Genomic DNA, 284623 nt, shown 5'->3' on the forward strand with positions numbered 1-284623 from the left:
TAAACGGCGGAAGTTGATGTTTCTTCGTCTTTATATCGAACACTGAGTTTATGTTTGTTTAACGGTAGGTATTTTTCAGCGACAAAACCCTGCGAGATTATGTAAACACTGCTTTGATTGATAAACCGTAATAGTTATATAATTTAAAAAACGACATTTTTAGTAACGCTAGCTTTAGAGTAGATTGCTACTGTTAACTGTAGTGTAGCTAACAACTATTATGCTTCACTGAAGTTTAACGGTTTTACATAATGTGTAGCTTAAAGTAACATCCTCATGGTTTTCAGTTGTTCTACTAACACTGTAGTAGAAGTGTTACACTTGTTTATATGACTGTTTTCTTGAATACGTCGCTTTTGTCTTGATTCATCACGTGATAGCCCAGGTAATGAGATTGTCAATCTGTCAGTGTGTGTGTCTTTATCAGTGTTTTCACGTGTCTTTGTAGATACTTGAGGAAAAGCAACTTTGAGCTATGAACCGCCAGTGAACGTCAGTTGTGTTACTTTATAAGCGCATGTGCACCAGAGCGATGGAGAGTGACTGTAGGATCCCCATGGCGTGTCTGAGACCCCGGATTCTGGCCCTGCATGCTTTATTCTGGGGCTTAGTGTCTCTCAGGTGAGAGACGTTCATTCTCTCCTAATGCAGAACAAAAGCTTTGATCACGTTTACTCATTCCACACTTATACTTTTTTTTCTAGAGTGTTTGGAGCAGCTCTTCTTAGCGATGAGAAGGCAACAGGTACTTGTACAAAAATGTCATCAAAGACTTCTGCTAGAGCGTACCAAGTTCATATAGTAATAATCCTTCTTGTGTTTTCTTTTGCAGTTGCAGTGACAAAGGCAGTGTCAGCACCATGTTGGCAGTTGGAGGAGTTTGTTGTGGCTAAAGAGTGCAGTGCATGTGAAGGTTTCCATTCAGTGAGTTTCTGGGATATGTACACTCATGCACAAATTAAGAATTTTATGGTCAGTAAGATTTATTTAATGCTTCTGAAACAGCTCACTAAGGCTTTAATTGATCAAAAATACAGCAAAAACAGCAACACTGAAATATTACTAAAATTGAATGCATCCTTGCTGGATAAAAGTATTATTTCTGTTTATGCATGTATGTATGTGTTGATAGATTGTGAATTGTGATCGTTCCAGCAGAAGAGCATTTTTTTTTTTGAGAATTAATTGAAAAGTTTTCTTTGCTTGCCTTGCAAACCTTCTTTACAGAAATCAATACCAGCCTGCAGCCAAACAGGATTTGTAGAAACGATCAACTGCACTAAGTCTAACAGAGAAGAATACAAGAGGTGAGTGGCTCAACGCCCATAATATATATTCTGGGGTCCGTTTCCTGAAGGCAGCTATGGTCGCAGCAAGTTCCGTCGTTACCAACACAATTCAATGAAACTTGCGACCATAGTTGGCTAATGATGCTTTTTGGAAATGCACCACAGTTTGGTTAACAATGGACTATATGCATGGAGTGTTCTGTAGAACGTCTGCAATAATATAAGCCAGCTGGAAAACATCCGGTGAAATGTCACTTGTTGGTGTATTGAGCATCAATAGTGTAATACTTAGATTATAATCAGAATATAGTCACTTAAATAGTCATGCCTAGCATTAATTTAGTTGACAAAAAAATTAAGACGCACCTCAGTGTTCCTCCTCGGCAAAATTCAATTCGACCATCAGTTTTCACACTTTTGTGTGAGGGGGAAAAAAAGCATCAACACACTGTAAATTAAAGATTTATTGTACACTTTAGTTAGATTCATTGAATAAAATTTCACAAGTGTGCCAAAATCATCGAGCTTCTGCTGTACTGACTGACAGCTTCTGTGATTACAAAGGGAAAGCACGGTGCTCGCTTTCTGTGTAATTCATTCACAAGAAAAGTTATTGTTTTTCATGAGATTTTGTAAGTACTTCATACTTCACCTTGACAATTTATTTTTTAACCTAGTGATTTTATAGTGTTTAAGATTTATTCAAAAGCAAAACTGAGTGAAAAACTTACAGGAAATGGCTAATATGAGCAAATAAATGCTCCTCTGCCGCCATCTGCTGGTTATATCAAATGTTGGATTTCCTACATCTTGAAACGTTTGGTTTTACAAATGGGTACAATCTAAGAAGGATGAACAAATGATGTTTTTGGTCATCGCATTAAATAACATTTGAAGTGCTGGAAAAATGTTGCGTGTGTCTAATTACAGACACCGCATTTCTTATTCAAGCGTTCCCAATAGATTTGTCTTTATTGCAATCAGTAAAACTGGTTTATTTGCAAATCATTTTTGCAACATTCCTTTTTTTTTTTTTTCATATAAATTTAAGTTTGCAAGTTGGATGGCAACATAGGACATTGTCACTGTCGGGTGGAAACCTTGTATGTTCAAAACCGCTACTTTTTTAGGAAATGGGGGAAAAAACACTTTTAAAAAAAAAAATAATAATAATTAAACACTGTTGTCATCAAAGTTGATATTGTGGCTTTTTATATGGTCAGACACTTGCATGTGTCATTATTTTTAACATTTTACCAAAATCAAGCTTAAATTAAGTTACAAGGTTTTTGATCAGTGAGTGTCAGACATACGTTTTTTTTTAAAACAGCCACATCTAGGCAGTAAGTGCATTTGATCAACTTACAGGTTATAAAGTTTTTTTTTTTGTAGCTATGTGGATGCTCAGTTTTTTCTGTAATTTGGCCAAAATCTCATGTTATAAAAGATGAAGTGCTACACACAGGCTGTTTAAGACCGTATTGGCTGCGACTCAACGACAAATGCTAGACTAAGCCACTCTTCTCTGCTCCGCAGATATTTAAAACATCAGTCTTTATATATTTAGTGTTTCTTGAGTAAAGAAATCACTGTACTTATTCAAACAAACAGTTCTTTATTCACCCTTGCATTGCAAACAAGCAGAGATGTTCCAAAATGTGTGCAGCACTTCATTCACAATAGAGGTGGGTGGAGTCATGAGGTTTGACTGACAGTTTGAGGATCCAATGGAGTTAGGAGTTTGTCACAAGCTCTTTTCAAAACTTTTCATTTGCTAAACCCACAGGCAACCCAATTGTAATGATTTATGAAAAAAAAATGACAAAAAATGAAGATTTCCGCCCGACAGTGATGAAATATTTAATCCTTTGGTATTCCAGAAAAATGGTACTAATTTAATTCACCTTTTCTCATTGTTTCCCTTCAGCTGTCGTTCAACCAAAATGGAGGAGCATCTCTTTTGGAAATTTGAGGGCACAGTGCTGGCTCTCACTGTTGTGTTTGCAATAGTGGTGGTGGCGAGGCAACGCTCACTTGACCGCAAAGCCTCAGACAAGGTTCGGAGACAGATAGAATCTATTTAGTTGACCGGACTGTACTTAAAGTTAAGGGTGTTATAAACTCTCAGCAAAGAACCCAAAATTTCATGGAGGCTTCCAGACTTTATCACTGGTTTATTCTTACTGGACGCACAAAGACAAAGCTCTGAACGGACAACTGACATTACCGGTGGATGCTGCTTCTGCGCAGGACTTAACTTAAGTGGACTAGATGTGAATCTCAAGAACATCCATTCAAATCAACAAACAGTATGCAAGACAGGAGTAACACAGTCCCTATTTTGTAACAGAAGATGTACAGCTCTGCATATACCTGTTCTTTCAAATGCTGTGAAGGTGGTGTGTGTAGACAGAATATGGGGTGTGTGGTGCATGTTTTAAATACTCCTAAAGCACATCAAGTATTTTGTTAAACTGAGAATGAACTGTATGGTGAAAGTCCTGCAAGAAGACATAATTTTGTGTTTCATCACTAAGGGTTTAATGTTAGACAGGGTGAGTTTCAGTGAATATCAAAGTTTTGTTTTTTGTTAATTTTGGAAAGTACTACACTTGCTGACTTTCTCCAAACTGACACTCATCCATCCATTCATTAACATTGACATGTTTCTTCCAGAAACCTAAAGTAGTTTAATGAATCTAAATTAATCAAATATGTGCAGTTGTCATTTGTTAAATCCTTGTTTTCGGTATATACTTTTATAGAGACTTATAGGTGCCCTTTATTAAAGTTTTAATTTTTTTCGGTCATTGTGTTTTACTTTCTAGTCTTTGCCCTCTTGTGTGAAAATAGATATTTTATATAAAATTATGTGAACAAATGTCTTGGTTCGTAATGCCAGTTTCAAAAATACCAGCTCTGTACTCCCATCTGATTGATATATGCAAGACTGCGTTATAGTGTATTTTGAAGCTACATGACTTGGGATGAAAATAAGATCTATTCAAATGAACCCTATTGTTTTTCTTTTTCTTTTAAAAGCTCTTCACGGCAAAATAACATTGTCTGCTTCTCGTTACTGCAATGAACTTATGATTTTGTGCCATCCTGGTTTTGGGTATAGAACTTTTCCCCATTTATTAATAATTATGATTGGTTTGACAGAGTAATGTCTTTTTATTAAGGCTGATTGGTGTTTTTTAAACTCCACAATTTAAGAAGGAAACCATGTGAATTTCATCAGTAAATTTTAATGAGCTAACTAAAATGTGAAGGGTATTTTCATGAAAGATGTGTGACGTTTCCTGTCTTTGATACGGAACGGAGGAATAAATGGGAATAAGGAATTGTCTGCCTAAGTTTGTTTGTGTCACATGATTCTGTCATGAAGGAATATAATGTGTTTTGTGATGAAAGTAAAAACAGAGATCACAAACTCCATAAAAAGAAATGAGTGCACTTTGATCCTTTTGGGCAGGAGCAGATGTGGCCATGTTGAGAGTGTGTCAAGGCAGAACAGAACTTTTCTGTGTTACACTGTGGAGAGGAAGAAATGGACAAATAATAAGAGGTATGTTCTTCTCAACTGCACCAAAATTTTTGTCTGCACATTGATTTGAATCCTAACTTGGGATTTACAAACCCTAGGGTCTTGGGATGGAATTTGATTAAAATAAAACAAGAATAAAAAATGACAATTAAATCTCACAATTAAGCGAAAATATTACTGTATATCTCATGAAGTAAGTAAAGTAAAAAATATCTATCAAAGCTTTGTGTTGGAAAAAAAAAAAGTTTGGGAAAGTCTGTCTTAAATACTAAATTTTGCATGCATAATGTGACTTTCCTGCAGAATATACACGACAATCGTGTTTGTCACTTATAATAATAAACGAGAGATAAATACCAGAATTGTTATCCTCCTCCTTTTCAGACGTCGACATACGCCTGGAAGACGGTTGAACTTTTTCTTCAAAATGGGCACGAGCTCTCTTTGAAGATATTCTTTATGTTCTTTGACATCTTTTGTCTGAAATAGATATCACGTTTTCCGATTATCTAACGATCCGAAGTCAAAAACGCGCGCAGTTTACTTCAACTCACCGCTTCAGTCGCGTCGTCAATGAACGGTCCAGTCGGTTCGTAGTCTGGCGGTCTTGAATCCACGCCACTGATTTTAGAGTAAATGTATATAACACATTGAAGTGATACGAGAAGTATAGATAAATTTGTCATTGTATTTTTTATTAGAGTCACGTAGGAGTGCTTGCTCTTGTCGCCAGGGGTCTGGCACGAGTTTTCACGCAGAGGCTCGTAGGACTTAAAGGTTCTGACCTGCTCCTACGTCCCATAAGGTGGTTAATCACATAGATATATTTATACATAGATGGCTCATTAGCGGCTGCTTCTATTGGCCGCGATACATAAGCCATCCGCCATATTGGAACGGTCAAAGCCGGTCCTTAAACGCTCCAGAGCAAGTTGACTGTGCGTCTGCAACCGTAGTTAGAGACGCATGGTTTGCAATAGACTTAAGCAGATAATTTGCTAAACCAACACAATACAAGATGAAGGCATTAGCTAACACAACATTAAAAAGTTACAGTAGTTTAAATACATATAAAACACAAGCCAACACATTTTCACCTGTGAAAGGTTATCCTATTTCTTCTTGAATATAAATCTCGGCGGATTCACAGTCAGAAGCTGCGCAATGTTGTGACATAATTGATTCTTACACCGTGTCTACACCAGACGCTAGCGGCGCAACAAAAGATAATAGAACCCATTATAATCAATCAGTGATGTTGTCCACACTGGATGCAGTGCACCGCGACACAACTCCACGACGTACTCCATGCACTCGTGATACTTATTATAGGAAGGACAAATGGATTTGCAACGGTTGCTTTGTCGCGTCCAGTGTAGACAGCTTCTAGCTGTTGGTTTGCATCAATGGTCGCGTCCAGTGTAGACACAGTTTTAGGCTGGATCTTAAAAATGCAGCCTTCAGAGGATGCATTGCAAGGTAGGAAGGTATCAAGGCATGTCCGAATCCAACGTTAGCTTTGCTTCCATCATCTTATCGATTTTCAAAGGCAGCCTAGATGTATCCTTCACTGCCTTTGATATCCCACAACCCAGTGCGTTCCATTCCATGACAGTTAAGCTAAATAAGAAAGATGGCATCTGAAAGTTGCGGTTGGTGGTCAGTTTGTGCGTAAATGTACGTTTTTGACCAACATTTTCCACTTTTGATGTCATTTCTAGCGAGAAATTACTATTGTAGTTTTCACCAAAGCTCTATTTTGCTGTAGATCATTAAACCGTTACGCTGCCTCATAAGTCTATCCGAAATCAGTTTTGTGAGGTAGCTACCTTTGTGTGCAAATACTGCCTGCAAAGTCATTGCCTGATGGGCAGCGAGGCAACAACACCACCCTGACCGTTCCAAGATGGCGGACGTACCGACGTGTCTGGAGCGGTCGAGTCTGGCATGATCTACCTATTCATATCTATGGTTGATTACGCTTGCGATCGACTGATAGAACAGAGCAGTTTTAAGAGATTTTCTAGGATTTATCGCGGCCAGAAAGCTACATGTTGATAGATTTCACTTCATGCAACTCACCCGTCGCGTTTGCAACATTTCCTTGAATTCATAATGACGACCAACCCGTGGACAAATCTCGCAGTAATCCTCTTTGTTTCAAAGAGGATTTAATAAGACAGAGCGAGTTGTTCTTTGTCTGAATCTAAGACTAAGCTCTTCAACCGCGGATCTTCCAAAAATGTGGTTTTAATATTTAAAAAATAAAATCTTTTACATAGGCTACATGTATGTTTCAACAGCGTTTTCAAACGTTTCAGTGACCACAAAAGTTACTTTACAAGTTTGTCAGAGTCCCTTAAACAGACGCTCACGAACAGAAGTCGCATTTGCCTGTGGAGGTAACCTCGCTTTTCAAATTTAAGAAAAAAGTAGGCAAACTGTGCTACACATGTCAGAAGACACTTTTGGTTGCGCGTGAAGAACCCCAACAGATTGCGGCTCGAAAATTAATGATAATTTCTATCAAACCTAATTTCTATGAACCTCTGAAAGCCTTTGAAAGGATTACCCCTACTATTCAATGATTAATGATGATTCAAATTAATGATCAGGATTTCAGTTGTTGATCACGGCACTTGCTGATCATTGAATATCGCAACCCTGTAATAATATTCCTCAGACCTTGTTCTAACAGTGTTTTGCAGTTTTTATTAAACATATTTAAATGATAAATTCACAGAGAATGTGTAGACGCACCTTTCATTTAGACAATATTCAGAATGAATGAGCCTTAAAGACATTTTATTAACAGAAAATAAACACGTTTAAACATAGTCAATACGAACAATACAACAGTATCAATACATCTCCCATGTCATGTCAAGAATTAAACTTGAATAGACGAGGTTGCTGTCACGAGCTTCTAAGCACAGAGCCTGAGAGAGAAGAGAGTTGCTCGAGCTCCATCAGTAGCAGCGCAAGAAGAAAGTATTGCAGGCGGTTCCTCGCAGACAATCGCATAGTCGCCCGATGCGCGGTCCGTGCTTCATGGCGCAGCGCTCGCCCACGTCACACTAGGAAAAAGTGCATCACATATGATACTTTTTAATACTTGGTTATAAACCCTATTTCTAAGATAATCTGAAGAAGAAAAAAAAGTGGAGTAATGTGTTTACCCTTGGAATGACGCTAGCTTTTTTCTCCACAGATATCCGATTGTCCTGATCTCCATCCAAAAGTTCATCGAGCGCCTCAGCCTAAACGCAAACGGGGAGAAAGCATTAATTCGGAATAGATTAGAAACTAGAAGCTATACTTCGTTTTTACACCTTGTTGAGCCCAAAAATGGCTAAACAGCAAGCTTTTAATTGTCTTAACCACAAATTATTGGTCAGGAAATTTGCAAAATTTAAGCAAATGCACTACTTTAAAAAGTTATTGCTGTCTCAGAAAAACATCAAAGACAGAAGCTTTTGGCAGAATATGGGAAGAATTTGAAGATGCATTTCTGAGGTAGTAAAACAGTAAAAATGTTAGTATAATGTGAAAAGCAATGGTTTTCGGATTATGCTAAAACTTTTTTTTTACATTAACAGGTTAAAAATGTATTTGCTGAGTTCTCCTCTTACCAGGTCTCGTTTGATGAACTGCTCCTCTTGCGTGGTCAGTCGGTTGTCCAGTGACATCTGACCCCTGCAGACGCACAGCAGCGAGAGGAAAACGCTCAGGTAGACCGCCGCTCGGACGCTGTCCATGGTGCTGAATGCGTTGGTCAGTAAGTTAAAAAGGAGGATTTAAAATATAAAAATCTTCTTTAATACTTTCTGTATCAGCGAAAGCAGCGTTGAAAGTTTTCTCTGGCTCTTGCTGCCGCTTGCTATTGCTTCACTGGGTTGCTTGGAAACTTTCTCTATTTATACGGTGTTCCTGCTACCTGATGTATTCATGCAACGTCACCACATTCGTGTTCAGTTGGCTAGAACCAGCTGGGAGTCAGTCTGAATGAAAGACGACATCGCGTTCAATATAAATCCGTGCATCCGCAGAGAGAATTTGTATAATTAGTTTATTTAAATGCAATTGTTTGAAATGACTAAAACGGTGGTCGTAATGTTGTATAATGTAATTTTAAATTAATAAATTAACGTTTAAGTGTTCTTAAAATAACTTTCTTTAATCATCTAAAGAACCTTTTTCCACTATAAAGAAGCTTTTTGTGCATTGGAAAGTTTCGATGGATGCGAAATGTTCTACATGGAACCAGAGAAAACGCTTTATTTTTAAGAGTGTAGACTGAACGTTGATAAACTGGGAAACTTTGTGACATTAAGATTGCCATTAATTCAAAAATTAATCCATGAGCAATTATCGCATGTAAGAATCAGTCTCTGCATTTCATCTGTTCATTGTTGTATCAAAAGTCGTGACAACAGTGATTACAATAATTCAAGAGTTTACAACAGTAAATGCATGCAGTAAAACTGGGAAAAACAAGAGCATTAATGACAGGTCTTATAATGAAAGGTTTTATGAATCACCTCTGTGACTGTGAGTGGGCAGTCAATTCCACTGACTTCTGGAAGGTTACACACCACTAATTGGCAACTGCTGTTAACCAATATATTCACTATTTAATTGCTAGGGGTGTAACAATATATTGCAATACAAAAATGCAACAATATCGTATCGTGGATAGTGACAATATGTGTTAAAATTATATGTGCATAGTGGTGGGGAAAAAATCAATTTAAAAAAAAAATCAAGTTTTAGTGTCAGTTCTACATTAAACTACTATATATAATGTTGAATAGAATGTATAATAATGCAATGGGGGAATATTTTTGGGTCCTGATAATGTCTTATGTTACCAGTAAAAAGTAAAAATTAGAGATGCACCGATACTAAATTTCTCCACCGATACCGATAGTTTGGGGGTTCTGCCTTTTATACATTCTTTTAAATTAATGATAATTTCATTATAATTAATAATCAATCATCATATTTTTATTATTTAATATTTTGAAAGAAATGCAAATAAAAACTTTATTCTCTCCATTTCATCAGCTTGTTTCAGGGTAACTGGTGTCAGTTATAAACATAAACGCATTAGGGGCCGTTCACATATCGCGTCTAAAAACGCGTGGAAAGAGCGGCCGCACCGCTTTCTCCTTCTTTCTAAAGCGCTTGCGCTCTCGTGGCGCTCTCCACGAGGAGTAGGAAGTTTCAGCAAAGCATAAATTGATTTCTAGCCCTTGCATTAGCTTTACTAGATATATTTATGGAGATGAGATATAAAAACCACCCTGTACAGCTATGATCAGCTGTTCGGCTGAGCTTTCGATGTTTTGTTACGGAAAGGCCGAAGCTGATCGGTTGGTTCTTGTCACATGACCTGCGGTGCGCTTGAGGCATTCTGAAAAGTTGAGAATTTTTCATCTCGATGCGCCTGGAAAACGCACCGCAAGCGCGTCACGAACGCATCGCTTCCATTATGAGGCTACATTTGAAATAAAACTGGTTTATTAGCATTTTCTTTACACAAAGTACAAATTCAGCTGTTTTATAAATTGCTGTGAACATTTGCTTTTATCGACTGATACTGATTATTGGCAGATATATCGGTGCATCTCTAGTAAAAATATCCATATTTAACAAGTTATAAAGTAAAATTTCTAGCTTCCACCAGCCCACCATCCATATTCAACTCAAGAAGTGTAACGCCTCTTGCAGTTCAAAACGCTTATGCTTCATCTTCCATATTCAACTTCCAAAAAAAGCGTAACTAATTTGACATCAGTTACACTTTTTTCATAAGTTGAATACGAAAGACAGTCTGGCGGAAGCTAGTTATTTTACTTTATAACTTGTTAAATATGGATATTTTTCTTACCCAAAACGCATTGCTTCAGTTCAGAAGGCCTTTTTTTAACCCCCCAGAGCCGTGTGGAGTACGTTTATGATGAATAGATGCACTTTCTTGAGCTTCAAACTCATTGCACCCGTTCAGTGCCATTATAAAGCTCGGACGCGTCAGGATATTTATTAATATAACTCAGATTGTGTTCATCAGAAAGAAGAAAGTCATATACACCTAGGATGGCTTGAGGATGAGTAAATCTTGGGGTAATTTTCATTTTAAAGTGAACTAATCACTCCAACGAACTGGGAGACATCCATTTTCATCTACTCATGAACTGTTTGAAGCCATTAACATTGAGAGGAACAACACTGACTCTTCTTCTTGTAAAAAGCTGTCTGCAAGTTGGGGAAGGCTATTCCATTTGTCTGCAGTATTTGTGCAATTCTTGCTAATTTCCTGATGATTTGTGATTAAAATGGTTAAGACCATTAAAATACTACTAAATATTTTGCCATTTTTGGCTTGGCCCTTCAGGAGTGTATATTTTCACAAGTGCTGATGAAGATCAGATATGTGACCCTGGACCACAAATCCAGTCATAAGTCGCATGGGTATATTTGTAGCAACGATACATTGTATGGGTCAAAATGATCAATTTTTCTTTTATGCCAAAAATCATTAGGATATTAAGTAAAGATCATGTTCCATGAAGATATTTTGTAAATTTCCTACCGTAAATATATCAAAAAATGTATTTTTGTGAGTGGTTATGCATTGCTACGGACTTCATTTGGACAATTTTAAAGGCGATTTTCTCAATATTTTAAATTTTTTTGCACCCTCAGATTCCAGATTTTCAAATAGTTGTATCTTGGCCAAATATTGTCCTAACAAACCATACATCAGTTCAAAGCTTATTTATTCAACTTTCAGATGATGTATGAATCTCAATTTCAAAAATTGACCCTTATGACTGGTTTTGTGGTCTAGGGTCACATATGTTGTTCGTCATAGAATATCTGCTGTATGTCTATGACCTATATCCATTCTGTCAGTGCTCTTTAGAATAAAAATGGATCAATTTTCATCCAACACTGCCTTGTTCTGACCTTTGTATGCCAAGTTTTACTTGAAACGTGTGTGAAATGTTCTGTGTTAGACAACACTGTCTAGGGATGCAGTATGTGAGTATATTGGCATCTTAAATGAACAGACAGAAAAACATCAATGGAAAAGTTACAGCTGAAAAGAATGACAGTAGAATCACAAGCTTAAATATATATACAGTATGTGATGTCAAAAGAAACACAACTTGCAGAATATATCTTATATTTATTCATTTCTTTAACTCTTTTATCTCTTAAATTGACTGTGCAATTCTTTTATTAAAAGTATATCTTGTAAAATAACTACCTGACACAGATGAACTAAAGAATCAAGCATAGCCAATAATTACACTGAAACTATAGAAATTATAGGTCATTTTTAATCACACAGTTCATTTGTAATAATTACAAATTCTACTTATACTCATTATTTGACTCAGGAGGTTTTTCCCATAATGTCTTGAGCAGCCCATGACAGGATGAAGACAGCTTCTCGACAAAGTCTTACATTCTGATCAGGTGCGGTCAGATCTCTGACATTTTCACCACCTCACCGTGTCTCATTTCTCTCCTCCGGGGGAGACACTCATCTTCTCAACAGCTCGTAATTAAAGCTCCGCTCTTCTAATGCCAAAGCTCACACACTCGTGAAAACGGAAGAACGAGCATGGGGGGCATTAAAGTGAAGGTATGAATGTATGAATGTGAGTGTGAACATATAAGTGGCTCATATCATCCATACCAGATCAAGACATCGACTGCTAATCCATAGGGAATTCATCTTCACTCAGTCACGAGTTCTGGCTATCATTTATTAACAGAGCTAAGACTGCTTATATGCTTCATATTTAACTTCCTATTCAGAAATGAGTGCATTTGTATACATATATAATAGGCTGTGTAATACACTGAAATCCATTTGCTTCGCTTGTTTTTGTCTTACCCTGATTCACTATGGTAAGCCTATTATACGTGTTATGTTTTAGACCGGTCGGGATGGTTTTCGCGGGATATTGCCTACATACGTCACTCGCCCATGCGTGTCCTTCTTGTCATATCTGTAAATAGGCCTAGAGAAGAATTGCTCCGGCTCTACGACTACTTTGACGCGTGTCTGGTGTGGGAGAGGCATAGGTTTGTTGTCACAACGAGTGAGAAAAGTTGACATGGAGCAACTAAATTTAAACTAATTCCTAACGGAGGAGAGTCTTCTGGCAAAAAGAGAACGCGACAGAGTTCGTTAAAAAAAAAAAAAAAAACGAGAATCAACATAGGCTTGGCTATGTGAGTAAGATATTTTATTGGACAGATAAATTGCCATAGCTCTCTAACAGAGTTCATTGTAAAGTAAAGCGTTATCTATTATGAAGGGTCATTTCATTATGGTTGTTGTAGCGCTGTGCTGGAATTGTTTTTTTCAAGGAAGTACCTTGTCTATTAATGGATAAAGCTACAGTAACGTCTTCAGCTAGTCAGCTTGAGATCCTTTCCATCTAAACTGGTTATATCTCTTAAGCCTAGTAGTGAATGTTTTATGAGCAGTAGGATAACCAAGTTCCGCAGAGATGAAGCACAACCAAAACAATGTTCTTCCACAAAATGCATGCCATTTTGTTTTTTAACTGCTAGAGGGCCACAAGTTACATAGTATTAATTTAGGATTAGTTCACTTCAGAATTAAAATTTACTCTCCCCCATGTCATCCAAGATGTTTATGTTTTTCTTTCTTCAGTCGAAAAGAAATTAAGATTTTTGAGGAAAACATTACAGGATTTTTCTCCATATAGTGGACTTCAACAGGGACCAAAGGTCCAAATGTCAGTTTCAGTGCAGCTTCAAAGAGCTCTACATGATCCCAGATGAGGAATAAGGGTCTTATCTAGTGAAACGATCAATCGTTTTCTAAACAAAATAAAAATTCATATACTTTTTAACCACAAATGCTTGTCTTCCACTGCTCTGCGATGCGCCACACATTACGGAATCACGTTGAAAAGGTCACGCGTGACGTAGGCGGAAGTACCACGGTAGGGCAAAAAACTCCATCTCATTTTCTCCTCCAACTTTAAAATCATTCGACATCGTTGTTTTACCTTTTTTTGTAAAGGGCGTTTGACTTAGTCTTTGCATGTTCATTTTGTAAAGACTGGATTGGTACTTCCGCCTACGTCACGCATGACCTTTCCAACATGATTACGTAATGCGTGGCGCATCACAGAGCAGAGCAAGACAAGCATTTGTGGTTAAAAAGTATATACATTTTAATTTTTTTGTTTTGTTTTGGTATATAAGACCCTTATTCCTCGTCTGGGATTGTGTAGATCCCTTTGAAGCTGCACTGAAACTGACATTTGGACCTTCAACCTGTTGAACCCCAGTGAAGTCCACTATATGGAGAAAAATCCTGGAATGTTTTCCTCAAAAACCTTAATTTATTATCGACTGAAGAAAGAAAGACATAAACATCTTGGATGACCTGGGGGTGAGTAAATTATCAGGAAATTTTAATTCTGAAGTGAACTAATCCTTTAATTAAAACTAAATTCATAAAAATGATCCCATGATGGGAACCCTGAAAGGTTTTACATATGAAGCACATAATAAAAGTTCTCTATAGAACCTTTTCTTCTAAGAGTGTAGGGTGGTCCTTCACTGAGAGAGTTACATGTGTGTGCGCTGATTGTTTGCTCCTTGCATTATTCAGCAGCGCCGGATCTGCCACAGATCCACATCTCTGGAGTGTCAGACCATTATTCAACCCTTCACCTGGTTAGCACAGTAACCTTGTGCAGCACACGGAGGAGCCAGGTTTATACAAAATGTATGACCTGATGCATCTGGAATCAAATGGGAGACTTTACAAAGAAGACGCATGTGCTCCAACGTCACAAAACTGTCCATGAATGTGAATGCCACTATTGCGCACAGACGTGTGCATGTGTGTGAAACCCGTATTTGCCATTCAGATACAATCATAGACAGCGTGAAGGGTCTTTAAATGTTCATCCTTGGGTTTGTGTGTGGATTTTGGGTAAAAAAACTAACACTCAAGAATGGCAGTTTTGAGTGAAATTAATACATTTCTAAAACTGCTAAGATTGTACAGATTTGCAAAAGAGAATTAGAAACTGGAACATTGTGGAGCAACTGACACTAATAAAGAAACCACAGTATAATGAATTTGGCATCAAATGATACAATCACAATGCAAAGACCACTGAACCCAATAAATGAATTCAACAGACAGAACAAATTCTAGTTTTTAATGGCAGGATGTGAAGAATGCATAGTAACATCATCACCGTGGCCAGTCCTTCCAGCCGTTTGCTTGCATTGATCAATTTCAATGGCAAAGCACGTTTCTGATTCTGTTGTCTTTGGTCTGTTTAGAACAAAACTGAAAGTGGTCTGACTGTGCGCTGTGAGAGATGAAGAAAAAACTTCCATTTCTCCTTTTCCGCTCAATCCTCAGCTGGTCCTTACATTATGATTCTCAAAACTGATATGAAAGTGTTGATATGGAAACACAATGGGGCAGGAAAACAGAGAACATGACTGAAATGAATCATTACTGGAGCATGACCGTGAGTGTGGAAGATCATTTATATGCTGGATGAAACACCAGACTGGCTGTATAAACCCACTGATTCACAAATTAAATTTAAAAAAGTGACACGACAGAGAAAAAAAAACAAGACTTTATTAAATCTTTTTAGGTAACTTCATTTTCAAAGTTGCCGCATCTTCAAAGTTGGCATGAAACGGAAGTTGCGATAGTCTTTTCTTCCCTATTATGATGTAAATCCGAGTGAAGGCTTCTCGAACAAGAAAAAATGTAGGGCGGGACTTGATTTTGTCCAAGGGGAATTGATTGGATGGTTGTGGTTTGCTATTGGTCAATCTCATGTGAGTGACAGGTTGTCTTACACCAGTAAACACGGCATTAGGTTACACCAGCAAAAGTCATTTTCAGTGTCAAGTCAGGCATTAATATAGCTCAAAATGTAGGACTAGCATTTGTTTATCTGGTTCTTAATCATCCCAACAGCACTCTTTTTTTCTTTTTTCTGGTTTTTAACTCTTTACTGACACCAACTGGTCTGGATGCATGAAACTAACTAACTGACACTAACTGTGTTTCCATTACCCTTTAAATTGCGCAAATTGAAAATACACCCAATGTCAATTTTTCAAAAACTCCCATATATCTCAAAAAAGTTTTTACGCTCACATGAGGTGGTTTTTCAGGCAATTCGAAAAAGGAGTATTTCGCAGAAACAGCCAGAAACGCCTCATACGTGGCCGCTCCCAAGTATAGTGGGCTTTCCTTGCCATTAATGCTTGGATAACATGCCTACATTTCCTTCTATTAAAAATACTGGCTAGTACAGTGGCTGCGATATACAGGGTTGCCAGGTTTTCACAACAAAACCCACCCAGTCGCTCCTTGAAACTAGCTCAAAACTATCCCAATCGCGTTTCGGGGGGTAAAATACGCTTTTTTGGTGGGGTTCCCCTGGTAGATTCCAGGGGCTAAATATCATGTTATTTGGGGTCACTTTAACCCGCGGACATGAAAAACAACCCCCGGCAGCAATGTTAAAGTAGCCCAATTCCGCGGGAAAACCGCAGACTTGGCAACACTGGTGATATACTTAAACCTACTAACATCCATTGCCATGATTTTTGGAATGACTTACCGCAAGAGGAAAAAATTACGTTTTAGTCGCATAACATCAGTTAATGGAATCGCTGTCATTTCGCAATCTTTTTTTTTTTTTTATATCAACATTTAGAAAATATTGCAAAAGTTTTGCACAAATCTGTAATGGAAACCCGGCTACTGCTTCAAATCAAAGCTAAGTCGTTCGGTTTGATTTTTCTTTATTCTCGTTTAGATGCACCTTTATGTTTATGCTATGTAAAGCAGAGTTTAAAAACTATATGAAGTTTTTCTTGTTGCTATTATTTTTAAGAGTTAAGGCCCATTCACACCATAGACGATAAAGATATAGTTCTAAAATCATTCTGAATATAAAAAAATAGCAGAGTCCACACAACAACTATAACGATAACGGCACAGAGAAAGAATGATTTTTTTTCCATCTGATGAATGATAAAAACATTGAGAGCCAATCAGAATCCATCCTGCTTTCACAGCTTGAGCGTTTAAAGTGGCAGACGACAAAACTGCAGTGCATGCTTAGAATGAACAGATCAATATTGTCTGCTTGTGTGGACGCTAATATACTTATCGTATAGTTATCGTTCTTGGTGTGAACGGACCTTTACTCAGACGCGACTGATCATGTGATCTCAACATGGTGGCGCCCTTAAAGGTCCACTGAAGTGCCTTGGAACGCACAGCTTTATTCACTGTGTTGACTTAATTTCCAATGAAACAGGAAGACAGGGCGGGATATATCTAGAAGCTCCTCCCTTTTTTTTCAAAATAGCCAATAGCGTTTCGCCTAGATCACAGCTCGGCCAGAGCCATTGAGCTCGTAAAACCCAGTTTTCCTCATAATTTCTAACTGTTTCTCCTCCAAATCTCCTCCATATTGCTTTAAAATATAGCTTTGTTTGTAGAATTCAAATGCGTCTGAGCGTTTTGTGGTCTGTGCCGACTCACGCATATGATCCGGTCTGTGCTCTCGTGTCTCTGGACCGGAGCAGACTGTGCTCGCACTGCAGCGGTTCACATGACACTTACGTGAAAACGGACTTTATTCCCATCAATGGAAAGCATATTTACACTGTCTGAATCGTTCCCTATTCTCTATATAGTGCACTATATGCCATTCACCATATAGAAACTAGTAAATGTGTGAACAAATGACCGATTTCAGCCACAGCTTCAGCCTCTGTTTATAGTGTAGGAGGGGGCGGGACTTCAGATTCTAGACAGCATTTGATTGGACTGAAGATTTGATGAGAAGGTGATGTCATGAAAATCTGTGATCCATTTTAGTGGTTTTGAATGCTGATATCTCCTAAATGCGAATTTTGTCATTGTTTTGGAACACATCAGCTTATTCATAACCTTAAGGCTAAAATATTTATACTTAAAGCTAAAAAACTTTTAAATTTTGATTTCACAAGGACTTTAATGTGGTGACTCACTCCAGGTAAACCTCTGTTTCTAGAAGAATGACAGTTCTGGACTGGTTTTCATCTCATGTGAGTATATATCATTTTAATAATAATAATGCGCAACTTTATGTAATTGTAATTGTGAGCACATGTCCTGAAAAGTTATGTTTGGTGAGCAAGTCAGCAGGGAAAAGAACATTTGTAGTCTGGAAGCCTGTCTAAAAGTCAGACTGTTCAATTCCTCATTCCTTATCCTTAAAGAGCCAGTCTGACTAAAACGTCAGATTCCACCAGTGAGATTTTCAGGAGCAGAACAGTCCCCCATTATCGGAAGCACATCTCATTTAAAATGAGCACTACAGAACATAAACTGTCTGAAGAGCTCTGATAAGGATCCATTTTAGATATCGCCTGTCGTCATCAGTGCTGAGCCGCGTTATAATGTTTCTGACCTTACTCTGTTTGTTTATGAACACCCTCAGACGCCTCTGTCTGTGTTTTCCCCACTGACCTATTGACGAAGTCTCTTATGGTAGAGTAAAGCCAAAAATCATGAATATTTCACTGATTGTTGCGGCATATTTTTCCTCCTGTGTTAGTTATCTGATTGGCACCCACTGACAGCAGTTAAATGAATAAGTGCAGAGGCCGTTGATACGGAAAGGCTATTTCTGACACAATCGCTGCATGTTTTCAAGTGCTTTTAATTGGCTAATGCTGACTAACCACTGGCTATTTCTAAGGACGTGACCCGCAATTGTGTCAGTCTCCTTGTTGATGAAGACGTGAAACGTATGGCTTTGAATACAGAACAACCTGCGTGCTTTTGATTAGTTTAACAGATATAATATCCTGAATAGTGAATAATAACATCAGTTTTTTGTGATTGCGACAACTTCTTTGATGATTGAGATCACACATGATAAGGCAGCAGGGTGTTACTTGAAAAAATATTTATTCAGAATTTGTAACACATAAAAAAAGCTCAACTCACAAATTCATTTGCATTTTGGTGTAAATCACCATCCCTATTTGTAAAAAAATCATTATAATAAATTCATTACAAAATAAAAAACGTGCTTGTATCTAGGATTACTGAGGAAATAGTGAGGCTTAGAAGTGCAGTGGCGAAGAAAAGTGCCTACATGTAATATCTGCAAGAGGTCATGACCTTTAAATGACTAGAAAAGCTTGATTTAATTATAGAAAGTCAGTGTGTTTCTACAGTTTCCCCAAACATAACCTGATTCCTGGTCAGTTTGTATGAAGCTTTGCTTATAGATGAAATTGTGTTACATTTTGTACCAACGATTTGCTTGTTTCTCAACTTACAATCCTGACTCATTTATCCTCACCATGGCAATCAAAGGATGTGCACATTATAGATAAAATTATGCTTTTAACCAGGCAAAGTCTTATAAAAGAGACAAGTGTGTTAAAATTCCTTTGATTTTTTTTTTACAAAAAACAGTGGATAGTGGGAAGGGAAAGATCTTGTTTTTCTCATATTCTTTGTTATTCAGGCACCTCAAATCACCTCCTCTGAGTCACATTCTGAAAGAATATCCACAAAAGAACCTGTCATTTAGCTTAGCCCCATTTTACATTCATTTTCCAATCCATTGATCCAGCCTATGAGACCTCTGACCTCTGTGCACTTGTTTTGCGGTGACAAAGAATAATGAACAATGTGTCTTTTCGTTTACAGCTTGCAAGCCGTGTGTTGTCATGGTTTGTCATGGATCCACTGCTGTTTTTGTTTGAGCTCTTTGAGTGCGTGTGTGTGTGCGTGTGTGTGTGTGTGTGTGTGTATGTGCACTGGATGTCCAAATGTCTTCCGTTCAGGTCATCTGTCCATCTGCTCTTCCTCCTCCTGGACTTCTAGAATAATTGGAGAAACAGAAAGCCATTGAGTCTAAAATATTAAAAGATGTTATCACTTGTTTATTGGCTAGATGTATATCTCATGATGAGTGCAGTGTATTCGGTGGAGAGCAGGATAAAGCAGTGTACCACAACGTAACGAGTGTCAAGAAGTTTGAAAACTAATTCTGAGGCTTCCAGACAATCATTTCAAATCACAGTAAATTGCTGATGCGCTCTATGTTGGTTCATCTATCCTGTTACACCAACATTCCCCACAAAACATAATGAACACCAACAATGTTTGAGTGCCCTCTGCAGGCTCTAAAGAGTATCACACACTAAGTATCTTCAACCCGAGATCTGTTCAAAAGTATTAGAAGCCCATTAAAATAATTGCATTCATATACTATATGCTATTTTAGTTCCAAGTAACAGTCTGCACAATCAAAATAAAACTTTAATGATATAAATATCACTCATATGTTATACATTCATTTTTGTTTTTTAACGTATCTCTGTTTATGTTGGATATTTAAATGTTTTAAGATTTAAATAATCTAGCACTAGTTTAAATGGATAATGATAGATTATGGCAAATGGAAAGTTCTTACTTTGTTATGAAATATTGCAGTATTTATTATAAATGATTTATTTGTGCACATAGTTTTTTTTATTTTTTTTTATTGATGTGCCTCATAATCTTTAATCAAAATAACTTCCCCTCCCTAATGATGTGTTTACTGGCGCGAGGGCGGGGCAACCTGTCACTCACATGAGACCGACCAATAGCAAACCTCAACCATCCAATCAATTCTCCATGAACAAAATCATGCCCCGCTTTACATTTTCTCTTGTTCAAGAAGACATTTCACTCAGATTTAAGTCACAATAGGGAAGAAAAGGCTTCTGTTTCATGCTGACTTTAAGAGCAGGATCCTTTTAAGTGCGCATGTCGGAGTGATGATAATAGAGCGTTTTGTATTCATGCATAACAAAGAGGAAAATAACAGCTATCTTTACTAATGTTACTTTGAAATGCGCAGCTAACACTGTTTCAGGCCATACACCATAACCTCTTTGTATTTTTGTATTATACCCAAATAATCATTTAAATCATTCAATTCCATTGTAAATAATGGGCTATGGGCTCTCACAACTACTTCTTCGTTGTAGTACAGCTCAAGTGTTTCCAGCCACAAATTTCAAATAAGCAGAATTTCAAATAAGAATGTGTTTTTATCTTACATAATGTAGCCTATATTATAATGTTGTGGTACACTGTACATTTTAGCTTGTAATGTGTTTTAACTAGCCTATCCATTTTTAGAGTAGCTATGTAATATCAGTCATTTATCTGGGCCAGAATTTCAGTATCAGTACATCCCTAATTCATTTATTCCTTAAGCGACTTCCTTGAATTTCCCTGAAATGGAAATCAACGCTGCATGGCGACTTTTATGTTAGACACAGGTATTTTATACTCACCTGTTCAGAGTGTGGAACAGGGTCCTGTCATGTGCTGCTATAGTAGTCTGAGCAGCTGATGAACCAGCAGAACCAAAGTAAGAAGGAAACATACAGGCGCTGACTGAGATGCCTAAAATAATAAAAAGGTTGTGTTAGTATACTGCTCATGGTTGAGGTTTGTGAGGGATTAAAACAAGATTCTATTTCGTGTATTAATGTTCAATATTTATAGATGTGTGCCCAGTTGCATAAAGCACCTTAAGTATGAGATTTAAAGCGTAATTTCCCCTTACCTAAGGGAATGATTTAAAGGTGCAGTAAGTCATTTCTGAGAAACACTGTTGATATTTGAAATCAGCCCAAACAAACACACCCCTCCCTTCACTGCTCCGCCCTCAAAATGCATGAACACGCAATGCAAGAGTGGATGTCTCTTTATCATAGCTGAAGTGAAGCAAAATAATGATTCAGTGACACTCAAAACTGTCCTGTAATCAGTGTTGGGGAAAGTTACTTTTAAAAGTAATGCATTGCAATATTGCGTTACTCCCTAAAAAAGTAACTAATTGCATTACTTGGTTACTTGTCATGAAAAGTAATGCGTTACGTTACTTTTGCGCTACTTTTTCTCACCTGGGCTGGGCTTGCTTGTTTTATTTTTAAATAACAACAAAACAGTTCTATTTTTGGCAAATGTAAAGGCCCTTTCACACCAAAAGTGAAATGAATTAGCCTTAGGCAGAAGGAAATGCATATTTATGCCTGTACAGTAGAGGGCGCAGCTCAAACAAACCTTTCAGCTGTGCTGATTAAATAACAATAGGATACTCTTATTTCTAAATCAAATCAAAAGTCATTTCTGCTTATTAGTATGATTGAATTAAATAATTGAAGGTCAGCTGCAAAGACATTGGTTAATAAAGTGAGATTAAATACATAAAGTATATTTATGTGTAATTTAATATAGTTAATTACAGGTTTGCAAATTATGAGATTGCATTTCACTGTTTTTATTCATTTTGAGGAATACTGAATGTTTTCATGCAAGTGAGATGAGTAAATGCATATTCACATTTAGTCTAGAACTACAATCATCATCATGTTCACACAGCGACACGACACCTCTGCTCTTCATTTCTCTCAACATGGGGACAGGAGAGCTGTCAGTCAATAAATGCGAAAAACGTAACTTGGATATTTTGTTGTAAATTGTAAAAGTAATGTGTTACTTTACTAGTTACTTGAAAAAGTTCGTAAAGTTCGTAAAGTTACTTGTTATACTAAATCTAACATTACAACAACAGCATATCTTGGTTCTGTGAAACACAGCAATCCCAATGTTACTCACATATGGAGAAGAAATAATGCAACCTCGCATCAGTTTTCAGGCCTTCTCGCTTGGGTATCTCTAGCCCTGGAAAGCTTTTCTAATATTAACGTGGGTCCTAAAGCTTTTGCCTGATCATAACCCTTCTTTTCCAGTGATATTCCTCTGAGCTTATGTTGTGGTGCTCGGTCCGATCCACTTTCAACAGCGTTTTTTATGAATTGCTTACTGCACCTTTTAAGGGTATTGCAAATAATCCCTTGAACACTTCTCTTAGGCCCCGTTTACACTAGTGCATATTCGTTTTGAAATGAATAACTTTTGCTACGGTTACGCCTGTTGGTTACACTACATTGTTTTTTTTTTTCAGTCTGAAAACTGAATTTTTGTGAGTTGGATCACTTCTGTAGCCTAATGCTTTCCATTCGGTAGTGCCCTTACCTATATTTATGATTTTTTTAACGTACCTATATAAATGACTTTTATCAACAATTAGATTTTTGCTTCTCTTAAGTACTTCCAACTATTTAGTGTGTTTTACAGTTCTCTCCACAATGTGGAGCAGTGTGACGAAGTGTTTTATTGTCTGAGATTTTTCCATTGTGTGTTCTTAAAGCAGATGTAATGCATTTGCTTTCTCACAGGAATTCAAATGGCTTTATATAATTAGTAGCTTGTTTAATTAAATGTGCATGCTTAAAGGTTGACTGTGGCATTGCCTCTCCTTCCGCATTTCCTCTGTTTCCAGATGCCTTCCTTTAATGCAGAGCAGAGCCATTGTTTAACTTTCCAACACTTGAGGATAAGAAGCAGATGGAGCTTTCAAAAGAATCCATGTTCTTAAAATAACAGGGACACCTGTTTACATTCATGTTCACACCCAGTTTGCTTCGTCAGCAGGTCCGTGCGCTTCAACAAACACCACGGCTAATCTAATAAAAAATGACATTTCACCTAACCGAGTTTTATTGCACTCATTAAACATAAATATTATCTCATCCACTGATATTTTAACAGCATACAATGCTGGCATTAAATATTGGTTTTTAATTTTCTGCAATAATTCTAATCGCCATGCACTTAGCATAAGTGTGTTTTATGGAAACAATGTGGTGTTGAAATCATCCAGAAAGCATCTCTGGATTTCACAACATTTGTTTCTTTTCCTGGGATGTAAGAACAGGTCAGTGATATATTTCCTTATTTTTCACAGAAGATAACACTTCTCTGTTATTGAGCAGATATATCATTTGTTTTTCATTTTGTGAAGGCAGGGTTTAAGATGCTGAACGTCTGACCCCTGTGTTTCGAAGTTCTGTGCGGAGGAGTTCTGTCCGCCCGCAAAAATGGTAAAGTAAGCAATCCCCCTTTCATAATCCCATCTCAAAGACATAAGGCCTTTGTGTGTCAGGAGAGATAAACCACATTACTCAGGACTTTCATAATGAATTGGCACATGTGAGTGTTTTGTGTGTTCAGTATATTACAATGAATTAGGAATTATAACAAAAGTGGTTCAAGAAATACCTGATTCCTAAAAATGATTGTGGGCTCAGTGGGCTTTTGTTCATGTACACTTCCATCTGTTTCTGTTTCTGTTTCTGTAAAGCTTGTTTCTTCTCCAGAGTCTGTCCCTCCTCCCATTAAAAACTTCTCTAGATCTTCATGGCTGGCATTGCCTGATGGGACAGATACAGTGAGTCTTAAATGAGCAGTGGTTATGCTTCATGCAAGTACATAAACACATACAGTATTGTTCAAAAGTTTGGGTTGGTAAGATCTTTTGGGAGCACTTTATTTTGATGCTATATACTTGTAGATGCTATAAGTAACTTTGCTGGTATGTGTCAACTTTTTCTACTAACCCTAATCTGCTAATACTCTAATGAGAGTTAGTTGACATGTAGGTGCAACGTTATAATCAAAAGAATGTCTAAAGGGGACTATCCAAATAAAATGCAACCGATTAAAAAAATACAGTAAAAACAGTAATATTGTGAAATATTATTACAATTTAAAATAAATGTTTTATATTTGAATATATTTAAAAATGTAATTAATTCCTGTGATGCAAAGCTGAATTTTCAGTATTCAGTGTCACATGCAGTGTTGGGGAAAGTTACTTTTAAAAGTAATGCCTTACAATATTGCGTTACTCCCTAAAAAGTAACTAATTGCGTTACATATTTACTTTTTACGGAAAGTAGTGTGTTACATTACTTTTGCGTTACTTTTTGCGTTACTAGCTGTCAGTCAATACATGGGAAAACAAAGTAACTTGCGTTACTTATTTGAAAAAGTAACACTTATTTTGTTGTAAATTTAAATGTAATGCGTTACTTTACTAGTTACTTAAAAAAAGTAACCTGATTACGTATCACACGTTACATGTAATGCGTTACCCCCAACACTGGTCACATGATCCTTCAGAAATGCTTATTATCAATGTTGAAAACAGTCATGCAGCCACATATTTTATTTTTTTTTTTTCAGTATCCTTTGATGAATAAAAAGTACAGATTTTATGTGATCAATATAATGCATCCTTGCTGAATAAAAGTATTAATTTCTTTCTTTAAAAAAGTAATAAAAATCTTACCAAAGATTTGAACAGTACATTGAACGCTGGTTTTCAAATTGTCATGTTGCTGATTTATAAAACTTGATGAAAGTATGACATTTATCTACAAAAGTCATAATTATAATAAGATATACTGATCGTAACCAAAGACTATAGAATAACACAAGACAGGTCACTCATATTATTTTGAATGGGAGAAAAGTGCAACGCGCAATATGGCGGAATAAGTCCCGCCTTCTAAATAAGAGCCGATCACCGATTGGTAAAGTCATCGCGTCACTGCAGCGGCTGTTAGAAGCTCCGGTTTCTAAAGAAACAGTCAGATGCGCACCTCCGAAATGAGACACAAGAGACGCACACTTTAGGACTACGCATGCGCATTAGCTCGATCCAGCCTGAAAAATACCGTATTTTTGTCATGATTCGAGCGTTTAGAAACAAACTTTGTGAGACAGTTGTTGCCAGATTTCATTGGTGATTTCAAATATGAAATTTAATCGAAAGCTTGGCAAACAGCTTTAGAGAATTTGATATTTCCCCATTCAAAGAGATAGGAGCTGCACTTGCATGCCTGAGAGGCGTTTCAAAGATGGCCGCCGAGTGAAATGACTTGTCTTAAAGGGACTTTGTCGTAACTGATGATGATCAATATACAGTATATTGATATGGCCTTTATACTGTAGTTACAGTCAGTCTATATACACTTTTATAGCTTATTTTATGAAATTGTTGGTTGTTTATGTATGTAATGTAACAAATCTTTTGGAATTTTCTCATCCTTTTCCACATAGAGATGATTGCGTAATTAGTGTATGACTAAGATTTCTTTTAAGATTAATCTCAGTTCAGTGTCATGGAGGTCGACCTCTTGCTGTAATAATGAATGACACTCTGGGCTGCGGTTGGGTAACCCCTCAGCCCTCCATCTGATTCTAGAGATAAACAGGGGGGCTGTGACTAGAAATCTGCCCCTCCTGCCCCGCTGTATTCAAACCGCCTTTAGCTCATATACTGACTAGTCTGATCACGTCTGTGATGGAATTTTTTAATTAATCATAACTAACATTTCTTTTCCTTGCAGGATTAACATTTATATGCTTTTGAAACCTAAATGTCCCCAAACCTTGGGCCAAAGTCAGCGTGGGTCTGAATCATATCTAACAAAAGGGGAAATGAAACTTACGGACATCTAGACAACTATCTAAATATAATAGCCCCATGATATTGAGTAACCAACAAACTAATAAACACTTGATTTGGGCAGATCTTGCTTTACCTAGTAACAGAAGGGTTTGACATATGAAGAACCAATCATATTGTAGAATGCTTTGCTATGTTCCTATCCTATATAAACTGTTGTATTCTTTCTGCTGCTGGGATTCTCTGTGATTGATTTGAGGTCCTCCAGCCGTGATTAAAGCATATTTGAAGGCATAGTCTGGAGTCTATCTGGGTTTTTGCTTCGCAGCAAGTTAGGGAACACTAAAGACCATATTCCCAAGTGATAGTGTTCAAAAAGGGACTCTGCATGCTTTCAATCACAATTCGTTATCGATTAGTGAAGGCGGGATACGCGGAATCGCGCTGAATGACACAGACCAGAAGCGCACTCTCTCGCGCACGATCCCAGTTCTCTCAGATAGCGCGCGATCAGTTCTCCTCGCGCCTGAATGATCAAATGCACACATAGTTGTCAAAATGTCCATCATGTGGAGTATCTCACGTAAATACAGTCGGATTCGGTCTTAAAGGAACCATAGCCTAATTAAATATTTGTCATTAATGTTAATAAAACAACAAAAGATAAAAAAAAAATTTAAATGTATACATGGTATATAAACCTACTGTATCTGAAAAACAAGTTTATTTAATGTGTATCTCTATAGTATTTGTTGTATTGTTTGTAATTTGTTTGAAAATTTATTTTTATATAACAACAATTATATATATTGGTAATTATGCCCTTTGAAGGTGAAATTTTTGTTCTTTAAGTTTGTGACAAGCACATAAAAATGTATTACTTTTTTCATTAGAGTAATAATAAAGAAGCTGTCCTACATTAATTAGTATCACTGTGCTTGGAAAACTGCAACATCACCAAAAAAAAAGAGAAATTAATAAATGTATAGGTATCGGTATCGGCAAGTACCAGAAAAAAAATATCGGTACTCGGTCCTTAAAAAATGGTATCGGTGCATCCCTACCGATATTTGTCTTAAATAATTGCATAATACTTTGATGTTTAACAGGTTAAGGGATAAAGTATATTCATGAGCTGTTTGATTGAATGAAATTTTATTAAAATTAAAAACAAATGAAAAAAATTAGTTAATTAAAACTAAATTCATAAAATGATATGACAGGAACACTTAAAAGGTGAGGTAGTGGCCAAAAGTGATATCCGGAAAGGGATATTTGTTTTTAAAGACCCTACAATTTGATCAAACCATTAAAATATGAGGAAAATATTTAATTTTTTATAAATATTTTAAATATGAGGGAAGAACAAAACACTAAAGTTGACTAAGGTATTTATCTGACAAAATTTTTTGGGCAAAAAAGCAAACTACAGCTACAGGTTTTATTTTACTATGCAAAAAAAATAATGCATAGAAAACAAAAAGCTCACAGGAAAAAGCATACACTGACTACAACATAATCAGTTATTAATATTTTGCTTCTCTTCTATTTTTGCATGTTCATAATTTCTTTGTATGACAGCCTGGCCAAAAATTGTCACACAATTTGGCATGTTTCATTGCGTTTTCACCAATAATATTACTGACTCCAAGCACAACTACTCAATATGCTTAAACTCTTTAACAATTTATTAGATAAAGGTTGAAGAGATCAGTTTTCCTAGAGCGGACATCACTTTTAGTCACTACTGTGCATGAAGCACCTGAAAGAACCTCTATTCTACAAATTCTGTAAGAGAAACCATTGAAAACCTACTGAAGAACATGACATCGAATGTTGAATTGTAGTCGTACTCTGGGATTTGAGTGGAATCATAGTCATAATGGTCCTCGTCGAACCCTGCGAAGACAAAAGAGATTTGATTTAGCTGTTATTTGTGAAAAACTTTTGATTTTACATGGAAAAGCATCTGGGCAGATCACTCAACATGCCTGTCCTTTTGTTAAACGTACATTCACACCAGTCAGACAGTGACCATCATAGCATGTCAGCCATCAATTATGACTTGTCTTCATTTCACAAACACAATTAATGCTTTGAACATTATCTGTCCGTCTTTACTGGCCAGCACACCTCACTGAACCATAGAGGACATTGTTTCCCATTGAAAAGAAGCAGTGTCAGTAATTTGAGATCTTTGTATTGCTTCTCGCATACTATTGCCATTTGTCAGTTATGTGAAACCATTCACCATGACATTCTTTCTTCCCAAGCATCCTGTCTTTTCCTGATATATGTGATAGTGTGAGATTACTGAGGACTGAGATGTTAATGAGTGAAGAGTCCGCAGTAACATCTGTGGAGCCAGTTCTGTCAGGCTCGAGAGATTGACATTTGACATTTGGTTAGCAGATATTTACATGTGATTTATTCAGAACTGATAACCATGTAAAAGTTTAGGGTTGGTACAAATTTTTTAAAATGTTTTTGAAAAAAGCCTCTTATGCTCTTGGGCTGCAAAAAAACAGAAAAACAGTAATAATTTTAATAAAATAGGTTTTTGAATATAGTATAAAATGTAATTTATTCCTGTGATCAAAGCTGAATTTTCAGCATCATTACTCCAGTCTTCAGTGTCACATGATCCTTCAGAAATCATCCTAATATGTTGATTTGCTGCTCGAGAATCATTTATTATTAATATCAGTTGAAAACAGTTATGCTGCTTAATATTTTTGTGGAAAGAAACTGTGATACTTTTTTTCAAGATTCTTTGATGAATAGAAAGTTAAAAAGTAAAAAATTTCTAGTTGAAATAGTTTATAACATTATAAATGTATTTACTGTCACTTTTGATCAATTTAATATATCCTTGTGGAATAAAAGTATTATTTTCTTTAAAAAACAAAACCAAATCTTACAGACCCTAAACTTTTGAACTATAGTGTGGATCATATAACAGATCTTTTTAAAGGGAAATTAATAAGATGCAAAATGTATTTTAGGAATGCTTGAAAAAGATAACTGTTGTTCAATCCCAAGGGACAAAGCATCATGGGATGTGTAATCAGACAACATGGAGCATCAGTTTCTAAACTCGGAGTTTCTGGATCTCGGCTGGCACTATAAAACATAAGTCTCTTGATGATTCCTCTGAATCATATGGAAATCTTCTAAACCTATGGGTCACTGTATTTATGGTACTTAAGGCCCCTGGATGTCCCTTAAGTGCTGATCCTCCTCAGAGCTCAGTTTTAAAGTACAGAGGATGGGAAGTGACCCCAGAATCTTCTTCCTTAGGCTGAAAAAATAATCTGTCTGGCTTTTCCTTTGACATCTTACTCATTTATACAGCTGTTTAGTGAGACCAAGGTGATCAGTGTCAGTGTTGTTTCTTCAGGGAATGTGAATGATATCCAGACTACACCTGGGAGCTGAGCCCAAGAATCCCACCTCATATGCCTTAGGCTTATCTGGATTTGTCTGACTCCATTTACTTTGAACTTTTTAGGGAGAAAGCTAAATATCAGATGTCAGAGCAGAAAAAGCTCTTTTCCATTGTCATTTACACCCTGACACATTGTAAAAATTGGTAACTTGCAAGTGTTTTCTTAAGGAGCTGATCGTACCCTTTAATTTTGTTTTGAGGGTGCAATTTAATGTATTCTGTGAGGTTCAATAGTATTCATGACTTGAAAACCATTAATACATGGCTCTCTGGAATACTGGATTCTTATTGATTAATCGCAACATCCAGTGGTCAGATATTTCCCAATATTCTCCATCATCATGGCAACACTGTTTGGTGCTACTTTCAAGTTTCTCATATCACACCAATGATTCACTCATTTCATACAAAGATATTAGTAATCTATGCAAGCCTATTTCCACCACATGAGAAAAAAATCAGGTTACACCTCAGTAAACTCCTAATTACTGCTTATTAATAGGTAGTTTAGGTATTGTGTAGGATTATGGGATGTAGAATATGGTCATGCAGAATAAGGCATTAATATTTTCTTTATAAGACTAATAAATAGCCAATATCCTAGTAATATGCATGCTAATAAGCAACTAGTTAATAATGAGAATTGGAACCTAAACTAACGTGTTACCATAAATCATGCTTATAATTATGACATAAAAAGTTGAAATTATGGGATTAAAAGAGATTAAAAAGTCATAATTATGACAAAAGTCAAAACTTGTGTCATAAGTATGACTTTTTAATCATAATTATGACTTTTCTGCCACATAATAAAAAAAGCATGCTTTGGTAAATCATAATTATAACATAAATAGTTGAAATTATGAGATAAAAAGTCATGACATAAGTCAAAATGTCAAAAGTCAAAAATCACTTTATCTCATAATTTCGACTATTTGTTATAATGATGATTAACCAAAGCCTGTTTTTTTCTTATGTGGCAGAAATGGGCTTCCATAATAATCGATTGCAGTGAACATCCACTTCAGTATTAATATTACTGTAATATTGTTTGTTTTGTCACCAGGTTTGTACATTGTAATGGACTTGAGGCATTGAGAGTTGCTGAATTGCCGGTGTCTATTATTATCAGTCTCTTTATACCTTATTTTATTCCATTATTGTTTGGTGTTACGCCACATCTAGGGGAAAGGGTGTAACATGAAAGACTGTAGTGAAATTGAACAATGATAAATTTATTGACTTTAAATTTGGGACTTGTGATTCAGAGCAGGCTGGGCCAAAATAACAAACAAAACTTCCTTGTTTTAAAACCTCTTTCCTAAGCCCTAACCTAAAAGAAAATAAAAATACAATATACAAACCTAATTCCCTAACCAGAAAACAGAGATCAAACAGCTTACAATAAACAAAAATGGCGTCAGCCTCCCTACTTTCCCAAATAATCATTATTTATAATATATACAACCAGGCAAACAAAATTGAAAGGGCAATCCAATGATTCAAACAAACAATCAAGATGAGTGTTTGATTGACAGCATCATGGAACCCAAAACCTGAATGTTTTGCCGCACGTGACCAAGAAATGACACCAGCTTTTGCATCATGGCTGTTTGCTAGAACCATATATATCCCCGAACCTTTTCCCAGACTTGCCTTCAGTTATCATTACAATCACCCCTGAAGGAACAAGCAATCATTTTTCTTCATCATCCATGACAGGTTTGTACTCAATGTTCTTTGTGACCTTTTCAGATCAGTCATAATCAAACTTATATACAGACATACTTCTTTGGAGACTGTCGTCTACAGACTAATAACCATAATCTTTTCACTTTCTCTTGAGATTCGTGGGAAACAGGGCCGAGTTTATACCTGGATCAACACCAATAAACAAGTGCTACCATAAACAGCATGAGGCTAAACGCTCTTTGCTATCAGCGAGCGGGACGTCTGGCCAGGTCTGTGGTGAGCATGTGATGTCTTGTTTATTTTAAAGTCATCATCCCTAGGGTACAGCAGTCACTGTCTATTAAGTGCCATCTGAATACTGCGAATTGAGTCCCACGCTACAGTCCACAACTCACGCTACGGGTTCTTATCCAAACATTATTGTGCCCTCTTAATCAGACAGCTTTGCCAAATAAAGAAACAAAAATAACAGTGTGTTTTGTCTGCAAGTTAACATGGTGGATTTTAGGGTGAAGGTATTCACATGCCCCGCTGAATGAGTTTTCCTTTCAAGTTAATGAAGCTGAGCTGTGAACCTACGGCTCAAACACACATGTTTCACCCCGCTTTTATTCCTCTCACTTCATCTCCTTCAGTGTCATTGAAGCTGATATATGAGTAAAATTCCAGAGTTTAGAGGTTCAACATACTATCTGGCTTTTGTCCAACTTCATGCTCTCAGTATAGACTATAAAACCCAACCTGGTCACACAGCAAACAAGTTCGAACACGAAAGCCAAAAAAAGTAATGAAAGCTAAGAACAGTACCATTTAAACTAAGAATATTGCATTTTAAGCTGAGATTGACATTTCGTAGCAGTCGCTGACAAACATAGTTTCTTGTGAGGCATTGGGAAATTTAGTCAGGCGGAACTTGACCCTTCAACTCCCACCAACCACCATCAGTCATTCAAAAGCCCCCAAAACTTGTGATTTCAAGATGTTATCCTAAAGAAATGTCAAAACAAGCATGAACTTAAAGTTACGCAAATATCCTTAAGGTAAGAGTGCACTCCCATAATGATTTTTGGCCAGCGTTTCTTCTTATCTCTCTACCCAAACCCCAGGAGGTGGTGGTTTCAGTCCAACAGTAAAACAAAAGCATGAATGGTACTCGTCTCATGCCATCTGCTTTATTAATTCCCAGATTATCTTCTGTTTTCCATTAATTAATTCATAAAATCACCAGGCTCTTGGCACATACCGTTGGGTACATTCCCCAGCGCGAGCTGCCAAGTGCTCCACTGTAAATTCTCATGCGCTAAAAGCGAACAACAAATCACAACGTAAATCTTTGCTGTGAAGGTTTTATGCTTTGCTAAGGATATCATTCAGTCTTCTTTTCCTAATTATCACATTGTAGTTCTGCAGCACAATGATGTCATGGATGTTCTCTCACTTCCTCAAGACAAAAGAACAAATTCCTGCTTGTTTCTGCTGGTAGTCAATGAACAGAACAAGAGAAGGAAGTCAGAGCTGTGAGTGTGCGTAGACAGAAAACAGCTGTGCAGGGAACACGGTGGGATTACTTTGCCCTCGTGATTGCTATGACCCCCTGGGGCCGTCTGTCATGCCGAAGAGTTTGCGCTGGATTGCGCTGTCATACAACTCCATAAGGATGCACTTTTGTGTCCTTTTCCCTGTGAATTTCCAAACCAAGTGTATCTCAAGTGTTACTTTAAGAGCTATGTTTACAAATGAGCAGGATTACACTGTGCCATGCTGACTAATGCACTTTCTTCTTTTTTTCCTAAACATTTTGCGCAATGCATTGCTCAGACAAAATGTTTTCGGCGATGCATCCTCTTTTGTTTTCTTCAGTGTCTTTTAATCATTATTATTTAAAATATTTACTTTTTATTTGGGGAAACTTTTTTTTTCATTATTTTTTGGAATAACCTAATGATTTTGGAATAATATTTTTGGCTTAATAAGTCAATTAATTCATCTACCATGTTGATGCATTTTCAGTGTATCTGCTGCAGATATATAACCAAGCTTGGTAACTTTCTGAAAATATAGAAGTCTTCTTGTGCACTCCAAAGACACAAATCAGAACCAGATTCCCAAGACACACACTTTTCCTGTCAGTGGATCTCTGCATGCTCATAAACATATGGCAATACAGTGAGAAAAATTAACCCAAACCTTCAGACTGTGGGTCGCACAAAGTCACTTGGATGCAGCTACATTTATGTTTGGGTGAATGACACACACACACACACACACACATGCACAGTTTAGGGCTGCATGATATACCAGCATTAAATAGAAATCTTACATTATCTGGACCCCCATCTCAAATATTTTGGTGGGTCTTGAGATCGATTATACTTGTCTAGGTGGGTCCTGAAATGGAAAAGTTTGCACTGTAAAAAAGAATTGTTGGTTTAACTTAAAAAAGTAGGTTACCTGGTTGCCTTAAATTTTCGAGTTCATTGAAATTAAAAATTTGAGTTAATACAACAGAATCAACAGAAACTCAAGATATTATGTTATCTGAACCACATTAATTAAGTTGATTTGACAATAGAAAAAACCCTGAAGAACCCCTGACATAATTAACCTGAATCGACCTAAATGCATTAAGTTGAACCAACAAATAACAAAAAATAATGGCTTTCTTTGTTCGGTGGAACAGAAAGGATATATTCTGAAAATGGGTTGTTTGTCCAATGTTGTTTTGGACCCCATAGACCTTAATTGCATGGACAAAAACAATTCAAAATATATTTTTTGTGCATGTTCCGTAGATGAAAGAAAGTCATACACGTTTGGAACAACATGAGGGTAAATGAATTTTTGGGGTGCGCTATCCCTTTAAGGAAACATTTGCAAGTTACCGGTTTTTAACAGGTTTCTCAGCCTCAAATTTAACAACACATGCAAAAATCTTTTCAAATGCACTCGCACTAGATCTGTGTCTCATTTAAAGCATTCACACGTAGCAAGTTCCCTCATTGAAGTCGTAACCAGTCTCACACACACTCACCCCAGCAGAGCGGCAGCAGAAGGAGAGTTCCTGCCAAACACACTGATATCATCACACAGCGGTGAGGGAGTCTTGCCATGTCGCTCTAAACGTGTTGGTGTGTGTATGTGTGCAGCCTCCACGCTGTGCCTCTGAATGACTGCAGCGTGTGAGTGAGTGTGAGGAGAGGAAACCGCCGGGAGAAGGGGTGGGAGGAAGGAGTAAGAGGGGGTGGGAACTCCAAAGTTTTAGATGCCTCATTCATCTGTTAACTAGCACTTCCTTTAAACAATACTAGTGACTGTCTCAACCCTGAAAATGGATTAGGACTATAGCTGTTATGATTCTCATTCATTTAAACAGGTTATTTTTAGTAATATGGCTTTTTAAGATAGATGAGAGATGAAAAGACTGATCTGGGGGTGGGATGTGGGTCACAGAGCGCACAGAAAGCTCAGTGAAGTTTAGGTCAGCAGATCTATATGTCATCCAGGCAGCTGTGTGACTCTGGTGTCGTATCTGCTGTTTGTCAACTGATCTTGATTAGTGATAAACTTGAATGCCTGCTGAGCAGTTAATGGTTCGGAAAGGATGTTTCATGATTAGTTAACAAAGGCATTTAATATGTGGCCCAGCAAGAAACTTCAGAAAATGCTTACATTACAATGCTCACATGATTTCATGATAATACCATGATTTTTTTTTGTACAATAGTAGTCTTTTAAGTACCTTACAGCAGAGGTTTTCCAAGTTTTTAATGCCAAGATGATCCCCCATCCTGAATATTGCTCCAAACCAGATTTAGTGAGCCAGTTAAAGAAAAAAACAAATCTGTAGAAAGGGAAAAGAGATTTCAATAATCCTTAATATAACTTTGGCAAAATATTTAAAAATGTATTTTATATATAATGTTTTAAATATTTAATCATTAATCACATTATTAAAAATATATATATAATAAATAATATTATTAAAAATAATATTTTTTTTTAATTATAATAATCTGTATTATATTTGTAAAATATTTAAACATTTCTTTTATATATAATAGTTTAATATTTTAAATATTTAGTCATTAATCACATTTTTGATTTATTTTTTAACATTTAAAGATTTTTTACATTTATAATATTTTTTAATAATCCTTATTATAATATTTAAACATTTATTTTATATATAATAGTTTAATGTTTAAAATAATTTAATCATTAATAACATTTTTTATAATTTTTTTTTTTTTTAATTATAATAATCCTTATAATATTTGTCAAATATTTAAATATTTATTTTATATATAATAGCTTAATGTTTTAAATATTTAATCAATCACATTTGTAATTTATTTGTTTAACATTTAAAGATTTCTTTTTTACATTTATAGTATTATTTTTAAATAAATAATATTTAGTTGCAACCATGTGCATGTTTGCTTTTTATTTCTTACTGTTAAAATAGGCCTACATTTTATATATTTTTCTCTCAATTTTTTCCCCTAGCACCCCCTTGGACAACAGCTTGAAATACAGTTAAAATACTATGGTATATGCAATAAATATCATTCAGCAACAAGTTATAAATCCAAGCTAACATTGTCACTGCATCAGTATGAAGGCTTTAACTCTCACTTGAATTATAGCAGAAACTCAAGGACACAGAGCAGTTCAAACTCACACACAGTTGTTTTGGTTCTACTTAAAGACTTTCAAGTGTCAAATATCTTTTAAAAAAAGCCTGAATATCTTTGCATGCGGGTCCCACAGTAGTAGAAACCCTCTGCTATGCCAAGTGCCAGATGTTTTTGAGTTCTGCAGTGAGGAGGCAGGGGGTTTCGACCTGCCCATCCTTTCTACTCAGCAGGGGCTTGAGGAGAGGCTCAAGGTACATAGAGATGGACTTCAGCAGCAGGAAAGAGCAGAGCGCAGGGGGTGTTTGTACGTAAATGAATGAATATTCTGGGCCTTTCAGCCTTTCTTTCCTGTCTTACAGCACTGATGTGGCCTGTTCCCCAGTCCTTGCTCTGAGTCAGCCAGACTTGGCTCTCTTCAAACCCTCTTCACAACTCCCAGCTCTGTGAATTGGACCGTGGGACTGTGTGGGTGAGCTGCGCATACGTGAGACAAGACAAGCCCCTCTTACGACCAGTTAAGATCTATTTTCCTGCTTAGTCCTCTTATTTCAATCCTAGTCTGTGCCCGTGGGCTGCAGACACACCCTTGGCTTATGCTGAAATCTGAGATGCCTTCTATTAAAAAGAGAGCAAAGCCTCAGTCTGACTGCAAGGAGGCTGTCAGTGTCCACATGGATCATATAGTGGAAAATAGCCATGTTGATATACAGGTGCTGGTCATATAATTAGAATATCATCAAAAAGTTGATTTATTTCACTAATTCCATTCAAAAAGTGAAACTTGTATATTATATTCATTCATTACACACAGACTGATATATTTCAAATGATTATTTCTTTTAATTTTGATGAATATAACTGACAACTAAGGAAAATCCCAAATTCAGTATCTCAGAAAATTAGAATATTACTTAAGACCAATACAAAGAAAGGATTTTTAGAAATCTTGGCCAACTGAAAAGTATGAACATGAAAAGTATGAGCATGTACAGCACTCAATACTTAGTTGGGGCTCCTTTTGCCTGAATTACTGCAGCAATGCAGCGTGGCATGGAGTCGATCAGTCTGTGGCACTGCTCAGGTGTTATAAGAGCCCAGGGTGCTCTGATAGTGGCCTTCAGCTCTTCTGCATTGTTGGGTCTGGCATATCGCATCTTCCTCTTCACATTACCCCATAGATTTTCTATGGGGTTAAGGTCAGGCGAGTTTGCTGGCCAATTAAGAACAGGGATACCATGGTCCTTAAACCAGGTACTGGTAGCTTTGGCACTGTGTGCAGGTGCCAAGTCCTGTTGGAAAATGAAATCTGCATCTCCATAAAGTTGGTCAGCAGCAGGAAGCATGAAGTGCTCCAAAACTTCCTGGTATACGGCTGCGTTGACCTTGGACCTCAGAAAACACAGTGGACCAACACCAGCAGATGACATGGCACCCCAAACCATCACTGACTGTGGAAACTTTACACTGGACCTCAAGCAACGTGGATTGTGTGCCTCTCCTCTCTTCCTCCAGACTCTGGGACCCTGATTTCCAAAGGAAATGCAAAATTTACTTTCATCAGAGAACATAACTTTGGAGCTCTCAGCAGCAGTCCAGTCCTTTTTGTCTTTAGCCCAGGCGAGACGCTTCTGACGCTGTCTGTTGTTCAATAGTGGCTTGACACAAGGAATGCGACAGCTGAAACCCATGTCTTGCATACGTCTGTGCGTAGTGGTTCTTGAAGCACTGACTCCAGCTGCAGTCCACTCTTTGTGAATCTCCCCCACATTTTTGAATGGGTTTTGTTTCACAATCCTCTCCAGGGTGCGGTTATCCCTATTGCTTGTACACTTTTTTCTACCACATCTTTTCCTTCCCTTCGCCTCGCTATTAATGTGCTTGGACACAGAGCTCTGTGAACAGCCAGCCTCTTTTGCAATGACCTTTTGTGTCTTGCCCTCCTTGAGCAAGGTGGGAATGGTCGTCTTTTGGACAACTGTCAAGTCAGCAGTCTTCCCCATGATTGTGTAGCCTACAGAACTAGACTGAGAGACCATTTAAAGGCCTTTGCAGGTGTTTTGAGTTAATTAGCTTATTAGAGTGTGGCACCAGGTGTCTTCAATATTGAACCTTTTCACAATATTCTAATTTTCTGATATACTGAATTTGGGATTTTCCTTAGTTGTCAGTTATAATCATCAAAATTAAAAGAAATAAACATTTGAAATATATCAGTCTGTGTGTAATGAATGAATATAATATACAAGTTTCACTTTTTGAATGGAATTAGTGAAATAAATCAACTTTTTGATGATATTCTAATTATATGACCAGCACCTGTATAGTACACTGTGTAAGGTGCCAACTCAAACAAACCCCTGTGTATTATCGCTCTTCAGTGAAGTTTGAGGGAGAAGATTTATGCTGTATTAGTGGTCTAGTATATTCATGTTGTGTTGCTCTTTTACTTGAGTAATTTTTCAGGGTGGGTCTGACATGGGTAAAGATGCTGTCTGACTCTACACATGTGCTAGAGGACATTGAAATGTATATAATGCATTTTGTGAGGATTTTTTTATTTTATTTTATTTAGCTTGTTTTGATGTTCTCATTCTCTATGACAGAGGTTTTCAACAGGAAAATCTGGGAACTAGAGCGGTACTGCAGGTGGTCCACCAATTATTATTTGATCTCAACATATTTTTGTGTGGAAAAAAATGAAAATATATGGTAAACAATAGAATATTTATAAAGCTAAATGTTTTCATTGTCCCCCCAACATAGCTTTTGTTGCCTTAAATACTTTATTACATGGGAGGAAAATTATATGTCAAAGCTTTTGTGTTCCCCTGAAAAACTTTGCGTTCTCTCGCAAAACGTCTTCATTCTTTGCGAACGAACGCAATAGTTTTGCAAGGGAACGCAAGGGTATTGTGAGTGATTTAGGCTATTTAGGTTTTAAATTATTTTAATTTCAGTTTTAGTTCTTAAAGGTGCAGTAAGCAACATCTGAGAAATGCTGTTAATATTTGAAATCACCAAAACAAACACATCCCTACCCAAAAGGATCACACCCCTATCTTGATAGCTCCTCCCCCAAATTCACGAACAAGCTATGCAACACAGGCACCTCCCCCCTAATAAGTGTATACGCCCCTTACTGCTGATTGGCTGTAAGGGGCGTATGGTTTTGGTGCACTTTCAACAGCGTTTCTCAGAATTTGCTTACTGCACCTTTAAGTTCAAAACTTTTTCGTTTTTTACGAGCGAACACAAAAGCATTGAAATATATTTTTCCTCCCATCTCATATTTTTTCCATCACCATGTCCCTTTAGGGGCTCCATAGTTATGTTATTTTGTCATTTTATTCGTTTTTTTTTCTTTTTATTATTGCTATTTAGTTTTAGTTTTATTTCACGTTCAGTTTTTATTTTTTTCCAGTTAACTCTTTCCCCGCCATTGACGGAATTTTCCATCATTTAAGACGGCGTTTTCCCGCCATTGACAGAAATGTCTGGCTTTCCATGTTTTCACTGTTATACGGTAGGGGGCGCTATTACACATCTCCTGAAAGAATACAGAATCTCCAGATCAAAACACAGGGGAAAAAAGGAGCAGAAACAAGTGATAAAAGCATTGCTTTTGCAAGTTGTAGTCTTTGAAAAAAAAAGCAATTTTCTCAGCTTTTTGCTCAAAATGTTCCTTTTGTTATGAAACTTACTGGTGCATCCAAAATGGTCAATATTCATATTCATGCTTTTTATTCATATTTTATGTTAATCATTTATGGCTTATGATTTATCAATATTACTTTTGATTTCATATATTCATGTACTCCTTTATGGTTATTCTTCTTGATGTCCATGGTGTATGCTTGCTATATTCAATTGGTCTTCAAAGTACGACAGGTCATGTTGATACGTTTGTGGTTAGATACTGGACGTTTGCCAAGTACTGCAGAAGTGATGCTTTCGGAATTAGTTGCTCATTTGAAATCAATGTACTTTTATATCCAGATATGTCTGTTTCTATTTCTGCTGACATGTGATAATGTAAGATCTGCAAAAATTCCCTTAAGGGTGTCAAAACAACCCCTATATCTATTTTCGTCTATTTTTGACATCGGACCAGTGTATAACCTAATGGATAAATCCATTTGACCTTTTCTTATTAGACCAAACATAAGTTTGAGTGGGATATAAGTTTTCCTATGCTTAAAGTGGACTGAGTCTTTGATAGTTTAGCTTTTCCTTTGCTTTTCTTTGCTCTTCTGCTTCTTCTCTTCTATCTCTCATTTCATTCTGCAAATGTCTTAATTTTGTTCCTTTTTTCTGTATATTCTTCATCTTCATCTATTAGATACAACACTCTGGATTTTACAATACTCTAGATTTTATTATTAACCATTAATTACTTAATTAATTTGTTTGTCTCTATAATTTTTAATTAATAAATTTGTTATTCCTTATTCAAATTTGATCTCTGACATAATCATTGCTGGACTGGCTGGATTTCATTTTCTCAAGTTTTTGCATCACTTACCCACATTTAAGAGTTGATAAAAAAAGAATGCATAAGCTAAAATAACACATTTTGTTTAAAAGCAGAGTCTCTTTTCTTTATTTTGATATATTGCATGTTCATATAAAAAAAAATATTCTGGAGGCCATGAAATATTTGTGAAAGTTATCAAAAACGCTGACGGTGGCTTGCAACTTTTTCTAGCAGGGAAAGAGTTGAACATTTTAGTGCTTTAGTGCCAAGGCAATATTTCTAACTTTCGTTACATAGGTTTTTCAACTAATATTTATATTTTATTTTATTTCAGCTTTATTTCAATTAACTTTTTTTTTTTAATTAATTTTAGTTTACGTTAATTAAACTCAGCAAAATAGTCACTTGCTAAAGCAACCAAAGCATACTTGAGTTTTTCTCTAAAGCATTTTATGTAACAATAAAAATTATTTCTTAGTAAATTATGTGAGAAGTTGCTCTTTTAAATTGAATCTAAGCCACCATGGTGAGACTCGCTGGAAAAACAGGATAGTATTTCCCTTGCGGGGGATAAGTGAGATTAGAGATTGATATCTTCACTCCCTACCCCTATGAGAGACCAGACTTCATCTAATGCATTACTTTCTTTTGTAAACATTTTAGGAACTGTATTGCAGTCATGATTAAGTGTTTTGAGGAAAACATAAAATATCACTTTTGGATCCTGAATTGAGCTTTTACAGTGGTTGAGCCTTAATAGGAGTGTTTAGAAAGACTCTGTGAACATTATCCAATGGGGGTGAATTACTGGGCTTCTTTCCTGATTTACATGTGAGCAGGATGTCAGCCACACTCCCACTGATATCTCCGCGTGGGCACAACTGACCAGCGCATCAAATGGGATGTGTGTACGTGAGAACAGAGAGAAGATGAGTCTCGGGGGTCGCCAGAGACCCCAGGGGGTGCGGGGATGGATCTGCCGCTCCGGCTGTGAGGTCCCACAATGGATAAGACGGTGGGAGAAAACATTTGTGAGTGTTTAGCAAAGAGCATTTGCATGGAATCTGGGCTCTCATCCAGAAGCTGTTTTCCATGCACACTGTAAGAACAGACCTGTGAGGAATTCTCCATCATGGACTGCTTACACACAAAACTCACTCTCTTTCTGCATTCATTACTTTCTATGATTAGAGATTAAAGGAATATTCTGGGTTCAGTACAAGTTTGACATCATTTGTTTACCACAAAAACAGTGAGACACTCACAATGTAAGTGAATGGGGCTAATCTGTGAACATTAAACAATTTCAATATTATAGCCACAAGATGTAAACAATTTGCTTGTTAACTTGATTTAAGTGTGGAAATAATAGCTTTCTGAACTTTTCTGTGTAAAGTTTTCTGTGTAAAATTTTCATGGCCCCCAGAATATTAGTATGAATGTCTAAACATGCAATATATCAAAAGAAAGAACAGAGCCTCTGCTTTTAAACAAACAAACAAACAAACAAACAAAAGTTTTATTATAGCTTCATGCATTTTTTATTAACACTTAAATGTAAGTTTTATAAAAAAGCAAGATTTTGAACAAAAAGCTGAGAAAATCGCATTACAGCGTGCATAAGCAATGCTTTTATCACTTGTTTCTGCTCCTTATTATAGAAGCTTTGTTTCTGCCATTAAAATAAAAAATTAAAAAATTTAATTGCGACTTATCTCACAATTCTGACTTTTTTTCTTGAAATTGCGAGTTTATATTTCACAATTCTGACTTTTTTTTCGATATAAACACACAATTGCGAGATAAAAAGTCAGAATTGTGAGATATAAAGTCAGAATTGTGTGATAGAAAGTCAGAATTGTGTGATATAAAGTCAGAATTGTGAGATATAAAGTCAGAATTGTGAGATATAAAGTCAGAATTGTGTGATAGAAAGTCAGAATTGTGAGATAGAAAGTCAGAATTGTGTGATAGAAAGTCAGAATTGTGTGATAGAAAGTCAGAATTGTGAGATATAAAGTCAGAATTGTGTGATAGAAAGTCAGAATTGTGAGATATAAAGTCAGAATTGTGTGATAGAAAGTCAGAATTGTGAGATATAAAGTCAGAATTGTGTGATATAAAGTCAGAATTGTGTGATAGAAAGTCAGAATTGTGTGATATAAAGTCAGAATTGTGAGATATAAAGTCAGAATTGTGTGATAGAAAGTCAGAATTGTGAGATATAAAGTCAGAATTGTGTGATAGAAAGTCAGAATTGTGTGATAGAAAGTCAGAATTGTGAGATATAAAGTCAGAATTGTGTGATAGAAAGTCAGAATTGTGAGATATAAAGTCAGAATTGTGTGATAGAAAGTCAGAATTGTGAGATATAAAGTCAGAATTGTGAGTTATGAAGTCAGAATTGTGAGTTATGAAGTCAGAATTGTGAGTTATAAAGTCAGAATTGTGAGATATAAAGTCAGAATTGTGAGTTATAAAGTCAGAATTGTGAGATAGAAAGTCAGAATTGTGAGATAGAAAGTCAGAATTGTGTGATAGAAAGTCAGAATTGTGAGATATAAAGTCAGAATTGTGTGATAGAAAGTCAGAATTGTGAGTTATGAAGTCAGAATTGTGAGTTATGAAGTCAGAATTGTGAGTTATAAAGTCAGAATTGTGAGATATAAAGTCAGAATTGTGAGTTATAAAGTCAGAATTGTGAGATAGAAAGTCAGAATTGTGAGATATAAAGTCAGAATTGTGTGATAGAAAGTCAGAATTGTGAGATAGAAAGTCAGAATTGTGTGATAGAAAGTCAGAATTGTGAGATATAAAGTCAGAATTGTGTGATAGAAAGTCAGAATTGTGAGTTATAAAGTCAGAATTGTGAGATATAAAGTCAGAATTGTGAGTTATAAAGTCAGAATTGTGAGTTATAAAGTCAGAATTGTGAGATATAAAGTCAGAATTGTGAGTTATAAAGTCAGAATTGTGAGTTATAAAGTCAGAATTGTGAGATATAAAGTCAGAATTGTGAGTTATAAAGTCAGAATTGTGAGTTATAAAGTCAGAATTGTGAGATATAAAGTCAGAATTGTGAGATATAAAGTCAGAATTGTGAGTTATAAAGTCAGAATTGTGAGTTATAAAGTCAGAATTGTGAGTTATAAATTCAGAATTGCGAGATATAAAGTCAGAATTGTGAGATATAAAGTCAGAATTGCGAGTTATAAAGTCAGAATTGCGAGTTATAAAGTCAGAATTGCGAGATATAAAGTCAGAATTGCGAGTTATAAAGTCAGAATTGTGAGTTATAAAGTCAGAATTGCGAGTTATAAAGTCAGAATTGTGAGTTATAAAGTCAGAATTGCGAGATATAAAGTCAGAATTGCGAGATATAAAGTCAGAATTGCGAGTTATAAAGTCAGAATTGCGAGATATAAATGTGCAGTTGTGAGGGACTGACATTTTTTCTCAGAATTGCGAGTTTATATCTCACAATTCGGACTTTATAACTTGCAATTGCATGTTATAAAGCATGTTGTAAAGAAAAAAAGTCAGAATTGAGAGTTTATATCTCACAATTCTGACTTTAGAAAGATGCAATTCTGACTTTATACTCTTTCAGAAGATGCATAATAGTGAAAACATGGAAAGCCGGAAAATTCCGACAATGGCGAGGAAAGAGTGAAATGTAAGTTGCGTTTTTAAAATTATAAGATTTACATTTCAGCTTTTGAATCCTTTGAAAATTGTCCCAGTTTATTTCTAATGTAAGTACCTCATTGAAACAGAGAAAAAGAGGCACAAGTCAAAATGATTGTGTTTTGCAATTAACATTTTCGCCAAAAATGCTGTTTAACGAGTTTAACTTATATTGAACTCAGAAACAATGCAGGTTTGATGTATTTACATTACTAGATGGTTATATGATTAAAATGACATGCTGTAACACACAGTCCATGGTCGTAGATTAAAATAGCCAACCGTACAACAGAAGAAAAATTCTGGCATTAATTGAAAAACGTTCCATGATGTTAAAGCTCCAACAAATGAAATCAGATATAATGGAGTAAAAAAACATGGCCTATTATTTTCAATGCACCCCTTGCTGAAAGCCAAGAATAAAGTCTGAAATCAACAGGCTGTTTACACTTATCCCCCCATCTGCTGGCACTGAGAGATGTTCTCAAGTGATAAGAATAGTCTTTTAGTTACACAGCACGAACCCTGGACAACCACAAGACAACATACGTTTAAATGAGTGGATGCAGTTGACACAGCTGGGAGGAACTGAACCCTCTGCCATGAAGTAATATGTCTTGTGCACCATAAAGCAGTTATATAATACTTTGATGAATCACTGCATGTCTGGACTCTAAATTTCCTTCAACACTGTATTTAAAGGAAAGATGCCCAAAGTGGAATAGCTTAACTTTCTGGACATTACACCCTTGAAAATAAAGGTTCCAAAAGGAGCAGGATCCACAGGGTTCCCCAAAGAACCTAAACAGTTCTAAAAAGAACCCTTTTTTTCTTATATGTGAAGAACATTTTAATAATCTAAAGAACCCTTTTCTACTATAAAGAACCTTTTGTGGAATGGAATGGTTCTATGCTTGCATATTACTATTAGCATGCATAATAATATTGGCTGTTTATTAGTACTTATAAAGCACAAAGTATTGCCTATTTCTGACCTTATTCTACATCCCTTAATCCAATATCTAAACTTAAATGCTAGAAAAACTACCTTACTAACTTTTAATAAGCAATAAATTTGGAGTTCATTGAGGCAAAAGTTGTATAATAGCAAATATGTGTTCCCCATACTGAAGTGTTACCAAGAAACTTAATTTTTATTGCCATGGTTTGATTATTTGAGTCTCATTTGTTCTAATGTGACTGTTGGTGCATTCACATGTTTTACAGGTATAAATCAGGTTCAAACAGATATGTTTTGAGTATTTAGAGTTTATGGATTTTTTCTTTAAACCCACCCACAGAGCAGAGTATAGGGAAAAAGGCATTTGGGATAGAGGCCAAAGTTTGGGGTACCTGCTAAATCTCTGGTTCCCATCGTTCCCCTTCCTGGAAGCACATGCAGGAAATGAGCTCACTAATAAAAAACGGTCTGTGACTACAGCATAGGCAGAAATGATTGGCAGTTAGCTGTTATAAACACACCGCTACACGACATCCACATGTTTCGGTTAAACGTGCAGAAATAATGATTCCCCAACAGTGCAGTTAAGTGGCCATGATTTAAAAACAAAAGTGTGGAATGAGAAATAGCTGAATGTTTTCAGACAGACAGATAGATAGATAGATAGATAGATAATGTTATAATAATGAAATAATGTTACTGTGCTATAAATGTCTTCTCAAACTGTTTTCCTAACCTATGGTTTGTTTTACTCATACTAAGGATTAAAAATGCACTGATTTACAATGAATAGGTTCTCATGTATTTCAGGAATGGTTAAAAGCTTAGTCCCAAGTCAGCATTCTTCTTGTCCCCACAGGAGGAGTTGTTGACCTCTGTCCTTGACCTATACAGTGTTCAGGTCCATGTCCTTTTTCCTTTGTAAATCAGTCATGGATTATGGTCAGAATGGCTATCCTGAGAAGCTTAAGAAAACAGAGGCTGGGTTTCTCTGGGACTGATTTGTAAGTGACCTCCACCTCATGCTCCCAGAGTAAAGGAGCTCCAGTTAGTCTAAATTAGGTCAAGTGTGCGTCCACTGATGATGTCTTCGTTTTTTCCAAATCCTTTTGCTCATAGTAGGAAGTTTCTAATAGGTGTTTGTGGACTTGGAGAGCAGTGAATTCTGGAAAAGCAACAGAAAAGGGGGAAGGGGAGAATTACTCAGTGTAAATTGGGCTTAGTTAATTTATCTCCTTCACGCATATCTCAATTCATCTCTTGAGTTCTTCCGTTTGAACTGGACGGTCATTGATAACAGCCTGTATCTGTTCACTGCTGCTCTGTCTCGTGGTTTCTGTGCTGAGGGCTTCAAGGCAATTATAGTAACTGAAAGACGCTTTATTAAACAGGATTGGGGATTTTCTGAAAGATGATTACATCATTTGATTTGACTCATCCATTTGACCACAGGGCAAAATGCCTTTGAACAAGACAATGATGCAAGTGTGGGCATGTTTTCCATAAAGATAAGTGTGAGTGAAGCCACTTTGAAACTTTTCAAGCTACAAGCTAATCCTAATTTTAATAAGACTCAAGCTACTGTTTATATGGTTCACCACACTATACAAGGGCAAAAAGTATCAAACTACATTGAAGCTACTTATATGATTTTTTTTTTAAATAACTATCAAATTATATAATTAATAATTTAATCAGAACCCTTGTACAAATCAATGTGGGTTACTATTATTATTATTTATTTTTGAATGAAACTGAACTGATAATTTGTCACTAAATAAAACGAATACAACAAAACAGCTTCTTCATTTATATAACTGTGTCATAGTCATACTGATGGGCTAAACATTTCCCTTAAAAAAATTAACAAAAATGCCATGCAGAGATTTTAATTGGTTTATATAATGTTCAATTACAAGAAATGTCTGAATGAACTGATTCACTAGAATGAATCTGCCTTTCCAACACTATGAGTAAAGCTTTACTGTTTCAACTGCAATGTGAAGTTTCGTTAGTTTGTCCCAAACATGTTCTGAAATGGCAAAAATAGTAATAGTAAACAATCAGTTTACAAAAAACAACAACAACAAAAAATCACATTATTATTTTTGTGAAAAGAAATCAATTTTTTTCATAGTGATTCTTGAGTGACCGATAGAAACTGACTTCCTTCAAAGTTGAAAACCCTGTAACTGGCCTTTTAAAAATTGCATGTAAATCGGTTGTTATGCTATATTATCACCAAATATTGGACTCATTGTGTGTGTGTGTGTGTGTGTGTGTGTGTGTGTGTGTGTGTGTGTGTGTGTGTGTGTGTGTGTGTGTGTGTGTGTGTGTGTGTGTGTGTGTGTGTGTGTGTGCATGTGCATATATCCACGCATGCACAGTTCTTAGGCCTTTGTCTTTCCATGCACATGTACATATGTGAACATGAACATGATGAACGTGCTCCTGAACACTAAATGTTTCTCTTATTTCCGATCTCTGCCATTCATTTTCAGTGGTCATTTTTGACCAATATCAGGTCAGATCAATGAGGCCTATAATCAGTCACTTTCAAAAAAAGAAATACAAAACCTGTCTTAATTAAAAGAAAATAAGTTGACAAAAAGAATCCAATATTTGGTGATAAAATAGCATAACAAGTGATTTATAAGCTTTTTTTTTTTTTTTTTGGTAGGCCAGTCATTTTTGACTAGGAACACCACAAGTGTAACCAGGTGGGAAAACTCCCAAAAAAGTACAAACATTATCCAAAAAATGTTGGGAAGTATTGTGTAAACAAAGTCAGTAAGTTTAGTCCAATGCAATAAAGGGATAGTTTACCCAAAAATGAAAATTTTGTCATCATTTAGGAAGATATTTGGAAGAATGTTTGTAACCAAGCAGATCTCGCTACCATAGTAGGAAAAAAAATACTATGGCAGTCAATAGGGGGCGAGATCTGCTTGGTTACAAACATTCTTCCAAATATTTCCCTTTGTGTTCAGCAGAACAAAGAAATTCATACAGGTTTGGAACAACTTGAGGGTGAGTAAATGATGACAGAATTTAAATTTTTGGGTGAACTTTGGGTGAACATTTTCGGGAAAAGGAAAATCCTCTCCTAGTCAAAATGACCCAAACACAACAAAAAGTTGTGGGTGAGTTTTGGTCTGCGTCTGGTATAGATCTGGTTTACTTTTGGCAAGCTTTTGGGCCGTAATTCCTTGTGGTATTTGGGCCAAACTCCCAGCCTAAATTCAAACAGATTCTGCGGCATACCAATCTGCTATCTGGGTTAGCTTTCAAAAACAAAATACAGACTATATGTCAGGCATTGTGCTATACACCCTTTTTGGCATATTCATAACCTCCCTTGAAGGAGTGAACACACTCCCTGACACACTCACAAACACACCCTCACGAGCCTTTACATGTTAGGGTGTGATGTACTGAGACATAAAAACCCTTTGTGAACACAGTGTTTTAGAAACAGGCTCCAGTGCAGACGATGCTTGTCTGTGATCAATATGTTCATTCACAAAGCATCAAAGACTTGCACAGCCACATGAAATAAGTCTTCCTCTTTGGCTGTAGCAAATGATGAATGAACAGTGTCGGATCCAACAACTCACAAAAATATTGCTGGCTTGCTTTTATGTCTGAAAATAACTTAATAATGTCATCTTGTTTACTAATGCAACCCATTGCCTTAGACATTACTCAAGCTTTTATTGCTTTTATTTACTCAAAGTGAATTTTTACAGTTAATCTAAGCACCCTTTTGTTAAAAGGAGTTTTGAATCAGTTTCTGTTTTCATTATAAGTGCTCTTTTTGTCACTTTTCTCATTTCTGCTTGTGATTTACACAGCACTGTCCTAAAGAAGACAGCATTTTCCCAGGATTTGGTATCCATATCCCAAACCGCTACAGCCTCAATCCCACAAACCTACGCACACTTGACCTTGTTCGTGTGGGCTGGCAGCTACACCTGGATCCAATTAAATGTCTCTCACATTCCTCTTGTTATTCTAACCAAGCCCCGAACTTAATTCTATTGTGTTTTGCTCGCTTTATAGGCAATGCTGTTCATGTGTCTGGATTGAGTTCAAGTAATTCTACATCTTACCACACTATTTACAATCTCTAATCTGCATATTTAAATTCATAAGAGTGCCCACGACAACATTTAGAGCAGAAAGTAATGTTCTCCATTTTAATGACTGACTAATTGTTCTAAATAGTCCTCACACTTAGAGTCTAAAACGTCTGTCTTGAGCCTCTTGGGTCTGTCTTTTGTGCTTGCCGGTGTATTTCTCTCAATCACTCCTGTATTAAACACTTGTTAGGGATTCCCAAGGCAGTCTGATTGCCGTTGGCCCATTGTGTTTTTTGCATGAGAATACACTAGTATGTGTCTCCCATTATTCTTGCCTGAACGTGAAACCCTCTCCCCCATCTGTCGACCCCCTCAGCGGGCCACCATGCAGCCGGAGGACAAAAGGCTTCAGGAAACATTAAGACGTGACAATGGCCCTCAATCAAGGTCAAGCAAGAGAAGTTCCAGAGTTCAAGCATGATGAATATTACCAGTCATTAGGCTAGTTAACTTGGTCCAATACAAGTCATTCTAACACCTGTCCAATTTCTTACAAAAATTGACGTGCTTGTGTAAAAATGGTCTGTTTACATGTTAAAATGGGAAGAATGTTTTTAAGTGTTATGTACAATCCAGAAAAAAAAAAAAAAAAAAAAAAAAAATATATATATATATATATATATATATGTTAGCCTAATCATTTGTGTATGAGTACAATGTCTGTGTAAAGCTCTAGTGCTCCATCTAGCGGCAGCTTCAAATAAGGCCACAAGGTACACAAGCAGTCTTAACCAGTCCGAACTGGTTTCAACCGTGTCCTTTCACTGTCTGCCATCTAGTGGATTTTTGTGACATTGTTGTTCAGCATTTATCCAATTTGCCTCACGCGGTGCATGATAAAACGTTTCGTCAAGTTGTCCAAAATAAATGATTAAAACCTTAGATACTCATTACACATAAACTAAAATACAGTTTTTATCAACAAGTCATTCTGAGTAGACTTTTTGCTGCATCTAATACACCTCTCCACTTTGCTAGGGCATTTTGTGTTTCCTGCCTGTTGTTTTTAAATGTGTCCCAACATTTAAATGCTGGGTTTCCCATGAGTTATCTATATGTTTGCAAAACAACAAAGGGATATTTTAATTAAAAGATATTATAGCATGGATGTAATCCCCAAGGATTTGTTGGTAAAGGTTGGGGGATTGTTATATCTGATTTGTGTTGAAAAGCAAATATAAAATCTTTGAGAGAAAATATATTGTATATATATATATATGATATCACTTGATATACATCTTATCTATTAACCTGATACATTAGGTTTACCATCTGCTGTATAAAAAAAAATAAATTAAAAAAAAAGTATTCCAGGGGAAAAAAATACTGCAAAAATAATAAAAATGCTTTAAGGTATTAAAAATAAATATATTATCAAAACTTATATAGTTAGACAAATATGCCCTCATAAAGGTAAAAAATGACCCTTAAAATGTAATTATCTTATAAATTAATGAATCAAATAAAAAGCACATTTCTCATATTGTTTGAGACATGCTCGTATCTCTTGTGACAGACAAGCAAACAAACAAATAGGTAGTCTGTTCTAATGACTGTTTTATACAAAAGATTATTCACTTCTTCTCTGGCAGCCTAGATAAATCAGCTTAGGAGATCAGTTGTGGTGTCCATTCCATTTCAGGGTCAGTGTGCCATGCAGCCCTAGTGGTCACCTTGGGGTATTGCACTAATGCACATTGCTGAAAGCATTCATTTTACATCATTGTTTATTTCCGTCTAATGGGTGGGGGCAGTTGTTTTTGAGCTATGTTCAAATAAAGACATTTTTGAAGAAAATCTAGTGATTTTATAGTAATTTACAACAACAATCTAACAGTCTGCTTGTACTCTACTGCGACCAATGGGCCTTTGTGAGTCCTCTGGTGAGGCGATCAGCAGCACGTTACACGGGACAGATGGCGTGGCGTGCGTGCAGCCTTCAAGCCACCATGACTGTCTGGGTTTATGGTCAGCCATTTTGTAGAATTATTGTATGGAAGACACTCAAAGTATTCCGAGTTCATTTGTGCTGAAATGTAACACTTTTTTATTTGTATGTGAGGAAAATAAATTACTTATTTTCCTTCTCTAATGTGTTGGTGTTCACTTTTGGCTATTTAAAATACACAATTTTAACATGATCTCCAAATTGATTTCGAATTACTGGAGTATTTTAAAGGACACGGACATCGCTTCCAGGCGCCAATGAGAACAAAGAATGGGCGGATTAACAGTTTGAAAGCTTCATACTGACGTTCTGACCGTCCCGTCTAAAATCTACTGCGCGCGTATTTCCAACCAATCACGTAAGTCTACAAAGACCGATTATGTTGATAAGCGTGATCCGTTTGAGCGACAGGCTGGTCCGCCAATCACGGGTTCAAAAATAACAACGATCCAATCAGAGCGCAGTGAGGGCGGGATCTCAGAAAGGGGGTTGGGTGCGAGGTATCATGGAGGATCAGTTAGAGAACGGCAGCCATTGAAGATAGCCGAGCCGTAGGTCCGTGCTCCGGAGTTTCTGACAATTTTTTTTCTTTAAGCGGTCTAACCCAGTGCAGCAAACACCAACAAAATGGAGATGAAGAAGAGGATCAGTTTAGAGCTGAGGAACAGAACTCCAGCGGAGGTGAGCGCTTTCATTATTTATTTTTCCACGGAAACAAGAAATGATGTTAGTTCGCAACCTGTCTATCCTGCACTTACGGAATAGTCAGTAGACTCCGCTGAATGGCAGCACGGCTGTAAGACCACATGGGCGCTCACAAGGATGCGAATAAGATTTTTAGTCATGGATGAACGCATCGCAGAATGCATATTTAGACCTATACAAGATGATTTAAAACAAGTAGTCAAAATAATCGTTATTTGAGCGCGTAAAACTCTTGTGAACTCGTTACACGGTCTCCTTCGCCATTACATTAGACTTATCGATGTGGGCGTCCCAACTAGTACCTCAAAATAATATGCTTCTTTTTTTATTCGATGGTTCAGAAAAAAAATGTTTATTACTCAACAAGTGACGTCCAATTCGGTTACGATGTTATTATAGCCCTCGATACGATAATGTTATCGCTTCAAGCGGGAAACAGTAGTAATTAAAAACAAAACGTCATTGTTGTTATAGGCATTCATAGCCCAAACGGGGCTGTTTATGCAAAATATCGCGCAAAACATCACGCGAATGAACGGCTTATCTGCTCACATAAAAAGTTTATTGTAGGCAAGCTTCACGGACGCGTACCTCACTATGGCTTCTCTAACCTAGTAAAACGAGCAGTTTCGTCTTCCAAAGGCGGACATCTTACTATCCATCTCTTCGACATTAGACATTCAGGGGCACTTGCCTTCGGTCTTCCTCCTAAGACTCTCAAAGCCATTATGTTCAGAGTTTGAGAGCACAAGCACATATCGAGCGAATGTCAGGTCAAACTGCATAATTAAGCGTTCATGGCTTCTGCAGCGCCTCGCTGTGTGTGTGGTGAGGATGGTGTGTGTGAAATGCTGCTCGAGTCTCCGTGTTGACGGGCGGGGAGTGGAAGTCATTTTGTTGCATCAATAGTTGAGACGTAAATGCCGGTGTTTTGTGGCTTTGAATCTGTTTTTATTAATCGGAGTTGAGCGATTTCTGATACACAATGCCTACGTGGTGTGTGGAACGGAATAATTGGCGCGTAGAGCCAGAAATAGTCGCTCGACAGTTTAAAAAACACGTTGCCATTTTCTTCCACGCTTACGTTAATGGCGTAATTATGTAACCTCCGGTAACATTATTTATTACCGAAGTTAAACAGTATTTATTCGGCTTTATGAAGCCGTTTTGGATATCCGTCACCGTTTTATTAATTGAAGGAATGTGGCAGATGGTGAAGGGGCGAGCCCCCCTTCCTCCCCTCCGATTTTAGTAGATTATTGTAGGCTTGCCTGAACCGAAGTAGAGGAGCACGCTTCTTTTGAATGAGGGATCTGATGGATGGGATCTTTTACACGAGCTTGAGTTAATGCTCCTCTGACGGAACAGACGTGTATAAATGATACGTGGCTTTTAACTCGGGTGTATCTTGCGTCACTAGCAAAATATTACCATCGCGAGCGTTTTGAAAATCTTCTTGTGAAACGCTGGCAGTAAATTCAGCCGTGATGAAGGGGGTAAACATTATCAAGGCTACATTGCTCACACATCACGTGCTGAAAAATGTAGCAGATTTCCATAAGGGCAACAAGTTATTGAATATTTAAATATTATGGCTGCAGTGCACGACAGTGCGCGTGCGCGTGTGTACACGTTTGAATGTGTTGTTATAAGAACACGAGCACGTTCCTCAAAAAAGCCCATAATCACAGTTTTATTTATTTTAAATATTCATAAAGTTTCTAAACTATTCAGTTTAAGTTTCACTCTTGTTTAGACAGATAAACATCCATTCATACTCACAACAATACCTTAAATTATGTCTCCCTCCCCCCCCATGTTTAAATACTTTAGTCATGAAATGAAAATGCATTTATTTTCCTCAAAAAGTGTAAATACAGTGGAGCTGTTGGGGTATTGTTTGTTTCTGCAATCCGAACTAGCAACACTGGCTCAACCAATGGCGTGAGTTTGGGGCGGGACTTCGTTTGTTCGACCAATAGCAATGGGGGAGTGTTTGAGAAACCTGTTAGAAAACACTTATTGTTTTTGCAGTTCCTTTTGGTGACACTAGTGGTGCAGTAAACTACATACTTCACTTTAGTCTTAATATTTAGAGAGTTAAACCTTATAAAAGTCTTAAAATACACTATTACATATTTAAGCGTTAAATAATGCTTAGTTGTAATATTAGCAGTTATTAAATGTTGCATTGTGGTAATTCATGGCAATAGCATGAAAGAAACAATGTCTTTGCTCACCAAGTGCCTGTTTATGTTCATCTGTCCTGCAGGTAGCAGAGCTGGTGGTGGATAACTGCCGCTCGAGTGACGGTGAGATTGAAGGCCTGACAGATGAGTTTAAGGAGCTGGAGTTCCTCAGCATGGTCAACGTGGGTCTCACCTCCCTGGCCAAACTACCCTCACTGCCAAAACTGAGGAAGGTCAGTCAAGAGATCGAGCATTAATTTCAGAAAACACCAGGCAAAGTTCTCTTAACAAGAAGATCTGTTGTGTTTCAAGTTCTAACTATGCAGAAAACCGATACCGTAACACAGTTTACATATTAATGTAGACACGTTGTATTATTAAAGTGTGCAAAAAAAATGGATGGAGAATGCCTAATGGAAACTTTAGTAGTGTGATGTGGCAAAATATTCATGTTAAATATATTGCATGATTAGAATAGTAAATCGGTCTTATAAGCATATAATTGGGTCTATACATTAAGTATATGTTGATTATTATTACTCAATACTTGTGTAATTACACTGTAACAAACAGTGGCTTCTCATTACATTGTGCTATAATTGTATTTTATTTAAAAAAAAAAAAAAAAATTTGCCAACATGTTTATTTCTTAACTTTCCAGTGTATATTAAGTTCATTTTAAGGGCAATTCTCTCTTTTACAGTTGGAGCTGAGTGATAATAACATCACAGGGGCACTGGAGACGCTTGCAGAGAAATGCGCCAACCTGACTTACTTAAATTTGAGTGGCAACAAGATTAAAGAACTCAGCACACTGGAGGCCCTGGTAAAAACACTGATGCGTTAACACCATATTTCTGAATAAATATAAATATATTTTGGAGATGATATCTTTAGCCCTTCAGTTAAATATTTGATGTATGATTTGTTCTTCAACCCTCAGCAAAACCTAAAGAACCTGAAGAGTTTGGACCTGTTCAACTGTGAGATCACCACGTTGGAGGACTACAGGGAAAGCATCTTTGAGCTTCTGCCTCAGGTCACATACCTGGACGGCTTTGATGCAGAAGACAATGAAGCTCCAGACTCCGAGGCTGACGATGATGGTAAGAACCATGAGTTTGATCACACAGATAATTATGCTCAACCATACATAAAAGTATGCTACATCAAGTCATTATTTCTTGAACTGTTACACAGATGATGATGAGGATGGCGAGGAAGGAGCAGGGCAGCTCGGGGAGTATGAGGAAGAGGAGGAGGATGAGGAAGGCTCAGAGGGTGGAGAAGTTGGGCTGTCCTATCTAATGAAAGAGGACATCCAGGTGATGTAGCTTCCACCTGTTTTTAACATTCACAATGAGTTTTCGAAAACTTTACCTCTTAATAACAACGGATTCCTTCTGTAACAGGATGAGGAAGATGATGACGACTACGTAGAAGAGGAAGAGGAGGAAGGAGAGGGTAAGCATTAGTTATGCTACCAAACATCTTGAAATTGTCGCTTTTGTGTGGAACTGTTCTTTAATGACTGAAATTTGTACTCTGTGCAGAAGAGGAGGCCGGTGTTCGAGGGGAGAAACGAAAGAGGGACGCAGAGGATGAGGGCGAAGATGACGATGAAGACGACGACTAACCCTTTGTTTGACTTCTTAGAAACAATATCCAAGCTGTAGATCAACCCTGAAAAAGACCGTGATCTTGCAGATTGTTTTTCTCTTTGTAAACCATAGATAAATCACTGTAGAGGCTAAGTGTTTTCTTTTATAAATACATTATATATTACACTATATAAAAGGGGTTTATTGACAATTCATTTATAGCCATTCCAAGTTAATTCCCAACACGTAAATTGGGTTTGAGATTTCCCGATTGTAAATAAGCTGTTGGACGGCCCGTTCGAGACAGCGCTAGGCTTTCACCACTGAGAGGAGATGGCAAATCCACAAACTCCAGCTCCCCAAGACCTCTGTGAGGAGGCAGAGTGTTTCCTGCTCCTCATCTACCTCTCCAGGTCTCATTCTCAGCCCACCACAGAGCAGCAAGCCAATCATCTCCAACCGTCAACCCTTTTGTTCTTGGATCAACCAATCGCTGCCAAGGATCTTGTCACACTCTTTATATGGGATGGTCTCCACTTGATTAAGCTTTTCTGGTAGATCAGGCTCATGTAGGCAGACCAGATGGTATGTGATCTCGTGAATTTTAAAGTGTGATGTATGTAAATGTGATGTAAATTGAGCAAAGATCGGGAGTCGAGCTGTAGGTTGGCAAATTGAATTTTAATCTCCAAGTAGTTTTTTAATAAAGAGTTCAATTATGTGAGCAGTTTGCCCTTTCTCACGTTTTATGCAGAAGTCACCTATTTTTGACATCTTAGACGATAAAATCAAGATTTGTTTGTTCTTAAGAGAAATGCCATTGCTGGAAATTTCTCATGTTCAGGTTTAACAGCTTTGTTGGATTAAACAGTACCCTTGAGTACCTTTCTACCTTTGTCTTGCTGTGGAAACAGGTTAGTTTCTACCTTTTGTTGAGGTATTTTACAGAGTAATACCTTTAATCTAATGTTCGTATGGCAATATGTATATAGTATCTGTTTCAACAGGTTTTATTTTCCTTTTTTTAATTAATCTGTTTGGTCAGTTGTTTTAATACAAATCACGTCAAAGGACTTACATACACGCAGGTCACCTGTTTAAATTTCAAGTACTTGGTTGTTGTGTGAGTGTTGTATTTGGGGTTTTATGGGCTATAAACCTCTCTAAAAAGGATTTTAGTTGTTGGATTTTGATGTTTTGTTTTAATGGGTTGTTTAGGGTGTTTTGTGTCTCTTTTTTAAGTTTGCAAGCTCCTTTGTCCAATTATGAGCTCCTCTTGAGTTAGTTGTAATGAATGAGTGACTTGTCCTTTTGATTATTAAAATGGCATAACTCCATGGGATGTTATGTTCAAAGATGGACCTTTGTCTGCTAAAGATTTCTGTAATTTGATTACAAAATTTTGGATTTTCTCAAAATGAGAGCCGTCTGGAAGCCTCGTACATGGGTGCGAAAGCACTGTTTTTAACGTCTCCAAAGTTGATGATAGGAAAAATGTGTCCTGATAAAAATGGCAGTGATGTTTCAATCATTTTTAGATGAATTTGAAAGATTTATAAAACCCTTTCAATGAATGCAGCCTGATGTAAGTTTGATGTGGAAAATAAAGGAAAAACCTTTCACCATAATGTCCTTGTGGTTTAGAAAATGTTTTAATTTTGTGGTCTTCAAAGACGAAAGAATACCAGCAATATAGGCGGTCAATTAAATAGGAGTTTTAATATATTTACACAAATCCCAGCTCAAGTGCAATTTGTTGACAACTTTATTTAGCTTGAGGCATGAGCTCCACAAGCCTGGAAACAGCCTGCGAACTTTAAATTTATACCACACTGCCATCTGCAAAGCCTTGTATTTAGACATTTATCATTTATGAGTTACACAAACTTTAAGCAGCGGAGCATAGAAGAAAAGGGGTGTGTCATGTGATCAACAGACAGAGTTACCAAGAGCCTCATCAATTAATCAGGAGTGAAGCATTCACCATCCAGCCAATAGGAATACACCTGCATCACTGGAAGGGTGGAGTCACTATGATGCTCATTAATTATTCATAGATTTGGCAAGTGAGTGTTTCACTATAGGTGATTATTAGTAACAAGAAGAAATATTAAAATGAAATACTAAGGAATATCAAAGCATATTTATATGGCATGCAACATACAATTAATTTATGTTCATTTAAATCCATATAATCAATAGCAGTAAATGTAATGATCTTCAATTTCACTGGTTACGGAGAAAGAAAAAAAAAAACTATTTAATTTGAGACCAGAATGTTACATGAACTTTCAAACCTGTCAGCATGGATAATATCACACATCAAACTTCAACGTTTTTTAATTTTATTAAGAAATTAAAAGATGTTAAGTTTAAAACACCGTTGGTCCATGATTCATCTCTCGTTTAAGAATTCATACCATTCACAGAAGATTATTTATTTTCCACATTATTTTCTCTTTTATTGTGTTGCATTCCATTGACTTTATTGTCTGCTCTTCTCTGGAGAAAGACTTAGTTTACACCTAGCTGAAATTAACTCTATTAAACATTTGTTTACCCAGAAATGTGTTCTCAGGACAAGTTGACACTTTTTAAATGTTATACATTTATACAACTTATTGTTTTTTGTGTTGGTCAAAACTCTTTTGGTTTCATTAATTGTATCATGTTTCATAATTGTGAAAAGCCAATAATAGCCTGTTTAATTGCATGTTGACAATTTGCCCAATATTATATGACAAAATGCCACAATGAATAGTATTTTTTATTATTCTGAAATGACATCCAAACTTGCACTGTAACATGGCTGTTAGACCACTTGAGGGAGCTAATTTACTAGTAATACGTGTTTTATCTTAGGCACAAGATCATCCCCACATTACCATCACTTGCCAATAGCTCAGGAGGCTTTAAGAAGCTTCAACCATGTTAATATATTCCTGTGAACATAGTTCAAGACTATAGATAAAGCTAAGGAAAGGTCACTTAAAATCTTTGTGTTTTTGTTTTTTTCTTTCAATTTCAAGAGCAACCCACATTTGTTTCATGACTGTAGAGTCTGTTTGTGATGTAGTGTATTTATAGACCACACGAAAAGAGTATTTCAACAGAATGCTTCAGCTGTGCTCATGTACATTACAGCTTAGATGAAACTACACACACACACACACACACATACACACACACACACACACACACACACACACACACACACACACACACACACACGGCCTAAAGCTCATCCATGTACAGTCTGCCTCAACCCCCACAGCAGCTGATGAGCTGCAGCCGTCCAATCAGAAAACTCGAGCCTCTGTAAGCCTTATATGGAGTCAATGCAGTGAATAACCAAGATTGGGTGAGCAGTTATGATGAGTAGCCATTTAGCTTTTGTTATGACACAACATCTTCATTGCTCTGAGGGGGAACCTTTATATTACCAATGCTTTATATATGCCTTACATCAGATTCAGATAAATAATAAACCCACAAAATCCCTAGGAGGCCCGAGGTGAGTGAATGAAAAGACGAGTGGCGTGCAAATACATTAGGCCTACACACTCAACCAACAGAAATTTGAATCCTCTAATCTGTACTTTGAGAAGTAGCCTACATTTATAGAAAACCGCTGTAATCTGAGGCAGACTTTGATTTGTAAAATTAGTTTTTGCATACGTCAACAGAGAAAAGTTTTCAGTTTAGACCCAGTTAAGTCAAAAGTTTTGTTTGCTTGTTTGTATGAACATACAAGGATGAATCGTTCACAATAAGATCTATAACATGCATTTAAAGTGTTAGTTCACCCAAAAATGAAATTTCTGTCATTAACTACTCACCCTCATGTCGTTCCACACCCGTAAGACCTTCATTCATCTTCAGAACACAAATTATGATATTTTTGATAAAAACTTTTTGTGCGCCAAAAAAACAAAACAAAATAGCGACTTTATTCAACAATATCTAGTGATGGGCGATTTCAAAACACTGCTTTATGAAGCTTCGAAGCTTTACGAATCTTTTGTTTTGAATCGTGCCAAAATCACGTGATTTCAGTAATCGAGGCTTCGTTACGTCATAAGTGTTTCGAAATTTCAATAGTTCACGTGACTTTGGCAGTTTGATAGTGCTCCACACCACTGATTCGAAACAAAAGATTCGTAAAGCTTCGAAGCTTCACAAAGCAGTGTTTTGAAATCGCCCATCACTAGATATTGTTGAATAAAGTCGCTATTTTGTTTTTTTGACGCACCAAAAGTATTCTCATCGCTTTATAATATTAAAGTTGAACCACTGTACTCACAGTAACTGTTTTAAATATGTTTTTAGTAGCTTTCTGGGCATTGAAAAAGAAAATGATATTGCTAGCAATGGAGGCCTCCCTGAGCCATCGGATTTTATCAAAAATATCTTAATTTGTGTTCCAAAGATGAATGAAGGTTTTATGGGTGTGGAACGACATGAGGGTGAGTAATAAATGACATAAATTTCATTTTTGGGTGAACTAACCCTTTAAAGCTGACAGAATAATAAAACTCGCTCACCTAAACTGTCCTTTCTTTTTCTCACATTTGTAGGGTTGAAAAGCCCGATTCATTCTAGTGAATCGGTTCACGGTAAAAGGTCATCTCTTTTACGCTGGAAATCCGATTTATTATAGTGAATCGGTTCATTCTGAGGGTTCTTGTGAATGAACAGATTCAAGTCCATGTACAATGCTTTCGACTCGGTTATATCAGATGAGGTGTTTTGCTGTATTTAGTGTAAATTTACCTGTTCAAGATTGATAGTGATGCACTCACATTTTGCCAACAAAAATACAATTATTAAACCACTGAATAGTTTTTAGTATATTTTTGTATATCGACATTTTATATACAGAAATTTGTGGGTGATCTGTACTTTGAGAATTACTTTTATGGCATATTTTTAGTGAAAACTATGTGTAATGTTAGGCAGAATTTGATTAGTAAAACAGGTTTTGATCTGATTTTTCAGACTAGATGTTAAGCAAGGTAACTGGGAAGTCTTTTTGATAAGCATGCTTATATACCTAAATATTACTTAAATTGATTTGGTCATGAAATACTTCACCGTAACCGTAAACAGCTGTGTTACCCTGTCATCAAACCCCATAGGTCATCTGTAGACCAATCAATCGATCATTATTTCATCAAAATCATGGGGCTAAAGTCATTTTCATTGATTTACCAAACTGCCACCACTTCAGTGGATGTCATAGAGAGAGAAACTGAGCGGATATGGAGACACTGAACTATCAGGAAGCATATTCATTAACATATGATCACTAATTTAGGGTCTTTACAAAGCTATAATCTTCAGTACAGTGCGCTTCATGAATTAAACATAAGAGGGCACACAGCACCAGCTGTTTTGAACCCAGGGTTCAAGTGATAAGAAGCACAACCTGCAATTATTATTGCTAAATCTCCTTTACTTTTTATCTAGTAAAGGTTGAGAGAAGTGTTTAAGAGGATGTGAATTATTAAAGAGGATGTACAGCACAAAAGTACAGTTCATTAATGCAAAATAAGATTAAATTGTTTGTTTAACATGCAATTTAATATTTCAGTTTCTAGTTTGCCTTTATGTTAAGGTATAAAGAGACCAGTATCCTGAAAAGAGTAACTTTTGCATTAACCCTTCAGAGTTGATTGTCCGAGTGTTTACATGTGGCGTGGCTCATCCTTTAAATATGCAAAGCCCAGCATCTCTCTAAAAGCTCTCTGTTGTCATGTTATTTTTATAAGTGGCCATGTGCAATGTGCGCTGGTCTGAAAGAAATGACACATTAGGTTTGGGCCTTTGCTCTCCCAGAGCGCTATATAGAGTGTTTGTGTTTTATCATGTGGTATTAGTAAAACTGCATGTATTTTTAGCTCTGTTGCTAGCATCCGCACAATGCTCGCACTGGGGAAAATCCTCTCTCAAAAGGAGGAAGCAATGTTATTGTTGAAAGGTGGAAACAGAGATGCAATTTGGAACTGGAAATAAAACCGGTGTCCGAGATGTATATTTTTAGCAGACTGAAAATCTGTTAGGGGTTACTGGTGCATGCCTGTGCTTGAGAATGTATTCATGTGACATTAGTCATAGTTTTTAAATCACTTTGTGAGCAGCAGTGTTGGGGAGTAATTAACTGAAGATTGCAATGCTTTTAGTAGTGTGATATTTCAGTTATATATAAAATAAGTTGTAATGTAAGATGACCAAACTCTGTCACTGTTTTTAAAGTTGAGATGAAAAGGAAGTAGCAACAGATCTTTTCTTCAGTATTGTTATCAACAAAGGATTTTGAGAAGAAAACACCTCTACCATCTTCACCAACGTGTAACAAATTAAAATTCATTTTAGTGACTCGGTTCATCCTCAACGGTCCTCACTGTAATGTTGTGTAATTTTAATGTCGGAAAGTCCTATTTATTATAGTGAATCGGTTCATTCTGACAGTTCATGTAAATTAACAGATAAAAAAAAATTCACAATTCACTTCCCTGTACAATGCTTTAGACTCATGTCAGTCGAGGTACGGAGGTCCTAAAGGGACATGTATGAAGGAAAAAAAATATGAGATGGGAGGAAAAAATATTTTTCAATGCTTTTTTATTCTCGCCCATGTTTTGCATTCCCCTGTGAATCTTTGTGTTTGCTCGCAAAATGTTTGCGTTCCCTTGAGAAACTTTGTTTGCTCACAAAGAACACAAAAGTTTTGCGAGCAAACGCAATTGTATTGAAATAGCTGAGGTGTTTTGTTGTATTTATTATAAATGTACCTATATTGTTTTTTTGGCAACACTTTATTTCGATAGTCTACTACCAGTAACTTTGTTATCTAGAGTATTAGTAGATTGTCTGTTTAATATCTGTTAACACTTTATTTTGATGCTCCCAAACATTCAACTGACTATAAGTAACTTTGCAAGTATGTCATCTTATTTCCCTAACCTAACAGTCTGCTAATACTCTAATAGTTGAAATGTAGTTGCAAATTAATGAGTTAGTTGGCATTAAAATATCTAAAGTGGACAGTCAAAATAAAGTGTAACCTTGTTTTTTGCTATCAAAAATACAACTATAATACAATTTTGTTGCTTATAAAACATACTGCCCCTTAGGTGACTTTAAAGATTATAGTTTAACTATGTCAAATTAATGCTTGTAGCTTGGCTAGCTATAGTATCGAAGTATCCATCTAATTTTAATGGAGCCCCGCACATGACATGCAGTAAAAAAAATAGTAGGCTAAATCATGCTCATGATTTATAAATTGAGGGAACGAAATAGTAAACTGCGCATGATTTAGCAAATCGAGAGAAAAATTAGTGAATTGTGCGCATGATTTATAAATCGAGGGAACGAATTAGTAAACTGTGCGCATGATTTAGCAAATCGAGAGAACAAATTAGTGAATTGTGCACATGATTTATAAATCGAGGGAACGAATTAGTAAATCGTGTGCGTGATTTAGCAAATCGAGGGAACAGATTAGTAAATCGTGCGCATGATTTATAAATCGAGGGAACGAATTAGTAAATCGTGTGCGTGATTTAGCAAATCGAGGGAACAGATTAGTAAATCGTGCGCATGAATTATAAATCGAGGGAACGAATTAGTAAATCATGTGCGTGATTTATAAATCAAGTGAACGAATTAGTAAACTGCACATGATTTAGCAAATCGAGAGAACAAATTAGTGAATTGTGCGCATGATTTATAAATCGAGGGAACGAATTAGTCAATCGTGTGCGTGATTTAGCAAATCGAGGGAACGAAATAGTAAATCGTGCGCATGATTTATAAATCAAGGGAACGAATTAGTAAACTGCGCATGATTTAGCAAATCGAGAGAACAAATTAGTGAATTATGCGCATGATTTGTAAATCGAGGGAACGAAATAGTAAATCGTGCGCACGATTCAGTAAATCAAGGAACTGTTTTCTTGCAGGTCATGTACGGGGCTTCGTAAATTTTTAACGCAAAAGTGGCGCGGCCATTTGTAACTTGAATGTGCAAGGCTTCCGGTGTCATTAGTTATTTTAGCTATACAAACCAGTGCATTATGCTGCTTGATATTGCAAACTAGTATTTCCTATAATGTTATTTTATTTTAATGCATTGTCGTGATCAAAAACACACTGGTTGGAGCGCAAACAGTTTTTCCAATTACTGCTCTGTTATTTATCTGTAGCAGCTAATGAACCAGAAGTCTCTCACATTCACAGAAAATAACTTGCTTCCACGTTGCAAAATATATACCAGGGATACTAGGGATGCACCGAAACATTCTGAAACAGCTATTTTCGGTTTCGGAGGGCCAAAATCAGTGACAGAAACAGACGTTTAATTAGCGCTAGTGAATATCCAGCACTGCCACTGATAAAACATTATTTTAAGAATGACCATGTAGTTTGCTAAATTTGGGTTTTGTCCTCTACCTAAATATGTAAATTAACCTAAATTCATCAGTGGCACTTTAATGATTTGATTAATTGAGAAAACATAATGCCTATTAAGCAACTGCACAAGGTATACACACCATACGAGTCCCCCACCGTGATGTGTTGTGTCTAATTTGTGAATATAGGTCACATTTAACAGCCATTCTTTCTAAGCCTTTCTCAAATGCAGAAATACAATTTTAGGAAGAGCAAGGCTATACCATTTAGCTTCAGGCTTCAAACCCAAGAATGACGTCTCTGGGATGTCTCTATTAATCTATTTGAATCAGTAGAAGCACAGCAAAACCAGATGCTGCAAGGCTAATGAGTCACAAAGCAACAGCCCTACGCTCTCATTGGCCCAGATGAATCGGTTGCCTCAGTGTGAATCAGGTGTTGCTGATCATCCGCTCGAGTTCAAGCCCTGCATACAGAATAACCCTTCAGGACGCTTCATTTCAGCATTAATCCAATAAAAAATAAATGTGAAAGCAAAGCGGTCCTTCAAATGTATACCCGTCCTATCCTACATGTCATGTCGGATGCTATTTTTTGTGAGGAAATGTAGTGCTGATCCTCACAGACCCCAGAGCTTATTAGGGATGGTGAGAAGTGAGAAACAGAGAGGAGTGGGATATAAATCATTTATTCTAGTCATGCAGCAGAACCAGTTCAGCACACGCATTTAGAAAATGTGTTTCTTAAGTAGTTCTTCTTGATTAGATTTGCCAGTTAATTGTTGTGAGGCATTGCTTTATATGATACAATTCATATAGTGCATGAAAACAGAAGAAAAATATTGCAACATGAAGTTAAGAATACTACATGTCAGAAATATTTGCAACGAGCAGACCTGGGAGTTATTTTAAACATTAGTTTCCCTGTATAATAACATTTTTGCATTCGCCATGCCACAGATCCTGATGATAAGATTTTGAAGCTCCACACAAAGAACTGGATTCATCATGGATTGGAACTGGGCCAACAGAATGACTCAGTTTTGTGTCATACCCTAAAGTGTGTCAGCGATGTTTCACATGAGTACACTATGAATACTAACATGTATAGTGTATACAGGCTGTTACTTAGGCTGAATGCATCTGAATGCATTAGATGCATCACTGAACAGATGTGCTACCCTACTGTAAAGTATGTGCTGCATGCATTTGCTGTATTTAATATAATTATAATAATCACCACATTATTAGAATGATTTCTGAAGGATCATGTGACACAAAGGCTGCTGAAAATTCAGCTTTGCATATTACATTTAAATTATATTAAAATAAAAAAGTTATTTTAGTTTTGTCACTTGATCAGAATAATCATCTGCCACTGTTACGGTAATCCTGTTATGGAATGTTAAAGAATATGTGAGATGGGCGGGTGGTAGTGCAGTGAGGTTAAAAGCTGTACGTACGCTACGATTTCTGCTAGACCTCACTTGGCCTTAAACCAAATTTAATTAGCCGTACGTTTAGCAACGTGAATAAGCTTTGAATGTTAAGCCTGGCATGCTGAACTCAAGCCTGCTTTGGATAGCTGTGGCCTAGATTACAGTCATAATTAATTTAGTGGTCTATGATTTATGCTCATTTTGTCATCTAATATGGCTAAAACTCTGGGCTTTCAGAACAGTCATAATCTAATGGGTACTTGTGTTTCCTAATAAAAACTGTAATCATGTGGAGCCATGTCTGCTGCAATAATAAACGTAGATGCAGTTCTTTTAAGGCACAAAACAGAGTACAGGGGCATTTGTTGACTCTGGTCACACGCCCACCTGATTTCAGCTCATATCAGTAACTGATGATCAGGCCTGTAATTATGACCTCATAATTACTATTCCTCCAGACAGTCAAAAGATGTTAATAAGCAGCTTCTTCAAATCACAATGTATCCCATTCATAGGTATTCTTTCATTAAATTCAGTACTGTAATTATTCAAAACAACACCAGGCCTCTAAAATGAGAGGGTCAACCTGCTTTATGAAAAATGAATCTCAGAGTGATGCAATTCAAGTGTAAGAGCAGTAACTAGCTAGATTCTCCGAGCAACAGAGCTTGTTTCTGAGGCATGTGGATACATTTGTGTGATTGTAAAACGAAAAATAGTGTTATTGTGCTGTCTTTTGACTAATTTTGTATAATTCATAATTTAATTATGTCATATTATTATTGTTAAATCAAAACACAGGGAACATTTAGTTTCGGTTAATACTAATTTGACTGGACAAACGGCGTTCCAACAGTACTGTTTTGAATCAATCCAATTCTTTGTGTTCGTACCACAAAAAATGCAGTTCAGTGGTTTGAAAGAATACTATTCAGAAATACATAATATTTTACCTCAGTTGCGAGTTCGTAGAAGGCCGTTAAATAATGGCGGGAAACAAATATTTCTATTGAGTACTCCTCCTTCGCGATTGCGAACATACAACGCGAACGGGACGATTCGCGAACAAATGACTCTTATGAGCTGGCTCCGATTCCCGAATAAAAAACCAATGACTCTTATGAGTCAATTTTCTCAATAAATAGTTCAAAAAGACAAAACTGCGTGGGATTCAAATGGTGTGTATACCTTGTGCAGTTGTTTAATAGCTATGTCTGCTCAATTAATCAAATCATTAAAGTAGCACTGAATTTAGGCTAATTACATATTTATCAATAACAGTGCACTAGAGGACAAACCCAAATTTAGCAGGCTACATTGTTATTCTGAGTCTTTTGACTAATTTTGTATACTTAATCTAATTCTGTCATATTATTATTGTTAAATCAAAACATTGAGTTCTGGTTAATGCTAATTAGACTGGACAAAGTGGCGTTATAACACTACTGATGTTTGAATCACCCAAATTCTTTGTGTTCGTACTACAAAAAAACAACAAAACAAAAAAAAAGCAGTTCAATGGTTTGAAAGACTAATATTCAAAAATACGTAATATTTTACCTGAGTTGTGACTTCGTAGAATACCGCTAAATAATGGCGGGAAACATATTTCTACGAGTTATCCTTCTCGCGGACTGCACGCGATCGCGAACTTACAACGCGACCGGACCGATTCACGAACAAATGACTCTAGTGAGCTCTTTTGGGAATCAGAAACATACCAATGTAGCCCGATTCCCGAATCGAAAACGAATGACTCTTGTGAGTCAGTTCTCTCAATAAATAGTTCAAAAAGACGAAGTGACTTTTAACTCGGTCTGAAATACTGCCCTGTTCATTTTACTTATATTATTTATTTCTATATCTAAGAATATGTAAGCAAAATGAATCGGAATCGAATCAAGAACATTATCGAATCGACAGTTTGTGAACTGTATCGTTATCCACTACTATCAACAACTCTGCACTAGTTAGTTATTAGATACTCAAAGTGTGTCAAATAAAAACTAAGGTATAGCAAGAAAAAAGCATTTTATTTTACAATGTGTGCATCTTTAGTAATTTTAGGAGGGGGTGGGGGGTATTCTACAAATATCTTTTGAAATGCAAATTATGATTAACCCACCTGATATTGGGGAGCAGGATAGACTTGCCAAAAACCGTTAATGTTCCCACTGCTAACTTTTACCTGAAACACTCTTTTCCACACAAATCCCAACATTTTTTTTTTTCACCTGAGCTGTTTTTGCAAAAAGTGAATCATAAACCACTTTAATCATGAGTAACATCACACATTACCAATGCCAACAGAAGTACTACAGCCTTGAAAGTGAAGTCACAAGTAAAAATACAGTAGTTCAAAGTGCAAAGACAAAGGGTTGAGGTGTCAGAGGAACAACAGTTAATATATAAACAATAGACTGAGATAAAACAGAACACTGGTTTGCTGTGGGCAAAATAGAAAGTTCCACATTATTGTTCTCATTCCTTGCATTCAAACATTATGACTGACTAAAGATTTGGTCAGGTGCTTTTCTGTTTGCGGTTCTTTGAGGGTGTTGTGGGTGTTCTAGTTTTACTGTGCTCTGCCTGCTGCTGTCTGGCTTGCAGCTCCTTTACCTCAGCCAAAACCTCTCTAGCTTCTCGCCAGGAGGAAATGGCCTCTTGTAAGAGCCGTTCAGCTGCCGCCCTCCTGCTGTCCCAGTCCAAAGCCTCACTGAGAGGAGAATCAGTACCCTTCATGCTTTTGAAATGGGGCGAGTAAGAGATTCGAGAAAAAGCACCGTCTGTCGACTTCATATGGGGCGAATTTGAGCCAGTGGACAGAGGCGAGTCTGAACCTTTGATGTGGGTCAGATCAATGCATTTCATTTGAGGTGAACTTGATTCTTTTGAATCAGGTGAATCGAAGCTCTTTGAGCGAAGTGAGTTTTTGGAATGAGGGGATTTGGACAACTTGAAACGGGGCGAGTCTTTTGATTTCACATGTGGCGATTCTTTCCCTTTGGAACCAGGCGAATCTTTCGCCCTCACTGAGGGCGAGTCTGTGCCTTTGCTGTGAGGCGAACTATGCGAGCTTGAGCCCTTGGAGTGTGGCGAGTCAGAGCCCTTGAGATGCCGGAGACGGGGGGAGTCAATGCCTCTCAGGTAGGGGTAAGATCCCATCCTGCCCCGATGGGGTTCATGTTCTTGAATCTCAGTGAGTAGCTCTTGAGTCCTCTGCAGCCGCTGGGTGATCAGATCCTGCAGGTGGCCCGTGGGACTCTGGGCCAGCGTCGCCTGGTGCCCATTCCTTCTAGTTGGTTTTCGCTCTCTTTGGGACAGAGCGTCATCCATGGAAGCACATCGGTTACGGCCCTGAGCTAACTTCTTCTCACTTTGAGGTGTCTGAGGCTGGTTTTCATGGCTCCAGGAGAACTCTGTCCTGCGTGGTAAGCTGCTGGTTTTCACCTTGGCCTCTGTAATGGAGGACGGCGGTCTGGACGCATCGGTGCCAGCTCGCCGACGGCCAGGAGCCAGTTTATCCAGGCTGACCCGATGGTCCTTCAACCACTCATCCTGATCGTCACCGAGCATACCAGCATCTTCCTCATTCACCAAGTCCAGCATCAGCATTCCATCAGAGGAGGCAGAGGCCTACAAGAAGAAGACATTTAATACCATTTTATGTTTTTCCTGGTGGATACGCCAGTATCTTGACACCTAGCAGCATGAATGCAGTATGGCTGGGACAATATATCAATGCATCGCGAATCGAGAAATGATTCTGGATCGATTCTAATCATTTCCGTATGTATCGCGATTCTCTCTCCAATCAATTCTGAGTTTATTTTTTAACAGCAGATGGCACTGCGTGCTTTAGAAACGGCCGTACTCTGCTTCCTTCCAATTCCTTACACACACCATTGAACCTTCTATAAAATAATCATTCATAAAGTTCGAAAAGGTTGAAGCGAATTACAAGGGTATCTGCAGTGGGCTGTTTACATTAATCTCGCGTCATAAAAGCATTCTAAGGTGCAAATACATTCGCAGACTCAGCCGAACACACAAGCGCTCTTCTTCGCGAGCATTTGAGCATGCGTTTAAAAACTAGCCTAGAGCACCATCTGCTGTTAAAAACTAAGCTCAGAATTGATTTGCGATGCATTTGGAAAATATCAGAATCGGTCCACGAATCGTGATGCATCTACATATTGTCCCAGCCCTAGAATGCAGCGTCATGAATTAGTTTTTGGTTACGAACACCTTCAAAGAAATGCACCAATATTAAGTGAGCAGTATTCAGGTGGTCATGTGATCTGAATATGTAAACTGCCTCTGATATCATTTTAATTATTTATTTAAAATACTGAACCAAGTTTATGTAAATATACACTACCCTTGTAAAGTTTTGGGTGGGTATGACTTTTAATAACTTAAAAAATATTTTTTCTGTTTTAATAGTCAAGTCAAGTCAAGTCACCTTTATTTATATAGCGCTTTTTACAATGTAGATTGTGTCAAAGCAGCTTTACATTGATAACTGGTACATTGTTTGGCTGCACAGCAGCTCTTAAAGAATAGTGTCAATGCAGGCAGATCAAAGCACTGTTGAAATCAAATGTCAAGTCAAGACATTTAAAATGCAATTTATTCCTGTGATATCAAAGCTGAATTTTCAGCATCATTACTCCAGTCTTCAGTGTTACATGATCCTTCAGAAATCATCCTAATATGCTGATTTCCTGCTCAAGAAACATTTCTTCTTATTATGAACATTGAAAACAGTTCTTAATAATTGCTTAGTGCTAATTTTGTGGAAACAGTGATATTTTTTTAAGGATTCTTTGAATAGAAAGAAACAGCATTTATTAATTCTTTGTAACAATTTAACACTTTTTACTGTAAGTTTTGATCAGTTTAATGCATCCTTGCTGAATTAAAAAAAAAAAAAAAAAAAAATATATATATATATATATATATATCTATCTATCTTACGGATCCCAAACCCTTTAACTTGCAAAATGACAGATAAATCTACTAACCCAAACTCAAAATGAAATAAATTCAAAGATAATTATTATTAACCTAAAACTGTTCAGATTAAATAATTCTCACAATTGTTGATGTTCAAATAAAAAGTGAAAATTACTAAGAGCATAACCAATAATTTTGTTTAGATGAGATTAAGTAACATCTATGTTCAAGGGAAAAATGAAAGGTGATGTGGACATCTTACCCCATCTTACACCATTCTTTATGTGTAAAACTTTTTAATTGAGGAAAAAATAAGAGTGCACCTTTTATACAGAAAAGATTTCTGGACAGCACTACCTCTCTGTTATGCTGTCATGTTATAAATAGCTGCATATAAGTTTCATCACTATTGCACCGAACAACCACCTAGTGCCATGAAGTCAGTACATTTCCACTGGCGCACAACAGTATGAACAGACAAACAACAACAGTCTACGGAATCAAAGTCAAAACAAGAATGCCACCCACCACAGCCATGAGATGACCCCGCGTAGGCAAACGCCGCCCAAGTGGGATCTTGGCCCGATCGCGTGTAGGATGAGCCAGAAGACTCTCCTCCTCAATCGTGACCTGCAGAGAAAAAAAACTCTGTATTAACACAGTCAATTTCAGCAGGAACCTTATATGGTTTCTAATTTACACAACACAAAAGGCCTATACAACATAAAGTGTTAATTAGTCTCACATTCATCTCAGTTTAATCCAGCAGTTGTTAGTGTGAAAATGAATTTGCAGATTTATAAATAGAAGGTGCCATATGCTGATGATGTTAAATTCACACAAGTGGGTTCCTGGTATATGAAATGCAGTGATATTGCAAGTGGAAACAAGACTGTCTACTTCCCAGTCTGTCAGTAATGCTCTGTTTAGTTCCTGTCTCTATGAAGCCCCTCCTTCTGAAAAGCACACTATGCTCTGATTGGTCAACTGGACCAGTGTGTTGTGACTGGTCAACTGCTTTAGATGTGTTTGGGAAATGTCATATCCGCGAGTTTCAACACTCTACTAACTCAACCAGGCCCCGCCCCTTTATTTTGCATATGCCTTGGGCAGGAATTATTTAAATGACGAATAATGTGACGGAAGAAAACTCAAGACTACAATGGAGGCATTTCAGGGAGTTCAGAAACAGTGACACTAATATAGAGAATAACTCCCGCTGGAGTGACTTTGTGCTTGTAATATTGCAGAGATTTTTCAAGCTCAAACAGCACTAGAATATGAAAGAGAAAGAAATATATACAGAAAGAGACTGACTAATGACAGGAATGAGTGTGGGACTGGAAAGCTAAAAGATGAGCATTAAAAACAAGGAATGAATAAAGAGTATATGAAATGTCTGTGCTCACCTCATCCAGCACGCGATTCTTAGCTCTGATAATCGCTGTATTTAAAACATTGATCCAAGATTCCTTCTCCTCTGGACTCACGGCCAGAAACACAAGATTGGGGCTCTAATGGAGAAAAAACAATTATTAAAATATCAACTATTACAGTTTTTAAAACATGCATTTTAATGGTCTCTGAAAAACATTTAAAACAAACTCTTAATATTTTTATCAAGGAATTTGAAGAAGAAAATGACGAGGATGTTAAGGATCTTGATGAAGAAGTTTATTGCAGTGTTTATTACCCATTCCCATTCTGAAATTGATGATCATTTGCTCAGGATGTGATCAACCCAAATGGCACATAAACAATATAACTGTTGACTTTCTTCTCCTCTATGATAATTAAGCCATTTTGGGGACTTTGGAGTGGAATCTGGGTCGAGGCAGACTACAATTTCTTACAGAATCAATTTCTTGTAAAATCACAGTTTGTCACATTGTACATGGTACGACCTCTTTAAATTTTCAAAAAGTACTCTGATGTTGACTGACACAGATTCTGATTATTGTGGAATAAAGTAAGAAACAAAGATTAAGGGCCCTATTTTAATGAGATTCTAAGCACATGGTCTGAAGCTCCTGGTGCAGGTGCACTTAGGGTGTGTCCGAATCCACTTTTGCTAGTTTAACGTCGGAAAAAATGGTCGTCACGCCAGGTGCATGGTCCAAAAGGGTTGTACCTAGTCTCTTAATGAGTCATGGGTGTGTTTTGGGCGTAACGTGCAATAAACCAATCAGAGTGTCATCTCCCATTCCCTTTAAAAGCCAGTTGTGCTTGCACCATGGCGGATTGATTTACATGGCGAAATATAGACGCCCTCAGACTGACGAGTCAGTTCAAATACATGTGTGTATTGCCACGATCAAATAATTAGCCAATTTCATTCGTCATTACTGCAAATAGGTCATTCTGATACATGCACTGACTATCCATTATGACATGTAGGCATTTTTATCTTTATGTACACAATAATAATCTTTTACATTGTAATCCTTCTATTTAATATTTGGCGTGTTTGTGTGCTGCTGCGTGTCCCTGTGTGTGTAATAAGAAGAGTGTCAATGACGTAGTCGTTTTCATTTGCCTCAAAATAGCAACACGCCAACAATGCGCCTGAACACACCTCGTTTTCAGACCAGCACGCCCATGGGCGAACAGATGGGCGTGAGTGCATTTGCTATTAAACAACGTGGGCGCTGGATGTGAAAATGATAACTGCGTCGGGCTGAAACTGGCAAAAAACACTTGTGTCGCGCCTCTTGTCACATTACGCCGGGTGTATGATAAAGCCCAATGGGTGTGTTCACGCTTGTGGTTCAGCTCTCTTGGTTCTTTGAGTCCAGGCCCAAAAAAATGATACATTTAGTCCTGATTCACTTAGCGCTCATACTGTCATTTTTAACACCGAACCTAAAGATACAAAACAAAAAAAGGCTTTTATGACATATACTTCACAACAGAACTTACCGAACATCCAAAACAATGCTATGTGCTAGGCTAAATGTGCTCGTTGTATGTGTGTACATATGATGGTATTTTTACCAGCTGAGAACTTGTGAAGAGCTTGTAAAATGTGCAAAAGAGTCAAAACAGTGCCACAAATTCCTCCGTTACACACACAAACAAAGATCTGCTGCAAGAAGACGAGATGAGAATGAGAAAAACCAGGTATTCTTCAGCATTCTGTCCTTTTTAGGGTCACATCTTGTGGCATCACGTCCTCATGTGACAATCAAACCTCATTGTAGTAAAACAGGCACAATATGAATTGAACCCTATTTTTTTTTAATACATAATGTCATAATGTTTAGTCCTTACCTTGTTTCCAGGGTGTTGGCAGCGGAGCAGGGTAAATTTACTGTGGTTCTTCTTGCTGTGGCTCTTGGCCTTTCGCAGTTCCTCCGAGCGCTCGTACTGTGCCAGGTCAAACACTTCATGAGTCTTCCCATTATTCTTCATCTGAACACAAGAGCAGCAGCATCAGCACACAGACACAAGCCTGAAGCTATAAACAATTGCTAACATTAATTGAAATTATCAGCAGCGCTTTCCCAGGCCAACTGTGCCGACAACAGTGATTCATGGTGGGACATATTGATTTTAGCTCGAAGGACAGCAATAATTAATGTTCAACAGAACACTGCTGTGAGATCAGTCCATGCTGACAGAACACTAAACAAAGCACCAACATTTATTTTGCAAAAAAAATCTGTATTAAGGACATATGAAGAACACAAAGAACAAATACAGCTATAAATCAATTCTGCAGTAACTTACTACTCTATGGAAGCTGGTTACACCTCAAGTATAACATTAAAAGGTACTTGTGACTTTATTTTGGGTATTTTGGATTGTTTGAAAAACCTACTTTTGTGAACTAGTCCTAGGTTTTTGGCTCGATCAGAACCAAACCAGTGCAACAAGATTCTCAGAAGTCTCATTGTCAATAATTATCACCAAAAAAAAGTTGAAATTTCGATTCACGGTCCCTAATGGCCGCCAAAATGTTCGAAGTGGCCGGGGCCACTTTTACGAAAATGGCTATTTTCACTAAACTTAGCACACCTATGTAAGAACTCATTGTGTGGTGAAAAAAGGACGCAGTGACTGGCCACTTGATGGCGCTATAACAGCATGAAAATGGCTATAACTACTTCACCGTTAGTCCGATCGACTTGAAAATTGGCATACAGTGTCTTTTTCCAAGGTGCCATGATTGTTTATAAGTACATTGATGTATCTCGGAAAACGTGACTGCCATTGGCCAATGAAGTTTGAGCAGCTATCAGACAACGTTAAAGGAGGCCGATCGGAACAAAAGTCGCTGGGCCTGTTTGACTCACGGCCCTAGAGGCCTGTGAGAAATTTTAAAGAAATCAGCCACCGAGGGGCACCTTCGCATTTTTCACGTGCACAAACGATCGTGTATCGAGCTATTTTTCATACCACATGGTAGAACTCCTTATTCTGAGCAACTTTGCCTCTAGGACCGCCTCTGTCCATCGAATCGTTCGTTAAATATTGGAGACTATTTCAAAAACCAACTTTGGCGAACTAGTCCTAGGTTTTTAGCTCAACCTCGATAACTGTTAAAAAGCTTTAAAAAACATATTTCCTATGGTAAATTGTATGTATTGGCTGTAAATCATCTTTTCCATGTATGATCGAGATGGTTACAGACTTGCTAAATAAAACAAAAAATCTTTTTACGGATGTGCTTAAAGGCCATAAAACGCTTGAACCCTGTTAATTGCTGCTTGCAACTATATCTGACAACTGCTAATTTATGTCATGTAATTGTGGTTTACCATTTTATAATGTGACTTTATACTTACAAGTTTTGAATGCTAGCTAGTGTATATCTCACAGTGTTGTATTGTACCTAAAAATTGCCATTGCAAATGTGACTTTATAGGCTTAATATAGGCTTAAGGTACATTACCTTAGGCTTAAGTACATTATTTTTGATTATGCTTCACATTTTACAATGAAACCTCAAGAACAGCTCAAACCCCACACATATATAACCAAGCCTGGTTCAGAACATATTCTTGACTCATGCCAAATGTACAAAAGGAAAAGATCTGTGTTCTTTTCCATCAGATATCAAGACAGATGTTCCAAACGGTTTTCAGTTAGTTCAGCCCCTCCTCTAATCATTCAGCCAGTGACCCATCTGTGAAAATGCCTCATTTTAAGGCAAGTCAGTCATCATTATAACTGACTGAGGTGAAAAAGAGGTAAATTTCACTGAACCTGAGGGGGAAAAAAACCCACAGTGGGACTTTAAATCCCACAGAGCCACAATGAGGGTCACAAGGGTTTCTGCTGAGATGAACACAAAAACATATTAGCATGCATGTGATGTCACATAGACCAAAAAAGAGAAACGTAGACATTTTAGGTCAGAGTTCTGCATGGTTACCATGCATTCACCATAGCAATGGAAATACGCAACAAAGGAATCTGATGTCAGTGAGCTTGAGATTAAAGTACAAAGATCAAAGTGATCCATGATCACAGACCAAACAGCAAGCACAAGCAAACCAGCCTGTTCATAACATCTCTAGTTAATATGACTCTACAATATTCCGCTTAAAATTGGGTCAAGCTAAGACAGTTCACAAAGCAACCAGTTTTACGATAAAGAGCAGCATTTAGGTAAAATCCCCCGTATGCCACATATGGCTAAAGGTAATGTGTGTAACCGTATGCCTCCAGATGGCCTCCTGGGGTCACACATTTAAATATGAGTGAGCGCACACTCTGAGAAAGAGCGTACTAGTGATGCTAATATGGGGCAAAAGACCCCTGGAGGAAAAGAGCCTGGCCTCTCTTCACCACATCAATATTTCACTCCCCCACTGTTGGCACAGCACGTTCCCGGCAGGGGGCCATCCTGATCTCTGGATTAACCACCTCCAAAAATAACCCACTAACCCACCATCTTCATTCTGCTGGAGGTAACTCCATCCACAACAAGATGTAAGGACTAAAACGCAGCCTTCGTAAAGAGTACACCTATGAATATTACATTCACTTTTGAAACGACCCAAGGATTTTAGAAGAGCTGGTTTTCAAGGCATTGTGAATTGGTAGTTTTATAAAGCTGGATCCGGATGCTTCACTTTGCTTGGAGCCATACAACCGTAAACTCAGTCTCAAGATGTAAGGACTGTACAGTGTAGTAAAGATGAAGTGAAGACTGCAATTACTTGCCCAGTTGTACTTCTACGAACTGGCTGGAATTAAAGGCGGAAAATAGATTTGCAGAATCCCCTCGAATCACGTGTTTGGTGTGTTCTGTAATCTGGTTGACTGCATTATTTTGAGGTCAACCAATTTTCCTAAAATAGACATAATTAAAATAAACACAAGTAAACCTAACAGCCTTTTGCCCTGACAATTGGATGAATGTTATGCAAAGTTAAATATCATAATTCAAACAGACACTGGCACATTTACAGACATATCGGTGAATCCACACTGTTTATGAGTAAATCCTCCGTACACGTTTACATATGATCCATTTGCACACACGATGCACTCTCAACCGTGACTGATCAGCCTGAATACCGTGAATACTAGACTGGAGCATCAATTATTTACACTAGATGTATAGAGAGAGAGCTTGAAAAGAAGCACTTTGAACCCAGTTATAGATGCTCAGCTGTCTACATGTATAAACTTCAAATAATTCACTTGGGAATCAGAAAGGATCGTAGCTTTTACAACTAGAGTTGCATGAAGTGTGTCTCACTACATGAGTGAGATCAATTGAAAAGTTATGTCAAGTGACATAATTCTGGCAAGAACAGGGCTACCTTGAGCACTGAAGCAAAGTCAAGTGCAGCGGTGCATAATGCTATCAGTACTAAGACAGCCACAGCAAACTATACACAGAGCCTGAAGGCATGCGATCACCAGCGGACAGACCTGTAGCGCACATACTCAGACTGATGCAACCTGCTGACATTGTATTCTGATACTATAAAAATAACCTTGCTTGTCTAACTCGTCGGATGATTCACAGGGCTAGAAGATGGGTATACAGAATGTTAATGTGATTTGCGGCTCCTTTGACGACTTTAATTTCTCTGAATAACTGGGGAATCTTGTGAAAATATGATGTCATGTATGCCAAACCGAAATATTTTGGGAATTCAAGCAGTGTTGACAGTGGAAAATGAAAAAACACCTTATGTTTCCACATATTTGACATTGTTGCAGCACCTCTCTTTCCAGTCTGTCAGTAACACTCTGTTTAGTTCCTGTCTCTATGAAGCCCCTCCTTCTGAAAAGCGCAGTGTGCTCTGATTGGTCAGCTGGACCAGTGTGTTGTGATTGGTCATCTACTTCGAGCGTGTTTGGGAAATGCCCCGCCCCTTACCATAACCACGAGTTTCACCACACTACTAACTCAACCATGCCCCGCCCCTTTATTTTGCATATTCATTTGGCGGGAATTATTTAAATGAGGAATATTGTGACGTGTTCATTCCAGAAGAAAACTCAAGACTACAATGAAGGCGTTTCAGCGAGTTCAGAAACAGTGACACTGAAATAGAGAATAACTCCCGCTGGAGGGACTTTGGAGACCTTTATAATGCTCAAACAGCAACATTACGCTGCATTCAAACAGGGTGTCGACACATGACGGAGTGCGTGTCTGAAGCTTGGTGCTGACGTGACCATCATAGAGAGAACAGCAAATCAAATTACTTTCCGGTGTTGTATGAAATGCAATTGGCCAGCGCCTGCACTAAGGTATTTGCATAAGGCGATCTGATTAGCTGATTAGGGCTTGAAAAGTTGAAAATAGGCTTGTTCGACTTCATGCGGCACCGCAAAGATTGGCTGCCACCTGACAAAAGCAATGCATTCTGGTTAGAAAATTTGAATCACCTATTCTGCTACAATCAACGCAAAAATCACGTGGTCTGCCATGAATGACATTGGTTCAGCACACTACGGAAAGCACAAAGTGTCCGACCTGACAGCCGTCTCTGTACTCTATACTCCTCCTTGAAAATGCATAATAATTCCTCTTTAAAATAAAAGTAATCATTTATAAAATATATTAAATTAATTAATAATATATTAAAATACATTAAAATATAATATTTAAATTTTTATGTTCCTTTAGTACTTTCAATATTAAAGTTACATGTATATATATATATATATATATATATTTTTTTTTTTTTTTTTTTTTTTTTTTTTACAAAAGCATAACACTTAAAGGTGCAGTATGTAGGATTTCTGTCCGCTAGAGGTCGCTAGAGGCCTATTCAAAACAAAGGCGTAGCTTGATGACGGCAAGTTTAAGTGCGGAATCTTCACATCACAGCCGGTGGAAACAATCGGGATAGGACTCAGGAAGAAATCATGTTCATGGATGCGATTATTAACGTTATTGTAGTATGAAGCAGAGCAGGACCGAGTGTTGTGGGAGCTGAACGAGGCCGCTGGAGCGATTGTGCAACACACGCCGCGAGCAGCGGAACTTTTATTATGCCACAGTCGCCGGCGCCACTTCCGCTTTTCCGGTCATGAGTATGAAGTAACACAGCTCTGTTTATTATATTAGATACATTTGAGTGTGTTGAAAATGATGTTATAACGTTACTCTGCTGCTGTGAGACCCTTGTTGCACACTGCAGTAAATAGATCGATTTTAGAATATCATATTAAATACTGGATGGCTTGTGTTGATAAATGGCATGCAATTAATTTTAAAACATATTGTATGATGGAGAAAATGCTGTATTACTGTTACTAAAAATAAAGCTGCATCTGATTATGCTATGTTAGCTACTTGACAAAATAGTGTTTTTCTCTGAGGCATGGTAAAGCATGGTACTCGCAAAAAATCAAGAAAATTAGATTTAAACAATAAGACTAAACATGTTGAGCTATATAACAATAATTTGTTTTCTGTCTATAAATGTAACCAAACAGTTGTTCCCTTGCCTATTAAAACATGTAAATATTAAAGCGTCTTTGGTGTTTCCATGGTTTCTACAAAATAAAACCGGAAACCGAGAGTAACGCAGGTATGACGCAATTGACAGGCGACTCCTCACACGTCCCGGAGCTTTGGTTAAAATCACGATTTTCTAACGATTTACAAATAGTTGCAAACACTTTTCGATATTGTAAGTACTCAAGTGAACAAAATATAAAACACTGGCCTAGTGGTTTTTGGATATTTTACTGCACAAATCTTACATATTGCACCTTTAACTCAAGGTGCCAACTGCATCAGCGTCAGCAGGCCCAGTTTGTGTCCATGTGGTCTGTCTCTGTAAAGTTCATGTTTGAATAATTCACCACATAAATAGGAAACATCCACTCTTATTCTACTTCACTGCAACACCACATGCATTTGTGTGTGTACTTGGTCTCTACATGTAAATCGATGTCTTTTTGAAGCATAGACCTTTGTTCTTCATCCATTCATTGTTTCCAAGTTCATTTCTAAAAACAAACTAGCAAAAAGACAGAATGGAAAAAGACTTTCAATTAAATCTGACATTGATTTGAATCTGTCACCCAACAGTAAAGACTGTGTATAAATAAAGACTAAAGATCTTAAAGTCCCATTAATATTTCTGTTCATGGTGAACTTGAAAAGCATATCTGTTTCTTATTTGTGTCACTGACAGAACAAAGCACATGGATGCAAATTGCTGCTGCACTTCATTTAGATGTTGTATGTAATTTGTTTATATGTGTTTCTTATTATGCTGGCGTGACACTGGATTCAGCGTCCTGAACATCTCCAGGGAGCGAGAGAGGTGCAGCTGAGCTTTGAATCTTTTAATGTAAATAACAATGTCGCTCATTCAAAAGACAGCAGATGTGTGAATGAGGGATGTGCAACTGCTTTCTCAACTCTTAAAACCAATTACTTCGCTTTAATGAGAAAACCAGAGCACCCCTGTACAGTTTCCCATAATGATATACTGTTATCTGACGGCTCTGTGAAAGTGATGAAAGCCTACGGGCAATGACAGAAACAAGCTGCTACACTTCCATGAAAATTACAACCATGCCTCCACATGAGCTTCAAGTGAGCAAATGATTCAATTATAAAGAATTGTTGCTCCTACATCGAACCGGAAATTGGATATTTGTAAGCAACTTCAGGAAGCTTCAGGGATCTTTGGTAGTGGTACTGACACAAAATCCATGACACAGGGAAATATTGATTGTAGCCACTAACCAGGTTCATTTGGGGCCACAATTGGGTTTCAATTGTCAGTGTTTATATAATACCCTTTAGAAAATTATAGCTTGTCAAAAGGATTACTTTGATGTTGCAAGAGTATGTCCTTTATATCAAGGACAGGAGGTTTTGGCAAACATTCATTACTCCTATTCATAACTCACTATATAATCTCTGTAGTTTATGTCAAAATCTGAATGGGTTACATACATGAGTAGTTGATATGATATACTTCTGAGAGGTTGACAGCATGAAATCATTATGAAAATGTATTATAATTGTCTTCATAACTCACCTCTTTTTCAAAGATGTACAGATGATCTCCTTTAAGCATCACAAAGCGATTTCGCCATATTTCCCTGAATATTCCTTTGCCGCTGAACCTGCGGATCCAGCCTACTTTGTCTGGTTGGGACGACGGCTGGTTGGCATCCTGAAGACCCTGAGTGTGTCAACAGTGACTCGGTTAGTGTGTCGACCGTCTTACATAATAGTATTCAAGTTCAAATAGATCTCTGTTACTTCGCACTATGCTAAGCCATCATAAAGTTTATTCCATATCTGTTACTAGTACTTATTTTATAACTATTAGCAAGTTGTCCAACAGTGACTAATATATTTTCACAGGTATTGATACCAGCAAGTCCTAGTATGTATCCATTTTAAGTATTCAAACAGTTTACTAGTGACTAGATGTAGTTTTGTTAGTAGCTATTTATTAGATACTAGTGCATATAAAAGGTTTAGTAACACTTTTATTAACACATTTATTGACCTTTGTTAATGTCAGTTCACAGTGCATTGACTAATGTTAACAGATATTAAAGAATGTAGTAGTAAATGATAAGACTGATATCAGCTAAAATTAATAACTGCTGTAGATTTCTTTAACTGAACCCTTTGTAGTCATATGACAAGAAAAACTATTTACTGAAAAATGTTACTAGTACTAGTAGTAATAGGAATGCATACTAGCTTAATATGAATAGGTAGCTAATATCTAATAAATAAGTACTAGTAAAGATGAAATAGGCTACTAGTAACTATTGAGTTCATAATTTAGTCCATAGTGTCTAATTAATAAGAATAAGAAGGATAGTAGCCTAATAGTAACTTGTCAAAGATATGTAAAAGGCTGCTAGTCAGTATTGGATCACTTAGCTACTAGTAGGCTAATAACATAAATAACAGTAACAAAATAACTAGTTAACGTTAAAACATACTTCACATACTTCACAAAAATATATCCCAAAATGTTTTATTGCCAATTAAGGGTGTGGTCAATTAAAAATTTAGTTAAATGGAGTAAAATTATACGCGCGACTACAGAATAATGCCGAATATGCGTAACGGACGTACGCTCTCATAACAAAGGAGTCATTGTTAAATTTATTTACACATTAAAAAAAAAAAAAAAAAATAGAACAAATACTTAAGCTGTATTACATTCATTCACACAAAACTATTAAATTATGATCATTCATTGTATTAGCCTTTACACATCAGAGACTCACTGTATGAAATTCTCACCCTTTTGACCAAATGGCTTTTCTTCATGCTGTTCGCAAAATGTCTTTTCCGACGTATATCCCGCGATCTGTCCCGCTTTCTAGAAGAAACTGAGGTGTTTTTGTTTATCTTTTGATGGGAATTTGCCGCGTGCAGGTGTTGTATATGGCACGAGCTGTTGGCTCTCAGCACTGATGGACTGCCAGTCTCTACATTGACGATTTGCAAACCGCGGGCACAGGCTCTCCATTGGCTTGGGTGAGTCCCTGAGCTGCTGTGCTTCTCACCGACACGGATTTTCCCGTTTATAGAGCTCGACTGCTCCATCTATTGAACGAGCACAGCTGTCGGAGTGATGTCACGCTGCATATTGAGCTTCAGTGGATTTCTGTTTCCACTCATCAGCCTGAACACGCCGCAAATCAGCGTACAGCAACGCATATAGTTATTTACAGTGATAATCAATATTACAGTGTGTTTGTTTATGTGTAACCTAATGAATTCAAGAATATGTTTTTTTATAATGTGATACATCCAGAACCAGTGTTGGGTGTAGCCTAATTAATTACTAAGTAATCTAATTATTGTAATTTAATTACTTTTACCTTGGGAAAGTAACGTAAGGGATTACTCCTAACTTTTCTGTAATTAAATTACAGTTACTTCTGATGTAACTGCATTAAATACTGTATAGAACAGTTCTATATAAAACAATAGTGGATTTAACATCAAAATTTAATGTTATTAATGTAATCTTCTCCCTTTACATACTTTGGTCAGTTCAAGAATATTTTATGCAATTGCAAATTGTTTATTTGAAAGAATCACAAGTGCAGTTTTTGCAGTCTATCCTTGTATTGATCAACTGGTCAGGTTGATATGAGATTTAGAAAGTAATTAGTAATAAGTATCCAATATCTTTTTAGAGAGAGTAATTAGTACATAATCTAATTACACTGTTGAAAATGTAATTAATTTATTTTTTTGAGTAACTTACCCAACACCAGAACTGATTAACTTGTATTTTCAACTGAGGAGAGTGGGGCTAGTTGTCACATAGAAAAGTTGTCCTATAAAGACTATAACAATAATGTTTAGAATTTTTGATTCATTCATATTTTAGAATAATTTTTGTGAATGTTGTCCTGTAAACTAAAATGACAATATATTTTTAGTTTTTGGGGAACAAGTTAACACAATGAAACCAGTACATATTCAGGTAAGGGTATTGTTCATAAATTGCAGGTTGGGGCAATTTGTCACATATTAGTGCATCACATTTAGCATCGCTTTTCTTCATAATTGATTATTAACTATTTAAATTTTGCTGAAATGTGTATAATAAAGGCAGGTTCCATTGTGACAACTTACCCCAGTGTGAAAACACTACTGAGACATGTCCTCTTTTTTTTTTTTTTTTTTTTTCCTGGATAATAAGAGTGTTAATGTTCAATATCTTTCTGTAGTCTATACAGAAATTAACATACAAAAATAAACCTTACTTGAGAGATATTCACTGGAATAAAAGTGTGACTAATCTGTTACTTGTGTAATAGCTTTGTTTCAGTAAATCTAAAACAAAGTGTGGAGCAAAAGTTAAAAAAGACACAATAAATGAGAGCATGGATCTGAATATTGCACATAAAATTATTAGAATTGCAATAAAACTAAATGCATAAACTTTAAAATAGAAAATGTCTATTATGTAACAAGTATATAGGGGAATTTCCTAGGATATTCTTTAAAGAAAACCACACACACACTAACACTATAATTACACTGCTCTAAGCTTCTTTTCCGTCTACAACATTATTCTAAAACGAAGCAAGAAATGTTTCCCTTGGATTGACAAAGCGTTCTACATCTGCCCAGGAGAGCTTAAGATTTCTTTCATCCAAATCTGGAAATAACAAACGGACACATCTTGGACCTGGTTTTTGTTCCACTGTATGAATGTGTATTTTGGTACAAAACATCACACGTGACATAATCAGGCTGGAAATCTACCAGGCCCTTTACTGACTCATCATAAGCAACTGTTAATGTTTTTAATCCACACACAGAAAACTGTGCGCTTGATGCAGTAAAGCCATTAAGTCGTTCAGGTCTGCCGGTCCTCTGGATGATGGTGGGGATTAATGGACGTGATTAGTGAGGGAGGAAGGGGAGTTATAGTGGAGCAACCTGGACTTGTCTATGGGGGTTTAAGCTCTGGAGGTTAAAGCGATGACCTTAAAGGTCAGGGCTAATTGATACAATTTTACCAGTGAATCATTTGTGAGGTGTTACACAGCCTGCCAACTGAGGCTTTGGTGCTAATAAAAACATGAAAATGTGTTGGTCTGAATTTATTGGATGAATCAATTGATTAACATTTTTCCTTTCATTTATTGAAGATCATCATAAAATATTGTCACTTATTATGTTGTCAGGTTAATCAAGCTATGTACAAAGGCAAAGATAAATTAGTAGGACTTACGAAAAAAAGACATGCACGGACACACGAAGATGTTTTATACAAGGCTTTAAAGCTCACTGATTGAAACTTTTTGTCTACCAAGAACGGTCATATTAATTGTTAAAAGCCTTTGATGGACATTAATATTATAGTAATTGTGAACTGATGAGCTCTTCTTCTCGATTTAAAGACATTAATAATTTTTCCAGCTTTGTTGGGCACAAAATTTCACATTATATATATATATATATATATATATATTATATATATATATATATATATTGTGTGTATATACTATTTTACTGAAACATACAGTAGTCATTATCCAAAAATGATCAAATGCAGCATCACCAAGCCAATAAATAAAAATGCTGTCATTGTGAACACTTTTGGGGTATTATTTACATAATAAAAGTTATGCACATTTACAGTGTTTCACATACCATTATCAACACTTTGCTTATATATATATATATATAAGCAAGACTTAATACGCTAACTAATACTAATGTAAATGAGTTGAAACGTATTGTAAAGTGTTATTTTATATATAAATAATACTTTACAATACGTTTCAACTCATTTACATTAGTATTGGTTAGCACATTAAGTCTCGTGAACTAACAATGAACAAGAATTTTACAATATTTATTAATTTAGGCTAATGTTTACTACATATTTCTGCACATTTCCACATATACTAACACATTTTTAACAATTCAGATTGTTGCTTGTCCTTATGAACAAACATTTATGAACAGTAGTATATTTATTATTATATTATTTATATGCAACCTATATTAATAAATGCTGTACAAATTGTTGTTCATTGTTCATTAATGTTAAAGAATTACTGTGCAGTATTACCATTTACCTCCCTAAAACTGAAACATTTCAAAGGAATGTTAGGAGAGAGAAAAAGAGGGCAAATGTGCTCAGCTCAGGGTTCAGAGGACAGACAGCGCACATTAATATGAGTGATGAGAACAGCTCAACGTCGACTCATCTGACGGCCTCTTCCTTGTGTCCTGTCTCCACCTGAACCCACAGAGAGCATCACTTCCTCCAGGAAGCTGTAACAGAGAACGGGAACATATTTGGTTTATAATGCATGAGTACAGTCAGCACGTTATTTGGCAGAATCCTCAGTGGGTAACAAAATATGTCAGACATCACTTATGTTGTACTGATGTATTACCTGCAGGGGAGAAATTTTAAACAAACAGAAAGCAAAATGATCATGCACATATTTTTTCAGGAATTTTATAGAGTCAAGTAGGTAAACTAGTGTCTAATGGCTATAGCGTACAAAATCCACAGATCTGGTTAAATTAGGTGGAAATAAATTGAATGAAGTTTAGCTAAGCTAAATTAATTTGGTTGAAAATATTAAGATTCATTCAGAGTTTACATGGCAGACAACATATGTAAATACTGAAATAAATTAAATAAAAACAGTAATATTGTAAATTATTATTACAGTCTGAAATACAATTGTATTACTAATAAGAGTTTTCTATTGTAATATATTATAAAATGTAATTCCTGTGATCAAAGCTGAATTCAGCATCATTACTCCAGTCTTCAGTGTCAAATGATCCTTCAGAAATCATACTAATATGCTAATTCGCTTAATATTTTTATGAAAAACATTTTTTTTTAGGATTCTTTGTTTAACAGAAAGTTCAAAAGAACAGCATATATTTGAAGTAGAAATCTTGTGTAACATTATAAATGTCTTTAATGTCACTTTTGATCAATTTTATGTGTCCTTGATGAATAAAAGTATTAATTTCTTTAAAACAAAAATGTGTTGACCCTTTTAGCGGTAGTGTATATATAAAATATATAATTCATATATTAAATAAGTAGTGCAATATCTAAGAGAAATCAAAATCATCTTATAAGTCAGATCGCCAAGAAACAAAATTCCATATAGTCCAGAGTGAAACCTCCTCCAGAATGAGACCCTGAAGGATTCAACGAAGATATATGTGCACAACAAGTGTATGTTCTTTACACCATTCTAGGGCTGATGTCACTGTAACCGGGCTCTTTCTTAAATAAGGCATAAAGGCTTGTGTGCCAGAGGGCTAATGGATAGAGGTGAGATGGTGAAAAGAGCGTTAAGAGCATTTAAAAACACTGACCTCTTAGTGTTGTGAATGGCCGTGCCCCCGAGTACGATGCGTACCCCCGGCATTGTGCGGTTCAGGTTGTAAACAGTTAATGCCTCCTCGTAAGTGGCCCCGCCAATTATGAAGACAATAATGTCTTGAGGTCTGAAGGGTGAAGACAGAGTGTGAAGGAGCACATTTATTTACCTGCAGTTAGAGCTGCACGATTGATTCTGCTCTGGATTCAAACACCCATGTGATCTTATTCCTTAATGACAATAATTTGCTATATTAAACCTTTGACAAGTACGAATTACATTGTTACACCAGTAGATGGCGACAAGTGACTGTTAAAAATCTATTTGTCATTGAATCATTTATTCAAGAGATTCGCTCAAAAATGCTTTCATCCAGTAGTGAAGTCTTTATGACTTGAGTCATTGAATCATTCATTCAAAGCTATTTTTTAAAATAATTTAAATTAATTACATTATTTAAATAGACTGCAGCAATTAACATTTTGTCAGAACCTCTAGTAAATTACATGTTATTTTGTTTAGTCTATTCAGAGTCATGAGAGAATCATGATCTCTATCTTAAATAAAAGTATCGTGATTCTCAATGTATCAAGAATCGTGCAGCTCTAGTCCATGTTTCAATCCAAGCAAAGTTTCTGAATTGCACATTAAACAGCCTATTAAAAAAAAAAAAAAAAAGCATTCCGTAGTCACAGAAATGACACACTTCACCTTTAAAGCAGCAACAAAATGCTCACATTAAATGTCTATAAGTGTGTCTGTACATTATTAATGCATGAGTGTGAATGGCAATCTATTTATGTATCTGTATCACCTGTCTCTCAGAGAATTTGGCCCGAGGTAGGGGAACTGGCTGTCCTTCAAACGACCCTTGATCAGCTGATCCAGCGTGTCATGTAGAAGTGGCTGATGCTGTGTGTACACATTTTCAACTCCCTATTCAAACACAAACAAGTTATAAACAGCATGTGACTATGGCTATATGACATGTTAAAGTGTACCTATTATGCACTTTTACACAGTGTTGATTTTGTTTTGTTTTACTAGAATAGGTTTTAATGCTTCAATGTCTAAAAAAAAAAAAAAAAAAAAACCACATTATTTTCACATATTTTACAGTAGCTATGTTTCTATCCACTTATTTTTATGCGCATTTTGGGGTATCACATTTTAAATATATATATATATATATATATATATATATATATATTTTTTTTTTTTTTTTTTTTTTTTTTAATTTTACTAAATTTTAAAAATGCACATAAAAAAAATGCACTCAATTGAAGCAGATACATTTTTATCCGATAAGATAAACTATGATGGAAACATTTGCTGAATAGTCTCTCAATGTGCAAAAAAACCTCACGTGACTTTGCCTCAACAGAGGCTGTGATTGGATAACTGGACAAGTTTTATTGCACAGCATCTCAAATATTGGTTTGATCATTCTGAAATGACTGAGCCAAAGTCTGTCATCAGAATGATTTGGTTTAATTCCCTTTCCCGAAGCGTCTCACACGACTGCATTCATTAACACCTGTGCTCTCTGAGGCGCAAGTCCATTATGACGTAGAAAAAAAAGAGACATGATTTCTTCCCTGATTGCAGCAACTTCCATTTTTATTACAGATAATTTGCACCAATTTCCCATGAAGTTACCATTTTGTTCTCACATGGGATGGAAATGATGCTTTATTTGAAAATGTTTTATGCGATATTCCAATTTTGTGCACACGTCAAATTGACAAATTTGGATGGAAACATTTCTATTGTTGCAGCTCCTCTCTTCCCAGTCTGTCAGTAACGCTCTGTTTAGTTCCTGTCTCTATGAAGCCCCTCCTTCCAAAAAGCAGAATGTGCTCTGACTGGTCGGATGAACCAGTGTGTTGTGATTGGTCAAGCGCTTCAAGCGTGTTTGGGAAATGTCCCGCCCCTTACCATAACACACTACTAACTAACTCAACCAGGCCCCGCCCCTTTATTTTGCATATGCCTTGGGCGGGAATTATTTAAATGAGGAATATTGTGACATGTTCGTTCCTGGAAGAAAACTCAAGACTACAATGGAGGCATTTCAGGGAGTTCGGAAACAGTGACACTGATATAGAGAATAACTCCTGCTGGAGGTACTTTGTGCTTTGAAAATTTAAAAATAAGACCAATTTAAGAAAACACATGGGTAAACTGATGATCTACCTTGAGTCCTTTGAAAAACTGCTTGGTAATGGCCACAGCATCTGTAGGAGCGATGAGGTCACTTCCTCTGACTCGTTTTCCGCCATATTCCACCACGGCCTGCACCATCTACAGCACAGATGGAGGCAAAGTTGCTTTCCTTTTTAATAATAGTACTAGTAATAGTAGGACTTTACCAATCAATAACAATACACTGTGCTACAGGACAGATCTGCTGGCCCTCACCTTGCGGTGTCTCTCTGACACCCCTTTGCGATTGAGCTCTTCCATAAGGCTGGGCAGAATACTGCTGCTGTGTTTCTCGTAGCGAAGAGCATACAGCATCACCAGCCGCACAGCGTCGATTTCAGAAAGCCGAGGGTTCTGCAGTAGCCGCCTCAAGCTCTGCAGGAAGAGGAACAAGTTCATCATCAGCAATGGTGCAAGATTTACAGCGCTTAACATACTGTAGGGGAACACAAAAAAACTTTGTGGATGGACATTCACTCGGTTCAAAGTCTCTATGCTTATTAAAGCTGTGTTTATTTGATCAAAAAATACAGTAAAAACAGTGATGTTGTGAAATAATAATCAGCACTTTTTGTGATAAGAATGCAGGTCTGACCTGTTGTGCGTTGGAGTGGTCATTCTGGCAGGCCAACTCCTGCTCCACCTCTGACACCTCCATCAGCTGTCTTTCACTGACCAGGCGGGACAGCTCCCCAACCACGGTCACGTGTTTTGAGACCGTGCCAGACATTTTCTTAAACTGGGGGTAGTTATCCACAAATGCCTACAAAGGGGGCCAGAAAGTGGTCATTATAGTGTAACACAATAAAGGTTCTTGATCAGGGATCTTCACGGTTCACTCTTCATATAAGATGATGTGCTTCTATTGTTCTCCTTATTTGTAAGTCACTCTGGATAAAGGCATCTGCTAAATGATTAAATGTAAATGTGCTACAGTGAACAGTATTTAAAGGGTTAGTTCACCCAAAAATGAAAATTCTGTCCTTAATTCCTCTCCTTCATGTCGTTCCACATACATCCGTAAGGCCTTCGTTCATCTTCAGAACACAAATTAAGATATTTTTGATGAAATCTAAGAGGTTTTTTTTATCCCTAATAGAAAGCAACATAATTACCATCAAATTACACTATTTTAACTATGTCTTTACTACTTTTCTGGACCTTGAATGACAGTAATTATGTTGCTTTCTATTGGAAAATAAAAAAAAAGAAAACCTCTTGGATTTCATCAAAAATGTCTTAATTTGTGTTCTGAAGATGAACGAAGGTCTTACGGGTGTGAAACAACATGAGGGAGAGTAATTAATGACAGAATTCGTGTGAACTAACCCTTTGACTGGCTTCAGCAGTGGTTCGCTCACCTTCATGTCAGATATGGACTCTAACTTCTGTTGGTCCTTGGGCTTTTTCTTCTGAAAATCCTCCATCAGGTTCTTGATGTTTGTTCCAATCTCACCAAAATTCAGGTACAAGTTCTTATTGAGAGAAAGAAAACGAAAACAACATATAGTGGGGTCCAAAAGTCTGAAATCACTAAAGAAATATATATATATATATTAGAGATAAAAAAAATTCATTTGCGCTTTCTTTTGCTTTAATGACAGTATGTAAGGAGTTAAACATGGACAAGTCACAAATGTGCTTATTTAACTAGTAACCTAGAATTTGTAAACAATTTGTATTCATTTTGTAATAATGTTTCTTTGTTTTAAATTTTTCAAAACCCCAAAACTTTATTTTCATCTTACAAGACCTCATTGTGTACACTACATTAGTTTCTTTGAAACTAAAATTTACCTGGTAAACAATTTCATGATGTATTACGTTCTTTAATGGAATCTGTTAATGTACTTGAAACAATGTTACTCACATTTGCATAAAACTCATCATTTTCTGCAGACAAGACCACCTCCCGTAGGTCCTTACTGATTCCAGGCACTCTCGACAGGTCTATGCGGTTGTTATTGAGGCCCAGTAGCTCATGAACCATAGCCTGATACGTCCACTAGAGGAAGCAAATGCATGCACATGTAGCATTTACTGCAATATCAGCACACTAAATCATTATGTAATAATTATTTTGCTGCAGTAACATTTTTCAGCAAATGCAAGCAGGGCGCACTGGCTCCTGTAAATCTCACAGTAGGGAAAAAGAATAAAAAAAATCCTATTTAATGTCTAGCACTAAAATTGAAACACTGTTTTAGCAGTTTTCTAATATAATCCAGAATTAAACCATGGGCTCTATCTCCCTCTGGTGGTCATGTCAAGGATTTTGCATTCAGATCTTGTTCTGTAAAATGAGATTTGGATGTAACATTGTTTCTTGCCTGGTTGAGAAGGGGAGTAATGGCATCATCGCTTCTGTCTAAAATCAGGAGAAGAGGAGGTACTTCTGTTTTTCTGAAGTCAAACAGTTCATACTCCTTAGTAATGATTTGCTGTGGGAAACACAAACAGATCATTAGTTGATATATTTTTCTGTAGAGTAAATCAAATTATAAAACAATCACCTGTTCACCAAAATGCATACTACAGATCTATGACACAAATACAAAATGAAGTCTTACTTTGACACTCTCTGCCAGCCTTTTGGACATGTCAGAAGAGAGCTGGTAGCGGATCATGGGGCATTTCTTCAGGGACAGCAGCACTGATGTCAAACCCTGAGTGACACGAGGCAGTACACTGGGCTCCCAACTGCGACCCTATAAACATGCACAGAGATATTCACAGAGAGCCTAAAACAGAAGGATTCCTGTTCACAAGAGTCCCTGATAGTTGTGAGATAATGATTAACTTGATGAAAGACATTAAATAAAAAGATGAAAGGAAATAATTCCAAGCAGCACAAGTAGATCTTGTGAACTAATTTACATGTTTTGAACCAGTTTTCGGTTTGTTATCATAGCCTTAATCCCTGATAAATAACTACAAACTATATTTAAAGGGGTCCTATTACGCTTTTTTACATGTTCATCCGTCTTTAGTGTGTAATGTTGCTGTTTGAGCATGAAAAAGGTCTGCAAAGTTACAAAGTCCCTCCAGCGGGAGTTATTCTCTATATCAGTGTCACTGTTTCTGAACTCCCTGAAACACCTCCATTATAGTCTTGAGTTTTCTTCCGGGAACAAACACGTCACAATATTCCTCATTTAAAAAATTCATGGCCAAGGCATATGCAAAATAAGGGGACAGGGCCTGGTTGAGTTAGAGGTTGTACACACGGAGAACCGTTTAGCTGTATACGTAAACATTTTGTATCGTATCGGCATTTTGTCCAGATGGATCCGGCGTTTTGGGAGCTTGAAAACCACTATTTTTATTGAAACCGGGTCCCCGAGTGGATAAATCTGAAAAGGACACCCTTGCATTTTCATGTGTACAGCCAATCCGTATATTTTGTGAAACGATGATTTCATCACCTCACGTCTGGTCTTCGTCTTCTTGTTGTTGTGTTGGGTTTGTTTACAGCACACATGCTCCAAGTCTTCTTCTCCATTTTTAGTGTATCTCTGTGGCAGAATTACAGCGCCACATACTGGTCTGGCATGTACACTACATCGCTTTGAGTCGGTTTTTTTGTGGTTTCGCGTGTACGCAGATATTTCTTGAGACAACGCTGTGTTTACAGAATGTGTTTTTTAGAACGAGGGGGAAAAAAGATTGGATAGGGAAAGCTCTGGCTTCGGTCTTAGTTAGTAGTGTGTTGAAACTCGCATTTATAGTAAGGGGCGTGACATTTCACAAACACGCTCAAAGCGGTTGACCAATCACAACACACTGGTCCAGCCAACCAATCAGAGCACATTGTGCATTTCAGAAGGAGGAGCTTCATAGAGACAGGAACTAAACAGAGCGTTACTGACAGACTGAGAAGAGAGGAGCTGCAACAATGGAGAATATGTGAAAAATAATGTGTTTTTGAACATTCAAGCATTAAAACCTATTCTAGTAGAGCCCAAAAACAAAACCAAGAATAATAGGTCCCCTTTAATGATTCATTTAGAAATAATTGAATGCAGGCCAAAACATACAGAGCAATAAAGTGCAAGCACTAGTTCCATATTTAAAAAAAAAAAATTGTTAAAAATGATCTTACCCTGGACACTCCTTGAAGGTTGAGGGAGAAAAGATGAGGGTTCACAGCAATGAAATCTCCATAGAACTCCTAGAGTAACAAAATTATCAGTTTGATAACATTTTGTGGACACTGTATATTAATATTTAAAGCATATTTATGAATTAATTGTGAAGAAGACCCACCTGCACTTCTGCAACTACTTCCTGTTCATCTGCCTCAGCCAAAGCCTTTATCTCACTCTTACTGATCACATTACTGAAATCTGCACAGAAAAAGTCCTAAAGTCAGTGAAAGTGCATCTTCTGACCACCCTTACTGGCACATATTCTGCAAACTCATATAAATAAGAGGTAAACTGATGCAATATTACTGGCACTCACAGATGAAATAGACACTATACTTGGGCCGACGAAGCTCTTGAATCAGGTGCTCTACGTTCTCCTGAAAGCAGAGACATTCAAGTATGAAATCACCTGGAAATGCAATCTAAATATATTCTACAAGAGACAATGATAAAACCTTGGTTGGCCGGAGAAAGCAGATGGCTTTAAGGTGCTTCATATTGTCTCGGTTTTGTGAGTCAATGCGCTCAAAAAGGTAGACCTCCTTCTGCAGGATCTCAGACTGAGTGTAGACCACACTCACAATACTGGTCTGTAAAGAAACAGAGGAAGAGTAAAGAGAACATGCTATCAATGTTTTAACCACTGTTTGTCACTGTCTATACGGACTGCTGAATAGAAGTTTTGCAACACAGACATCTACTTTAGAAACAAATAAGAGTTCAGTTCAGCTGGTTAAGACACATGACAGGTAACAGAACAGTAAAACCCATTTACACTGCACACAGTACTAGATTATCAATAGCTTAAGCACATTTGCGCTTTTATGTTTGAAATGTTAAGGCTTTTTAAATTCACTTACCGTCTCCTTGTCCATCAGCAGCACCTTCATCCCGGGTCCGCTGCTCTCTATCATTTTGGAAATATACTGCTTGACAGCCAGAGTCACGTTCATTTTGTCGTTTTATATATGTTCTGATTGTCAGTGAGAATGGGTCAAATGATCGAATCTTTTCAAAGTTGTTTAACTAATGATAAAAGGCTCTTTTCATTAGTAAACTGCTCCCGTATACAAAATACTGTTGACAATGGGACTCACTGCGCTTCCTACTACTTCCGGTGTACGCGAGTATTCGGTCCGCATCTGATTTGGGATCTGTTGTAGTTCACTCGATCTGTCAGTCTTGTAGGTTCGATTTACTAGTTCAACTGATCTGGTAACAGTTCGTAGATCATTAACAATATCCCATAATTCAAGGCTGCTACGTAAAACGGAGTAAATTAAACGCCATATTGGTGAGGGCGATGGAGTTTTTTTTCCCTCGCCCCAGACGAGCGTAATGAATCACTGAACTCTTTTTTTTTCTTCTTTGCCAGCTTCGTTTGTGTTTTATAGCATGATTACTAAATGTTATGAGTTCATTAAACTTTTAGTTATCATCAAAATAAATACTAAAAAAACATTATCTGTTTGTTGGTTCAGTGAGACAGTAGTGGGATTCGAAAAGATTCGACTCAGAAGAACGATTCGGTCACGAATCGGACATCTCAACCAGACGACCTATTACCAGCAGCCGCTAATGCATTCGTTTATGTTTTTATAGCATGATTACTTAAAGTTATGATCCCATTAAACTTTTATTAATCATAAAAAAAAAATACTAAAAAACAGTTTCATTACCAGCATTAATATGTTGGTTCAGTGAGTCAGTGCTCGGACCAATTAAGTCGGTTTCGTGAAAGAATTGATTTTAAAGATTCGATTCATCATTCAAGAAGAATGATTCGGTCGGGAATCGGACATCGCTAACTATCAATCTCACCAGCATTACTGCACTTTTTAAAATGAACAGTGTTAGGGAAAGTTACTTTAAAAGTAAGAATTACAATAATCATCATGTTTACATAGCGCACACAATGCCTCTGCACCTTACTCACGATTTTTCTCAACATGGGGACAGGCGATGTGTCATTCAATAAATGGGAAAACAAAGTAACGTGCGTTACTTATTTGAAAAAGTAACTCAAATATTTTCTTGTAAATTTGAAAGTAATATGTTATTTTTCTAGCTACTTGAAAAAAAGCAATCTGTTTACGTCGCTTGTGTTACTTGTAATGCATTACCCCAACACTGAAAATTAATTTATGGGTTTTTCCAAACATCATTGTTACATTAATATGATTTAATTACAATTTTATTACCAAAAAAAAAAAAAAAAAATCATTACCAGCATTACAATGCTGGTTCAGTGCAGATTTCAGATTCAGTTGGATTCATAAACGAATTCAGTTTAAAGATTCAAATTCACTACTACAGGCACTTAACTCTCACTGTATTTTACCAGTGCTAAAATTAATGTATATTATTAGAATTTTATTTTGATAACATTTAGGTTACAATAAAGATATGATTTAATGAAACCTTTATTAATCATCAAATGAGATGCTTCAAAACAGCTTTAAAATGACAAATGATGAGATATCAATATTAGTTATCTTACATTTATACTGTAATGTGCAAGACAGGGAACATAGAGATTACTACTGATCCAGACAAAAATACCATTTAGACAGAAACCACTAATAATGAATTCAATTAAATACATTTTCCATTAGAAAAAAAAAAAAAAAAACTTGATGAAAATGATGATCTGAATGTTGATAGCTGCATACAAAGCATTCCTCTATAGGCATGTGGTATTATGAACAGAGTTTGGTGGAGTGTTGTTAGTCCTCTTCATAGCCCACAAGCTTTGCACTTATTTTCCATAATCGCAGAGCAGCGAGATCATCTTTACCTTCAGGAGCTGGTTCTTTCAGCTTACAATCACTGTAAACAGATCTCATAATCATCCAGTGTCAAACATAAATGTCAGAAACAGAAAAGTTTAAATTTTTAGAAAAGAGAGGTGCCGCCACAATGTAAAATATGTGAAAAATAGGGTGTTTTTGAACATTCAAGCATGGAAACCTATTCTAGTAGAGCCCAAAAACAAAATCAACACTTTGAAAATGTGCATAATAGGTCCTCTTTAACAGCTCACCTGAAATAGCAGCCACTGTGAGATTCCAACCCCTCAGCAACCGCACAGAAGATGGACGTCTGAGCACCTTGATTGGGGGTTTTCATCAGTAAGAGAGCAGGAAAAGACAACAGGGCACTGAGCAGAGGGTAGCGGGTCTGCACGTAACGTCCCAGTTCAGTGCGGATTACTCCAGGGTGAAGGGAGTACACCGCTACACCAGACCCTGATTTAAAACAGAGCAGGATTAAACGAGGCTAATGTAGGGAAAATAAAAAATTCTGGCTTTTTGAAGCATTTTCTATGTTTGAACGTGACTGATGTACTGGGGATGAGCGCACAAACCTTTAATCCTCCGTGCTAACTCGCGAGTAAACAGCAGGTTGGCAAGTTTGCTCTGCCTGTAGCTGACCAAGGAATCATACGGTGCCTTGTTGAAGTTAAGGTCATCAAAGTTGATCTTACCTATGAGAAAGGTCATAGGACTGAAATATGTTGTATGGATAAGAACAGACTCTTATGTGCATCTCTGCAATAATGTTTACAAAAGAGATGTACAATATATTGTAATCATATTAGTTATTGGTCAGTGCAAGAATGAGATTGGATAATTGTGAAAAAGGGGGAAATGAAAGCTTAAAAAGAAAATCTAAAAGGATGTTAATTGGTGGGTTTACCTCCTTTGTGAGCAATACTGGATACATTGATAACTCGACTAGGGCTAGACTTCTTCAGCATGTCCAGGAGCAGAACAGTCAGGAGGAAATGGCCCAAATGATTGACAGCAAACTGGGTTTCATAGCCATCCTCTGTAAGGCTTTTAGGGCACATCATCACTCCTAATAGTATAGGTTTGTCCATACAAAATATGCAATAATTAACAATACAGCTAAAAGCACAGTGTGATTTGTTGATTACCTAGTAATGAAGTCAAATGTCTCACCAGCATTGTTAATAAGTATATCCAGTCGATTCTCAGTGGCAGTGTATTCATGTGCAAACTGCCGTACGGAGAACAGAGATGCCAGGTTTAAGTGCCGAACTACTATGTTGCCATTTCCTGTAGATCTGCGAATCTCTGCCGCAGCCTTTTCTGCTTTTGAAAGATCTCGACAAGCCATCACAACCCGAGCCCCTAACAAAATAACCCAGAAAATATTGTCCATCAATCTGGTCCAGCTTAATGATTTGCTGTGATGCAAAGTGGACCTAAAATCTAGACTCTTAAAAATAAAGGTTCCATTATTAATATGTTCTTCACATTAAGAAAAGGGGTTACTGAAAGGTTCTTTGGGGAACCCAAAATGGATCTTCCATGGTATTGCTGTGAAAACCCCTCTTTTATAACCTTTATTTTTAAGAATGCAGCATGTTTACCTCTCATGGCCAAGTCATGTGCCGTCTCTTTTCCAATGCCAGTGTTGGCGCCAGTAATGACGACCGTCTTCCCATCCAGTCGCACCCGACAGTGGCACACTCCACCTGCAATCCATTTTCTCAGCAGAACCAAACCTGTTTTTGGAGAAAATCCATTATAGAGCACATTCTTCAATTCAAAACCAAGGAAATACTAAATACAGATTTTTAAAGATCTAAACAAAATGTTTTTAGGTCAGATCTGGCTTGGAAGCACTGTTGGAAATCTGGCTTGTTGCCCTCAGCAGATTTGATATCAAATCAATGAGGTCCATAATACAAAGGTTTATTTATATAAAAAAAAAGTGTATTGGAAAGTATCGCTGTAAATACAATCACTGTGTAAACAAATGTCCAACTAAATCCAATTCGAATTAGCATCAGTGTTATTTTAGTATTATATACTATAGCATTTATAAACGTTTTTAATTAGCTTTTATTTTTATATTTTTAGTTTTAGTCATTGGGTTATGTGCTTTTTATTCTATTTAGCCTTTATAATAAAAAAAATGTTTTTATTTAAATTTAGTAAAGTAATTTTAGTACTTCAACTTTCCAATTTTTTGTCAACTGTGTTTATACACTCTAAAAAAAATGCTGGGTTAAAAACAACCCAAATTGGGCTGAAAATGAACAAATCCAGTGATTGGTTAAAATGTTTGCCCAACGTGCTGGGCAGTTTTATTTAACCCAACTATTGTTTAAAAATTACTGTATGTCTGGCTTAAAATGAACCCAAAATAGGTTGGAAATATAAATCAGATGCATAATTACTAGAGGCAACAATAATAATCAAAAGGTAAACATTTATTAATAAGAAATTTAATAAATGTTTATTGTTTAATTATTATTCATTAAACTTATTTTATAAATGTTCATTTATTACACATATTAATAAATGTTCATTTCCAACATACTTTGGGTTCATTTTAAGCAAGCAATACAGTAATTTTTAAACAATAGTTGAGTTAAATAAAACTACCCAGCAGGTTAGGCAAACATTTAACCCAACAACTGAGTCAAAACAGCCCAGCATTTTTTAGAGTGTGTATGTATGTATATATATATATATATATATATATATATATATATATATATATATATATATATATATATATATATAATGGATTTGATATTACAATCATGTGTTTTTTGTTGTAAAAACACATGATCAAGACAATCACACATTGACAAAGGCTTTTTGCTGAAACGTTGGTAAATAAACTATTTGCAAGTTGAGTGTGCAGTCATATTTTTTCATATATATTTGGACCTATCCCTCCTGACTGGCACCTCAGACGGTAGTGCGTTTGTTTCTTCTTCTAAAAAACACATGATTACACACAGCCTCTGAACTCTGTTAATCTGTAATTCTGTTATCCCTTAAGCTACATCAAATACCTCTTGAGCCACAACATTGTACCTTTTGAACTGCACTGAAACTGTGCTGTTTATTATATTCTACAATGCATATGAAAGAAAATGTAGTTCATAACTGACTGAAATGTTGTTTCAGCCCACCAAAAGTTAGATTGAGAGGAAATGACATTGCGTAACTTACTAATAGCTGTGACCGCAGTTACTGCACCGTATTTGGCGAGGCGATTTTCCTTCAGTTCCTCCCACAGTTTTCGTGGCTGGGATAGAGAGATACATGTCATCCGCTGTGATGCACTGTCAGCTCTGCTTTCATTTTATTTTCTGTCGTACAGTACTAAACTCTTTTCTTTGTTTTAAAAAATCTGCACGGCCACCATCAAGCTCAGTGCCGGCTATCAAGTCTAATCACCCTGCGTTCAAGCCAGGGTAAAGGTTTTATAAGAAGATTAAGTCAAGATCATGTTAGATTCCATGGCTTGTGGTCAGACGGAAATGTGAATAACAAAAACAACGATCAAAACAATTTCCACTTCTATAGCAGATAACAGTAAAGCAAGGCTTTTCATTAGGAGTAAAGTCTAGTCTACATTTAAGATGTGACTTAATTTGTGCAGTCTGAGGCATTTGAAAACAGCTTTCTGACCTTTTAAGCTACAAAAAGCTTTTTGGGGTATGTTGTATGGGTCATGTGGCCCTCCGTCCCTCTTAAAGGCTTTATTCAGTTGTTTGGCACTGATTTTTTTAAATTACCTGCCAAGACCAGAAGTGTGGGAATGTTTATGGCAAGTCAGACAAGAAGAAATGATCTGGATTATCTTGGAGTTGTCAGGGACAGTGTTGATCAAATTAGATTAAATGTCATGTGTTTTAAATTGTGCTTTCTTATTACATATCAACCTATTATTATAGCCATGTAAACAAGACACATTGCACTTGCATATGACCTACTTTTTTTAAAGGTTGCAGTTTATCCACTTAACTAGTGCAAAAGAGCTGTGTGTGCAGCCATGATGTCAACTTAGTTAACACAACTCAAAAGGTAAATTTTTTTCTATATGCTTTTAGAATGGCTGTTTATGAATATGGTCTGTGTTGAAATTAGCCTACTTGAAGAGACGTTTTGTTAATTCTACATCAAAATACACACAGTTAAACGGTAAATGTGAATTTTGAAGCTGCTTTGTTTTAAAACATAAAATGCTAACAAATTGCTATAGCTAGGCTACGTTTAAAAACAACAACAAAAGATTCAAATTTCACTTCTAAAAGGTATGACTGTGGGTAATTTATGTTATTAAATCTTATTTAGAATGTTTTTAAATCAAAACTGCCATTCTTCTTATTAAAACCCCCAAAGAAATGTCGAGGGGAAGCCATTTTGCTCTAAAATGCTAATTCTGTTCTTGGTTGTGGGATAATAAACTGAGCAGCTCTATAAAAACATGAGGGATTTCTTTGTTCACTGCTAGTAACGTTATAACAACAAAACACTAACTCTTGTTTTATATAAAAGTAAAAAAAAAAAATCACAGAAATGTATTGTTGTTGGAGAAACATACTCGTTTTAATATGTAAGAGCTGATGTTTCATTCGAGGAACATTTGGATAGAAACACTACGTCAATAATGCATTCCTGCCTAAACACCAGCCGCCATCTTGGAATTAATGAAAGCAGGCAGAAAGAAAACGATTATGCGGGGAAACTATTAGTTATGGCGCGAGACTAACATGCATTGACTAAAAGCCAATGTTTTTCTCTGAATGATCGAGTCCAGTTTGTGTCGTTAACTCTGAGGCGGTATTTTTGGATCACTGCACTATTTAGCCGGCTAAGTTAGTGCATACTGTTTAGCGTAGATAAATATTGCCGTTATAAAACAAGCAACTCTGTGCAGCAGGTAGGATGACAATGGTCTCAAATTGTGCAAACATAATGCATACTCTTTATATTTTACTGGTGATGGCAATAATTAGCTTTAAAACGCATTTACGTTATTGTTTATTACTGGAAGTGATACTCCAGGAAAGTTTTCATATCATAAAATGCGAATAATTTAACATTGACCCTGCACTGACATTAAGTGTTTTATTTGCTTCTGTTTATTAAATATTGAATAATCACGATCATCCCGCGTTTCTCACAAAAGATCGCAACCAATCAGAGTGCAGGGAAACACGCGTGGAAGTGACGTTTTTAAATGTTTCGCCTACCACCGCTAGCAAAGAGGGAAAAACGTCTGCAGAACAGGGATCATTGTTTTTCCATCATGGCAAACCCCGCGAAGAATTAAAGGAAAAAACGCATTATAAATTTGTGTCCTGTCTTGCACATATGCAAAACTGTGCATGAGGTAAGCCTTCCCTTTCTTCTCCCTAGAAACAACGCGTCGGTGTTTGTAAAGTAGTTGTTAAAAGTTGTGCAGTCAGGTAAAGGCTAGCCCCTGTAGCTTTGCATACACAGCTGCACGGGGTCGCGCATTGGCAGGACACACATGCGTGCAGTTAGCAGGGCGGGCTAATGTTAGCCTCGCGAGCGCGCGTCTGCGTTAAACGGGCTCACGTTTATTATTATGACAGCTTGTAGATACTGAGGCAAGAAATCGGTTTAGCGACATATACATATTACTTTTTTTTTTTTTTTTTTTTTTTTGCCAAAGTATGACATAAAGTAAATAAATATATGAACAGTGTGGGGTACTCTAAAAAGTAATTAATTATTAGCTACTAATTCGACAGTGTAATTAGATTACTGTAGCAATTATTCTCTCTAAAAAGTATTGGATTCATTACTTTCTATATCCCATATCAACCTCGACCAGTTACAAGGATAGACGTGAAACTGCTCTTTTAATTCTTTCAAATAAATAATATAAAATTGCTTAATTATTCTTGAACTGACCAAAGTATTTAAAGGGAGAAGGTTACATTAACAACAAACATTTTAACATTAGACGTTAAATTTTGATGTTAAATCCACTATTGTTTTATGTAGAATTGTTCTATATAGTATTTAATGCAATTACATCCGAAATAACTGTAATCAGATTACAGAAAAAAAAAATAAGAGTAATCCCTTACTTTACTTTTTTCAAGTGAAAGGTAATTAAATTACAGTAATTAATTACTTAGTAATGCATCACACCAACACTGTTTATGATTTTTTTTTCTTTATGTTTGAAAGTATCAGTTATAACATATATATATATATATATATATATATATATATATATATATATATATATATATATATATATATAAATAAAAATTTGGGGAAAAATAAGGTCTTGTAACACATTGTCCAGATTTTAAATGTTATTGTTGATTAAAAGCTGTATTGCATATACCAAAATGATCACTTGTCCTGTTAGCTTTTCTATTTATTAATAATAATAGTACTATTTTAATGTCAAATAGATAGTATATGTTCAGCTACCCACTGGCCATAGCCAACATAGTCTTGTTGACAGGAGTGATGACACCATATAAGCAACGATTTTGTTTACAGAAACATGGCAGAATCGGACCTTTACATGCAATGTGATGAAGATGATCTAGAGCCATGCCAGAGTATTACAGAAAACAGGAATCAGCGATATAACAAAGGTGAATAATGTTTTTTTGTTTAGTTTTCACTATATGTAAAAACACTCATTATCATGTCTTGATCATTTAATCAAGCATTTAATCATATATTAGGAAAACGAGTATAAATAAAAATAAAAGTTTAATGCCTTTTGTTTATTTATTAATTTAGTTACTGTAGTCCCAAGTGGCAATAGTGCACCGATACCAGCACAATCTGATGGCACCACTGAACCGACATCAGCTACTACTGACCTCGTAAATCAAGCTGTGCCTTTGGCTTCTGGTAAGAAGAAAACAAGCATGCAATAAAGATCTAAACAATATTCCAGTGCTATGCAGAATTGACTTTCCAGTTAGAGCCTTACTTTCCTTGTACCTAGTGGTCATTAGTGATCGCAAACATGCCACACTGCAAAAACACTGTTAAAAGAATAACTGTGGGGCTTGTTGATTTGTTTTTACCTTTAGCTCCTGCTGTTACGTTACTGCCTAATGCTGTCCAGCCAGGTGGAGCAGCAGGTGGCACACTTGGCCAAACTATCTACATCAGTGCACAGGTTTCACTTTGCTCTTTTACTATCAATAAGGCATTTAACCTTCTGTTTACATAGACATACCAAAGATGTTGTATTTAAGTGATGATCATCTGTTGTAGCCTAATCCAGGTCAGCCTCTGGCAGGCCCAATGAGTTTGGGAACATCACTTGGTTACATCTTGAATGGACAGCCTATTAGTTTTCTGACTGCTGGTAAGTCATAACTTGATTTAATTACATGGTTACTCCCTCCCAGACATATTTGGCAAGATGCATTGTTGAATTTTAAGTCGCCATGAAAGAAAATTCCCCCTGTGCATTTTCTAAATGCATGTTAAATACAATTCATCTATGCATTTATATTTCGTTTTTACATTTTTTTTGACCATGAAATGTTTAATCATAACTCGATCTTCCTGTGTAAACAACAGACTTCTCTCTGGTGACATATGCCAGACTTCAGGCAATCATTTAGTCTGCTTAAAGGGTTAGTTCACCCAAAAATGAAAATAATGTCATTTATTACTCACCCTCATGCCGTTCCACACCCGTAAGACCTTCGTTAATCTTCGGAACACAAATTAAGATATTTTTGTTGAAATCCGATGGCTCAGTGAGGCCTGCATAGCCAGCAATGACATTTCCTCTCTCAAGATCCATTAATGTAATAAAAACATATTTAAATCAGTTCATGTGAGTACAGTGGTTCAATATTAATATTATAAAGCGACGAGAATATTTTTGGTGCGCCAAACAAACAAAATAACGACTTATATAGTGATGGCCGATTTCAAAACACTGCTTCATGAAGCTTCGGAGCACTATAAATCTTTTGTGTTGAATCATGATTTGGATTGCGTGTCAAACCACCAAACTGCTGAAATCACATGACTTTGGCGCTCCGAACCGCTGATTCGACACAAAAGATTCATAACGCTCCGAAGCTTCATGAAGCAGTGTTTTGAAATCGGCCATCACTATACAAGTTATTTTGTTTTTTTGGCGCACCAAAAATATTCTCGTCGCTTTCATTTTTGAGTGCGACGGCAACATCTTAAAATCCAGTCTGCAACCAATGGATAGAAACAAGTCGCCGCCTTACATTTTTGCCTGTTTTACACTCTAATGTACATCACAATGCAAAAGAAAAGATCTGTTGCTACCTTAATTTCATTGTGACTTTAAAGGCGCAATATGTAATTTACACCACTGGAGGTCGCTTATTCAAAACAAAGGTGTAGCTTGATAAGATGAATGAGTGAATAAGCGTGGAATCATGGGAGTTGGATTGCGCAGCCGATGGAAAACAATCCGACAGCCTCGGGCAGAAATAATGTTCATGGTCTAGCTAGTATTAAAGTTTTATTAACGTTACTGTGGCATGAAGCAGGGCGGGCCGAGAGCTGCGGGAGTCCAGCGAAGCTTTTATTATGCTTATGCTGCAGTCGGCCGCTTTTGCTCTTTTCGTATGTGGGGTATTGCAGCTCTGTTTTACATGGTTAAAACAATCATACTAAATACATTTGAGTGTGTTGAAAGTTATAACGTTACTCTGTGTGTTCTAGTGGGTTTTGGATATTTTAATCTAAAAATCTTACATATTGTGCCTTTAACATTTATATGCACATACAAGTGATGAATGTTCACGCATCAGACATAAATACCAATATAAGTGCTCAAGAGTCTCCAGTGTTCCAGACATCTGTTGCCATGCATTTCGTTTTCTCTGCTGCACAAAAATGTTTTGTATTGTTATGGGAGCATTACTCATTTTGCTGAAATACTTTCTCTGACCTCTTCAGCTCAGACACCCCAGGTGATTGCTCCGCGGATGGTCACCCCAGGGAGTGCATTACAGCAAACGACGCCTGGAAAACTATCAGCATTGCAGATCCCAGTCACCTTGACCATCAATAGCCCCTCAAACGTACAAAGCATCACCTCATCAGCCCCAGGAGTGACCACTCTCAATGTGACACCCTCCAACGTCCTACCAGCCGCAGCTCCAGGTGACAATTCATGCAGTTTATCATACACTTTTTACATTGTGCATCAGTTCTTGAGTCATTTACCTGTCTGTTTTATTTTTTCTTTACTTTGATAGGTGCAACAATTAAAGTTATAAAGTTTACGAAGCTTGCTGGAGCACCTGCAGCTACTGGTCAAGTAGTGAGTTCACTAGTGCAGCCCACCACAACCGTCACCATCCAAAACAACATAAACAGAGCTCCAGCCCCGCTCCTGTCTGGTGGGCTGTCTCAGACTGTGAGACCTCAAGCGCAGATCTTTGCCCCTCCTGCCACAACAACTAACGGTCAGGACCTTTTTCTGATGAATCACTGATTTGTTTTTACCCTCCTATTTTTCTCAAGTTTTTAATTGCTGTTGATGTTTTAGATGTTGACATGAGCTAATTGATTAAACATATTGATTGACATCATTATATGTGTTTTAGAGCTGCACGATTAATCGTTAAAAGATTGCAATCTCGATTCAAACACTCATGCAACCTTATTCCTTAATAACAATGATTCGCTATGTCTATTAAACCTTCGACAAGTACAATCACAGCGAACATTCAGATCTTGGTTCTGACCTGGAGAGAGCAGTTGTCATGTATAGGTATGAAATAGCTTCACAAACAGTCTTTTCCACCATACAGTATCGTTATTTCTGTCTTGCATCAATACAAATGATCAGAGAGTACTGGAATAAAAGTTTATAGCTTGGAATTGGATATAAACACTGATGTCTACTGAAGTGATCAAAGTAGACTAAATCACCTTTTGAACTGGTAACTCGATGCTTCAAATAAAGATTGTATCATTACATCATTACACCAGTAGATGGCGACAAGTGACTGTTTAAAAATGTATTTGTCATTGATTGATTCATTCAAGAAATTGTTCAAAAATGCTGATTCATCCAGTAGTGAGTGAAGTCTTTATGAGTGAGTCATTGAATCATTCATTCAAACCAATAAAAAAAAAAATTTATTCAAATTAATTAAATATTTATTATATAGACTGCAGCAATTAACATTTTGTCACAAGCTCTAGTAAATGATGTTATTTTGTTTAGCTGTCTATTCAGAATTGAGGAAAAATCGTGATCCCTATAGTAAACAAAAAAATGTGATTCTTAACGTATCCAGAATCGTGCAGCTCTTGTGTGTTTAAAGTACTAGTTCACCCAAAAATGAAAATTGTGTCATCATTTAGGCTACGTTCAGACTGTCAGTCCAAATCCGATTTTAGTGCATATCCGATTGAAATCAGATCAGATTTAGCAAGTGTGAATGGCAAAAAATCATATGAAATGCAGCATATGTGGTTTGATATCCTATTCAAATCGCATTTCTGGAAATCCATTTCAGTCTGACTGCTCTGATCAGATTTCGCATGGTTTGTAAATTTCTCACGCCACGACGGGAAACGTAGACGTCAGACATTGTTATAGGAAACATGCTGAAAGTCGCTAAAGAAACAAGGTGTGGTTTGGATTAGGAGCGACATGAAGGTGATTAATTGATGACAGAATTTTCATTTTTGGGTGAACTATCCCTTTGAGAGGTCTTTGAGAAGGGATTGAGTGGAGTATCTTTGTTCTACAGTGTTAAAAAGAGGCTCCAGTTCTTCGAATTTCTGTATCCGCTGTAAAGCCGTTTACCAAAAGAGTCAGTCCCTCCGTGGATACTTCTGTGTAAGTTTTTACTCATAAACTTTTTAGATTAAATACCTACAAACAATGCTGTACGAAGCCTTTCTTGTTTAAGAACCTCCTCTATGGTGGTCTTTAAACCTTTCGCCAAGGTCTGACTCATGTCCATTCATCTTGTTCCCCATTTTCCAGCAATGCAATCAAGAACTTATCAAGAGCGTCCGGGACCTGAAGGCCCAAGCTAGAAAAAGGATCAAGCGCTCGAGTGACAAAACCCACTCAAAACCCTCCACATCAGAGAATCCCGTTTCCTTCTCCACATCCTCAGAAACATCTCTCAAACACGTCACCACTTCTGAGATACCCGAGGGAGCGCCTAATCCTCGCTCTGGAGATTTTGACGACCAAGGCAGAATGATCATGTTAGTTGAAGACTTCTTCTATGGGCAACATCCTGGCCAACCTGCATCACTAAGAACCAATGCAGAGCCCGTCGCAATGAAATGCCAATTTTGTGACAAGAAGGTGAAGGGCAACATCAAGTAAGTTGGTTTTCAGATTCATTTTTGAGGGTTGTTGTTGGTATAGATAGATGTGTTCAACCCTCAACCCTCATTTTAAAGGATGATGAACCACATGAAACACCACATGGAGTTGGAGCGCCAAACAGGGGAAGTGGACTATCATACTATGTGCCAGTATTGCTACAGAAACTTCTCAACGCCCTTCCGTCTGCAGTGCCACGTTGAGACAGTTCATAACCATGCAGAGTCCTCAAGTGAGTCTATACTCCTAGAATGATATATCCTCAAAACCCTTTCATATATATGTCAAAAACTAGGTTTTAAACCATTGTTGATGAATGAGTTGTTAATATTTGACTGCTGGTATTTTAGTTCCAACTTAGAGGCCATATTATGCCCTTTTACAAAGTCTTGATTTTGTTTTTGGGCTCTACTAGAATATGTTTTCATGCTTGAATGTTAAAAAAAAAATACCTTATTTTTCCCATATTTGACATTGTTGCAGCACCTCTTTTCCCAGTCTGTCAGTAACACTCTGTTTAGTTCCTATCTCTGTGAAGCCCTTGCTTCTGAAAAGCACAGTGTGCTCTGATTGGTCGGCTGGACCAGTTTGTTGTGATTGGCCAACCACTTCGAGCGTGTTTGGGAAATGTCATGCCCCTTACCATAACCATGAGTTTCAACACACTCAACCAGGCCCCTGCCCCTTTATTTTGCATATGCCTTGGCCGGGAATTATTTAAATGAGGAATAATGTGACATGAAAACTACAATGAAGTCGTTTCAGGGAGTTCAGAAACAGTCCGCACTGATATAGAAAATAACTCCCTTTGACAAGGCTTTGTAGACCTTTTTCATGCTCGAACAGCAACATTACAATGTAAAAAAGCATAACAGGTCCCCTTTAAAACATTTCATTCTGCTTTACAGAAGTGTGCAAGATCTGTGAGTGGTCATTTGAGAGCGAACCCCTCTTTCTGAACCACATGAAACACGCGCACAAGCCTGGTGAGATGCCCTACATGTGTCAGGTAACTTTGTGTACACGTGCTTCATGTCATTCCTATCAGCAGCAACTGTTTTGTCTTGAACATATTTGTGTAAATCGCTTACTCTTTTTGCTCCTCAGGTGTGCGAGTACCGATCTTCTTTCTACCAAGATGTTATAAGCCACTTCACAGAGCAGCACAAGGACACCTGCATCTTAATGTGTCCCTACTGCTTAAAAGTGTTTAGGTCTTGTGGCGGCTTCCAGTTGCACTACATTAGACATCAGGTAAAGAATGTGCTTAGCAATGAAGTGTCTAAGCTCAGAGAGGTTTTAATGATAGATAATAACACTTAATAACCTTCATCTAATGAACGCATAATTTAATATCACAATCTCATAATGAATAACCCTTTTGCATACTGCACATAATGTTGTGATGTCTACATTCATCTGTAGCAGAATGTGTCTTCTGTATCATTCCTATTAAAGCTTGTGTTTATTCATCCAGAAAAAAAAAGCGCATCATTGTGGCAGATGCCGACTTCAGTTCACTTATGAGAAGGACGAGTTGCACCACAGACAAAGGTTTCACAGGACCTGTGTCAAACCCAAGCAATTAGAGGGCCTCACACCTGGTACTAGGGTAAGAGACTCCCAGTCATATATATTGCTGGTTTATTGCTTGTTTGATGGCCTCACCATTCACCCCTCTCTGCTTCAGGTAATCATCCGAGCTTACGCTGACAGTACTGACAACAGAGTTCAGTTAGGAACACCTCCATTGAACACTTGTTCAAATGCTACATCAACACCTGCAGCATCTCACAGTGTCACCAATAAAGTCATTCCTCTCAAGAAAAAGCCAGTGGAAAGCATGATGGAGCTAATGGTCAAGTTTGAGAGTCAATGGTGAGTGTATATAGATATAATATTTTCTCTCTCTCTCTCTCTGTCTGCTGTTATATATATCTTCTGACCATCATATTGTTCTTCCAGCAAGCCAACAGAAAAACACTTCTGCATGGAATGCAACTTTGACATTCCGTATTTTTCCAACCATTTCCCCACCTACGTGAGCTGTTCCCTCTGCCGATACTGTACTTGCTGTTCCAGAGCTTATGCGAATCACATGATCAGGTGAAAATCTTTCGATTTTTGCAGTTTTTGAGGTAGTATTATTTGAAAAAACAAAGTGTTTTACCTTAGGAATTGACAATATATCATGTATTGATTATTTGCTAATGGATTGATATTGTTTGGTATTATTTAATATTTAATTGTGCATGGTCATTTCCCTTATTTTTACATTTAGATTACCTTTACCTATCTGTAAATAAAACAATTAACATAACATGATCGGGTGGAAAAACTTTCAATTTCATTTTTGTGAGGTGTTGAGTGTTTTCTCATTTCTCCCTCATGTTTATTTGCAGTGTACATGTTCCTCGGAAAAGCACCAAAAAATATATCACCCTATACAAACCCTGCCCAAAGTAAGACCTGAGTTTTATTTTTTGCTCTGAATGTAATATTACTTTTATTGTCAATCGTGATAATGAAAATGTTTGCAGAAAGGGGAGGCTGAACTGTACCACATGTAGATATAAAACTCGGGTTGGAGATTCGATGGCCAAACATCTTGCTGATTATCCTAAACATCAAGCAAGCCGGTGCACCTTGCGGGGTAAGTTGTTTATTTATGTCTAAAAATATTTTTTAACTGAAAAGTCAAGCACTTAATAATGATCCTATCACAGTCACATTATTAATATTATTCCTCATGTTTCAGAAGGATTTTCACGTGGCTATAAAAGGTAAGTTGATTTCTGCTGCTTTTTCATTTTAAATGGATAGTTCACTCAAAAATTTAAATTATATCATTTACTTCCTCATGTTGTTCCATACCTGTGTGTCTGTGAAACATAAAATGTCTTCATTTTAAAATGTCTTCAGGTTTTTTTCTTCCATATAATGGACGTCAGTGGGGTCCGATGTTGTTTCGGACCCCATTGACTTTCATTGTATGGACAAAAATATTCTTCAGAATATCTTCTTTTACAGAAAGTCATACAGGTTTGGAACAACATGAGGATGAGCAAATGAGCAATTCTTAATGGGATAGTTCACCCAAAAAAGAAAACTCTTGGCTGTAGAAACTTAAGGGGTTAGTTCATCCAAAAATGAAAATTATCCCATGATTTACTCACCCTCAAGCCACCTAGGTGTATATGACTATCTTCTTTCAGACGAACACAATTGGAGATTGTTTTTGTATTTAAAAAAAATATCCTGGCTCTTCCAAGCTTTATAACGGTAGTGAATGGGGGTTGGGATTTTGAAGGCCAAAAAAATGCATCCATCCATCATAAAAATAATCTACACAGCTCCAGAGGGTTAATAAAGGCCTTCTGAGGTGAAGCAATTGGTTTTTGTAAGAAAAATATCCATATTTAAAACTTTAATAACTATAATAACTAGCTTCCGGCAGACAGTCGTATGCATTGATTTACAGTATGACGCAGTGATGAACATGGAAGCATGGAGGATAGAGCAAAACAACACCGGTCATGAATCAGAAGTATAAAATGAGAATTTTTAAAGAGAAATGTAAGAGGATTTCGATATAAGTGAAGAGGAGTTTGAGTTTGTTGCACAGCCATATTTGTTTAAACTGTGAGAGGCGTCTAAGCTTACGATACTCCTACATCCTACGTCATACATCGCTTCAGGGGTTTCCCATTTGGCTCAAGTCGACTTGAGCAGTATGCGTACGGTCGTCTGCTGGAAGCTAGTTATTTTAGTTTACAAAGTTATAAATATGGATATTTTTCTTAGAAAAACCCATCGCTTCATTTCAGAAGACCTTTATTAACCCCCTGGAGCCGTATGAATTATTTTTATGATGGATGGATGGATGCACTTTTTTGGGGCTTTAAAATCTCGACCCCCATTTACTACCATTATAAAGCTTAGAAGAGCCAGGATATTTTTAAAAATATCTTTGATTGTGAAAGAAGATAGTCATATACACCTAGGATGGCTTGAGGATGAGTAAATCATGGGATAATTATCATTTTTGGGTGAACTATCCCTTTAATTCATGTAGAGCTCATAAAAGCATTTGGAAAATCCTGTTTAGCAGAAGAGGCTAACTTACAAATTACTTTCATTGTAGATTCGTCTTCATCCCAACGGACCTACTCCGAGGAGGTCAGATACTCAACAACGCATTCTTTTTGCCTTTGCAAGTGAAGCAAGTGAACAGGAGTTCACTTCCTCTGTCCTCTAAACCCCTTCCTCGACCCAGCTACACAATAACGCTGCCTGCTAGTCCCGCTCACACAGCGTCCTTTCCCATTCAGGTGCAATCTATTGAACAAACTGCCGTTCCAGACAAAAACTGTGGCGTCAAACCAGACGCCCCGAAGCAAACTTTGAATGGAGGGCTTTCTGAAGTCGATACAGGACGTACAGTGGAGAATTCACTTACCGTAGCTCAGCTGAAAGTTGTACTGTACGCCCTCTGCTGTGGGATCCCACAGGCCGCCAATCACTTCGACACGCCTCCGGAAGAAGTCCAGTCGTTGCTTTTGAAACGGAAGCTTCAGCTTGAGCCCTTGAGAAGCAGGGAAGGCTTGACGCCACAGGCCGCCGATAGGTTAGTCGAATGGGTGCTATGCCAGCGTGAGCAACAGCTACCTATCGATGAAGCTAACCTTTTCGACTTCATGAGCAGTCATGGTGCGCAAGGTATCTCTTACGACTCGGCGGTTGATTTCTTGCTACGCCATGATCTGGGCTTGCAGGCATTTGCCACCTCTAGCAAGTTGCTACCGGGTAAATCCCAGGAGCTGGAGCGCTCCTTCAGCAGCTTCCTGAAAAAGCAAGTCAATTCACAAGCCTTTAGACTATCTTCTATGGGCGCCATGGATGAGCTTTCCATATTTGTAGATATGGAGCAGCTGGATGAAGCCTCTGCGGATTCGTCGTCCATGTTGTCTGCTTTTAAGTTGATGGGCACCACACATCCATTCATAGAGGTTGTGTTCACAGCCCTGGCTGATGGGACCACATTATCCACCATGCTTTTCCTCAGAGGCGAACCTCTCAAGCCAGATGCACATTCCTTGCCAGACCTCATCATCCTGGAGGCTAGACCAGAAGGGTTCACGGATGAAGAAAAACTACAGCTTTGGTTGGACAAGGTGTGGTGTCGGCATGTCAACCCTATTTCTGGTGGCAAAGGGTTGCTGATAATGGACACGTACAAAGGCCACACGTCTAATGAATTCTTGGCGGCGCTCAACAGTGCCAACACTCTTCCAGGTCTGATCCCTCGCAGTTGCTCTCGCCGTCTGCAGCCCCTTGAAGCCTGCGTGGGGCCTGTGTTACGCGAGTTTCTACAAGCTCGATGGAGCGAGCATGTGACGACGGCGCCACAGGAACTGGCTGGAGCCAAACCAGCTGACCTTGCACTTCTTCTCTCTCGCTGGCTTGTGGAGGTACTGGATGTCCTTAAAGCAGAGCCTAAGCTACTCTTCCGCTCTTTCGATCGGGTTTTGAGCTCAAACCCAGAGGTGACGTCTGAGGAACCTTCAGAGCTCGTGCGGAGTCTCACTGAAGCTCTCCTTGTTAATAAATTGCAAGGAGATAAAGTTGAGGAGCAGAAAGCGGAGACCTCGAGTATTGTTTCTGCAGAATCTTTGTCCTCTCCGCAGTCCAGCATGCTTTCGTTGAAAAAGATCTTTGAGAAAGACAGCGATTTGGAGTCTTTCCATGGTTTTGAAGACTCAGAAATCATTGATCATTAAGTCAGATCATCGAAATTTGCAGGCGTTTTACGTGCCTTCTGCCACCAATAACTGATTATTTTAATTTTGGAGAATAAAATGAACTTCTCATTGAAGTGTCTTTGAAAATGAGTCATGCAAATGTAGGTTATTGCTTGCATATGTCTGTATGGTTGCATTTGTAAATATTTTTTTGCATTAATGGGTGCTAAAGATCCCTAGTTTGAAGTCCTCTGTAGTCAAGGCTTCTACTGTTCTTTGAACTACTAATGTGTAATTTGTTACACCGTGTGGTTTAGTTTATCACTGTTTTCCTCTTCATCAGGTTTGATCTCTATCATAATGTGCATAAATGTAAATAGAAATGATTTGAAATCATTACCTACTGTATTTAGGGTTATACTGTAACATAATTGATTCATGTTAATGAATAAACACTTTTATAGGTAATTTAAGCAGTGTTTTTTTTTCCTTTAAGAAGCATGGGGTGTTGTCTTTTAAGAAGGTATTTAAGTTAAAAGGGTGGTTAATTACTTTTTTTTTTTTAACTTTAGTTAGTGTGTAATGTTGCTGTTTTTGAGCATAAACAACATCTGCAAAGTTACAACACTCAAAGTTCAATGCAAAGGCAGATATTTTCTTTTAAAGAATTCTCTGTTTAAGAACTACAACAAACGGCTGGTAGGAACTACGAGCTTCTTCCCAGGTTAGTGACATCGCTAACCCTAAAATTTACATAAACCCCACCCCCGAGAACACACAACAAAGGGGGTGAGGCCATGTTGGGCTGCTTTAGAGAAGAGGAAGAGTTGTTGTAGTAGAGTGTTGTTACCATGCCGTCATTTTACGCCGGACTGCTTCACAAACGAGGGTCAGTTCAACGCTGGATTTGCACAAAAGATTAACATGACGGCACATGCTAGTCGATGAGTTGAATCCACTCCACAGCAACTACATAAATTTATCCACTAACCGTTCAGAAACGTCCAGTTTCATTCTAAAAGTTGTAACTTCTTCCTGAGTCTTTCCATCAGTGTCGACTCCGGTTTGAACAATGTAAGGCTGAACACCGTTACTGACAATCCTCATTTTGACTGCGTGAGATTCTCCAGCTTTGTTGTTGAGCAACCGAAGCGTGAGCTGTTAAAGCTCCGCCCTCTTCTGGAAAGGGGGCCGGGAGCAGCAGCTCGTTTGCATTTAAAGGGACACACACAAAAAGGCTGTGTTTTTGCTCACACCCAAATAGGGGCAAATTTGACAAGCTATAATAAATGATCTGTGGGGTATTTTGAGCTGAAACTTTACAGACACATTCTGGAAACACCAGACTTATATTACATCTTGTAAAAGTGGCATAATAGGTCCCCTTTAAGTAAATCTGACCAATGGCCTCTAAAATAACAGTTTATACACGCATTGTATGCTATACAGATATACATTTTTAGACAAATTTGCTTTGACATTCATTTTAATTGGCATGTAGAAAACAGAATTTTTAGCATAAACTTAATTTTTTATGTGCTCCTCTTAATCACAGGTAGCTGCTGTTTATTATGTCCCTTTTTGTGTATATGGTCACATGATAAAAATGATGTAGTGTGCTTAAGGTGATTTTAAAAACGTGACACTTTTATTCCACTCCGGGCTCAGTTGGATTAGTATTTCTGGCCATTTTTACTTATGACATAAGAAATATTGAGATTTTTCATTAAATTATAGGTTTCCTTTACATATCTTTAAAAAAATAAATGAAGTTGGAAATTGAACAGCTACAATGTAACTAATGTAACAAATTCATAAACACTTTTGGTGGAAAACTATGGCATAGAATGCAATGTTTTGTAATCATTTTTGCAAATTTGACCAAATCTGTAAAAAAAAACATTAGGTCAGTGACGAATCAGCAGAATTTGGAACAATGTAAAATACATGACAAACTCAAACGTTTACATTTGCAAGGCATAAAATAATTTGCATTCTTAAACATCTATATAAAAATGTTTCTGTGGCCCAGCGGCACTGACCCAAAAGAACAAGTGACTTCTCCATTATGCACTGGATTTGATCTACCGACTAATTATACATGAAAGAGGACAAATGAGGACACAGTAGACAACTTCATTAAGTTTATTTATGAATAACAAAAGAGCGAGAAACAAGTCTAACAGTAATCTTGGCAATATAATAGTGATCTGGTGGTGCTAAGAGCATATCCAAAGATGATGTGACAAAAACAGGCTCAGCAGAACAGGATTCATTCAAAACCACTGCAATAAAACAAACAGCAGTTAGTGGGCCAATAGAATAATCAGCAATCATGATTTAACTGATGTTAAATATGTACATTGAGATATACATCACACATATCCAACAAAATACACTACCATTCAAAGATTGGAGGTCAGTAAGATTTTGTTTTGCTTTTATTCAATGCATCACGGTTTCCACAAAAACAAAGCCGCACAACTGTTTTCAACATTGATAATAATAAGAAAAGTATTTTGAGCTGCAAATCAGCATATTAGAATGATTTCTGAAGGATCATGTGACACTAAAGACTGGAGTAATGATGAAAATTCACAATATTACTGTTTTTACTGTATTTTAATCAAAATTGGTGAGAATAAGAGAATAACATTTTTTAAAAATCTTACCGACCCTAAACAAAAGTGTGTATATTATACTAATTCGAACATTTGTAGAAACCTATACAGTTGTGATACTTCATATCAGAGTTTAATGATCCATCACAAATATCCATAAATGTCTATAAAACCATAAATGGTAAGCAAACATCATGAATAATTTCAGCCTACCTGACCAGATGAGCAATGTCCCAGTTTGTTTCAGAAGACAGTGGTCCAATAATCTCCACACCATCAGCTGTTACAATGGCGATTTCATGCTAGAACAAGACCAAAGAACACACATTATTTTCTGCTTCTTGAAATGCATACAATGAAATGTTGCACATGAGATAACGATCTTTTCATGAAGGACAATCAGCTAAAAGAATAAAGAGCGTGTCTCACCCTGTTGTATGAGCGGGCGTCACGGTAGTACAACACTTTAAGGCATCGCTCTATCAGTGCTCGTGCCTCGTCCTTTGTGATTTCTACCTTGTTGTCCAGCACCTCCCTCATCAAGGGCTGCAAAAACACAAGCATATACGATAAGTTCATAGGATAAAGGGTTTTAGCGTCTGATGTGGGAAAAAAAAAGAAGAAAACTTACCTGAGCCAAATAAGCACCAAATCCTGTCGCTACTGTTGGGGCTTCATATGCAACTCCTAACTTGTCCACATAACCGAGAAAGCTTAAGAGAGAAACAAGAAAAAAAAAAATGTGTTCAGTAAAACTTTAATAACAGACAACTCAATTAATGCCATCATGAAATCAAATTCGTCTGTCTTTACTATATAACTGTACATGACAAGCCTAATTACTATTTGTAGTACCATACTTGTCACTACACCAAATTGTTATAAATTGAAAAACCTCAGGTTTCATAATTCTCAATATCACCAGATACTGAATTAATAATTCAAATTAATTAAATTAATAACAAATTACACAACTACTATAGGTATATCCAGCCTTAACCAGATACACACAGTACACTCACATTATTTGGTATGTATTATATAGCAAATCTCTATTGCCTGATATCGTCAAAAAATGTAAACTATATTATCGCCCAGCGATATATTAAAAGTTTGATATATAGTACATCCTACTTTACCTGCATACATACAACATACTCATGTAAAGAAATATATACTATAGAGCAAAATCGGCTGCGTAACTATTTAGCATCACAAAAGTGTGTATTACCGCACAGTATATTACTGTATTATCGCACAGTTCTATATATATAAAGTTGGATATTTATTATATCTAACTTTGCATACAAACTAACTGCATACAGACAGCACATATACATTTTATTATATATATATATATACACACATACACACACACACACACACACACACACACACATAGAACCGGTCAAAAGTTTGGACACATTACTATTTTTAATGTTTTTGAAAGAAGTCTCTTATGCTCATCAAGCCTGCATTTATTTGATCAAAAATATCAAATATAATTTATTTCTGTGATCAAAGCTGAATTTTCAGCATCATTACTCCAGTCTTCAGTGTCACATGATCCTTCAGAAATCATTCTAATATGCTGATTTATTATCAATGTTATTATCAAACCTGTGATACTTTTTTTAGGATTCTTTGATTAATAAAAAATTTAAAAAGAACACTATTTATTTAAAATAGAAATCTTTTTTAACAATATACACTACCTTTCAAAAGTTTGGGGTCTGTATTTTTTTTTTTTTTTTTGAAAGAAATTAATACTTATATTTAGCAAGGATGTGTTAAATTGATAAAAAGTGATAGCAAAGACTTCTATTGTTAGAAAATGTTCCTATTTCAAATAAATACTGTTCTTTCTAACTTTTTATTCATCAATGAATCCTGAAAAAGTATCACATGTTCCAAAGAAATATTAAGCAGCACAACTGTTTCCAACATTGATAATAACTGAGTATCAAATCAGCATATTAGAATGATTTCTGAAGGATCATGTGACACTGAAGACTGGAATAATGATGCTGAAAATTCAGCTTTGCATCACAGGAATAAATATATTTTAAAAGTATATTAAAATACAAAACCATTCATTTAAATTGTAATAATATTTCAAAATATTACTGTTTTTTTCTGTATTTTTTATCAAATAAATGCAGGCTTGATGAGCGTAAGAGACTTCTTTAAAAAACATTAAAAAAAATAGCAGTGTGTCCAAACTTTTGACTGATACTGTATAGCATATCTCAACTGCTTGATCGCCCAGCTCTAATCTACTAAATGTGACCATATAAAGGCATGAAGATGTTATAAACATTAACATCATGATTTTCTGTAAAGCTGCTTTGAAACCATGTGTTTATGAAAAACACTATACAAATAAATGTGACTTGACTACAACACATTCATCTTAATGTGCATGTTATTCAATAAAACATTTCGTATCATTTCATCAAAATGTAATAATTTATAATAATATAAACTTCACTTCACTAATACCTTTTATTTTTTTACTCCATTAGAGACCAATTCACAAAAGATAAAATCATGTCCCTCCCTACTTTTTTATGTTTCACTCTTAAATAAGTCTGGTGGGTTGTGAATGTTGTTTAATGCTGACTTTCAGTCGTCTGGAAACTGTCCCACCTCTCTCCATTGTAAAATCCACCAATGACCACTGTGTTCCACAAGGGGTTCATCTTGCTGCGGCGGTTGTACATGACCCGTGTGAGCCAGGAGTGGATGGCTTTAGGTGTGTAGCTGTGTCCATCTCCAAGAAGCTCCTCATCGATCCTAAAACAAACACAGAGTTTTCAACCTATTCCAATGACAAAATATTCAACCAAACGTGTGTATACTTACACCATCTGCTCAATGATCTGTTTAAGGTACTGGTAGTCAGCGTAGTCTCCTGAGGCTCCCAGGATGGTGGTGTTGTTGACTTTCATGAGTCGGGAGATGTTGCGGAAACGCGCCAGGGACCCGTAGGAGCCGAGCATGTCAGCAGCAATGATCACACCACCCTTGAACTTTACACCCAGCACTGACGTGCCCGTTACCATGGGGTTGCTGGAAAACATCAAAGATTATAATTTAATCGAATTGAGCGTAAATATACACACATCACCACTCAAAAGTTTGGGGTCTGAAAGATTTTTAACGTTTTAGAAAGTCTTGCTCACCAAGACTGCATTTATTTGATCAAAAATACAATAAAAAACGTAATATTGTTAAATATTCCAGTCTTCAGTGTCACATGATCCTTCAGAAATCATTCTAATATGTTGATTTTCTGCTCAAGAAACATTTATTATTATTAATGTTGAAAACATTTGTGCTACTTCATATTTTTGGCGAAACGGTAATACTTTTTTTTGCATTCTTTGATGAAAATAAAGTTCAAAAGAACAGCAGTTATTTGAAATAGAAATCTTTTGAAACATTATAAATGTCTTTACTGTACTTTTGATTTATTTAATATGTCCTTGCTGAACAAAGAAAAATAAATTTACTGACTCTAAACTCTTAAACGGTGGTGTGTATGGACATCATCATTAATATTTTAACCAAAAAGTACAATCGTATTAGTACTTAAAATCCAACTGACGTCGTTTTAAGTTCACAACTTTCACTTTTGCATATTGTAATATCTGATGTGTTCTTGCATATTCTATGCATTATAAATTTCTAAATTGCGTATTTTTAGTTCAATTATTATTTTTATTAGGGTTTTTTATTACTTGTCTCATTTATGTCCACAATTACGTTAAGACATTCATTATATACTATTGTACTATACTGTATAAGTCTTTTAAAAGACACCGGGTTTGATATTTGCCTATTCATTAGCATTATTGCTAACAAGCTAGCTGATCACTGGACCATATAACTCTTACTTTCTCACTTTATCATGAGTGAGTAAAAACAGATATAAATTATATTCAAAGTATCTTTAAATTTATCAAATAGAGTTAATATATATATATATATTAGACAATTTTCCGGTGTAAACAGCAACTTTCCTCCATGATGATGCAGCAGAGAAAAAGGCAAATCGAAACCATAACTTTAACGGCTGATAAACACAAATCTGAGCAGTCATGATGAACTTACAGTGTGTGTTTGATGGGTCCACATGATGGAGCCGCACTGCTGCTACCCGGGAATGAATAAAACTGACCGGGTTTCGGTCCGTTCTCCCAGAAATTCAGCTTCAGTCCATTCGACTCCATGTTCAAGATTGACGGAAATGACGCACTCACGCCACTATGCGCTCCATGCAACGCGCGCTAGGCATTATGGGATGCTGGGTTGTGTTCATTTCTATGGTTTATTGTCATTTCTGTAGGTTTTAGATGGGTTGTACTTGTGCTGAGAAATATGGGAAAAAATGTTGTTCATATTTAAAGCTAAATAGTAATAAATGTTTAACAAATAAAAAATAAGTGGATCATTAAAATTATTTTAAAATATATAAAACCTGGAAGAGCATTTCAAGCTATAGGGTCCCTCTGGAACTTCCTCTGTGTTTTTAAAATAGTGCTATTTATATATACTTTTTAAAAATCTGTACACTAAGTGTAATCATAAGTCGCCATGAAATCAAAATGGACAATTCTTATTTTTATGGAATATTGCAGCATTTATTATAAATGAGTTATCTGTGCAAAATTAATGTGCCTCATCATCTTTAATCAAAAAAGCTTCCTCTCCCTCCTGCAGCGACATCTTCTCTTCTCTGATGACATGGTGCGAGGGCGTGGCAACCTGTCACTCATATAAGTTCGACCAATAGCAAACCACAACCATCCAATCAATTCCCTGTGGACAAAATCAAGTCCCGCCCTACATTTTCTCTTGTTCGAGAAGCCGTTTCACTCGGATATATGTCACAATAGGGAAGAAAAGACTGTCGCAGCTTTCGTTTTATGTCGACTTTAAGCTTTAGTTCATTGTTGAGGCCTTATAAAATGCAGTTATAGTGCTGTAGGCCTGGTTAAAAGTAGGAGAATATTCAAAGGAAAAAGTGTCTGCTAAATGACAGGTAACAAATGATCCTCCTGCAAAAAGGTAAAAGGAGGTGATAATGCTCTAGTTGATATAATACATTTAAAATATAACTTTTTATTTGTTAAAGCTTGTGGGGAAAAAGTAGCCTAACAGTTAAATACATGCTGTACTGTGTCAACTCAAAAGAGACTCATTTAAATCTAATAAAAAGGATTGAATGGTCATGTTGACTGAAGCCATTTCTGTTCATGGGGCGCCTGAAACTTTCCATGTCAGCCTCACAGCATGTAGATAGTGAAGTTCTGCTCAAAAAACAAGCTCACCAGGACATCAGACATCAGAAAATGTTTTAGCAGCTGAGTAATCACTGTATGATCAAACCTTGGGAGTCATTAGGGCAGCAGGTCATCTTCGCAAGACTAACAAATAAAAAGTTAGCTGGATACAGAGACTTCGCATTTCATTTTGTTCATTTAATTTTGTTTTTAATGAGGATATACATCTTGGGCCTGAAATTCTGACATGCATGTGATTATAAATTAAATTTAGATAATCTAATACTGATAATTATTTTAATGTGTATTTTAATAGCAATTTTAATGTTTAACTACAAATATTACCACAAAAATATAAGAACAGTAAGTGTGTGATCCATTGTGTGTTGCTAGAGCAATAGGAAACAACAAATGTATTCAGAAGGTTGCTTAACATTATTGCTATAGTACAGCTCTCTTGCATCTTACATTTCTGCATTTTCACATGGTTGCATGAACATAGAGAACAACACAAACCATTGCAATAATGAAAACAGAACGTAGCAGCAACGTTGTCACAACCTAAATATGTTTGTCGGGTTCTTCTGTGCTTCTATAACACCTGTGTCATGGTGAATAGTTTGTTAAAATGATAATCTTTGAAGTATAAAATCTGTTTTGTCTTTTAATTATGACCGCTATCTTTCTATTGATGTTTAGTTATAAACAGCTGATTTACCTTTTTTTAATGCAAATATCAGTAAGGCTACTCCTTACTGATATTTGCATTTGTGTACAGATTTTTCTTTAAATTAATAAAGCTTGTATTCACTGAAGACACTTCAGTGGTTTTGTTCTAAAAATATCTGTAAGCTACACTGTAAAAAATGCTGGGTTAAAAACAACCAAAGTTGGGTTGAAAATGGACAAACCCAGCGTTTGGGTTAAATGTTTGCTCAACGTGCTGGGCAGTTTAATTTAACCCAACTATTGTTTAAAAATGACTATGGCTGACTTAAAATGAACCCAAAGTATGTTGGATATTAAAAATCAGATAATTACTAGAGGCAACAATAGGCCTAATCAAAAGGTGAACATTTATTAAGTAACCAATAAGGTACGAGAGGCTGTGCTGTATCGTGAATAATTCACGGCTGAAGGGCGTTGTTAGGCATGACACGACTTCAGCCGTGACTTATTCATGATACAGCACTAGCCTCAAGTACCTTATTGCTTTTATAAAACGGTTGCCAAACAATACAAATATTAAAGCCAAAAAATATGTATCAATGCAACTTTCATGAAGTAAAATCACTAAAAGCCTTCCTTCCGCCAGAAAAAAATAGTCCCTGGGCGTGAACAGCAACAGAAGTTACATTATTACAGCATTAGATGGCAGCAAAGACTGTCTTTATAAGTGTGTCAGTCAGTAGCGAAAACGTTTACATTGAAAAGACTGAATTGTTGTGAACACGGAACAAGATGCAACTGACAAATGCGTTGACTAGCGCTGTCAGTCACGGGAAAACAATTTAAATGTTAAAAGGACAAGATATTGCAGCGGACATTTAAACAGATTTTCTATTATGAATATAGGACTGATCTGAAGGAAAATGCTAAATCTGAATGCAGGTAATAAACTTGTTAAATCGATCTCTTTCTCACAATACTCTTCAACATAATACAGTAAGCTTCAATGAACAATATCAGTTGAAAAGCTAAGAGTGGTTGCTAAGGTACGGGTGAAGCGGTCAAAGCCATGTTTTATTGTGAATAAAACAGCTATTGACTAATCAGAATCAAGGACAGAAGCTGACCGTTTTATAATAAGCAATTTAATAAATGTTTATTGTTTAATTATTATTCATTACTTATTAATAAATGTTAATTTCCAACATATGTTGGGTTCATTTTAAGCAAGAAATAATGTAATTTTTAAACAATAGCTGGGTTAAATAAAACTACCCAGCAGAATGGGCAAACATTTAACCCGACTGCTGGGTTTGTCCATTTTCAACCCAACTTGGGTTGTTTTTAACCCAGCATTTTTTTTAGTCCATTATAAAGTTTGCTGTTGTTGTTCTGTTTCTTGTTTGTGTTTTAACGTTTAATATAAAGGTTGCAATTCAAAAGTAATTCTTGCATTTGGAATGAAAAGCAGCTTTCTTTCTGAAGGCACGCTTTTGTTTGTCCAAGTCACCTCATGTCTTGTTTTCACCCGGAGGTTGTTTTTCCCGTGTAAGGTGCACTAGTGGGTCGCGTGGGACTAATTTACACAGAGCTTTGATCTACTACAGTCTCATTATGCGCGTGTCCCATTTAGACCAAGACTTCACCAGCCGCGAGCTCAACTTAAAAAGGATTTTCAAACTAATCAGCCAATTCACCTCAACGTAACAATGTTTGTTATCCTTTATATTCTTCATCGTTTCTGGTCAAATGAGTAAAAGTAACACAGCAGCTGCTCTCGATCCATTCCAGACGATGTGGTTCTGCTCCAGCCTTTCTCGTTGTTTCAGGATTTTGTAACAGCGGAGCGCGCGGGGTGTGTGGTATTTTCGGCGATACCGAACAGTCAAACCAGATCTGTCGCGAGCCATTGAGAAAGAAGACGGCTGGAAAGTGGACGTCAACTCACTTTGACGTTTCTGGCTTTTAATGATCTGTTTTGTCTTGAACAGGTGGGGGAAAGGACTTGCTTGAGCTTCTTTTTTAAACCCAAAATATAATTTTCTTCCTAAGATGATGTTGTTGATTAACAACAACAACAACATACAATGGCACGTGCTGCGTAAACATTTGTTAGCCTATTGATTTCTGTTAGCTTTCCTCAGGATAAAAAAAAAAAAAACATAATGATTTCTAATTTTGCTGGTTTCATAGACGTTTAAATTCATTCTGATCTGTACACTTGGTAACTGTATTTTGATGGGGGTGTGAAGGCTCATTTCCCTCGAGACTTATTTTTCCAAGGTCGGGAATGAATTTCGATCAGCTGCTGGCCACAATCGGTGGCTTTGGGAGATACCAGAAGCTTTTGTATGTGTGGATATGTCTGCCGCAGATCTTTCTCGCATTCCACATGATGGCCAGCGTCTTCACAGGCGCCACGCCACCCCACCATTGTCGGGGTTCGAGGATGGAGGACTGGTCCCTTACCGTCGCCAACCTTTCAACTGTGAATCTGAGCATCTCCCTTCTGCCAGGGCACGCGGACTCGTGCACAGTAGTTTCAGGAAAGAACGATAGTGCACGCTCAAGTTGTGAGACAGGATGGGTGTACAGCCACGAGATCTTCCAGAGCACCACTGTCACTGAGGTAAACACGGGCACGCGCTACACATTCTTCAGAATAGCAATTTAATGTCGTTTTTTATTTCTTAAATTGGCACAATAATTATTATTTGACCCATATAAGAATGTTATTTAATACTTATAGTGCTGTCAAACGATTAATCGCATCCAAAATAAAAGTTTGTGTTTACATAATATACAGTCAAACCAAAATGTATTCAGACACCTTGAACATTTCATTCATTATTAGTTTATTCACTATAGTTTAAAAAAATGGTAATAAAAGATCTCAACAAGATCTCAGAGTTAAACTGTGTCAGAAAAAAATAATCTTAATTATGTCAGATAACACTTAAGCAAAACATGGTCAGGTCAAAGTGTCTTGGTCCCAAATTTTTATTAATTTTACTGGTAGTCCACTGTATGAAGATTTTTTGGGTATAATATGTCACAGTTTACTTTATTTTGCTATCCTCACTTACATAAATGAACTATAGTGTCCTGAACCCACTAGTTAAACAATATAAAAAATTATATCTAGTCTGAATAATTTTTGGTTTGACTGTATGTGTGTGTACTGTGTATATTTATTATGTATATATAAATACACACATGCATGTATATATTTAACAAAAATATATTATATTTATATATAAAATATTTATATTTACATGTATGCATGTAAATATTTCTTAAATATATACATGTATGTGTGTATTTATATATAGTCTATAATAAACATACACAGTACACACACACACATATATATTGGATGCGATTAATCACGATTAATCGTTTGACAGCACTAATATATATATATATATATATATATATACATACAGTATATAATTTTGCTACATAATATGTAATTTTTCAAGAAACGCATTAAATTGATCAGCAGTGAAAGTAAAACATTGTTATATTGCCCCTTTTCTTTGTCAGCTAAATAAAAAAATAAATAAATAAATAAATCATGATATAGCAGTAATGATTTTTCATGTACTAATATCAGTGTTTTGTGTGTTTATTTGTGCAGTGGGATCTGGTGTGTGACAAGGCAGGTCTAAATAGTCTGGGCTCGTCTCTTTATATGCTGGGGCTGCTGGTTGGAGCTGTTGTGTTTGGAGCAATGGCAGACAGGTATATACACACACATGCATCCTCACACTTCACATGTGTGCTTCGTTCACTCAGCCCTAAACAACCTGAGGGAAACTAGAAGTCATGCCCTGTTCATAGCTATCTATCTCTCTTTCTTTATTCTTTCCATTCAATCAATTTTTTGTCCTCAGCACATTTAATACATTTTTAATGTCAAATGCATGTTGCCCAGAGCTATGCATTCATAGAAAGTAAATACACATTACTGTTTCCAACTTTGTGGTCTGTACACTTTGTATACACTATTTAGCAGTCATTCTCAAACTTCCTCTGAGACATCTGCAAATGTCCAGAGGACTCCAGTACGTCTTATGATTTAAATGTTGTTATATCAACATATCCTTAATTACAATGCTACTGAAAAACACTACCAACAGCATGTTTTTGAGTTTATTTGTTCTTATCACAACAGAAATACTAGAGGTACAAATCAGCTTCGGACAAAGGGAGGGCTTCAAGTCAAAAAGGTTGAGAACCACTGCTATATAGGGTGAATTAAAGATGACCTATTATGCTTTTTTACATTTTCACCATTTTTTAGTGTCTAATTTTGCTGTTTGAGCATAAAAAAGGTCTGCAAAGTCCCTCCAGCGGGAGTTATTCTCTATATCAGTGCGCACTGTTTGTGAACTCTCTGAAACGCCTCCATTGTATTCTTGAGTTTACATTTAGGAACAAACATGTCACAATATTCCTCATATTCCCCAATGCATATGCAAAATAAAGGGGCGGGGCCTGATTGAGTTAGTTAGTAGTGTGTTGAAACTTGCAGTTATAGTAAGGGGTGTGACATTTCCAAACACACTCGAAGCGCTTGACTTATCACAACACCCTGGTCCAGCTGACCAATCAGAGCACATTGTGCTTTTCAGAAGGAGGGGCTTCATAGAGACAGGAACTAAACAGAGCGCTACTGACAGACTGGGAAGAGAGGAGCTGCAACAATGTCAAAAATAAGGTCTTTTTGAACATTCAATCATGAAAACCTATTCTAGTAGAGCCTAAAAACAAAATCAAGACTTAGTAAAAGGGCATAATATGGCCTCTTTAAGGAAAACCGAGGCACTATTTGATGTTGCTCAAAAGTGGCCAAATTTACCTGAATCCACCCTATATATAATTTTATCAAACCCTCTACTCTACCCACATTTCTCATCAAATTTTTCTCATTCTTTCTCTCTCTCTCTGTAAGGTGTGGGAGGAGGTTTGCCATGCTCTTGTCTTTAGCCCTTCAGACAGTGTTTGGTGTGGCCGCTGCCTTCGCTCCAAACTTCCCCGTTTATGTCACCCTGCGCTTCATCATAGGAATGTCAGTGTCGGGTGTGATAATCAATGCGTTTGTGCTAGGTGAGCCTTGGCATTCTGGAGTAACACTCTTTAGTCATTTATATCAAGAAAACCTCCTGTTATTGTGCCCTTGAGCAAGACACTGATGAAATTTAGTAAGTAAACACTACATGATATTTTAAAATTCACATACCAAACTCTTGCTCAATGTGACGTTGACATATTTATATGCCAACAGTAACAAACTCACTTCTTCTTTGCCATAGACCTAAATACCCTAGATTGAGCCCTTAAACCCCAATCCCAACCACCCCCAAACACTTAACCTCCCTCCACAGGCACAGAGTGGACCTGCACACAGAGACGGATGCTGGCCGGCATCTTCACCGACTACTTCTTTGGTTTCGGCTACATGCTGCTGGCGGGTATGGCCTATCTCATCAGAGACTGGAGGAAGCTGCAGATTGCAATCTCCGCACCAGGCTTTCTCTTCATATTCTATATCTGGTGAGACAACATAGAAGTATATATTGAGTTAACAAGTGAATATCGAATAACTTAATTTGGTATTTTTTGAAGTCTGTTATGCTCACCAAGGCTGATCAATAATACAGAAAAAGCAGTGAAATATTATTAAAATTTAAAATATCTTTTTTGTACTGTAATGTATTATAAAATGTAATTTATAAGCTCAATTGTCAGCATTATTAAGCGATTTTTTTTTTTTTTTGTGGGAACTTTTTTGCGTAAATTGTATGTATTATTATTAGGGGTGTAACGGTACACAGAACTGGTGGTTCGGTACATACCTCGGTTTTGAAATCACGGTTTGGTACAGCAGGGGTAGAAAACTACACAAAATTACTTTTTTTTTTTTTAAATAAAAAGTAGTTTACTGAACAAATTGTGTCTCTTTCTTTAAATGAATTCAATTATAATTAAAAGTTTCTTAAGGTTAAAAAAATTATTTCTGCTAATGCTGTAAGCTATATAGGGAGCCCTTACTTGCACATTACTGTAATATCAAAGGAACAGAGCCCAAACTAATGGGCTAAATTATGTTTTTACTCCAATTTGTTGTTGAAATATAATAATTTACACAGTGGCTGTCAATTTCATGACAGATTTATTCAAACATGAATTAAATAATCAAGACATTGACACAAGTGATATATAATGAATATATAGGCTAATATAGTGCATATATTTAGCGAAAGAGTTAATTTCTCTGGCGAACTAACAAGCTGTGGACTCGCCTGAGGTAAATGCTAACGTTACGTGACACAGTGTTTACTAGCTATTTTATTGACGTCTTTCCGCAGTTGAAACACTGATTAAGCGATTACACAAGATATTATACGATTCAGTAAGGTGTACTATATCTTTCAACATACCTTCAGATGTTCATTCATGTTTATTTTTTGTTTATTATTTTTGTTTGAATTTCGTGATAAAATGGACCACGTTTTAAAGATGGAACTTTGTTTCTTATCGAAAGTAACAAAACGCAGAGCTTATTGTGATTAATGGTGGTTAGGCTACAACGCTGTATTTGTCGTGTAGATTAAGGGCGGGGCAGCAGGGGGCGGGGCGTGTTCGGTACGTTCGCCATGAGAGTATCATATGTACCGTGGGTGGTGCATTGCGGTTTTTCGGTTCGGTTTGAATGTTGTTACACCCCTAATTATTATATATATTAAGTTGCTACTTTATTTTGATGTTTAATTTTTAAAAGAGGATAAACTAATATTTTTAAATCAGTTTTATTTAGGATATTTATTATTAATACTATTATTAACAATATTATTAATGTTAAAGGGTTAGTTCACCCAAAATTGAAAATTCTGTCATTAATTACTCACCCTCATGTCGTTCCACACCTGTAAGACTTTCGTTCATCTTCGTAACACCAATAAAGATCTTTTATTAAAGTACTCCATGTGACTCCAGTGGTTTAACCTTAATTTTGTGAAGCGATGCAAGTGCTTTGTTCGCGCAAAAAAACATAATCTACCACTTTATTTACAAATCATAACTCGCATTCACGCAACTTCTGCTCTCGATCGCATCAACACAACATGCATGCGTAGTTGTTGCTCTCGTAAACGTGCGCTGGAGATTAATATTTTGCAAATAAAGTGGTAAATAGTTTTTTTTAATTGCATAGGCTGTCTATAGAGTGACAGAAAGTGCTCAGATTTCATCAAAAAGATCTTAATTTGTGTTACGAAGATGAACGAAAGTCTTAGGGGTGTGGAACGACATGAGGGTGAGTAATTAATGACAGAAATTTCATTTTTGGGGTGAACTAACCCTTTAATAATGTTATATAGATAATAATAATAAGTTATTACTAAAATAGTTACTATAAAGCATTGATGGTATAATTTGTATATGTATCTGACATTACACAATAAGGCTCAGAGACTCTTTATAAAAGTTGCCTCATAAAAGAGTACATAAAAACCAGTACTCAAGTCTCTCTTTCACTTACTTGACTTCCTCCTTTCCTCTGTTTTTATCATTCTGTCAACATAAATCTCCTTCCACTCTCCTCTCCTCCTTTTTCTCAGGGTTCTTCCACATTCAGCCCGTTGGCTGTTGGTGAATAACCGAAAGGAGGAGGCGATTGATCTTCTGCGTAAGGCAGCTACGGTCAATGGTCGCACCTTACCTCCAGTTGTTCAGGTACCACAAACTTTCTCATGGACTTCCTTTCACTCTTTCTGGCTTTTTTTTTTTGTCACGCCTCTGGCACAATCTTCAAATCCCATAAAATCTCTTATAGCTTTGTTAGCATCACCATGACAACAACCATCCCCCACCCTAGGCAACCCAGGGGCTTTTGTTTATAGTCTTTAGGAAGTGATAGTCTGAAGCTTTGGTTCACATCACCAGGGCAACAAGATGACTTTCACATCATCAGATCATTAATTGGATTTACCAAGGTTTCTCCCATTGTCCCGAATGTGAGTGTTTGTTTTGAAAACAGAATGTTTTATAGCATTTGCTACAATGTATTAAAGCGTCACTTCTGTTATCACAGGTGGAACGATACGAGGGCCCACAAGGACGCAATCAATATACAGCTGTTGATCTGCTCCGAACTCCCCAGATGAGGAGGAGAGCGCTCATACTCTTCTATATCTGGTGAGATTACTAGGAGTAGCTGTGTAGGTGTATAGTTTTGATAAATTACATGTTTGGCACTTTTATATCCATTTATATATTATATATTTAGACTTCAGTGTTGCACTTTCTATAATATGAAGGTCACATTAAAACTGTCTTGGAAACTTTTTATCATGCCTTCTTTTTTGTTCTTGCTACATTTCAAACTCCCTTTTTGCTAATGTTTTACCCTGGTCCCATAACACGAAAATCCATCATATTAATAATATTAATATTACAGGGTTAGTTCACCCAAAAATGAAAATTGTCTCATAATTTATCCATTCTCAAGCCATCCTAGGTATATATGACTTTCTACTTTCAGCCAAACACAGTCGGAGTTACAGTATCTCACAGAAGTGAGTACACCCCATCACATTTTTTTATTAAATCTTTTCATTTTCAACACTGAAGAAATGACACTTTGCTACAATGTAAAGTAGTAAGTGTACAGCTTGTATAACAGTGTAAATTTGCTGTCCCCTCAAAATAACTCAACACACAGCCATTAATGTCTAAACTGCTGGCCACAAAAGTGAGTACACCCCTATGTAAAAATGTCCAAATTGGGCCCAATTAGCCATTTTCTCTCCCCGGTGTCATGTGACTCGTTAGTGTTACAAGGTCTCAGGTGTGAATGGGGAGCAGGTGTGTTAAATTTGGTGTTATCGCTCTCACTCTCTCATACTGGTCACTGGAAGTTCAACATGGCACCTCATGGCAAAGAACTCTCTGAGGATCTGAAAAAAAGAATTGTTGCTCTACATAAAGATGGCGTAGGCTATAAGAAGATTGCCAAGACCCTGAAACTGAGCTGCGGCACGGTGGCCAAGAACGTACAGCGGTTTAACAGGACAGGTTCCACTCAGAACAGGCCTCGCCATGGTCGACCAAAGAAGTTGAGTGCACATGCTCAGCGTCATATCCAGAGGTTGTGTTTGGGAAATAGACGTATGAGTGCTGCCAGCATTGCTGCAGAGGTTGAAGGGGTTGTTATCGTAATGTCTTGACTAATTATAACCCATTTCACTATTGTATGATATTTATTACATTAAGTGCACAAACAACATGCTTGAAATATAAAATGAATGCCTATGTATTGCATAATAAAACAAACTGGAAACAGATATTGGAAGCAAAAACATACCTAATATAATATAAGCTAAGCTAGCAGGCTAATCGGGTAGATGTATGCTATGCCAGTACATAAGCTAACTAAAAAAACGGTAAGAATGAAAAATGCTTGATTTCACAACCTATAGCTTCAGTTATATACTATAGGATATGAACATTAATAGCCTGTTGAACCAATGGGATCACTCGGGATCCTAAATGAGACCCGATTCCTGGGGGGACTCAATTTCTAACCACACTGGATCAGATTCAGAACGATAATCAAAATATAGAGTAGATCGAGTTCATCAACACCCCCAAAGCTTCACGGGTCGACACATTTAATTCAATAACGATAGGCAGTTTTGATTTATATGCTGTTTAATGTTTGACGATCGTGTTATTTTACATGTGCATAAGCAATGCTTCTATTGATCGTTTTAACTTCTTCTTCGCCTTTGTTTTGATCCAGGGATGATGTACTCTTTCAGAAGATGTGTAATAGCGCCCCCTACCATATAACAGTTAAAACATGGATATCTGAATTGTGGTGGAAATAACAGTATCCAGTCAGAGTGTGAAAAGGGTCCACATGCTCAAAGTTGAAGAATCACCCTCAAACTCGATTGTGTGCAGTGTATATGTACAGTATTCAGTGTTAGAAGTCATGCCCTTCACACGCACATAAATGTGTCCCTTAATTTACATTTTGTCTCTGTGTTTCTCCAGGTTTGTTAATGTGTTGGTGTATTATGGTCTGTCTCTGGGTGTGTCTGACCTCGGCGCAGACCTTTACCTCACTCAGTTCATGTTTGGATTGGTGGAAATTCCCGCAAGGTCACTGGTGTTGGTTCTCCTGCCCTGCAGTCGACGAATCCCGCAGAGTGTGTTCCTGGCTGTGGGAGGCGGTGCATGTCTGCTTACCCTCATTGTTCCAGCAGGTGACCAGTCAAACATGGCCAGAGGCACTTTTCTACAATTTATTTCTGTCTTTTTATTTCCCCCCCCCCAAGGGTGTAGTATTTTCTTGCACTATTGTGCCCATTCCTACTCTCGTTTCCATCATTTTCTTGTCACACTCTCTTTCTCAGACAGTGCTCATATTCGAACTGCTTTGGCCATGGTGGGGAAATTTGGAATTACAGCATCTTTTGCCATCATCTATATTTATTCTGCAGAACTGTTTCCAACTGTTCTCAGGTACTCGCATTTGCATCATATATACAATGGATGTGAAAAAGTCTGCACACCCCTGTAAAAAAAAAAAAAAAAAAAGTTTTTTTGTGATGTAAAAAATGAAACAAAGATAAATCATATCAGAACTTTTATAATGTGATGTGTTATGATGTGTTCAGAATTGACTAATCATAAAGCTCATGTGAAATAGTACACACAGTGACAGCAAAGATATAAAATGTCTATTGCGGACAGGATATGCATTTTGTATAATGCATTGTATAATGCAATGTTTCTTTTTAGGGGGCTTACATCATTTAAAGAGGACCTATTATGCCCCTTTTCACAAGATGTAATATAAGTGTCTGAAGTTTCAGCTCAAAATACCCCACAGATCATTTATTATAGCTTGTCAAATTTGCCCCATTTGGGTTTGAGCAAAAACACACCGTTTTTGTGTGTGTCCCTTTAAATGCAAATGAGCTGCTGCTCCCGGCCCCCTTTCCAGAAGAGGGCGGAGCTTTAACAGCTCACACTTAGGTTGCTCAACAACAACAAAGCTGGAGAATCTCACGCAGCCAAAATGAGGATTGTCAGTAACGGTGTTCAGCCTTACATTGTTCAAACCGGAGTCGACACTGATGGAGAGACTCAGGAAGAAGTTAAGTTCTCAAACTTTTGCCATGGTGTTAGAACTGGTACACCATTGTCACTTGCGAAAACAAAATGACGGTGCCATGGATGGAAACGTGCAGATTAAGGGTCGGTAATGTTATTATAAGAAGATCCCCTTCCTTTGTGACAAGGGGAGCGAAATCTGAGCGGCTCGTTTTTTCACATGCTTGCAGAGAAAGGCTTACCAAAACAAAGTTACTAGGTTGTCCTTTTTCACGTTTTCTGGGTTGGTAGATGCAACGCGGACCCAGTTATAGCACTTAAACATGGAAAAAGTGAGATTTTCATGTTATGTCCCCTTTAATGTTCACTATTTTTCATTATTTTACATTGTTGCAGCACCTGTTTTCACCCTCTGTCTGAACGCTCTGTTTTAGGGGCCATTTTGAACACCATTTTCAGCTAAAAACAGAAAACTTTTCATGCGTTTTGGCTGTTCATTTACACGACAATGGCGTATTGGGGGCCTGAAAATGCAAGCTTGTGAAACTGATTTCAAGTTTTTGAAAATGATACCGTTATCGTCTCCATGTTTGTGAAAATGGTGACGCCATGCACATGCGTATTACATGTTCAGTCTATAAGCGCATTGTGTTTCTTTACAAAGTGACATCGCCAGCTACTGGCCTGGCAGCATAATACAGCAGTTTTAGTCATTTTCATGGATCCGTGGTTTTCCATTTTTAGTACATCATTGTCGTGTAAACATACTCTTAGTTTCAGGTTCTTTAAAAACCCGCCTTCCGAAAAGCACACTCTGCTCTGATTGGTCAGCCAGCCCTATTCTGCTGTGATTGGTCAACCATTGTGAGAAATGTAACACCCCTTAACATAACCTGCGAGTATCAGCTGCCTGAGGCCCTGTAAACATCGACATATATCTATGGCTGTAAACACTACTATAACTACGCTAACTATGGTTTCTTTCTAAACATATGTTCGTAAAGCTGTTTTGAAACAATGTGCATTGTGAAAGCACTGTATAGATTAATATGACTATAAATATCACAAAGCAGCCTCTGGTGGGAGTGAAGAGCTGCTTGCACTCTTGATTTCAGCATATTGCCAAACATTATGTGGAAATAATTTCTGATATGCCTTTTGTGTCTACAGACAAACAGGTATTGGTGTTTCTTCTATGTTCGCACGCATGGGTGGAGTATTAGCGCCACTAATAAACCTGCTTGGACGCCACACACCTGTTGTGCCAATGGTGATATTTGGCTCCACCCCTCTGCTTGCTGCAGTGTTAGCCCTAGCATTGCCTGAGACTGCCAATCAACCACTACCAGACAGCATTTATGATGCAGAGAGGTACACAATGACACCTCATACACTTAAAGAGATAGTTCACCCAAAAATGAAAGCCCTGTAATAGTTTCTCCTATTTTCTCCTCCTTTAGGTCTACTCTGAAATATGACGGACAAATTCCTATACATACCAGCCAATCACCAAGCAGCACAGAAGGACAGGAACTGCAGAGTTTAGCAGATGAGTCCAGATAGGCATAAATGATCACACACAAACTCTATGCAGTCTCTCTTTGTAGTGCGTTTCATTATCAGGTGACGGTGAAACTTGCGAATGGTTTAGGTTTTGATACATTTTAATACATTATAATATTTTTTGGAATGGCTGTAGGTTGTGTATTTGACTGAATTACATCAGGACCAGGGCTGTTACCACCATAGACATTGAGGGAGACAAGTCCCTCCAATGATTAGAAATATCCAGTTGTGCCCCGCAATATTTGCTATTCTAGATGCTGCTCTGCTGGACTTTATTACGCACCTCTGTTTGTCGTTAGGATGACAAAAAGTAAAAGTTACATTTTTAGGCTGCTCTACCTCAGCAGTCTAACAGCGCTCGTCAATGTCAAAATGATTGAGATGGCCAATCAAATCAAAGAAGGCGGGGCTTACTGTTCACCGAAAATGAGTGCAAATTCCAGCAAGATGCTTTAAAGGGATAGTTCACCCAAAAATGAAAATGGTCAGCTTTGGGCCCCCCAATGTTCAAGACATGGTTACAGCCTTGGTCAGAACTATCAGTTTTAATAAAACTAAACTGTAAAAGTTTAAAACATGGATGACTGGCTCTGAAAACAATGGGATTGGTGCATCACTTCTCCATATGCACCCAAATTGTTTATCTGGCCTCTCTATGCAAAACAGATATGCTCCAACAAACATTTGTGAATTAGAGAGCTGAACTAAATAAATTCAGTTCAGTTTTAACAGATTTATTTTTCTTCTGCCAAACATATTGATGACTCATCCTGCACTACACAGATTTTTGTCCAATCAGACGCTCTTTAGAATGAGAATGCCCCTCCCACTAACATCACTGGCAACTGACTTGCTACTTTTGTGAGCATTTCGTCTAGTGGAAAGTAAACCAGTGCCTTTTTTGTAATGTAATCCTTTATGTATGTGTCCAGTGTTTGGGAATATTTGTCTTATTTTAGGACAGTGGCTTGCATTTAGTTTTGCTTGAAATGACAATTCCCAAAAACTTCTGCCTGGTTGAAATTGTTTCAATAGCATGTTAGTATCCTGAATAGTCTCAGTAGGCTACAGGGAAAAGTATCTTGTTTAGTGCTGATTTGACTGCATTTAGTTTTTTTTTATTGCTTTCAGTGAAAAAAACGGCATCACACGCACAATTAAAGAAGTTTATTGCAGTATGGGATTGACATGCCATGTCTTTCCAATGTTGCTTGAGCCAATGCTACATACACTACTACAGCCAGATGGACATGAGGTTATTGGGATGACGGACAGTCACAATCTCATGGACTTCAATCTCAGCCAAACGCTGCCAAATGACACAATCTAGTTTTAACCTTTATATACTGACATTAACTTTTTTAAAACAGGCAATTGTAGTTTTATTGCATGAAACTGTTTGATAGAAATTAACTATTTTATTATTATGCAATTGGTCTAATGTTGTAAATGTTGACATGGAAAATATATAAACAAATCTGTCATTATTTACTCACCCCCATGTCAATTTAAACCCTCATGCTGTGTCCTATAAAATTTGTGAAGAACCACCACCCAGGTCTTTTCCATACAACAGCAGTTCATTCACCACTGACCATGTTTGTTATACTCAGAAGAAAATAAAAGTTTTGCACTATACTCCAAAAGCCTTGTCACACTGCGCTAAACCCCGGGTTATCGAGGTTCTAAACCCTGCTTTTAACCCCAGGAACGTTTCACACTTGGGTTAACCCCGCATTAATGTGTGCAGTGTGAAACAAATCGGTGCTAAAATGTTACGACTAAACACTTACAAATCACATGCCTCATATTCACGTGCTTTGGACAGTCACAAGGAAGCACCGCTCATTATATAAAGAGTGTTTTCGTTTTTTAAAAGTAATCTGATCGGATTGGATCAAATCTTGAAAATGGGATGTTCAAAAGAAAAAAGAAAAAAGATTCTGAAACCAGATTAGATCACAAAATCCAATCTTGGTTTTGATCTGGATTAAATTACCAATTTGTGTTGTTCAAAACTTTTTAGTAAGATTGGGATACATTTGATCCAAAAAAATCAGGATTATAACAGCAGAATGGTGGATTTCAGGAAAAAAAATTTAACACTTTAAAACTGGTAAACCAAAAAACACACATTTGTTTAATCTAATACACACTCATATTTTTATTTGTGCTCTTGATTAGTTTAAATGTTAAAGTAATAAATTAGAAAGTAGATTACTTTAAATGTTAAAGTAATAAGTTAGTAATAAAGTAGACATTAGGCTATCTATTAAGCCTTTCGGTAGCCTACAATAAAGTAAAAAAAAGGGATTTTGGCACCATAAAATAATGCCCACACAGCTGTAAATATCAAACAAAAACATTATATTTAAAGTGGTTTTTGTATCACTGTTTGTAAACTACATTCGGCACAATCATAAGAAATGAACCAGTCAAAAGTTCTTTGTGAGCGAACGCAAAGTTTCTCGGGTGAACGCCACGCAGAATTTTTTCCCCAATCTTATATTTTTTCCATCATCATGTCCCTTTAGGGGCTCCGTAGAGCACTATTAATACAGATCTGGTAATCTGAAAAAGTGTGTAATCTTGATCAGGGTGATCCAATCCAATTTTGTTTTGAAAACTTGTGTTGTGCCGAATTTCGACTCTGACAAATTATTACCCCCCTCCTTGAAGTTGCTATCTGATTGCCTAATCCTAACCCCACCCCTAATACTAAACCTACCAATACTAGGGGGGGTAATAATTTGGCAGGGTAGGAATTTGGCACAACTCCGACACAAAAGATGGATTACCTGATCCTGGATAGCAAAATATGGGATTTCCAAATCCAGATCATTCTGATCCATATTAAACAACTGGGCCCAGATCATTGAGTCAGTGGGTTGCACTAGAGAACTGGATCAATGAAAAAATCGTTCTTATTATGTGGTTCAAACTGAATTATTTCTTCCTGAATCAGAGTTTGACGCACTCATTCAGAGCTTAACAGTCATGGTCACAATGTACTGTTTAAATAGCAAGGATCTTACAAGATTCTTAAAAATAACCATTTGTTTGTTTCACAGAAGTCAAAAAGGTTTGGAACAACATGAAGGTTAGTAAATGATGACAGTACTATCCCTTTAACCAAACCATTATTCATATCACTGCATGATTATTAGGATCTTAATGCTAGGTTTTGCAATGTGATGAAATGATGACATGAGAATAAAGCAATTAGCATCTAATGAAACTGTTATAAAGGCCTGCTAGTTGCTGCCTGTGGACAAGTATGAGTGAGTGTTACTTCTGCTGCATGATGGAATGCAAGTCTTGATGTGATTTTACAATGAACAAGCATTTTAAGACTTTCCATTTATTGACATTCCAACTGAAGCACAATAAAACTGTGAATTGTCCAGCATCCAGGATCTGCAATAAAACCAATGAAAACCATTCCTCTGTTGCCTTGTGAGATTTTCTTTGAAAGACGTACGTGTATTAGGCTAACGTAACGTACGTCGCATCAGTGGCCACGCCACAGTTGTTGTCTTTCATGGACATCAGTACATAGCCATCATTGCCCCAGTAAGTGGACCACGAGTTCTTCACTAGCCAGTAGGGCTCGTTATTCAGTATCCCATAACCAACTGCTAGCACAGCATGATCCAAGTCATCAGTCCCGTTTTCTGTGGATATAGGAAAATGAAACATGAATTGTTGGTTTCTACAGAAAGAGTACTGTATACTTGATTTAAAGCAATGCTATGTTCAGAAAAGTATGCATATATATATAACCATTTTGCAGATGGAAACAAATTTATTGTTGTTAATTATGTACTATGTATATTAATATGTAGTTAATATAAACATGAATATACATATTACCCAAAATGTTTCCATCTGCAATATGTTATTTTCAGATTTTTGTAATAAATAATAATAATAATAAATAATAATAATAATAATAATAATAATAAACTACTACTACTACTACTAATAATATGAAAAAAAAGAAGAAAAAAAAAATATACATATATATATATATATATATATATATATATATATTAAAAAGTTTGTTTGTTGGTAATTATGCATAGTTAATATAAAAATGAATATATACATATTTCCCAAAATGTTTCCATCTGCAAAATATTATGTTTTTATACTAAAATACTAATAATATATGATATAATATAATAAAATGAATCATATGAAACAAATAAAATAATATGAAACAATTTAATATATAAAATCAATCTGCAGATGAAAACAAATCCCTATTGTTTATTATTTTTATGTATATTAATATGTATAGTTTATATACATATTTCTGCAAAATATACAAATTTACGTTTTAATATATATATATATATATATATATATATATATATATATATATATATATATATATATATATATATATATATATATATATAAAATATTATATTATATTATATGAAGACTTCAGATGCAAAAACCATCTGAAATTTTCTTCTAAAATGAGTATTTTTTTTATCAAATTTGTATGTTTATGTTCAGTTATTTCACTTTGATGGCAATGAAAACGACCTATTAATTGCCATTAAAGTGAAATTTTATATATATATATATATATATATATATATATATATATATATATATATATATAAATTGATGATGAGGCAACTTATTGGATAGTACAAAGCAAATGATATGTTAACAGACCATGTAATACATCACAAAATCATAACATGCAGTATATGGTATAATGATGGAGGAAAGGACAGTTGAGTTTAGGATTTAAGTTAGTGAGACTGAATGTGTGAAGACTCACTGCAGGCCGGTTCGTAGTAGACTCCATTGCTGTAGAAGGCGAAGGAACGGTGAGCAGCGTCGATGCTGACTGCTACAGGGCCGAATTTAAAGATAGCGGCCTTCAGTGCCTCAATATCACCACTGGTCACGTTAGTGTAACCGCTCAACTGTGCCACCATGGAGGACTTATCATAATGACACAAACCATTCTGAAACACACAGTCATCTGATTAGTGACCACCAGTATCTGAGAGAAAACAAATTATATGCAATCAGGAAATATTGTTTCCCATTATAGATGTCAATTATAACCGAAACGACTATTTGAATCAGTCAGAAACAAGGCTAGGTGGAGATGTGGTGTATGTACACACACCATGCCCTTATATCCTCCATAGCTCTCTGCAGTCGAAATGCCTCCATGCTTCATGATCCACTCAAAAGCTCTCCACTCCTCTCCTCCATCACAACCATTATTCCCAAATCCCCATGTGCAGTCGACCAGCATCTGCTGGGACAATGATGTCAGCTGTCCCGTCTAAAGGAGAGAGAAAGACAAGGACTAGTTTAAAGCGGTGTAAAAAACTAAATTCAGTTGGACATTGCAAAAAATGGGGGCCAGTTGCACCAGCTTTGGGTAAGTTACAACTAAGCCTAGTTTTGACATAAAGGGGCATTAACTTACAACTTAGGCACTACTAAATATTTTTGGGTTGCACCATTATTTGAAACATAACTGTACGTATAAATTACATATTTACGGAAGCCTCTGAGCAAAAACAACAGTTAGAAGATTGACTGAATTGCATCAATAAGCTTTTGTTTTACCCAACAGACATCAATAGAGACGGAGCACGTTTAGGCCACGCCCACACCGGGGAGGAAAACAATCCAACACTCTCCCATTGACTTTGTATTGCGTGAAGCTGCCTCCTTGTAATTTCTTGCTTCTAACAAAAGATAGAACAATGCCTAAAAGCTGCTGTGTGACACCGAACTAAGCTTTTATAAGCTACCAAACTGTAAAAGCCAGCCTTTAAGGAGACAAAAGTGGTTACAGGCAATAAGATGTGAAGCATCAGCAGGAAGAATGGGTAAATTGTGGGATCCTGACACTCAGTATGCCTACGTGTGCAGTAAACATTTTGTCACTGGTAAGTCAAATATCTAAATGTCAGTTTTATATACTATATTTCCTCTCGCCGATTACGTTCCCCTCCCGTAGTTCTTATAGTAATATGACACGTTGCGTTCTGTCTCAATTGCCTGTATCCAGTTTTGTGTCCTTAAACGCTTGTTTTTTGGGTTCAACAGCTTATAAAAACTTATTTCTGTTTTTTTTTAGCTTGTTTGCTGTACACCTTGTCACATAGCAGCTTTTAGACATTGTTCTGTTTTTTGTTATAAGTCAGAAATGACAAGGAGGCAGCTTCACGCAATACAGTCAATGGAGAGGGTTGGACTGTTATCCCCCTGGTGGGCGTGGTTCTCAGATTATGACGCATGTCGCTCTGTCTCTATCCTTTAGACCAGGGGTGGCGAACTCCGGTCCTAAAGAGCCTCAGTCCTGCAAAGTTTAGCTCCAACCCAGATAAAAACTCACCTGCCTATAGCTTTCTAGCAACCCTTCAGACCTTGATTAGCTTTTTCAGTTGTATTTGATTAGGGTTGGAGCTGAACTCTGCAGGACTGTGGCTCTCCAGGACCGATGTTAGCCAACTTGAGGGTGAATAAATGATGACAGAATTTTCATTTTGGGGTAAACTATCCCTTTAAAAATGGCCATGCCTTACAAAATCAGGTAAATATGGATTCTGGAGTTTTTTGTGTAGATTTACCTTGAGGAAAAGAGCTCCCTCTAGTGTTCCAGTGGAGGCAAAGCTCCAGCAGGATCCACACACAGCCTGGTCTTTCACTGGCGTCACAGCACCTGAAAATACATAATATATGTCTGTGTATCATCATCTGAATCACTTCTGCAACACTAAACATTCGTAGAAAGATTCTGACTTCACATTTAACAACTCAACAAACACGAACAAGGATTACACACCAAACAGCCTCCAGTCTATTGAATCAGGGGTGGCTATAGAGCGGATTTCAGAGGGAAAAGGCTGAGCCTTTCTGTGAACATGAGATCTTTTATGTCCTCTCATCATGGTCAGCTCTTCCTGTGACCGATCGGCCAGGTGATTGACAGAGAGGGAGAACGAAAGACCGGCTCTGTTCATAGAGTGCACATACCTGAAGAAGAAAAAGATGTAAAAATCAGACAAGATCATTCTCATTATGTAATTGTGTAGGCTCCATATTGTCATTTGTTTCTAGATAGTTGACATGTCTATGTACTGTAACCAAAAAAAGGCCTTTTCTTCTTATATTTTTATCATTTCATCAAAGATACGCAGTCTTTATTTCAAATCAAATACATTTTTCCTGCAAAATTTGCTGTTTAAAAAAAAAAAACAACTTAATGTATGACCATTTTAAAAGGCTAGTTGCCATGGATAGACTCATACCACTTAAAAGCTTAAAAACTAGCTTTTTCTAAAAATGCCAGTCACTATAACATTGTTATAAAAATAATAATACTACCATTTGGCAGCAGATTATAATAAATGCAAATAATTTAAAAATCTTCCAAAAATGTGTTCCTTATATATTTTTTACATTATAAAAGCAATCAAGGCTGTGCAATATTGTGAATAGAATCATGGCTATAGGGGTTGCATGTTGTGCCTAACAACTATTCACAATACAGCAGTCTTTCATACCGTGTTGCTTAATAAAAATAGATTTGCAGTAAAATAATTGAGGTATTTTTTTTCTTAATTTCATTACAAACCAACAAATCTCTAGTAATATTTGTTTTTGTTTTTCCTCACCGAATATTATGTACAAAGTTGTGCTCGCGCTCCTCATGCTCCTTTTCGTTTTCATACTGACGCTCAAACTTCTCCTTAAAGTGGCCAAACATACGGTGGGCGTGGCCAACGGGGGAGGTGTGGATGAGGTCTTGAAGGGGGTTGGCCAATAAATGATGCTCCACACCAGGACCAGGAAAGTCACCACAGGTCATTCCTAAACACAAAAGTGAGCATTTGATTGGATGGTCTGTAAGAAACAGAAACATGCCATGTGTTTTATGTATTTACCTCCAGGTAGTTTGAAAATGTCAGACTCAAATCGAGAGCTGAAGTCACTGTAGTCAATAATGTACTTGTCGTAGTGGGACCCCAAAAGAGTGTTGAAGCCCATCATCTCATAGTGGTACGGGACGGCTGGGGAATCATTTCCTTCTGGACGTGTGACCCAAAGACGATATGTGTTCTTCTTATTATCAACTTGTGTGACATTTTTCCAGACCTCACACAGAACGCCTGCGTAATACTCCATCCTCTCAAACTGCATAACAAACAATGATTTTATACACATTTCAGCCCTGTTGCATTGGTTTGCTTTTCACTTTTGGGTGAACTGGCCCTTTAAGTAGTACATACTTCAAAGCCCTGCAGATCAGGAAGTGCTGTCTGTGGAAGTATTGGATCCTCCTTGGTACCATTAAGCTGGAAACACTTCATAGTATTGAATTCTGTCTCAGTGGTGACTGGTGTGATCTTGTAAGTGGCACCATAATCCAAGTCGTTTCCAATAAAAAAAGTGCACACTTGACCTGTACAGGCGGCAGCAATTAGGAGAAACTACATACATAATCTACTCCATTTCAATACTGCCTGATTTTATCATCTGATGATGACTGACCATGATAATAGTCGATACGACTTCTGTTCCCCTTAAGATCGTACCAAGCTTCAAACGGTTCCTTTATCTCAGCATAAGGCAAAGACAGCATACCTACATAAAAGAGGCACATGTGACATACTGAATAAGAAGTGTACTGTACTGGGATGTACTGTGTAATTAGGCAGAAATGTACCTTTCACATGATACATCTTTCCAAAATCAGGAACCGTTCTGCTCTCACCAAGGGCCACTGGTGTGGCATCTGGGGATGAAAACAAAGAGGTATCACAATTATTTTCATCAACTTTTACGTATCAACTAATACACAAACATAATATACTATACACTACGAGTAATTAAAACATTACTAAGCCTAAATATACTACTGCATACACCCTCAACATGTTTAGTGTTAAAAACAACACAGGAAATGTGTCGCAGCCATTAAATCACGAGATCAACTGTGTTTTCTTCCTGTTGTCTTGTTGTTTTCTCTTTACCTGCAGCACACAGCAGAAGCACAAACCCAGCTAGAAGATGCCGCATAGTGCAATCTGAAGAAACGACAGACATCCACTGGAAATGAATAATAAGCTTTCTTCCGTCTGAAAGTCAATCCTGAAACAAAACTACGTGAGTGTTTGTGCCAATGGCGAGGCGCGATAACAGAAAGTTCCAATAAAAACTCGCGAAGGAGGGACTGAATTAAAGTCATATGACATGAGGGTCTATTGCTGTCACATGACTGTAGTCAGCTGTTTTCTTTTAGCAACTTCCTTTTTCGGCTTTATGGCGGTTAAAATTGCTGACTTAATTTCTAACTAGTTCATAGTTCACAAGTTTTTGTTTTTTTACTACACGAATCACAGTAAATCAGATTTAAGCGTCAAAACGAGAAAGATAAAGCGTAATGAAAGTGAAGTGTATTGAAATGAGAGATGGAAAGTAACTGCAGAAATGCTTGAAACACGAGATGAGCTACTGACAGCTAAAAAAAATGTACACCAACAACAACACATCATTACATGTGGATAATGGAAATGAAAGTAAACACTGGTTTTATTTTATTTTATTTTTTTACTGTAACTAAGTCCAAAGACTCCCCTGTACATCCCACACAAGATGATGCACTGTTAACTAAGACAAATATGTTCATATTCGTTTTTTGTAGTCTGTTGACATTATTCACAAGGGTTTCCCCCTACTTTCTTATGTTTACCGAACGTGATACAGTAGCATGCGCATGCGCAACAACACCAGGATCAAAACAACTACAGGGTACTGAATACAAGTTTTTTTTTTGTTGTTTTTTTTTAAAAAAGGATTTCTGTCACAAGTTCATCTAAAGCCATCGATCACAGAGTGGTTAATTAATAATTCTAATCTGTTATTTTGTCTCCATTTTTGATAAAATACACAGGTTATTATTGCAAACAGTTGTGCTTTGTGGTCTCCCCATTCTTCCGATATAGTATGTGAATAAATTTATTTGTTTTGTCAAATTCTATATTTTATTTTTTTTATTTTTTTATTTTTTGTCAGTCTTAAAGGGTTAGTTCACCCAAAAATGAAAATAATGTCATTTATTACTCACCCTCATGCCGTTCCACACCCGTAAATCAGTTAATGTGAGTACAGTGGTTCAATATTACTATTATAAAGCGACGAGAATATTTTTGGTGCGCCAAAAAAACGAAATAACGACTTATATAGTGACTTATATAACTGATTTCAAAAAGGAAGCTTCGGAGCGTTATGAATCAGCGTGTCGAATCATGATTCGGATCGCGTGTCAAACCGCCAAACTGCTGAAATCACGTGACTTTGGCGCTCCGAACCGCTGATTCGACACGCTGATTCATAACGCTCCGGAGCTTAATGAAGCAGTGTTTTGAAATCGGCCATCACTATAAGTCATTATTTTGTTTTTTTGGCGCACCAAAAATATTCTCGTCGCTTTATAATATTAATATTGAACCACTGTACTCACATGAACTGATTTAAATATGTTTTTAGTACATTAATGGATCGTGAGAGAGGAAATGTCATTGCTGGTTATGCAGGCCGCACTGAGCCATCGGATTTCAACAAAAATATCTTAATCACTTAATTTTAACTTTTTTTTCTGAAAACAAGACAATAATTTTTACTTGTCTAGAAAATGCTGCTTGATTTAAGAATTTTTTAGATGTTTGTACTGGAAACAGGACAAAAAAATCTAAGTAAGTATTAAGCATTGTTTGCAGTGCAATAAAGTGGGGTGTATATTATTATCAGTTTGATTTTGATAAACATAATACGATATAACATTAAAATGACATGAAAGAGTTTTTACTGTGTATGTCCCAACCCAGATTCCACTCCAAGATAAGTGGTTGATCATGTTCATTCCCTAAAATGGCTTAATTATCATTGAGTCAACAGTTTCATTGTTTCTGCACCACTTGGGGTGATCACATCCTGAGCAAATGGTCATCAGTTGTAGAATGGAAGCAGGTGCTTTTTGCTTTTCATTTGCAAAACTGTGACTTGCCCAAGGACTTCACTCAAATGGCTGTGGGAATACTGACAGTCATTCGTGAAGACAATCCAAATCTATGACCAGTACATTTACACCTCAAAGCATGTTTCATCACAAAAGTACTTCTTGCTGTAATTGTTGTTGATGGCTTGGGAAGTTACCCAAATGCCCAGTGTGTTTTTTATGGACTTGTGTGTATACTAATAGCATTAGAATAGCATTAGTTTTAGTGTAGAAATTCAAGTAAACAGTGAGAAACAAAAGAAAATTAATTTGTTTGTTTATTGTTTGTCTGAACTCAGTCTTATTAGGTAACTACAACTTGATTTTCTTAATCTAATTAAGTAAACTCAACTAGTAGAGAAACAATGCACTCAAGTTAGTGCAACTTCAAATTTTATTTTGTTTTAGTAACTTAGTTGTTCAAATGTAATTTCACACTATTTTTCTCTAATTAAGAGAGGCGTTTATTTACTTAATTTTTCAAAGTCACAGTTTATGTAGTCAACTATATATATCAATTTTAACAGTACTTTTTCCACTCTTCCTTTGACCAGTCGGAGAATTGATTGATACGGAGGCTGTATGAAAGACCAGCTCTGTTACTAGATTGCACAAACCTGAGGAGAAAGAGGATACAAAAAAGAAAGCACATCTTAAATCAGACAAGTTTACAGACTGCTTGCCACCTCTCCATTTTGTAACTGTACAGTTTTACATTTTTTCTAGGCTGTTTACTGTAACCAAGAGAGTCTGTCTGGAAATCAAAGGTCTTCAAGTCACATTTTTACAGTTAAAATTGGCTGTAACAAAAACCTTATCAAGTATTACTATTTTAAAATGCTAGCTGCCATAAATACACATACATGACACTGTTTAAAGTAAGCTTTACAGAAATTCCAGTCACTATAAATTTGATTAAAATATGGATTGGATCAGCACACAAACAGTGCTAAAAAGCAGCTTAATTTATGAATATTAATTAATATAACTGACCTGCAGAAAGGCATACATGTGGGATTAATATTTATCACTTGTGTGTTTATTTGGCAGTGACTTCTGCTTTGTTTTCAAATTGTCATTTCTTTAGCCATGACTATGTTTACAATATAGCATAGACTCTCATGCTGTATTGCTTATTTAATAGATAATGTCAATAATATAATTGTAGTGTATTTTCACTTCTTTCATCTTATTTTACATCACTAAATATCTAGTAATGTTTTTTCTCTCACCGAAGATTATGTAAAAAGTAGTTCTCGCGTTCCTCGTGCTCCTTCTTATTTTTATAATGACGCTTAAACTTCTCCTTAAAGGGGCCGAACAATCGGTGGGCGTGGCTAACAGGGGAGGTGCTGACATAGTCTTGAAGAGGGTTGGCCAATATTTGATGCTCCTCAGGAGGATCCGGAAACTCCACATAGGTCTTTCCTAATTAAAACATAATACCTCAGTGAGCATTTGATTAGATGGTCTGTAAGTGTAAAAGAGGCGTGTCACTGAATGTGTGTTCTCCAGTTACCTCCAGGGGGTGTGAAAATGTCCGATTCAGTTTGTGAGCTGAAGTCACTGTAGTCAATCATGTATTTGTCATTATAGGACTCCAAAAGAGTGTTGAAGCCCTCCATCTCAAAGTGGTACGGGACGGCTGGGGAATCACTTCCCTCTGGACGTTTGACCCACAGACGATATGTGTTCTTCTTATGACCAGCCTGTGTGACCTTCTTCCAGACCTCACACTGAACGCCTGCGCAATCCTCCATCTTCTCAAACTGAAAAAGAAAAAAAAAAAATCCAGACTCTATGTTGATTTGGTTTGCATTAGTTAATTGAATCTATAGGATTTACTGTCATTCATATCTTTCTAAAGCTGTATGACTTTCTTCTACACAGCACAAGACGACATTTTGGATAAAGTTTCAACTGTTTTTGTCCATACAATGAAAGTCAGTGGAGTCCACAACAACACCGAACATTGACTTTCATCATATGGACAAAAAAAAAAAAAAAACCACTGAGACATTTTTCAAAATATCTTTTGTGTTCCAGAGTACATACTTTAAAGCCCTGCAGATCAGGCAGTGCTGACTGTGGACGTATTGGATCCTCCTTTGTACCTTTAAGCTGAAAATATTTAATAGCTTGGATTTTGGGTTTGATCTGGTAAATGACGCCATAATCCAAGTCGTTTCCAATCAGAAAAGTGCGCACTGTACCTGTATAGAGAGCAGCAATGAAGAAACTATATACATAATCTATTTTGATTTTAACACTATGTGACTTTATCATGAGAAGATCACTGACTATTATGATAGTCGATGCGACTTCTGTTCCCCTCGAGGTCGTACCAAACTTCAAATGGTTCCTTTAGCCCAGAATCACCAGAATAAGGTAAATTCAGCTCACCTAGATAAAAGAGGCACATGTAACATACTGGAAAAGAAGTGTACTGTACTGGGATGTACTCAGAAATGTACCTTTGACATGATACATCTTTCCAAAATCAGGAACTGTTCTGCCACCAGCTGGTGTGGCATCTGACTAAGAAACAGAGAAAGATCATACAAACTGAATCAACTTTTCGTTTGAACTAAAACACACTGCCAAATATACTACTGCATACTTGCTTGATTTTGTGTGTCCTTGAAACAGTTCAGGCCACGTTCACACAGCAGCAGAATACAGTTGTCAGTCCTGTATTTGAGTCCATAATACGGTTACGTTCACACACAATACGGTTATTTACGGGAGTGACAACCACATTCTCGGAATATTCGCGCTGTGCGAACGGAACAGGACTGGACAACTAGTCAGAGGTGAACCGACACTAAGTGGGGGCCCCAGGCAAAATTAATCAATGAGGCCCTTCTAAAAGATTTTTTTTTTTTTTTTTTTGTTAAAATATCTTCGCTACCTAGTGATGTAATTATACAACATACAAAACGTTAAAATACAAAACATTAAAGTGCTTACGTCTTAATTTACAAATTTCATCAACAAATCTTACTAATTAAATAATGTCAACTAAATAAATGTATTGATATTTATTTATATTAATGCGAGCTGGATAAACTACTAATTACTAATTCAATAATGTCAACTAATTGATATTTATTTATATTGATGCATAGGATGCTTGTCTCCTGAACTGATTTTTTTTTTTTTTTTTACCTTTATAAATAACTTTATAAAAAAAATGATGTTTTAAATAAATAAAAAAAATCAATAGAGAAATGTGTCTAAATTACAATTTAGTGATTATTTGTTATTAACAGCACACAGTGTTTTGTGAACAATTCTGCAGCTTTGAACGAATCATAAATACAGCTAGTTGCTTCCTACTGAATGAATGACTCGCTCATTAAAGGGTTAGTTCACCCAAAAATGAAAATAATGTCATTTATTACTTACCCTCATGCCGTTCCACACGCGTAAGACCCTCATTAATCTTCGGAACACAAATTAAGATATTTTTGTTGAAATCCGATGGCTCAGTGAGGCCTGCATAGCCAGCAATGACATTTCCTCTCTCAAGATCCATTAATGTACTAAAAACATATTTAAATCAGTTCATGTGAGTACAGTGGTTCAATATTAATATTATAAAGTGATGAGAATATTTTTGATGTGCCAAAAAACAAAACAAAATAACGACTTATATAGTGATGGCCGATTTCAAAACACTGCTTCATGAAGCTTCGGAGCGTTATGAATCAGCATGTCGAATCAGCAGTTCGGAGCACCAAAGTCACGTGATTTCAGCAGTTTGGCGGTCTGACACGCGGTCCGAATCATTGTAATTATTTTGTAAAAGATCTGTTAGTTATTAATATCCGTAAGTCAATCATCATTATCTCAATCACTTACTGCTGTCCTGTGTCCGCTTTTCCTCATCTTCTTGCTTTCTTTTTCGCTTCTGGCTGCCAGACGGACATGTTCTCTTCATGTTTAATAAATGAAATTAGGCATTTTAATGTAAGTAAGCGCTCCAATGTTGCCCTCACACACCAAACCGACGCTCGACACCCGACAGCCAAGTAGCACGTCCGTTCTGCGCATGCGTAAGAAGCAATTTAAGCAAAAGTAAACACTGGTTTTAGAACAATAGTCTGACACAAAACGTTACGCAATATCAAAACTTATTGATGTGATAGTAATTTTTTGATGTTGTGTACATTTAATCAAAGACAAAACATATGTTTTAATCAGTATTTTAATCATTAGCATTCAATACATCTGGGGTTCGATAAACAATGTCACCATGATCACTTTATAAACAGATCAACTACAAACCATAAACTGAAAATGATGAACAGTATAGTAGTCACTTGATAAAATAGTGAATTCTTAATTATTTCACCTTTAGACTTTAATGACAAACTTTATCAAAAGACACTTAATCAGACAAAGTTTACCAACATTCACTGGCAACAGACTCAAATAAATGTGTGAAGACTACTTTGTAACAGCCTTTTTCCGACCTGGAATTAATAAACCTCCTGTCATCCTGGCCTTCTCTGCCTCTGATCTATCAGCGAAGTGATTGATACCGAGGCTGTATGTAAGACCGGCTCTGTTTGTAGAGTGCACAAGTCTGAGGAGAAAGAGGATGTTAAACAAAAAAAGCATACCTAAAATCAGACAGATTCATAGACTTACTACTTCTACATTGTAATGTTTGTTGTTTTTCCTCACCGAAGAGTATGTAGAAAGTAGCTCTCGCGCTCCTCGTGCTCCTTCTCACTTTCATACTTACGCTGAAACTTCTCCTTAAAGGGGCCGAACAATCGGTGGGCGTGGCTAACAGGGGAGGTGCTGACATAGTCTTGAAGGGGATTGGCCAATATTTGATGCTCCTCAGGAGGATCCGGAAACTCCACATAGGTCATTCCTGATTAAATACATAATACCTCAGTGAGCATTTGTTTAGATGGTCTGTAAGTGTAAAAGAGGCGTGTCACTGAATGTGTGTTCTCCAGTTACCTCCAGGGGGTGTGAAAATGTCCGATTCAGTTTGTGAGCTGAAGTCACTGTAGTCAATCATGTATTTGTCATTGTGGAACTCCAAAAGAGTGTTGAAGCCCTCCATCTCAAAGTGGTACGGGACGGCTGGGGAATCATTTCCCTCGGGACGTTTGACCCACAGACGATATGTGTTCTTCTTATGACCAGCCTGTGTGACCTTCTTCCAGACCTCACACTGAACGCCTGCGCAATCCTCCATCTTCTCAAACTGCACAAAAAAAAGAGAGAGAAAAAAATCCATAAACATTTCAGACTCATTGTTGATTTGGTTTGCATTACAGTTAATTGAATCTATGGGATTTAATGTCGTTCATATCTTTCTAAACCTTTATGACTTTCTTCTACACAGCACAAGACGACATTTTGGAAAAAGTTTCAACTGTTTTTGTTCATACAATGAAAATCATTGGAGTCCAAAACAACATTGAACCCCATTGACTTGAAGTACATACTTCAAAGTCCTGCAGATCAGGCAGTGCTGACTGTGGACGTATTGGATCCTCCTTTGTACCTTTAAGCTGGAAATATTTAATAGCTTGAATTTCAGTCCGAGTGGTGACTGGTGTGATTTGATAAATGACGCCATAATCCGAGTCGTTTCCAATCAGAAAAGTGCGCACTGTACCTGTATAGAGAGCAGCAATTAGGAGAAACTGCATATATAATCTATTTTGATTTCAACACTATGTGACTTTATCATGAGAAGATCACTGACCATTACGATAGTCGATGCGACTTCTGTTCCCCTCGAGGTCGTACCAAACTTCAAACGGTTCCTTTAGCTCAGAATGAGGCAAATTCAGCTCACCTACAGAAAAGAGGCACATGTGACATACTGAAAAAGAAGTGTACTGTACTGGGATGTACTGTGTAATTAGGTAGAAATGTACCTTTGACATGATACATCTTTCCAAAATCAGGAACTGTTCTGCTCTCACCAAGTGCCACTGGTGTGGCATCTGGGAAAGAAACAGAGAGAGAGAGAGAGAGAGAGATCACAATTCACTGAATCAATTTGTCTATTAAAACACACTGCCAAATATACTATTGCATACTTGTGGAACATGTTTAAAGTTGAAAACATCACAGGAAATGCTTCACAGTCAGTAAATCTGGAGATCAACTATTATCCACGTTTGTGTTTTCCTCCTGTTGTCTTGTTGTTTTCTCTTTACCTGCAGCACACAGCAGAAGCACAAACCCAGCTAGAAGACGCCACATAGTGCAATCTGAAGAAACCAGACAGACTTCCACTGGAGATGGACAATAAGCTTTCGTCCGTCTGAAAGAGTCTGAGTGTTCACGCCAGTAACAGAAGGTTGCAGTAAAAACACACAAAGGAGGGACTGAATTAACGTCATATGACATGAGGGTTCATTGGGGGTGGACAAATATTTACTGAACCGGGACAAGGTCTGTGTTTGATACCCCTCGGTAGAGACTGCGGGGGTGATCGTTGAGGTCGCCTGTAATCAGTCCTTCATTTCACCCCTGGGAAAATGCACTGTCAATATGTGGTAGTGCTTTTAAAAGTAATTTCTGAATTATTGGTTGAAATATGAAAAAGCCATTAGAACTTAAAAGAATTAAATTACTAGAATGAGCTCAAATTGAAGATCGGACAGCTCGTAAGTGGTTGTTTGAGTCTTATATAAAGCACTGTTTACAATGGGCTGAAGTTCAGTGTGTGGAACATTGATTTACAGTGATAACAGATCAATCTCCTAAATAAATAGCTGATGTGTAAATAAATAGTAATTGAGATTGATGGGTAGAGGATGTGAGGCCTAATAGGACGGTTATTTGCTTAGACTCTTCTTCGGTTTTCACCTGTATAAGGTAAAGAGAGTTCACTGCGAGGCCAGATCTTATTTTGGAAAAAACTGAACACTACATAAACTTTATAATTCAAAATATAAATCTAAAAATCTAAATCTTTACCAAATACATAAAATGAAAAAACTGATTCAGTGGAAATTATGTTAGAAGAAATGGCGAGGAGCGAAACGAGACAATATATTAAAGTGAATTTATTGGTCAAGCACGAACAAGTCCAAAGAGTTGTGTCTGTAAATGAACAGGAGCTTTTCTTCAGACCGCCTTTTATTGAAATCCCAATAAAGTGCAAAACGTTCTACCCCAGGATCACACAAAGGTAGGCTAAATATTTTTTTCAAATATGAACTTAGATTTTTTGCAGAAATGCTTGAAACACGAGATGAGCTACTGCCACTGTGAACGAAATGTAGACCAACTTAAATAAGCATCTAAATGTAATACATTTTAAAAATGATATATTGCAATTATATAAAATGAACATTCTGTTTCTTTTTTAAAAATCATCCCAATGTAGTTAATAGTGAACACTGGTTTTAAAACACATTTTTGAATAGAAAGAGGTTTTGCAAAATTAGAACTTATTAATGTGATAGTCATTTTTGTTTACTGATGTTGTGTACATTTAATCAAAGACAAAACATATGATTTTAATCAATATTTTAATCATTTGTATTTTAATACATCTGGGGTTCGATAAACAATGTCACCATGATCACTTTATAAACAGATCAACTACAAACCATAAACTGAAAATGATGCATTTTGCCAAAATAGCTTGAAGATGCAGATACTCAATTTAACCAAATGTAATTATTCAAAAAATGATTTAGAAAGAGATTAAATTACACTAATCTCATCAGAGGACAGTATAAGTGAGCTGAGCTACTTGTTTAGACAAGTGAATTCTCATTTTTTTCACCTTTAGATTTCCCCTTTAGTTTATTAAACTGTAACATAAACGTTGGCAACAGACATTTCAAATAAATGTGTGAGGACTATTTAGTATCATCCTTTATCTGATCTGGAATTATTAAACCTCCTGTCATCCTGGCCATCTCTGCCTCTGATCTATCAGCGAAGTGATTGATACCGAGGCTGTATGTAAGACCGGCTCTGTTTGTAGAGTGCACATGCCTGAGGAGAAAGAGGATGTTAAACAATAAAGCATATGTAACTAAAATCAGGCAAGTTCACAGATGGCTTACTACTACATTGTAATGTTTGTTGTTTTTCCTCACCGAAAAGTATGTAGAAAGTAGCTCTCGCGCTCCTCGTGCTCCTTCTCACTTTCATACTTACGCTGAAACTTCTCCTTAAAGGGGCCGAACAATCGGTGGGCGTGGCTAACAGGGGAGGTGCTGACATAGTCTTGAAGGGGATTGGCCAATATTTGATGCTCCTCAGGAGGATCCGGAAACTCATGACAGGTCATTGCTAATTAAGCACATAATACCTCAGTGAGCATTTGATTAGATGGTCTGTAAGTGTAAAAGAGGCGTGTCACTGAATGTGTGTTCTCCAGTTACCTCCAGGGGGTGTGAAAATGTCTGATTCAGTTTGTGAGCTGAAGTCACTGTAGTCAATCATGTATTTATCTTTGTGGGACTCCAAAAGAGTGTTGAAGCCCTCCATCTCAAAGTGGTACGGGACGGCTGGGGAATCACTTCCCTCGGGACGTTTGACCCACAGACGATATGTGTTCTTCTTATGACCAGCCTGTGTGACCTTCTTCCAGACCTCACACTGAACGCCTGCGCAATCCTCCATCTTCTCAAACTGAACAAAAAAAAAAAAATTCCATAAAAATTTCATTGATTTGGTTTACATTACAGTTAATTGAATCTATGGGATTTAATGTTGTTCATATCTTTCTAAACCTGTATGACTTTCTTCTACACAGCACAAGATGACTTTTTGGAAAAAGATTCAACTGTCAAAATCCATACAATGAAAGTCAGTGGAGTCCAAAACAACACTGAACCCCACTGACTTTCATCTCATGGACAAAAAAACAACACTGAGACATTTTTCAAAATATCTTTTGTGTTCCAGAGTACATACTTCAAAGCCCTGCAGATCAGGCAGTGCTGACTGTGGACGTATTGGATCCTCCTTTGTACCTTTAAGCTGGAAACATTTAACAGCTTGAATTTCTGTCTCAGTGGTGACTGGTGTGATTTGATAAATGACGCCATAATCCGAGTCCTTTCCAATCAGAAAAGTGCGCACTGTACCTGTATAGAGAGCAGCAATTAGGAGAAACTACATACATAATATATTTTGATTTTAACACTGTGTGACTTTATCATGAGAAGATCACTGACCATTATGATAGTCGATGCGACTTCTGTTCCCCTCGAGGTCGTACCAAACTTCAAACGGTTCCTTTATCCCAGAATCACCAGAAAAAGGTAAAGACAGCTCACCTACAGAAAAGAGGCACATGTAACATACTGAAAAAGAAGTGTACTGTACTGGGATGTACTCAGAAATGTACCTTTGACATGATACATCTTTCCAAAACAAGGAACTGTTCTGCCACCAACTGGTGTGGCATCTGGGGAAGAAGAAACAGAGAGAGAGAGAGATCACAATTCATTATATCAACTTGCCTATTAAAACACATAGCCAAATATACCATTGCATACTTAAAAAAAAAAAATCACAGGAAATGTTGATCTGGAGATCAACTATTATCCGCGTTTGTGTTTTCCTCCTGTTGTCTTGTTGTTTTCTCTTTACCTGCAGCACACAGCAGAAGCACAAACCCAGCTAGAAGACGCCACATAGTGCAATCTGAAGAAACCAGACAGACTTCCACTGGAGATGGACAATAAGCTTTCGTCCGTCTGAAAGAATCTGAGTGTTCACGCCAGTAACAGAAGGTTGCAATAAAAACACACAAAGGAGGGGCTGAATTAACGTCATATGACATGAGGGTTCATTGGGGGTGGACAAATATTTACTGAACCGGGACAAGGTCTGTGTTTGATACCCCTCGGTAGAGACTGCCGGGGTGATCGTTGAGGACGCCTGTAATTTCCTTCATCCTTCCTTCATCCTTTCCTTCATCCTTCATTTCACCCCTGGGAAAATGCACTGTCAATATGTGGTGGTGCTTTTAAAAGTAATTTCTGAATTATTGGTTGAAATATGAAAAAGCCATTAGAACTTAAAATAATTAAATTACTAGAATGAGCTCAAATTGAAGATCGGACAGCTCGTAAGTGGTTGTTTGAGTGTTATATAAAGCACTGTTTACAATGGGCTGAAGTTCAGTGTGTTGAACATTGATTTACAGTGATAACAGATCAATCTCCTAAATAAATAGCTGATGTGTAAATAAATAGTAAAATAAACTCTTTATATACTGTTTAGCTATTTATGAAATTGATCTATCTTATCACTGTAAAACAATGTTTAAACACATTAAAATTTATATATATGGATCAAAGGATCCAGATTAGGCAGAGATATGGGAGTCGATTAAATGATGGTCTTTCTGTCTTTTCGCAGCTGAAACATTCGCTATTTTATAGGCGTTAAATGGGGAGATGATGTGAGGCCTAACAGGACGGTTATTTGCTCAGACTCTTCTTCAGTTTTCATCCGTATAAGGTAAAGAAAGTTCACTGCGAGGCCAGATCTTATTTTAGAAAAATATTAATACTACGTAAACTTTATAAATCTAAGTATGATGTTCATTTTTTTGTAGGTATGGGCACATGCTGGGATTTTAAGGGCACGGGATATGAACCCTCGTTTTCATTCCTGACAGAATTTTTACATGGCTCTACCCTGACTAAGGTCTATGAAGAGGCAGATGAGGATATTTGTATTATGATGGAATTAGGCAGAACTGGATTAAGGTCCAATTTAGAGGCAGAAAAAGATAATAATTAGAGACATCTTAAACTAAACAAATTATAAAAAATCAGAGGTAAGTTCAAAAATGAAACAGGTTTAATCTCACCAGTGAAGTGTAGTGAAATGAGAGATAGGAAGCAACTTTGCAGCAATGCTTGAAACTGTCACAGTCACGTTTGTTTGGACTCTTTGTGTTTCGTCATCGTCTGCCTTAATCACTCATTTGTTGTCATGACACTAATGACGCATCAATCATCATCACCTTTATTTATGTTAAAAATAAAACTGGAAACCGAAGGTAACACGGATATGACGCCATTGACAGGCGACTCCCGGCCACGTCCCATATCTTTGGTTAAAATCGTGATTTTCTCATGATTTACAAACAGTTGGAAACATTTGGGATATTATAAGCACTCAACTGAACAAAATATATAACACTGGCTTAGTGTTTTTTGGATATTTTACTGCAAAAATTTTACATATTGTGCCTTTAAGCAAAAGTAAACACTGGTTTTAAAACACATTTTTTAATACTATAGTCTGACACAAAACATTACGCAATATCAGAACTTATTGATTTGATAACTTTTTGATGTTATGTACATTTAATCAAAGACAAAACTTTCAATCAGCATTTTAATCATTAGCATTTCAATACTTTTGTGGTTCGATAAACAATAGCTTGAAGATGCAGATACTCAATTTAACCAATTGTAATTATTCAAAAAATTATTTAGAAAAAGATTAAATTACCACTAATCTCATCAGAGGACAGTCTAGTAGTCACTTGATAAAACAGTGAATTCTTGTTTTTTCACCTTTAGACTTTAATGACAAACTCTATCAAAAGACACTTAATCAGACAAAGTTTATCAAACTGTATCATACATTGGCAACAGATTTAAAAAAAGAATGTGTGAGGGCTATTCTGTAACAATCTTTTTCCGATCTGGAATTATTAAACCTCTCCTCCTGGCCAGCTCTGCCTCTGACCAATCAGCGAAGTTGTTGATACCGAGGCTGTATGTAAGACCGGCTCTGTTTATAGAGTGCACAAACCTGAGGAGAAAGAGGATGTTAAACAAAAAAGCATCAGACACACAAGTTCACAAACTTACTACTTTAACATTGTAATGTTTGTTGTTTTTTCTCACCGAAAACCATGTACAAAGTTGTTCTCGCGCTCCTCGTGCTCCTTCTCACTTTCATAATGACGCTCAAACTTCTCCTTAAAGGGGCCGAACAATCGGTGGGCGTGGCTAACAGCGGAGGTGCTGATATAGTCTTGAAGGGGATTGGCCAATATTTGATGCTCCTCAGGAGGATCCGGAAACTCCACATAGGTCATTCCTAATTAAACACATAATACCTCAGTGAGCATTTGTTTAGATGGTCTGTAAGTGTAAAAGAGGCGTGTCACTGAATGTGTGTTCTCCAGTTACCTCCAGGGGGTGTGAAAATGTCTGATTCAGTTTGTGAGCTGAAGTCACTGTAGTCAATCATGTATTTGTCATTGTGGGTCTCCAAAAGAGTGTTGAAGCCCTCCATCTCAAAGTGGTACGGGACGGCTGGGGAATCACTTCCCTCTGGACGTTTGACCCACAGACGATATGTGTTCTTCTTATGACCAGCCTGTGTGACCTTCTTCCAGACCTCACACTGAACGCCTGCGCAATCCTCCATCTTCTCAAACTGAACAAAGAAAGAAAAAAAAATCCATATACATTTCAGACTCGATGTTGATTTGGTTTGCATTACAGTTAATTGAATCTATGGGATTTAATGTCGTTCGTATCTTTCTAAACCTGTATGACTTTCTTCTACACAGCACAACGACATTTTGGAAAATAATTAAACTGTTTTTGTCCATACAAAGAAAGTCATTGGAGTCCAAAACAACACTGAACCCCACTTACTTTCATCTCACTGACAAAAAACAACAACAACAACACTGAGACACTTTTCAAATGATCTTTTGTGTTCCAGAGTACATACTTCAAAGTCCTGCAGATCAGGCAGTGCTGACTGTGGACGTATTGGATCCTCCTTTGTACCTTTAAGCTGGAAATATTTAATAGCTTGAATTTCTGTCTCAGTGTTGACTGGTGTGATCTTGTAAATGACGCCATAATCCGAGTCGTTTCCAATCAGAAAAGTGCGCACTGTACCTGTATAGAGAGCAGCAATGAAGAGAAACTACATACATAATCTATTTTGATTTTAACACTATGTGACTTTATCATGAGAAGATCACTGACCATTACGATAGTCGATGCGACTTCTGTTCCCCTCGAGGTCGTACCAAACTTCAAACGGTTCCTTTGTCCCAGAATCACCAGAATAAGGTAAATTCAGCTCACCTACAGAAAAGAGGCACATGTAACATACTGAAAAATACATAGTGTGTACTGTACTGGGATGTACTCAGAAATGTACCTTTGACATGATACATCTTTCCAAAATCAGGAACTGTTCTGCCACCAACTGGTGTGGCATCTGGGGATGAAGAAACAGAGAGAGAGAGAGAGAGAGAGAGATCACAATTCACTGAATCAGCTTTTCTATTAAAACACACTGCCAAATATACTATTGCATACTTGTGGAACATGTTTAAAGTTGAAAACATCACAGGAAATGCTTCACAGTCAGTAAATCTGGAGATCAACTATTATCCGCGTTTGTGTTTTCCTCCTGTTGTCTTGTTGTTTTCTCTTTACCTGCAGCACACAGCAGAAGCACAAACCCAGCTAGAAGACGCCACATAGTGCAATCTGAAGAAACCAGACAGACTTCCACTGGAGATGGACAATAAGCTTTCGTCCGTCTGAAAGAATCTGAGTGTTCACGCCAGTAACAGAAGGTTGCAGTAAAAACACACAAAGGAGGGACTGAATTAATGTCATATGACATGAGGGTTCATTGGGGGTGGCCAAATATTTACTGAACCGGGTCAAGGTCTGTGTTTGATACCCCTCGGTAGAGACTGCGGGGGTGATCGTTGAGGACGCCTTCATTTCACCCCTGGGAAAATGCACTGTCAATGTGTGGTGGTGCTTTTAAAAGTAATTTATGAATTATTGGTTGAAATATGAAAAAGCCATTAGAACTTAAAGGGTTAGTTCACCCAAAAATGAAAATAATGTAATTTATTACTCACCCTCATGCCGTTCCACACCCGTAAGACCTTCGTTAATCTTCGGAACACAAATTAAGATATTCTTGTTGAAATCCGATGGCTCAGTGAGGCCTCCATAGCCAGCAATGACATTTCCTCTCTCAAGATCCATTAATGTACTAAAAACATATTTAAATCAGTTCATGTGAGTACAGTGGTTCAATATTAATATTATAAAGCGACGAGAATATTTTTGGTGCGCCAAAAAAACAAAATAACGACTTATATAGTGATGGCCGATTTCAAAACACTGATTAATGACAGAATTTTCATTTTTGGGTGAACTAACCCTTTAAAAGAATCAAATTACTAGAATGAGCTCAAATTGAAGATCGGCCAGCTCATAAGTGGTTGTTTGAGTGTTATATAAAGCACTGTTTACAATGGGCTGTGTTAAACATTGATTTACAGTGATAACATAGATTAGTCTCCTAAATATATAGCTGATGTGTAAATAAATAGTATATTAAACTATTTATATACTCTGTATAAGGTAAAGAGAGTTCACTGCGAGGCCAGATCTTATTTTAGAAAAATGGCTATACTGCATTAACTTTATAATTCTAAATATAAATCTAATTCTACCTTGACTTCAAGTTTTTTCTCCCTTGATAAAGTTAACCTTACTACATTTTACCACTATAACACATATACTATAATACACAAAATGAGAAACTGATTCAGTAGAAATTATGTTATGTTAGAAGAAATGGCGAGGAGTGAAACGAGACAATATATTAAAGTGAATTTATTGGTCAAGCACGAACAAGTCCAAAGAGTTGTGTCTGTAAATGAACAGGAGCTTTTCTTCAGACCGCCTTTTATTGAAATCCCAATAAAGTGCAAAACGTTCTACCCCAGGATCACACAAAGGTAGGCTAAATATTTTTTTCAAATATGAACTTAGATTTTATTTACTATTTAATTTTTAGACTGATTTTACCTCATAAATATTTGAGTCTGTCAATGCAAATTTGTAGATTAACAAAAGTATTTCTGTCATAAGTTCAACTAAAGCATCTGTCAGAGTGATTAATTCATAAAGCTAATCTTTTATTTACACAGGTTATTATTGTCAAGCAAACAGTTGTGCTTTGTGGTCTCCCCATTCTTCGATATAGGCCTGCTGTAGATTTATTTTTATAGATTGTTTCTTTTTTTTCTTTTTTTTGTCAGTCTTAAACCTCGTTTTCATTCCTCTCAGAAATTTGACATGGCTCTACCCTGACTAAGGTCTATGAAGAGGCAGATAAGCATATTTCTATTAGGGTGGAATTGGATTAAGGACCAATTTATAGGCAGAAAAAGATCATAAGCAGACATCTTTTTCAATACAGCCAACTGCTAAAAAAAAGTTGTGACTAACCGAATTATTGAAAATCAGAGATAAATGCGAAAATGAATTATTCTCTCACCAAGTTTGAAGTGAAACGAGAGATGGAAAGTAACTTTGCAGAAATGCTTGAAACACGAGATGAGCTACTGCCACTGTGAACGAAATGTAGACCAACTTAAATGAGCATATAAATGTAATACATTTTAAAAATGATATATTGCAATTATACAGAATGTTCATTTTATTTCTTTTTTAAAAATCATCCTAATGTAGTTAATAGTGAACACTGGTTTTAAAACACATTTTTGAATAGAAAGAGGTTTTGCAAAATTAGAACTTATTAATGTGATAGTCATTTTTGTTTACTGATGTTGTGTACATTTAATCAAAGACAAAACATATGATTTTAATCAATATTTTAATCATTTGTATTTTAATACATCTGGGGTTCGATAAACAATGTCACCATGATCACTTTATAAACAGATCAACTACAAACCATAAACTGAAAATGATGCATTTTGCCAAAATAGCTTGAAGATGCAGATACTCAATTTAACCAAATGTAATTATTCAAAAAATGATTTAGAAAGAGATTAAATGACACTAATCTCATCAGAGGACAGTATAAGTGAGCTGAGCTACTTGTTTAGACAGTGAATTCTCATTTTTTTCACCTTTAGATTTCCCCTTTAGTTTATTAAACTGTAACATAAACGTTGGCAACAGACATTTCAAAGAAATGTGTGAGGACTATTTAGTATAATCCTCTATCTGATCTGGAATTAATAAACCTCCTGTCATCCTGGCCTTCTCTGCCTCTGATCTATCAGCGAAGTGATTGATACCGAGGCTGTATGTAAGACCGGCCCTGTTTGTAGAGTGCACAAGTCTGAGGAGAAAGAGGATGTTAAACAATAAAGCATATGTAACTAAAATCAGGCAAGTTCACAGATGGCTTACTACTACATTGTAATGTTTGTTGTTTTTTCTCACCGAAGAGTATGTAGAAAGTAGCTCTCGCGCTCCTCGTGCTCCTTCTCACTTTCATAATGACGCTCAAACTTCACCTTAAAGGGGCCGAACAATCGGTGGGCGTGACTAACAGGGGAGGTGCTGACATAGTCTTGAAGAGGATTGGCCAATATTTGATGCTCCTCAGGAGGATCCGGAAACTCCTCATAGGTCATTTCTAAACACATAATACCTCAGTGAGCATTTGATTAGATGGTCTGTAAGTGTAAAAGAGGCGTGTCACTGAATGTGTGTTCTCCAGTTACCTCCAGGGGGTGTGAAAATGTCCGATTCAGTTTGTGAGCTGAAGTCAATGTAGTCAATCATGTATTTGTCATTGTGGGACTCCAAAAGAGTGTTGAAGCCCTCCATCTCAAAGTGGTACGGGACGGCTGGGGAATCACTTCCCTCTGGACGTTTGACCCACAGACGATATGTGTTCTTCTTATGACCAGCCTGTGTGACCTTCTTCCAGACCTCACACTGAACGCCTGCGCAATCCTCCATCTTCTCAAACTGAACAAAAAATAAAAAAATTCCAAAAATATTTCAGACTCGATGTTGATTTGGTTTACATTACAGTTAATTGAATCTATGGGATAATTTTGTTCATAACTTTCTAAACCTTTATGACTTTCTTCTACACAGCACAAGACGACATTTTGGATAAAGTTTCAACTGTTTTTGTCCATACTATGAAAGTCAGTGGAGTCCAAAACAACACTGAACCCCACTGACTTTCATCTCATGGACAAAAAAACAACACTGAGACATTTTTCAAAATATCTTTTGTGTTCCAGAGTACATACTTCAAAGCCCTGCAGATCAGGCAGTGCTGACTGTGGACGTATTGGATCCTCCTTTGTACCTTTAAGCTGGAAATATTTAATAGCTTGAATTTCGGTTTCAGTGTTGACTGGTGTGATCTTGTAAATGACGCCATAATCCGAGTCGTTTCCAATCAGAAAAGTGCGCACTGTACCTGTATAGAGAGCAGTAATAAAGAGAAACTACATACATAATATATTTTGATTTTAATACTGTGTGACTTTATCATGAGAAGATCACTGACTATTATGATAGTCGATGCGACTTCTGTTCCCCTCGAGGTCGTACCAAACTTCAAACGGTTCCTTTATCCCAGAATCACCAGAATGAGGCAAATTCAGCTCACCTACAGAAAAGAGGCACATGTAACATACTGAAAAATAAGTGTACTGTACTGGGATGTACTGTGTAATTAGACAGAAATGTACCTTTGACATGATACATCTTTCCAAAATCAGGAACTGTTCTGCCACCAACTGGTGTGGCATCTGGGGAAGAAACAGAGAGAGAGAGAGAGCACACTTTGACTAAAACACAAATATATTATTGCATTGCGTAGCAGGTTTAGTGTTAAAAACATCACAAGAAATTAGAGGTGCACCAATACTAAATTTCTGTGCCGATACCGTTAGCCAATTATTCAGAATGATATCGGCCGATGCCGATACCGATAGTTTGGTTTTTCTTAAGGAAAAAAAATCTCTCCCAAATAATGTTGCAAACTATACAGGGAACCCTCTTATTTGATACACTACAATATTAGTGGTTACAATTAACAACAGAGGTATTATATTCAGCTGCTGCTTATTTTCAGATATAACAATTACACTCAAATAAAAACTGAAATGTTTGTATAAAACTTAGTATAACATAAGGTAGTTTTCATAAGCACTTGTTGTCTTCATGGCAAATTTACACAAACATAATTAACAGTAAATAAGCTCCTTTCTAGTGTTTTTTTTTATATATGTAGTTAGCTAAGGAGCTGTGAACATTGGAAAACATTCCTAATTTGACACTTGACATATTGTTCACAAGCTGTTTTACTGACGTCTTTCCGCGGTTGAAACACAAATAAAGTGATTACATGAGATGTGATACATTCTGGTAAGTTGTACTAGGCTATATCTTTTAACATACCTTTGATGTTCATGCATGTTTTTCGAGATATAACTTATATTGAAGAGGAAGAAAAGACTCACGCTCCGAGCTGCCGCCTGAACTGAGGCATTACAGCAATCTGACACGTCACATTTAAGAGCGTCAAAACGCCATTTATTGTTTGAATGTCATTATAAAATGGACAGAATTTGAAAACTGAAACTTTTATTCTTATCAAAAGTAACAAAGCACAAAGCCTTTTGCGATTATTGGACGGGAGGCGCTACAAATAATATTCGATGTAGCAAAAAATAAAAATAAAAACGCAGACCTGGCAACCCTGGCTTGAAATACGGGTGATTCATAGGGTCAAAAAGAGCCTGCTTTAGCGTCACTATTTTTAAACTGTTAATGCGTTAAAATTCATCACAAAAGCTGGTTTGCCAACTGCCAAGAAGAAGAAGAAATTCAACACAAGAGTGATTTTCATATGAGTTGCAGTCTGAACACATTTTTCCGCACCCTTTTGATTGACAGGATATAATCGGCCCTTATCATCGGCCGTTTTAAAACAATCAGCCGATGGCCGATAGTGATAATAATAGCTTTTATCGGCCGATACCGATTGTTGGCCGACACATTGGTGCATCTCTACAAGAGATGTGTTGCAGCCCTTTAATAAGGAGAACTGCTTTGATTCCAATTTTATTACAAGCAAATTGGCCGATACCGGTTGCCGAATTTTTTTTGTTTGTTTGTTTGTTTAAGCAAATTTATTTGTTCAGTGTCCTCAAGCTACGCCTTTGTTTTGAATAGGCGACCTCTAGCTGCGAAAAATCTACATACTGCGCCTTTAACTGGAAACACTTAAGGATTTTCAAAGTCGTCATCTATTTTCTATTAAAAATAAATGTATTTGTTGTTTATTTGCTTTATAACAGACAAACTTTTTAAGCAAAATCAGTCTCTCAAAAACAGAGAGATAACACAATTCATTATATCAACTTTTCTATAACTAAGAATAGAATTGAAACATATTTTATCGCATAGGCTACTAGGTTTAGTGTTTACTGCCGCTGTTATTAAATCACGAGATCATACTGTATTAACGTCATATGTTATGAGGGTCCATTGGGGGCAGACAAATATTTATCGAACTTATTAAAGCCCAAATGCATTTAGTAAAGATATTTAGTAAATATCCATCGGACTTTGAATAAAATGCAGCGGCACATTTGTTGGCAACTTGGGCTGCGTTTACACTGGCACAAAAAATCCGATCTTTTGCTCACATCTGACACAGATCGGAATTAGTTGCACACGTGTAAACACAAAAATCCACACGAGCTACTCTCTCTCTTTCGCGCGCGCGCACTCTCTCCCTAGCTTGCTCAAATTCGTTAAAAAAATGGAATTCTAAAACTGATAACTGTAGATAAAATATCAAACGCAAATTACCTTTATTTTCCGGTCTATATTCGTTCAGTCAGAATTCGCGCTGCAATACATCCATGACACTGACAGCTGTTAACTCATCCATTCTGACAGGTAATCATGGCCACTCGACATGAAATATATAAATAATTTTAATAGCACGGACATTCAAAACCCGAGGGTCTGCTATGTGCATGTAAAACTATCAATGACAATCATTTTGGGGCAGGAAGTAATGTAAACACAGATATCGGATACCAGTCGCGTCTAAAGTGAATGTAAACACACTGGCCAAAAAATCGGATATGGTCAAAAGATCGGATTTGTGCATTAAGACTTGCAGTGTAAATCCAGCCATGGTCAAACATTCACTGCGACCGTTCAGGAATTTCCGTCAAATAAATGCTGTTTTCGCAGTATAAAAAAATACATAAAAAAACAGAATGGTTATTTATATACGTATATGTACACTACTGTAAACACAAGAGAAAGCAATGTAGATGATGTGGGTAAAAAGGATAAAACTTAACCATCAGTTGTTATCTTCTCCGCCATGTTTGACGTTTACAGACACACCCTGGAATGAGACACAGCAAGAATTAAATGCAAAATCAGCAGAAATGCTTGAAACATGAGATGAGCTACTGCCACTGTGGGAAAATGTAGACCAATTAAATGAGCAAATAAGTGTATAAAATTTTACATATTACAACTATACAGAATGTCTGTCAATTTTTTTTTAATTCACCATCCTAATGTAAGCAAAAATAAACATTGGTTTTAACAGATTACTGAATAATCTGACAAAAAAGAATATACAATACCAGAACTTGATTTGATATATAGACAGTCATTTTGTAAAAACTGATGCAATGTACATTGAATTGAAGAAAAAGTGTGGTTTTAATCAGTATTTCATTACATTTGAGGTTTGACCAGCAATGAGCACTTTATAAACAGACCAGCTACAAATAATTCATTGAAAATGATACATTTCACAAAATATCTTAAAGATGCAGATACTCCATTTATCAAAATGTAATTATTCAAAAGAGGATTAAGGAAAGATGAAAATACCACTATTCTCATAAGAAAACACTTTAAGTTAGTTGAACTATTTGTTAAGACAATGAATTCTCATTTTTCTCCCTCAGATCTGCATGACAAACTCTTGCAAAAACACTCTATCATATACGTTGGCAACTACTCAAAGAAATGTGTGAGGACTATTTTGCAAAATTTTTGTTTCCTTTGTAGAACTGTATGTAGAGGAGGGGGATCTCATCTCTGTCCTGTATAGTGTTAGTTGGCGTGACCTTTTATCTTACACCTTTAACTCATGATTATTCGGATAGTCAACTCTATCGTAAACCATAAAGTACTCACCCGGCAGCAGGTTGAAGTCCTTCAGGAATGACGAAGAAGACTCCTTTGCAGTTGTTCTTTTCTGAGGCTCAGTTTGCAGCTATAAATCCCAATCAATATTAATCACCATCCCATGTGATCTAATCTTCCTGTTGTAATCTCTCAAAGAAAATAACAGGTTTGGAACAACTTGAGGGTGAGTATTGCAGGTACTTTCCAATTTCATAATCATTTGAGCATTCAAGCATATATGGCATTAACTTAAAATCAAGCAAATAACCTAACATTGAATAAATAATCAATATACAAAACAACAGATTGCTACAGTATTTGGACGTGAATGGCTTACATTAGTCAGTTAAGGCACGTCATGAATCATGGCGTGTTTAAAACATTAAACATGTTTGATATCCTCCAACTGGATGGAATCCTCGTGTAAAGCTAAAGATCTGTAAGTCTGTGCCCATCGTACACAATGAAATCTGTCAACTCCGATTGCTTAAATCTGAAGACTGGTTCTGACTTTTGTCCAGACTTTAAAAATCTGAGCAAAAGCTGTGTAGTGTATTCCAGCCTTTACTCAAAATACATTGCAACCAAGGTCACTTTGCATAGGTTAAACAAAGTTCACTCAGAGCAGAGCTGTAAGTCGGTTCTAGTGTCCACCCAGCTGCTGGGGCTCTGAATCACACTTGACCACACACTGATCTCATCTTCTGTAGAATCCATCCAGCAAACTGACTGACCGTAACTCACTCCTGCAACACATATACGCATAGTCTTAAGGAGGACCTATTATGATTTCTTACATTTTCATCTTTCTTTAGTGTGTAATGTTGCCGTTTGAGCATGAAAAATGTCTGCAAAGTTTCAAAGCACAAAGTCCCTCCAAGCAAGAGTTATTCTCTATATCAGTGTCACTGTTTCTGAACTCCCTGAAACGCCTCCATTGTAGTCTTGAATTTTCTTCTGGGAACGAACATGCCACAATATTCCTCATTTCAATAATTTCTGCCCAAGGCATTCGCAGAATAAAGGGACAGGGCCTGGTTGAGTTGTGCGTTGAAACTCACTCTTACGGTAAGGGGTGTGACATTTTTTGAAACACGCTCAAAGCGCTTGACCAATCACAACACACTGCTCCAGCCGACCAATCAGAGCACATTGCGCTTTTCAGAATAAGGTGCTTCATAGAGACAGGAACTAAACAGACTGTTAAGAGACATCTTTATTTTTTCAATAGAGCCAGCTGCTAAAAATCAATGTTTTGTCTAAACAAATAACTGTAAATCAGAATCAAGTTCAAAGATGAAACAGGTTTAATTTCTCACCAGTGTAGTGTAATGAGAGATGGGAAGTAACTTTAGAGAAATGCTTGAAACTTGAGATGAGCTACTGATACTGTGAAAAAAAAATGTAAATCAAGTTTATTAAAAAAAAAGCAAATGTAATAAAATTTAAAACAAAATTCAATTATAAGGATGTCTAATTTTTTTAAATTCATTCTAATGTAAGTAAAAATGAACACTGATTTTAAAACAAATTATTGAAAAGTCTGACACAAACGGTTATCAATATCAGAACTTATTTATTGCATAGTGTTGTTTTAATCAGTATAGAAATGTCAAGCAAACAGACTTCAAGCCATACACTGACAATGATACATTTTGCAAAATAACTTGGAAATGAATATACTCCATTTTAACCAAATGCACTTATTCAAAAGATGATTTAGAAAAAGATGTGGGGCTGCATTTAACAGTGATTTTGATAATTGATTAATCTGTTTATTATGTCTTCAAATAATTGGATTTAAAAAAGCCATATTTTATTTTCAGTGTTTTAATTAAAACAAAAAAGTTATTCCACATCTTACTCAATGTTGTCCTTAAAACAATAAATTTAAGGCTATAAAAGCAAAATTTAGGCTATGCCATACATTGTGCAAAAGAGGTTCAAAGATAAACATTACATTCCAAAACCTGCAGTAATGAAGAAAAACAAAAGCACATATTAAACATACACTTATTCATATGATAGTAATAGGAGTAGTAGGCCTACACTACATTTATACTCCATTCCCTTTACAGCAACTGCTTTCATAAAAAAGTTAGTAGTGTTACATGTAACATTTCAAACATACATTTAATGTCCAACAAAATGCATAATTAAAGCAGCAAAATGTATATTTTCATCAGAATTATTGCACTTCCATTGTTGCGCTCAGTTGTTTGACGCTCCTTCAGTGAAGTCTGTGAAGTTTAACGGACACTCGCTTGCTGTCATGACAAGCCTTTATGCAAAATGGAAATACTCGCGTGGCTTTCGAACATTTACAAATAATGATATAAACATAAAATGTAAATCATGCGCTGGAGAAAACACTTCTTTAAAACTTTAATCAACACACGGATCTGCCAAAGCGAGCTGCGTTTAGCGTTATTTGTTTGAAGCATTTAATATAAAGCATTCTTAAGTTTATGACAACTTGGGATGTGCAGTTTTCCCGCAGCAGCTAATTCTGTGTTTTTGATGTTTTAGACGTGTACTGTTCATAGAAATGAGTTATTCACTGCTGCGATTTGACATGATTGGTGGATGCTTTCCGTGCACAGACGTGACTAATCGATAATTAAATCAATCACAGATTATTTTCATTATCGATTCAGTGTTGCAGTTATAAAAAAAAAAAGATGAAAATACCACTCTTCTCATCAGAGGACAGTTTAAGTTAGTTGAGCTATTTGTTAATACATTCACTGGCAACAGACTCAAAGAAATGTGTGAGAAATATTTTGTAAAAGCCTTTCTCTATTCTGGAACACATAAACCTCCTCTCATCTTTGTTTACAAACTCTGTAATTTCAAATTAAGAGAGGTGTTTATTTACTTCATTTTCCAAAGTCACAGTTTATGTAGTCAACTAAAACATTTTAACAGTATTTGGTCATCTCTTCCTTTGACCAATCGGCGAAGTCATTGATACCGTATGAAAGACCGGCTCTGTTTGCAGAGTGCACAAGCCTGAAGAGGAAAAAGAAAAAAAAAAAAAGAAAAGAAAGAAAGAAAGCATAAGTATCTTAAATAAGGCAAGTTCTAAGACTGCTTACTAGTACTACTTGCAAAAAAATAGGCCTAAAAATTGTTGCCGGTTTTCCACAGTAAGGCCTAAACTGTTCTCTTTTGGCGCTTTTCCACTGCGTGGTTCTACTCGGCTCGGCTCGCTCTACTTTCGGTTTTCTTTTCCACTGCAGCAAAGAGCTTACAACCCAAGAGGCGACACTTTGATACTTTTTGGGTAACAGCCACTAGATGGCGCTCCGGTAGCGCGGCCGCCATTATGGGGTGAAAATACTAACTGGACCATAGAATCCTTCACATCTTACGCACCCAAATTCGGCGAATTTCACTGCCAAATCAGAAGCGCAATAGAACAGTTTTTTAAATTAAGTCACCAGTAAATTGTATGGCTCCCACAGTAAATGTTGTATTGTCTTATATATGTTTTATTTTACCAGTTGTGGAATCCAACCATTCAACCATCTGAGGTAAAGTAGTTAGCCTACTTTATTGAGTATTTCCATTTTATGCAACTTTACACATTTATTAATAGTAAATTAATAATTAATAAATTTAAGATCATCATGTTTGCAGCGAACAATATATTTTAGACCTAGTGGAGTAATAGTAGGCCTATCACTGGGTCTGAATTTGAATAGGCTATATTGTACGTTTTAATGGATCACGCTTTATTTAGATTGATAGCATAAACCGTAAACCGGGATTATAGATTGATCGTTATAGTGGCACTGCCTCTACTGCTGTGGATCCGCTCCCCATCTACCAACGAGTCTGCACCTCGTCTACTGACCACTATACAGCCATTTCTTTTTTCAAATTGCGACGGTCGTTTAAAGCAAGTCGTTTCGTGAACAAATGATAATGTGGTGGCTGTTACTGACTATTTAAATCTAGTGGGTTTGGTGTCTCGTGTTTCAAATCCAATGACGATTTTCTCCGACCAATCAGTGGTCTGCAATGTTTACACGTCATATTTAGTATCGGTACAGCCAAAGACTGTAGAATAACACAAGACGCGTCACTCGTATTATTATGAATGGGAGAAAGTGCAACGCGCAATATGGCGGAATAAGTCCCGGCTTCTAAATAAAAGCAAAGTCCCTTTAAGACAAGTCATTTCACTCGGCGGCCATCTTTGAAACGCCTCTCGGGCATCCTGGGCATCATGCAGCTCCTATCTCTTTGAATGGGGAAACATCAAATTCTCCAAAGCTGTTTGCCAAGCTTTCGATTAAATTTCATATTTGAAATCACCAATGAAATCTGACAACAACTGTCTAATAATTTTTTTTTCCGAACGCTTGTATCATGACAAAAAAAAACAGTATTTACGCTGGATCAAGCTAATGTGCATGCGCAGACCTAAATACGCGTCTCTTGTGCCTCATTTCGGAGGCGCGCGTCTGACTGTTTCTATAGAAACCGGTGCTTCTAACGGCCGCTGCAGTGACGCGATGACTTTACAGGTCGGCGATTGGCTCTTATTTTGAAGGCGGGACTTATTCCGCCATATTGAGCGTTACACTTTCTCCCGTTCAAAACAACATGTCTTGTGTTATTCTATAGTCTTTGATAAAAGCCAGTCGCCGACTGGTAAAGTCATCGCGTCACTGCAGCGGCCGTTAGAAGCTCCGGTTTCTATAGAAACAGTCAGACTCGCGCCTCCGAAATGAGGCACAAGAGACGCGTATTTAAGACTGCGCATGCGCATTAGGTTGATCCAGCCTGAAAAATACCGTTTTTTTGTCATGATACAAGCGTTTAGAATCAAAATTTGTTGTTGTCAATTAAATCTGACAGTTGTTGTCAGATTTAATTGGTGATTTCAAATATGAAATTTAAATCGAAAGCTTGGCAAACAGCTTTAGAGATTTTGATGTTTCCCCATTCAAAGACATAGGAGCTGCACAAAGATGGCCGCCGAGTGAAATGACTTGTCTTAAAGGGACTTTGGTACAGCTTGCTTGGAACCTCAACCGAGGTGGTACTATTTAAGCGAGCCGTGTCAAGCCGTACCGAACCGTACCATGCAGTGGAAAAGCGGCATTTGCTTAACCAAACCATTCTGTGCCGATCCGACCCAGTCGGTACGGATATGGTTTCATTTTCCACTGAGAATTCCTATGGTTTGTAATTGTGCCGTGCTGAACCAAGCTCAAGTGGAAATATAACTGGAACCATTCCTTAACAACTAAGAACAATTTTGTTCAAGACAAACTTCTTTTTGGTTGTTATTTGGTTGAAATTTCTTTGTCAGCAGATCAGCACACAAACAGTGCTAGAAGCAGCTTTCATTATGAATATTATTTACTATAATTGACCTGCTGAAGGACATACATGTGGGATTACCATTTACCACTTGTGCGTTTATTTGGCAGTGAACTCTGTTTGGTTTTCAAGTTGTAATTTCCTAAGTTTTTTAGCCATGACTATATTCACAATATAGCATAGACTCTCATACTGTATTGCTTATTTAATAGATTATGTAAATAATAAAATTGGTGTCTATTTTTACAATGTCATTATACATAACTAAATATCTACTGTTTGTTGTTTTTCCTCACCGAAGATTATGTACAAAGTTGTTCTCGCGCTCCTCGTTCTCCTTCTCACTTTCATAATGACGCTCAAACTTCTCCTTAAAGGGGCCGAACAATCGGTGGGCGTGGCTAACAGGGGAGGTGCTGACAAAGTCTTGAAGAGGATTGGCCAATATTTGATGCTCCTCAGGAGGATCCGGAAACTCCTCATAGGTCATTTCTAAACACATAATACCTCAGTGAGCATTTGATTAGATGGTCTGTAAGTGTAAAAGAGGCGTGTCACTGAATGTGTGTTCTCCAGTTACCTCCAGGGGGTGTGAAAATGTCCGATTCAGTTTGTGAGCTGAAGTCACTGTAGTCAATCATGTATTTGTCATTATAGGACTCCAAAAGAGTGTTAAAGCCCTCCATCTCAAAGTGGTACGGGACGGCTGGGGAATCACTTCCCTCGGGACGTTTGACCCACAGACGATATGTGTTCTTCTTATGACCAGCCTGTGTGACCTTCTTCCAGACCTCACACTGAACGCCTGCGCAATCCTCCATCTTCTCAAACTGAACAAATAAACAAACAAACATTCATTTTTGCATTGTTTTGCTCTACAGAAGAAAGTCATTCATGTTTGAATTACTTTTTGGGTGAACTGTCCCTTTAAGTAGTACATACTTCAAAGCCCTGCAGATCAGGCAGTGCCGACTGTGGACGTATTGGATCCTCCTTTGTACCTTTAAGCTGAAAATACTTAATAGTATCATTTTCATCAGTGTCAGGGATGAACGGTGTGATCTGGTAAATGACACCATAATCCAAGTCGTTTCCGATCAGAAAAGTGCACACTGTACCTGTATAGAGAGCATCAATGAAGAGAAACTTCATACATAATCTGTTTTGATTTTAACACTGTGTGACTTTATCATGAGAAGATCACTGACTATTATGATAGTCGATGCGACTTCTGTTCCCCTCGAGGTCGTACCAAACTTCAAACGGTTCTGGCTCAGAATCTTCAGAATAAGGCAAATTCAGCTCACCTACAGAAAAGGGGCACATGTAACATACTGGACAAGAAGTGTACTGTACTGGGATGTACTCAGAAATGTACCTTTGACATGATACATCTTTCCAAAATCAGGAACTGTTCTGCCACCAGCTGGTGTGGCATTTGGGGATGAAAACAAAGAGAGGTAACACTATTCATTATATCAACTTTTCTAGAACTAAGAATAGAATAAAAACTTATTTTATCGCATACTTGGCAGGTTGCATAGCAGGTTTAGTGTTTACTGCCGCTGTTATTAAATCACGAGATCAACTATCATACTGTATTAACGTCATATGTTATGAGGGTCCATTCGGGGCAGACAAATATGTATCGAACTTATTAAAGCCCAAATGCATAGAAGATATTTAGTAAATATCCATCGGACTTTGAATAAAATGCAGCGACACATTTGTTGGCAATCAAACATTTACTGAGACTGTTCAGGAATTTCCGTCAAATGTTTTCCCTGGATAAAATGCACACAATAAACATCGAATAGGTTACGTGAATATACACGACTGAAAACACAACAGAAAGCAGTATAGAAGTTGAAGATAAAACGGATAAAACTTAACCATCAGTCGTTTTCTCCTCCGCCATGGTTGAAGTTTAAAGTCACACCCTGAAATGAGACACAGCAAGAATCATGTGCGAAATCACAAGAGAAATCAGAGATGAGAAGTAGCCTAACTTTGCAGAAATGCTTGAAACATGAGATGGGCTACTGCCACTGTGGAAAAAATGGAGACCAAGTTAAATAAAGATGTATAAAATTATACAGAATCTCATTTTTTTTTTAATTCATCCTAATGTAAGCAAAAATAAACACTGGTTTTAACAGACTATTGAATAATCTGACAAAAAGAATATACATAATCAGAACTTGATTTGATACATAGACAGTCATTTTGTGAAAACTGATGCAATGTACATTTAATTGAAGAAAAAGTGTGGTTTTAATCAGTATTTCATTACATTTGAGGTTTGACCAGCAATGAGCACTTTATAAACAGACCAGCTACAAATAATTCATTTCACAAAATTTTATCAAAATGTAATTATTCAAAAGAGCATTAAGGAAACATGAAAATACCACTACTCTCATAAGAAAACAGTATAAGTTAGTTGAACTATTTGTTAAGACAATGAATTCTCATTTTTCTCCTTCAGATCTGCATGACAAACTCTTCAAAAACACTCTATCGTGTTGGCAACTACTCAAAGAAATGTGTGAGGACTGTTTTGTAACAAATCCACTACATATGCAAATTGTGTTTGATTGTTTCCATTCCCTTTGTAGAATTGTATGTAGTGGAGGATGATCTCATTTCTGTCCTGTACAGATTGCTACGGTTTTTGGAGGTGAATGGCTTACATAAGTCAGATAACAACGTGTTTAAAACATGAAACATGTTTCATATTCTCCAACTGGAAGGAATCCTAGTCTGAAGCTAAAAAGTCTGTGCCGATCGTACACAATGAAATCTGTCAGCTCCGATTGACTATAATCTGCAGACTGGTTCTGACTTTTGGCAGCTCCTGTCAACTTGGCCAGATCAAAAATCTGAGAAAAAGCTGTGCAGTGTATTCCAGTCTTTACTCAAAATGTCTTGCAACCAAGGTCACATGGCTGAATCTGCATAGGTTAAACAAAGTTCACTCAGAGCAGAGCTGTAAGTCGGTTCTGATTGGCAGACTAGTGTCCACCCAGCTGCTGGGGCTCTGAATCACACTTGACCACACACTGATCTCATCTTCTGTAGAATCCATCCAGCAAACTGACTGACCGTAACTCACTCCTGCAACACACACACACACACACACACACACACACACACACACAAAAACACACAGTCTTAAAGAGGACCTATTATGCTTCCTTACATTTTCAACTTTCTTTACTGTGTAATGTTGCTGTTTGAGCATGAAAAAGGTCTGCAAAGTGACAAGGCACAAAGTCAATCCAAATCCATATTACTAATTTAAATAATTCCCGCCCAAGGCATATGCAAAACAAGGGGGCGGGGCCTGGTTGAGTTAGTTAGTAGTGTGTTGAAACTGGCGGTTATGATAAGAGGTGGGACATTTCCCAATCACGCTTAAAGCAGTTGACCAATCACAACATACTGCTCCAGCCGACCAATCAGAGTGCATTGTGCTTTCAGAAGGAGGGGCTTCATAGAGACAGGAACTAAACAGAGCGTTACTGACAGAGTGGGAAGAGAGGTGCCGCAACAATGTCAAATATGTGAAAAATAAGTTTTTTGAACATTCAAGCATGAAAACCTATTCTAGTAGAGCCCAAAAACAAAACTTTGAAAAAGGACATAATAGGTCATCTTTAACTCTCAGCTGTTTTATTTTGTACTGCAATATGTTCAAATCTGTATTACCTGAGCCTGTGCTGAGTCGTACTCCACCCAGACAGCTGGAGGGATGTAGATTCCAGACCGTTATCTCTGCACATGCCTGAATGAGGTCACTGGACTGAAACCCGTCATAAACCATGGTGTGGTTGAACACTGGATTGACAGAACCTCGCACCGGCCGAGTCTGCTGGCCACTGACGCCGCTTTCATCTGGTAATACCACGCTGCACAAACACAGACCATACTCATGCACTCATACATAATGAAAAAATTAAACCACTCTGTCATGAATGTGCACACACACCTTTTCACATATGTATTGGGTGCGCCACGCTTTGTGGGAAGTAGACCAACAATCTCTCTCAACCATATATGGAGCTCACCAGTCAGTGGATAACCATTTCCTACAGCCACAGAACACACAACATTGACATTGACATGAAGATGACTAACATGCTGTACCTGTACAGACCACAGGGGGGCAATACTGTCCCAGGACCAAATAGGGCTGCACAATTAATTGGGGAAAAAAAAAAAAAAAAAAACCCAATATGGCTTAGTGTGATCAAATCACTAAAGGCTGCAGTTTATTTTGATACATTTTAACATTCTTTGGACAGAAGTTTTCAACATTTTATCAGATTTGTGGTTATAAACCTGTCAACTAAACAGCAAAAACTATTTTCCACCAAAATAAAAGCTTGAGGGTTTGAATAATTTAAGACATTAGTATTAACGAAGTAGTAACGAAGTGTAAAATAAAATTATTTTGTAATTATCAAATATTAATTAATTTATTTTAAACTACAATTGCATTATTACAATAATAATATATTTCTGGCTTCATTTTGTTTGATTAAAGTTAAACGTAATACCAATAATAATATGTCAAAATAATTGACGGAATTAAAAAAAAATGAAACACTTTATTTTATTTGTTAACCTGCATGACATGTGACCATTATCCAATATCAGAACTATGAACATCTTGTTAAAAGGCACAATATGTAAGATTTTTTGATTAAAATATCCCAAAACCACTAGAACTGTGTTATATATTTTGTTGACTCGTGTACTTACATTATCCCAAATGTATCCAAGAATGTTTAAATCCAGAGAAATAACCAATTTTAACCAGGACACAGACCGTGTCCATGCGTCGCCTATCAATGACATCATACCCGCGTTACCCTCGATTTACCCTGTTTTATTAGACGACTGTGGTATAATAAAAACTCCGCTGCTCTCGAGATGTGTGTCACGCTCGTCTCTCATTAGCAATCGCTCCAGCAGCCTCGTTACACTCCAACGGCTTTCAGCCACACTCTGCTTCATACTACAGTAATGTTAATAAATCTTTAATACATTAGCTCATCCATGAATATGATTTCTGCCCGAGTCTCGTCAGATTCTTTTCCAGCAGCTGTAGCGAAATCAAGGCATCATCAAGCCTTTGTTTTGAGTAAGCGACCTCTAGTGGCGAAAATTACATATTGTGCCTTTAAGTCAGGGGTGTCTAATCCTGCTCCTGGAGGGCCACTGTCCTGAAGAGTTTAGCTCCAACCCTAATTAACCACATCTGAACCAGCTAATCAAGGTTTTTAGGCATACAGGAAACTCCCAGGCAGGTGGGTTGTGGTAAGTTGGAGCTAAATTCTGCAGGACAGTGGCCCTCCAGGACCGAGTTTGGACACCCCTGCTTTAAGTTATTGAAATATTAACATAAAAACAAGAAAATATTTTATATCAAAGGGTTCGGCTGACAAAAAAGTTTGGGAATCCCTGCTCTACAGTACATCCTTTTACTGAAGGGCCATAAAAATTGGTAATGGGCCATATTAATTTTAGCAATGGCCCTACATATAAATGTGGATATAAAGGTTTTAAATATCTGTTCAGACTCACCTTCTGAACCCGGAGGAACAAACTTAATTGAGAACAGAATGGTTCCTCTGCTGATGATGGCATCTGGATTTAACTGAACCTACATCAAGAAAGAGAGTCTCCTGATGAGACCGGTTTATTTCACTACAGATATCAAACTCTTTCTGAATTGGGCTCACTCTTGGCTGGAGGTTGTGCCAGGTTGGTTGGCTCTGGCTCCAGTTCCACTGACCCAGCCTCACTTCCACCTCGCCCAGGAAGAGGTTTCTCCTCATTCTCTCCAAGTGCCAGACTGACACACTCAACACACGCGCCTGGAGGTCCAGTCTGCGCACTTTGTACTGTTACAGGCAACATTTTGTAGTTGAGTGGAGAAATAAATAGTACAATGAGTTCAGTAATGTGTTTTAAATCCATAGGAGTAATTTGTAAAATAATAAACTGACTTTCATGGTTTCATCATAGACTGGATTTAATGTTTTCCTCCTCACTGCAGTTTTTTTCTTACTGCGGGACGTGTTGTCGGGGAGAAGGTAAACTTTAACATATCTGTGTATGAGAGAAAGATAGAGACCATTAATTATACATACTCTACCATTCAAAAGTTTTTTTTTTAATATGGTAACACTTAAAGCTCTCATGCATTATGCATTATTCATAATGTACGTTATAGTGCATTATATCTGTTCATAAATAATTGTAACCGCAGTTAAAATGCATTATAATATTTGCAGATTCATTGTTACATCTGAAATTGGTTGTTTGTCCTGTTTTTTTAATGCATTATACTTTCTAAAGTTTTAACAATAAATACATACATGCATTATAAGGTGCATTACAAGACATAATTAATGCATTAATAATACTTTTATAATTCATTATATATAAAGGCTTTAAGTGTTACCATTAATACTTTTATTCAGCAAAGATGCATTAAATTGATCAAAAGTGACAGTAAAGACATTTATAATGTTACAACTTTCAATTCATCAAATAATCCTGAAAAAAATGATCATTTTCCACAAAAATATGAAGCAGCACAACTGTTTTCAACATTGATAATAATAAGAAAGTTTTCTTGAGCAGCAAATCAGCATATTAGAATGATTTCTGAAGGATCATGTGACACTGAAGACTGGAGTAATGATGATGAAAATTCAGCTTTGATCACAGAAATAAATTTCATTTAAAAAAAACAACAGCCTTTTAAAAATGTAATAATATTTCACAATATTACTGTTTCTACTGTATTTTTGATCAACCCTGGTGAGACTTCTTTCAAAAATATTAAAATAAATAAATAAAAATACTAAAAATATGAAATTGGGGAGACATATAGCATGACTACTTTCCCGTTTCATAAATAGGTAATAGTTATGACTGAATGAAAATGACCATGCCACTGTACACTTACGGGTCCGATCGATTTTTGCGGGCCGATGCGAGGTCTTGGCAGCGTATTATGTGCACGTGAAGCTCCTCCTTCTTGACGTCATACTGCAAAGAGAACTGAATCCGCCCTGATACAACAACATCCCCGAAATCGCCCACACTGTACAGGCTCATCAAACTGCCATTCATCTACTCACACAGAAACGGCACTGTTTACACCTTCAAAGCTTCAGTTGGTGCAGACGATCATGTGTTTGAGAGAGAGTTTGTCTTACCATATGATGGGAGGTCAAGCTGCTAACTGAGCCAAACCTAGTGTAGTCTAGTTCAGTGCTGCCAGAGTCAATGTCCCCCTCTGAGTCGATCTACAGAAACACAGATACACATAATACAACAGGTTCTCACAAATGTGTGTATCTGTACAACAGGCCTTGCTGAACAGACCTGCAGAGATGGTGATGCACTTGGCAAAATTCTCCTTTCTTTCTCTGCTGACTCTCCAAAACCTCCTGAGGCACGAGATAAAAGAGAAGGTGAGCTTTGATGCATTTATAAATGCATCATATGATTTGACTGTATGTATAGTGTATTTTACCTTCAAGACCATTTCCTATCGCTGCGTTCTTCTGTTCAAAGCAAGAACATTATGTGAAATCTCTCACTTGCAGTAGCACATATTTCACACACATTATAATAAATTCTTAAATGTAAACTGACCTTTGTGATGTGTCTTGTCCTGGATTGTGGTTCAGGGGTTAGCTTAGGAATGACACTAAAAAGAAAGTACCACAATATAAGACAGTGGATCATATTTAAACTAATAATTGAATATTAGTTCACACCCTTGCATCTGTCACTTTTGGCCTGCTTAGATGGGGAACTAATCCATTTAATGGATTAGTTCACTTCTGAATTAAAATTTCCTGATAATTTACTAACCCTAATGTCATCCAATATGTTCATGTCTTTCTTTCTTCAGTCGAAAAGAAATTAAGGTTTTTGAGGAAAACATTCCAGGATTTTTCTCCATATAGTGGACTTCACTGGGGTTCAACGGGTTGAAGGTCCAAATGTCAGTTTCAGTGCAGCTTCAAAGAGCTCTACACGATCCCAGACGAGGAATAAGATTCTTATCTAGTGAAACAATTGGTCATTTTCTAAAAAATATATAAAATTTATATACTTTTTAACCACAAATGCTCGTCTTGCACTGCTCTGCAAGAAAATGGCCGAACGTTTTGCTAGATAAGACCCTTATTCCTCGTCTGGGATCATGTAGAGCCCTTTGAAGCTGAACTGAAACTGTAATTTGGACCTTCAACCCGTTGGTCCCTGTTGAAGTCCACTATATGGAGAATAATCCTGGAATGTTTTCCTCAGAAACCTTAATTTCTTTTTGACTGAAGAAAGAAAGACATAAACATCTTGGATGACATGAGGGTGAGTAAATTATCAGGAAATTTTCATTCTGAAATGAACTAATCCCTTAAAGGGTTAGTTCACCCAAAGGTCTTTAATACCTTTCTGAACCTTGAATGTGGTAGTTGCGTTGGATCTGTATGTATGGACAGAAACCTCTCAGATTTCATCAAAAAGATCTTCATTTGTGTTCTGAAGATGAACGAATGTCTTACAGGTTTAGAACGACATGAGGGTGAGTAATTAATGATAAAACTTTCATTTTTTTGGGTGAACTAACCCTTTAATATTCAGTAATATTGATTTGAGTGCACTGACAATATTGAACGAGAACAAAACCTGAACGATGATGATACCAGTGTTTTCTGCAGAGCCGCTTTATAGTTGATTCGACTTCATAATTAATAAACTTCGCAACATCGACACTGTTATTGAACTGAATCAACACTCAACTGAATTACAACACTATTGTCTACTGTAGAACTGTTTGTAGCTGAATTTCATTGCTGAAATTTACAGTTATTGTATGCTTTACAGCAGAATTTGAATGTCTTTATTTGATGAAGTTTGCATCATTGATAGTTATTTTCCCATTTATTACTGTAAAGCTAAACAATTTACATTGTATTGTATAAAGCGCTATATAAATGAAGATGACTTGAGATGAAGTGATCATACATATCTGCACAGAAAATATTCTCATTCAAAATTTCTGAAGCTAGTGAATGAGGCCCAATGAGTTTTCAATCATATTACAATGTTTAAACATCATTTTTAACAACTGACACACATGAGATCGTCTGTCTCTCATTCAATAATGAAATATGATCAATCCTCATATTAATATAGAGATTTTTAGATGCATTCAATTCATTCAGTGGAAAGTTAAGGTAGAGAGATGACACCAAAAGTTGCACCAACCTTTCTCCATCTTCTTTTTCTCTTTCCTTCTCTTCCTGACCCTTGTCATCCTCTCTTACACTTATATTTTCCTGCAATTCTGTACTCTTTTCTTCCTCTCTCTGCTCATGTAATTGAGAAGAGTTATGACCTTTTTCTTCACCAAATATTGCTGTTAAGGGTATATCTACATTAAACAAAAAAACAGAATATTGTCAACACATGTACATGCACACAAATACTACTCTACAGGGATGAGTGGGAAATCATGTGACCTTTTTCATGTCGTTTACGGCGTATTGATGAATGCACGACATCAGCTCCTCCCTTCTCATATCTCTTAGCGCGCTCTTCATGAAACCAGGCGCCCGAGAGAGAGCGCAGACGGACAGGGTCTGACACCGTCTGCTGAAGCTTACTGAAAACACAAGTACTTCATCTTTTATTGCTCATATGACTTATATGAGCCAAATACGTCCAGTATTGTACACAGACTGACCGTACTCTCCCTTCCTCTTTGCTGCGTAGTTCAGCATCTCTCAGCAGAACATTGAGAATTACAGTTTGCTCCACCTCAGTCAGGTGACACAGATCTAATGTAGCTTCCCCTTCCATTACAGGCACACTTTACAGTGTTGACACCTGGTTATTAAGATGATTTAGATGAGATTTATGAGAAACCACACCCAAGAGCTGCAGATGGACATGTGGGAACTGAACGAGTTGAACGCACAAATGAGAGAATACAAATAAACAATTAAAAACAATAAAGATTCTTGTATCAGAAGAAGCATGTTTCAATTGCAAAAAATCATTTTAAGCTCTAACCTGCAATAATGTTTATTCATGTCCTACAGATGCAGTAAAGGGACTTTCAAGTTCCCTAAAACAACACAGATCACTAATACTCATTGATACTTCATTTTTATTTATTTTAATATGTACACAGCTACATTAATAACATCAACTTCCTCAGAGATTATGATATTTTCAATGCTTTACGTTATTTAATAAATTGAAAACCTGGTTTGTTTTTTACCCAATAAATAATATTTCTTTACAGCCCAAAATGTCTTTTTAAAAATATTATACTATAACTTCCTATATATCCTTCAGTAACAATCAATGGTAAACCAAATAAAGATTTGTTTTCCAAACCACTAAATTCACAAGAATACATATTCAACTCCTATGCAACAGTGTTTATATGTATAAATTTGCATTATATTGGGTGAATTCAGGGTAATTGGGACACTTTTTGTAATTGAGATGACTGGGAAAAAGTGTCCCAATCAACCTGAATTCACCCTATTTCATTACACTGATATAAAAAGCAATTTACCTGCTTTGTCCCAACCTATACTGCCAAATAGGAAACAAAAATCCTGCTGCAGGAAATGATTTCCAATATAAATATCTGATACAACGCGACATCGCGCACGCGCAAAGCAAACAGTGACAAACAAGGCAAAAGCAAACAAATTTCTTACTACTGCGCTGAGGCGAAGTGTTTATCTACTTCCACAACACATATAACAAAAACAAACTATTATAATGAACTCCAGATCAAACTACTAAAGACTTTTGGTTAGTTAAAAGTCCAACACTCGAGGATAAATTAACAGATGGAGTCGCACCTGTCAAACTCTTCCACTTGAACCCAACTCAAAGGTGGAAAAGAATGAGAAAAGGCAATTAATGTTGACTTAAACAACAAAATGTAATATCTTTACCTCATCTAACGTCCTCTGGGTCGTTCATTCTCGTAGTTGTTCAGTTGTCGGTGGTTTCTAAACACACACTCGTTTGTGTCTGGTTTTGGCAGGACTGGCACTCTCACAATAGCCCTCGGGCACAGAGCAAAACGCGAACCGGATTCTCACACATTACTAATCACTTCACGTTCACACCGCGTGTTATGTACCTCTCTCTCTTTCTCTCTCTCTCTCTCTCTCTCTCTCTCTCTCTCTCTCTCTCGCTTAGGTCGTCATTATTGTTCTAATAGTGAGTACAAACAAGTCTGGTAGCCTACATGTTTTATCGCTTTTCATGTGATTCCTCAATTTGGAGCACATTGGACTACTTAAAATCAACGTTCAATTGGATTTTTGTATGTGTGACTTGTGGATTATATGTATGTGACAGTAATGATGTGATGGTAATGACATTTCTCACTTTATGTAGAAAAATCCGTATAAGGGTCAAAGACATTTAGATGTCTGCATCAATAGAAATTTAAAAAAGTGATTTTATATACATAGAAAGCACACTGAATGCAAGTAAAACATCTACTTTAAAGGCTTCAAATAAGTTTTGGGAGAATAAAATGTAAAAATCTGGGTGAAATAATGTTCCATTGTCATTTAGTGTAACACTTATATTTATGTAAAGATTGAAGCAACATACTTATTCTTCTGACCTGTATGTATTATAAAAGAATAAGTGAGCAAACTAAATTTTATTGCATTTTAAATAAGTAAAAAATTCTTGCTGACAAATGGGCAAAACCTAGGATAGTGGCAAAGATGTAAAATTACAAGTAATTAGCATTTGGGGTAAAAGTAATTAGCCTTTGATATGGCATAAATAGATTTTTGTTGTTGTAAATATCCCTGACAAGATTGTTACACTGAATGACGTTTTAGTGGGCGTCTTCAGTAAATCATGTTAAAAATGTATGATATTTAATTTTTTCAACAATTCAAAGCTGTATTACACTAATTGTTTTGATGCTTGAAAACCCTTATTCGTCTTTGACCCATAAGCCTAGGACTTTCTAACACAGTTAGTTAGCAGTCAATTAACTTTGAACGTTTTTTGAAGAAAGCTTGGCAAGAAAGGTTTTCTAAATGAGAGAATGATTGGGGAAAGCAGTTCTTTGTAATAAAAAATACATTGTACACTACAAGTTTGGAAACATTACTATTTTTAATGTTTTTGAACAAAGTCTCTTATGCTCATTAAGGCTGCATTTATTTCATAATAAATACAGAAAAAACAATAATATTGTGAAATATTATTACAATTTAAAATTACGGTGTTCTATTTTAATATACTTTAACATATAATTTATTTCTGTGATGCAAAGCTGAATTTTCAGCATCATTACTCCAGTCTTCAGTGTCACATGATCCTTCAGAAATCATTCTAATATGCTGATTTATTATCAATGTTGGAAACAGTTGTACTGCTTAATATTATTTTATAACCTGTGATACTTTTTCAGGATTCTTTGATGAATAAAAAGTTAAAAAAATATCAGGATTTATTTAAAATAGAAATCTTTTGTAACAATATACACTACCGTTCAAAAGTTTGGGGTCAGTAATTTTTTTTCTTTCTTTTTTTTTGAAAGAAATTAATACTTTTATTCAGCACGGATGTGTTAAATTGATAAAAAGTGATAGTAAAGATTTATATTGTTAGAAAAGATTTATATTTTGAATAAATGCTGTTCTTTTTAACCTTTTATTCATCAGTGAATCCTGAAAAAAGTATCACAGGTTCCAAAATTATATTAAGCAGCACAACTGTTTCCAACATTGATAATAAATCATCATATTAGAATGATTTCTGAAGGATCATGTGACACTGAAGACTGGAGTAATGATGCTGAAAATTTAGCTTTGAATCACAGAAATAAATTATATTTTAAAGTATATTAAAATAGAAAACCATAATTTTAAATTGTAATAATATTTCACAATATTATTGTGTATTTATTATGAAATAAATGCAGCCTTAATGAGCATAAGAGACTTTGTTCAAAAACATTAAAAATAGTAATGTTTCCAAACTTTTGACTGGTAGTGTATATGGAAAAACAAAATGATTTTTTTTTTTTAAATCCATGTTTCTGAACAGTTTACTAATGCTTTCCCCTTTTTTCATTCTAGGGGACAGAAAAGTTTGTATATGTATAATTGTACTCATGTCTTTTACATTCAGTTCCGGTTTGGAGTCTCTGTCTGCCACACCTACTAAACACACACTGACACACGTTCAGAGGATTATAAAAACACCAGACAGACATTTAGACGCTCATGTTATACTCACTGAGTATACTAATTATACTTCATCGTTCATTGAGCCATGTTGTGACTTTTAGTTCCTATTTGCTAAGACTGAAGGAACATTTCAGAATGGACATGATCAATAATGAAGAAAACATTCAAAGTTCAAAAGTTTGCAAATATTATTCCTCAGATAACATATTTCCATTTCAGCATATTGCATTTCAACATGTCAGTCCATAAGCTAAACCCCTAAATTATGTAACAAATGTTATTTTGAAGCTGCTTATCTTTTACCTAATTTCTGCAGGTGACTTATGAAAAGCAATAGTAACTTAAATAACATTTTGGGGGTTGGAATGTGTTTATTAAAGGGATTTTTTTTACAAAGTAATGTTTTGCACATTTGTATCACTCCAGACTCTTAGAAACATTCAAAGACATGTACAAAAATCATTTATAAACACAATTATGCACACTCATACATGCACACACCTCTCAGACAAACATCTAAAGTCATCAACATCACTGTGCGTGACACTTCACTGGCAAATCCAGTATCTTTAAACCCCTCCCACTTATTATAATATTAAACCACACAACCAATCACAACCCTCCATCCCTGAGTCCAGCCTCATAACTCATCATGAGTGGGTTCATCTGCCTTGAGTTTAAACTCATCCTCTGTGATTCGTCCATCCTTGTTGCGGTCCTGGTTATCATACATGTTCTCTATTATGCGCTGCGGGTCGAAACCTGGCGCCAGGCGACCTTTGCCCTCTTCTACTTGCTGGAGGATGTAATCTGAAAACTGTATGGAAGGGACAGACAATGATGAAATTAACTTAATTAACATTTTGTTGATGAATTGGCAATGTACAGACAAACACACAGTCAAAAGCAGTATACCTCAGTGGAGTCCACTTGTGCGTCTTTGTTCTTGTCCATCTCACTGAAAAGGTCAGGAGAGACTTCATTGTTCCACACAAACATGTAGCCGTCAGGAAGACCCTCCTCCATTTCCACCATCTCGACATCAAACACCAGCACAGCACTGCCAGGGACCTCTCCATCTGAGCAAAGAAATGGTACTTAAAGTCACTATGAAATCAAAATGGACAATTCTTTTTTTTTTTATGGAATATTGCAGTATTTATTATAAATGATTTATGTGTGCTTATAATCTTTAAACAAAATACCATCCCCTAACTCTTGCAGCGACTTCTCTGACATGTTTACTGGCGCGAGGGCGGGGCAACCTGTCACTCACATGAGATTGACCAATAGCAACCCATCTAATCAATTCCCCATGGACAAAATCAAGTCCCGCCCTACATTATTTCTTCACTTGGATACGCCACAATGGAGAAGAAAAGACTATTGTTTCACACCGTCGTTAATATTCTGGGAAATATACAGGTTTGAACTGTGTTTATACATGTTAGCATAGTTTTTTATGGACCATCTGTGTCCTATCCCTCTCATCATTACATAATTAAAACATTAAAATAACATTAGTTGACTCACTGAATTACAGCTAATGCTTTTTGATAAGACAAAACCAATATATCAGCACATAAATTATTTACTTTGATGATGTGTGTTGGCTCCCTCTGGTGGGTCCATCACAAATTGCAATAAAAAAAATCACGAAGCCAGCAGCTGCAGCTACATGTTTAACATTACCAAGTAACATATCATTTTTATTTGACAAAAAAAGGCTTCTGACAATTTGCTCTAAGGACATGCTCTCTAGAACTGTTTTCCTGCACAAACCTGCCTGTCAACATACACTATATTGCCAAAAGTATTGGGACACCCCTCCAAATCATTGAATTCAGGTGTTCCAAACACTTTCATGGCCACAGGTGTATAAAATCAAGCACCTAGGCATGCAGACTGCTTCTACAAACATTTGTGAAAGAACGGGTCACTCTCAGGAGCTCAGTGAATTCAAGCGTGGTACCGTGATAGGTTGCCACCTGTGCAATAAGTCCATTCATGAAATTTCCTCACTATTAAATATTCCACAGTCAACTGTTAGTGGTATCATAACAAAGTGGAAACAATTGGGAACAACAGCAACTCAGCCACGAAGTGGTAGGTGGAGGGGGGATTATGGTGTGGGGTTGTTTTTCAGGGGTTGGGCTTGGCCCCTTAGTTCCAGTGAAAGGAACTCTTAATGCTGCAGCATACCAAGACATTTTGGACAATTTCATGCTCCCAGGCCTTCTCGCCAACATCACTGCCTGACCTCACAAATGCGCTTCTAGAAGAATGGTCAAAAATTCCCATAAATACACTCCTAAACCTTGTGGAAAGCCTTCCCAGAAGAGTTGAGGCTGTTATAGCTGCAAAGGGTGGGCCAACTCCATATTAAACCATACGGATTAAGAATGGGATGTCATTAAAGTTCATGTGCATGTAAAGGCAGGCGTCCCAAAACTTTTGGCAAAACGTATTTTCATACCTCCGCACGCCCTGCTCACGAGTCGTGCAGACATCACACGTCATCAGCGCGTTTTGTAAGGCTATGCAGAGTTGTAGACAGACAGTCACTGAGCAACACAAACAACTGCCGCATTTTACAGTTCCTCCTGAACCAAAACAACGAGCTTATGCTGCGTTCATGTAATGATGTGTAATTAACTGTAATTACAAGATGGCAACCCGTGACGTTCTACCTGGAGCTGTTCAGTCCTCAGATTCGGATTTATGCGCTTCTCTGGCAACACTATCAACGCCGAAATGAATCTGTAGCAGTCAGGTGGTACAAGTACGAGCTCTGCAATTTTACATTTGTTATTATTGTAATGTTATGTGCTTTAAGACATGAGGTAATTTAACGGCATCTGTCATCTCGTGACGCTTTGTAGAATCTGCTCTGTTATGTGCGTTCATGTGTTTTGAAGGAGGCGTGGCTTTGGTGACGCTCTGAAGGGAGGGTGGGATCGCATGCTTTCAAAGCTAGCTTGCTATTGTTAGCCTCTCCGAAATTGCCTACCCTACCTTTAAGTAAATGATTTTTATAAGCCGGTTCATTTTAGTTCATCAAATACATTCAACTCAATGGCAGTGACTCTTAATAAATCATTCAAAAAGACTCACAAACCTACTAGTAAAGGTTTGAATCAGTTAAACGAGTCCTTCACTGAAAGAATTCAGAACTTCAGTGGAAATCAACATTGACTCACAGAATAAACTGCAAATGATCACTTTTTAATTATTTATATAAATATATGAATGAGATTCTTACCAACTCCCCTCTCTCCATAGGCAAGGTGAGGTGGAATGACTAGCTTGCGCTTCTCTCCAACACACATTCCTATTAGCCCTTGTTCCATGCCTAAAACCACCTGTCCGGCCCCCAGAACCACATTATATGTCTTGCCATAGGTGTGCCTGCATTTACACACAAGTGGAAAACATCAGTTTAGATAAAAACATTTTTAAAATATAAAACATTCTTTTTGATTCCCATTTATAAGCAATAAGATGATCAAATACTTAGTTAGACACATCAAAACAAAATGCTATGCAAATGTATAACTGCAACGCACGTGGAGCTGATGTTAGTGCCATCCATGAGAGTGGCGTTGTAGTGGTATTTGACAAAATCACCACGTTTTGCATTGTAGGTGCAGTTCTCTGGCTTCACACTGGTGATCTCGACTTTATCGGATGGGTTGTGGAAATCAATAATGTGGACATCAAACACCAGCACAGCTGAGCCAGGGATCTTAGTTCCTGTATGAGGGAATAAAAGAGATTCATACAAAGGTAAATGTTAACTTCATATATTCTTGATTTTGTTTTGGAGGTCTCCAACAGTATGTTTACATGCAAACCAGATCAAAAAACACTTTATTTTCTCATTATATACAGTGCAGCATCAGCTCTTTTCTCACAGTGTCTGAAGTGGTTCAATAAAGGATTCAATCTCTCCAAACCCCGCCTTTCTGAGAGCCTACTCTGCTCTGATTGGTCAAATGGCCCAGTCTGTTGTGATTGGTGGACCGCTTACAGTGGATGTCGGAATGAAACGGCCATTACCATATGTGAATTTCAGCTCCGGATCTTCCTCGGCACTTGATCCTCCTCTTTTGGAAGTGTATCAATGTGGATTTGTGCAGAAAACAGTGTCTTCTCGACATGTCGACAACACGAACCAAACTCTTCCAGGCCTCAGCTACAACTACAGTGTTTGAGGGCGGGGCAAAGTAGATGTTGTTTGCAGGCAGCCAATGAAGACCATAGGCTGGTATTATGCAAATCTGTTACAAACATATGTAGGTTTGTGCAGGAAGTGAATCTGGAATTACTTATGATTCATTTCAAGCAGTTCAGAATCGGTTCTTTTGGGAGACTATAACTCCATTTATTGTGCGCTTTGATCTTCAAAACTTTGCAGACCTGTTACATTCACAAACAGCTATATCACACACTATAAGAAAGGTAATTTCCGAAAAAGCATATAAAAAGGCAGATCAACACACACCTGTGCCCTCTTCTCCATATCCCAGGTGAGGTGGGATAACTATCCTCCTGCGTTCTCCAACACACACACCCAGGAGTCCTTGGTCCATTCCTGCGATCACATAGCCTTTACCGATGTAAGTGTCATATGTGTGATTCCTTGAGTAACTGAAACAAAAACACAAATATTAGCATAAGTGCACTGTATATCACTTTAAAAAACAGTTTCTAGGGTTTTTACCTGGAGTCAAAGAATGTGCCGTCCAGCAGGGATCCATTATAATGATAGCGCATGAAGTCTCCAACTTCACTCTTGCGTGGACAAGGATCTGGAAGGTTTTCCACCTGTACTGTGATTTCATCTTTGGGGTTATGAAGGTCCAGCAGAACTACATCAAACACCAGAGAGGCTTGACCGGGGATGTCACTTCCTGAAAGAGGAGATAACTTGATGCTGTAATGCTTATTTTGCATGTACAAATACTGTTAGTATATAAAATGACACTAACCATCTCCATTCTCTCCATAGCCCAGGAAAGGTGGTATGGTGATGATGCGTTTTTCTCCCACACACATTCCCAAAAGCCCCTGATCCATTCCGGCAATGAGCCAGCCAATCCCCACGTAAGTGTCATAGGTGCGCATACGTGTGTGACTGCAAATGAAAGAATCCAAATTACTCATCAGGAAAAAACTGACCAATCTTTTCCATAATTGATATTTAAAATAAACAATAAATAGAAAGATGGTTTCAACCTGTTGATGAAGATGGTTTTAACCCCCATTCTAAAATTTAAAAGGCAGCTATATAGTTACATGTATAAAGACCCAATTTATACAGAAAAAACTAATATTATAAATATGTGAAAAATATTATTTGGAAAATATTTTGTTTCTATTAATTCACCATACTGTACTGTTATATGTATTGTTTATTTATTTTATTAATAATCTAATAATTTTATTATTAACCTTATTTAATCTAATATTAATTTATTTATTCAAATAAACCCTTGTTATAGGCAGATTGTCATTAGTGACTGGGATTTTTCAGTGGCTCTTTCTGCATGTTACATGATTACACCAATAGGTGGCGACATGTGACTGTCTGTATGAGTGAGTCATTTGACTCCTTCACTCCACCGATTCGTTCAAAAACGCTCGGCGATGAATAAAAGAGTCAATAGGCGTGTTTGACTTGAAGCGGCGCTGCACAGACCAATCAGTGTCTGACTTCAAAGTACTGCGAGAGCGATTCAAAAGTATACGGAACTGCCCACTCTCTAATCGCTCTCACGGTACTTTGATGTCAGACACTGATCGGTCTGTGCAGTGCCGCTTCAAGTCAAACACACCTATTGAATCATTAACCGATTTGTTCAAAAACACTGAATCATTCAGTAACATTTGCTCAATCTTGTAACGCTTTGTTTGTTAATCAAAAACAGCTTTATCTCGGCCAGTCCTTCTGGAATTTGCCGCTGGCTCTTATGTAGATAGTGTTTAAACATGAGGTATAATTCGTTTTGGGTATATCAAACGGGCAATCTTTGGTCTTATTAATCTATTACTTGTTCCAGAGCTAATAGATTTGGCTTAAGGGCTATATTAAGTTTCATAACTTTATATTTATATTAAAATTAAATCCTGCACAAACTAGAGCGCTGCTTTTGTACATTTGACTGAACTGTTTGCTTGTGTTTAATTTCTATTTTACTTCTTATACTGTTATAATGGCTATTGTTGTTAATTTAAAAATTATTGTTTAATAAATTATATTTTATATAAATAACATGTATTTTTGGTATTGAGAGAGTCTGTTATTGATTTAGACTTCAGTGAAAGTTACATTAATACACCATTAGATGGCAGCAAAGACTGTCTTTATGCGCAAGTCAGTCACAAAGACTTTTATATTGAAATGGACTGAAACAAGGAAACAAGGACGTTGTTTTTACTTTAAACAACACATTATGAGACGCAACTGACAAATGCGTTGACTACCGCTGTTATGGGAATGTCTTAAATGTTAAAAGGACAAAGACAAATATATCGCTTTCCTCAGCGGACATTCAAACTGATTTGGTGATTATCAGCTAGATGCAGGTAATACACTCGCTCAGGAGAGTTCACAAATTCACAAACTCGTGCTGTCAAACTGTTGTATAAATGCAATATCACACTCGTAGCCGTGCAATATGGCTGTATATCAGCACGCTGTGATTAACTATGGGCTAATCGTGTGATATTGCTCATATAACATTTTTTTTATTTTTTTGAGGTCCACATGACTCACCTGGAGTCGAACAGCGTGCCATCGAGCAGAGTACCATTGTAGTGGTAACGGACATAATCAGACACTTGCACCGTGCGTTCACAGCTCTCTGGCTTATGGTAGGTCTTTATCTGCACCTTGTCCTCTGTGTTCCAAACGTCTAACATCAACACATCAAAGTGAAGGATGGAATCTGGGGGGATGATGTCACCTGACATGGAATGACACAAAAACACTTTGAGGAATAAAATCAAACAAGCTTTGAAACCTGCCCAGCTATTTAAACACTCTGATTCTGAATGATTCAAACCAGCGACTCTAAAGAAAGACAATAAATGCTTTAGTCTTTGTGTTAACTATAAAGACTGCATTATTAGTTGTCCTTTGCAAGGGGAAGTGTGCCGCCCTGCCTATTGTGTATGTTTCACGGGAGCTTTTGTGAAACATGAGATAGAGAATTTAAGAATCTCTAAAGGATCATGTGACACTGAATGAGTGCTGAAAATTCAGCTTTGCATCACAGGAATAAATTAGATTTTGAAATACAGTAGGGGCCTAAAGTGATGTCAGGGGGGGATATTTGTTTTTTAATGACCCTACAAGTTCAATTAAACCATCAAAATATGAGGAATATATTTTATATTTTTTAAATATGAGGGAAGAATAAAACACTAAACTTGGTTTAAGGAATTTATCAGACAAAATTATTTAGGAAAAAAAGGCTACAGGTTTTAATTTACTATGCAAAAAAAAAAAAAAAAAAACACAGGAAAAGCATTCATTGACTATAACATTATCAGTTATTAATAATTTGTTGGTTCTCTCTTGTATATGCATGTGTTCATAATTTTTTTTGTATGACAGCCTGGGCAAAAAAATAAGCATCAAAACTAGTGTTATCACCAAAAAAAAAAGCTCCAGTTATCTGTTTGTGTTTCATGCAGCTGAATTGTCCAGACACACCATCTCCACAACTAGTTCTGACAAGCGCACATGGCTCAACATTCTTCTTCGGATCACTCCCCTTGGGAATTCACACCCCCATCCGTTCAGCTTCCCCCCTTTCTCTCTCTCCACCTCGAGATCCCATGCTCCTGTGACTCAGCAGGAGTGCAAGAGAATCATGGGTATTGTAGGCCTCAGTAAAGTTTCACATATTCCCTAGTGGTCTGTGCCTATTCACATGTAAATGTGCTGATGGCACCTACACTGACTTTCAAATAACTGCATTCATGCATGAAGTGGTAAACAAACAGAGAGCTGTGATTTTAAAAAGTGTGTTTACCATAACCGTCCTTTCCGTAGGCGAGCTGTGGAGGGATCTTGATCATCCATCGTTCATTTACACACATGCCCACTAAAGCTTTGTCCATCCCAGCGATCAGCTTCTTCTGGCCAACAAACACATTATAGGTGGTTCCACGGTCATAACTGCAAAAACACACACATAAACACATCAACAAACATGTATACTATGAAAATAATTTTCTTAGTAATCATTTTGGTGTTGTTTTTCAGTGAAAACATCCTTTTATAACTTTTATGAAATGTTAAGACTTGTTTTTAGACAATTTATATCTTAATCAATTGGCAAATTGTATTTTCTTGCATGTATCTGACAAAATGGTTTATGCTTAAAACAGTATATTTAATTAAACTTTAATTGAACAATCAATTTATTAAAGATATATTCTCTAAAAAGTTTTATCTCAAAGCACAATTTGCTTACATTTTTCATGTAAATGCATCATAATATATATATATATATATATATATATATATATTCACCTTTCTCTTGCCCATACTTTATTCATTCATTCGTTCATTCATTCATTCATTCATTCACTTACTCATTCATGTATTCATTCACTCACTCATGCATTCACTCATGCATTCATTCTAGGGCTAATGCAAATGTAAACTTGTTTTAAATCAATTGTAAATGTACAGAATGTGCTTTGCAGAAGTAAATGTTTACTATAGTAAAAGAGCAAGTCCCAGATCTGCTCTGCCTGCGTGGCTGTATCTCTACAGACTGTAAACCTTACAAACTCAAATGGCTTCAGGCCAGGTGAGAAGATGAACAATGGAGGACAAACAAGCATTTCTCACTAACCTAGAGTCAAACTTCTTTCCATCAGGGAACATGCCGATGTAATGATAGCGAACAAAGTCTCCCGACTTGACCATCCGATCACAGTGCTCCGGAGTGAACGTCTTCTCTATCACGATGTCATCTAACGGTACCGGCGGCGCGTTGCACGCCACGAATGTCACCAGGAAAGCCAGGAGAATCATTTGCACCGTTAATCGTATCATCTTCCGAATGTGTTTCGCGAAAGGCTTGTTGGTTGCTGCTTTCGTGCGCTGCAGCAGTTTCCTCGATCCCTCTCGCGCACTGTAGATGAAACGGGGAGTGTGTAGACGTGGTGGACGGATCCTTAAACTCCCTCTAACTTCTTCTTCCTTTGCCTCCGGTGTCACTTTACATGGAGAACGGGCAGGAAAGGGCTCCGTTTTGCTGGGGAAAAGCGGAAACGCAGGCCTAGAGGGTGGAATTCTTTCTACGTGGCAGAGAGATGGGCGGCTCGCGCTTTATGGTGGGGGTTTATGAGGGTGTAATTATAGAGGGATCACAATGCAGTGCAACAGGCATTTTAGATCAGATTCTTGTATAGTAAAGTTGTTTTTTATAAATGCATATGTTATAAAATACCAGATACAAATTCTTCTTAGATATAATGCACCTATTCACTTTAGGAAGTTTCATTTTAAGGGGGTTTCACTTGTTTAACCCATTTTTATCCCATTTTTCTCTCCCCAAAACTAAGTGGGCACATTATTTGTACAGAACAATGAAACAAACTGCATTACTTTTTCAAGTATTGCAAAAGTTATGTTCTATAACTGCTGGGAAATAGCAGATATTGCCTAAAGTTGCTCTATAAGACCCAATAGAAAGTTGCAAACAATGTGTGTATGTGGTCCTGGTATTCCCTACTTAATGGGGACCAAATGTCCCCACAAGGATCGTAATTTTGACCTTATGGGGGATGGTTTTTTTGGTCCCCCATGAGGAAAACAGCTTATAATATAAATCATACTAAATGAAGTGTTTTGAAAATGTAAAAAATGCATAAAGTTTTCTGTGATTGCGTAGGTTTAGTGTAGGGGGATAGATTATACTGTATAAAAACCATTACGTCTATGGAATGTCCCTATTTAGATAGCTAAGTAAACATGTGAGTGTGTGTGTGTGTGTGTGTGTGTGTGTGTGTGTGTGTATGTGTGTGTGTGTGTGTGTGTGTGTATGTGTGTGTGTGTGGCATTTCTTACTTTATGGGGAACAAATGTCCCCACAAGGATAGTAAAACCAATAAAATACATGTTGACCTTATGGTGGACGGTTTTTTTGGTCCCCATGAGGAAAACAGCTTATAAATCATACTAAATTAAGTGTTTTGAAAATGTAAAATGCAGAAAGTTTTCTGTGATGGGTAGGTTTAGGGGTAGAGTTAGTATTAGTGTAGGGGGATAGAATATACAGTTTGTACAGTATAAAAACCATTATATCTATGGAATGTCCCCATAAAACATGGAATCCAGTGTGTGTGTGTGTGTGGTCCTGGTATTCCCTACGTTATGGGGACAAAATGTCTCCACAAGGACAGTAATACCAGTAAATTTTGATTTTATGGGGACTTTTTTTTTGGTCCCCATGAGGAAAACAGCTTATAAATCATACTAAATTAAGTGTTTTGAAAATGTAAAAATGCAGAAAGTTTTCTGTGATGGGTAGGCTTAGGGGTAGGGTTAATGTAAGGGGATAGAATATACAGTTTGTACAGTATAAAAACCATTACGTCTATGGAAAGTCCCCATAAAACATGGAAACCTGTGTGTGTGTGTGTGTGTGTTTGTGTGTAATATATATACACAAGATATTTTTGCATCTATATTATGATATATAGTAGTCAACATTTGAAGTGGATCAAAACTTTCATCGAACTTGTCCTAAAACATTCTTCTTAGTACAACTTAGTTCTTAGGACAACTTTGATTAATTTTTTTGATCCACTTCAAATGTTGACTACTGTATTATGCATGCTTCTTGGCCACATACATCTTTCAGAAGGAAAACTGGAATTCAGCTGGTTATATGTAACTATTTACAGCAGCCATGTAAAAATGTTCACATGAAATCAAGACGGTATTATAGTAGTACACAGTAAACTATTTTAGACCCTTCAGACTTAAAAGTAAATGTTGGCCACAGATGTCACCGAAGGGTTTTGATTAATACATATTTGTTACTAAATCACTGTAGTGTTTTTTTAGCTGCATGGGGGAAGGGAGCGAGCTGACTGACTTTGGGGACGTGGAGAGGCTGCGGGCGGGTCTTGTTCTCTCCGACTCCTGCGTACTCTGGGATTCCTATACGGGACCATGGCCTCCTCATTGCACTGCCTGAGGCTCGCATTTCTTTTATTCAGTTTTTCTTTCTGCGTTCTTGCGCAGTATGAGAAATATAACTTCCGCAGTTTCCCACGGCACGAGCTCATGCCCCTGGACTCGGCGTACCGACACGCTTTAGACAAGTACAGTGAGGAAAAGTGGCCCGAAAGCGTGGAGTTTCTGGAGGTGAGTCTCCGGCTGTACCGGCTGCTCAGGGACAGCGAGGCCTTCTGCAACCTCAACTGCAGCACGGTGCGCCTGGACGACGAGACGCGCTTTAGCGACTTCCCCGAGCTGCACGCATTCGGTAACGTGATGAAACGAGCTCAGTGTCTGAAGCGATGCAAACAGGGTTTACCTGCCTTCAGACAGACGCTCCCCAGCCGTGAAACCATCGAGGAGTTTGAGAAACGTGAACCCTACAAGTACCTGCAGTTTGCTTACTTCAAAGTAAGTCATTAACTTTCACTCACTGCATCTGTATTCATTAATAATGCGAGTATGAGGCTAAAAGTGGGTGTTTTGTAATACTGTACCATGATATTAGATAATAGGACTTCAAAGAAGGCCACCATGGTATTACCATGGCATTTTTGTAGTTTCTTAGGTTATATCAGATGGTAATATCATAGTACTGAATCATGTACCAAAGTATATATAATCAAAATAAATGGCATTTTAAAGTACTTCAAAGAATACTACCATGGTACATGAGCAAACATCCATTACCATGATACCAAGTGCAAAAACATGGTATTACCATTGTATTTATAATACTTTTTTTTTTTGTAGTGTAGATGGTATAACATAGTAATACCATGGTACTTAATGTTTAACTTATGTAACATGGTAAAAGTACGTGGTTTTCCATAGCACACAAAGGAATAGTAGGCCTATACTACTATGAATATTATGTCTGACAAAATTTATTATGAATTATTCCAGAGTGATCATTTGGCCAAAGCTGTATCTGCAGCGCACACGTTCCTGCTGAAGCATCCTGACGATGAGATGATGCAGAGGAACATGAACTATTACAAGAGCTTACCTGGAGCTGAGGAACATATGAAAGACCTAGAGACCAAATCGTATGAGGTGAGGCCTACACAGTTCAGTCCTCATATTAAAGTCGGCATGAAACGGAAGTTGCGATAGACCTTTCTTTTCTATGGTGACATATATTCGAGTAAAATTGCTTGTCGAACAAGAACAAATGTAAGACGGGGCTTGATTTCTGATATCTGACAACAACTGTCTCATAAATTCTGTTTCTAAATGCTCCAATCATGACAAAAAACAGTATTTTTCAGGCTGAATCAAGCTAATGCGCATGCACAATCCTAAGTGCGTGTCTCTATAGGAAGCGCGCATCTGACTGTTTCTATAGGAACCGGAGCTTCTAACGGCTGCTGCAGTGATGCAATGACTTTACCAATTGGTGATTGGCTCTTATTTAGAAAGTGGGACTTATTCCGCCATATTGCGCGTTGCACTTTCTCCCATTCAAAACAATATGAGTGACGCGTCTTGTTATTCTATAGTCTTTGTTTATAATAAATACTGCAATATTCCAAAAAATAACAAGAATTGTCCATTTTGATTTCATGGTGACTTTAATCCACTTGTTAATGCAGCTTGAGAGCTGCTGCCATTAAAGCAAAAGGGTGTTAAACCAAATACAAGAAATACTAAAATTCATGTTCATTTTCAAATTCAACTTTTCATTCATATATGCTGATAACATTATTCATAATGTGAAAAAAAAATGCATTAACTTAGAAATATGCAAAACCGAAGAACACTTCCGTTGAAATGTTTAGGGTCAGTAAGATTAATTAATACTTTTATTCAGCAAGGATGCATTAAATGTATCAAAATAAAGACATATAATGTTTCTGTTTAAAAAAAATTAAACTTTATCTTCATCAAAGAATCCTGAAAAAAAAAGTATCAAGTTTCCACAAAAATTCAAAATTGATAATAATCAGAAATGTTTCTTGAGCAGCAAATCAGCATATTAGAATGATTTCTGAAAGATCATGTGATACTGAAGACTGGAGTAATGATGCTGAAAATTCAGCTTTGCTACAGTAATAAATGGTATTTCACAAGATTTTTTAAAATTGTAATAATATATCAAATATTACTGTTTTTACTGTAGTTTTATCAGATAAATGCAGCCTTAGTGAGCATAAGAGACTTTCAAAAATCTCACCAACCCCATACTTTTAAACAGTAGTGTATATATTATGCACATCTATAATAATATATGTCTACATACATGTATGTGCAATCCATTGTGATACATCTTTTGAATGTAATTAAGTGTTGTAGTTTACAGTTGCACTCATGGTTCATAGTGGTTCTTCTTATCCAGTCGCTGTTCATCCGGGCCGTGCGGGCATATAATGGAGATAACTTCAGAACATCAGTGTCAGATATGGAGCTGGCATTGAGAGACTTCTTCAAGGTGTATGACGAGTGCATCGCAGCATCAGAGGGATCCAGACAGATCAAAGACTTCAAAGACTTCTACCCGTCCATCGCAGGTCGACATTAACCTGTTGCTCTTGTCATGTCTGCCCTTGCAATCCTTTGTAACTTTAGTTGAAACTTATCAACATGCCTGTTTCTCTTTCTTTAGATCATTACACTGAGGTTCTGGAGAGGAAGGTTCGCTGTGAGAGCGAGCTCACGCCGGTTGTAGGTGGATTTGTTGTTGAGAAATTTGTGGCGACCATGTACCACTATCTCCAGTTTGCTTATTATAAATGTAAGTCTGAAAATCCTCTATTTAATCTACATATGTGTGGTGTCTGTCAGGAGTTAGTAAGCAGCAATAAAGCACACGAGACAGGAGTAGCGAAAGTTTTTGTAACATTATAAATGCATTATAAAGGTCTTTACTGTCACTCGTGATCAATTGAATGCATCCTTGCTATATAAAAGGATTAGTTTCTTTTAATAAAACCTTACTGTGCACAAAGTTTTGAACAATATATATATATAAAACCTGCATTTTTCTCCTTAATTCTCATTCAGTGAACGATCTGAAGAACGCCGTACCGTGTGTGGCCAGCTATATGCTCTTTGATCCCAGTGATGAGGTGATGAGGAATAATGTGGAGTATTATCGTTACCACAGAGAAAAATTTGACCTCACTGATGAGGACTTCTTGCCTAGAGCGGTAGGTGTCTCACATCATGATAATTAATGAATAAACACATGTATTTACCTTTTATTATTTGAAGTTGTACTCATAATACACACTCACATGACAGGAAGCAGTACGGTACCACAATCAGACGACGCTACAGCTGCAGATGCTGGAATTTGCCAAACAGAAGTTCTTGCCGGATGATGAGGTGAGAGCTGAGAGTGTGTTTGCAGGTGATAAATAGCTGTTTTACAAATATTCAGAGTAGTGCTGATTGCATGTAGTGCTAGTTTTGGCCACTTGGGTTCGCACTATGCCTACTGATTCACCCTGAGCAGCGACACTCCGCCCCTAGTGGCTGATCACCGGAAGTGTTTAAATGCGTATTTAAGTGAAGTGCAGTTATTTTAGTATCGAGATATTGTTTTTTGTTTAAAATACGTAAAAGTATATTTTTCAGTTTTCATATACATTTCAGTTAAAGTTTTAGGAATTTTGTTGTATATTTTTGTCATTTTTATTAGTTACTTTTTAATATGTTTTTATTCATTTTTATTTAAATTTTAGACTTAGCTATTTTAGTACATCAAGCTAAATTAAATTTTTTAGCAACAAGCTAAAAAAAATTGGTAACACTTTACTTAAAGCCTTTATATATAATGCATTATAAAATTATTTTTAATGCATTAATTATGCCTTGTAATTCACCTTGTAATGCACTGTATGGTGTCATGAATAATTGTAACCTCCGTTATAATACATTATAATACTTTATTGTTACACCTTTAGGAAGTATAATTAATTAAAACACATGGCAAACAACCAATTTGCAAACATTATAATGCATTTTAACTTTGGTTACAATTATTTATGAAAATATATAATGCATTATAATGTACATTATGAATATCTTTATAATGTACTATACATAAAGGCTTTACGTAAACTGTTAGCAAAAGTAAGTGTTTATGGTTTTAATAATTAATGCATTGATTGCAGAATAAGAAGCAAAATAGATTTTAACTTTAGATATTAACACCATTATCTCATTAACTCTTCCTACAACCATTTTTCTTTCTTTCAGGGTGAAGTCTTAGAGTTTCTTGATGAATATCTTGATGCTGAGAATGAATAAAAAATTATAATTGCACTGAATAGGCCATAAAGGTATTCTCCATCCTGTACCATCTTGATTCTTGTATTTATTTAGGGGTTGGTGATTTTTTTTTTTTTTTACTGTACTTTATACTAAAATATGTACTTATATATAACATGTGAGTACAGATTTTACACATGCACCACAAGCCAAAAGAAAATAAATCTGAATCTCAGTCCCTGTCAACTTACTGTATCTGAGAAAGCAATGTTGTGTTTTTATTTTGTTGGTTGGATTGTTTTAATAAAGATTGTTTTATGTTGATCTGATCCATTTGGAATACCATGTCAAGTGAAGACATCCAGGCAGACTTGAGCCACAAGAACCAGTTAAACACTGAAAATGTTGTATTTTTTGGCTGATTATTACAGATGCAGATGTTATCGTAATAAATAATGTGGAAGAAAATGCACTCAATTTTTTTGGAATGCCTTGCAATAATGGTTAATTTATCAATCGTTTTCTATATCTATATTGTTTTAAAGGTACATTGTGTAACTTGTGGCCCTCTAGCAGTTAAAAAACAAAATGGCATGCATTTTGCGGAAGGACATTGTTTTGGTTGTGCTTCAGCTCTGCGGATGAATATGGTTATCCTACTGCTCATAAAACATTCACTACTAGGCTTAAGAGATATAACCAGTTTAGATGGAAAGGATCTCAAGCTGACTAGCTGAAGATGTTACTGTATCTTTATCCATTAATAGACAACGATACTAACTTGAAAATAAATTCCAGCACAGCGCTACAACAACCATAATGAAATGACCCTTCACAAACCACAATAATGCTTTACAATGAACTGTTAGAGAGCTACATAAGGCAATTTATCTGTTCAACAATATACTGTACTCACCTATTGAGTAATAAAAAAAACATATCTTCGCATTTACAGCATTTGAAACCCTTCAGTTTTCGCCATCTCCGAAAAGCCAAGACGATGTTGATTCTGTCTCTTTTTGCCAGCAGACTCTTGTTTCTGCGTTTGTTTAAAACGGAGTTTTGAGATTTAGCTGCTCCATGTCAACCTTTCACGCTCGTTTTGACAACAAATTTATGCCACTCCCACACCATACACGCGTCATAGTAGCCGGAACAACTTTTCTCTATTTACGGAAATGACGAGGCACGAACGGGCGAGTGTTGAACCCGCGAAAACCATCCCGTCAGGTCTAAAACACTTATGCTGCATTCCAGACAGATGGGAATTAGGATTTTTCCTACCTCCTTCTTGGAAATAACGTCTGAACGCCACTCAAAGTGGGACATTCGACTTCTGAACTCGGGGTACATCGATCAACCCCGACCTCAGCGAGACGCGTCATTTAACGTCACTTCCAAGATGTCGGCAAGTCCTGCTTCTAATGAGCATAAAAACAAACATTAACATTAGACATTAAGTTTATGTAATGATACCTTCGTTTTTGCTTTTCGTCAGCTGTTTTCAAAGCGATTATGTTATTTTTATTCTGTTTTTGCAATAATTGACCCAAAAACACGATATCTTCTCCTTGTGTTGTCGTGGCAAAATCAACATGTGAACGTGACCGAAACACACTGAGGTCTGAAGTGGGATTTTTAATTTGGGATATTCCCATGTACAACCTCGTCTGGAACGCATAATAGGCTTAATCAGGGTAAGACAAAAACACGTTTTGGGAGAAGAATTGATGATCCCAGGTGAAAAAAAAGTACATTTCAATAATGTGCTTAAAGTGCTCTATTTTTGCGCACTAATTTTTGTTCTTAATATACTAAAAATTCTTCTTTAGTACTTCTTAAGATAATCTTAAGAACATATAAGTGTACTCAGCTGTGCTATTTTGAGACACCATGAAATATGAACTTAAATGTGCTTTTAATATACTATCTCTGTATTTAAAAAAATGTATTTAGATATTATTTATAGTACATTTGAACCCATAGTGTACTACAATTAGTAACTAAATATATTTTTTAAATACAGAGATAGTATATTAAAAGCACATTTAAGTTCATATTTCATGGTGTCTCAAAATAGCACAGCTGAGTACACTTATATGTTCTTAAGATTATCTTAAGAAGTACTAAAGAAGAATTTTTAGTATATTAAGTACAAAATTAGTGCACGAAAATAGAGCACTTTAAGTACATTATAGAAATGTACTTTTTTTCACCTGGGATGTATTGACTCCTTATTAAATGTTAATTTTGAACAAAAACATTGAGTACCTCGAGTGTTAGGCTACACTATTTTTATACAGTTCTCATCCTTTGTTTTCGTTTTTTTTGGAAAAACTGACTTTAAGATCTTGAGCTTAGCACTTTTTTTGGTTATGCCAAGCCTCACACAATCTGTACCAAATGTTAACACTAATAGTTGATACCTTCACAAATGTTCACTTGGCTATTTTTCAAAATATGTGTAAAATGGGGTTGTGAAGAAATCAAAAAAAACTTGTCTGTTTTTAAAGGCTGAACCAGTAATGCCTGCCCTTAAGAGTCATAAACATTCAGGCTAAATTTAATAGCAAAAGACTAAACACTGGGCCTTAAGCAAAACACTTGAATTTTAATAGTACATTTTTTTTAATCCAGCCTCGCTCCACATCTCTCGTTCCTCATCCCCCACCCCTTCTTTCCTTTTCTCTGTGGGTTTTTCCTACTATGGTGTGATAAACTGCACAGATACTCCATGTTCAAACACATTTAAACAAGTCTCTGTTCTCCCGCTGTGTAAGTGTTTGTATGCAGGAGTGTTTCTGAGTGTTTGGTGGTCTAAAAACGACAGAAAAGACAGAAAACATCACTCTTTTGTGATCAGATTTAGCCCTGCTGCTCTTACACACATACAGAGACACCTGGCAACACTATGCAAATGTTTGCAGTCTTATTTTAGGAAGGAAATGTTTTTTAAGCTCCCACAGCCATGTTGACACCAAGGAACACTAAAGCGGACATTTCCCCCCAAAGTAATTTATTGGTTAATGTTCAGTTAGTTTTCCACAGCTATGTTTAGACAGATACCTTCATGTCACATCTATTTGTCGCAGAGTAATGTTGATATTACCAAGCCGTTTTAGCTTCAAATGGAATTGAAATGATCACAGAATAACAGAACAAAGATTATGAAATCTCACGGCTCCATATATCACAATAAAAACACTTTACAGTTCAGAAAAACAACATCACAGCAAATAAAATAGTTCCAGTGGCCACATTTACCCGACAAATTTGCAGTTCAGGTCTTTTTCCACCATATAGATTTAAATATATCTCGGTTCAACTAAAAGTAAAAACCAGCACAGTAGCCAATTGCAACTGATTTTCTTTTTTTACATTCTTTGCATCAAGACTGGAAAAGAGATGAGAAGGGTATCACCATTTTGCAAGTATTTTTGGCTCCTGTATGAGAAACTGCTGTGATTTTCATCATTTGAAAGTATCTACTAGATTCTTTACTAAACAGAGATGAACTCACTGAGAGGGTATATTCTACAACAAAAGCTAACATCAGCTGAAAGGAAATTTAAAAAAGTAACAATCAACATTCAAAGATACCCAAACAGTTAGATAATGTTAATTTTGACAGCCGATCATTAATAGATACTTGCAAATGACCCTGCAAAGTTCAAATAAAGATTTAAGGCCCGTTCACACCAAGAACGATAACTATAATGAGCATAAAAATAAATATATAGTTCTAAAAATCGTTCTAAATTTAAAAGAATAGCACTGTCCACACCACAGCTATAACGATATATAGAAACAATGTCGCTGGGATCACTTCCAGAACAGTTTTTTCCCCCAGCTGTTTAACGATAAAACAGTGACAGCCAATCAGAATCCATTCTAATTTAAGCGCTCGCGCATTTAAAATGGCAGACATCGCGGAGAAGTTAATCGCCGAAGTCCAGAAAAAGCCACCACTGTTTGACAAGTCAAAACCCCCTTTTCAGGATACTGAAAGTGGATATATGGAAAACAATCGGTCATACCCTCGGAATAAAGGGTGAGAAGTTAATAACGATGAGATCATTATGCCAGGCTAGCAAACAGTGTAACATAAAAAATTACCTCAGCGCTAGTTTCACATTCACAACATTGTCTTGCTTTGTTTGAAGTTGCAGTGAAAAAGACTAGGCTTTGTTATCGTTTGTTGGTGTGGACGCAAATATAGTTACCTTTTTATAGTTATCGTTCTTGGTGTGAACATCTTTATTCCACTCTTCTTCATTTATAATTAAATCAATGTAAAAAACAAACAAACCAAAAAAAAAAAAACAAATACACTACGCTTGCTCTAACAACACCTAGGAATAAATGGCTTTACTACACTTTATTAACTATTATTATTATTATTATTATTATTATCTAAAAGAGAACTGGAAAAAAAATAGCATACAACATCCTATATAAATGTTTGATTTAAGTAAGACAACTGAAATAAAAAGTTATTGCAGATGTATCTGATTTGTGTTTTGTTTTAATTAACTAGTTCTAAAATAAAGTTTTTACATTTATAATACAGTTGATATAAATATGCCTAAATGTAGCTGGAGATGATAAATGAGTTAAGAATGAAGAAAAGAAAAGAGAAAAAAAACGGCCTAAAAAGGTTTGTACTGAACATCAATGAGACATTTGGGAAATTGTACATAGAAAATCTGCTATTCTGCTGAAAATCTGTTGAATTATAGTCTGCTATAATTCAACTTTAATAGCACTACATGACTGAAAGAAACTGAAACTCAGCAAGCTGTAAATGTGTTGAAAGCCAATCAGAATCCGCCATCAGTTCCTCTAAGCAGAATGTCTCACCTGTCTGTGAGTGTGAATCTTTCTGAGTCCTGAGCTCAACCCCAAGAAACTCACCTATTTAAAGGAAAAAGGTCTAAAATGAACAAATGCTCATTGTGTTCTAAATTTAGGGAAGAAAGCTATTTATTCTGAGCCAATCAGAATTCACCCTCAGTTCTTCTGACCAGAATGTCTCACCTGTCTGTGAGCTAGAAACTTTCAATAGCACACACAGAATGCTAAGTTCAACCACACTGTTTTTTTTTTTTTTTTTTCTCACACACACTAAAATAGGCTAAAGTCACGATGATTCTTTCCCGCACGCTTACTCACTAATGGACGAAGCTATAAACACATACAAATCTGTTAACAAGGACAGACGGGCACCATGTACATACATGCACCGACCCGCAGTCCAATGCAGTCCGTCCAAAGTAAGAGAGGACATCAGATTCATGACACATCAATTATCCACAATACAATGAAAAAATAAAGAAAAAGAAAGCATGGAAAACAGAAATAAGCACTAAACAATCCTATCCAACAGACATTGTGTGGTAAAGGAGTTTTGAACATAGTGTTGTTTTGTGCCATTCAGAATTGAATTGAGAATTTGTTTTTGAATTGCAATGCAATTCTTGAATTTGAGGCAAATTTAAGTTCATTAAAATTCATATAACTGTAATTTTACTACAAAATTATGAAAAGCAAAGTTTGTCAACAAAGAAAGCTTTGTTTGATAGAACAAACGATAGATAGAGATAGATAGATCGATAGATAGATAAATAGATAGACAGAACATTAGATAGACAACGATAGAAAGATAGAATGACAGAATGATAGATAGATAGACAACGATAAATCGATAGATAGATAGATTTCAAATTCACATTTATGAATCAAAAGAGAGACAATAATTCAATTCTAGATTTTGCTCAGCCCTGGTGGACACAGACTGTAATGTTCATACATGAATGGCTTTGTATGGATGCTTGTGTAAGCTGTGTGGATTCGTGAGGATCTGTACGACTCTCACACAGTCTGTTGTAATTCAATGCACTGCGTTTGCCTGTTAGTTCCATTGAGCTGGTAGTGCGAGCTCTTTAGTTGCCTCTTTTTATAACACCACACCCCTAAGACCACGCCCACCACTGCCGCTACCACACCAATGATAATGGCCGCGATCATCGGCCCATGGCCTGAACCGTGACAGGGGTCTTCCGTACAAGAACCCTCCCCAGCCCGCTCCTGCTGGTCCAGGCTGGGATCTCCACCTCGTTCCATCACACTCCGATTTTCAGGGATTTCTGTCGGGATGTGACCAGGGATGTGCTCCAGTAAGTGGCCATTATCAATGGTTTCCCATGGATCCTTAATGACGGGGGTGGGCATGCTGGTGATTTCATCATCCAGGCTTACCATCCCTGAAGGTGTGGACGTGTTCTCGGGGCCTAGACCTTCTTGACTGGTGCTCACATTCTCAGGAGCGGAAGCTGGTGTGTACACTTTGTAGAGAGCAATATCATCTGGACTGGGTGTAGTCTGAGTAATGAAGGTGGTGGTTTTCATCTCCACACCATTTGGACTGTCAGTAACACCATCAAACCCCAATGTTTCGGATCCATCAGAGTCTGTTTCCTCTGGAGTGTACGTCTCTTTCTCCATTTCATCTTCTGCAAGTCCTTCAGTCGTTTCCTCATAATGTGATACAACAGACTCTTCCTTTTCAAGTATGGTTGACCCTTTGCCAAGCTCCTCCTCGTTTCCTTTCCTGTGGATCTTGTCCTCAGGATTTTTCGTTTCTCCATCTTCTTCCTCTTCAGGACTGTAAATCAAACCTCCAGTCTCTTCTTCCACAGGGTTTTTGTTTACATCCTCAAACACCTCCACTTCTGAGTGTTCAGTCACGCTCTCTGTCTCCACCCCCTGTTCTGGTCCCACCTCCCCTGTGGACTCGCCTCCAGCTTTAGCTTCATCATGAGTAACAGGATATCCATCTAGCCAGGATTCATCCGTGCCACCGGCACTGGGACTGGCAGGTTCATCGGTGGGAGGATCGGTCGGATGGTCATGTTCCTCTGTGATTGTGTCGGGATCAGATTGGATGTCGGTTGTTTTGACCTTCATGTGATTCTCATCTTCACTGGAGCTTTTAACAGAGGAGGTATCCGTAGTGATACTCGGATGCTTTTTCTCATCCTGGAAAGCCTCTGAAGGGAACCAGAACATGTGCTTCTGACTGAGCTGAGACACTGGAGGTTCAGTGACTGATACTTTTGAATCTTCATCATTCTCCTCCTCTGACACGACTGTCTGTTCAAACTCAGGCTCAGGGGTGGATTCTTCCACTTCATGATCAGTTGGCTGCGTTCCTCCTGGAATCAAGGAACTATGATGCTCCTCCCTCAGATGGCCATTTGTTAACTTATCTTCATAGTCGATGTGGCCTTCAGGATCATCTGCAACAAATAAAACATATTGAAGACTACGCAGCTACACCCGAAAGCCAAACAAACCCTTTGAACCTCAAGAATTGAGCATCTTGGAGCCTCTTTCTCATGTTCGGCATGGCTCTTTTAGTTCTTAAACCTCACCAATGAGTTTGCAGCTCACCTTTGACGCAGTGCTGCACCAGGCCGTACCATTCTCCACAGCTGTCGCAAAGCAGGCTGAAGGCCGTTTCTCCATTGGGCAGTTTGTATCCTGGGTCACAGGCGTACAGGAGTTCATCCCCCAGATCCAGCCCAGTTTTCCCCTGCAGATATGAGTGTGGAAATGAAGGAGGCTGCCCACATGGAGCATCTGATGGATGAAGGGGAAGTGGAACAGGGTCAGTCATGAAGGAGAAGAGTTTGTCAAAAAGGATGAATTAGAGCAAGGTCTGTTTCACACTGCACACTGAATTATCAGGCTCACAGTAGCTATGTTTACATGCGACCAAATAAACCGTTAGCAATCGGATTGTGTGTAAACACCTTAAAGGGGTGGTTGATTATGATTTCACTTTTTTAACTTTAGTTAGTGTGTAATGTTGCTGTTTGAGATACGATGCTCAAAGCTCAATGCAAAGGGAGATATTTTCTTTTAAAGAATTCTCTGTTTAAGGGCTACAACAAATGGCTGGTTGGGAATACAATGAGCTTCTTCCTGGGTTAGTGACATTACTAACCCTAAAATTGACATAAACCCCGCCCCCCGAGAACACGCAACAAAGGGGGCGAGGCCATGTCGGGCTGCCTTAGAGAAGAGGAAGAGTTGTTGTAGATTGTTGTTACCATACTGTCATTTTACACCGGACTGCTTCACAAACGAGGGTCAATTCAACGCTGGATTTGCACAAAAGATTAACATGACGGCAGATGCTAGTCGATGAGTTGGATCAACTCCACAGCAACTACATAAATTTATCCACTAACCGTTCAGAAATGTACAGATGCATTCTAAAAGTTGTAACTTCTTCCTGAGTCTCTCCATCAGTTTGAACAATGTAAGGCTGAACACTGTTACTGACAATCATCATTTTGGCTGCATGAGATTCTCCAGCTTTGTTGTTGTTGATCAACTGGAGCATGAGTTGTTAAAGCTCCGCCCTCTTTTGGAAAGCAGGCGGGGACAGCAGCTCATTTGCATTTAAAGGGATGCACACAAAAACGGTGTGTTTTTGCTCACACCCAAATAAGGGAAAATTTGACAAGCTATAATAAATGATCTGTGGGGTATTTTGAGCTGAAACTTCACAGACACATTCTAGGGACACCAGAGACTTATATAGAAAAAAATAAATCGCTACTTTTACTTTTTAAGAAAAGAGTCTCTCTGAAAAGGATCATCACATTTAGGGTCCTTGGCATAAAAAGTTTGAAAACCGCTCTACTCACATGCTTTTGTTCTGCTTCTTTCACATGCGGTATATGAAACAGGCCCAAGTATTTAGGTATGTGTTACATGAAATATTCCCTCATGATCCCTCCTAAGTGAAAAAACACAGCCCCCTTCTACAGTTCCTCAGTTTCAGTGATTTAAAACTTACCACTATCTTTCACACAGAACACGCCCAGTCTCTCAGTGTCCGCGGTTAAATTCTCCAGCTGAACGTCAACTGGCCTCAAACTCCCCGGGACGTCGCTGCACACTGTGGTCCTGAAATCACACATTGGCAAGTTGGAAGCGAATTAGAAGAATTCTTTCTCTCATCTTTTTTGTCCTCTTCCTTATAAAGGCAACAGACGTGATGTCACTGTTAAATTCTGCTTACATATGCAGCTCATGAACTATTTCAACATGCATACACAAACACACACACACCTATGCAGTAAATCCCCATCACATTGCTAATGTCTCCAGTGTTTGTATAAATTCACATCACAGGTCTGTTTTCTATCATGTGTGCATGTTTTCAAAGCTTTTGTCTCTCACCATTTTCTGAGTGTGTCTGTCAAAAAAGTGATTAAAAAAGCAATAAGCCATGAGAAACTCATAATATTTGGAGGTCCTTGGCATCAAAAAGTTGGAAAACCCATGCATTACATGCACTGGAAAAAAAATTGTGTACGCTCTAAAAAATGCTGGGTTAAATACAACCCAGGTTGGGTTAAAAATGGACAAACCCAGCAATTGGGTTGTTTTAACTCAGCGGTTGGGTTAAATGTTTGGGTTAAAACTTTGGAACAGTTCACTCAGAAATTGCTTATAAATTTCACAAATAAATACAAAGAAACTGCAAGTAACACATTTAATTAAACATGAAATTTTGAGGTAGAAAGGCTGAAATAGTAGTGACGTGCCACATTAATATAGAATGTGGAATTTGTGTTAATGCACTCTAAAAAATGCTGGGTTAAAAACAACTGAGGTTGGGTTGAAAATGGACAAATTGGGTTGTTTTAACCCAGCAGTTGGGTTAAATGTTTGCTCAACCTGCTAGGTAGTTTTATTTAACTCAACTAATTATAAATTAAAGTGTTTTTTGACCTTGGATGGATGTAAACCTATTGTAGGAGACTCCAAAACAAAATTAGGAGCCTTTAAAATAGCATAATAGGGGCACTTTAATTAATTAATTTTGTTTTAATTCATTTTTTATTTAAATTTTATGAATTAAACCTAATCATAAACATACTTTATTACAAGGAAAAAAAAAATTGAAATAACCCATTAAACATGAAAGTATGATGCAATCATTTAAGACATTTCTCCTTATATAGAACCTTTTTGGCATAAAGGGTTCTTTAAAATTGACTTCTTCTATATATTGAACCTTTATTTAAGAGTGCAGTTAAGGTTTCTGAATATACTGTGTATATCTACAGCCAAGAATGTCTGTCTGTTTTGTCCCAATTGTTTTAGAGACATTCCTCCAAATGTTTGTGAGGGAAGTAAGTTGCTTACCTCACCTTTTAACACTCGGCTGTGAAGTCTTAATCAGAATTATGAGCATGTGGGTATGTCTGAGTGAGCACGGAGGGAGGCTCAAAACACAACCAGACTGCTTGAGACTTATGAGACTAGACCCTCTTGGGACAGTGTTAAGTTACTAGGAAACACCCTGTGTCAACGTTTAGTGATGAAGACTGAACTGAGGTAGATTTTCTTGAGGTTAGATTGCAAGGAGATATCCATGTGTATGTCATTTATGTGAAATGTATGCGTCACATCCAAGAAATCCATGTGTAATCTATAGGTTGTTCTGAAGGGAAGGCCACTCCTTTTGGCGAAACTCACAGATGCAAGTGATATTCAACAAAGGCCTCAGACATGCATAAATTCATACTTGATAACAACAGAATGCTCTGAATTTTGTAGTCCAGACCTATTAGACAGAAGTTTAAAGCTTAGAACAAAGAGTATGTCTTGAATTAAGCTTGTTTTTCTTATACCATTGCCATTGTTTGCTTGTAGGCATTAATTTTACTAAATATAGTTATATTTATAGATCTATTTTTGGGGTCAGTAATACTTTTACTCAGCAAGGATGCATTTTTACCACTGTTCTTTTGAACTTTCTATTTCCTGAAAAAAATGTATCATGGTTTCCACAAAAATATGAAGCACAAAAGTTCAACATTAATAATAAGCAGAAATGTTTCTTGAGCAGCAAATCAGCATATTAGAATGATTTCTGAAGGGTCATGTGACTCTGAAGACTGGAGTAATGATGCTGAAAATTCAGCTTTGACCACAGGAACAAATTACAGCTTATCAAGGACTCGGCAAGGATTTAAAGAGTCGAAGGAGATGACTCCCGTGAAAATAAGTCTCTGTGATGACCTGTACCAAGTTTGGTCTCAATATGATAAAGTGTTGCGGAGATACAGCCTTGAGTCCAATTTGGGGTGTTCTACATTCATTTTATTTGCGTGTTATTCGAGAATGGTTAAGTTTATCAGAAAGCTTTTAATAACTTTTTGCCAGCATGGACTGAAGATGATCTGATTTGATTTTCATGAAAATCAAATGAAGCGTCTAGGACAAGTTCGAAAAAGTAGGTTTTTCGGAAAATTCAACATGGCGGACAAATTATCATGATGCAAATGAATGGTTTAATCGAATCGGCATGAGCCAAGGAATCAGAGGAGAACATTTTGAGAATTTTGTTTCTAGCCATTACGGTTCAAAAGTTATTAGCACAAACATGAGTGCAACTTTGGACAGTTGGTGGCGCTAGAGGGATTAAGTTAGACACTCCAAATTTGCTATGGACACATTTCAGACCATCCTCTATCAGTGTGCCAAATTTCACAACTTTCCCACAAACGGTTCTATGGGCTGCCATAGACTTCCAGAGCGGAAGAAACGGAAGAATAATAAGAAGAACGCCAACGGATACAATAGGTGCCTACGCACCTTCGATGCTTGGCCCCTAACTACCAGTTATTTATAATATATTTTAACAATATATAATACATAATTAAAATTCAGATGCCATTCTGTTTGATATGTATTGCTTAAGTGTCCAAATACTTTCTCAGCCCACTGCATATGTTTCATTTAAAAAGAATAAGTCATTTTGGACCACATTTTCAATGTGAGAATTATTTTGGGATTTGTGCTCAGTGGTAAAGTAATACACCTCGCCAATGGAGCTGCAGAGAAAATGAACACATGGAAGGTGCTGATATGTTCCCTCACAGCAGTTCAGGTCCATTTCTCTCAGGCCCTGAGGTGTAAATAGGAATCTTCTGGCTGAATTCACAGGTAGGATTTTCTCTGTCTTGCAATCACACACTGCAACGGATCTCATTATCATGCCTCAAAAATGCACAATGCCCGTTCACAGTGATGCTTTTAAAAGTAATGCGTTACAATATTGTGTTACTCCCTAAAAATTAACTAATTGTGTTACTTACTTTTTAAAAAGTAATGCAATATGTTACTTTGCATTACTTTTTCTCACCTGGGCTGGGCTTGCATGTTTGTTTTTAAATAACTAAGGAAAAAGTTCTGTTTTTGGCAAATGTAAAGGCCCTTTCACACCAAAAGTGAAATGAATAAGCCTCAAGCTGAATGAAAAGCAAATGCATGCCTGTACAGTAGAGGGCGCAGCTCAAACAAACCTTTCAGCTGTGCTGCCATTCTGGATTGCAGAAGAATAGGACGAATGAGAATAAAGTTACAGGCTGTATCTGAAATCGCATACTTACCTACTATATAGTAGGCGAAAAACAGTATGTCACATATGTCCGAATTCACAGTACGCATGAAAGAGTAGGCAAAATGTACCTGGATGACCTACTTCTTCCGGTGAGATTCTGAAGTGTGCATATGATGGACACTTTACTATCCCATGAGGCCACGGGAGAGGATTTGTGAGCAGTGATGTGGCACATCTGACGCAGGTAGGTCACGTGATAGTGTCAACATAGTGAATGTAGTACATCCAGATTACATTCATACTACACACACTCATACTATATAGAATGTAGCTGTTGTGATGTAATTACTTATTCAAAATAAGTACCTACTCAAGAGAGTATGCGATTTCGGACGTGGATGTTTAGTCATTTTTGCTTAGTATGGTTGAATTGGATCCTCGAAGTTCAGCAGCAAAGACATTGGTTAATAAAGTGAGATTAAATGCATAAAGTATATTTGTATTATTTAACATATTTAATTATGCAGGTTAACATAATATTCTGTGTTTGCATTTCACAGTTTTTTTCATTCTGAGGAAGACTGAATCTGTTTCTGTCTAGTCTAGAACTACAATAACCATCATGTTTACACAGCGCACACAACACCTCTGCACTTACTCCTGAAGAGGTGTCAGTCACTGTAATCTGATTACGTAACTGACGTTATAATCAGGGCTTGACATTGACACCCGCCAACCCGGTGGATTTCAGCAGTGGCGTGTAACGCAGTCAATCCTACTAGCCACTTTGGCGGGTTGAATTTTATATATAATGTATAAATTTTTCAATTGTAGTCTTTTAAAAAGGCATCAGAAATAATAAACTAAGTGCAATGTAGTGTCAGAAATATTGATTCTTCTATACATATCACTACTGAAATATCTGAAAGGCTTCCAATACTCATTTTGTGTGTACTCAAAGTGTGCACGCATAAAGCCACCTCTCAGTACTAAATTGAGTTCGTTTACACTACTTTTTGCACTTAAACAGTCAAATACACACAAAATAATGTCAAAATGCTGGCCTTGACGAGTATTCACGTAAACACAGTCAGTTATGTTTTAAGTGAATGTAAACAGTTGAAAAAGAAAACCCATGTGTAACAGTATAATGGATCTGTGCGTTAGGTCTTAAAGTGACAGCAGCCTAATGTACCTAATGCCAAATTATGAGATAATATTAAAAATTTCTATGAGGCAGTTTTTCCCCATGGTATCGATGTCAAAATTGTGGCCAGTGAAAATGCTAAGTGGCTAGTATCTTTGGAAAACCACTGGCCACAGCGGCTGGTGAGCAAAAAAGTTCATGTCAAGCCCTGCTTATAATGCACAAAGCAGCACTCTGACCTACAGCATAAGCTCTGTTCTTCAGGTAATTAATGTTCTTACCCCACGCTCGGTCCGGAGAGCCAACCACGCGAGCAGGCTGAGAAGGCACATTCCAACACTGCGTGATGCAGGTCGGCCCCAGATGCCACCCGGGCCCCTTGAGAGATGCAGGCGTGCGTCGCTGCTTCGAACCCTTCCTCCTGTCCAGCTTTTGAAAAACTCTCCAAGTCCAGTAAGAATACACGTCCTAATGGAGAGACTGGGACAAAACAAACCAGTTTAAGTAGTGTGTTATTCCTAGAATGCGCATTTGAGAATACATTACCTCAAACTGAGTAAATGAGAAGGACATCATGAGATTTGGAGAATTCAAGGATATAACCACAGCAAATTGTTGTTATGATATCTACAGGTGGTATGACTATGAATGGCATGAATTACATCACCAAAGAACTTTGTATGTCAAAAGGCAATCTTAAAGAGACGGATACAACCTGAATAGGGTCAAGTGAGGGAAGTATTGTTTTTGGGCATTGTGGCAGTTTAAAGCTATACCAACTGGTTTCAAAATGAATTCACATACACTCTTATTGGCATTGATGGCTCCATGAAGAACCTTTAACATCCATGGAATCTTTCCATTGCACAAAAGGTTCTTTATAGTGGAAAATGTTCTTCAACTTATTACAATGTTCTTCACACTAAGAAAAAAATGGTTCTTTTAAGAAATGATCACTGAAAGATTCTTTGGGGAACCAAAAATGGTTTTTCTATGGCATCACTGAGAAAAACCTAATTTTTGTTTAGTGTACAGCAGTGGCCAAAAGTGATGTCTGGCGCTAGATGTGTCATATCCATTTTTAATGACCCTACAAGTTCGATTAAACCATCAACATATGAGAAAAAAAAAAAAAAAAAAAAAAAAAAAATATATATATATATATATATTTTAAATATGAGGGAAGAACAAAAAACTTAAGGTATTTATCTGACAAAATTATTTGCCAATTACTATGCAAAAAATGCACAGAAAAAAACAAAGCTCACAGGCCCGTTCACACCAAGAATGAAAACTATAAAGATAACTATAACGATAAATATATTTGCTTCCATACCAACGAACGATTCTAAACTCACGCACTGCTGTTTCAAAGTGTTTACAACATTGCTGTTCTTGTTGCATTTACACGGCTTTAACCAGCAGATGTCCTCAGCATGCTATGTTTTGAGTGAATAGCTAGCGTAATCGATATAATCTAACAGTGGAATAAAAACAACGCCTAGTCTTTTTCACTGGACCTTCAAACAAAGTAAGACAATGTTGTAGAAACTAGCGCTGGATATCTGAGGTAATTTTATGTTACACTGTTTGCTAGCCTAGCATAATGATCTCATCGTTAATAAAGTACCTCTCACCATTTATTCGAAGGGTATGACCGATTGTTTTTCATATATCCATTTTCTTTAAAGTATCCTTGAAAAGAGGGGTTGACTTGTCAAAAAGTGGTGGCTTTTTCTGGACCTCAGCGGTTAACTTCTCCGCGATGTCGTCTGCCATTTTAAATGCGCGAGCGCTTAAATTAGAATGGATTCTGATTGGCTGTCAGTGTTTAATCGTTCAACAGCTATAGCTTTACTGTTATATTTATAGTTATCTTTCTTGGTGTGAACGGGCCTTTACACTGACTGCAACATAATCAGTTATTAATATTTTGTTGGTTATCTCTTGTTTTTGCATGTGTTCGTTTTATTTGTATAACAGCCTGGCCAAAAATGATATCCGCACAATTTGTCATTTTTCATTGCGTTATCACAAATAAAACAAACCACTCCAAGCACAACTACAAAAGATGCATATAAAATCTGACAGATTTGTCATTACGACAAATTTTTAATAATATTTGAATAAAGGGTGAAGATGTCAACTTTTCTTGGCCAGGCATCATTTTTGGCCACTACTGCACACTCTTAAAAATAAAAATATATATATATATTTTTTAATGCCATTGATGATTGCCATGGAATCTTTACAATGCACAAAAAGTTCTTTATTGTGGAAAAAGGTTCTTTAGACTATTAAAATGTGAATTAAAAATGGTTGTTTTAAGAACTGTTCACTGAAAGGTTCTTCTGTTGCATCACTATAAAAAAAAAAATCCCTTTTGGAATATTTATTTTTAATAGTGTACACACATAAATCCACACATTTTTATCACAAGCCCCACCCTGGATATCACACACACACACACACACACACACACACACACACACACACACACATATATGATGTAAACACACATCACAGGCAAAACTCTCATAAGGAAACTTCATTACATCATTAGTTTGTCAGTTTCACACGGAGGAAATAATATAGCAGCTTGAGTGAGTCAATTCCTCTGTAAACTCTCTGAACTTACACAGAGCCTCTGATTCAGTGTCTGCATCAAGCTTTGTGTTATAACTGAGGTTATATGATCACATCACCAAAACGTGCAGCTTTTTGTCTCGTACTTCCATGTCTAATAAAGACGCATCAGTTAACATCATCATTTGGGATGAATTTGAACTGGAACAGTTAAGTTTAGCAGGTTGGTGTCAGTGAGGTAAATCCAGTCTGAGTCATGTTCAGAAGTCTGACTAATCAAGCTGACCCAACCACAAACAACCTGTCATCTATCAATCGTTTGTTACAAATTCATTAGTGTCATATTGATGAGTCTGTTATGCTGATGTGAAGATATCAGGGGTTTGTGGTGGATGAACATGAAATTCATTATGTGAATTAGATCTTTAGTTCAAAAAGGATGGAGGCTTTATTTTGTGTTTGGGTTGCTTTATATAAATAGAAATCTTAATGGGAAACACTAAACCAAACTAACAAACACTTAGGCTTATACCATTTTCTCATACCATTTTTGAGTTTGAGTCATAAATATCAAGCTTTCTTACATTTATTCCATTTGACCTGAACCAAACCTTTCATTAAAAAGTGAGAATATGTGATTTTTCTTAAAAACACAGAAATTACACAATTATAAGCATCTATCTGGTTTATGGTTTTATTGTCACAAGAAAACAAAATGGCTTCTTGCATGTTGAATAAACCAGACTGATTTTGATTTTTTTTTTTTTTTTTAAATAGGTTATATTAATACATTATTTTACAAACAAATGCTTACGTCACGTGATTATCCTAATAATACTTATCACTTACCGACATTTCATTTTTCTCAAAAGATTCAGCCATTGAATGAGCCTCCAGACAAAATCTAGACGTTTTTAACTTTAAACTGCATTGAAAAAAATTACAATACTTGCATTTATTCAACTTTAAATAACTTAATAGTACGCGCGCGCACACCCAAATGTGCGTCACGTCATTGACCCAGACTAAATTGTTATTTAGAGGAATTAGTTGATGGAGTGCGGCTTTAAGCGGCTGTAATTACAGCTTTTCCCTCCCTTTCACACACAAACATGTATCTAAACACACACCGAGAACAAATATAACACTCACACCACTGTCTAAACGTTTGGAAGCTGGACACACGCATGCGTCCATTCATCACCTCGCGTAAATGCGTATTGCAGAGGCGCGTGAAACAAATTAACCCCACACAGATCATCAAGAGAAACCCACCTTCCGCGCGCGTCAGGCAAGCCAGGTATCCCAGCAGCGGCAGGAGCGCGAGCTCGCGGTGACAGGCTCGCCTCATTCTGAAAGGCTGAACTGGAGTTGCTGGAAAACGGAGGTAAAACTTTTCCAAATCTGACAGGAAAGGTGAAAAATCCCAATTGAATTGCGCACTCCAAACGGACAGGTCCGATGATTCCGATAGCTGAAAGAAAAGAACTAATAGACGCAGTGACAGAGGTGCAAGGGGAGGTTTATCTGACCAAGAAGTACATTACCGAGCTGCTGGTGCTCTCGTGCGAAAACTCGCACGGCGTTGTCAGTAAATACGTCATGACTCAGAACCTGTGCAGTACCGCATGAGAACAGAGGCTCTAAGCACTGGGATTGTTCCAGTGCCCTGGGGAGTCCGTGCGCATTATGGTCTGTGCTTCCCTGGCACAGAGGAAACTTTGCCACCGTGTAATGCGTTTTTTTCTCTTTTGCTTTTTTAGGACCGGACCCTTAATTTTGGTGCGTCTTGTCACCATAGCGCGCCTGGCTGCATGTCAGTTCAGAACGAGCAGGACAAAACCAACTGTGCCTGTGTCCTAAATTCTTGGGGCCAACCTCAGGACACAGTAACTTTGATGAAGCTGCTGCTGGGCAATATGTGACGCGAAAGCATAATGGGTGTTTTCGCCCACCACCCACAAACACACACTCCCACTCACATTCAGTCAATTGTAAGGCTTTTAAATAAGTCTGTGCTGGAGAAAGTGATAGTGAGTGTGAGTTAGCAAGTATGTTTGTTTTTTAGTGAGTAAGTGGCAGGATTGTGGCCAGCGCAGGCTGAGTGTGTCTGAACAGCTTCTAATGTTATTTTCCTTCAATAACAGAGCTGTGTGTGATCCTAAATTCCTTACCTTATTATTTAGTCAAGGCTTTAGCCAAACAATTACAGCTTAAAGCCGGCACACACATATGAAACTGTGAGCCTGCATAAGTTTGACCTACACTGAGATCAGTCCTTTATCAAATTCCTTATAACTAGAAAAAGTTAAACAAAACAAAAAAACATTGTATATTTTCACTTACTTAAGCAAAATGATCATAGCTTCAACAATGATGGCAAAACATCCTAAGAACGTTTTGATAAAGATCCTATTAAGTTATGAAAATGTTCTTTCTGAATGTTCTCAGAACATCCAGTCCACGTTTATGCGAATGTTAGAGAAAACATTAAAGGCACAATATGTAGGATTTTTGGATTTTAAAATATCCAAAAACCACTAGAACAGTGTTATATATTTTGTTGACTTGTGTACTTACATTATCCCAAATGTTTCCAAGAATATTTAAATCCAGAGAAATAAGCAATTTTATCCAGGACACGGAGCGTTATCAATGACATCATACCCACGTTACCCTCGATTTCTGGTTTTATTTTGTAGAAACCATGGAAACACCAAAGACGCTTTAATATATTATGTGTTTTATTAGACAGGTGAGCAACTGTTTGGATACATTCATCGACAGAAAACTAATCATGTTATACAGCTCAACACAGTAAGTCTTATTGTTTAAATCTTGTTTTCTTGATTTACCGCGAGTACCATGTTTTACCATGCCTAATATTGATCTAGTTTACTGCAGTGTGCAACAAGAGTCTCGTAGTAGTTGCCGAGCGAATGCTATACCAACTTTCAACACACAAATGTATCTAATGTGATAAAAAGCGCTGCTTTACTCCAAATACATTTTACCAGAAGAAGCGGAAGCAGCGACTGTGGCATAATAAAAGTTCTGCTGCTCTCAATCCGTGTGTCGCGCTCGTCTTTCATTATCAATCGCTCCAGTGACCTCGTTTCTGCTCCCACAGCATTCAGTCCTGCTCTGCTTCATACTGCAGTAACGTTAATAATCTCATCCATAAACATGATTTCTGCCCAAGTCCTGTCCTGATTCTTTTTCACCGGCTGTAGACATGAAGACAACGCATCTCATGATTCCGCGAATCAAGGCGTCATCAAGCTACGCCTTTGTTTTGAGTAAGCAACCTCTAGCGGCGAAAATTGACATATTGTGGCTTTAAGGGAACATTCCATTTCATCATTTTACAAACATTATGGGAACGTTACTTTGGAATGTTCTCTGAACGTTTTGAAACAAGTAGTAAGTAGTAGTTCTGAAAAAAAAAACATTCCATGAATGATGCATATAGAACGTTTTTGTGCTAATGTTTTGAGAATGTTATTAAACACCAGGTAACTTTGAATGAACATTCTATTAATGTTACCGGAAGAACATTTGTTTATAACTTCAAGAGAACCTTGCCAGAACGTTAGCCAAAGTTCCTTTTTAGGTTCTTTTTTTGTTAAATTTAACACTTCGCACTTAAACAAGATTTTACAAGATGTAACATAAGTCTCTGGTGTCCCTAGAATGTGTCTGTGAAGTTTCAGCTCAAAATACCCCACAGATCATTTATTATAGCTTGTCAAATTTGCCCTTATTTGGGTGTGAGCAAAAACACGCCGTTTTTGTGTGTGTCCCTTTAAATGCAAAAGAGCTGCTGCTCCCGGCCCCCTTTCCAGAAGAGGGCGGAGCTTTAACAGCTCGCACCTCGGTTCGTCAAAAACAACAAAGCTGGAGAATCTCATGCAGCCAAAATGAGGATTGTCAGTAACGGTGTTCAGCCTTACATTGTTCAAACCGGAGTCGGATACTGATGGAGAGACTCAGGAAGAAGTTTCTGAATGGTTAGTGGATAAATTTATGTAGTTGCTGTGGAGTTGATTCAACTCATCGACTAGCATGTGCCGTCATGTTAATCTTTTGTGCAAATCCAGCGTTGAATTGACCCTCGTTGGTGAAGCAGTCCAGCGTAAAATGACGGCATGGCAACAACACTCTACTACAACAATTCTTCCTCTTCTCTAAAGCAGCTCAACATGGCCCCACCCCCTTTGTTGTGTGTCCCAGGGGCGGGGTTTATGTAAATTTTAGGGTTAGTGATGTCACCAACCCGGGAAGAAGCTCGTTGTAGTCCCTACCAGCCGTTCGTTGTAGTCCTTAAAAAGCTATTTCTGTAAAAGAAAATATCTCCCTTTGCATTGAACTTTGAGCTTCGTAACTTTGCAGATGTTGTTTATGCTCAAACAGCAACATTACACACTAACTAAATTTAAAAAAGTGAAATCATAATCAACCACCCCTTTAAACCATTCAGATCTATTTCAGACTCATTTCGACAAAACATTCTTTTCATAGTCTTCTGGCTCATTCACATGGTTTTGGCAAATGTTCTTGGCTTCCATCTTGTTGTCCTGCCATGCACACCATCCTTGCCATGCACACTACTTTAGCCAATGCAAGAGAGGCCTGTAGATTGAGATTACTCTGGGGTTCTTTGCAACCTTCTGGAATACATTGTGCTCTTGGAGTGACTTTTGTTGGATGGCCACACCTAGGAAGAGTAACAGTTGTGTTAAATGTCTTCCATTTGGACACTATCTGCTTTGGTAGACCTCAAACTGTCACCTTTTCCAGCCTGGCAAGCATGACGGTGTTTTAATTTGATTCTTTAGTATGGTCTGGCCACGTCATGCTCTGATATTGAATAATGACTGTAACAGGAAAATATTTAAGGCCATTCATACTGAAAATCAAGATCAAAGCTCACCTGCAATGCGGCTCTCTTTCGCCCTCTGCTGTTATGCAGGAATACTGCAGTGCAGAAACAAATAGAGACTTGTGTGTTGGTTCTCAAAATAAATTCCCTATTCATGCTCAGAAATAGCATTTTATAACAATCAGATTGTGTTTAGAATAACTCCAGTGCATTTGTACTTCAATGAAGTATTACTGAACTTGTACTTTTACTCAGTTGCATTTTATTCAGACAAAATAATATATTACTTTTTGCAATATCATTTAGATCTCTTAAGTACATAGGTCATCATGACATTTCTTTTTTTTCTGCTGAACACAAAAGAAGATATTTTGAAAAATATGGGTAGCCAGACAGTTGATGGACCCCACTGGAAATACTATGGAAGTCAATGGGGTCCATCGCATTTTTGGTTACTGACATTCTTCAAAATATCTTCTTTTGTGTCCATCAGAAGAAAGAAATTCACAAAGGTTTGGAACAACTTGAGGGTGAGAAAATGATGACAGAATTTTCATTTTTGGGTGAACTGTCCCTTTAAATATTTCATCAGTCATCATAATCTTTGACCTACAGCATTGCTGAAGATGGACAAACTTGTGTAAACACAGACAGGAATCTGTCTATAAACTATTGAAATGTCAGACAACTATAAAAACTGCGGCTGAATTTAATGTTTAACATTCTCAGGTGACTGGTTTTAGTTTAACATCTGATGTTGTCAACAGAGTCTTATTAAAAAAAAAAAAAAAAAAAAACTTTTACATTAAAATAACAGAGACATTGTTCCAAAATATTGTCGATGCCAGAACTATCTGTATGATTAATAGGCCATTTCTCCATTCCCTACACTTCGCAACCTCATACATCATTACCAAAACAAACGCACCACGCGTGTTTTTCCCGCAAAAGTGACGTCACGGCAGCCACTCTTTTGAACCCCTAGAGCGCACGAGCGCGTCTTAACTCCTGTGCTAATAAAAAGGATTATTCTTTAAGCTTATTTCCCAGACAGTTCTCGCATTTTATTGGCGTCGTTTAAAGATTAAGCAGCACACACTTCAGGCAGGAATTTGCACTCGAGCGGAAATGTAGTCAGAGAGGCAGCTCGGGAGGCGGAAGTGATGTTAGAGCAGCAGTCTGCTCCGTCCATGTTATTATTGTTATTTTGGCTGTGTGATGGTTCACGGACGGCGGCCAGCCCGGGATTTCTCCGGTTACCAGCGCAGACACGAACGGCTAGCAGGCCACACGTTACAGCTGCGCGTCTGTCTCACGACAGTTTGATCGCCAGCGTTGACAAAACGCGCAAACGTCGCTGTGCGCAGCGCTCGCCGAGGACGGTCTTTATTATTGACACTGCAACAGACATGAACGGCATCACCAAGAGCAGATTTGAGGTAACTCATATCGAGCGAGCCGTGGACGTGAGCGTTGAACTGTGATAGTTTGCCTGAGGAAACGAAAACGGGCGGTGGCAGGCTGTCTGAGCGATGACAGTGTGTTTAAGCGTATGTTTGTGTTGGTGGGCGCGCGCGCGCGTGAGTGACTGACTGCGTGCCCGCGCGTGTATGTCTGCAAGGGTACTGTGTGTGTTTTGGACCGAGCAGGGCTCTATTTTTACGTGCCGTGTTTAGGCTTTTGTTCGTCAAGGGTAATCCCGTTCTAACACAACGGCACCAGCTGACCGTGTCAGCTACGGGCGTTGCGCATGAATCCGTTTAACGTTAGAGTTGGCTGCTGTTCTTGGAGTTTAGATCAAGCTGATTGGTTTGCTTACGTGCCCTGAATGCGAGGGCTTGAGAAGATCTCACAAAGCAGCAGTGTTATCTAAGACACTCACTGATGTTATTTGTGCTTCTTGTGCGATTAAGTTGCACCAGGGCGAGGCGTGTCTGAACCAGCTTTCAGCATATTGATTGTGTATGAGCATAACTGGTGCTGTATGGGCTTTATATAACGCATCTGCTTCATTTCATGTTGTCCAGGTGTTCTCAAACAGTGATGAGGCCCTTATCAACAAAAAACTCCCCAAAGAGCTTCTGCTCAGGTGAGCCTATCATAATTAATGACTTAATTACGATGGATGTCAGATTACATTGTAATAAGTTATCTATCTATCTATTTCTGTCTATTTCTATCTATCTATTGTTCTGTCTGTCTATCATTCTGTCTGTCTATCATTCTGTCTGTCGTTCTTTCTATCTATCGTTCTATCTTTCTATTGTTCTATCTATCGTTCTTTCTATCATTCTATCTATCTATCGTTCTATCATTCTATCTATCATTCTATCTATCGTTCTATCTATCTATCATTCTATCATTCTATCTATCGTTCTATCTATCTATCATTCTATCATTCTATCTTTCTATTGTTCTATCTATCGTTCTTTCTATCAATCTATCTATCGTTCTTTCTATCATTCTGTCATTCTATCGTTCTATCTATCTATCGTTCTATCATTCTATCTATCGTTCTATCTCGTTCTATCATTCTATCTATCATTCTATCTATCTATCATTCTATCTATCTATCTATCTATTGTTCTTTCTATCAATCTATCGATCGTTCTATCTATTCTTTCTATCGTTCTATCTATTGTTCTTTCTATCTATTGTTCTATCTATCATTCTACATATCGTTCTATCTTTCTGTCCTATATATTGTTCTCTCTATCTATATTTATCGTTCTATCATTCTGTCTATCTATTCTTTCTATCTATTGTTCTATCTATCGTTCTATCTATCTATCGTTCTTTCTATTGTTCTATCTATTCTTTCTATCTATCATTCTATCTCTTGTTCTTTCATTCTATCGTTCTATCTTTCTGTCTTTCTATATATTGTTCTATCTATCTATATTATCTATCTATCGTTCTATTGTTCGTTCTATCATTCTATCATTCTGTCTATTCTATCTATCATTCTATCTATCGTTCTATCATTCTGTCTGTCGTTTATCTGTTGTTCTGTCGTTCTATCTATCGTTCTTTTGTTCTATCATGCTTTCTATCATTCTGTGTATCTATGTATCTATCTATCTTTCTTTCTCTGTCGTTCTATATAGTGTTCTATCATTCTTTCTGTTGTCTATCTATCTATCTATCTATCGTTCGTTCGTTCGTTCTATCATTCTGTCTATTGTTCGTTCTATCATTCTGTCTATCATTCTTTCTATCATTCTATCTATGTATCTATCTATTGTTCTATCATTCTATCTGTCGTTCTATCGTTCTTTTTTCTATCATTCTATCTATCTATCATTCTATTTATCTATCATTCTATCTTTCTCTGGCGTTCTATATATTGTTCTATCTATCATTCCATCTATCATTCTATTTATGATTCTATCTTTTCAAAATTCAGATTGCTTTACATATTTTCCGTATTGTACGTTCTGCCAAAGCATTACAGGAAGTGGCTAGAGAGGAAAAAGACTTTAGCTAACAAGTAATCAAATCTCTCTCTTTATTCTAGGATTTTCTCCTACCTGGATGTGGTTACATTGTGCAGGTGTGCTCAAGTATCCAAGGTATTTTCAACTGCTTGTTTAGTTAAAATTAAACAAATCTGTCTAGAATGAAGGTTGTTCGCTAACAATGCTTCCTCCTTTTCCCTGCGGATGAACAGGCTTGGAATGTTCTCGCGTTAGATGGAAGCAACTGGCAGAAGATTGATCTCTTCAACTTTCAGACAGATATTGAGGTGAAAAAGCATGTGTAAAGTAAATGTTTTGGTTTGTGTTTGCAGATGTGTGTTATTGGCGTTTGCTTTGTATGTTCCAGTATTTCATCTGTAATATGTCACTATGTGCTGTAAATTGTCTGTGTGTGGGATTAACACTGGGTCAGCTGGCTTTTCTACTGAATCTATAGACTGTAACGTCATCCCTGATCCTCTGTGCCTGAGCTCTCTCTCTCTCTCTCTCTATGTCTATCAGGGACGCGTGGTGGAGAACATCTCAAAGCGATGTGGGGGTTTTTTGAGGCAGCTCAGTCTTCGGGGTTGCCTCAGTGTTGGAGATGCCTCCATGAAGTGAGCCACAGAACTTTTTTGCTAATTAAATTAAGGATTGCACAGTACATGCAGTTAATGAACCTGTTCAATCAGCACTTGGGTGCATTTAAGCAACTCAACGTGGCAAGTGATAAAAGTTATTTTGGTAACACTTTACTTAAAGCCTTTATATATATAATGCATTATAAAAGTATTTTTAATGCATTAATTATGCCTTTTAATGCACCTTATAATGTATTGTATGATCTCATGAATAATTGTAACCACAGTTATAATACATTATAATACTTATCTATTTATTGTTACACTTTTAGAAAATAGAATGCATTAAAACACATGGAAAACAACCAATCTGCAAAAATTATAATGCATTTTAACTTTGGTTACAATTATTTATGAATAGATAGAATGCATTCTTAAGTACATTATGAATAATGCATTATACATGAAGGTATTTTTGGGATAGTTCACCCAAAAATAAAAATTCTGTCATCATTTACTCACCCTCAAGTTGTTCAAACCTTCTTCTGTTGTAAAAAGAAGAAGAAGAAGATGGGTAAGCAGGCATTTGATGGCAGCCATTGACTTCGATAGTAGAAAATGGCTGTCGTCAACTGTCTGGTTACCAACAATCTTCAAAATATCTTTTTTTTAGTTCAACAAAAGAAAGAAATTCATACAGGTTTGGATCAACATAAGGGTGAGTAAATGATGACAGAATTAAAATTTTTGGGTGAACTGTCCCTTTAAGTTATTTCAGTAAATCAGTTTTTGTTCTCACTGGCGGTGATTTGTGAAGCGCGATTGGACATTTTGTCGGTATTGAATGGAATTTTAGTGGTTTCTATTTCACATTGGCCCCGCCCACTATGAAATCTCATTGGTCCTACATCCCTTTAATACAATTGTACATTATATATCCCATATCTTCTGAATATCCGATTGGATTGTGCAGCAGTTTAGCTTTCACTGTGACAAATGGCTTGTCGTTGGAAACCTGTCATATTGCGGCTGGTTCGGACATGATTTAAGGATCATTTGTTGCTGTTGTTGTTTTGCACTGTCCATGGTGATTTTTTTTTTAGTGTGTAGTTTTTCAGTTTAACATGAGAGGTCTAATTTGATTTGACAGGACCTTTGCTCAGAACTGTCGCAACATTGAACATCTGAACCTCAACGGCTGTACCAAGATCACGGACTCCACCTGCATCAGCCTTAGCAAGTTCTGCTCCAAACTCCGTCACCTTGACCTGACCTCCTGCGTGTCCATCACCAATCATGCACTTAAGGCCTTAAGGTGGGGGGAAGTTATAAGGACTAGGGGGTCAAAATTTAAGCTGGGTGATTTGTTTTGTTTTGGTCGTTAAGCCATAAATACATGAGGGCAAAATTGGTCATCAGTATTTTTGATTGCTTTTGCCATGAGTGAAAGACACTTGTACATGTCTGCAAAATATTATTTTTTTTCATTTTTAAGGAATACACTGGCATATAGATGACCTCAAAGCTAACACTTGACATTATGGAGTCTTTAAAACTAAACCAGGAAGTGTTAAATTAAAGCTCAGATTGGATTTCATTGTGTCGAGAGGGTGACTTTGTTAATGATTGTAAAGTCTGTCACCTCTTTCTTTAATGAATCTTTTCCACAGCTGCAGTAGATTATACTGTATGAGCTGGTGAAACAGGAAATTCTGAGAGTGAATATGTAAACGGTGACTGAGGAACAATTATTAACTCACATTTCAGAAAATTGGTGTTTATATTCCCACACCTTAACAGCACATGGTATGGTTTGAAATACAGAAAACATATTTTGAAAGTAAAATAATGTTAATATTATAAAAGAAATTTTGGATGGTTTATATTGATCCTCATAACAGGGTTTATTATCACCTGAAAATAAAAATGTGAAATATTTTAATAATTTAATTTATTGTATTTTCTGTTGAATTATTATTTTTTATTCTATTGGTTAGCTGTTCAAAAGTTTATTCATCTTTTAAATTACTACACTACCATTCAAAAGTTTGGGGTCAGTAAGATTTTTTTTTTTTTTTTTTTTTTTAATGTTTTAGAAAAGAAGTGAAATATTATTATAATTTAAGATAACTGTTTTCTATTTCTGTATATTTTAAAATGTAATCAAATCTGAATTTTCAGCATCATTACTCCAGTCTTCAGTGTCACATGATCCTTCAGAAATCATTCTAATTTGCTGATTTGCTGCTCAAAAACATTTCTTATTATAATCATCAATGTTGAAAATGTCATATTTTTGTGGAAACCATGATAAATCTTTTCAGGATCTTTTGATGAATAAAAAGATTAGAAAGATCAGCATCAATTTGAAATAGAAATCTTTTGTAACATTATAAATGTATTTACTGCTACTTTTGAACAATTTAATGCATCTTTACTGAATAAAGGTTAATTTTATTCTTAGTGACCCCAAACTTTTGAATGGTATTGTACATTTTGGTTTGTGTTTTTAGGTTTGAATAGTGCAGTGGTGTTTGAGTTATTTTTTTAAAAATATTTTGGTTGCTTCTTACCCTCTTTATTTGCTCTTTCTGTCTACTAGTGAGGGCTGTCGGATGTTGGAGAATCTGAACCTGTCCTGGTGTGATCAGATCACGAGTGATGGCATCGAGGCTCTCAGCCGTGGCTGCATAGGTCTCAGAGCTCTGTTTCTGAGAGGTTGCACACAGGTACACACATATATACAAACAAACACTCACACAAAACACTTAGATGGAAAGCATTGATGTTGTCACATGATGAATGTTGAAGACAGCCTGAAACGGAAGCTGCGATAGTCTTTTCTTCCCTGTTGTGATGTATATCCAAGTGAAACGCTTCTTGAACGAAAAAATATAGGGTGGGACTTGATTTTGTCCATGGATGGTTGTGATCTGCTATTGGTCGATCTCATGTGAGTGACAGGTTGCCCCGCCCTCGCGCCAGTAAACGCATCATCAGAGAACAGAAGAGATGTCGCTGCAAGGGTGGGTTAAAAATTATGAGGGCACAAACTATTTATAATATACTGCAATATTCCATTAAAAAACAAGAATTGTCCATTTTGATTTCAAGGGGACCTATTATGCCCCTTTATACAAGATGTAAACTAAGTCTCTGGTGTCCCCAGAGTGTGTATGTAAAGTCTCAGCTCAAAATACCCCACAGATCATTTTTATAACATGTTAAAATTGCCACTTTTTGGGGATGAGCAAAAACGTGCCGCTTTTTGTGTGTGTCCCTTTAAATGCAAATGAGCTGCTGCTCCTGGCCTCCTTTCAAGAAGAGGGTGGAGCTTCAAGAGCTCATGCTCCGGCACACCGGCAACAACAAAACAGGACAATCTCACGCACTGAAACTGTCAGTAGCGGTGTTCAGCCTTATATGTTCAAACCAGAGACTCAAGAAGAAGTGACAAGAATGCAACAGGATGTTTCTGAATGGTTACGTGATGAATTTATGGAGTTGATGTGGATCTTGAAGTCATCGATTAGCATGTTCCGTTATGATAATCTATAAATCGCTGTACAGTTGCTTGTGTGGGAACTGTTGTAAGATGCCTACAGAGCCAGAGAATATATGCTGCATGGAGAAAGAACAGGTATAGTTTAGTTTAATTACGGTTATAATGGTTATAATGCTGACGCAGATTGTCACCGGCTGTGGGCGAGTCATCATAGGAATCGGCTCATTCGAAGAGACTGCTTTTGATTTATGGGAATTATAAAAAAATGAGCGAGTGGATTTTTACCATTGTAGGCTGGTTGTTCTCACACACTAATAGCTCTTTAAATATGTCATTTCAGCTTGATGATACTGCACTGAAGCACCTTCAAAAGCACTGTCCTGAGCTCATGACAATCAACATGCAATCATGCACAGTAAGACTTGTTACAATAGTTAATTATTGCATATCAAAAACAAACAAACGCACAATACACATTAGAACACTAAGACGGTTTATCCATCTTGCAGCAAATCACAGATGACGGCTTTGTGAGTTTGTGCCGGGGTTGTCACAAACTGCAGATGGTTTGTGTGTCTGGCTGCAGCAACATCACAGACGCTTCTCTGACTGCCCTCGGCCTCAACTGCCAACGGCTCAAGTAAAGCTTTCTTCATCTGTACGCAGACAAGCACACACACACCCACACAGAGTCATTCACTCACATTGCGTGTGTTTTCCTCAGGATCCTGGAGGCTGCTCGCTGCTCACATGTGACTGATGCTGGTTTTACTGTTCTTGCCAGAGTGAGTAATCACACAAACACCCCAAAACAACCCAGGATTCGGAGAGCATTTTTGATCTGGATGACTTCGCTGATGTGACAGGATTCTTAAACAAGCTATTCCTTCTGTTTTAGAATTGTCATGAATTGGAGAAGATGGATTTAGAGGAATGTATTTTGGTGAGTTTATGTTAAATCCATTATTCAGAAAAGCTGTTGTATATAGCCTAGTCGTCATGGGCGAGTTTCACTTTTGTGCATATATTTATATTTATTTTTATTAGTATTTGTATTATTAGTAGTATTATATTATATAATGTGTTTTATTTTTATTATAGCTAATAATGTTATAAATAATAATAAAAAAAAAAAATATATATATATATATATATATAAATTAATAAAGAAATTAATATAAAATTATATATATATATATATATATATATATATATATATAATATGTTATAAATAAAATATATATATATATAATTTTATATTAATTTCTTTATTAATTTATATATATATATATATATATATATTTCAATAATATTATTATACAAAATCAAATATTATAGCTAATAATATAAATAATATATTAATCTAAAATAAAAATATATATTATTTTATATATAATTTATATATATATATATATATATATATATATACATATATAGCTAATATTTATTATAGCTAATAATATTATAAATAATATATTAATATAAATTAATATAAAATTATATATATATATATATATATATATATTTCAATAATATTATTATACAAAATCAAATATAGCTAATAATATAAATAATATATTAATCTAAAATAAAAAATATATATTATTTTATATTAATTTATATATTAATATAAATTAATATATAAATTCATATAAAATAAAATAAAATAAAATTTATATATATATATATATATATATATATATATATATATATACCTTTTTATTTCAGTATTTATTAAATTATTCCTTTGATGGCTAGGCTGAATTTTCAGCATCATTCAGTGTCACATGATCCTTCAGAAATCATTCTAATATGCTGATTTGCTGCTCAAGAAACATTTCTGTTTATAATCAATGTTGAAAACAGTTGTGTTGCTTAATATTTTTGTGGAAACCGTGTTGTATTTGTTCAGTATTCTTTGATGAATAGACAGTTCAAAAGAACAGCATTTATTTCAGATATAAATCTTTTATAACATTAAAAATGTCTTTCGCTTTTGATCAATTTAATGCATCCATGCTCAATAAAAGTATTTATTTCTTTAAAAAAAAATATGACCTTAAATATTTTAACAGTAGTGTATATAAAAAGCATAAAAAAAGTTGAATTTTTTTCCTCAAATGTGATACATATGCATTAGGATGTATGTATCACATTTGTAAAATGCTGTTCATCCTTCTGTTTTGATTTATTATACTTTAATTTGTGCAGTTTCAAAGAAATCCTGAGGTTTTTCTTTTTACTGCTTTAGAGCTGTGCCTGTTTCCTCACAGCAGTTTATCCTGGTTAGTCAGTATGCTAAAATTAATGTTCTGTGTCTGTACGTCCAATTCAGGTGACTGATAACACCCTGGTTCAGCTCTCAATCCACTGCCCTCGGCTGCAGGCGCTGGTGAGTGCCAAGAAGTGTTTAAGAGAGAGAATGTGTGGGAGTATTGCTTCCATTCTTGTTATTTATGGCTTTCTGTAAAGGAATTATAGAGCACGTACATTTGTTTTTGCCTGCTCACTTCTGCTTGTGTGTGTGTGTGTTTTCTAGAGCCTGTCACACTGTGAGTTGATAACAGATGATGGAATCAGACATCTGAGCAGCAGTGTGTGTGGTCAGGAGCGTCTGCAGGTCGTGGAGCTGGACAACTGCCCCTTGATCACAGACATCACACTGGAGCACCTCAAGAGTTGCCAGCGTCTGGAACGCATTGAGCTCTATGACTGCCAGCAGGTCTCCCGCGCAGGCATCAAACGAATCCGGGTCTGTGGAAAAACAATCGCAACTCCCACACATAGTCTCAACTGTAACAACCATGTATAGACTAAAATGATTTATTTGCAGAATTCAAATGTGCAGTGTCTGTTTGCAGTTCCAGCAAGACAGTGCGTTAAATACTAGGGATGGGCTGGAGTACCTGAGCGATGATCAATCACGAAAACACAATTCTATTTTCAATTTCACATCTGTAACATCTATTAACAAACATGTCAAAAATGGGCCTCATATAATTTGTCCTTGGTTACAGTGTCATTAGGGGTAAACTGGCCAGAAATTTGTGTCGATAGCAATTATGGCGACTCGTAGTCCGGGTCAGCGTCAAGTACTGGAGAGGTTTTGGGGCGTTCCTACAGGATGCATTCTTCTCACTATAGACTAGAGGATAGACTGAAAATCATTTTTTTTTTTTTTTTGCACTTTTCTAGTAAATCAGTTAGAGGTTATTAAATACAGGGTCTACCTATAAAGCCGTCCCCACAATCATGAATTACTTTAATACAATATATTTTTCAACATTTTTTGTCACAACCATTCATTCTTATTCGAGACATATGCATTTTAAACTTAAATTGTTTTCATAAATAATATATAATTATTATTATATTATTAAGTATAATATATATATATATATGTATAAAATTATGTAAATATACATACCATATATATTATTATAATAATACTATTAATAAATCCATAATTCATGTGCTTTATTTTAGCAGTCTTATTTATTTTTATTGTATCAAAAAGTAGAAATAAAACTGAAAAATCTGTTTTGCATATTAATGAGCTTTGCATAAATAAATAATATATATTTATTATTATATGATTAAGTATAATATATATATATATATATATATAAAAATTATGTAAATATAATCAATTAATTGCGATTAATCGCATCCCAAATAAAAGTTTATACATAATATATGTGTGTGTGCAGTGTATTTTTATTATGTATATATAAATACACACACATGCATGTATATATCTAAAAAATATATTTATATATAAAATATTTATATATATGTTAAAAGTTTGTCCAAAATAAATGTTATATTTATTTACCAAAAAAAAAGTATATATATATATATATATATTTGGTAAATAAATATAACTTATTTTATTTTGGACAAACTTTTAACTTTCATAACAAACTTTTATTTTGGAGGCGATTAATCCATTAAGCCCTAAGAGTGAGTGTGTGTGTGTGTGTGTGTATAAATCTGTTCGCATATTTATGATCAGACTCTTTAAAATTGTTCATTATAAAAACAGTATTGCTCTGTGTTTTACTGTATGTTTTCTCCGTGTGACTCGCAATTAAAGTCTGTGTTGAACTTGAGTTTTGGTCCTAACCTATGTGTGTAATAGGGCATTATGGTCATTTGGTTTCTATTTTTGTCAGTAGCCCCACCCAAACAAAACTCTCATTGCTCCACATAGCTGTATGTTCATCAAATATGTTCTGATTGGCTGTGAATTTCTATTTATTTATTTTTCATTTATTTTATTTTATATTTTTATTTAATTTATTTATTCTTTGTTTTTATTTTATTTTTTATTATTAATTTTTATTTTATATATATATATATATATAATTTTTTTTTTTTTTCACCATGTAGAGAAAGGTGAAATTTGTTACGACGTCACCTTCTACATTGTGTCTCATTCTGCTGTTGTTTCTCCTGTAGGCTCACCTTCCTGAGATCAAAGTCCACGCTTACTTTGCCCCGGTCACACCCCCTCCGTCAGTCCACGGAGGAGGCCAGCGTCTCTGCCGCTGCTGCGTCATACTCTGACAGAAGGAGGGGTCTCTGGGAGATGCCATAGAAAGTCAAGCTGTCAGTCAACCTCTAAACTCCGCCCTGCCCCTGCTCCACACCACTACGAGGCGCTGTGTAGGGTTGTGGCTACGGGAGGCATGGCTTGTTCACTGAGCGGTTGCCTGGCAGCAGGATGGACATGAACATGTAACGCAAAATAAATACAATGCAACGTGACAAATACTACGTACATACAATACCACCTACTTGGATGTACAAGAAGAAAAATCAAGGAGCTACCATGTAAAATATTTCATATTTGGATATATAAAAAACAAAGTACTTAAAGCATTATGGAACTACTGAATATAGAAGGAACTTGTTGGAGGCATTTCGATGCCGTTAGTACGACTACACAGTGTTTACGTCCTGCTCCTTTTCATCAACCAATAGGAATGCGTTCTATTACGATGAGAACAAAACAGAAGAAGCAGGATGCAAGTCTGGAGTTTTGTAGGATACTCCTCCTGCCGATTGATCATGTGACTTTCTCGAACCTGAGAGCAGGAAGCTTTGAGCGTTTCTGTCTGGTTTTGCGCGCGCGCGTGTGTGTGTGAGAATGTTTAAATATAGAAAACGAAATATAACACTACAACAAATCAACCCATATTAAAACTGGAGTAAAATGTTCTTTATTTTCTGTTTGTGCTCACCTTAATTTGGAGAGGACGAAAAAAAAAATTGCAGTTAAAATCATGTGAGCGAGCGAGGGGAAGAGGAGGACTGAGATTGTGCATGCGAGATAAAGTCGATTTTGGAGTTACAGTACGTCGTGATTGATGTGAATGTTCAAATTTAGACAATATACATGTGGTAAGGGTGGTACATCAGGAATATTTGAGTTTCACAATGTTTCAGTGCAATATTGAAAGCCTAGGCGTATACAACTGTGGTATGTGACAGGATTCAGAACACTCCTTATTCAGGCATTTCCTCAAAGTATTCGCATCCTTTCTGTATATTCACTGCCAATTACATATAATTAAAGGGATTGTCCAAGTCCACCCAAAATGAAAATTCTGTCATCATTTACTCACCCACATGTTGTTTTAAACCTGTATGATTTTCTTTTTTTGTCTGTGGAACACAAAAGAATTTATCTTGAAAAATGTCCATCCAATGTTGTTTGGACCTTGTTCTTCAAAACATCATCTGTTGTAGTTCACACTTCACAGGTTTGAAACGACATGAGGATGAGTAAATGATGGCAGAATTTTTCAATTTTGTGTGTGAACTAGATCAGATCTGAGTATAATATGATGCAAAAATCAACAGTAGGAATGCGTCAAGTCAAATATATCAAACTTTACCCATGCAATCGTGATTTAAAGGGACAGTTCAGCCAAAAATTGTATTATCTGCACACCCTCGTTTTGCTCCAAAACCTGACTTTTTTTAATGTGTTAGTCTCAATCAACATTCACTTTCATTGTATGGTTCAAGATGCATTAAAATGAGTGATGATTGAAGGTTTCATTCTGCCTGAAATCTTCATTTGTGTTTTGCAGAATAAAGAAAGTCATACATGAATGATGACAAAAAAGTTATTTTTGGGTGAACTGTCTCGTGCATAAAACTGATGTTCAGCAGCGGGTTTGGTGCATAACATTGCATATTTAAAAACATGTTGAGTCTTGCTGATGACAACAGCGGCTGAGTTGATCATGTAATCGATGGAAGAGTTTTTTTGTCGGTGTGAGTGCCTTTGATTTTGCAACTGGAGGGATGGGTGCGTTACAGCCACAGAAATGCTTGACTCAGGGCTGCGGTGTAGTTCATCACATTTTTTTTTTCTCTTGTATTCCTCCTATTTACTTGTTTTTTACCACTGGATATGATGATGATGATGAAGTGTCATCATTTCCTGTCAGTGCATACACCAGTGATTCCAGTATTCTTTATCTCGACCACTTTAGAAGGCAATGCTAAACCTGTCAGCGAAAGTGAAGTTTGTTTAGAATTGTTCTGTAACAGCTAATCGGTTCCCCTCCTTCTCTCCCATATTTTTTTGACAAAGATGAAACAAGTTACCTGAATGTCCTTGTGTTCTGGTTGTTAATGTGACATTTCTTTAAATAAAAGATCTGAGCAGTGTGTCACATTCCGGATTGGTTACTTCTTGTGGTTTTGTGAATCATTTGTTTATTAACATGTGGTTATAATAATACATGATTTATTCCTCCCTACCTCAACTCACTACCACAGATGTACGCTCCCTCCCACCAGCTCGGGTCACTGAATGAGCAACATTTTGCTGTTACCTCGAGGCAAAAAGTCACTTTCCAAAACCTTCACTCTCTCTGCTCCTCTCTGGTGGAATGAGCTGCCAACCTCCACCTGAACTGATGAGAACGTCACATCTTTTAAGAAGCAGCTGAAGACGCACCTCTTCCGCAGGCACTTAACCACCTCACACTCTTAAACCAATGCACTCTCTCTCTCTCACACACACACACTTTAATTAAAAAACAAAAAACTGCATTTCTTCTCTAGCTGGTTTCCTAGTCTAGTTGTGTAATAAACCTGGCATTGTGTACTACGATTAATGTTGGCTCTTTGATGAATGCTTTGTACCTCTTTTGTAAGTCGCTTTGGGTAAAAGCGTCTGCTAAATGCATGCTTGTGAATGTAAAAAACACTTAACAATGGCCTGAAACTAAAACTAATGCATGGTAGTGTAAATTATATAGTCCTAGAGGTTTTTTTCCCCCACAAAATGTGTCCGGTAGACATGTTTTTGTTTTTAAAAATGTAGCTTACCAAGCTACTTAAAGTAGTAAAGCCACTACACTTTTGATAAAAGAGTTACAAGATATTAGCAACATTAGACATTTTTAATATTTTATAATACAAAATATTTAAAAAAATAGCATAGACTGTCAGGATCTCAATTTAAAATGGAACATATACATGTAAGCTATACTAAAATAACCAAATAACCAAAACATTTATTTCATTAAAAATTAATGATGGTTTTGCATTATAACCAAATATAAATCTGTTAATGTGGTATGCATCACCACCAAATTTATTTTAGAATGCTGTACTTGTAATTTGTAGCATGCACACTATACGTAGTTTGCGCCTTTATAATATAAATAAACATACTTGTACATGCTTGTATTGTATAGTATACATATGTATGTGTGTGTGTGTGTGTGTATATATATATATATATATATATATATATATATATATATATACTGTATACAGTACTGTGCAAAAGTTACCACCAGCTGTTTTAGCAATGTTTTAATGACCATCCATATTTATCTTTTGGTTTTTATTTGATACAAACAGAAAATACAGGACATATGTACACAAAATGTAAAAAAAAAAAAAAAAAAAAAATCAGAACAAAATGGCTTCTTTAAGCAAAAATCAGTATTTAGTGTGACCTCCTGCTTCCAGTTTCTCAAAGAAGAAAATTTGAGAAACTTCTCATCAGATTTTGAAAGTTTTCTTGTCCTTCCATTCCTTTTCCGTTCCATTTAGGTTTAAGAGTGCCGGTTCCTGCTATTGTTTAAATGTAAGGAGAGGTCATTAATACTTGCCACTTTAGCCTATAGAAGTCATTTTTTTTTTCTTCTGTTTTTTAATATTGCATACAAATTTCCTATACTTTCTGGTTATATTATAATAAATAGACTGAGAAATAATTAGATATGGTCATTATATCATTGCTAAAACAACATCTAATGGTGGCCTAAGACTTTTGCACAGCACTGTAATATATATATATATATATATATATATATATATATATATATATATATATATTTATATACACACATTTCATTTACATATGCACACTACATACAAGCACATAAATATTTACAAGCACGCAAATATTTGAGTTTGAAATACATTTAAATACCACCAGGGGGAGGCGAAGACAAAGAACAAGAACATATTGAAAATACAACTTATATGTATACAAACGTTCACATTATTCAAAAGCAAGTATAATCTGCTAGGTGCTTATAAATGCACAAAAAAATGGTTCTTTGAAAGTAAAAGTGTGCGTTTATGACATAATAATACGAGGTATATTATAATTAAGAAATAATAATAGTTCAATAATATATTCAAATCTTCAACGATTTATTGAGTCATTAATACCTTAAGGAAAAATGTCAACACACTGGATAAACCAGAATCACTACCAGAAATGTACTCTCGTGGAATTATGGAGGATACATTAACAGTAACAACAACAACAATCAATCAATAATAAATGATGATAATAATAATAATAATATTAATAATATTAATAATAATAATAAAGATGTATAGAGTCTCTCCTGATACTATATAATAAACGTACTTTTTTCTATCCTGTCATACTGCACAGTATCTAATGAATAACGAATTGTGTACACTGTACAGAATGGGCATATTTTCATTCAGGCATCATGCTGGACATCTGTGCGGCGTTGAAGGACCTCAAGGCCTCGGCCCAATCACTCTTCCTCGGCTTCGTTTGCTATTCAACACTCCAGTATTGCGGCTACCGGCGGTCCAGTAGCCGTGGTCGAAGCGAGAGTCCTGAGCTCAGAAGGCAGCTGTCAAACTGCGGATTATTTTTGGATTAAGTGCAAACGCGAGAGCTTTGAGACCAGCGCGCGCACCGGCAGCTTATCCATTCATCTCCGCGAGCGGCTTGAAGCGGGCTTTTCTGAAATGGTGGCCAGGAGGGAAGAGAGCCCCGGCGGCAGGCCCCAGGATACTCGACCTTAAGGGTTAAAGCTAACATTGTTAGCCGAGACTGCCTGCACTCGGTCGGATACATTTCCACTGTTTTTATACGCGCCTCAACGCGTATTTATTTTACATTTCTTTGCGCCGGTGGTCGCCCACACTTTATTATTTAGTAAAAACACTTTTTTAGGGGGATCAACCGTTTCGTTTCTGGAAAACTTTTTGTTGAAGTTGTTTATTTTCCGTTACTGCATTGCTAATGCACTAACAACAGACCTCAGGGTGTCTTTAAACGCAGTATTGGACTTCCTCTTTGTACACATTTCAGTGTCTCGCGTTGTTTACGCGACTCTTGACCGTCATTCTGCCGTTGTTATTGTTTCGCCGCAACCTGAGGACTAACCACAAAGCGTCCCGATGGAGGAAAATGACAACATGGACTATTTTTACCAGCAGGTTTTGCAGAAGGACGTGACCCGGCGGCTGCAGGTCGGCCCGGATCTCATCGACTACCTGAGCGACCCGCAGAGGTCCTGGGACGTGGAGCAGGACAAACCCCGCCTGGATAAAACCATGGATGAGCTGACGGGATGGGTCAATTCCAGCAATTACAAGGTACATGGCTTGTGACTTGCTTTGGGGGGGTGCATATTTAAATTAAGTGTCGTGGAAGGTGTGTTTTAAGGCCACATGTTGTTATGAAGGAGGCCTGCATTGTTCTGGAGTGACAGTCTCGAGCCAAACCCAGCAGTTTATTTTCATATAATCTATTATTTGCATATAAATCTTCAATTGCATTAGGCTTGTTGTGCATTCATTCTGTCAAACTGGCAGAAAAATAGAGTAACTGTATTCATGAGAGGCTTCATTCTTAAGTGCTCATATAATACATTAATATCAATGTGCATACATAATACATATTCATTTGTGTCTATGAGAGTGGATTTGCTGGTGGGGGGTGTTTTGAGGATGGGGGAGGGTCGCTTGGGTATTGTTCTGTTACACTGAGGCTGTAAAGGCACATGTCATTGCAATGCATATGATTAATCCTTTTACATATGCTTTTTTGTGTGATATATTGATGTGATGATGCTTGCTTGTCACATTTAAATGGTCTGGAAATGCAAGCAGAGGCTTTTATGCTGGCTCATACTGCTGCTGATTTTCAAAAATGGTCACTTATGCTTCACTTCCCGTTTCAGAGTCACTGTTTGCATGGATCGAAACATGATTGAGTAAGGATGTTTTAAAAGCAGCATTAGATGTTCATCTGAATAGCTAATAGTTGAGATCTTCAGGGACGGATGTTAATGGACGGCTATGACATCAGACTCATTGAGGTTGGATTATAGAAATGATGGGGGTGATTCATAAATTGAAGACACAGCTGCAGACTTCTACAAATATATGTGGTTTGATAAATGCAGGGTGTCGGATTCTTTGGCCCATTAGTTGAAGATCTGGTAGACCGTTTTCATCTCTCCACTAATATATTTCTGTGAATAATTTTAATAAATTTATTTTTCTTTTACTATTTAATGTTCAGTACCATTCAAAAGTTTGGGCTCAGTATGTTTTTTTTTTTTTTTTTTAAGCAAATTGATATTTTTATTTAGCAAGAATGCATTAAATTGATGAAGACATTTATAGATAATGTTACAAAAGATTTATTTTTCAAATAAATGCTGTTCTTTTGAACTTTTTATTAATAAAAGCGTCCTGAAAAATATGAAGCAGCACAACTGTTTTCAACATTGATAATAATAAGAAATGTTTCTTGAGCAGCAAATCAGACTAGCGTAATGATGCTGAAAATTCATCACAGGAATAAATTACACTTTAAAATATATTAAAATAGACAACAGTTTTTTTTATATTGTAATAATATTTCACAATATTAATGTTTTTATTGAATTTTCAATGAAAAAAATCTTATGTCCCCAACCTTGGAACTGTAATATATATTAGAGCTACCAAATAATATTTATATATATATATATATATATATATATATATTAGAACAGGTTGGCTCTTCAGACGAGAAGCAGTGCTTCATAAAAAAGGAAGTAGTGACGAAGAGAAATGATCTAAGAATGGACATGATTTACACACAAAATGTTTTCTCCATAAGTCACACAAGGGAAGAAACCAGAAATGCTAGCTGATTGAATTAACTTGAAGAAATGAGGTTAATCCTTTAAGGATTAGTTCACTTCAGAATTAAAATTTCCTGATAATTTACTCACCCCCATGTCATCCAAGATCTTTCTTTCTTCAGTCGAAAAGAAATTAAGGTTTTTGAGGAAAACGTTCCAGGATTTTTCTCCATATAGTGGACTTCATTGGGGTTCAACGGGTTGAAGGTCCAAATGTCAGTTTCAGTGCAGCTTCAAAGGGCTTTACATGATCCCAGATGAGGATTAAGGGTCTTATCTAGAGAAACGATCAGTCATTTTCTAAAAAAAAAAAATATATATACTTTTTAACCACAAATGCTCATCTTGCCCTGCTCTGCAATGTGCCACGCATTACGTAATCACGTTGGAAAGGTCACGTGTGACATAGGCAAAAGTACCGAGCAAGTGTTTACAAAGCAATCAAGCAAAGACTAAGTCAAACGGCCTTTACAAAAAAAAGGGTAAAACAACGATGTCGGACGATTTTGAAGTTGGAGGAGAAAATGAGATGGAGTTTTTCGCCCTACCGCGGTACTTCTGCCTACGTCACGCGTGACCTTTCCAACGTGATTACGCGATGCGTGGCACATCGCAGAGCAGTGCAAGATGAGTATTTGTGGTTAAAAAGTATATAAATTTCTATTTTTTAGAAAATGGCCGATCGTTTCATTAGATAAGACCCTTATTCCTCGTCTAGGATCGTGTAGAGCTCTTTGAAGCTGCACTGAAACTGAAATTTGAACCTTCAACCCGTTGAACCCCAGTGAAATCCACTATATGGAGAAAAATCCTGGAATGTTTTCCTCAAAAACCTTAATTTCTTTTCGACTGAAGAAAGAAAGACATAAACATCTTGGATGACATGGGGGTGAGTAAATTATCAGGAAATTTTAATTCTGAGGTGAACTAATCCTTTAAAGTGTGGCTGAACCCATTGCTGAATTGTGTAGATAAATGCTGTCCAATTGAAACACATTTAAATGATTTCCAAAATGAAATTACCAGGTGTTTTCCAGTTTTGCCTTTCAGGTGCGCGCACACACAAACACACACACACACAACACACAAACACACACACACACACACACACACACACACACACTGTTGTCTTTACTCAGGACTCTCTCTGGCTGCTTTGCCTAAAATAGGTCATAACTGGAGCTTCTGGGATGTAGTGAATATTTGATTGTTTCTCTGGAATGTGAACTTCCATCCTGCACTGCCAAGAAACACACTGCAGCGATCCCACCGCAATCCTCAAATATAGTCCGTCTCACAATCTCTTATTTTCATTCATCCACTCACATGCAATAACAATAGTCATTCTTAAAGAAGCAAAGCTCTGTGTCAGAGACTGAATTAGCAGAGTCATGTGTTTGAAAATGCTGTCCTACAGTTTACTATCGTGAGAGGAAACGTGAGGTTTGACGTTTTCAGCTGATTTGTCTCTTTCTTGTTTGGTGTCAGGTTGCATTGCTGGGGATCGATATTGTCAGCGCATTCGTGGATCGGCTGACTGATCGCTTCAGAGGTTATATTGGCACAGGTAAGTGGTGCTTGTTGCTTGTTCCACTGATTCACAACATCAGTAAAGCAGCATTAGCTAAAGATCTTTTCCATTGCATAATCAGCAGAAAGGGGAATGCCGGGGGACTTGCCATGTATATATGACACAATCTCAGTGCTTGTCTCTCAGCTGTTTGAGCCCCGCCTTCTCCTGTTACCACGGAGATGGGTTGTTATGATTGTAACAGATGACCCCCCTCACTCATACCTCATTCATCTGAAAACATGGAACAAACAGAGTAGAGAGAAAGGAATGAGATGACTTCACACAAAGAGTCTGTTTGAGTCTGCCTGGCATACAAAAAATGTTGAAAGTTAAAGGGTCATTTCTGGGCTACTAGTATTGTTAAAAGGAATTGTCTGTCATTGGTCTTCCAAACAGATAGTCCCACCCAGGGCCTGAAACAATAAATAAGAAGGAAAAAAAAAGAACAAATGATCAAATTACAAGCAGTAGCACAAATACAGTAGAACAAAGATACAAATGAAATAAACAGTACTTTTCAGGTTTTTCATGTAGGTCTACCAGTTAGTTCACCCAAAAATGAAATTTCTGTCATTAATTACTCACCCTTGTGTCGTCCCAAACCTGTAAGACCTTCGTTCATCTTCGGAAAACAAATTAAGATATTTTTGATGAAATCCGAGTCACATAGGCAGCAACGTCATTGCACCTTTTGAGGTCCAGAAAGGTATTAAAGTCATTAAAATAGTCCATGTGACTACAGTGGTTCAACCTTAATGTTATGAAGTGACGAGAATACTTTTTGTGCACAAAAATAATGACTTTATTTAACATTTATTTAATTTGAACTGTCATCATACACAGTTGACATAGCAGTGCAGAGCTTCCGTGTTTATGTCCGAACGCCGGCTCAGTATTGGCCAAAGCTGATCACGTGAGCAGCATGTTATGTGTGTGATGCTTACGCAGGAGCCGGCCAATAATGATTCGCTTTTTGTTTTTGCGCACAAAAGTGTTCTCGTCGCTTCATAACATTAAGGTTGAGCCACTGCAGTCACGTCGACTATTTTAACAATGTCTTTTGTACCTTTTTGGGCCTTGAATGACAGTAATTACGTTGCTTTCTGTAGGTGATAATAAAACCTCTTGGATTTCATCAAAAATATCTTATTTTGTTTTCCAAATATGAACGAAGGTCCTACAGGTGTGGAACGACATGGGGTGAGTGATTAATCACAGAAATTTAATATTTGGGTGAACTAACCCTTTAAGGTCCCCCCTTAGGTTTTCCGCCAAAATTAAAGCTTGAAGGTTTAATGTTTGAAAATGAAGAATTAAGACATCCATAAATGTGTTGTAATTTTACATTTGTACTGTAAAGTAAAATTAAAATAATAATAATAATTATTATTATTATATTTTTCTTAAATACTCAATATTTTACTTTACAGTGAAATATTACAATATTATCATTTCTTATGCCTTTATTATAATAACAATAATAATGATGATGATAATATTGATATATAATTACAACATTTGTGCAGCTTTACAAACAAGCACAGCCAACCTGGAGCTTTTATTAAAAAAAAAAAAAAAAAAAAAAAAAAAGAATCACATTTTCACACACACAAACATTTTATTTTAAATGCCAATCACAGTTTTTATCAGAAAATCAGTCTTTTCCAGCTTGTGCAGCCCTGCATCATTACATCATCTTTTTAAACCCCTCTTTCGTTTTTTTTCCTCAGTGATGCCTGCGTTAGTTGACCGTCTGGGTGATGCAAAGGATCAGGTTCGAGAACAGGCACAAGGTCTCATTTTGAAGCTGATGGAGCAGACGACAACACCCATGGTGAGCTAACCATACGGCTGAAATGATCATCAGTTTTACACCCATTCATGCTGTCAAATAAAAAATAATCATAAAGCTGCTGTATAGTTTGAGCTGCTGGGTGAATAGAACCACATCGGATCATTTTTGATAGTTACCACTGCCAGTGATTCATCATTTCCTTCAGAGCACATCATCTCTCTCTCTCTCTCTCCTGCTTTTGCAGTAATGGATATGTGACAATCTTTTCCTGTGTCTTTGTGTAGAACGTTTGGGAGAGGCTGATTCCTGGCTTCAAACACAAAAACTTCCGCAGTCGAGAGGGAGTCTGCTTGTGCTTGGTTGCCACACTAAATGTGTAAGTCCTTCATACAATCCCATACATTCTCCCTTTGCAAACACTTCCACATTTGTATTGGGAATCTTGTCCAACAGGTGGCGCCGGTCTTCCATATCACAGTATTTTGATGTGATCATATCCCCTTGGTTTATCACCAACAGGACTGAATTCTATTAGTTCAGCATCCCAGAATTCCCCGCCAGTTTTGATGTCTAAATTCACGGATATTTAAATGTAATCTACAGACATTCACACCATACAAGCTCCTTGTCTGTCTCACACTGTAAACAAACTCGGCCCCCTGAGGTAATCCTCTTACCTGCCTGAATCGATTCCAAGAAGGTCAGATTAACAGACGTTCTCACTGAAGCGCTACATAAACGCTCATAAACAAACAAAACTAGTTTCTCAGTAATACTCCTCATTGTTGACAAAAGAGCTGTCACATAATTCACGCTGTATACACTCAGCCTTATGCTACACTGTTATTATAATAATAAGATGTTATGTACCATAAAGTTTGCTTTAATTACAAGCAAGTTTGACATTTTGCTGTTGTTTGGGTTTTGTATTACATTAAAGGGATAGTTCACCCTGAAATGAAAATTCTGTCATCATTTACCTACCCTTATGTCCTTTTGGACTTATTTTGAGAAATGTCTTGTCCATACAATGAAAGTCAATGGTGTCTCATTGACAGCATTCTTCAAAATATCTTCTTTTGTGTTCCACAGAAGGAAAATGCAAAATGAATACAACTGTGTATGTATACACTGTATAAAATGATTTTTCAAAGTTATAAATAAAACAAAGATTATTTGAGGACGTATTACAAGAAAATACTATTTCAGTTCTTCTTCAAAATTTCGCTTTTAATTCAATGTCTTACTTGCCATTTCTTTGTAAGTAATTGTAAAATTTACTAGCAATTTCTAAATGAAAATTATTTTAAAGGAAATCCTACACCCGTTTTTTTTTTTTTTTTTTTTAAGTGTACATGCATGTAGAGTTTGAACTTGTTGTGAACTGTTTAGTCTAAGCTGACTCGCACTCAGTATTTCTTTGTTTCTCTCTTTCTCTTAGTTACGGCGCTCAACCCTTGAGTTTGAGTAAATTCGTTCCACATCTCTGTTCGCTAACAGGAGACCAGAACCCCCAGGTATGAATCTGTGTCTGTGTATGTATGTAATGCTTGGAATGTGTGTGAAAAAGTAAAGTGAGTTGGACTCACTCTCTGTTTCTGTCCTTTGTGTGTGAGGGAGGGAGGGAGGCAGTCCGCGCTAATGTTAGGCTTCTAGACATGAACAGCTGAATTCAAGCTCCTGCTGGGCGAATGGACCACTCACAGAGATAAGCATTAGATTTGGAGGTTGAGATGGAAGAATAGGAAAAAAAATCTTTTAGATAATTGAAAAAGGAAGTCTAGAAAATGGTCTGATCAATCTCATGGTTCCACTAAACAAATTCTGTTCTTTTGAACTCTCTTCATCCAAAAATCCTGAAAAAAAAATGTATCACAGTTTCCAGAAACATATTAAGCAGTACATCTGTTTCCAACATTGATGATAATAATAATAATCATAAATCTTTCTTCAGCAGCAAATCAGCATATTAGAATGATTTCTGAAGGATCATGTGACACTGAAGACTTGAGTAATGATGCTGAAAATTCAGCTTTGCATCACAGGAATAAATTACTTTTTAAAATATATTCGCATAAAAAAGTTTAAATTGTAATAATATTGTATATTTGATCAAATAAATAGTCTTAGTGAGCATAAGAGACTTCTTTTAAAACCATTTTTTTTTTAAATCATACCGATCCCAAACTATAACGAAATATTTATGAATCAGCATTTACACAAAGCGATTTAAAGGGGACCTATATTCACTTGTCTCTGGTGTCCCCAGAATGTGTCTGTGAAGTTTCAGCTTAAAATACCCCACAGATCATTTATTATAGTTTGTCAAATTTGCCCCCTATTTGGGTTTGAGAACACGCCGTTTTTGTGTGTGTCCCTTTAAATGCAAATGAGCTGCTGCTCTCAGCCCGCTTTCCAAAAGAGGGCGGAGCTTTAACAGCTTCAGTTGCTCAACAACAACAAAGCTGGAGAATCTCACGCAGCCAAAATGACGATGGTCAGTAACGTGTTCAGCCTTACATTGTTCAAACCGGAGTCGACACTGATGGAGAGACTCAGGAAGAAGTTACAACTTTTAGAATGAAACTGGACGTTAGTGGATAAATTTATGTAATTGCTTTGGATTTGGATTTGGCCCACTATACCGTACCTTTTTGCCAAACAGAGCCATACACACAAGGCTAACGTTTATGATTACTATCAAATGCTGTGAATGGTCTAATATTTTTTCCAAAAATATCGCTCAGACAGAAACGCTCCTTTTTTAGCAGTCGCCAGGGTCAACTTGCAGGTTATCCAAGCTAATGAGACTCTAAATAGTTCTGTGTTCGTCTGTGCAGCCAACGACAGAACAGTTAGCATGCTTTGCTCGAACTTTTGCCATGGCGTTATAACTGGTATACCATTTTCACTTGTGAAAACAAAATGGTGGCGCCGTGGGTGGAAACGTGCAGATTAAGGAGCGCCTCGTTTTTTCACATGCTTGCAGAGAAAGGCTTGCCAAAACTAAGTTACTGGGATGTCCTTTTTCATGTTTTTTTGGGTTGGTAGATGCCGGGAACACGATTATAGCACTTAAATCTAAAGTCAGATTTTCATGCTATGTCCCTTTTAATCGCATCACCAACTCTCATTGAAAATTAAATAATTTCAGTCGCTGTCAGCATGAATGGGATTGTTAAAGGATCAATCTGTAGTTGTGTTTCTAGGTTAATTGTGTGTCGTGTGTTCCACAGGTACGGGAGGCTGCTATATCAACCCTAGTGGAGGTGTATCGGCATGTAGGAGAGAGAGTGAGAGTGGACCTCAACAAAAGAGATCTACCATCTGCACGGTTAGTATGATTTACTGTTGAACACACAAGCTTTCTAGAAATATTTATCTTATCAACTTAATGATACTGCGCTAAGCCAACGAGCATCATTCTGTCCCAAACCCAATCATGTGTTGTGCCTACACCACGGTTGTGTTGACAGTTTCTGGATTGGTATAATTACTCTGATATGAGTCAGTTTTAATGACTTCAATCTAGCAGATTGTTTGTGGGCGTATTGTGGGTGATTTATGATGAAGAATTGTACAAATAGTAGCACATGCACACCGGTTGGACACACCCGTATTTAAAGGAGCATTTTGCGACTCATTTGTGGCTCTTTTTGAATACCAGCCTTTTCAGGTATGACCAATTAAATATGGCTCTATATAGCATGTGCATGTAGAGTATAGCCTATTAATATATGTGTATTTTACCAGATTTGAAATATATTGGAATGAAAGTGATTTCCCTTGCATTCATGTTTACACTTTATTTTGATAGTCCACTTTAGACATTCTACTATTAGTAACTTTGCAACTACATGTCAACTAACTCTTATTAGAGTATTAGTAGACTGTCTGCTAACACTTTATTTTGATTCTCCCAATCAGACATTATACTATAAGTAACTTTGCAAGTTTGTTATTTTGTGCATTTCATTGCTTTTCGTTGCATGTCAACTTATTCTACTAACCCTAACAGTCTACTAATACTCTAAATTAGTTAGTTAACTTGTAGTTGCAAATTAATCACTTTGTTGACATGTAGTTGCAAACTACTTCACAACATTTTGTTCCTTTGTATGTCTCCATAAATAGGACTATTGAAATAAAGTGTAACAGAATTCACAAGTAAAAAAGAAGAAAACACGGTAACACTTTATTTTGGAGTCTTTTAACTAGTTGCTTATTAGCATGCATATTACTAGAATATTGGCTATTTATTAGTACTTATTAAGCACATATTAATGCCTTATTCTGCATGACGTTATTCTACATTCCTAATCTTACCCAATAACTGAACTTAACAACTAGCTTACTATTAATGAGCAGTAAATTAAGAATTTATTGAGGGGGGGAAAGTCATAGTATAGTTTGTGTTTAACACATCATTTACACTTAAGTCATTGCAACATGGATTTAGACTGTATAAAAAATAATTCTGAACATCAAATCTTTGAATCTTCAGTTTGTATGCACACTGTTTACATGATAAATCACTTTGCTGGTGCAATTTGCATCCATACTGACCTGTATTTTGCACATGTATATTTTTTGCTCAATCTTTGGTAGACTACATTAATAGATCATTGTGGACATTTTTGTGTCTTATGAGCATATTAATTTTCTATCTACACAGCAGCCCTTGGAGGGATTACTTGACCATTTTCTCTTGAGATCAGCCTATTGATTTAATAAAAACCAAAGAGCGCTGAAACAGCATTAGATTATCATATCAGCTCCATTTATTGGTCTATCATTGCAGTTCTATTGAGTATTTCAGTACTTGCACTGTATTAAAGTCTGTAGATTCAAAGAAGGGTGTTTGTGATTGTGTGTACTGTAAACTTACTAAGAAATTACTTCATAGGTTTCCTATTACTGAATGGTGAAAATCTATTTACATTGTGTTTAAAAAAGGATTCCTTGTAATCTGATAAAATCTTGCAGGCTGACATCAGTGTGCACTGTTGATCTGTGATAAATTGAGTTTTTGAAGACTGTCTAATACTCCTGCATTCCTCTCTGTCTGATGTAAGAGGCTTCGGGCGCTTGGACAGACTCCATTGGCCGCATCTTGAACATTTCATGATCACTTTACTAATGCCAGTGAATGATGCTGAATCAATTTTTTTTCTGTACATAATGGATTCATTTCTGGTGGAATCTGTGTTGTTGTCTTTTTTTTTTTCCTCTTATGGTTTCATGGTCCTAGATTTTGGCACTGGTACACTATAATAGCTCTTCCAGGAGTCAGATTTAAAGTTCAGAGTGATTCATGTTTAGTGTAGTCCAGATGTTTTAATATAAACTGAACTATATGGGGTCTGGAATGACCCACATGCTGTGTATGTTCAGCCCATAGCAACGGTGTGATGTGTCAGATTGTCTGGTGTGTGACATGGTTATGACTCTGACACATCGTTATCTCAGACAATACCACTGGTCAGGAACACAAAGGTGCTTGTGTCTGCATTGGTGAAGGATATGTTCAAGACAGTTGTTATTTTGTGCATTTCATTGCTTTTCTACGCCACGACACGCGATTAAAAGGTATCTTTTCCATGTTAATCAGCGTTTTTGTTCTGATGGTGATGCGCAACAATTCTGTTTTAGAAATAGTTTCTATTTCTGCACTGTTGTGGTTGGAAAAACAACATTCAAAGTATGACATTGATAATCTCAGGTACCGTTTATGTGCTTTAATTTTAAAAGGATTTAATGTGAGTTTGAATATCATTTTGTGTGACTTTTAAGGCATACTGAAGGCGACAATGGATAATTCACCTCATATCTTGAAAATTAATAAATAAAACAAGAACGAACTGTCTAATCAATGTGAACAAACAAGTGTATTCTATGACGGATTGTTTCAAACACTGTATTTTTAATCATGTTAAAATGGTGTAATATTTAAGAATTTCATTATGTACTTATGCAGTCAAAGACAAAGATGGTGCACTCATTACTATGAATGGGAGAAAGTGCAATGGAATAAGTCCCGCCTTCTAAATAAAAGAGCCAATAGCCACTTGGTAAAGTCATTGCATCACTGCAGCTGCCGTTAGAAGCTCCGGTTGCAATAGAAACAGTCAGTGTTTTGAGATGCATGTGATTTGACAAGATTTGAGAGTTTAGAAACAAACTTTGAGATGGTTGTCAGATTTCATTGGTGATTTCAAATATGAAATTTAATCGTGAGCTTGGTGATCGCTTGCAGAGGGACTCCGCCCACACGCTCTTCTGATTGGCTGTGATTTTTTTTTTTTTTTTTTTTTTTTTTTTTAAATAGATTTTGTCACGTCTCGTAGTCATGTCATGTCACGTCTGGTGTGGTTAGACTAATTGCTTATCTATGGAATTTTATCGCATCACGTCTAGTTAGGACACGGTGTAAGGATGCACCATACTAAAATTCTGGCTGATTAAAAAATGTAGTTTATTAGGGGTGTGACGAGATCTCGTGCTTCACGATATTAAAATGTGACGATATTTCTCGTCAAGGTGAAAAGTCTCGCAATATCAGCACTTTTAGACTGTCTTCTAAGGCTGCTCGATATATTAAAACCATTTAAAAATCATAATATAGCATAGTGCTATTGTGAAATCACAAAGGCTGCTATTCAATTAAATAAATAATATGCGTTGCAGGTTCATCATGATTTCAAAACAAGTTTAAACCCTCGCTCAGAGTTTGCATGTTTTGATGTCCACATGTTCTTGTTCAAGAAATTGCAGTGGCTGTAGCATTTCTATCATAAAGAAGTGGCCAAATATTAAAGATTAAGTGGACATTTGAATTAAATGTTGTTTGGCCAATATTAAACACAGATTTGATTATGCTGTAAAGTGTAACAACAAGTCACCAGGCCACTGGTGCCCTCTGCTGGCATTTGTTATAAATTGATTGTTTATATTATGTATATTGCATTTTAATTGTTTTTTTTTTATTATGTATATTGCATGTATTTTAACAGTGTTGTTCAGTAAAACCGTAAAATTTCTTTTGATACATTATTTGAACCAATTATTATTACCTCATTGTTATTATATATGTATTTTAAGTCATTTTAAAGGCTATTGTTCACTTAGGTCTATTTTTATTACCACAAAAACAATATTATCGTTCATTCGATTAACTGTTAAAATTATCACTTGATTAACAAAATAATCATTAGTGACAGCCCTAGAGCAGTTAAAACATTTCAAAATGCACCTGCATTGTTTTGCATTTTGTGACTTTCAGTTGAATAAGACTATTTTTCCAGTCATATATCTTAATTTCTTTAAAATGGTCATCGCCTTGTCTCATGAACCCAATATCAAGTATCGTCTCGTGAGCTAAGTGCATCATCACACCCCAAAAGTTATATATACACACAAACATTTTGAAAAATTATATTAGAACTCTTTTTAAATGTTAAAAATCAACAAAACTACAAGTCTAAATGCTAAAAAAATCTATTTATGCATATAATGCATCCTTGAATATTAGCTTTGCATGATATATTAGTATCTTTAATAGAAAAATCTTTTATCATTAAGTTAGTATAGAATTTTAATTGTTATTTAGCATTTATCACCAAAGACACACATTATTTCGACAGATTGTCTTAAATATCCAATTTTAAACAGTATATATCCAATATTGACCAATTAAATTAAAAAATAATCTCTAATATTGGCCAATAAAAAAATAGTTAGTAGAGAATATTTGAGTTCACACTCTTCTCTCTTTTTTTCTGCTTGTATAATTTTGAGGGCCGATGTTGTTTGTCTCTTACACTTTGCCTTTGGAATCCTGTTGCATCACATCATATTGATGTGATGTGATCTGATCTGATCCCTCACACCCAAGGGTTGGGCACACATGCCGAAAATCACTCTAAGCAACTGTACATACAAATACTGTAATTCAGTGACTGCACTGCCCTCATCTGACCAAGAGATAGCGGCTACAAGAAAGGACATGTGTGTTGTTGACATGAATACGGTTTGAAAGGACAGGGCCGTGAGCTGGGGGCCGTGTCAGTCAAAACAGGAAGGAAGGAGAGCGAGAGGGCAGTCGGAACTGACTGAGCCAAGGCAAGACGCGGGGGGCGACAGTGAGGAGAGGGGGAATGCGAGCGGTGCTTAAGTGTGTGTGTCCGTGCCTGGAGGGGGGAGGGGTGGGAGCCCTGTCTCTGAGCTCCACAGCTTTAGCCCCTCCCACTGGTGTGTGTTCCAGACAGGAGGTTATGTAAAGGGGAATAGAATCTTTGCGCTGTCTATCTCTCACACACAAACACACACACGCACAAACTGGTGAACAGTTTCTTAGTTTTCTGCGACAGACACACAGCAGTGGAGTCTTTTCAGCGATCCTCGGCTGTGTATGAAGGGCAGTATGTCTGAGCAGGTGGGTGGGACCTCGCATGCTGTCCTCTTTTACCCTTTTCTCTTTCTTCATCTCGTTGCATGTTCTTTTTTTCTTCTCGTTCTTGACTGTTTATTCACTTTCTCTCTGTCTTGTTGCATTTTAGCTCCTCGTGTCTTCTGCAGCGGCACCATTTTGGTTAGAAAGAGCAGAGATCCTAAATCGGTTGCGTTAATAGGGATTGATGATCTGTGTGTGTGTGTTTCTGCATGTGTAAGAACATGCCTGATTCGTCTGGACTGCAAGCACTGTGTTAAACACACACACATGCAACATCTCACATGTGGCCTTGAATGTGCATTTACATGCTTATTACATGTGAGAAAGTAAATGCGCACGTTATTGGTTTATGGCTGTAGGACTGCGGGGCCAGCAGATTTATCCAAATATCGTTTCGCCTCATGCAGGGTTTAAGCATCATTCTTGATACTTTGAAGCTGCACTTTAATGTTCGATCTGCTATACATTGGGCCGGTGAGAGACAGTAATTGGGCTGTGGTGTCTTCTTAATTGTTCCTTGTGCTGAAAATAGTCTTGTTGTGTTTGGCAGGCACTTCAAGACTAGTAATTAAGCAATGACTTGTAAGTGCACTCTGCAGATGTGCTTGTTTTAAATATTGTATTTTTATTATTTTTTTTGTAATGCTCCCATTTATTACAGTGGTTTGTCTGTGTCGTATTATGTTTGGCTTTGCATCTTATTTGCTTTTAATACATATTTTATGGCTGAAACATTTTTCAAGTTAAGGAAAAAAGTTAAGGATTAAAGGTAGGGATTCACCGATATGAACATTTTGGCCGATACCAATAACCGATAATTCTTTATATTTGAAAGCCGATAACCGATATATTGACCGATAAATCTAAATCAAAATTTTTCTATAATTTTTGAGAGCTTGATTACAAAAACAAAAGTTTCACCATTCAAAGCCATGTCCCAAGCACACAATTATAATGTTCTCATTATAATATTATTATGAGAACTAGACATTGCACGTTGTACTTAACTATATTTTTCTTTTTGAAGTGATTTCAATCATATTTCAAGCAATTCAAAACCATAATGGATGACAGTGCACAGCTGAAGGAAATAATCCATTATTTATCGGCTTTAATATATCGGCCAAATTGTCTTATCAGGCCGATAACGATAACATTAAAAATGAGCATATATCGGCTGATACCGATATGGTGGCCGATGTATTATGCATCCCTAATTAAAGGCCTTTAAAGCTACTGAACATTTTCTGTGAGTGATGTTGGTCAGGTTCTGACAGCAGTGCATGAATGTGTAAAATGGCAGACTTGTCTGTATCTGTTTGTCTTTATCAGAAGCAACATTATTGTGAATGACAGATTAAGGCCTTTGATGCTGTTGCAACAGAAGTATGCAAGATGTGTTTTACTTCAGAAAGCTTTTTTGTTATGCAGTGAAACAGAAAGAAACCTGTTTATTGCATTTTCATTGCACCGTACCATCACTTTATGGCTGGGCGATATTACTAAAACAAAAATGGAAATCTCTGTATTTTTCAGCCTTTTGTTGATATTTATTTTTTTTCTACTCGGTGAATCCAAAAATTTTTAGCCAAACAGCCATTGGGGCAAAGTAGAATAAAATAATTTAATGCAGAAGTAAAATACAGTAAAAATCAAATGAAAAATATTTAAAATAGGCATGCTTTCTAGACTGCTTTTTTGCTAAATCAACCCAAGGAAGAATATTTATCATTTTTATTCATATACTCCAATCTATTCATACTTGGTAGAAAAGAAGTAATATTTACCTATGTATGTCTTTTAGTAAAATATTTTAATACATGAGCAGATTCACGAAAATGAACTGATCTGTTTTTGTAACTTTTTATGCGTGCAGGACAAAGAGGGGTCATGAAACTAATGACACGGTTTTAGTAAACTTGATGGCAAAATAAGCGTGTTAAAATCATAAATTTGGGGTCAGTTTGTTTTGATTTCAGGATGCATTCATTTGCTGTTTTTTTTTTTTTTTTTTTTTTTTTTTTACTGTATTTTTGATCCAATAAATGCAGCCTTGCTGAGCATAAAATACTTCTTTCAAAAACATTAGAAAATCTTATCGGCCCCAAAATCTTCAACGGTAGTGTACGTTGCCAGCAAAATTATTGTGACTTTGATATCACCTTGATAATGCCTTACTTAGTGATTGTTTTCTTGGTTAAGATGGCAAAAATTTGACTATAATATTCATGCTATTGTTGTGTGCAGTTTTTTTTAAAAAAAAGTTTTGTGTGATCATTTTAATATCAATCTCAAATCCTCTCCGCTCTGTTTGTTTCAGGTTACAGACCATTCTGAACCGTTTTGATGAAGTGCTGAATTCGGGGAACATGGCTCTCAGCCCGAGTCATGGTAAGTTAGATTTTAACTAGCTAAATCTTGTTTGCAACACTTAGCTTCAGTTACAATGCTAATATTAGTCTTTGTCAGTGTCTTTGACCACAGTCCTGAACATAAGCCTTTGACATCTGAGCCCCAGCTTTAACCGCAATGCTACTTTAATCTAAATGCTAATCCTCATGTTTTTCATTAGCATTAGCATTACTAGAGGGTTAACATCAACATAAAGTGATTGGCTATGTCTTAATGCTGGATTTTTGCGTGCCCCGTCGGTCTCCAGTAAGTTAGTTTTAACTTGAGTGCTGGCATCTAAAAAGGGGAGACGGTGTCAGACTTCCACGGCCTTGGAAATCTCCATGATGTATTTGGCATATGTCATGTGATGGCAGAGCTGGATCTCCAGATGGATCACACTGTGCTGCTCTCATTTGGTTGTGGTGTAGAGTTGTTGTGGTGCAGTAATGTGTTTTACAGTGACTTTAACAAGGTATTCTATGATTGCTTTTTTTCATGGTTGCAGCTGTTGACTTTATGGGGGTAAACGTGTTTTTACATGTGTTTATGGGTTCATGTGTTCAGCAATGTCTTTGACATGGGTGAAGGGACAGTTCTTACCAGAGATACTAGCCGTTTATTTCAAAACATGATTAACCAAGGGTTCAAAAAAAACCAATTCTGTGGCTCATGGTAAATCAAGACCTGTCAATCTTGAGCGATCAAACCAATCCAAGCACGCTCCAGCTGTAAAACAGTGTTGGGTTGGTCTCTACACATCTTCCCTACCCACCTACCACACCTGAGATCCAGTTTCCATTGGTTGAACTTTCAAATGACGTTGGAAAACACTGCGTCATGATAGTGATGCAATTAAAACCCGGAAGTCCTATAGCTTTAGCAAAACAGCATGTCATGTCACTCTGTGATCTACGCATTGTCTTATGCTGTGTTTGGGCTCGTTCGAATCCACCTGCTCTGAATAAAGATATGTGATCTACTATGGTTTACAAATGTTTTGCGAAGTTACAAACAAAATTATGGCGCAAAAGCATCGTGTTTATACTGTTTACACGTACGTCGGTGGCGCTTTTTCATACAAATACTTGGTATAGTTTGATCTCTAACTGAAACAGATATGCTTGTTGGATTCTGCTAGTTGAGACCTGTTCTACGATATATGACCCAAGTTCTGTATCAATGGGTTTAATCGATGATCGATTATGGGAATTTATGTAAATTGACATCCCTAATCTGTACCATATTGGTTACCGGCTGATGATAACCAATTTTTTCAAGGTTTTTTTTTTTTTTTTTTTGGAGGGATATTTAATTGTGCCCTTTTCCCTCTATTTTTTACATTTTAGATTGTGTTTGCTGTGATCTAACGCTCACTTATTTATTAAAAGCTTAATGAAATGTTACTTATTTACCAGTGAAAAATAATTCAAAATAATTTAATAACACGATTAAATGCAAATCTAAGAAATATCTTTTTTTTTCATGCTGTTCATATGTTTTGCTGTTCACTTGCAGCATTTAAAAAAATAATTGTAGTTTTTAGTGTTTTTTTTTTTTTTTTAGGTTATTTTAAAATAATATTAGTAGTAAAATGATAAAATGAAATACTAAAAAATACATTTATTTTTAATAGCAGCACTTAGTGTTTTTTTTTTTTGTTGGCTTATCAGTTATCGAATTTGATCACATTGTATTATTGTGCATCTCTGATATTTACCTTTGGTTGCAATGATCTTGAATATTTAGTTAAATGCGTAGTTTAACAGTGTAATCGTTGAGTATATGCATCTGTGTTTACTGCTGGTTCAACTCTTTTCCAGTCACCACTTACTTTGTCCTGCTGCTTTGAACTTACCTGAATTATTTATTATTGTGCATTTTGAAGCAATTGGCTATATTGGATGACCCTGGACATGAGTGAGTTTTGAGACTAACTATGGAGTAATCTGATTAATGACTCTTGAATTTGTTAATATCTCAACTTAAAGTAGCAACTGCTCTTTGTTTAATACAGCAACAAAGCAAACCCATTGCCTATAATCTGGAAAACAGATTCAGACTTTTCCTCTACTGCTAATTGGCATTTAAATGGATAAAATCAGATTCATATTGATCTCACAGACCCTACACATTTCAACATGTCTCCTCAAATGTATTGGTGAATGTCCAAAAGTCTTAAACTGATTTTACTTGGCCATGCACCTTGAGATCTTGCCAGATTTCAGTATAAGAGCTGGAAGGGGGTCGATCACCATGCAGCCAACTTCCTTACCAGTCATTTTTAAATTTGGCATAAGACAAAGTGGACGACATTCAAAGAGAATTTTTTTCTGTCCAATGGCTTTGCCAATGGAGTCGCTGTGAGGAGAGGGTTATAGAGAGAGAGCTGTGCCTGTCACGGCATTACTCTGACACAGCGTGACAGAGAGAGAGAAGGACGAGAGAAGGAGAGAGTAAAAGAGCTGCCTCTTCTCAGAAGCATTAAAGCCATGTCTGTGGGTGACGATGGAGACGGTGAGTGCGTTTATCTATTGAGTAGTATAGAAATTACTGGTAAGCTGTTGTGTTGTTGTTTGTGTACATTTGGTATGCATTACGCTCTGTTTAGCTGAATTGGATGCAAGTCAGTCAGTTTTTTGGAAAAAACAAGGTGTTATTGTCCAGAAAATACTCTCTCCTATGGCTATTCTTTCAGCTTGTAATCTGTACTTTAGAAGAGAGTTTGTACCTGCTTGTCTTTAAAGTCGCCAACCATTAAAGCAATGGAGTTTGATCAGAATATACTGTATTATATACTCTCTGATATACTAGTTATATTGGTTTCTGCATCAGTGGGTTTTGTCCCTTGGGAGTTCAAGTGTGACCTGGTTTCTAGGGCATTTTGTTGCCGCCGCTACCCATTATTAGACTCTTCAGTTCTTGCCCTGGAAATTTAAGTACTCTATGAGATGCTGTGTGTCTCTTGACTATAAATGAAGCTTTAAAGCCTTAGAGTACTTGTGTTCGCTGTACGTTTTGGTGGGCATACTACAAAAGCTGCTCTCTGTCTGTTTGTTTCAGGGTAAATGGCTTCACGTCCTTCTCTTCGTAATCCTGGTAACCAGATTAAATAGCCAGTTTAGTTACGGGCTGACCAGTGAGGACTCAGACATCAACACTCACTTAGTCACCCAGCAATACGCAATACGGTGTTAATGGCAGTTAAATTGTGTTTCCAGGTCAATTTTGACTGAGAAATGTGTCATATGCTAGTGTGTAGTCAGTTGCTTTTATTTTTAAATGACCTCTGCTGTGTTACATACTGCTGTTCGTCATAACTGGCAATATGGTGGCGATACTTTTTTTTTTTTATATCGATAACTGTGTCACAATACAATAACTCTTAAGTAGTTATGTATTGAAATATTTTTTTTTTAGCTTATTCATCATTCAAATTTTGATTTGAATATAAATAATTGTGCGTTGACTTGCACTCTAAAAATGACTGTAAAAATACAAAAATTTACACAGTAAAATACCGTTTTCCATTGAAACAGTAATATACCATAAAAACAATGCATTCTGGGTGATATTAGTCATTTTCAGGAAAGTAACCTATAGGCTACTTTCTTAAAAATGACAAATAATTTTACCCAGAGTGCATTGTAATATACAGAAGTAATATACTGTAAAACGATTCATTCTGGGTAATATTTGTCATTTGAGAAAGTAGCCTATAAGTTACTTTCACAAAAAAGACTAATAATATTACCCAGAATGCAGTGTTTTACAGTTTTTATAGTACAATGGAAAATGTTATTTTACTGTTTACATTTTAGTTTTTTTTACAATTATGTTTTAGAGTTTATGACAGTACACTGCATTTCATTGATGTCTCACAGACTTTCATGATGGGTGGCCTTTCTCCCAGAATATTCATAAAAAATGCAACTTAACTATCAGAAGTTTAGAAGCAATATCTTGCTTTTGAAGCAAATGTTGCTCTGAAAAATATGTATTGTTTTATGATTTAAGCTAGCCATTTTTTGCTAAACAAAATTCAAACCAATGTGATTCAACCTTTTTTATTTATTTTTTTCAATCTTTCAAATCCACTGATGTGGGCTGATCTTGTCGTCATGGCAACAGCCTTTTGCAAGCAGCCAGCTCTCTCTCCCTCTTGCTCCATCCTTGCCTTTTCTCCCTTTTTTTCCCCCCTTTTCCCTTCAGCTTGTCCCCACTTTTTCTCTTTCTCTTCTTCGCTTCCTGTTGCTGTTTTGTTCCTTTTGGCCAGCCTCATTCTCGATTGATCTTGCTCTGTACGGTCGTCATTGGCTTGTCCTTGTTGAATTGTTGTTCACGCCCTCCTGTCTGAACAAAGGGCGGGTTATGCTACTATGCTAATAATGCTACACACATAGGCAGGCACACAGAGCCCTTTCAGCCCCGCTAGTGGGGTCAGCATCCATAATGTGTCAGTGCAATCAGCTCTTGGCTTAGTAACGGGGTCACAATGCCGACTGCCCACACACACTCACTCACACACACACTTTCATATGCAAACAAAGACCAAGTCTCAGCTGTAGGGGTGTGGCCTTCGTTCTCATCTGTATTTATGCATTTTATTCAACCACAATTCCCCTGTGAGCGTTTGACCGTGAATGTGTTTAAACCAAGATGATCATGCAGCTACGTGATGCTAATTAGCTTAGCTTGAGCTCCAGACAAAATGAGCCACATTGACATTCAGGCAGCATCCTCAAATCTCAAAGCTCACTGGCTGGTTAAAGATGATGTCATCACTCTCCTGATTGGCTCTTCGGGTGCTGGGAAGGAGGGGGGACGGTGCGCCAGCAAAGTGCGAGGGAGTGATGGAGCAGGAGACGAGGGGGGATGGAGCGGGAGAGTAATTGAGAGAGAAGATGCCGACCAGCTTTTGGGTGGTGGTTTCTGCGAACTGTGGTACCTGCCTTGCCGATCCGTCTGGGGATATTTTGTCACCGTGAGAACCACTGTCATGTGAGCGGCAGCTTGGGCGTTGCCTCGGATACGAGAGAGAGCCACGCCCGCCTTCAGGCATGAGGCGCCTCATCTGCAAACGCATCTGTGACTGTGAGTGTCTTCTCAAGATGTACCTGTTTGAAATGTTGCTGGTGACTCAAATGAACGTTGACATCTGAATCCATGCAGAAATTGGGTGTCGCCCAGGTGCCGTGGAGATTTGGGTGTTTTTAGTAGCTGGTAGATGAAGCGAAAGACCGTTTGTGTTCTTCAAGCCTGTTCTTGTGTGTGGGTGGCTGTGTGGAGTATTTGAGTTTTGAAGGCATTTCTCTTTGTTTGTGAGTGTGTGCAAGTGATTAACGGTGCCTATACTTCCTGTTTTTGCTTTTTAGTGATTGATAGGCCTCTAATAGGTCCTGGTTCTGGGCTGGTCATTGATTACTTAAGCTGATACTGTGGTGGGGAGGAAATCAGACCTGTACTTGCCATACTTGATGATATAATCCAAAGACCTATTGGGTTTCAGAGGAAATGGAATTGTTTGTTGATATATTCTGACAGATTTCCTTTTTATTGAACCAACTGCATTGGAACGAGAATTTGAGACTATGCAAGTTGGCACAGAAATAGGTGGTTTTTGCTTATCATTGTGCAGTAAGTCTATTCTGGAACAAAATTTGAAATTAGCTGGTCTATTATTATGCTGCCTGCACGTCTTGACAACTAATAACTAATTGATTCATCTTCTCGTTGCTTCTTTCAGATCGTAGTTTTGACGACGATGACTCTGTGGATGGAAGCAGGCCGTCATCGGCTCAGGCTGCGTTCAAAGTACCCAAAGTACCCAAGAAACCTGGAGACTCTGCCAGCAGTTCCAGACGACCCAGTGCCACTGCCAAGACAGGTGAGATACGTGTGAGATTGCATTCATATATCCTGGGGTGCAGTATAATTTAGTTTTTAGCCTTAATGCTGTTAAGCAGTGTTGTTTTGCATGGATAAAATAAATGGCTGTGCACTTTAAAAAGTCAAAATAGTGCACTAATCACTGATGACTGACTCGATTAGTCTCTGCTGTCAGGAAGGTATTATAAGCTTAAGGGCTGGGCAGTTATGTCTAAAAAGCATTATTATGGTATGAAAAATGTTATATATATGTGTATTGGTTGGTAATTAAATGGAAAAATGGTTTATATATTAAATAACCATGTAGTAAAGCCTATTTTTAGACCGTCCAGTGAATTACATAATTCACAAATGAAAGGTACTTTGTTATGAAAGCAATATCCTTTGGTTTTCTCTTCTTATTTAGAACTTGATCGACACAAACTAAAATATTTTCTGATAACAACAAATAATTCAGTCTGGCATCAGTTCAAAAGCAGCTTCACATTACGTAACGATTAGAGCAAAGGACTCAACTAATATTATAAAATAGATCATTCTGCTCTTTAATTCTGGTTTGATGAGCCACATTCAAAGCTGTTGTAAAATAGTGGATATACAAATGCTAGTACCTGTTCATAAGTTAAATTCTACAGAAAGTTGCGATATTGCTTGGTAGCCTGAAATTTATTTAGCTTTGCATTATGATTAATAACTTAATTGTCAGTTTTTCTCTGCCTTGACTTGTTTGGGACACATTCTGCTTTATTTTTTTATTACTCTACTTTTTGTTTTTGCATTATGTATGTACAAAATACCTACTATTAGTATAGTCTCTATTGGTTGTGAAGTCATAAGAAGAGTCTCTATCATTGTATGATATATACTGCCTTACCACCCTGTTCTGCAAGCTTGAATATCATTGAAGGAAAAGTTAGAAAAGAGGCTCTTAAGAGGAAAGAAGTTGACAAAGTAATGAGTATTTAGTTTGTTTATTATTTCAATGCAAATTAAAGCTGCACGATTAATCGTTAAAAGGTCGCAACCTCGATTCAAACGCCCACGCGATATTATTGACACCGATTCTCTGTCTATTAAACCTTTGACAAAATCACACCAGAACATTCAAATCAGCATTTGTACTGCCTCTGAGCCAGAGAGAGCAGTTGTCATGTATAGGTATGAAACCGCTTCACAAACAATCTTTTCAGCCACACAGTATCATTATTTCTGTTACAAATGAAGAGATTAATTTGAGAAAAAAGGTGTTTTCTTTACCAAGAAAGTGGCAAGATGAAAACCACTATTTTCTGTTTCAAACTTTCACATAGCATCTTTTTCAAAATGTAATTAATCCATCAATGTAAAAGTTATTTTTCATATTGAAAATACACAACAAAGTAAGCTGATTCACATATATGACAGCCTCTGAACTTTGCCAATACTAATCTTATATACAGGCATTTTACTAAAAATACATTCTGCCATCACTCCCAAAATGAATTGAACCAGTCATCTTGTTAATGTTATAAATTAATTATGTCTCTGTTTGTCATTACCGAGTATCTGGCGCCACCGCACGGTTAAAATAAACACATTTACAGAGTACATTGGTATTAAAAACAGCTTTTAAAAACTGTCCATGATTCAGCTTTGGGGACCGTGACAGAAGTTTGATGCTGTCGTGAAACAAGCAACAGCTTGACCGAGTGCCTCATCTTCTTAATCTCCTCACGTAAATGATTACATTTCGATGACTTGCGTTTCTTCCCCACCACAGAAACCACCACAGGTTCGTCAATGCCGTCAAAATTATTCATTTTTCTGTTTTTGTTGATCACAAAGTACAAAGCAGATAAGGAAAGCTAGGATGCCGGGTGTATTCAGAGCGCCACCGTTGCTGTTTACAGTGTGTGGAATGGTGTGCTGTGATTGGTTGAGCGGATATATCGCATTCTGCAGAGAAAGGAGACTGGCGTTTGTCGCGTTTTGGAAAGAAAGGGAGAAAACGTGACAAAAAAACACGACGGATATCGCATTTTGCGCAAAATTAATAAATGACTTTTCAATACTAACCAGATATAATACTGATTTTGGCAGAAACTCAATTTTTTGAGAACCAAACTCTTCAAATATTCATATCATAACAGAAGTACTGGGATAAAAGTTTATAGTTTGGATATAAACACTGATGTCTACAGAAGCGATCAAAACACCTTTTTTAAAGTAACTTTGGGTGCTTCAAAAATTGATAGTATCGATTACATCGTTACGCCAGTAGGTGGCGACAAGTGACTTAAAAATGTATTTGTCATTGAATCATTCAATCAAGAAATTTGTTCAAAAACGCTGATCTAGTATTGAAACGTGAAGTATTTACGAGCGAGTCATTGAATCATTCATTCAAACCGTTTTTTAAAAATAGTTCATTCAGATTAATTAAACATTTTAATTAGACTGCAGCAATTAACGTTTTGTCAGAACCTCTAGTAAATTACGTTAATTTGTTTAGTTGTCTGTTCATAATCGTGGGAGAATCAGTTTGAAACAAAAAAATCGTGATTCTTATTTTATCCAGAATCGTGCAGCTCTAATGCAAGTACACACTAGCACACATATCTAATTCATGTAATTTGTGTAGCTGCATGCACTGATGCTTTTACAGAACAAGAAGTTTGCACAAATACCTTTTTTGTTTTTTTTGTTTGTATAAGCGGTTCACAATTGATTGACATTTATGCTGAGGCTCATTACAGAGCTTTCGGGTTTTAAAAAAGGTCCACCAAAAATGGGGTTTCCTGAAGGCTGACTGACAGCTCGCTGATGCTGTTGTGTTTATTAGGCACTCATCAGTTCCTCCCCCCTGTTGGGAGTTCTTACAGGCCACACCCCCCCATGATTGATCATTCAATTACAGGAAGACAGACAGGAAGTCCATTAGGATTGAGAGCTTTTAATGTGTCGGATGAGTTTCCTCCCTCCTGTAATAGATTGCAAAGGGCTATTTTACTGAATTTGGTATACATTTTAAAATATAGTGTGGTTTACAACTTCCTCCCCCACCTATTTTTATCACACATAATACATAATCACATGCTTAGTACACAAAGTATACCCTCCCTTTTGCCTAGCAATACAACGATTGCCATAGTAACACCTCATTGTGCTCAGTTTCTATGGTAGCGGCTGGAACTGTCAGCAGATGCATCCGCCCTTCATAAACTTAGTTGTCTTCATAGTTTGTGTTTTAATGGATGTCAATCATGTGTGTTTCAGGAGCCTCTAAGGAAGTGGCAGGAGCCGTGGATGAGGAGGATTTTATCAAAGCGTTCACAGACGTCCCCACGGTTCAGGTGAGACACACACACTTGCGTATAAATGAGGGAAGTGTTACTGAATTCCCTCAGAACCTGGTTACAAATCCACCCGTGGCTTCCATAGCGTTCATGTTATGATGTTTGATCAAAGGCTTGGAAGTGTTTGATCTAAAACTCAAGTCTATCTGTGTGTCTCTCTACTTGCATAGATCTACTCCTCACGGGACCTGGAGGATAATCTGAACAAGATCCGTGAGGTTCTATCTGACGATAAACACGACTGGGACCATAGAACAAGTGCGGTGAGTTCAACATGCACGATTTAAACACTCATGCAGGCATTTTTGTCGAAGTTGATATGACAGTTGCATTGGATTTACACTGACACCTAGTGGTGTGGATGCAGCATTCTGCAAAACCATGTTTTCAGTTACTAATGCCACTGTTTAAAAATGCTCTATTTACAGTCAGCCATAATTAATTGATCAAGTGAACTAACATGACCGGTCGAAGTCAGTTCAACTGATCATGTGATCTCAACATGGCAGCCCCCATGAGGGGACCCACTCCGTGTAAAATAAAACCACTTTCATTAGGTTACTGATTCGATTTGATATTCATAATAGGTATGTGTGCGCTGAGGCTCCGCCGCCTTTCACTCTAAAATCTTTTCCGGTTCAGTCCGTCGAGGTCAGATGCGAGTAAAAACATGAACACGCTGGAGAGCCGCTTTTATTGTAGAAAATTAATTTGTACGTATGATGAAACAAGACACTGACACATTTTTTTTCCTGTTTAATATGGTATAGCTGCTTGATTTTAAGCAATCTATTGTATAAAGTGCTATATAAATAAACATGACGTGACTTTAGTAGAGTGCCGAATTGCAGAGCTCGTGCAAACATATCCACGTTGCTATGATCGGATGCTTTTTATGCAAAAAAAATGCTTGCTGTTTTCCAAATTTTGTTGTCTTTTTGTTATTGAGAGCAAAGCGCGCAGCACATACTTACATATTCATCTAACCATCACTCTGAGCAGTGTGTGCGGTGTCAGATGTTCGCTAACAGTATATCGCTGGTCACGTATTTTAAACTTTGTTTTACCCCTAAGCGAAGAACGAAAAAGAACTTCGCCGAGAGTATATCGGGGCCTTAACTCTTTCCCCGCCATTGACCGAATTTACCGGCTTTCTGTGTTTTCACTGTTATACAGTAGTGGGCGCTATTACGCCTCTCTTGAAAGAGTACAGAACCTCTGGATCAAAACACAGCCAAAAAAAATGCAGAAACAAGCAATAAAAGCGTTTCTTATGCTATCTGCTATCATAAAAATAAACTTGCTTGTAAGCTTAAAATTCTAAATATGGCACATTTAATGTTCAACAACAAATATTTTATCAAAATATATATTTTATTCAAAATTATTACACTCCTATTCTTTTGCGTCTGTTTGGCGTGCTGTGGCGCCCGTTCACTGAAGTCTGTGAAGTTTAACGGAGACTCTCTTGCATAAGGCTCGTCCACCCCTGACAGCAAAATGAAAATATTTGGATGACCTTCTAACATTTACAGGTGGAGAATATACCTGTTATGCACTGAGGAAAACACCACATTTCATAAGTACACAAGTATCTGTCAGAGCATCTGACGGCGTAAGCTGCGTTGAACTATACTATGTCTTACGAGTTATTTTGAAGCATGTCTCAAGTTTAGGACAAATTGGATTATGCACTTCCCTGCAGCAGCTCAATGCTGTCCTCCACTATTTTTCAAATGCACTCTTAATATCAATATACTGTATATTGATATCACCTTTATTGTATAAAAATATACCAATATATACATTTTTGAAATGTATACAGTTACTGTCATAACTTGTTTTCATGACAATTTTTTTTATATATTAAATAATTAAGACATTACTAATAGGTAAAGTAAATATAATTTAATATATAAGCTGATATAGTGCATATATTTAGTGAAATGCTCATTTCTCTAGCGAACTAACAGGCTGTGGACACTAAATGACTTGCCTGAGGTGAATGTAATGCTACATGACATATTATTCTCAAGCTGTTTTTCTGTCTTTACGCGGTTGAAACACTGGTTGAGAGATTACACGTATATCTAGATTGTCTGTTCTTCTGCGCTTTTCCCTGTTGTGGCAGTTAGCAAACAGCGCCCCCTTCTGGATTGGACGGTGAACCGCTTGTGACTTTCTGTATTCGTCGTCTTACTGTATGCACCGTGACAGTTCGGGACGAATACATGTCCTGTTACACCCCTAAAGTCAATACTGTAGGGGTGTGGTTTAAGCAGACTAAATGGTTGGAGAAGTCCTGCATTAGTCACCAGAGAGAAGTCTGTTGTTTTACCGGAAGATTGAGTTATGACATTTTGACTGAACATTAGGCCACAATAAAAAAAAATTGAAACACATGCATGAATGAATCATTCACAATGCATTCACAAAAATACATAGGATGAATTTTCATTTCATGCCGACTTCAAGTCACCACGTCTCCATTGCATTTAAAAGTGGCTGAACTTGTTTGCTGAATAATTATTTGGCGAAACGTGGTAGCAATAGTGTTTCCCATGAGAATCTGTCCACATTCAAGAGGTGATGCACTGGGATGCACTAGAGTTTTCTTTGTGACCATACATAGGGTTTGTTTATACATTCATTTTTGACAAACCCTCTTTGATGTGGTCTTGTTTTCCCCTCCCTCTCCCTTCACAGCTGAAGAAAATCCGATCTCTGCTGGTTGCTGGGGCAACAGACTACGATTGTTTCTACCAGCACTTGCGCCTATTGGATGGCTCATTTAAGCTTTCGGCAAAAGACCTGCGTTCTCAGGTGGTGCGGGAGGCTTGCATCACAGTGGCGTGAGTGTCTGATTGACATCTTGAGCAATGTGAAGATATGTGTGCATATCTGTTTTCCATCAATCACTTAATTAAGGTCTGGAGACGAGTCGACAAGCTATTAGAGCGAAGCCATTTCTATTTGTTTTGTGTTCATGGTAAAGAGCACCAATTTACTGTGTTATGTCTGTGCAGGTATCTTTCCACACTATTAGGGAATAAGTTTGATCATGGAGCAGAGGGAATCGTTCCAGTGCTCTTCAATCTCATCCCTAACTGTGCCAAAGTGATGGCTACATCTGGAACAGCAGCCATACGCATCATCATACGGGTGAGAAACGGTGGCGTGCAGGAGTTCATTCTGTCTGACTGCACTGTGTCTGTGTGTTTTGACTGTTTGTTTTTGTATTTTCAGCACACTCATGTCCCACGACTGATTCCTCTCATCGCTAGTAACTGCACGTCAAAGTCTGTGGCCGTCCGGAGGTGAGATGTTAAATCTGCTTCTACACACTATAGCTGAACACTGCAAGAATATTATTAGGTAACACTCTATTTTATAGTGTCCTTTTTACACGTTACATGTAGTTATGACTATAAATTATGCATAATTATGTGCAACTAACCCTAAACCCAACCCTAATCCTAACCTTATAGAAAGTACATGTAGTTAATTAATATTACTCTGTACTTAAATGTATAATTACACTGTAACAAGGACACTTTAAAATAGTGTAACCAAATATTATCTATCTATCTATTTATCTATCTGTCGTTCTATCGTTCTGTCGTTCATTCTGTCGTTCAGTCGTTTTGTCATTCGTTCTATCTACCTATCTATCGTTTGTTTTATCGTTCTATCATTCTATCTTTCATTCTATCTTTCGTTCCTTTCGTTCCTTCGATCGTTTGTTCTATCGATTGTTCTAACGATCGATCGTTCTATCAATCTATAGTTCTATCTATCTGTCGTTCATTCTATCTATCGTTCTATCTATCTATCCATCTATCACAATTTAGACCAAGCATGTGTTAATGTAGACATTTAATACAAGAAGTAAAACTCAGTAAAAAAAAAAATAAATAAATAATAATAATATAATAATCTTTTTTTCCAGTGATTGTTTCTCACTACTTGCTTAAATTATATGTACAAATATAGCAAAAAAAAAAATTGTAAAATATGTCCCCATACAGCATAAATCCCTTCAGGGTGATGACAGACAAATATCTAAACCAGTGTTCGGCTTGATTAATTGAAATGGCCAGTTTGAAAGAACTGATTTGTGAAAATGTATCTTCCAAACTCTTTAGCCAATGAAGGTTAAACCAGACACCCTATTAAAAATAACTGTCTTAACACGTTTATACTTGCGACGAGTCTGGAATTTAGTCTGCTTGTAAAATCTTTAAGAGCATAACTGGCTAAATAAATAAATAAGCACCCTATGAATTGTTTAATTTTATATTTCAGCAGTCTTCATGAATATATTGTAACTATTCAGTTTATCTCCCAACCCTCTTGAGCACTTACCAAGTTTTACAGACCTGTGTGAGTTCATTACTGAATTCTCTTTCTTCCTCTCTCCATTTGACAGGCGCTGTTATGAGTTCTTGGATCTTCTGCTGCAGGAATGGCAGACTCACTCTCTGGAGAGGTACCACAACAGCACAGGCTAAACTAGACTGCCTACTGGTGTTGAAAGGCCAGCACTGCACTACATAACCTCTCTTTCTCTTTCCTCTGTGTCTCAGGCATGCGGCGGTGTTGGTGGAGAGTATTAAAAAGGGAATCAGAGATGCAGACTCAGAGGCTCGAGTCGAGGCCAGAAAGTGAGTGCCGTCTTCAAATTACTTGATGTATTTTGCTGTTTCCTGTTGTGTTTTATTACTTATGTTGCTGTCTCTCTCAGGGCATACTGTGGGTTGCGGGCTCATTTCCCCGGGGAGGCGGAGTCTCTGTATAACTCATTAGAACCGTCCTATCAGAAGACACTTCAGCCACATCTAAAGAGCTCTGGCAGCGTGGCGTCCCTCCCGCAGTCGGATCGCTCGTCCTCCAGCTCGCAAGAAAGCCTTAAGTAAGAATATCTCACTCACCTGCGTCCGACTACACCAGTAAACGATGAAATTGAATAAGAGCTCTGTATTTTTTCTCTCTTTTCTTTTTCAGTCGGCCGCTGTCAAAGTGGTCAGCTGCTCCAGGCAGAGGTGAGATCCTCAGTGTGTGTGTGTACATGTTGGTATATGTGTATTGGTAATTGACGCTTGTCATGTTCATGGACTTTTATCACTCACTATTTTGGTTAAAATGTATATAAATGCATTAGGAATATTTTAGGGCCTGACAAATAGGCTAAACACATTTTTGCCTTTACTAGATCACATAAAATGCTTTTTAAAAGTACATATATTCCATATCGTTTAAACATTTCATGCATAATTATCAAAATGCTGTATAAGTTTGGGCGTGAGACTGCAGGATGTTAACTTTCCAAAGTATCCATGTAAGTCACGTTTTCATAGCAGGGTTGTTATTGTTAACTAAAGTTATTAAAGTCATTTTTGTTAATTGAAATAAAGTTGAAATAATAAAATAATATATCAATATTAGATGGGGAAACTTAAACTCAAAAATCTTTTATTTAATCTTTTAAATTAAAATTAGAAATGAAGTACTAAAATGACTAAAACTGAAATAAAATAAATTAAAGCTAATTAGGAATAATAAAAATATAACAATTACTAAAACTAAAATTTAAATGAAAACTGGACAATATAAAATAATTTTAATAATAAAATATAAAATAAAATTTTATAAAAATATAAAGATTTTTTGTTCCATGCTTCATTTAAAAATGTATATGCATGTAACACACATTATATTTATTTATTTTTTGTTACTTTAGTGCCTGCGAGTTCAAAATCATCAGGATCTCCAGGCTCATTACAGCGTTCCCGCAGTGATGTGGATGTAAATGCAGCCGCCGGTGCTAAAGTCAGACACAGCGGACAGGCTGGAGGGGCCGGCCGAGTCACGGCAGGCCTGACCCCCGGATCATACGCATCTCTCGGTAGGAGCCACATAAAGCTCATGCACAGTTTTATCAACTCTTGAACAGGCAGAAGAGGTCACACATGTAAATATGCAGATATGCAGACTCTCCCCATACGCAATAGAAACTGATGTGAAGAATTGTCTTAAAGTGTAACTTAAACCCTTGTATTGTTACTATATTAGTAGTATATGTACAGTAAATGAACAATGTTTACTCGTTCTCCATGTTATCTGGACAGAGAAATTCCTGGGGGGTTTTTTTTTGTCAGCAAAAGACTTTTGACAGATCTAGAGCTTTCATGAAAACTAGAGTTCCCCGTTGCGGTGTTCTCTTCATATTTACTATTCTTTGCAGCCTTTAGCCACTTCCTACAACACGCTGGAACCTTCACTGGAAACCAAAAATAAACATTTACTCTTTGAGTTCTTGCACCCTGGAAGAATACAAGTCGACACCATTATGACAAAGTTTGCTAAGAAGTATTTCCTACTAAAGCAAGGCGTATTTGACTCTGGTCAAGCCTATCCAGTAGAAGCAGACTGGGAGTGGCCTTGGTTGACAACATGCCCAGTGCATTATGGGTGTTGACGTTTTCCTACCTAATTGCTAAAAGGGAAGACACCAGCCTTTTTTCTGTCTTTTTTTGCCTTTCTACTGCATAGGCAGCCGAGTTTTATTGAAAGCCCTTTTTGCGAGCAGTAAATTACCCCTTTAATTCTTAAAGGTTACATGTGTGTGTCTGTGCGGTTGTTGACGTGTGTTTGTGTTTTTTGTTCTAACTGGTTTGCTGTGCTCCTCTCTCTCTTCTTTGGCTTAAGATGATGCCTCTGATAAAGATGGTAAGATCATCTGCCGTTTGCTCATCCCTTCTTCATCTTCTCCTTTTCTTACTTGCCCCCTTCCCCTTTCTATTGGCCTTCCTTCCTGCTCATATAGCTCACGCTTTCCTACTGTATGACTTTGAATCGTTGATCAGGATTTTGGTGATTTTATTTATGTGTCTCTGATCTATATTAAATTATGCTAGGAAGAAAGTTGCTTTTTGTTGTAGTCATTTCAATGCTTTGTAGGTATAATAGGGAAACCCGATCCTCTCACGCATAGTGGGTGGAGCTCATTGTGTGTGATGTAGTGCTGCTGCTGTCTGCTGGTGGCGTGTGGTATTGCAAGAGTATGACTCATCTGCCTTTCAGCTTGTGGTTGTGCCAAGATGAATTGCTTCATTAAAAATCTCCCGTACTGATCTGACGCTCTCCTCTTATTCTGTCCATTCTGTCCCATCGTCTTTCCTGTAACGCAATCATTAATAAGTTCCCTCAATCACAGGACTGGCCAGTGGGTGGTTGTGGAGGGCCAGTGAGACACTCTGGAAATCTCTTTGATTTATTATTCAGTTGTTGATGTGTTATGATTTGGCCTGATGACTTACCGCATGTTTGTTGCTCTCCAGGGCGACTACGGACTAAGCAGACTTTATCAACAGCATCTAGTATGGGCAGCAGTCAGGTCGACTCGAGAGGGCGGACCAGATCAAAGATGGCATCTCAGTCACAACGTAAGTACCTACAATGTTCATACTCATTCAACGTCTGCACAAATATTCTAGATGAATGTTACATACATTTACTCATACGTCTTATGTTGTCATTTTGCTCTCGCACCTTACCATAAACCGTATCGATGTAACACAACTCTCATGTAAATTAGTAGTCAGTAAATGTCTGTAAGTGGAAAATATTTGGCAATAGAGGAATGTACTGAGTGCAAACTCACAAAAATGATCCATACACTAATTTTATGCTTAGTCATTCCTATTATGCAGTACGTTTTGAACAGAAGCATTTTCATTTTTTTTGAAGTTACAATTTAAGAAGGTATTTCTGTGAAAGGGTATACCAGAATTTCAGCTCAGGCACTTACACTTTGACTATTTAAATAAAATATATATTATGTGTATATATATATACAAAGTTAGTTGTTTATACATGTATTTTTTATATTTAAGAAGTACTATAAAAATATGTAATTTTATTGCTCATCAAGGCTGCAAAAAAACAAAGCTGTTTAAAAAAAACAATAATAAATGTTATTACAATTTAAAATAATGTTTTAAAATATACTTAAATAGAAATGTGTTCCTGTACTTTATACCTGGTGTTCAAGAAATATTTGTTATCATTATCAATGCGGAAAACAGTTTAATATTTTTGTGGAAACTGATAAAGGATTTTTCAGGATTCTTTGATTTAATTGAAAGTTCAAAAGAACAGCGTTTTATTTTAAAATCTTTTGTAACGTTATAAATATATTTACTGTCGCTTTTGATCAATTTAAAGCATTCTTGCTGAATAAAAGCATTAAAGGGTTAGTTCTCCCAAAAATGAAATTTCTGTCATTAATGACTCACCCTCATGTCGTTCCAAACCCGTAAGACCTTCGTTCATCTTCGGAACACAAATTAAGATATTTTTGATGAAATCCAAGAGGGTTTTTTTATGCTTAATAGAAAGCAACAAAATTACCACATTCAAGGCCCAGAAAAGTAGGCGTTCTGACATAGAACATGGAAGCGCTGGATGTAAATAGCGTAGGAGAATGACAGGGGAGAGGCAAATTTGTTGAATAAAGGTATTTTTGTTTTGTTTTTGCACACAAAAAGTATTCTCGTCACTTCATAACATTAAAGGTGAACCACTGTAGTCACGTTGACTGTTTTAATAATGTTTTTACTACTTTTCTGCACCTTGGATTTGGTTATTTCGTTGCTTTAGGATAAAAAAAAAAACCTCTCGGATTTCATCAAAATATCTTAATTTGTGTTCCGAAGATGAACGAAGGTCTTACGGGTTTGGAACGAAATGAGGGTGAGAAATTATTGACACAAATGTCATTTTTGGGCGAATTAACACTTTTATTAATTTTTACAAAATGACCCAGTGCATGTGCTTATTTTATACACAACATAAGCATGCGGTGAAACATGACTGTAAACAGTCTTCCCTCATACCACGTGCTGTAACACACATTGTCATCTGCATGCCAGTGTGTATGTGAGAGATTATCAGGAGTCATCCTGCTCGAAGGATGTAACCCACAGCTCCTCCAACTGTTTCTGTGCCTCTAGGTTCCGACGATTCTGATTGCACGCCAGGTACCCTCGTCTGACATGTGGGCGAGTGTGTTTAGTCCATGCAAACGTGTGTGTGTGTGTGTGTGTGTGAGTGTGCGTGAGCGAACAAATGTTTGTATGTCCCTTGAGTGGCCTGCATGCTGTGTGGTCTTCACTTGGGTGTGACGGTATCAGTCCATTTCTGCCTGAAGGCGTGTAGAAGCCCAAACTCTCAGACACATTGGTTTAGCAGTGTATGTTGGGCGGCCTAGGCTGCTTAAACATTTTGAGAGTGTTGATGGAACTAAAGCAGTGACAAACACAACCATGACGTTTTTCATCTTTTGTGTGCCTTCATGGTGGTGTCGTGAAGTAACGTCAGTTGCAATGCTGTTGCAGGGCTTCTTAAATCTATGTGCGCATCTCATACTGACGTTTTCATTTGCAGGCTGATGGTTTTTTTATTCATTTGTACGATGTGTGTGTCAGAACAACACATTGACAGCATGTTGTTACCCCATAATGCATTTGTATTCGTTTAATATGCTGTTCCTCCTCCCACTCAATGGGTCTCTTGGACCCATCCCCGCTCCCTAATCCTTCCCCCTCATTGGCTCAGGATCACAGTCTGCTACCCCTGTTGGTGGTAAGATTTTCAACATATTTCACCTGTCATTTATTCACTTAGTCCAGTCACTCCCATCCTGTGGGCCTCCTCTAGTCTTACATCTTCCCTTGTCCTGATTCACGGAAAAACATGGGTTTACCATCAGCACCCACTCTCTTCACTGCATGGAGGGTGTGTCGCTTGGCTCACTTTGGATGGTGTTGTTTTTTTTTTTTTGTTTTTTTTTCTCTTTCTCTCTTTTCAAACCTGTGAATAACTTGAACCTTACATTAAGGCTGGGCGGTATGACGTTATATGGTGTTCGTTTATACCGTTTCTGCTACACAGATTCCTCTATATCTATGGTGCGATTTTAAAAATAAATCCACCAAATGGCAGAAAACTTAAAAGTGGAGGCCTTTGTTTTAACTTAAGTTTTATGTAATATGAAGCTGTTTCAGTACGGGTTCTTTCATCTATCATGAATCATCTTACCTTTTTGGTTTGAGATGCATTAACTATGAAAGCATTTAAGCTCCTAAATGATGATAAAATAGATATTTGTTTAACATTTTAAAATATATTTGCTTTAATTTCCATCAACAATAACTATTGTCAGATTTATACCGTTAACAAGATTTAAGAATTTGGTCATATCGCCCACCCCTACTTTACATGTCACTGTGTGGGGAAATTTAAAGATTTGGTAATTGGTGTGTCAAAGTGCAGCGTGAGCATGTTCATTTGTGTTTGTGTAGTCTCTGTAGTCGTAGAAACATTTTCACTTGTTCACTTGGTAAACCTCATTCTTCCCTTTTGGTCTTGACACAATCAGAATCACAGCACTAGCACTTATGCTTATGTCAAACTGTCATCTGTATCTGTGATTGGTATTGTGGTGTGAATTATTGATGTCTAGATAAACAACAAAAATTTCAGCATAGCTATGAGGATTAGTTGTTGGTGATGATTGAGTTTGGCTTTGGTGGACAGTAAAGTAATTTTTGCTGTTTATTACATAACTGTTTGTGTATTCATATAAAAACAGTTATCGTTAGGATGAGGTACATTTTCAGTGGTCTGTCAGTCTCACAGTTCTTTTTTCATTTTCTGTATATTTACAGCGGGTTCTCGCTCGGGTTCCCCAGGCCGGGTTTTGGCCAGTACAGCTCTGAGCACGCTCAGTACGGGAGCTCAGCGTGTGAGTGCTGCTCCGGGCTCCCACCGTCGCAGCAGGATCCCACGCAGTCAAGGCTGCAGTCGAGACTCCAGCCCCACCCGTCTGTCTGTTGGTAAGAACTGGTTTCTGTCTGTGACCGTGATGATCTCCTCAGTTAAGTTTTCTCTCTGATGAATAAAAGATCTTCTTTATCAGTGTGTGTCCATTGAATCTGTTGGCACATAAGATCGTAAAGTGTTGCAATTGGCCCCAAGACTTCTGTAGGCCTTCACATAAAGGGGTGACAGAGTTCTTACCAAAACTGAAATGTTTTCTTTCAATCAAAGCTCCTTCAAACATCAGCCACATCTACAATGGATCGAAAGGAGGTATGATTTTTTTTTTTTTTTTTTTGCCTTGGTTTCCGCCAGCCATCCCATAATGATAATCCTTCTGCCTGTCTGAGCTGGGGCTGACATCCTAATGGTGTTTCATGCTGGAGGTTGTGCTGTGTTGCGTGTAACACGCTGCTTTGGGAAAGCAGAACATGCCGTCTCTTTAACCTGCTGGGTCTTACCTTGTCTGCCGTGATGTTAAACCCCACAGCTTGGTGCTGATCTTTGCTGAATGAATGAATGAATGAATGAATAAAGTCCATCTCATGAATGCAGATGAACGTTGAACACTGGTTAAGAGACAAGATATAAAAGCAAACATCCAGACCTGCCACCTCCCACATAATAACATTCACCCTTTTATTCCTAACCTTTTAATTGTTCTTCCTGTTAGTGAATGTCTGCTCATTTCTTATCTATTCCTTTAATCTGTGCATGGACTCTAGAAAATAATTCAAATATTGATGTTTTTTTGTTGTCTTCCTGCTTATTTTATGTGAGGTTCCTCAGGGCTCTGTATTGGGCCCTCTTTTTTTCCTCAAAGTTCATTGTCATTTCATTGCTTAACAAAACTCTGTGTAATTGTTACGGCTATTCCTTCTATATTTCTCCTACTTTGTTTGTCTGTTATACCTTCCAATGTCTCTGTCCTTCTTTATCTGTTTTCTCTCTCCTCTTTTCTTGGTGTTTTCTTGGGGGTGGGTCAGCGAGGGGTAGTCGTATACCACGGCCTAGCGTGAGTCAGGGCTGCAGTCGTGAGGCCAGTCGAGAGAGCAGCAGAGACACCAGCCCTGTGCGCTCCTTCACGCCACTCGGTGAGTAACCACGGCAACCATTTCATCTACCAGGACCAATCAGCTTCAACACAGCAAGGGACCTAAACGATTAGACAAGAACATGCCCTGTTGAAACATCAAGTGATTTGCTTCATTTGAAACCGGAAGTCAAGCTTTTGCACATTTGCACATTTTGCTCTTTGCTGGACTCAGTTTGCTTTAAACTTTTTGCAGCTGACAAACACAAGTGTTTGTATAGCTATGCAGCAGCACTGCTGGCACACATTGCATTAAGAATATCTTTGGGGTTAAAAATCCCCACATGGTTCAGCTTGATCAGTTTTCTCCTGGCCTTTTTTTTTTTTTTTTCTCCCTGCCTCATCTACTGATGGATGCTGACACAAGTTTCATCTGAGATGGTCCATCAATGCAGCACACCAGAGAAAAATTATCTTAAATGTAAAACATCAGACAGGAATTATTAGGAATAACCTTAATAGTCAACATGAAATTAAAATTCACCGTTTACTTTTTAATGCACATTCCTCATTAATACCTGCCACACTTTGTTTTTATCTCTTGTTGAATATCCTGTTTTGCACAAAAATGTCATTAAAGGAATAGTTCACCCAAAAAATGAAAAATTATCCCATAATTTACTCACCTTCAAGCCATCCTAGGTGTATATGACTTTCTTTTTTCAGCCAAACACAATCGGAGTTATATTATAAAATATCCTGGCTCTTCCAAGCTTTATAATGGGAGTGAATCGTAACTGAGATTTTGAAGCCCAAAAAAGTGCATCCATCTATCATAAAAGTAATCCTTAAAGCTCCAGGGGGTTAATAGAGGCCTTCTGAAGCAAAGCGATGTGTTTTTGTGAGGAAAAATATCCATATTTATAACTTTATAAACTATAATCACTAGCTTCCGGTAACGGCCATACACAAGTCTAGTTCCGGTGGAAGAGTGACCTCTGACCCGATGCATGACGTATTGAAGAACGAGGAAGCGCAAAGGATAGAGCAAAACAAAACACCGTTCTCGAAGACTAAAATGAGAATTTTTAAATATTGGAGAACTACCCGATTTCGCTTTAGAAGGCCTTTATTACTGGAGCCGTATGGATTACTTTTATGATGGATGGATGCACTTTTTTGGGCTTCAAAATCTAAGGTACCATATTCACTGCCTTTATAAAGCTTTGAAGAACCAGGATATTTTATTATATAACTCTGATTGTGTTTGGCTGAAAGATGAAAGTCATATACACCTAGGATGGCTTGAGGGTGAGTAAATTATGGGATAATTTTCATTTTTGGGAGAACTATTTCTTTAAAGAAAAATTTTGCCATTTCTTGTTGACAATTACATAAGTTTAAAGTACTAAGTTTGACAGTTAAATAAATATGTGCAACCTTTCTGACAAATGGCCATAGTTATCAGTGTGCCAAATTGTGTGCATATTTCAAAATCAGACATAATGTATTTTTTGTTTGTTTGTTTGTTTTTTGAGAATCAACATTTTCACTTCACATTTATTTTGAGTGGCACAAAGTTCAAAGTGGAATACAGATGAGAGCATTTAAGATAGAGACTGTCCACTTCCAGCGATATTTTTGATGTTAGGTATGACACATTTAAAACTCACTTTCAGAAAAAAAGTTTTTTGAGGGGTAACCTGATGAAAATATTCCTGCTGTTATGCAGAACTGGACTAATATCCTTCAGCACTGACACTTGAAGTGTGTGAAATGTGTGTGTCACAGCAAGGCATGTGTGTGTGGTTGGTGATGGCACATTCTCACATTACTGCTAATTGGGAGTTTCTCTGGTGAGCTCTAACACTGGCCCTGGTTATTTACGCGTGTGCGCTTGTTTGCATTCTTGTGTGTGTGTGTTGCAGCATCCCGGCATTATTCGCGCTCAACTGGTGCTCTTCATGCCCCAGATGCCTTCGGGGCAGCAGGTGAACTGTCACCCCAGCGGCACAGGACTCTTTTCAAATTCAATTTTTTTTTTTTTTTTTTTTGGTCATTGTCACTTTTTGAATTTTAGTTTTTCATCTCATCCTTCTGCTTCTTTCAGTTTAGCCTCCATCGGACCTGCATGCTAAGTTTAGTTTTAGTCATAACAATGTTCCTCCCATCAATAACAACCATAGATTCGCGTGGAACATCTTTCACAGTGTCACTTATTATTTTTCCTGAATTTAACCAGTTTTTTCCGTGTGTCCTTGTTTTTTGAATTGTTTTTTGTTGTTGTTGGTTGAGCATTTGTGGTTATTTTTCATAATTGTTTTATATTGTGATAATTTGTTTTTGGTTCTCTAGTCTCAGTGTCTTTATTGTTAAATTATTTTAATTGATTGCTCGATATTAATGAGATCACTGCATGCGTTTTTTGTTTGGACATATTGGTGTTTTATTTGTATTTGTGCTTGTGTGTGTGTGTAAAATATATGATGTGTGTTGTAGGTTCTGGGTTGGGTATGTCTCAGTCCAGTCGTCTCTCATCTTCAGTTAGTGCCATGAGAGTGCTGAACACAGGATCAGATGTGGAGGAAGCCCTGGCCGATGCTCTGGTAAATATATATACAGTCACACACAGAAACTCCCCACTCACACATAAGTTTACACGCCCTTTTTATCAGACATTTACATATCCAGAATCTCATGTTTAGCTGTTTAAAAAAGATACATTGTTTTGTTTATATATAGCATTCAAAAGTTTGAGTTGAGTAAGATTTTTGTTTTTAAAGAAATTATTAACTTTATTCAGCAAGGATATTAATAGTGCTGTCAAACAATTAATCGCATCCAAAATAAAAGTTTGTGTTTACATAATATATGTGTGTGTACTGTATATATTTATACATACACATGCATGTATGTATTTAACTAATATGTTATATTTATATATAAAATATTAATATTTACATTTAATATAAATTATATATAAATATACATGTAAATATTTCTTAAATAAATACATGTATGTGTGTGTATTTATATATACAGTACACACACATATATTATGTAAACACAAACTTTTATTTTGGATGCGATTAATATTAAATTAAAAATGACAGTAAGGACTTTTACATTGTTACAGAAAAATTCTATTTCAAATAAATGCTGTTATTTTGAACATTGATCATAATAATAAGAAATGTTTCTTGACCACCAAATCAGCTTATTATTATTATAATTTCTGAAGGATCATGTGACACTGAAGACTGAAGTAATGGCTGCTGTAAATTAAATTTTGTTCTGAAATTCTGAAATTTTAAATTATATTATTTCACAATAGTGCTGTTTTTACTATATTTTTGATTAAATAAATGCAGCCTTGGTGAACATAAGAAACTTCTTTCAAAAATATGAAAAAAAAAATTACCGACCCCAAACTTTTGAATGCTAGTTTATATACATGCTCTTGTGTAGCTATGTCAAAAGTACTGGTATATCCATGCCAATTTTGTTTTTTACTATAAACATCTTACACATTCTGCAAACTTATGAAAAGAACTGTACTCTCAAAATTAACGTAACAGATTCACATAACCATTGTATCATGCACTAAATGTCTGTCTCTAACTCATCTATCATGCTTTAACTTTAACTTTGGCTTTATTAATGCTGCCAGCTATTAGGAGATATGCGGGGCAAGGTTAGTCTGTCTGGCTTTCTGTCTGTCTCTCTGCATTAAAGCTGATGTTAAACTTAAATTTAAAGTGTTTAATTCAAACCTAAAATGATCATTTGGATTTCATTTTACATTTTTCTAAGCAGAAGAAACCAGCTCGGCGGCGGTATGACACCTATGGGATGTACTCAGACGATGATGCAAATAGCGACGCCTCCAGCGCATGTTCAGAGCGTTCGTACAGCTCCCGAAATGGCAGCATTCCGACGTATATGCGGCAGACTGAGGACGTGGCCGAAGTGCTCAATCGATGTGCCTCTGCTAACTGGTCTGAGAGAAAAGAGGGGCTGATGGGATTGCAGGCTTTGCTGAAAAACCAGCGAACTCTCAGGTGAGACATTCTCATGTTTCTCATATTCCAGCTTTGCTAATTTTTTGTTTCATATGTAAATAAACTCCCTCATGTTCAATGCAAGTTTGTGTTTAATTTGTTTTTTCCATCTGTTTCAGCCGTGTTGAGCTGAAGAGGTTATGTGAAATTTTCACCAGGATGTTCGCAGACCCACACAGCAAGGTACCTTCGCATGCCGCTTTCAAACACACACACACACTTCTGCGGACGTGCATGAACTCTTGCATCACACAAAACTGCTTGACTGTATCGGATTCTGCCTGACCCACAGCCCATATTCTCGCCACAGACTCACAGATCCACACTCTCAGGCATGTGCAGTGTACACTAACTCTCGGGTTGAGGACCGTGGCTAATCGCATGGTTTGGTTTGAGTGGATTTCTGATTTCAGAAAAAATTAAAAGCTCGTCTTTTTTCAACCACTGCAACGCTGGCCCAAACTTCCTCCGTAGCTTTCCTCTCTTTCATGCTTGCACTCACGCATATACATACTGGGACTGTCACAATTCCAAAAAAAAAACACCTTAAAATATAAATTTCATGCAAAGCGTTGGACATTAGGAAAGACCTGAGAAATGAGAGAGTTCAATATAGCATTATTTCAGTATAAGCATTGGCGTTTGAGTTGGCATCAGGTGTCTCTTTTATATAAATGTTAATTATTTCATCTTTAAAAAAAAATTAATTAAAAAAATAATCAGCATCAGGAAACTTTGACAGCCCAGTCCCACACGCACACAGACTAACCCGCGTTTGAGGTGTCTCTCTTTCTTCACGCTTATAACGTTTTCCTGGAACCTCCTTCTGGCATTCTCTATCTTGTCGGGTAGGTCGTAGCTCCGCCCCATAAATCTGATTGCTGGGCTCATGGCCCGCCCCTCTTTCTGATTTGCAGCGAGACTCCAGAGGCTTCGGCACGGCAGAATCCGGTATCAGTTCTGCCTCTTTTAAGGTACAAAAGTCATTCTCCAACTCCTGTCCAACATGATTATGTTCTACAGCCACCAGATCTGTTCTTCATAGGTCTGGAAAACCCTGGATCTTTTTTTTTTTTTGGATATGTAAAACTGGATATATAAATGACAAAATATGCTTATGCTTCTTTATTTTACCTTTTTCCCCCAGATTATATTGGTGTTTTATGGTCTTGTTTTAATGGAGTGCATTATTTATCTTCATCTGTATTTATCTTTCTTTTAAATTTCAAAATAATTTCCATAGCACGGTACAATAACAATTTTAAATTTTAAAATGAAATGATTTTCTCATTTTAAAGGTACACTATGTAACTTTTGGCCCTCTAGTGGTTAAAAAAAAAGTGCATTTTGCAGAAGAACGTTATTTTGGTTGTGCTTCGGCTCTGCGTGACTCTGCGGATGAATATGGTTATCCTACTGTGCATAAAACATTCACTATTAGGCTTAAGAGATATAATATATATATAAAATATATAATATTTAGATGGGAAGGATCTCAAGCTGACTAGCTGAAGACATTACTGTAGCTTTAGCCATTAATAGACAAATGTCCTTAAATAAATTCAGATCTAAAACATAAACACTTATAATAGGCTTACCATAGTGAATCAGGGTAAGACAACATGTTTTGTAAGAAGGATTGATGATGTATTGGCTCATTATTTAAATTTTGTGAATTTTTAACAAAAAAAAAGTTACATAGTGTACCTTTTAAAATCTAATGTTCCAAAAATGGTCCCACAAATGGTAAATATTTCTTTTTTTATGTTCTTACGGTAATTCACCAGTGTGTTTGTTTCTTTTCATGCCTTTCCCTGTGGTGGAACTGTAGAGAGTAAGTTTGGATAACTTTTGTGTAATTTTTTTTTTCTGTTTTTATGCCATGTCTCTACCAAGAAACTGAGATGCTGCTCTAATAAATAGCTGGAAAGCATTTATTCAGTTTTTTGAGTGTGTGTTTGGGACTGAGCACTAACAGGACAATCTACTTTACTAATATACTAATCAGTAACAAAATAGGATGATGAATATGTGATGTCTAACAGATGACAAAGTTGTTGATCCTGCTATTAATCTGTGGCTTTGCTGTTAACTAATCAATATATCTAAATGTGTCTATTGTAAACATCAATATCCCATCAGTAATCTGAATGTTTGATGTTTCAGAACATTGGTTGTAATGTAACAATTAGCATGAAGTTTCTTTATTTTTATGTTGTATTCATGTTTTTAAAGAGACAAATCTGGATTTTTCCCAAGTAGGTAAATAACTAAGTAGTGCCTTTATCATCTAAATAAACTGCTGGTTGAATCATAGTGTGCCATTTGAAACCATTTGATTTTCTTCCATATAAACTAAAACAAAAGTTTGAATATCAGATCACATAGAGAATTCTCAAATATTCCAAAGGTATCAGTTTCCCTGTATTTTATATTACTTCCCTATATCACTGTTAGTAATTATATAGAGCTGCACAATTAATCGTTCAAAGATCACAATCTCGATTCGAACAGCCACGCAACCTTATTCCTAAATGACGATTTGACTATGTCTATTAAACCTTTGACAAGTACGATCACAGCGAACATTCAAATCTGATAGATCAAAATAGAGTAAATCACCTTTTGAAAGTAACTTGACGCTTCAAATAAAGATAGTCAATTACATCGTTACACCAGTAGGTGGCGACAAGTGACTTAAAAATGTCATTGAATCATTTGTCAGCTCCTCTAGTAAATTACATGTTATTTTGTTTAGTTGTCTGCTCTGAATCATGGGAGATACGTGATTTTGATTTTAAACAAAAAAACTGTGATTCTCAATTTATCCAGAATCGCGCAGCTCAAGAGACCATCATGATGTGTAATTTGTGCCGTTTTCATTGCCTTTATACAAAAAAAGTGGGACTTTTTAGCAATGTTTCCACCGAAATTACCCGGAACAATTTGTCCCAGGATTTTTTTCCCCCAGACCTGTTGCTGTCTGCATTTCCATCGCCATCTAAAGTACCGTGAAGATTAGGTAAATTCTAGTCCGGTGACGTAGGACTGCGTGCGACTTTCCAGTTCCCGGTGGATTTTGTCCTCCGCATAAAAGCTTAATAAAGCCTGAACCTCGTCATCTGTCCATCGGTTGTATTTTTTAAAACATTGTTGATTCGAATAGCAAACAACTCTTATTGCACATGCCGCAACAGACTTTTAAAAATGGTGGTTGAAATAAAATGCTTCCAGCTGCCAAGTCCCACCCCCAAAAGTTCCTGAACTTTGAAAAAGTACTACCTCGTGAGCAGGGACTTTCTGAGGGGGAAATTTTTACCCGAAACTTCACTTAGACCCTGGCTCCTGTGGTCGAAACACACCGAGTACCACCCCAAAGACCCTAGTTCCTGCGGTGAAAACGTGGCTTTAGTTACACTACTTTACACTCTGATGCAATTCATTTATAGATTTTTTTTTTTTTTTTTTTTTTTTTTAAGAATTTGTCAAGTTTTGGGAATTATATATCTTGCTTATCACAGTTTCAGATGAAGGTGGAAGATGACATTGGCACTGCTTGTACATTTTCCTACTTGGAGATAAAAATCATTGCAACATTAATATTTGCCATAACTATCTCTAACAAATGAACAATGAATGTCCTCTGACTGAACAAGATGATTGCATGAATCAAATCTGATTACTTTTGTACATGCGTTTTTGTTCATTTATTGTATACTTCTGATGTCTGTTTTGCTGTTTGTACAGGTGTTCAGCATGTTTCTGGAGACACTTGTGGACTTCATTGCGGTTCATAAGGAGGATCTGCAGGACTGGCTCTTTGTGCTGCTCACACAACTGCTGAAGAAAATGGGAGCAGACCTGCTTGGCTCAGTACAAGCCAAAGTACAGAAAGCCCTAGACGTCACAAGGTGTGTTACATGGAAAGCTGCTATTTTGATGGTCCACTTTAGACATTCTGCTAACTATAAGTAACTTTGCAACTACATGTCAACTTATTCTACTAACACAAACCCTAACCTAACAGTTTACTAATACTCTAATGACTGGTAGTTGATTTGTAGTTGCAAAGTTACTTATAGTTAGTAGAATATCTAAAGTGGACTATCGAAATTACCCTGGAAGCTGTTATTTCGGCAATGCTCTGAAATCAAGGGTCCACAGATATCGGCACTCAAGAGTAATTAATTTTTTTCTCTTGTCTTTCTTCAGAGAATCTTTCCCGAATGATTTGCAGTTCACTATCCTAATGAGATTCACAGTTGACCAAACTCAAACACCAAACTTAAAGGTAAGTGCTTTTTTAGTGACACAACCTCTCACTGTGTGAATGAGTGACTAGGACTGACAGTGTGCAACATGCTGGTGTCAGAGAATGTAGAAGTAACACTGATCGTGGCTGTCAGGTCTTGCTTTGGAGTTTCAACAGGATGTCATGTGCTGGCTCAATGTACTCCGGTTGTTATTACCCCTCCATAAAAGCTCATGCAAACCACAAGGACATTGTTTTGCATAAGAATCTCCGAACTCTACCTCAGTGTTTCCTGCACCGCAGCTGAATATGAAGAGCCACTGTTTTAGTTGTGTTGTATTGCTATTGCGTTGTCGAATTTATAAATCAATCACCCAATTTACCA

At 36.9% G+C, this 284623-nt stretch overlaps 23 protein-coding genes and 1 long non-coding RNA gene across 84 annotated transcripts in view; 8 read left to right on the top strand and 16 right to left on the bottom strand.

Annotated features, from left to right (window-relative positions):
- jtb (jumping translocation breakpoint) overlaps positions 1-4636 on the top strand; it is a 4984-nt gene extending 348 nt beyond the window's left edge. Inside the window, exons 2-6 of the mRNA XM_051873357.1 lie at positions 449-621; positions 705-745; positions 833-924; positions 1228-1307; positions 3217-4636. Coding sequence (XP_051729317.1) covers positions 518-621; positions 705-745; positions 833-924; positions 1228-1307; positions 3217-3373 — 474 coding nt within the window. The 5' untranslated portion in view covers positions 449-517 and the 3' untranslated portion in view covers positions 3374-4636. The remainder of the gene's footprint in view (positions 1-448; positions 622-704; positions 746-832; positions 925-1227; positions 1308-3216) is intronic.
- A 2991-nt stretch (positions 4637-7627) lies between these two features.
- On the bottom strand, positions 7628-8749 carry cart4 (cocaine- and amphetamine-regulated transcript 4). Its single transcript, XM_051873265.1, has 3 exons — positions 8472-8749; positions 8019-8099; positions 7628-7916 (listed from the first exon to the last, which is right to left on the bottom strand). Exons 1-3 carry the CDS (start codon positions 8595-8597, stop codon positions 7809-7811), a joined length of 315 nt encoding a protein of 104 aa, XP_051729225.1. The 5' UTR covers positions 8598-8749; the 3' UTR covers positions 7628-7808.
- A 10090-nt stretch (positions 8750-18839) lies between these two features.
- si:ch211-191i18.2 (uncharacterized protein LOC564095 homolog) lies at positions 18840-34621 on the bottom strand. The gene is made up of 5 exons (XM_051873606.1): positions 34454-34621; positions 28098-28181; positions 24089-24240; positions 21253-21364; positions 18840-19782 (listed from the first exon to the last, which is right to left on the bottom strand). Exons 1-4 carry the CDS (start codon positions 34530-34532, stop codon positions 21290-21292), a joined length of 390 nt encoding a protein of 129 aa, XP_051729566.1. The 5' UTR covers positions 34533-34621; the 3' UTR covers positions 18840-19782; positions 21253-21289.
- Positions 34622-51737: 17116 nt separating this feature from the next.
- On the top strand, positions 51738-57125 carry anp32e (acidic (leucine-rich) nuclear phosphoprotein 32 family, member E). Its single transcript, XM_051872919.1, has 7 exons — positions 51738-51952; positions 54249-54398; positions 54869-54991; positions 55109-55271; positions 55366-55490; positions 55578-55629; positions 55719-57125. Exons 1-7 carry the CDS (start codon positions 51899-51901, stop codon positions 55799-55801), a joined length of 750 nt encoding a protein of 249 aa, XP_051728879.1. The 5' UTR covers positions 51738-51898; the 3' UTR covers positions 55802-57125.
- A 7731-nt stretch (positions 57126-64856) lies between these two features.
- Positions 64857-84368, bottom strand: plekho1a (pleckstrin homology domain containing, family O member 1a). 2 transcript variants are annotated; one of them, XM_051873372.1, is made up of 6 exons: positions 82295-84368; positions 81060-81206; positions 73852-73992; positions 71991-72095; positions 71110-71211; positions 64857-69258 (listed from the first exon to the last, which is right to left on the bottom strand). In XM_051873372.1, the coding sequence occupies exons 1-6, from the start codon at positions 82598-82600 to the stop codon at positions 68146-68148; spliced, it is 1914 nt and encodes a 637-aa protein (XP_051729332.1). In that variant the 5' UTR covers positions 82601-84368; the 3' UTR covers positions 64857-68145. The 2 variants fall into 2 exon arrangements, with proteins under 2 accessions (XP_051729332.1, XP_051729333.1); XM_051873373.1 differs by having other exon boundaries at positions 82279-84368.
- Positions 84369-84606: 238 nt separating this feature from the next.
- vps45 (vacuolar protein sorting 45 homolog) lies at positions 84607-94388 on the bottom strand. The gene is made up of 15 exons (XM_051873374.1): positions 94100-94388; positions 93695-93829; positions 93556-93616; positions 93358-93437; positions 93194-93262; positions 91662-91799; positions 91422-91532; positions 90962-91096; positions 90453-90566; positions 89687-89854; positions 89308-89466; positions 89083-89190; positions 87701-87822; positions 86882-87013; positions 84607-85804 (listed from the first exon to the last, which is right to left on the bottom strand). Exons 1-15 carry the CDS (start codon positions 94190-94192, stop codon positions 85723-85725), a joined length of 1707 nt encoding a protein of 568 aa, XP_051729334.1. The 5' UTR covers positions 94193-94388; the 3' UTR covers positions 84607-85722.
- An 876-nt stretch (positions 94389-95264) lies between these two features.
- On the bottom strand, positions 95265-100332 carry zgc:153441 (retinol-DH_like_SDR_c domain-containing protein). Its single transcript, XM_051873366.1, has 7 exons — positions 99239-100332; positions 97639-97773; positions 97205-97396; positions 96939-97100; positions 96607-96726; positions 96283-96487; positions 95265-96068 (listed from the first exon to the last, which is right to left on the bottom strand). Exons 1-7 carry the CDS (start codon positions 99336-99338, stop codon positions 95966-95968), a joined length of 1017 nt encoding a protein of 338 aa, XP_051729326.1. The 5' UTR covers positions 99339-100332; the 3' UTR covers positions 95265-95965.
- A 480-nt stretch (positions 100333-100812) lies between these two features.
- On the top strand, positions 100813-113593 carry pogza (pogo transposable element derived with ZNF domain a). 3 transcript variants are annotated; one of them, XM_051873365.1, is made up of 19 exons: positions 100813-100955; positions 102563-102660; positions 102812-102925; positions 103111-103199; positions 103298-103391; positions 104981-105187; positions 105283-105492; positions 106792-106880; positions 107031-107380; positions 107462-107616; positions 108293-108393; positions 108492-108638; positions 108862-108996; positions 109075-109262; positions 109350-109490; positions 109787-109846; positions 109925-110037; positions 110143-110167; positions 111529-113593. In XM_051873365.1, the coding sequence occupies exons 2-19, from the start codon at positions 102567-102569 to the stop codon at positions 113162-113164; spliced, it is 3948 nt and encodes a 1315-aa protein (XP_051729325.1). In that variant the 5' UTR covers positions 100813-100955; positions 102563-102566; the 3' UTR covers positions 113165-113593. The 3 variants fall into 3 exon arrangements, with proteins under 3 accessions (XP_051729325.1, XP_051729324.1, XP_051729323.1); XM_051873364.1 differs by lacking the exon at positions 100813-100955 and adding an exon at positions 101218-101408 and having other exon boundaries at positions 110146-110167; XM_051873363.1 differs by lacking the exon at positions 100813-100955 and adding an exon at positions 101219-101408.
- A 1662-nt stretch (positions 113594-115255) lies between these two features.
- psmb4 (proteasome 20S subunit beta 4) lies at positions 115256-120049 on the bottom strand. The gene is made up of 7 exons (XM_051873522.1): positions 119863-120049; positions 118612-118818; positions 118396-118542; positions 116378-116459; positions 116176-116292; positions 115960-116048; positions 115256-115410 (listed from the first exon to the last, which is right to left on the bottom strand). The coding sequence occupies exons 1-7, from the start codon at positions 119979-119981 to the stop codon at positions 115398-115400; spliced, it is 774 nt and encodes a 257-aa protein (XP_051729482.1). The 5' UTR covers positions 119982-120049; the 3' UTR covers positions 115256-115397.
- Positions 120050-123256: 3207 nt separating this feature from the next.
- si:dkey-166k12.1 (solute carrier family 22 member 13) lies at positions 123257-137840 on the top strand. Of its 2 annotated transcripts, XM_051871743.1 has the most exons (11): positions 123257-123694; positions 124078-124332; positions 125344-125447; positions 126661-126815; positions 127094-127262; positions 129329-129443; positions 129802-129905; positions 131769-131980; positions 132131-132239; positions 134004-134204; positions 134294-137840. In XM_051871743.1, the coding sequence occupies exons 2-11, from the start codon at positions 124096-124098 to the stop codon at positions 134394-134396; spliced, it is 1509 nt and encodes a 502-aa protein (XP_051727703.1). In that variant the 5' UTR covers positions 123257-123694; positions 124078-124095; the 3' UTR covers positions 134397-137840. The 2 variants fall into 2 exon arrangements, with proteins under 2 accessions (XP_051727703.1, XP_051727702.1); XM_051871742.1 differs by having other exon boundaries at positions 123257-124332.
- Positions 137745-143678, bottom strand: zgc:110239 (uncharacterized protein LOC550326 homolog). Its single transcript, XM_051871736.1, has 11 exons — positions 143426-143678; positions 143119-143187; positions 142944-143036; positions 142682-142854; positions 142337-142586; positions 142067-142262; positions 141235-141425; positions 141020-141111; positions 139558-139719; positions 139201-139390; positions 137745-138073 (listed from the first exon to the last, which is right to left on the bottom strand). The coding sequence occupies exons 1-11, from the start codon at positions 143496-143498 to the stop codon at positions 137886-137888; spliced, it is 1677 nt and encodes a 558-aa protein (XP_051727696.1). The 5' UTR covers positions 143499-143678; the 3' UTR covers positions 137745-137885.
- A 2147-nt stretch (positions 143679-145825) lies between these two features.
- Positions 145826-149497, bottom strand: LOC127500541 (uncharacterized). 2 transcript variants are annotated; one of them, XM_051871748.1, is made up of 8 exons: positions 149314-149497; positions 148858-148994; positions 147924-147983; positions 147751-147852; positions 147505-147662; positions 146969-147218; positions 146682-146877; positions 145826-146066 (listed from the first exon to the last, which is right to left on the bottom strand). In XM_051871748.1, the coding sequence occupies exons 2-8, from the start codon at positions 148985-148987 to the stop codon at positions 145970-145972; spliced, it is 993 nt and encodes a 330-aa protein (XP_051727708.1). In that variant the 5' UTR covers positions 148988-148994; positions 149314-149497; the 3' UTR covers positions 145826-145969. The 2 variants fall into 2 exon arrangements, with proteins under 2 accessions (XP_051727708.1, XP_051727709.1); XM_051871749.1 differs by lacking the exon at positions 149314-149497 and having other exon boundaries at positions 147924-147987; positions 148858-148954.
- Positions 149498-149641: 144 nt separating this feature from the next.
- Positions 149642-151814, bottom strand: LOC127500539 (counting factor associated protein D-like). Its single transcript, XM_051871745.1, has 7 exons — positions 151647-151814; positions 151362-151430; positions 151187-151279; positions 150924-151096; positions 150430-150679; positions 150142-150337; positions 149642-150040 (listed from the first exon to the last, which is right to left on the bottom strand). Exons 1-7 carry the CDS (start codon positions 151690-151692, stop codon positions 149902-149904), a joined length of 966 nt encoding a protein of 321 aa, XP_051727705.1. The 5' UTR covers positions 151693-151814; the 3' UTR covers positions 149642-149901.
- On the top strand, positions 151641-161295 carry LOC127500544 (uncharacterized). The gene is made up of 2 exons (XR_007926355.1): positions 151641-151789; positions 159041-161295. It is a non-coding gene; the product is annotated as an uncharacterized LOC127500544 (long non-coding RNA).
- LOC127500538 (counting factor associated protein D-like) lies at positions 152953-155220 on the bottom strand. Its single transcript, XM_051871744.1, has 7 exons — positions 155053-155220; positions 154808-154867; positions 154635-154736; positions 154372-154544; positions 153837-154086; positions 153549-153744; positions 152953-153444 (listed from the first exon to the last, which is right to left on the bottom strand). The coding sequence occupies exons 1-7, from the start codon at positions 155096-155098 to the stop codon at positions 153306-153308; spliced, it is 966 nt and encodes a 321-aa protein (XP_051727704.1). The 5' UTR covers positions 155099-155220; the 3' UTR covers positions 152953-153305.
- Positions 156428-159065, bottom strand: LOC127500540 (counting factor associated protein D-like). The gene is made up of 7 exons (XM_051871746.1): positions 158898-159065; positions 158617-158676; positions 158439-158540; positions 158176-158348; positions 157623-157872; positions 157335-157530; positions 156428-157239 (listed from the first exon to the last, which is right to left on the bottom strand). Exons 1-7 carry the CDS (start codon positions 158941-158943, stop codon positions 157104-157106), a joined length of 963 nt encoding a protein of 320 aa, XP_051727706.1. The 5' UTR covers positions 158944-159065; the 3' UTR covers positions 156428-157103.
- On the bottom strand, positions 161093-166509 carry LOC127500542 (counting factor associated protein D-like). Its single transcript, XM_051871750.1, has 8 exons — positions 166455-166509; positions 165599-165645; positions 162962-163021; positions 162778-162879; positions 162515-162687; positions 161972-162221; positions 161688-161883; positions 161093-161583 (listed from the first exon to the last, which is right to left on the bottom strand). Exons 2-8 carry the CDS (start codon positions 165621-165623, stop codon positions 161445-161447), a joined length of 945 nt encoding a protein of 314 aa, XP_051727710.1. The 5' UTR covers positions 165624-165645; positions 166455-166509; the 3' UTR covers positions 161093-161444.
- Positions 166510-168001: 1492 nt separating this feature from the next.
- Positions 168002-173715, bottom strand: LOC127500543 (uncharacterized). Of its 2 annotated transcripts, XM_051871751.1 has the most exons (7): positions 173676-173715; positions 173161-173208; positions 172991-173089; positions 172725-172900; positions 172363-172612; positions 172079-172274; positions 168002-169457 (listed from the first exon to the last, which is right to left on the bottom strand). In XM_051871751.1, the coding sequence occupies exons 1-7, from the start codon at positions 173698-173700 to the stop codon at positions 169367-169369; spliced, it is 885 nt and encodes a 294-aa protein (XP_051727711.1). In that variant the 5' UTR covers positions 173701-173715; the 3' UTR covers positions 168002-169366. The 2 variants fall into 2 exon arrangements, with proteins under 2 accessions (XP_051727711.1, XP_051727712.1); XM_051871752.1 differs by lacking the exon at positions 173161-173208.
- Positions 173509-182954, bottom strand: sytl1 (synaptotagmin-like 1). Of its 5 annotated transcripts, none has more exons than XM_051871740.1 (16): positions 182798-182947; positions 181893-181947; positions 181564-181778; positions 181340-181482; positions 181086-181251; positions 179463-179517; positions 179341-179368; positions 179190-179254; positions 179021-179110; positions 178768-178934; positions 177800-177902; positions 177533-177694; positions 177375-177453; positions 175774-175873; positions 175494-175693; positions 173509-174899 (listed from the first exon to the last, which is right to left on the bottom strand). In XM_051871740.1, the coding sequence occupies exons 3-16, from the start codon at positions 181677-181679 to the stop codon at positions 174757-174759; spliced, it is 1617 nt and encodes a 538-aa protein (XP_051727700.1). In that variant the 5' UTR covers positions 181680-181778; positions 181893-181947; positions 182798-182947; the 3' UTR covers positions 173509-174756. The 5 variants fall into 5 exon arrangements, with proteins under 5 accessions (XP_051727700.1, XP_051727697.1, XP_051727699.1 ...); XM_051871737.1 differs by having other exon boundaries at positions 179341-179371; positions 182798-182946; XM_051871739.1 differs by lacking the exon at positions 181893-181947 and having other exon boundaries at positions 179341-179371; positions 181564-181706; positions 182798-182954.
- A 2468-nt stretch (positions 182955-185422) lies between these two features.
- fkbp9 (FKBP prolyl isomerase 9) lies at positions 185423-194367 on the bottom strand. 2 transcript variants are annotated; one of them, XM_051873351.1, is made up of 11 exons: positions 193945-194367; positions 193114-193259; positions 191850-192039; positions 190310-190339; positions 190063-190208; positions 189795-189984; positions 189576-189721; positions 188638-188824; positions 188334-188479; positions 185987-186150; positions 185423-185888 (listed from the first exon to the last, which is right to left on the bottom strand). In XM_051873351.1, the coding sequence occupies exons 1-11, from the start codon at positions 194145-194147 to the stop codon at positions 185712-185714; spliced, it is 1725 nt and encodes a 574-aa protein (XP_051729311.1). In that variant the 5' UTR covers positions 194148-194367; the 3' UTR covers positions 185423-185711. The 2 variants fall into 2 exon arrangements, with proteins under 2 accessions (XP_051729311.1, XP_051729312.1); XM_051873352.1 differs by lacking the exon at positions 190310-190339 and having other exon boundaries at positions 193945-194365.
- Positions 194368-196182: 1815 nt separating this feature from the next.
- Positions 196183-201009, top strand: crtap (cartilage associated protein). Its single transcript, XM_051873353.1, has 7 exons — positions 196183-196733; positions 197229-197378; positions 198661-198832; positions 198928-199056; positions 199326-199471; positions 199566-199649; positions 200526-201009. The coding sequence occupies exons 1-7, from the start codon at positions 196275-196277 to the stop codon at positions 200574-200576; spliced, it is 1191 nt and encodes a 396-aa protein (XP_051729313.1). The 5' UTR covers positions 196183-196274; the 3' UTR covers positions 200577-201009.
- Positions 201010-203532: 2523 nt separating this feature from the next.
- On the bottom strand, positions 203533-218551 carry susd5 (sushi domain containing 5). The gene is made up of 5 exons (XM_051873626.1): positions 217976-218551; positions 214396-214594; positions 209407-209516; positions 207990-208178; positions 203533-207835 (listed from the first exon to the last, which is right to left on the bottom strand). The coding sequence occupies exons 1-5, from the start codon at positions 218049-218051 to the stop codon at positions 206409-206411; spliced, it is 2001 nt and encodes a 666-aa protein (XP_051729586.1). The 5' UTR covers positions 218052-218551; the 3' UTR covers positions 203533-206408.
- A 4030-nt stretch (positions 218552-222581) lies between these two features.
- Positions 222582-235813, top strand: fbxl2 (F-box and leucine-rich repeat protein 2). Its single transcript, XM_051871580.1, has 14 exons — positions 222582-223021; positions 223610-223671; positions 225100-225154; positions 225253-225327; positions 225563-225657; positions 226772-226936; positions 228224-228350; positions 229467-229541; positions 229636-229766; positions 229851-229911; positions 230025-230069; positions 231462-231518; positions 231666-231878; positions 233588-235813. Exons 1-14 carry the CDS (start codon positions 222746-222748, stop codon positions 233693-233695), a joined length of 1545 nt encoding a protein of 514 aa, XP_051727540.1. The 5' UTR covers positions 222582-222745; the 3' UTR covers positions 233696-235813.
- A 2342-nt stretch (positions 235814-238155) lies between these two features.
- clasp2 (cytoplasmic linker associated protein 2) overlaps positions 238156-284623 on the top strand; it is a 55788-nt gene continuing 9320 nt past the window's right edge. The window contains exons 1-33 of one of the 50 annotated variants that reach the window (XM_051871581.1): positions 238156-239035; positions 242065-242143; positions 243880-243983; positions 244229-244320; positions 245386-245461; positions 247181-247278; positions 254717-254787; positions 260534-260674; positions 263932-264008; positions 264182-264274; positions 266718-266863; positions 267038-267173; positions 267258-267328; positions 268441-268500; positions 268598-268675; positions 268756-268923; positions 269016-269053; positions 269752-269916; positions 270720-270740; positions 271352-271456; positions 273026-273052; positions 273630-273656; positions 274742-274909; positions 275124-275165; positions 275879-275986; positions 277854-277916; positions 278425-278531; positions 279596-279619; positions 279739-279986; positions 280106-280169; positions 280904-280960; positions 283734-283897; positions 284199-284277. In XM_051871581.1, coding sequence (XP_051727541.1) covers positions 238838-239035; positions 242065-242143; positions 243880-243983; positions 244229-244320; positions 245386-245461; positions 247181-247278; positions 254717-254787; positions 260534-260674; positions 263932-264008; positions 264182-264274; positions 266718-266863; positions 267038-267173; positions 267258-267328; positions 268441-268500; positions 268598-268675; positions 268756-268923; positions 269016-269053; positions 269752-269916; positions 270720-270740; positions 271352-271456; positions 273026-273052; positions 273630-273656; positions 274742-274909; positions 275124-275165; positions 275879-275986; positions 277854-277916; positions 278425-278531; positions 279596-279619; positions 279739-279986; positions 280106-280169; positions 280904-280960; positions 283734-283897; positions 284199-284277 — 3195 coding nt within the window. In that variant the 5' untranslated portion in view covers positions 238156-238837. Of the gene's footprint in view, positions 239036-242064; positions 242144-243879; positions 243984-244228; positions 244321-245385; positions 245462-247180; positions 247279-252212; positions 252379-254716; positions 254788-257166; positions 257305-260533; positions 260675-263931; positions 264009-264181; positions 264275-266717; positions 266864-267037; positions 267174-267257; positions 267329-268440; positions 268501-268597; positions 268676-268755; positions 268924-269015; positions 269054-269751; positions 269917-270719; positions 270741-271351; positions 271457-273025; positions 273053-273629; positions 273657-274741; positions 274910-275123; positions 275166-275878; positions 275987-277853; positions 277917-278424; positions 278532-279595; positions 279620-279738; positions 279987-280105; positions 280170-280903; positions 280961-283733; positions 283898-284198; positions 284278-284623 lie in introns of those variants that run through there. The other 49 variants (XM_051871582.1, XM_051871583.1, XM_051871584.1 and 46 more) reach the window with 49 other exon arrangements.

The sequence above is a fragment of the Ctenopharyngodon idella genome, chromosome 19 (assembly GCF_019924925.1).
Source record: "Ctenopharyngodon idella isolate HZGC_01 chromosome 19, HZGC01, whole genome shotgun sequence".
NCBI classification, from domain to species: domain Eukaryota; kingdom Metazoa; phylum Chordata; class Actinopteri; order Cypriniformes; family Xenocyprididae; genus Ctenopharyngodon; species Ctenopharyngodon idella.

Bases quoted from the DNA above. Each gene is read 5' to 3' on its own strand.
- pogza (XM_051873363.1), top strand. The intron at 103,392-104,980 runs GTAAGTCATAAC...TGACCTCTTCAG, and splicing joins TATTAGTTTTCTGACTGCTG to CTCAGACACCCCAGGTGATT. The intron at 109,263-109,349 runs GTGAGTGTATAT...TTGTTCTTCCAG, and splicing joins GTCAAGTTTGAGAGTCAATG to CAAGCCAACAGAAAAACACT.
- susd5 (XM_051873626.1), bottom strand. From the start codon at position 218,051: ATGAGGCGAGCCTGTCACCGCGAGCTCGCGCTCCTGCCGCTGCTGGGA. The intron at 214,595-217,975 runs GTGGGTTTCTCT...GTTTTGTCCCAG, and splicing joins TTGCCTGACGCGCGCGGAAG to TCTCTCCATTAGGACGTGTA. The intron at 208,179-209,406 runs GTAAGTTTTAAA...TTCATCCATCAG, and splicing joins GTTCTGTGTGAAAGATAGTG to ATGCTCCATGTGGGCAGCCT.
- LOC127500542 (XM_051871750.1), bottom strand. From the start codon at position 165,623: ATGGCGGAGAAGATAACAACTGATG. The intron at 161,884-161,971 runs GTAACTGGAGAA...TTATGTGTTTAG, and splicing joins CATTTTCACACCCCCTGGAG to AAATGACCTATGAGGAGTTT. The intron at 161,584-161,687 runs GTGAGAAAAAAC...CTTTCTCCTCAG, and splicing joins TACTTTCTACATACTCTTCG to ACTTGTGCACTCTACAAACA.
- plekho1a (XM_051873372.1), bottom strand. From the start codon at position 82,600: ATGGAGCAGTCGAGCTCTATAAACGGGAAAATCCGTGTCGGTGAGAAG. The intron at 73,993-81,059 runs GTGAGTTATGAA...TCTTGTGTTCAG, and splicing joins TGTACATCTTTGAAAAAGAG to ATGAAGAATAATGGGAAGAC. The intron at 71,212-71,990 runs GTGAGCACAGAC...TTTTCTCTGCAG, and splicing joins AGAATCGCGTGCTGGATGAG to GTCACGATTGAGGAGGAGAG.
- zgc:110239 (XM_051871736.1), bottom strand. From the start codon at position 143,498: ATGTCTGTCGTTTCTTCAGATTGCACTATGCGGCATCTTCTAGCTGGG. The intron at 142,855-142,943 runs GTCAGTCATCAT...CCGCCTGTACAG, and splicing joins TCGTATCGACTATTATCATG to GTCAAGTGTGCACTTTTTTT. The intron at 139,391-139,557 runs GTGTGTGTACAT...TGTGTGTTTCAG, and splicing joins ATGGAGGATATAAGGGCATG to AATGGTTTGTGTCATTATGA.
- LOC127500540 (XM_051871746.1), bottom strand. From the start codon at position 158,943: ATGTGGCGTCTTCTAGCTGGGTTTGTGCTTCTGCTGTGTGCTGCAG. The intron at 158,677-158,897 runs GTAAAGAGAAAA...CTTCATCCCCAG, and splicing joins GCTTCTGCTGTGTGCTGCAG to ATGCCACACCAGTTGGTGGC. The intron at 157,873-158,175 runs GTATGTACTCTG...TTCTTTGTTCAG, and splicing joins CTGATCTGCAGGACTTTGAA to TTTGAGAAGATGGAGGATTG.
- vps45 (XM_051873374.1), bottom strand. From the start codon at position 94,192: ATGAACGTGACTCTGGCTGTCAAGCAGTATATTTCCAAAATGATAGAG. The intron at 93,830-94,099 runs GTAAGTGAATTT...GTTTCTTTACAG, and splicing joins TGCTGATGGACAAGGAGACG to ACCAGTATTGTGAGTGTGGT. The intron at 90,567-90,961 runs GTGAGTAACATT...TCTCTCAATAAG, and splicing joins ATGATGAGTTTTATGCAAAT to AACTTGTACCTGAATTTTGG.
- fkbp9 (XM_051873351.1), bottom strand. From the start codon at position 194,147: ATGATACGATTAACGGTGCAAATGATTCTCCTGGCTTTCCTGGTGACA. The intron at 193,260-193,944 runs GTTAGTGAGAAA...GTGTTTTTGCAG, and splicing joins GGAAAGAAGTTTGACTCTAG to TTATGACCGTGGAACCACCT. The intron at 190,209-190,309 runs GTTGAAACCATC...TTTCATTTGCAG, and splicing joins AAAACCATCTTCATCAACAG to TCACACACGTATGCGCACCT.
- si:ch211-191i18.2 (XM_051873606.1), bottom strand. From the start codon at position 34,532: ATGGCAAGACTCCCTCACCGCTGTGTGATGATATCAGTGTGTTTGGCA. The intron at 28,182-34,453 runs GTGAGTGTGTGT...TTGTCTTCGCAG, and splicing joins TCTGCTGCCGCTCTGCTGGG to GGTTCGACGAGGACCATTAT. The intron at 24,241-28,097 runs GTAGGTTTTCAA...CTGTCCCATCAG, and splicing joins ATTCGATGTCATGTTCTTCA to GCAATGCCAGCCATGAAGAT.
- LOC127500538 (XM_051871744.1), bottom strand. From the start codon at position 155,098: ATGTGGCGTCTTCTAGCTGGGTTTGTGCTTCTGCTGTGTGCTGCAG. The intron at 154,087-154,371 runs GTATGTACTCTG...TTTTTTGTTCAG, and splicing joins CTGATCTGCAGGGCTTTGAA to TTTGAGAAGATGGAGGATTG. The intron at 153,445-153,548 runs GTGAGGAAAAAC...CTTTCTCCTCAG, and splicing joins TACTTTCTACATACTTTTCG to GCATGTGCACTCTACAAACA.
- fbxl2 (XM_051871580.1), top strand. From the start codon at position 222,746: ATGTTAGAGCAGCAGTCTGCTCCGTCCATGTTATTATTGTTATTTTGG. The intron at 231,519-231,665 runs GTGAGTGCCAAG...TGTGTTTTCTAG, and splicing joins GCCCTCGGCTGCAGGCGCTG to AGCCTGTCACACTGTGAGTT. The intron at 231,879-233,587 runs GTCTGTGGAAAA...TTTCTCCTGTAG, and splicing joins CAGGCATCAAACGAATCCGG to GCTCACCTTCCTGAGATCAA.
- LOC127500543 (XM_051871751.1), bottom strand. From the start codon at position 173,700: ATGGCGGAGGAGAAAACGACTGATG. The intron at 172,901-172,990 runs GTCAGTGATCTT...CTCTCTATACAG, and splicing joins TCGCATCGACTATCATAATA to GTACAGTGTGCACTTTTCTG. The intron at 169,458-172,078 runs GTGAGGAAAAAC...TTTCCTCTTCAG, and splicing joins AACTTTGTACATAATCTTCG to GCTTGTGCACTCTGCAAACA.
- psmb4 (XM_051873522.1), bottom strand. From the start codon at position 119,981: ATGGAGTCGAATGGACTGAAGCTGAATTTCTGGGAGAACGGACCGAAA. The intron at 116,460-118,395 runs GTGGGACAGTTT...TTCTCTCTTAAG, and splicing joins GGATTTTACAATGGAGAGAG to CTTTCTCGGTTATGTGGACA. The intron at 116,293-116,377 runs GTAAGTTTTCTT...GTGTTTTTGCAG, and splicing joins TTGGTGCTTATTTGGCTCAG to CCCTTGATGAGGGAGGTGCT.
- sytl1 (XM_051871739.1), bottom strand. From the start codon at position 181,679: ATGGAAGGGGAAGCTACATTAGATCTGTGTCACCTGACTGAGGTGGAG. The intron at 179,518-181,085 runs GTTGGTGCAACT...CTTTCTTTTTAG, and splicing joins GAAAAAGAAGATGGAGAAAG to TGTCATTCCTAAGCTAACCC. The intron at 179,372-179,462 runs GTCAGTTTACAT...TGCTTTGAACAG, and splicing joins GGACAAGACACATCACAAAG to AAGAACGCAGCGATAGGAAA.
- cart4 (XM_051873265.1), bottom strand. From the start codon at position 8,597: ATGGACAGCGTCCGAGCGGCGGTCTACCTGAGCGTTTTCCTCTCGCTG. The intron at 8,100-8,471 runs GTAAGAGGAGAA...GTTTGCGTTTAG, and splicing joins AGTTCATCAAACGAGACCTG to GCTGAGGCGCTCGATGAACT. The intron at 7,917-8,018 runs GTAAACACATTA...ACTTTTTCCTAG, and splicing joins AAGCTAGCGTCATTCCAAGG to TGTGACGTGGGCGAGCGCTG.
- zgc:153441 (XM_051873366.1), bottom strand. From the start codon at position 99,338: ATGACATGTATCTCTCTATCCCAGCCACGAAAACTGTGGGAGGAACTG. The intron at 97,101-97,204 runs GTGAGACATTTG...CTATACTATTAG, and splicing joins TATACTTATTAACAATGCTG to GAGTGATGATGTGCCCTAAA. The intron at 96,069-96,282 runs GTGAGCTGTTAA...ATCTGTTTACAG, and splicing joins CACAGTGGCTGCTATTTCAG to TGATTGTAAGCTGAAAGAAC.
- LOC127500539 (XM_051871745.1), bottom strand. From the start codon at position 151,692: ATGTGGCGTCTTCTAGCTGGGTTTGTGCTTCTGCTGTGTGCTGCAG. The intron at 151,280-151,361 runs GTACATTTCTAC...TCTTTTCTGTAG, and splicing joins AAAGATGTATCATGTCAAAG to GTGAGCTGAATTTGCCTCAT. The intron at 151,097-151,186 runs GTCAGTGATCTT...CTCTCTATACAG, and splicing joins TCGCATCGACTATCGTAATG to GTACAGTGCGCACTTTTCTG.
- crtap (XM_051873353.1), top strand. From the start codon at position 196,275: ATGGCCTCCTCATTGCACTGCCTGAGGCTCGCATTTCTTTTATTCAGT. The intron at 199,472-199,565 runs GTAGGTGTCTCA...CTCACATGACAG, and splicing joins AGGACTTCTTGCCTAGAGCG to GAAGCAGTACGGTACCACAA. The intron at 199,650-200,525 runs GTGAGAGCTGAG...TCTTTCTTTCAG, and splicing joins AGTTCTTGCCGGATGATGAG to GGTGAAGTCTTAGAGTTTCT.
- si:dkey-166k12.1 (XM_051871742.1), top strand. From the start codon at position 123,994: ATGAATTTCGATCAGCTGCTGGCCACAATCGGTGGCTTTGGGAGATAC. The intron at 129,444-129,801 runs GTACCACAAACT...CTGTTATCACAG, and splicing joins CCTTACCTCCAGTTGTTCAG to GTGGAACGATACGAGGGCCC. The intron at 131,981-132,130 runs GTGACCAGTCAA...TCTCTTTCTCAG, and splicing joins TACCCTCATTGTTCCAGCAG to ACAGTGCTCATATTCGAACT.
- LOC127500541 (XM_051871748.1), bottom strand. From the start codon at position 148,987: ATGGATCTTGAGAGAGGAAATGTCATTGCTGGCTATGCAGGCCTCACT. The intron at 147,219-147,504 runs GTATGTACTCTG...TTTCTTTTTCAG, and splicing joins CTGATCTGCAGGGCTTTAAA to TTTGAGAAGATGGAGGATTG. The intron at 146,878-146,968 runs GTAACTGGAGAA...TGTTTTAATTAG, and splicing joins CATTTTCACACCCCCTGGAG to GAAAGACCTATGTGGAGTTT.
- anp32e (XM_051872919.1), top strand. From the start codon at position 51,899: ATGGAGATGAAGAAGAGGATCAGTTTAGAGCTGAGGAACAGAACTCCA. The intron at 54,399-54,868 runs GTCAGTCAAGAG...TCTCTTTTACAG, and splicing joins CACTGCCAAAACTGAGGAAG to TTGGAGCTGAGTGATAATAA. The intron at 55,491-55,577 runs GTGATGTAGCTT...CTTCTGTAACAG, and splicing joins TAATGAAAGAGGACATCCAG to GATGAGGAAGATGATGACGA.